The sequence below is a fragment of the Cnephaeus nilssonii genome, assembly GCF_951640355.1.
Source record: "Cnephaeus nilssonii genome assembly, chromosome: 21".
In the NCBI taxonomy this organism is placed as follows: Eukaryota; Metazoa; Chordata; class Mammalia; order Chiroptera; family Vespertilionidae; genus Cnephaeus; species Cnephaeus nilssonii.
Genome location: NC_137092.1, coordinates 9,974,864 through 10,204,303, shown reverse-complemented (window position 1 = coordinate 10,204,303; position 229,440 = coordinate 9,974,864). Strand labels below are relative to the sequence as shown.

General features: G+C 46.4%; 3 protein-coding genes across 3 annotated transcripts; all 3 read right to left on the bottom strand.

Moving 5' to 3' along the window:
* Nucleotides 1–2,130: 2,130 nt before the first annotated feature.
* On the bottom strand, nucleotides 2,131–37,328 carry TTF2 (transcription termination factor 2). Its single transcript, XM_079760611.1, has 23 exons — nucleotides 37,256–37,328; nucleotides 37,070–37,172; nucleotides 35,017–35,103; nucleotides 28,337–28,403; nucleotides 26,004–26,999; nucleotides 25,583–25,697; nucleotides 24,808–24,996; nucleotides 23,139–23,266; nucleotides 21,561–21,642; nucleotides 19,742–19,861; nucleotides 18,358–18,508; nucleotides 16,315–16,420; nucleotides 14,280–14,461; nucleotides 13,410–13,563; nucleotides 13,001–13,092; nucleotides 12,106–12,188; nucleotides 11,591–11,724; nucleotides 10,654–10,824; nucleotides 8,373–8,431; nucleotides 7,393–7,543; nucleotides 6,607–6,689; nucleotides 5,389–5,463; nucleotides 2,131–2,964 (listed from the first exon to the last, which is right to left on the bottom strand). The coding sequence occupies exons 1-23, from the start codon at nucleotides 37,281–37,283 to the stop codon at nucleotides 2,820–2,822; spliced, it is 3,501 nt and encodes a 1,166-aa protein (XP_079616737.1). The 5' UTR covers nucleotides 37,284–37,328; the 3' UTR covers nucleotides 2,131–2,819.
* An 11,802-nt stretch (nucleotides 37,329–49,130) lies between these two features.
* CD101 (CD101 molecule) lies at nucleotides 49,131–81,427 on the bottom strand (the record flags this gene model as incomplete). Its single annotated transcript, XM_079760315.1, has 9 exons — nucleotides 80,618–81,427; nucleotides 71,923–72,303; nucleotides 70,221–70,634; nucleotides 68,411–68,797; nucleotides 63,099–63,482; nucleotides 61,766–62,170; nucleotides 58,038–58,448; nucleotides 54,945–55,340; nucleotides 49,131–49,363 (listed from the first exon to the last, which is right to left on the bottom strand). Exons 1-9 carry the CDS (start codon nucleotides 80,658–80,660, stop codon nucleotides 49,131–49,133), a joined length of 3,054 nt encoding a protein of 1,017 aa, XP_079616441.1. The 5' UTR covers nucleotides 80,661–81,427.
* Nucleotides 81,428–86,977: 5,550 nt separating this feature from the next.
* PTGFRN (prostaglandin F2 receptor inhibitor) lies at nucleotides 86,978–138,267 on the bottom strand. Its single transcript, XM_079761904.1, has 9 exons — nucleotides 137,962–138,267; nucleotides 115,788–116,156; nucleotides 112,717–113,142; nucleotides 109,477–109,857; nucleotides 99,279–99,704; nucleotides 95,476–95,895; nucleotides 92,378–92,485; nucleotides 90,114–90,419; nucleotides 86,978–88,692 (listed from the first exon to the last, which is right to left on the bottom strand). The coding sequence occupies exons 1-9, from the start codon at nucleotides 138,008–138,010 to the stop codon at nucleotides 88,526–88,528; spliced, it is 2,652 nt and encodes an 883-aa protein (XP_079618030.1). The 5' UTR covers nucleotides 138,011–138,267; the 3' UTR covers nucleotides 86,978–88,525.
* Nucleotides 138,268–229,440: the final 91,173 nt, after the last annotated feature.

Sequence of the window (229,440 nt, the reverse complement as noted above, 5' to 3'; positions counted from 1 at the left end):
CCCATTGGTGTTCCTGATGACTGCATGCAAGGTTTAAAAACCTTGGCGGGTTTTTAAAGGGCCAGGGTTCCATCCAGCCATGGCAAGCACAATGAATGCCCTTTTTTGATCAACTCTGCTAGAGAAGTCAAACTATAAACCTTCCATGAGGCAATTCTGTCCCATTGGATATACCCTGTAAACTGGTGCTCAGCGGGGTTGTGCTTTGGTGACAGATGTTCACCATCTGGCTCTTTCAGCCGCACCCAGGCTGCAGCTGGATTCTCATTCCCAGGTCTGGCCCCACAGCGGTGAACACTGGCGTTTGTATGGCATGCCACGGTTTACAAAGCACCTATCGCCTTATTTCGTCCTTGCCCAAGTCTGCTGAGGTGGGCAGGCAGGTGGAACAAGACCTGGCAGTTGTGGTGTCAGAGAGGGAGGCTGCCTGGCACTGCCAGGACTCAGAGGGCAGCACCTCGATGAGACCACTACACCGTGGGATGCGGCCCACTGCTGGAGGGGGCAAAGACCCACCTTGTTACGCTTAAAAAACTGACTCACAGTAACTAAAATGAATGCGAGCCCGAGATAGTCACCAGAATGCCACTTAATTAATCCATGAGAAATTTTCGCTCCGGGGCTAGTACTTAAGGATGCATGTTTAGTATATTTCACGCCACCAGGACAGTGGTTCCAACTTTTACTGCATACACCTCAAATCAACAGCATCTCACTGTTATAGGAACACCTACCCACAACATAGTTTGGTGGCTTTGCTAGCTTAGCATCAGAACAAGGAACACTAGAGAAGCTGTTTATGATGCCAGAAGGAATCTTACCGCAGATTACATTTGTCCATGGACTCTGAATACTGTCGGCTATAATCCCTTCATTCCTCTCCAGACCAAAAGCAAGAATACTTGGACTTCCAAGTTAACATCTCCTCTGTCCTAACCAGTGCTTGGAACGAACACCGACTATGTTCATCTAACGTGCTTTCTGATGACGACCCACTGTCTATCTAGTCAAACGGGTTATAGCAGCTGTATTTGTTAGTGAATTCCCAGTGGAGCACACTGAGCTATATGCTAATCTAGTATCTTATAGATAACAGAATGGAGATGTGCAGGGAATCTGTAACCAGCCTATTATCAGACAATCAGCAAGGGGCAGAGGCAGGGTTCGTACATTCTTGCTTGCCTGGGAGCCACTGCTGCTCAGGTGACACTTATCTTTGCCCTGGTGTGCTGATCTTATAGCATAACTCCGGGAGGGTAATCTTACGTCTCTGTTTCCTGATTTTATCAGTGACCGCAGTGTAGCTGTTGAGTTCTGAAAACAATACCCACCTTACAAATGTGGAAACCAAAGTGTAGAGAAGTGAAGGCTTTTTTTCAAGGTTATACCCCCAGCCAAGGTGAATCTGGGACTGGAGTTAAGTCTAAGTTCTAAATCGAACCCTTCCTACCAGGCCATACTATCTTTTCCTTTGCAGGCCTTAGGCCTTGTCCTAGAAAGGCATTTTTGCTTAAACAGGTTCCAATGCACCTGTCCAGACCACGGCTGGGTTAACAGAGGATTTTGTTTCCTATTCCCAACTCAAAGGAGGGTAGTGGTCTATCTAGGAAAAACTACAATTCTTTCTAGCACCATTAGCACAGTAAGTGTTCTGGAAACAGCTGCTAATGGGAAGAAGGAGATCTGACTAGTTTCCCAAAGTATAAAAGTCTAAAGGGTTTGTATTAGGGTACTAACTCTTATATAAACAACCCTAAAATCTCTGTGCCTTAAAAAACCATGTCACAGTCCAATGTGGGTGAGCCGGGGTGAGAAGGGAGGCACATATGGGGAAGGCTTTTGTCCCTGTCATTCAGGAACAAAAAGGGTCCATGGCCAACAACCAGGGTACGAATCTCTAATCTAGAGGCTTTGTAATTCTCTGGGGCCTTGTAGTCTTCCATCGGGTCCTCTGCATCCACTGGGCTGGTAAGGGAAGAAACAGCCTGAAGAATCACTTGCAAAGTTTTAGAGGAAAGATAAAAAAATGACTTACATCACTTCTGTCCTCATTCCCAGGGTGAGAACTCAATAATATGACCCATGTAACTGCAGTAAAGACTGGGAAACGTAGTCTCTCTGGGTACCCAGGAGGAAAGAAAATGTGGTTTAATGAACACAGCATTATTTCTGTTACGCTGTCAAACACATTAGATTATACCAATGCTAAATGATACAATGGTACAAAGACTAAATAACACAACAATACTAAATACTATGAATACTGTAGATTTGTAAAAATACAAATACTATGAAAATGATAAAAATACTAAACTATGACACAAATAGTACATGATATGATAGCAATACAAAATGACGTATAGGGCACCTCTTTGATTTACCCTGAGAGGCAGAAGGGCCTAGAAGTGAGACCACTGCAGAGGAATGGGCGTAAGGTCCACTCTCTGGCCATAAAGAGACGGTTATAGGAGCGGCCTCCTGGGCAGGAGAGAGGAAGAGATGTTAGAAAGGCAGTAACACTAGGTCCCCCATCAGCTGAGAAGAGAAAGGCAACAGAGTTTTTCCTGAAGCTTACGCACAACCCTCCCAGAGTTGTTTTCCAAAATTATCCAGCGCTAGGACATTTTCTTTCATCTGAAGCCATTTATCGGTTGTGTCACTCACTCAGTTCTGGGGGTTAGCGTGTGCCTCACTTGAGGGGGCAGAAGGCGTGATGGTGAAATGGAATGCAAGGAGAGCCCAAGGGACCAGGGTTAGGCCGTTCTCCCAGATCCTAATACACACCAACAGTGGCACCCTTCTGAGCTCTACAAAGGAAGTTAGATGCCAAAAAGGACTTTGAGGTCAGCCAAGGTCAGCTTGGTGACAGATTCTCCAGATCCTGATAGAACCTGTTTGGCCAAATCTTTCTTTTTCTCTTGGAGCTGCAAGATCTTCTCTTCCACTGTTTCCTTACAAACAAATCTAAAACACAGACAAGCAAACAATTAGAAATCCAAGGTAGCGTATCTAATAACATGTTCAAACTTCTAATTATGCTTTAGTTTTTAAATAAGGTTTCTTCCTTTATTTAAGCTTTCTTAGGTTTGGTTAAGAACTCTTAAGTTTAGGCAACCCAGACAACCCTGACTAAATATATGTCCATTTAAAATGATGTGACTCAAATTGACTTTTTTATTTCTTTCTGAAGCAAGGTAATTGAGAAATGCCAACATGAGCAAAAGATATCCCTATCCACTAAAGCACAGAGAGCCAGCTTTCACACTAACAGCTCCGTCTTGATAAGATGGAAAGGAAGTTTCTGCTAGGCATGCGTGCTGGTTAAACAGAGTATCTGATTTTGGGGCTAATTCACACTGTAACAGGTTTTACAAACTGAGGAAACGCCACTGTTGTCATTCAATCACTCAACCACTTCCGATTAAGCATTCACTATACTAGTATGCCATGTACTACGTTAAGTGTAGGTATAGAGAGATTAACGTAAGTCTTGCTCTCAAAGAGAACCCAAAAGAAAGAGATTAAAATAAACAATAATACCACCCAGAAAGTGCTACGATGGAAGCATGTCCAGTGTGCAAAAGGAGCAAGAGGAAATCTGTCTGAAGTGCTGAGGGAGGCTCCACTGAAGAGTTAACTCTTAATGTGTGGCCTGGAGGATGAGCAAGGCTGGCCAGATGGACGAGGGGAGGGCATCCCTCGAAATGGGAACATATGTAAAACCATGGCTGAGTTGTAGAACATGGCATGTGGGGGGAAGATCAAGTCATCTAGTCTGGCCAGGGCCAAGGTCAAAAGGACTCTACTGCGCTGCACTGTAACGGCAGAAGCTCAAGAGGCTGGCGGGCCCCGATCCTGAGTGGCTCTGCATGTCATGCTAAGAAATTCAGATCTGAAAGAGGGAAGGGCAGTGGGGCTGGGAGGAGGGGATGGTTATAAGAAACATTTTAGAGAATAAAATTAATGGGCTTGGTAGGTGAAAGTGAGAATGAGGGGGAGCCTAGTTTCTGGTTCTGTGATTAAACAGTGATAGTCTTCACAAAGACAAGGAATTCAAAGAATAAATGGCTATGAGGCGGTAGGAAGAAACAATTTCAGTTTGTGAGATTTTGAGTCCCTGGAATATGTAACAGTACTTACTACATAGTGAGTGCTCAATAGGTCTGAGTTTTATGAGCTGAACGAGATGAATACATGGGTGAATGAGTAATGGGTGGGTATCCGGGCAGTCAGATTCAGATACTGAGCAGGGTCTGGAGTTAAGGGGATCTTGGAACTGAAGATATAGATGTGGGAGTTACTGGAGAAGACAGGATTTTTAGGGGAGTTGCATCCAGAGTGAGAAGAGAGCTCAAGACAGGAAAGCTAACATAATCGCTGTAGTTGGCAAACTTTAGAATTTATTGGTGACCTTAGCAAGAGTAATTGCAATGGAACAATGGGGTGAAAGTCAGTTGGTAAAGGCTGAGGAATGAATGGAAGGTCAGCAAGTAAAGACAGTCAGTGATTTCTAATTCTCCAGGAAACATGGCCCTGAAACAGAAGGAGAAATAGAGGTCCATAGCTAAAGGACTGTAGCATCAAGGCAGGTTTTATTGTTTTTAAAGAGAAGTGGGTCCTAAGCAGAGGACTATTCTACAAGATTACTGGCTTGTATTCTTCAAACCTAAAATACAAAAAAGACCGAGATATTGTTCCACATAAAAGGAGAGAAGAGTCATGACAACAGAATGCTACGTAGGATCTAGGATTTTCTTTTGCAGAGAAGACATCATTGAAACAAGTGGCAAAACAGAATGAAGTCCATAGCTCAGGTATTATATCAGTAGTACATTGTTAACAGCCTGATTTTGACCATTTTATCATGGTTATGTAAGAAAATGTCCTTATTTTTAGGAAATGCACACTAAAGTAGTTAGGGATAAATAAGCATATCTTCAACTTACTCTGAAATGGTGCAGGAAAAAGTTTGCATGTACACGTACACAGACACACACACACGTACGTGTACACACACACACACAGGATTTTTTTTGTATTATTCTTGTAAGAATTCTTACATTGTTTTATACCTGAAATTATGTCAAAATAAAAGTTATAAGCAAGAGAGGGAGAGAGGGAGAGGGTCGCTTCATGGGCTGCCCTGACTGAGCTAAGGCTCACTACTATAGACAGCTTGCTCTTCTCTTGCAGAGGCCAATTCCAAGGTCATCCTCCAATGCCTGTGTTTCCCTTCCTGACTGCGAGTCCAAGGGGGATGTGCCTCAGGAGCATCATTAGTAAAACGATCACTAAATACTTTACATTCTATTAAAATACTACCCAAGAAAGACTGGCACGAAAGCAGAACTTGGGGAGGGTCCTAGGTCCTGGGAGACCCTTACTTACCTGTGTATGACAACATCTTTCTGCTGTCCTACTCGATAAATTCGGTCACAAGCTTGATCTTCAAGTGAGGGGTTCCTGGGAGAAAAGAGGTAAAGCTAAAAGGCACAGACATCCTAGGCCAGGGGCAGCCAACTCCATAGGCAAATCCAGCCCACAGCCTGACTTTGGTATGGCTCTTTAGCTAAAAATGGTTGTTACAGCTTTAAAGGGTTGTAAAATAAGCAAAATCCCGCAATGAAGAATATGCAACAGCGACCTATGCAGCCTTCAAAGCCTAAAATAATTACTATCTGGCCTAAACTATATACAGAAAAAGTTTGAAGATCCCTGCCCTGGCTATACTGGCTGCAGACAGTTTAGTGTCACATATTTCCTGCCCTCTAATGAGAAACTGGGGTCACTGCTAATAGTGACTCAGCATTATCAGTTCAAACAGTAAGTAACAGAGGTGGAACCAACATTCAAATTCGGTCACTAACTAGCTGGGGGACCCTGGGCAAGTCAACTAACCTCAGCCCTCTACATTCCTGGCTCTACCTGGAAACGTGAGAGCTGAATACCTTTCTCAACTTTCATATTCTGTGATTCAACTGCTGGAGAATTAGACCCACGTGCAGCAATCCCTGGCTGGCATAACTAGAAAACCAAAAGCTGGGACTAATTATGACACTTTCTCCTGACCACACACTACCCATTTATCTTATTTCCAAGAAAGGTGCTATTATGCTCCTGGTGCTGACACTACATGAGAGGCCAAAGGCGACATGTTAGTAGCAGTCCTAACGTAATTAGAAAATCCCTCCCCCTTTTCCTTTTAGAGTAATGCTGCTCCCTCTTTTCCAGGGTTGAGAGTTCCCTGGAGGTAAACACCTACGTCTGAAATACAGTATTTTGAAGAGGCAGAACTGAGGGATGTAGGTCTTAGGTCTTAGTGATAGGAAAAGCCCTGCTCCCAGTTTCCATGGAAACAGACATTAGACTAACAATGAAGTGAATGGACTATTTTCAGTAGCATGTGAAGCCTTGCTGGTCAGGAATTCAGGGCTGTCCACTAGCCCTGCGCCCTGTTTAGATGTGCATCTCCACACATGTGTGCAGCAGCATCTCCCTAACACAGATAGAGCAGCATCAACAAAGAAGGCAGGCCCTGCTGCCCCTCCAGCCTGCTGGTCCCCTGCTCTGCTGGGAAACTCAAGAAAAGTCCAGAATTGTTATTACCAGTGCATATCCAGAAGAAAAAGGTGGTTTCCTCCAATCAGGTTTAGACCAACACCTCCAGCCAAGAGAGAGATTAGCATGACCTACAAAAGAAAGCACATCAGTAACTCCATATAATACACTCTCCTTTGTCCCAGGTTCAAGCCCAACATCAGGACAGAGCAGCACCGAGTTCCTATCAAATTTCCTTCTGCTGCCATAAATGCACTATTTTGAAACTCTGAAATGCCCCACCTTTAAGAAAATTCTCATTTCAGTTTTTTGGTGAGTGAATCTCAAAACATTGTGTGCCTGCCAAATTATACAAATACAAAATATACAAATACTGCACTCTAGAGGACTGGGGGTGGCTAGCTCAATACACTTTCCTTTAACCAGATTCTGTCTATCCCATCGTCTCTGCACCCCCACCCTCAGCACCTTTATGATCCTCTTGTCACTCACGAATGCTTTCCAAAGTCTTATTATCCATCATCAGATGCCTCGTTCTTCCATTTCCCCCCGTATTTCCTCATCTTCAAATCCTACCCATTCTTTACGACTTGCCTCCTCCACAGATTCTCTTGATCCAGTTCTGCTCTCCCTCTCCTTTTAGCCCTCATATTTTATTCTCTTTACAGTATCTGCATACTTTGATATGTACCCCATAAATGTCTAATAAATTTAAAAGACCTGGAGGGATCAAAGCTATGAATATATTTAAATTGAGCTGCTACATTAGAATTCTCTGTATAACTGAGAAAAATTTGCTCTTAATTCTATAACTCTGATGTGACCAGCTCGTACCTCAGGGCCCCTGGAGTTGTTAAATGCCTCTACCAAGTCCATTCTCTGTTTGGGGCTAACAGAGCCATCGATGGTGGCATAGGTCAGTTTGTGCCTCCTCAGGTGCAAGGCTATAACCTTCAGCATGCTGGTCCACTGAGAGACAATGACACTGGAATAAAGGATAAAACAAGCCCCCAAACAGATTAAACTCATCTGCAGCCTGTCATGCCCCTGTGAGTCTTAAGAATCAGTTGTCATGTGGTGAGGAAAGGCTTTCTGTTACCTACAGGGGAAAGGCACATGCTTAGGTCACATTTTAAGATTACATGTGGATAAATAGATAAATTGTGACATTGTAAAAAAGATTATAATGCTCCAAGTTGTTTCCAGATCCAGCCTACAATCTATCTGGCACTGAATGAAGTGAAGATACAGTGGTGACTAAACTCAGGTAAGCACTGCAGCCTCCTACTATTTGGGGGTTGAGTGCTCACCCAGAGGAGCTCTGTGGTCCTGCAGAGAGGGACCGTCGCCAGTCATAATAACAAGCTGCTAGGACTTCTCTACTCCCCTCACCCAACCCCTCCATGCTATTTTAATTAGAGTTTAAAGTTTTTAGATCAAAATATTTCACATATACGAATGCAGATTTATAACATACACATAAGTTGAAACAAACAGCAAATGGACTCCCGGCCTGCTCACGCAGTTCTCCCTCCCTTTTGCATGTTACCCTTGATTTTCTTTAGATACTGCTCTACTTTTAAACACTTCTCGGAGGCTTAGCTTTCTCCGATCCTCCAGGGACTTCCTTTCTAATCAGTGCCACAAATACTTTAACTAGAAATCAGAGGGAAGTTGGGCTATAACGTCAATGCTTTCTGCTGAGCATGACTCAAGATCCTTGATATAAAACACTAAGATTTGTAACTATCAGCAATACCAAACTTTCTTGCTTAATTACAAGAAATACCTGGATAATGAGACAACACATTTACCTCTTTTGAGACCCTGGATTTCTTCGGATTGCCTCCAATTCTGCCAACAGAGATGAAACCTGGAAAAGGTTACATTAACATATGCAGCTTAAGAACTTTTCTCATTGTCCCTCTCCTGAATTACTGAGCGGTACCTGGATGGCCTCTCTGCTCTGGTCTGACCCTCTCTACTCCTCTCTCGTCTCTGCAGCCAGACAGCTATTTCTAAAATGTCAGTGTGTCACTTCCCTCCCTGGCTCAAGCCCCTTGAGTGGCTCCCCGCTGAGGATAAAGCCCAAGCTCTGTACACTGATCCTGGCTGCTCTGGCTTCTGCTTCCAGCTCCAGCTTCATCTCTCACTATGCCCTCCTCAAACGACACTCTAGTCATACGAAAGTTCTTCCTTCACCAAGCCATGCTTTGTCTCATCTTTGTCCATTCTGTTCCCCGTCAGCTTAATGTTACTTCTTCTTGAAGGTCCTCCCTAACCCCCAAAGTATGGGTCAAGTGCCCACTGCCTACGTGCTACCACAGCACATTTTGTTTCGACTACCAAGATCTTCATGCTATATATTAATTGCTCATTTAATCATCTCTTGCTTCCATAACTTGAGATGCTTCAAGGAGGCAGAGCCAGCATATGTCTGGTTCACTTCTGTACCCCTAGCACATTACTAGACCAGAGAAAGTACCATCCTAACATTTGGGGAAGAAGGTAAAAAGGCTTTCCCCAAGTGAAGGCCTGCTCCAAATGTTGTTGAAGGAGAGGATGTGTCCAGACTGAGGAACACTTGCTAAAGCATCCAAACAAGCTCTCTGGTTATTTGTCACATTTGAGTCCAGGGGACCAGTCAATAAGAACACATGGGCAGGACTTTGGACAGCAGCTCAGTTCATTCCTCCTGACTGCTAATGTGAATGACCTTGCAAAAGCCTCTGAAGGGCCCTAGAGGTCATCCCCAGAATGGTGGAGGAGGAAGAAAATTAGGCCAGGAACCAGGAGATGAAGAAAATCCTTACTCTGCCGCCACATGACTATCACTTTGGAACTCCCAGTTAAGAGTTCAGATTCCACATCAGTAAAAACTTGGGCTGAGCCAGATGAATTCTGAGGTGCCCTCAGCCCCTACACTCTACACTATGGTTAGAGCAGTGACCTGTAGAGGCCCCCACACATGCGGCTGCTTCCCAATTTGAAAACATGCTGATGCCGGGCAGGAAGTGAGTCACAGGACCGTACCATTTTGAATCAGTAGGAAGAAAAAAAGCAGGTACGTGAAGTGTGTGGTATCTTGGCAACTCGATGTTCTAGAAAGTGCTCTGAATGCCATATGAAAAGAATGGCCACAAGTGTTTTGAGGAAAGTGTTGTGAGAGCAGGATTCATGGTCCATGTGCTGGGGTCAAATCCCAGTGACATTCTGCCTGAGCTCAGGTTTATGTTACCAGAGAAAACTCCCTTCCCTTCATAAAGCAACCTCAGTGTTGTGAGCTACCACTAATGGGCTATGCTAAGAAGCCTTGTGAATAAACATCACCCGAGTATTAGACAAGGAACACGAATTATTAGGAATGTAAGTTTTAACCCAATCACAAACTCTGAAGGTGCCGGGACAGGAAGTCTGGCCACATATGGCGCTCTTCTTATGTCTCTCTCAGTTATTAGTGGTAAAGACCTAGGTAAATACTTTAAAGTTTTAATTAAAAGTATTCTTAAGTAACACCATTCCCTTGGCAGTGACCGCCTTTCGAGTTACTTTTTAAAGAAGCCTTTGAAGAAAGGGGTTGAGGCTAGCAGTGGGCGTGAGATGACAGGCAGGACTCAAGTTGCAGCGCGTCTCAGCCTTCCTTTAACGGGGCTGTCCGCCTTAAAGAGCTCTAATGAGCAGAACAGAATGACTGATGGAGAGAGGAGGCCGTGTGAGAAACACTAGCGCAGATGGAAGCCTTTCAACAAGTCAGAGCCACTGGCACTCAGATGTATTACACAGCCTCTAGGGTCCAGCTTTTGTTGTTTCCCTTTAAAGCTTTCCCCAAACAAATTGCTCGCTCGCCCTGTCCCAGCATAAACCTGATTGGCTCCTTTCCCAGTAATCCATGACCAAAAGCTGCCTTCATGCCTGGGCTGGCTCACTATCTAACTTTAGTTTTAATTGTGAAATAAAATTAGAATTTAAGACTGGAGGGAGAATTTGAGCAGTTAAAATCGAACAGTTCTAGCTCTGCCATCAAAGGCCTGTACCCAGTTGGACAAATGTGTGAGGAGTCCAACTCTGTCCCCCAGAATAGAGGTGACAAAGTACCTTGGTGCTCTCTCTCATGTCTTCAAAGAGCTCCACCTTGAAGCACTCGCCATTCAGGGAAACAGTGGCAGACGGCTCTGAGTTCTGGAGTTCAGACAAGGTGAGCGCGCTGAGCTGATCCTCCAGGGAAAGGAGCAGGCCTTCGCTCTTCAGTTCTGTCGGATCCAGGGCCTGAGCAGGAGACAGACGGGATGGGAGCAGGTGGGCACTGAGGCAGCAAGCCACAGCACTTGCCAATGAAGAGCTGACTGTAACACTCCACACAGCAAAATGTTTTCTCATTGATCATCAGTAGCTCCTCAGAGAAACCACCATTAAAAATGTAATTTTGCCAGTTTTTTCACCAAATTAAAGATAAATCAAATAATGGAATTTTTTAGTGACTTGCCAGACAGATCACATGATTATTCTTTTTCCCCAGCTGGGATAGTACAGTAAATTAAGCTACTGTTAATCGAGATACATTACAACTACTCCTCAAAAGAATAAAATACTCCTCTTAATTATGGATGTACCTCTCCCAAACATAAAGGCAACTTTTCCAACTGTATAAATACTTGAGTTTTCATAACTAGACTTAAAAGTCCTACTGCCTAAAGGCAGAAAAAAAACCTAAATTAGCTTTATGATATCCTAAAATACCAAAGTATTCATAAATGGTTTCCTTCTTAACAAAATGCTATTTTCCATTCTTTATAAAAAGCTTACTTAAAACAAAACAAACTATAAAAACTGTTCTCAACACCATGGGAATGATCAAGATCAATAAAAATTAATGTAAAACAAAGTAAAATAAGCACCCTCTTTTCTGCCTCACCAAACACCAAAGACACACCCAAACCCCATTTTCCTTGGTCCAGCAGACTAGGTCCCAGATGCAGAAAGACAGGAATTTTCTGGCAGCACTTCTGGTCACGAAGCTAAAGGCTTTTCTTACCGACTTTAGCAAAGAGAGATGACAGCAACACTGGCGGAGTCTCAACAACTGTGATAATATGTGGACGGTGCTGGATCTCTGTGAGTCTGTGGCCACAGAGCGTCCAGGCCCACTGGACCCAAACTCCTGTGCCACTTCAGGAAGGAAAACAAACCACAGGAAACAGTAAGGGTTTAAAACAGAGGTATGAGGACGAATCAAGAACTAAACGATGCTATCTTAAATTCTTTGATCTGAGGCTCCATGATATAGTTATAACACTTCTATACCAAATAAACCAAATGAAATGCGGTTTTCTTTATTGACCTACTTATATTTAATAGATCAGAATTTGAAAATAATTAACAAGCTTACGTCACCAGAACTGATGCTTACAGATCAGTATATACACTGTGGTTTGAGGTTCCCAGCTAAGGTCAAATCTCTGATACCAAGAATCCACAACCTCCCTGCTGTAATTTTATGAATCTGACTGCACACTGTCATTAGTGATGTATGAGTGCCCCGCTGCTTACCTCTACTGAATGGATTATCAGGGCTTCGTCCAGATTGCTTATCCCCACTTTCCTGCCTTTTTAGATAGGATTGTAGAGCTGATCTGCCTCAGATCAAAAAAGAAAATGCACATATAATGTTCGCTACAACTAAATAGGTGTACAATGGCCACTGCTTAACTGTGCTTGCAGCAGCACCTCGAAAAACGATAAAGGTGGACTTGTTAAATGATGTCAGGCTCATAGCAAGCATTGGCCCAAAGACAACGAAAAGTAACTATTGAAAACCCCCCAAATCATTTTTAAATAATTAATACATACCAATGCAAAATGTTAGAATATTAAATAGTAATATGTAATACACTGACATGTTGATATTATTAATTAGTATATCTTATTAATATTATTTACTGATGAATATTAATAAATATGAGGTATACAAAGAGAAAAAGACACATTTATGCTGGAAGTGAGAGGTAGTGGGGGAGTAAATCTGGATTCAGGAAAGGAGAAGGGTTTTACAGAAAGTGAAAAGACCAGATGACAAGGATTTCGGAGCAGTTTTTTGTTTTTAAGTTCCAATGAGATGCTGGGTAACAGGTCAAAGGTCAAAGAGATAATTTCCCAACATGGCCCCATGAGGACCAGATGACCTGGTGCAGTGACCATACCCTAGCACTTCTATGCAAGGAAGCCAATGAAGAGCAGCTTCAAAAGCCTTCAATGTAAGTGAGACAAAGGTGAGCTGGGGAGGGGGCAAGGAGCAAGACAGGGAGATTATCAAAAAGGAACAGATATCCGCCTCATCAATAATACCATAAATACAGTTAGAGAAGACTTGACCCTGGACCCACTGCCAAGGCAAGGACAGAAAAGCAACAGTACATGTGAGAAGGTGCTTCTTCATGGCACCCACCTTGATCTTGCAAAAAGGACACTATAAACAGTCTCTTCCTCTTCAGAAAGCTTTAAACGGTGCAACTGAAATTTACGCTGGGGCAGCACCACCTGGGAAGTAAAGGGGAAAAGCCGCTGGGATGAAGTTACAGAAATTAACTGAATATTAGAGTCAATTCCCAGAGCTGACACTGGAAATCTAGTCAAGGCTGTACAGCAGCCTCCACCCTTCCCTAAAAGTGGGGCTGCCTAACACCCAGCACAGCAGGGCTGCTGTGACACAGGTGCAGGACAGCAACCCAGGCTCTGCCCTGGAGAGTGGGATTCAGAGGCTCCCGAAGCAAAGCAGATGGCTGTTCAACCCAAGACAAGGACATGGTCCCCATCCCTCCCTGACCTCCCCGTGGAACACACATAAATGAGATTACCAAGGGCTTGCCGGTGGAGTCCAGCTGGTCTTTTGTTCTCCGTAGCAAAAGGCTCCTGGTTAAAATACTTAACCGTTCGCCTCCTTTCTTTGTACCATTGTCAACCTGGCTCCTCCACAGATTGAATTCATCAAATGGAGAACAACGGAGAAATCTTTTTTGTTGGGAAGAAGGACATAGAAAGAAGGAAAAGTATGGGAGGACAGAGTAAAGGTTCAAAGAAAGACATCAGATGAAAAACAAATCAGATTTTGTTACATCTGCCATCCCATCATTTTTAAAAGTGAATGTCATAGTAAAGCTCTGCTAGACAGATCAAAAGGACCTAGGTCAACAACGAAAACCACATTATAAAACTGTGAACTTTCCCATTAACACACTGTCTGTATCGTCACAACAGGACATATAACCAATAGCTAGAATTTATTCCTAAAGCTTAAAAGGCTAGCAAAGAAAGTCCATATCTTCTTACGGGCTGACTTCAATAAAAGCAAGTATTTTAAAATCAGCATTCTTTTCTGTTTGCTTCAAATAAATTGTAGTCCTGACCTCGGGTCATATGCTTTAAAGCAAAAATAGCCCAAAACATTCACTGGACTGAAAAAGGTGATTTTGTTTCCTTTAATTTAATCTGTTTTATATTTTTCCATATACAGTGGCTGAATGTAATCAAAGTCCCATATCAGCCAGTCAATCAACCGATTATTTTTCTCATAAATATTAACTCTTTTACCCTTTAAAGGTTGAGAGGCTTGCCATCTGCTACATGAGATAACCTGGCATACACCAGAGCTTTACCATGAGATACGAAATAATTAGGAAGGTTACTGACAGGGTTCACATTTACATAATCCCAAAGAGTTTACTCACTTCAGCAGTGAATACATGTCCAACAGGTTGTTCTGAATGGGGGTTCCAGTGACGGCCCAACGGGCACGAGCCTGCAGCTTACACACAGCTATGGAAGTCTGCACGCGGGGGTTCTTAACATTGTGAGCCTCATCCAGGATGATTCGGGCCCAGACTATGCGAAGCAAAGGTGTTGAGATACCCTGGAAGACACACCAGTGAAACCCAACAACAGAATGGGAAAAGGTGTATGTCTTCAAGAAGATAAGGGGAGATAACAAACAAGTGGGTCCTCCACTGAAGACCCGCTCTGACCTTCCAGTTTGGGGGTACACTGAAATAAGCATTAAGCTTAAGAAACCAAGAGTGGAAACTCTCAATGGGTCCAAATAAACAAGTCACTTGAGAGTCCCAGTCCTTGAGCTCAAGATGCTTAAGAATAAAATGTTTTCTACTATGAGTTTTCATTTACTCTTTCAATCCACTTTTGAGCAATGGCTATGGGTCAGGACTTCACTAGGTATTCACTCATTCGATAAAATATTTACTAAATTTTACTCAATTTACCAAAAAAATCCCTGAAAACTTACTAAAAGTCTTACTTTCATATGTGAGATACTAAGCCATACAAACAGACAGTTCCTACCCTCAGAAAGCTCACAATCCAGAGAAAAGCAAGCACCAAGATAACTACATACAACACAGTGAGTGTATAATAAGCCCCACTGCATCCTCCATCACGTGACAGTAGGGACCCAGTCTTGGTCACTGCTGTACCCACAATACCCGAGAGAGCAGCTCAATGTTTGCTGGATAAACAGAGTGCTGTCACATAAGCATAAGAGACACATTGAACCAAACAGGAGGCAAAGCATTCCACTTAGAGTGAACAAAGGCACAAGAGGGTAGCAGAGCGTGGCAGAACAACACACATGCCTTGTTATGGCTGAGCAAGGGGGCCACAGGGAGGGCTGGGGTGTAGGTGAAGAAGGACATACAAGCAGGGCAAGGGCATAAAAGCCTAAAATATCATGTAAAAAAATTAAGGTTTTATCCTAAGAGCAATGAGGAACCACTGAGGAATCTGCAAAGTTAATCATCTGCAAAAAGGCAGAGTTGGTCATCAGATGTCTCCATGCCAGAGATCTCCCCAAATACAGAATCTGTGACTATTCTACTGTAAAAACGTATGTTAAAGAGGAGTTCCTGGAGCAACACTGTATTTTCAGGACAAAAAAGCCCCTTAATCACTTATGCAATAAAGCCTCTGCCCTAGACAACTGCGACTCCCCCGAGTGCAGAGCAAACATCAGGTTCTCGCTGGTTATCATTTAGCCTCTGGCCCATGTGTAGCCTTATTATTGCAACCCCTTTTCCTGAGAGTTGGAGAGAGGCAGGGAATGATGGCCTAATACCAAAATACTAGTCCTAAAATACCAGTCTTCACACCAAATATAAAACATATCCTGCCCTAGCCGGTTTGGCTCAGTGGATAGAGCGTCGGCCTGCGGACTCAAGGGTCCCGGGTTTGGTTCCGGTCAGGGGCGTGTACCTTGGTTGCGGGCACATACCCAGTGGGGAGTGTGCAGGAGGCAGCTCATCGATGTTTCTCTCTCATCGATGTTTCTAACTCTCTATTCCTCTCCCTTCCTCTCTGTAAAAAATCAATAGGACATATTAAAAAACAAAAAAACAAAAACCAAACACAACATATCCTGAGAGGATATCCCACAGAATTTAAAATAATAATTGCAACAAGAGATGTTTTCCTATAATCATGTGATGACCAACACAATTGTGATGTAGTTATCACTCTTTCTTAAAAAAACAAACAAAACAAAACAGCTAAAACTGTGCCAAGCCTTACCCTTTATCACTGAGGAGGTGGTCTAGAATAAAAGAGAGGGGACAGAGAGCGCTTCGTTTCCACAGGTGGACCGGCTAGGACTCTCCTGACCTCACAGGAGGGTACCTCTGCTGTCTCTGATGCTGTGACAAGACTGAGCGAAAGGAGATGGGGCTCCACCTCTCCTTCCCTGGCAGCCCCCAGCCTCACCTCCTCACTGAGATTTGTGCCCGGCACCAGTTCCTCTTGCTTCTTTGTGGGGATCTCCTTGGCCAGAAGGCTATAGGTGGTGATCACGATGTCATACGTAGAGAGGCTGTGTAGATGTAACACAAAGAAATGGTAAACGATCCCCCTGTGACTCTGACAATGAGAAGCAGAGCTGATCTCGTCATAAAAATTCCTGTGGCTGGATGGACAGACGGCAGAATTCCTTCATTTATGTCCTTCATCAACACACGTGATTCTGGAGAGGTAAACTTGACTCATTTGGCTTCCTTCCCTCTTACCTCTGATAATTTCTACAGTCTACTCACTATAACAAGAACAGCCTCCCTCTTCCCATCCAACGAGTCATAAAGGAGAACCAGCTGGGCTCATATTAACCTTCATAATCTCTGGCCTGTACAGAATGTTGGGAACTAACATTTAGTAATGACTTGACACAGATGATGCTGCAGTCCCAGGGAAGTAAAGAGGCTCTCAACGCAGTTTGCCTTTCATCAAGGATGCTTTCTCCTCTTTGTTCTACAATGGACTTGTAAAAACCCACTGATCTAGCTTTGACATGTGGGTATAATCACGCTGTAAACTTTCAGTTTACTCTGCCTACACTCTTTACATGTAAAGATTCTTAATGAAAGGCACAAATCTTTTTCCAAAGAAGCTTAATAATGTGAACCTGAGAGAATGTCCATAAATACCTTTGATAAAAATGACATGCCTAATTCAGAGAGGCAGCAAGGACTCCAGGTGGCCTTAGCATCATACAAAGTACAACTGAGAATGATCCCAATCAGTCAACTAGTACACTCTGAATACCAAACCAGGTATGATCAAAGTGCAAACCAATGAGATGCAATTTATTTCTAAATAAAGGCAGGCCACTCACAGTACTCTCTGCCGGGGAAGCATGCAGGCCTGCTGCTGCTGCTGCCCCAATGCCTTCGTTGGCTGAAGGGACTCTCAGTCACAAGAATTGGTGTATAATATAGAGGTCACCAATCTGGCAATTTACCCCTGAAAGACCACTGCCCTGCTCTTTAGGGGATAAAAGATTCACTATCAGAGGTGGGGGAGAGAAGTGGAAATAAATCCGTTCTTAACTAGATCAGCAAATGTTCAACTCAGACCCTTATATCACAGTTAGGAACAAAAAACCAAATTCTTTAAAACCAAAAGACAAAGACCAGGACTCAATTTAACATCTGAATTAATATTCCCCTTACTGATCATTCCTCCTCAGGAATTCAGTTAGGTCTAATCCTAAACTCTTGCATCTAAAACTTCTTAGACCATTCACATATGAAAAATACATTCATCTATATATATAAAAGTCATCTCTCTATATAAAAAGCTAAGTTTATATTAAAAGAGAAAAAAGATCACTTTCTGGAACTTGCAAAGTTTCCCTCTGGAGTTCGACCAGGAGTTCAATCGCTAGCTATGACATGCACTGACCAGCAGGGGCGGCACGGAATGCAGGAAGGCCCCAGCTGGCAGCCGGGGAAGGAAGGCCCTGGCCAGCAGCAGGAAAGCCCTGACCGGTCCTGATAGCCGGCCAGGCCGAGGAACCCTACCCATGCACGAATTTCATGCACTGAGCCTCTAGTAAAAATATAATCAGCCTACATCAACTAATCATTAGTAGTGTATCAAGATGCTCTTTAAGACTGGGCTGGTTCCATTCACACTAACAGAAAAAGAATGTGAATTTGGAATCAGAAATTCACCATCATGAAATACCTGTGACAGAGCCTCTTCTACCAGGGAATGCAGCTGCTGCCTGGCTGACAACTCAGGCGTATCAGGTCTGCTCACATGGCAGCTTTTTTTGCAGGGTGACAAGGATATAGCAAAAGAACACCATTTTCTCTCAAGAGTTATCTCTTAATACAGGTGAAGGCTGTTTGGGGATAAGAGTACCTTTGGTCTTGACAATATCATTAGTGCTGATTAAATGAAACCTCAGGGAAAGCAGGCACAGTCAATGAGGCCTCTTAAGCCTAGTGACTTCAATATTTCTGCACTTACACTTTTGCACGTTGATCCCGGTTTGGGCCATGATAGAGATAGACTCTCAGTTTGTTGTTGCTCACACGTTTCTCCACCTCCTTTTTCCAATGATGGATCAGGGAAGCAGGACAGATGATAAGTGTTCCATTGGAAGTAAACTCGGTGGAGTCTCAAGAGGAGGAAAAAATCAACACCTAGTTACACCCATTAAATAGCCGTTAGCTTCTAAGAGACATTCCCTTTCTCTCAACTGGCTTCATTCCTTCAATCAATATTTTTTTAACAACGGCTGCCCTTATTTCTACACATAGGTAATAGCAGAATAGAAAACGGAAGCGATGGCCTTTTAACTCAAAATACTTAATTACTTCTTATTACCCTTACATAGGTGTCAGACATAGAGGCTAAAAAAGGAGAGGAAAGTGGGTGGTACACAACTTCAGTCTAAAAAAAAAAGAAACCAGTGTACTTTCAGTGGCCAGAAGGTAGAAGCTGGATCATATCCTAACTCATCCTGGGCTTTATGGGGGAGTATTATTTTTTTTAAAAAAAGCATTAACTTAATTATATCTACACTGAAATGTAAGTACAAAACCCCTAAGATGGGCAAACACTACTTTGGAACCAGGTAGTAATGTAGTATTTGTACCACTACCCCTCATTCCGTGTGTGTGTGTGTGTGTGTGTGTGTGTGTGTGTGTGTGTTTGTATACATGCGTGCATGTGTGCGTAAGTATAAGTGTGAGCACACCTAAGCTGCTACTCCACACAGGGACACAGGATCCAGCTGCAACAGTGGTCATCAGAGGCTTGAGAGCAGACAGTCACTGATTTTTTTTAACTATCTAACAACTGAGAAATGTACTGTGTCCATGGCAACTTACTGTGATGGTGTCTATAAATAATACACAGGACTTACAGTACTTATAGTCATTACAGATTAAAAACAGGATGAAACAAGATAGGAATTGTCTAGAATCTGGAAACTTCTAGAACTTCAGAAACATGGAAAACACTTCAGCTATGGTGGCTCAAATCTGAATTTGTGACAGATCCTGCTTCAAAAAATAATACATTAACTAATATGGACCTATCCTGTGGTTATATCCTCAATATTAATAAAAGTAATCATGTTTAGATAAGTCTTCTAGAGCCTTAGCTCTCTCCACAAAATATTTCTAGTTCACAGGTCAAGCTAAGTTTATATTAAAAGAGAAAAAAGATCACTTAAATTAGCATATTCGGCATCAGAAATGATACTGTAGGAAAGTAGTCTAACACTAGAATTCCAACAGATTAATTAAAGATGACCAAAGGTATACTTTGTAGTTTAAAAGTTTCCACTCTCCACTGCTCAAATGATTGATGTAGGAAATGACAGGCCACGAAGGCACTTGAATACCATCTCTGGAAAGCCAAGTCAAGGTCGTGTTTTTGTCCTTCTCTTTGTTTTTCTCTTGATCCTTCTGGGTCAGAATGAGCGCAATCATTGTCAGGGTTTTTCCTAACCCCATATCATCCGCTGGAAAATAAAAATAAAGACAGGAGAGTTAATTACTTAGGGCAAAAAATCAACTCGGCTTCCAGAAAATAAATATATGCTATGCCTACTTTCCTGGTGCTTCCACATTTCTAGAGTTACAGTTAACTCAAAACAGTCCCCCATCCCCTTAATTTATTCATCAGAGAGAGGCATGAATTAACATTCTTTGAGAACTGTCAATGTGTCAGTAACTTAACTTATCTAATTTACTATTTATACCCTGCAAAATAGTATCCTCATTTCAACCGTTTAAATAATCACTCTGACATAAGCAGAAGTAAAATGTGACAGCATGAATTCCGGTTCAAATCCTGGCTCTGCTGCGGTGCAGAAAAAGAGGAAACACAGCTATCCACTGAAATCCCTGCTTCCAGGGAAGACTGACCCGTGGCTGGCATCTGGGAACTCAGATTTAAGGAGGGGTCCCACCATTCCCTGAGCTGACAAGAGTGGCTCACTGGCCCCAGCTGGTTTGGCTCAGTGGATAGAGCGTTGGCCTGTGAAATGAAGGGTCCTGGGTTCGATTCTGGTCAAGGGCACATGCTCAGGTTGCGGACTTGATCCCCAGGAGGGGGGCATGCAGGAGGCAGCCGATCAATGATTCTAATCATTGATGTTTCTCTCTCTCTCTCTAAAGTCAATAAAAATATATTTAAAAAAAAAAAAAAGAGTGGCTCACTGTGCTTACCCTATTTGTACAAACAACACGGTTTACGTGGAATGCCTGCTTTCCCTCGGGAAGCGTGGAACTTACATACATACCAGGCTGAAGCTGCCTATGCGACCAGCCCCAGTAAATACCTTGGGCACCGGGTCTCTAACAAACCTCCCTGGTTGGCAGCACTGCACATGTGTTCTCACATCTCACTGCTGGGAGAATTACGTTTGCCCTGTGTGACTCCCATGGGAAAGGCCTCAGAAGCTGGTGCCTGGACTTCATCCCCTGTGCCTTTTCCCTGTGTTGACTCTGATTTGTATCAAATAAATGTTACTACTATTTTATTTTGGAATACAATATAGCCATGAGTGTGACGATATGCTCTACGTCCTCCTAGCAAATCACTGAATCTGGAGGTGGTCTTGGGGACCAACATAGCCACTTACTAGCCCCAGTGGACGTCTGTCATGTTTTTCTAGAAGCTGAGCACCTTGGAAAATGTAGTCTGACGAGTCCCCGAAGCAGAGCCTGAAAAACCTGCTTCCTCGGCTTCCTGCAGCTAAGGCAGTGCCAACATGGCCCGGCTCCAGACCACCAGGACCCACTCAAGACCCAGATTCAGATAGAAGCGACCTGAGAAAGGAGGCCAGAAGGGCTGGGCATGGAAGTGTCTGATCTCGGGGTAGCCATGCCTGATAGAGCGAAGCAGCCGTGACAGTTTCCACAAGACACTAGCTTACTACTTGGCTTTGACCATTGCTCCTAGAAGTGTGGCTCCAGCCTGGCTCTGCACACCTCCCACCACAGAATAAACCGTCTCTGCTAATCAGCCAGAGTCAGCTTCTACTGCTTGCAACCGAGACCTGACTGATCCTACTGCTGAGGGTCCTGAGCATGTTGCTTAGCCATGCTGAACCCGTTTCTCAACTGTAACAGAGGGCAACAACCCCAGAGGCGTTGAGAGGATCAGATGAAATAGTACATTATCTTTGTTGGTTCTTTCCATAATACCAGACTTACCCAGAATTCCTCCTTGTGGCTTCTGACTTTCTCGCCACAGTAACCAGGCTAATGCCTGCTTCTGGTGCAGCAGCAAAGGGACCTGACAAAAGTCATCACCAAGAGTCAAGTTTAAATTCCTCATGAGCGGCTATCCTGGATCCTGCCCACAGCGACGCCACATTCTACTCTTTTATTTTCTCTTAGTGATCTTCCCAATGGTCTAGATGTCATATAACCTTGAAGTTCTTGACTCCACCATGTCACCTTGGGTACCCGTACATCCTGGACTACCCAGGACAGTGTGATTTATGCCTATTGTCCAGCATGTCTATCAAGCACCCCCTCTCTCACCCTCAAGAGAGAGTCCTGGTTTGTCTGCCTAATCAGCCAAAGTCAGTTTCTACTGCTTGCAACCAACTTCTCTGTCTGGTCACCCTGCTTTTACCAGCCATTCTGTTGGCTTTTCCTTATTATCTCTTCAACTAGAGGCCCTATGCACGAAATTCATGCAAGAGTAGGCCTTCGCAGCCCCAGCTGTCTCAGCCCTTGCAGCCCCGGCTTCATCTGGAAGGTTGTCCAGGACGTCCGGATGGTCATTGCACTGTTCGGTTGTTTGGTTGATTTGCATATTACACATTTATTATTATAGATTTCACTTTCCTCTCTGTAGCCAACATCCCAGTCTGCATTATTAACCATAATTTTCAACAGCCTTTAACTGGCACCCCTCTCTCTAGTCTTTTCTTACTCTGGTTTATCTTGTACTCAGTGACAAAAATAATCTTCATAAAACACCCTTGCTCAAAATTCTACAGTGACTCCATATCTCTTGAGCCAGTGTGATCTAAGCCCCTTCACCAGGCCAGGCTCCACAGCACGGGAGTCTTCCCACTCAGTAACATCACCTGCTGCTCCCAGCTCAGGTCCTGATGTCACCCTGTCACCAGTTATTAATACCAATCTCTGAATCTTCCCTCTAACCACCCCTCCCTCTAACTGGGGTGTCTGGGTTCCATCCTCCCAGCTATGTTTAGGCCTGCAGCTTCAAGGCACTAGTAATTACTGACGTAGCATGACTTTTCCTTTATTTTGAATCCCTTTTGCATTTTGTATACAGTCTATAGTGCCTTAAAATGCACATTTTATCCTTATCTTCAAGTCACTTCCTATTGTTCTATGTATGTTGTGCAGGCACTTTCACCCCAACTAGTTCTTTAAGAGCAGCAGTTCCTCTGTATCCTATGGCACCCACCAAAGGTCGTTAAGTAGATCTGCTTCTGCTATAGACGTGGAGAGCTGACCCTTGAACAATGCGGATCTGAACTGTGCAGGTCCAATTATATGCGGATTTTAAGTATAAGTGGATCCATGCAGTTCAAACAGTATTGTGCAAGGTCAACTGTATAACTTTATGACCTTAAGAAAAAAAATTGTTTATTTCTCACTGCTAAACAGAAAAGGACAAAATAATGCAAGGGAAGCCACTGAGGCATTATCTGTAGGAAACACATCAGAGCAGCACTCTGCGGAGCCGTCACACAGTGGTCACCTCTCCATGGGCACGGGGACACCGCCACAGGACACTCCCCGCCTCACCTTCAACCCAGCTGGGTCCTCTGCCACAGCGGTCTCACCAGGACATGACTCAAGTGATCGATGCAGCTCATCAATGGCTTCACTTGTGATTTTCCACACGGCATGAAGGCGGTCTTGGTTTGTAGGGCCTGTGTACAGAGAGGTGTTATCTAAAGGTGACATAGCCAGTATCATGTCCTGGTTATGGCTGCAAAAAGAAATTCGTTATTTGCCAAATGATGGGATTTGTATGGACTAAAAATTCTTTTTCTTTATTTTTAATTTATAGCTGACATACAATATTGGACCAAAACTCCCTGCCTGCAGATTCTCCTAGCCCACAGCCTCCTCTATCCCCGTTCTCTGTTTGTTTGTGGGTATGTGGTGTTTTTTTTTAAATCACATAATAAAGGACAAAAATAATATAAAGTAAAATGAAAAAATAAGATAACCCATCATATTTTTGCTAAGTTTTTTCCAGCCTTGAAGAGGTGGCAGAGGAAATTAAACACCATCAGTATTTCGGAAAGAAAAGATCCCTGGGGATGAATGCAAAGAAGTTAGCAACAGAAAAGGCCAAGCCAGGCGAGGCTGAGGCAGACAAGAGACCGCCCTGGAGTGCACGCCAGAGCCGAATGCCCTGCACCGAGAAATACTTCACGCCGATAGCCCACTCCTTCTGGAGAATTCTAGTGAAGTTAGTTAACAAATGCAGACACCTCAACTGACTGCAATTTTAGGGATGAAGTATTCAAATAAGAGCTTTCTAGATCAATAAACATTAACCATTTAGATGTTAAAATGCTTTCAAAAGGAAAACTATTTTAATGGAATTATTTCCAAAACCTTAATAATCTAATTTTCCTATAGGTGACTCAATCATCATTATGAGTAGGGATGATGCTGTAACACAGTAACGTTCTCAAAACATTCCTGTACACCCGACTACTTTGCTACTTTAACAAGCACGCTTTCTCTGTGCCCTTCCAGATGGACCTTAGCTTTCTCAGGCAGAGTATAGACCCCCTTGTGAACTATGCTCTTCAACTTTCTCCCCTATCTCCCTTTTCTCCCCGTCTGCTTCCTTCTCTCCCTTTCCCTTTTTCTCTAGCAGTTCTCACTGGGGGGAAACTGGTCACTGCCAGCCAACCTGAGCTCCTGGCTCGTGATCACCACGCCAACCGGTCCTATTACATATCTGAGGCTCTCCTTGAGATCTTCATTCTGCAGTTACTTCTAAATTCATCATTTTCTGGAAAGTTCAGGATGAAAACACTGAGCTACACAGGGTGTTACTGCTCTTGATGGGTCTATTTGCTATCGGTCTTCAGTCATGTCATTCCTCTGCTCTGCTTAACAGACACAGAGGGAATACAAATGTATCTGCTGGTCTACCTACTTCACCATGCTGTGAGTTCAAGTTTCCATTCACACTTACTACTGACTCCTATGTGCCGACCCCTGGCTGACTGATCAAGGTCAGTGAACCATGCAGATAGACACAGTGTCTGCCCTCACAGAGATCTAAACACACTGTGCAGAGCTCAGCTGAGCATCGTAATCTTTCTCACACAGGCAACTAACAACTCAGGAATGGCTTCGCCTTCATGTGGGCAGAAAGACATCTACCAGGCAGAATTTTACCTCCTAGGGGTAGCTATTCACAACAGGGCCAGGCCCTTGATCTTACCTCCGTAGCGCTGACTGGACTGTCCAGCAGCTGCCTGGCTGGCAGCCTTCAGTCCCCAAGAACCCAGAGGCTGGAGAACCTGACCCTGCAGCTGTAGGGGTTTGGGTGGCACCAAGTGGGGAGGGGCAGTGGTAGTTTTGGTGACGCTACTCTGTTGTGGTACTTGAGTGCTACTCTTCTCATCTGGGCCTGTTCAAAAAACAAGGGAAGAACAGATTAAAGTTCAGAAAAGTAAAGGAATTATATATGAGGAGAGGGCAAGAGAGAGTGGGATGAGCACCATTCCAATAAGCTAGGGAAAGCTTCCTAGAGTGTGTTGCATTACAGGTGCATAAAACTATGGGAAAGAGAGGTGAGTCTACAGGAAATAGGAGAAAGCTTTTGTAAATTACACTTGTGATTTAAAAGGAAGCTCAGAAGCAGATAATGAAATGGAAAGGTGAATGAGTGAACATTCTTTATCAAGATGGCTTCTCGTGCCTGGCCAGTGTTGCTCAGTGGCTGAGCACTGACCTGTGAACCAGGAGGTCACAGTTTGATTCTCAGTCAGGGCACAAGCCCAAGTTGAGGCTCAATCCCCAGTGAGGGTGTGTGTGTGTGTGTGCAGGAGGCAGCCAATCAACAATTCTTTCTCATCATTGATGGTTCTATCCCTTTCTCCCTCTCCCTTCCTATCTGAAATCAATAAAAATATATACATTTTAAAAAAGATGGCTTCTCGAATGTCTCTTGTAAAGTTCATGCAAACCCGAGTTCTGGGGCACAACCCATTTACCTTGCTCTGGGGAGAGGGCAAGAGCACTGAGTGTTTCCTCCAACTCCTGAATTTGCTTGAGCAGCTTCTGACCTTTGTCTGGAAGAGCCTGAATGTTCACTGATGCCAGTGTGCTCTGAAAAACAGGTCCAATAAAATGGATCGCTCCTCTCCAGTTGTTAAAGATAGCTTCAGTTTAAAATACCTAAAATGCTAAAACTCTGAAATTACGGTCTTTTAACTATACATGCGAAAACCAAAACTTTTTTTAAGCCCAGCTGATTTACCAATCCTGAAAATATAAACATAGTAAAAGGCAGAAATGAACACCCACCTATGGAACTTTGCTCACATTACCATCTTTAACTCATTTGTGGAGTCCCTATCTGCCCAGAGTAAGCAGAGTCCTAACCTTCCAACGGAAGCACCAGGCAGCACTCACCTTCTTTTGTTTCAGTTGTGTTGTGAGGGACGCACGTTGGGATGCTGGGTCTGAGGGTTCTACCTTCCTGGAAACACCTGAGGCAGGAGACATTTTTCTTTGCACAGTTTGACCAGGGCATTGGGGGGTCTCCTTCTTTTGTGAGTCCGAAGTCGTGTCTAAGGATGAGGGGATCCTTGGCTGAGAGCAAACAAAAACAACATCATCTTCCTCACCACTGCTTGTGTCCGCTTCTCGCCTCTCTCCCAGGGAAGGCCCTGCAGCCGGTGGCGCAGGCTGGGTGGCCGGCCCTTTTGGAGCAGGTGCAGGGTGGGCCTCTGCCTGCGCCTGGAAAGGCCCCTGGAGCCGCCTCTCCTGGGTGGCCTGCGTGCTGGGGTCGTCCTCGGCCTTTGTTTCTCTAGCCTCCCGGCTCTTGGGCTGCTCCTTGCTGAGGTGTCCTGCTTCCGGGGGCTTGTTTATTGGGTTTTGGCTGCGAACAGTTTGAGGCAAAGGCCTGGTTTTCTTTTCTCTCAGAGGTTCTGATTCTTTTTGGACAGAATGACTCTCACCGTTCAGGTTCTCCCGAGGAGCCGCAGATGGTTTTCTCAGCTCATTACCATGACACTGCTTGGATTTCATCTCAGGAAGGTTTCTTTTGTGCGTCCCTTCAATTCCCTTTGCTTCACACTGGAGCTCTGCTTTCTCCCCTCGTGGCTTCTCTTGACCTGCAGATTTTTCCTTTACCACCCGGCCAGATGAGAGATCTTTCTCCACCCAGCAGTGAGATTCAGGCTTCTGTTCCTTCTTTTGATCCAAGAGTGGGTCTTCCTTTGCCCTTTGCTTCTTACCAGCCATCTTTTCCACATCTTCACCTTTGATGAGCTGTTTCCACAGAGATGGTTCTTGATTCTTGTCAAGTACCTTGAACGGGTTTCTCTGCTTGATGGGAGGATAATGAGATGGCTCAGATGCATGCTGAGACTTGCTGGTTACAGAATGCTCTTTGGAATTAGGATCCTACAGGAAAAAGAACATGATCCTATATAATAAAAGGCTAATATGCAAATAGACTGAACAGTGGAACAACCTGTCAATATGACACGCACTGACCACCAGGGGGCAGACGCTCAATGCAGAAGCTGCCCCCTGGTGGTCAGGGCGCTCCCACAGAGGGAGCACCGCTCAGCCAGAAGCCGGGCTCATGGCTGGTGAGCAAAGCGTCAGTGGCGGGAGCCTCTCCCACCTCCGCAGCAGCACTAAGGATGTCCACTGCCGGCTTAGGCCCGCTCCAGAGCGGGCCTAAGCCAGCAGTTAGACATCCCCCGAGGGCTCCCAGAATGAGAGAGGGCACAGGCTGGGCTGAGGGAGCCCCCCACACACACACCCAGTGCATGTATTTTGTACACTGGGCCTCTAGTTTAACCCTTTGCACTCGCTTGCTTTTTTCTCGATTCCTTTATTCTAATGCTAACCGTGTCAAGTCACACTCGACATCCGAGTGCAAAAGATTATTATAAGATATTAATGCAAACTTCATTTCTAGAATACCTTTTTTTCCTGAAGAAATGGAAACAGTAAAAGCATTACAATATTTCTGAACATGCCTGGGACTATCCTTGCCTCTAGAAAAGACTCCTGTCAAACTCATGAAGTATTTGTTTCTTAACAGCACTTTCAATGCTTGGCTCCTTCTCTGTCCATGATCACTGCTTCCCAGGCATCCAGGAAATGTGCTAACTAAATCAAAGAGCTTTTCTAATAGCAACAGCCACATGTATTCTTTTCATGAAAAACTATTTGCTCAATATGAACTTTTCCCCAAACCAAATCAAGGTCCTATGCTTAATTGATTTGGAAGGTCTCACTGTGGAGTCTAGAATCATAAGTTCAAGCTATCCCCCCATCAAAACAAGTCTCATCACTTCCCTAGGTCTAGTTTCTCACCTACTGGATATCTGTGGGATCTCTCCTAGTTCTCACATTCTAAGAGCTTATGAATTATAATCAGCTTATACCAATATCAAGGAGATATCAGTGTATAAAAAGATGCTGAAGTTAGTCAAATAAATCTAAATTTTCCCCTAAGTAGGAGAATATTGACTACATTTAAGACCTCCGAAAATATTTAGGTAAGTAAAATAGAAGACAGTTAATTAAATCTTTACTATAACCAAATAGTTCTTTGAATTAAAAGTCACAACAGGGTCTATCTTCCTTAAAGAAAAGAACTGCCTTTCAGAGACAGTATGATGAAGACCAACCAGTTTATGTTGTACTTCAAGGTTTTTTCAGGTGATGCCACAGATTAAACAGTCTGAACAGAGCAGGTCTGAAAACAGGTAAATAACTCCTACCTGCCATGGGATATATCCACACCATTGTTTCTTCTCAGCCTTACTTCTAGTGCATCGGAATAACAATCTAATGTAGTATAAAACACAAATAATCAAGGATGTGAAAATCCAGTAAAACACATGTGAAAGCAAATACTGATTCCACTATAAGGAGAATGTAATGTCTGTAGCATATTAATTATTTTCCAGGATACAGGTTATAAACAACAAGGATGAAGAAACCAGGCAGAGGAAGCCAGACATCTTCAATTCAGTCTCTTTCATCAGAAAGCACATCCTCCCTTCTTCCTAAAGGCTGGCTGTCCAACCCAGCATCACACTGTCAGGCAGGCTGGGAGGATTCGAATCTCAGCCCTACCACATAATTAGCTCTGAAAATGATGACACCATATTTGACTGGTCCCTGTGGCAGTTTACTTTCCTGTAAAACGGGAAAAAGTAATAATAATCATCTATAATAATAAAAGCTTAATATGCAAATCTACCAAACAGCCATCCAGACGTCCTTATGGACAACCTTCCGGACGAAGCCGGGGCTGCAGCCGCAGGATCGCAGCTGCAAAGGCCTACTTTTGCACGAATTTCGTGCATCAGGCCTCTAGCAAATAAATAAGTACCTACCTCATTTGGTCGCTGTGAAGATAACAGTCAGATCAAAGTCTGACCCATATTAAGAACTTAATAAATAACTGCAGTCATTACTCCACTCCTGCAGCCACAGGGGTTTATTCCTATATCCAGACCTCTGCTTACAGCCTGGAACACTCCCTTGTCCTTATCTCTATCCAAATCTTAAAGGTCATTCAAGGCCAAGTTCAAGTCTGAATTCCTCCACTTTCTCAGAAATCTTGATTGATTAGCAATAATCCCTTACAGTAGGTCTTAAAATCACAGAAGCATCTGGCATTTGAACACATCTAATTTGGCCTTCTAACGTGTGCAAATAGGACTGCTCAATGACCTTCCTATGTCTAGTTCTTACCCAGTTTTGTCATAGGGCACTTAGGAATATGGGTTCACTGCTTTAACACTAAAACCCAAGTTGAAACAAAAATGGAAACGTAAAAAAGGAAACTATAAATATCCTAAGGGACAAAAAAAGATGAATATCTTGGTAATCCTAAAGTGAAGGCTTTTCTTAGCATGACATAAGACTCTACAGCTGAGAGATAAAGAATTCGGTAATTTGGACTACTTAAGTTTTAAACTTCCATATAGTAAAAATACTATAAGCAAATTCTAAGACAAAAAGCAAGCTGGGAAAAGTAATTGCTACACATATTACAAAGGGCTGATATCCTTTACATACAAGGGTTACTCCTATTGTACAGCACAGAGAATGATACTATATAATACCTACTAGGTACTGGCTTTATTGATGTGGGTTCTTTAAGGGTTGGTGGGGCCTGAGGTCCTTCTGGCTCATGCCCTAATGCCTCTTTGTCAGCAGTCTAGGTAATCTTCATTGGACTAGATAATCTGCATGCCAAATTTACCCAAAAAGTAACCACTCAAGGAATTTTCTAGACATACAAAGATTCAAGTGTTATTAAAAATAAAATATTTTGAGCATCCTACTAAAACCAGTTTTCTTAAAGAACTAACTTGTATTATTATTTATAGGCAAAAGAGTATTATTTCCACCCATTTTGACCCCATATCCTAGAGAATAAAAAGTAAAAGGTCTGGGAGCAGGGAGAGAAAAAAAGAGAACATGAACTCAGAGCTCAATGACAATGTCCCACATTTGTAAATCAAGGTGTGCCACTTTTATGTGGCAAACATGCATATCAAGGCAAGAGTTCTTCCCTCTGGTTCTACTGAATGACTAGCATAGCTTCCTTCACTGCCCAACAGAGGGCCATGGCTGAAGGACCAGTCAAATGCTGGTGAGTGGTACCATCTGGTGTTTAAATTGGAGAACTGCGCACAAATGCAGCTGTACTCCCAAGGTGTATAGAAGGGGCGTTACTTTGCTGCACCTGTCTCCTATTCAGGTTAAGCTTTACACATAATGGTATTAATTTGGGGATATAACGTACCTAAGTTCTTGAAAAGAAAAGCCAGTGTGAGGTCATTCTCCAGACTACAGGAGTTCTGGCTAAATGTATTATTGTCTGCAAAGGACATCATCATCCATGGGCTGTCTACTTCTGCTTATATTCCTCGCCTGTACCACATAGCTGGATACATGATTTTTGTTGTGGTTGTATGCTGCAGAACTTTATTTTATTCTTCCTAAAACAACGTTTTTAAAGCTCTAGTAAATACCTCCTAGTAATAGTGTTCTGGATTTGGGCTAAAAGAATTACATTTAGCATTTTTTTTTTCTGTTTTAAAACAATGATCACCTCTCAGCTTTACCTACCTAGTATGAAGAATATTAATGATAAGTTCTCAAAATTCCCAGTAGCCTAAACCTCTCTTCAAAGCTGCACACTCACTCTTTTAGCTGGTTTCACATTACACAACACATGATTAATCCAAAGCTCTCCACGTGATCACATCCCAACCTTTTCTTCCTATCTTGCTTAATGGTATACTCATCACCCATAAACCCCAACTCAGCAACCATTTACTGAGCACTGACAATAACCCAAACACCAGACTAAGTGCATCACACACAGCCCCACTGTGTCCTCACAACCCAGGAGTCGCCCAGGGCTACCATGATCACTATTCCTGATGAGAAAGAAGGGAAGAAGCATGCTTCAATGCCCTACCGGAAAATTCGTCTTATCAATTCTCTTTCAGCAAGTTTTCTGCAGTCTAAGTGTATCCAATTCCACTGCCACTGCCTCAATCCAAGCCCATTTTTCTCACTAGGTTTGAATATCAGCAATGTAACTTACAACCATGGGAACTTAGATTCCATTCTAATCTCTCTACATTTCCCCTATCTGTCTGTAAAACAGAGGTATTGAAACTTATCACAGCAGAATCTACGACAATAAGAGATCATGAATGTTATGTAGCTATTATTTCAGTGGTCCCCTTGCCTCCACTATCTTCATTTTCTAATCTATCCTCCATAGTTAGTTCTCTTTTAATGCAAATTGAATCAAAAATTCTTCAGTGGTTTCCCACCACCTAGAACAGTGAGTGTTTCTGCATGACAGAGCCCCCAGTAGTTGCAAATGGTTTCTAGAAGCGTACCAGCCCCACTATATCAGAGAAAACAATCGAGATGTGAAATTTTTAAAAATTCCATTTACAACCACATCAAAAACCATAAACACTGAGGACTAAAATTAGCAAAAAGGGTACAGAACTCCATAATGAAAACTATTCAACAATACTAAAAAGAAATTTTAAAGTCATAAATAAATAGACCATGCTCATGGATTGGAAAATCAATATTATTGTCAGTTCTCCTGCAAATGATCCATATAGATTCAGTGTAATCCCAACAGTACTTCCTGAGGAAATTTTAAAAGTTGATTCTGTGTTATATATGGAAATACAAAAGACCCAGAATAGCCAGTTTTGAAAAATAAAGTTGGAAGACACACACTACCTTATCTGATTGTGTAAGGACAGACTAAGGCATCAGTGGAACAGATTAGTAAGTCCAGAAATAGCCCACAAATGGTCACCTAATTTTTAAAAAATATATTTAAAAATATATTTTTATTCATTTCAGAGAGGAAGGGAGAGGGAGAAAGAGATAGAAACATCAATGATGAGGGAGAATCATTGATTGGCTGCCTCGTGCACACCCCCTCCTGGGGATCAAGCCCACAACCGAGCATGCCCCTGACTGGAATCGAACCCAGGAAGGAACCTTTAGTCCGCAGGCCGATGCTCTATCCACTGAGCCAAACCAGTTAGGGCTCAACTGATTTTTTAATAAGCATTTCCATGGAGAAAAGAATGTCTTCAAAAAACAGCGCAGAAACAATTGCATAGCATTCATCTGATATTACATGGAAAAATAAACTTTTCCTCCTATCGCATAAGATATTCAAAATTAATTTGAGGTCAACCATAGAGTAAACAAACAAATAAACAAAGCCATAAGCAAAACTATAAAACTTCTACAAGAAACCACTGGAGTAATGTATGATGTTGGGAAGGCAAAGATTTCTTACAGAGAAGACAAAAAGCACAAGCCATTAAAATGTAATAAACTGAACTTTATAAAAATGAAAAAGTTCTGCTTTTCAAAACAGTTAAGAAAATGAAAATCACAAACAGAAGAAAATATTCAGAATGTGTACATCTGCCAAAAGACTTGTATAGAGAATATATAAAGAACTCCAACTCAATAATAAAAGACAGCACAATATTTAAAAGACAAAAAAACTCCGGTTTGGTTCAGTGGATAGAGTATCGGCCTGTGGACTGAAAGGTCCCAGGTCATACTGTATAATTGCATTAATGTAATATTTTTTAAATGGAGATCAGATTCATGGCTGCCAGGAGTGAGGGGGGAGTAGGAGTGAAGTGGGTATGGTTATACAAGGGCAACAGGAAGGTTCCTATGGTGATCGAACTGTTCAATATTTTGACTGTCGTGGTGAATACACAAAACTACACATGAAAAAACTGTATAGAACTAAATGTGTGTGTGTGTGTGTGTGTGTGTGTGTGTGTGTGTGTGTATAAAATAAAGAGCTAATATGCAATTGGTCATCACACCCTCACACCATCACGCAGTAACGGCTCAGACACTCTACACTGGGGAGAGAGGAATGGGGACCAGCCAGGCTGCAGCCTGGGAGAGGGACAAGCTGCCCGCCCCGCAGTCCCAGGTGCCAGTGGCTGTGCTTGCGCCTGCGGCCCGGGAGAGGGACAAGCTGCACACCCCGCAGTCCTGGGTGCCAGCGGCTGGGGCTGTGGCCCAGGAAAGGGACAAGCCGCCCACCCTGCGGTCCCAGGTGCCAGCAGCTGGGGCTGCAGCCCGGGAGAGGGACAAGCCACCCGCCCCGTGATCCTGGGCGCCTACAGCTGCAGCCCAGGCGAAGCCGCTTGCCCACAGTCCCCTGTGGCTGTGGCCAGTCCGGGCAAAGCCAGCCCAGGTCCTGGGTGCCTGCAACCGGCCAGAGGAGGGAATCCTGGGTCCGGGTGCGGGGCGAGGCAGAGGCGGTTAGGGGCGATCAGGCAGGCAGGCAGGCAGGCGAGCAATTAGGAGCCAGTGGTCTCAGATTGCGAGAGGCAGTCGGACATCCCCTGAGGGGTCCCGGATTGGAGGGCGCAGGCCGGATTGAGGGAGCACCCCCCCCACCACCGCACACAAATTTCGTGTACTGGGCCTCTAGTGTGTGTGTATATATATATATATATATATATATATATATATACACACACACACACACACACACACACAAATTTGTATAAGTAAAACTATCTTTACAAATAAGATCAATGAATTGTATCGATATCAATATTCTAGCTGTGATATTATACTAAATTTTGCAAAATGTTACCATTAGGTAAAGTCTACAGGGATCTCTCTGTATTGTCATAACTGCAAGTGAATCTACAATTATATAAAAATTTCAATTTAAAAAATGGGCAAAAAATTTAAACACATAGTTCATCAAAGATATACAGATGGCAAATGAGCACATGAAACAAACTGTGGAATTCATAAAATAGAATTCAACTCAGCAATAACAATGAATGAATTACTGATACACAAAACCAGATGGAGAATTTCACAGATACTGCTACATAAAAGTCAAACAAAAAAAAATGTATATATTATGAATCAAAATAGTGGTTGCCTATGGTGGATGAGGAGATTAACTAGAAGCGGGTCTAATAGCACTTAATTAGGCAATAGAAACATTCTATATTTTGACTGGGGTCTTGGTCATAAGGATGGGTATACTAGTATACTTCTCCCAAAACTCAACCAGTTGAAGACTTTTAAGATCTATGCATCTTATTGCATGTATAGCTCAATTAAGAAAAACAGTAAAACAGGCAGTATTCAGGTATGTAAAAATTGTGAAGATGGCCCTTGAATGCCTCTTTTTTTGGGGATGGGGGAGTTGGGGGAAATCAATCTAGAATATATAAATTCCAAACTGCACAGAATATCATATAAAGACCATCACACCTGGCCCCTGCCTTCCTGGCCAGCCTTATCTTCTGAAGTCTCTACTCAAACATGTGCTAAACTATTACTGAACCAAATGCATGTAATTCTGTTACTTCGTGCCTCTGTACCCTAATGTAGAGTATTAATCAGTTAAATATGACCCCTCTCTTGCTCCTTGTGAATTCCTACTTATCTTTCAATTCTCATAAGAAATATCATCTAACATCTAAATAGACTTTCCTGCACTTCTGAGTTCCCATAAAAAGGGCAACTAACATTCACAGAGTACTTAACATATGTTAGACATTTTTACACATTACCTCATTCTATTACCAGAATGAGAAAGTTGACAAGTTAATGACCATTGGTGGGCTGGTGTTACTGGCTACTTGAGCGCTGAATGGGGACAAAGGTGGAGCAGTTTAATCCTGAAATTTTGCTCAGCAGTGAGGGAGTGACAGCTCAGACGATATTCAATACATGTAAAAATACTGCTGTGTTCTTGTTTTTTTTAAATAAGGAGTATTAAAGAATCCTAGGAAAACATACCTGGCTCTAACTCTTCCAGGCAAGGAAAGAAAAAAAAAGAAAGAAAAGAAAATGTACTTAGATGTTCCTTTTGGACACTTACCTATATTCTTTCGTGCCCTGGGGTGGCAGTAAGCCCTGAAGTTCTACCACAAATCCCTCATGCAATAAACAATGAGAAACAGGAAGGCTAGAGGGGGTAAAAAATAGAAATTTTGTTTTAGAAGGCAAAGAACAGAAGCAAACATCCTTCAATTAAATCCAAACTGTAAGAGTCCAGGCATGACCTCCACTGAGTTTGTAAACCCCAGACATTTCATGTGTACATGCACTCCTCTGGGGAAAGCGCCCACTGCTTTCCTCTTTCCCACCCCCCAAATAATGCGTGACAATACTCTCTCTTTCCTGATGACTCAAGTTTTAAAATATACTGTGGTCCATGACCTTTACATTGTAAGACCCCAGGAATGCCTGAAGTATCTAAGACTGGCTGGGAATTTTCCCCAGGTTCTTCCATCCTCCTTTTTCCTTTCATAACCTGTTTGCTGTCACTTAGTGTTGTTCATATACCTACTGTAGCAACACACCCTAATTTGTTCATGCTTGGCCATAAACTTAAATCCTATCCTCCAACTTCTTAGTATGAGAAAATTTGACATTTGAGAGTAAAGTGGTTTAAGTGAAGTACTTTCCTTTCCTATGACCTGCAACACTTTTTATTTTGCTTATATTCTGGTTACCAGACATATTCCAAATAGATCAAATTATTGTCTTCAAGTCAAATATTATTGTACTAGAGGCCCGATGCACAAACTTTGTGCAAGAGTAAGCCTTCCTTCCCCCAGCTGCAGGCACCGGCTTCCCTCTGGCACCCAGGCCCCGGGCTTCCCTCACAGCCCCGGCTTCGTCTGGAAGGTTGTCCGAAAGGACGTCTAGTCTAATTAGCATATTACACTTTTATTATTATAGTTTGTATAGCAGTACGTTTGTATAAATGGCACTCTATATAAGGGTATCTTCTTTTTAATGTAAAACCAAGTCTTATGCTACCATTAATGCTTAATTACTACTAATATGAACATGCTTTCATGTTTCATGAAACTTGAGCTAGATACAGAACCTAAGAAGCTCAGTATAGAAACTAGAAATAAGTAGCAAACCCTAACATAATATGCTGTTGATAGCTTATTTTTGGTTGGTGCCTTCTATCTCAAGATTTGAGTTTTACTCAAAATCATTTTGTATTTAATGAAAGTGGATCCCAGTAATTTCTTTCAATTAAAAACCTTAGTAGAGGGCTACCAGTAAAAGAATATTTTCTCGGAAAAGTTAACATCACATGTTGGAAAAATACTTTATTTTCTAGTTGATATCCATTATGTGCTTTACATGGTATAGAGAAAAGTTATTTTTCTTTATCAAGTCCAGTAGAGAGAAGGAAAACATGTTTAATGATGTGATCGCTTTCAAGTCCTCTAGAGACTGTGGACAGCTGGCACTACAAAACATGAACACTCTGAGAATAGTATTAATTTTTCTCACTTTAAAAAAAGATACTTAATATTGCTGGGTCTCAGCTTTCCATTTTGTAAAACTATAGAGTGTTGAAATCAGGTATCTGATTTCCTTTCAGCATTAACCCCTGAAGTAACTCGTTTCTTTGGATTATCATTATCACCACTTAATTGCAGAGAATCCTGTTTGTAGATGGGGGCCATCGGGGTGTTTTAACCTCAAACACTTAAAAACCAGTTCAGCCTGAAACTAATTCAAAACAAGGCCCAACTCCTTCCTACTATGCCTGTAGGTCCTCAGTTAAATGGGGCGGAGGAGGGGAATGTCCAAGTTGCCTAGGCCCCACAAATAAATAGAAACCCAGAGCTGGAAAGGACCAGAAGGATTAGAGGTAGCCTATTCCCCCTTACACAGCTCTTGGGGACCCAGAGAGGGTAAGCAACCAGGCTCGGGTCACACAGCAGGCAGGAGCGGAGCGTTTTCCCCAACACGCCCTGCGGTCCTGGGATTACCAACTACTTCAAGGGCCCTGGCTCCGTAGACCAGGGGCCCCACCGCTCCTGCACCCTCTGACGCCGGGCGCCGAGAGCCGGCAGCTCCTCCCGGGAGGCCCCGCGAGGTCACGGGGAGTCGGGACCTACTCGGTGGCCTGCACAAAGTTGCAAGCGTCCGCCCGGCACACGTAGAAGCTCTTCCCTTTATTCGGGCCATCGCGAACGCCGGTCTTCAGAAAGCAGGAAGTCCCTGAGGAGAGAAGGTCGACAACAATTACGCCATGACAGATGGACCGACCCCGGGGGGGCGCCCCTAGGACCCTGGCCCCTCACCATGCTCGGGACACCTAACTAATTCCATCACGTTCTTTCCGGCCTCTCCCACGAAGTCCCGCCCCCACACCTGCTTCCGCTTTTCAGTCGGTCCTCCAGAACCAATCATCAGTCTTAAATCCCCCCCATAATTCCTGCCGTGGCATTAGCCCCACCCTCTCGCTATTACCAGCCAATTATACTGGAGATTCGCTCACCTCCAACCAATCATAGCTACACCGAGACTTGGCGCGCGCAGAAATCAAATCTGAGGCTGAGGCGTGAGGGCGGGGCATTTGGCTGGGGGGCGTGGCTAGGGCTGGAGGGTGGTTTAGACTAGAGGTCGGGTGGTGAGTTTCGCTTGGCAGGAACTCGGGGAGCTAAGGGCTGGACTGAGACCGGGGGCGACTCGGGTTTCCATTTAAGACCCTAGGGGGCGGCCCTAGAGGAAACACGGGTTTACAAACTGCAGGGAGGAGCGCTGCGAGGAAGGCTCGCTCCTTCCGATGGCCGAGAACGCCGCGAGCTTCCCGGGTCTCCCCGGGCCGGGGCCGGGCGCTCTGTCGCGGTGCTCGGTCACGGTCACTGGGGAGGACAGGCCTGGAGGAGCGGCCTCCGCAGGAGGAGCCGCAGAACTTGTGGTGCTGGAGCGGCGGGGGCAAGATGGGGTGCGGGTGAGAGGTGATCGGGGGCGTCCTTTACAGCTGCGTGGTGAACTGACAGGTCTGCCCCAGGACAGGCATAAAGGACCCCACAACGGTCTTTTAAATTTGTGTAGCGCTTAAGACCCCACAGAGTGCCTACACACGCATGTCTCTCTAGACTCTGCAACCTGGAGAGATGGGCAGCATTTTATGGAGGGACCCCCGAGACTCGTAGGGGTTAAAGTGACTCCCCCAAGGTCATAGAATCAGCGAATTACGGGCAGGTGCCCAGGGGACCGCGCAGCTGCCCCCTGTGTGTACAGAATGTTCTCTAGACGCTGGTAGTGTTGGGGTGAAGGGGAACTTGACTTTGTACTTACTGTCAAACTTTTTTCTACTAGTATGCTCTGATAATATTAAAAATCGAGGGTGAAATTAAATGAAAGGGGACTGTATTTGAAAGTGCAGTCCAAGTTATCCATTAAAAAGGGAGGAATAGCCCTAGCCGGTTTGGCTCAGTGGATAGAGCCTCGGCCTGCTGACTGAAGAGTCCCAGGTTTGATTCCGGTCAATGGTCAAGGGCACATGCTCCATCCCAGTAGGGGGTGTGCAGGAGGCAACCGATGGATGATTCTCTCATCATTGATGTTTCTGTCTCCCTCTCCTTTGCTCTCTGAAATCAATTTTAAAAATCTATACTAATAAAAGGGTAATATGCTAATTAGAGCAGATGACCTTCCGGACAAAGCCACAGCGGCTGCGAAGGGCCCAGGCTCAGGCTGGCAGTGGCAGCAGCAGCAGGGTAATGGAGGTGGCACCTTCCCCTGATCCGCTAGGTCACCTCCCACAGAGAGAAGCCAGACTGCGGCTTAGGCTGGGAGCTAAGGCAGAGGTGGTTAGGGTTGATCAGGCCAGCAGGGGGGCAAGGTAAGGGTGATCAGGCCGGCAGGCAGAGGCAGTAAGGGGCGATCAGGCAGGCAGGCAGGCAGGTGAGCAGTTAGGAGCCAGTGGTCCCAGATTCCCAGATTGGAGAGGGTGCAGGCTGGGCTGAGGGATACCCCCCCCCATGCATGAATTTTGTGCACCAGGCCTCTAGTGTGTGTGTGTGTGTGTGTGTGTGTGTGTGTATTTAAATGGAGGAATAGAAATCAGACTTATTGCAATGGAGATGGTTTCGTATTACAGCTATTGAGGGCCATATGGCCAGACATATGGTATGGCATGTGCTGCTGTACTTAGTGGGGACAGCAGGACAGAAAAGCTGCAATGTCTAGGAAGCCTGGGCTATCTGATAAATGTAAATGTCATGGGGGTCTGGAAGAGGAAAAGCAAACCTGAGGTATCATTTATTAATTAAACAAGTACATATTAAATAGCTTTTTGTGTGTCCGGTGTGGACTAGGCGCTTGAGAAATATAGAATTTATTTATTCACACAAAGTTTCTAACAACTAAATACGAAAGGCTTACTCAATATTTGGTAGAGACTGAACACTTAAATAATAATATAAAATAGTATTTAAATGTGAAGATGAGTGGAATTAGCAGTAAACTGCAGGGCTAGATAAAGATGTCCCTGGAACCAAAGTGGAGTTAGTTTGTATATAACTATCCCTCTGAAATGCCTATAGATAAATTTAAAGACAAAGCAAAACCAAATAAATAAATAGAGGCATTTTCATCATTCCCAGATTATAATTCTTGCACGGAGACATTTTTAGGTACATACATTTAATAGACGTTGTATTGGGAGAAACAGACCATAAACACTGGATTTGCAGGAAGAGGGGCATGGTAATTTAATCAGTTTTTGAATAATATCCTTTTGAAACAAGACAAAATCGGGGCCTCTTTAAATATCCCATTCGGGAAGAAGCTCTTCCTTTGGAAGTATCCCAGCCAATATATCTCAGGTCCAACTCCATGAAAGTGTGCACAGCCAGATCACAGAAAGGGGGGATATTTCTTTCATAAATATGTGATATGCTAGGCATCTGTAATAACGTCAACAATAAAAATAAAGGGAAAAATGGTTAGGCTCTGGATAGTTTATCCTACCTAATCAAATTCATAAGAGTGAAAAAACAAGTTTGCCACTGGGTGAAGGGTGGCCATAATAACAGCATAAACTATAATGAATTATACAATACACACTTTTCAATATGTACACGTACAGTAGGGTATGTGCATTAACTCTGACTCTTTATTCACATTTTTAACTTATGTCCTTAAATAGCTTGCAGACCTGTGGAGAAACCATTGAAGAATGTGCTTTACAGACCTCTATTTTGAGTCAAATTGAGATCTTGATTTGGTTTTTCTTTAGAGATCAATTTACTCAAAAGGAATGCCTAGGCTAGGTCCTAGAGCTAGATGGCTTAAATACACAGGTTAATGATCCAATAAATTATTTCCATATGGGGCTAGTCAAACACAAAATATGTGATGGGTTTGCTCCAAAACTGGATTGTGGTAATGGCTGCACAACTATATAAATTTATTAAGACTTGGAATTGCATAGTTTAGGTGAATTCTGTGGTGTCTAAGTTATCCCTCAATAGAAGCAGTACAAAACAAAGAAACAAAAGATATAAGGTATAAGCAATGTCAGAAAGTCAGCATGGAAAATAAGAGCTAAGGTTAATTATCTAAGCTATTTTGACATCTTAAGGAAATAAAATGGTGAAGAAGTTAACTAGTAGAAACTGTTCCGTTTCAGACAATGTAGCTCCTTAAGCAGACTGGTTCTCCAATGTGTGAAATGAAATCCAGAGTGGTTCAAACATGCATTGTAATTCGTGGGGACATAGAAGGAACGTATTTTCTCTGGTCAGCGTTGTGCTGGCTGGCATATATAAACACGCGGGACATCTAGAAGATACCAGTGGTAAGAGGCTCAGCTAGAACAGCCGCCCCTTGACATCCCTGTCACTATCTGTATGATTTAAAAATGATCAGCAATGCCAGGTTTTAAGTTATTTGTAAAATTCCAACTTCTATGAAATCCTTACTTATTTTAAAATTAAATTATTCAAATGTGTTTTCCAATTAATTGGTAAACCAAAATATATTTAGTTTTCTGAATGTATATCCCTCTGGGTTTTGCTCATTGTTTTGGGATGGGGTGGGAGAGGGTCACAATTATGATGCAAATTATTACTATAGGGAAATAGCACTAGAGCCTACTTTTTTAAAATCCTCACTCAAGCATATGTTTTTATTGATTTGAGAGATAGAGAGGAAAGGAGAGAGAGAAAAAAAACATGGATGTGAAAGAGAAACATTGATCAGTTGCCTCTTGTAAGCTCCCCAACCAGGGATCGAACCTGCAACCTAGGTATATGCCCTGACCAGAAATTGAACCTGAGACTTTTAGATGTACAGGACAACACTCCAACCAACTGAGCCACACCGGCCAGAGCCAGCCTTACTTTTTCTGAGGTGTATTTTAAGTGTTTTTACATGCATTCTTAGTTCTCATAACTACCCTGGAAGTGGGTATTCTTTTATCCCCATTTTAAAGCATAAGATTTCAAAGTTTAGAGTCCTTAGGAGCTTGCCCCAAGGCCCTGCTCCTAACCACTGCCTTACAGAGCTTCTCCTTGAATTTTGGAATCAGATTAATCTTCTCCCGGCTCAAAGTCTCAAAGCTGACACCAGCAGATGGGGACTGGAAGTCATTTTTCGAGATTCCCAATCCAGTTCTTGCCACTATAGTATTTTTGTGAAGCATAAATTATTCACTGATTCACGCAAATATTTCACCAACCCCATAGCCAAGCATTCAGATATTTGTGGTATACAGACATGGCTGGGGGAAAAAAAACAAAAACAAAGCCGAGTCCTGCCATTTTCTAAATGATCACTAGGTAGCAGCATATTAACATAAAAACCAATCCGAAGGCCCTCCTCTTCTGAGGCTCTATTCTTTTGGCTTAACAATAAGTAATGCTAATTCAATTTCATTTCATTGTGTGCCTTTCATAAAAACGACCATTTTCAATTTGTCCTTTAACACAGGCACAGTCAGGTTGCCATTATAGTAGGAACGACTCTGGTTATAATTTGAAAACACAGGAGACTTTACAAATTCTTTAGTCGTACCCATATTTTGTATGAATTTCAGTGCTGTTAAAATTGTATCCCTAATAACAGTCTCAGGACAAGGCAACCACCGATCTGCTTTCTGTCTTTAGAAATTTGCCTTTAAACATTTTTAAGCATTTCATATAAATGGAGTCGCACAATATGTAGTCTATTGCCTCGTATTCTTTCACTCAGCATAATGCTTTTGAGGTTCATCGTGTTATATAGCATGTATCTGTACTTCACTCCTTTTTATTGCTAAACAGTATTCCATGATATTCATTCACCAGTTGATGGATATTTGGGTTGATTTCCCTCTGGGGTGATGAGGAATAATGTTATGAACATTGATGCACACATCTTTCTATGGGCATTTGTTTTCATTCCTCTTGGGTGTGGTTTTAATTTCTAAAACTCACATGTGTTGCTGTCATGATTTTTTTTTAATGTATTGCCCACTCTATATAAGCAACTTAAAGCTGCAAACATGTCCTGCTAGTTAGTAATTTTTATCAAGTGTGCAATCAACCAAAATCACCTATTTCTTTTTTTCGCATGTGAACTCAACTCTCCCTTACCTGGTGCATCTAATTGCCTGAACTTAACTAGGGGTTCTCTCTTCATCTCATTAGTTTCTATCCATCATTCTAACCTGTCCACTCCCGTCAGCTGACTTAGTAGTGCCATCTCCTGACTCTGTGTCAACTGAACACTTGACAAGCTGCTCCCTTTGCCTTCAAGTTGCCAGTGAAAATGCTGAGCAGGCACTTGAGCACAACCTGGAGAGATCTCCAGGTAAACATGACGCCTTAGTCATCACGCTTTGGGTACGGTCATTTAGTCGGGCACGGAGTCCCATAAATGCCACTTGTTCCTTCTGGTTCAAGCACCTCGCTGCAGCTCCTGCATAGCTCTATATAGCTAGCCCTGGACTTATCAGCCTGCAAAGCACAGCAGAAAAGGAAGTGAGGTTAATCTGGGTGATTTTTTTCTTGGTAAACAGGACACAACGCAGAGTAGAAGCCACAGGGGGATGTGGCTCTTCGGGACAATGGCTGTCACCTTACACTCATTCAGTCACACCATCTCCTGTCCTGTCAATTGGCCTCACAACACCTGTCACTTCTCACTTCTTCGCTAATCAGCCCCTCCTTCCTCTCCCTCTTGGTCCTCTCTCAAGGTCTGCATGCATTTGAAAGAAGGCTAAGTGAGGGATTTACTTCAGTCCAACGATGAGAAGAGGAAGAGTTAATAACTCTTTTGATGAAGATCTGAGGCAGCCTTCCTGGGCAGCCCAGGGCAGCCCCTTCAAAAGGTCTAGCTCTTCCTCGCTCTTCAGTTCCTCTTCAGTACTTTCTCACCCTCCCCCCCTGGACTGAACTTCCACCTTACTCTAAGCAGAAACTGACAGACCAGCCCGGCCGGCGTGCCTCAGTGGTTGAACGTCTACCGATGAACCAGGAGATGACGATTTGACTCCTGGTCAGGGCACATGCCTGAGCTGCAGACTTGATCCCCAGTGGGGGATATACAGGAGGCAACCGATCAATGATTCTCTCTCATCATTGATGTTTCTATCTCTCTCTTCCTCTCTGAAATCAATAGAAATATATATATATATATATTTTTTAAAGGAAAGAAACCGACAAACCTAAGGTGTTTCCCCTACTGTCCCAGACAGCAAAGCCTTGCCCCAGTGCTGTGGAGCTTGCTGCCTCTCCTGGTGTCTGAAGGAAGGGCTTCTTCCTGTGGGCAGGCAGGCTTCCTCCTTCAGAAGTTGCCTGGTGCGGAGGGGGTGGGGGAGGACGGATCAGAGACCCATCTGTGCCCAAGGGCAGAGCTTGGGTGGGCAGGGGGTGTGAGGTTCTTCTTTCTGTGGATGTCTGCTTGTATTTCTGCTTTCTCACTCTTATGTGCTAATTGCTCATTCCTTTTCCCCAATTCCTCTTTTTCACCTGCTTTCCCCATAACACCTCCCTCCTCCCTCCTCTTTGGTCCAGAGGAGACAAAAACAGCCATTTGTGAAGGTTGTGGAGGACACATGGTCCAGGTTCGTTGTGTTCCCACCCAGAGCCCTGCATGTATGTTTAAGCAATCCCTTTTCATCCTTCAACTTTTCTCATGATGACACCCTTCCTGCCACTTTAGTAATCACCCATTGCTGATGGGAGAGCTGGAACATGGCTCAGTAGGAGGGGAGATTGGGGAAGAATTCTGCTTACTCGAATGGTGTTCCTTTTAAGTTGTGTACCCTCCCCAAGTGCCATGGACTGAATTAATTTTGTTCTTCCAAATTCATATGTTGACACTTTGCTTGCCAATGTGATAGTATTTGGAGATGGGGCCTTTGGGAGATAATTAAGCTTAGGTAAGGTCATGAGTCTCTCTCTCTCTCTCTCTCTCTCTCTCTCTCTCTCTCTCTCTCTCTCTGTCATGTGAGGACGCATTGAAAAGTTGGCAGTGTATAAGTTGGGAGGAGGGCCCTTGTCAGTCAGTTGGCATCTTGATCTGGGACTTCCCAGTCTCCAGAGCCGTGAGAAAATAAGTTCCTGCTGTTGAACCCACCCAGTCGATGGCATTTTGTTATGGCAGTCTGAGCAGACTAATACAAATTCCCAAGCTAATTATTTGTACCCAAATCTACATGTAAATTGAATTAGCTAATTAATACAGGTATAAAGAACCTCAGGATAGGAGCCTCTAGTGGCTTCATTTCCCATTAATTCCCATATATTCACTTGGAACTCCTGGCTTAAACTTTCTTGAATCCTCATTTAACTGTAAAGCGCTCAGACAATTTTATCCACATATTCCTCGGTCCACACTGCCCTGATATTCTGACTCTCTCTGAAACTTTACACTTCTCTTTCTCTAAATTAGCCTTTTGGGCTGAGGACCCAAGCAATGACCCCATTTTGTGGCCAAGCCCATGCTCGCATTTCATTATCTTGCCCTGTTCTCTCCATTATTGTGTTAAGAATTAGGTAGTAAAGCACCGGCTATCTGGTTTCCTTCTCAGGTGTAAAAAGGATTCAAACGGCCAGCTTGTCATTGATGTCCATAACAATGATGATCTCTAACATTTATGACTTCTCCTTCACATGAATATCTCATATAATCCTTACAACAAATCCTATTGAAGTAATGGGTATTATTCTCATTTTATGGAGGAGGGAATTGAGGCCAAGAGAAATTAACTGCTAGAGACTACACAGCCCATGAGTGATGTCAGGATTTGAACCTAGGAATCTAAGTCCAGAGCTCACATTCCTGACTATTAAGTTACTGAAGTACTCATGGGGCACATCATTTAAAAGGAGCAAAAAGTCAAAGTAGAAGATCCTAAGAGGAAGCAGTTGCAGCCTCAATTGTATCTCACTGCAGCTTACTTCTTATGAGGGCTCAAATGTTGACTATGTTTTTTTGTGTGGAAAGATTACTAAAGGTCACAGTAGCCAAGTGGAAGTCTCCCAGTTTACTGCATTTGAATGAGCCATACTTAATACTACACTGAATACCTCTCTCCATCAGGGAAAATGTTTCAGGTGAGGAATTTAGACATATGTTGGGAGCTGATGTTGGACAGAGCCAGTAACCCTTACTCAATATTGACGCTAACTCCAGCCACTTCAGACTCCTATGATACTGCTCAATGTTTTGCTTCAATAGTGGTGCCTTTTTGCACACAGCATCCCAACTTGTCACTTTTATGGCTAGAAGGTACTTGGCCCACACTTAGGGAATAAAGACCATTTTGCATCAGCGCCCTTTAATGGGGCTGGTCATGCCTTGGCTATGGAGAACAGAAGATCCTCAAACCATTTCCTGCTACCAGCAGGGTGGTACAAAGAGCTGCTGGAGACAGACCATTAAACAACACAAAGATTCCCTAAAGACAGACTTTAGAACTTGTAGCATCCGCCTTCACTCATGGGAGATTGTAACAAAAACATGCTCTTGTGTGTCTATTTGAACACCATCATAAGGCAACACAGAGGAGCTATTGAATCAACATGCATTGAGTGGAATGGAAATCTGGGAATCAGGGCAGAGTGCAAAGGGGTCCCCTGCTCTTACAGTCTGAATCCTTTTCCCCTTTTTAGAACAAACCAGCACTTTGAGAGCATGTGACAAAACAAGCACCTGTCACGCTTATTACAGAAGGAGCCCAGGACTTGCCAGCCAACCTCAATTTCAGCTCTTACTCTTCTGCAGATGGCTGGGTGATCCTAGACAAATCCCCACCTCTCTGAATTTCAGCTTCTTACCTACAGGATGGGAAGAAGAATCCCTTTCACACGGGGAGGCCATGAAACGCTGAGATGATGAACTCCTGTCCCATGGTAACGAGTTCTTATGGCACATGACTTCAATCTACCATTGCGTTCATCTGCTGCCATAAACCCATTGTTCCTATAGATGTCTCAATAGACTGAAGATAATGAAAGGAGCCTGTTCCTGCCTTAGTCATCTCTGAGTCACCTCGTCCTGTACAGAGAAAGTACTCAACAGGATGGTGTGGACTTTCCATCGCTAGTAGGAGTGCGGTGGAGAGGATCCCACCTTCAGAACTGCTGGGCGAGACACCAATATGGAAGCCTTAGATTCTTTATTAAATTAATCAGATCTATAACCGGTACAGATATAACAAGTCAAATCAAGTTTCCCAGGAACATAACACATGGTGAAGACAGACAGAACACCAGCCACTTAAACAGAGCAGGGTTGTCAAACATTCTCCATAAAGAGCCAGATAGCAAACATCTCAGGCTTTGCGAGGGCCCTACAGTCTCCATGGCAACTGCTTGACTCCGCCATTTTGTCATGACAGTGGCCACAGAGAATATGTGGGCAAACGGAAGGAAGGGGCTGTATTCCAACAAATTGTAATTTAAAAAACAGGGGCGGGCTGTATTTTGCCCGTGGGGCGTAGGTAGCCAGCTCCTGAGGCAGAGGTTTGTCCGGTTGCCAGGGAGACTTTATAACACAAGCAAGTAAAGTAAAACCAGGTGGTGACCCAGAATGGAAAAGTTTAAATCAATGAGGAAAGGTGACGTTCTCCGTTAAGTTTTAAGAACTAAGATGAACAAGTACACAATTGGGGTGAGTAGAGATTTCATGTAAAATGCCTATGGAAATGGGTGAAAACAAATTTTATTCTACAAGTTCAACAAGGAAAAAAAGAAGACTGGGGTTTTTGTTGCCTGAAACGTCACCATGAGCCAAAGAGTGCAATGTGGCTCCTTAGAAAATCCCACATGTTCCACATCCCATCGGTGACAGCAGAGTGTCCAGAGCAGACAAGGTGATAAGCAAGGGGAGCGGGGCTGTGCCAGCTTGGTCCCCACTGGATCCCTCACACCCATCCCGGGCCGGACACAGGGCGCTCACTGGGAAATGATCATCCCCCGACTCTGCTGGGGGGTGGTGGGGGAGTGCAGTTAGATATTCCAGTGTCTGCTCTGGCAACCTCTGTGCTGTAGTCAAACATGAAAAGGTGGTATCTGAGCCAAGCGCTGAAAGGCAGTATCCAGGTGGAGAGAGGCGGTGGAGGGAGGGGAGGCACCAGAATCCACCGATTCTCTGCCTGGGCTCAGTTCTGCTCTCTTTCCCTTCAATATCCCAATGAAAATAGACGTTTCTGGAATAATTGGGAGGGGGAGGCATTAATCATGTTTTCGAAGAAGTCTGAACTTGAGCTCTGTTCTCTGAAAGCTATGCCCCCTTTCCTGAGAGAGAGAAACTGTGCTGACGTGTCTAAGGAAACATTTGGAGTATTTCAAGGGAGGCCATAAAGGGAGGTGAAGTTAAGGAACTAGTAGGTCTACAGTGGGAGTTCTCATAGCCACTGATAATCCCCCAGCAAAGGAACTAATTATGTTTGGAGAGGACGTCTGTGCCTGATAAAATAATTAAAAATAAATGGCTCTCCTTGGAAATGCAAATTACCGAGTGTTAAAGCAATGCTGTCGGCCACTTAGATAATAAGTAGATGTTTTCTCAAGTCTGTTAGGTGACACGGATTGATTTTCAATTCTGGCCTGAGCAGCTTTTGAAACAAAGGGAAGGGACCTCAGGCCCAGTGGGGACAGTTGTCATCTCCTGGGGCACAGTTGTTGAAAGTCTTAAAACCATGAACACCCCCTCTCCCCCCAATCATCCTCTAGACTTTTCCTGGCTGAGAATAGGGGATCCTGAGGAACCAGACTTGACTGGCTGTCCCCCTTGAACTTCCACACTCTGCTGGAGTGGAAGGGGATGGTGACACTAGGGACCCCTCCTCCCCCAAATAACTACCCTAGCCCCAGAGTGCTGTCGGGTTAAAGAAAATCAGGCATTGGCTGAGAGCCAGGAGCCAGAGAGGCCTTTGGGATGGGGAGAAAGGAGAGCTATGAGGCCTTGGGGGCGCTGACTGAGGCACTGTCGCAAAATTAAAAAAAGAAAAAAGCTTTTCCTTAGCAATGACTCAATAAGTCTTATAGAGAAAAGGGGAAAAAACAAAGAAACTCAGGCTACCAAAGGCCTTATCATTTCATCAAAGAACCAATATTGATGACGCCGCACCTGCTACGCAGAGCTCTTGAGTGGCATTTACAGATGAGATTTCTGCCTCGAAGGAAGTCACACTCTTGTTGGAGGCAGATTTCCTGGGACAGAAGGGCATATCCCCAATTCCTTTCGCCTTGCTGCCATCCCTTTCCTACACCTCTCCCCTGGCGGCTAAGGATTCCCTGGAGCCAGTGGGACAGGTCGCTGCTGGTGTTTCCAGGGAACCAGTGATGGAAGAGGGAGGAGAGCTGAGGGCAGCACCCCCAGGGCTCGGCTGTGGGATCTCCCTTCATCTCCCAGAGGCTGTGTGAGGGCAGGCCTCCTCGGCTCACAGATATTGAACCTGAACCTTTGGGGTGTGGTGAATGAAAACGGGGTACTGAGGCCATCTAGCTCCTCGGTGTTGGGGGGATACAAGAGGTAGATGAGGTCACACACAAACATGTAACAGTGCCTGGCACCACATATACGCTCGAGAACCTGTTTCCTCAGATTCCTGGGTACCTTACCCCAGGCCACAGCTACCTAGAAGGGCAGAGCCAGGACTCAGCCACACCCTGGTCTGCTCAGTCCCACTGCCAAGCCCACACTCTTCACAGGCTGTGCGCCTCTGGGGATTCAACTGTCTTCCTCCTGCTCCTCCCTCGTGGTGGCGGGCCCATCGCCAGCTCCCTTCAAGTCCATCCAGAGGGCCTTTTCCCTCTGGGCGGTTCGCCTCAGTGCTGACAACTTCCTGGCCTTCCAGTAGAGGCAGAGGGCGGAGACGAGCAGAAGGAACACAAGGAAGGGGCAGATGAATAAAAAATAGATCAAAGATGCCGACGAGCAGATCCTGGAATGAAACGAGGGCTCTACCACAAAAAGAGAGAAAACAAAAAGGGTCATTAGTCTCCCACTTACTTGTACTAACCAATCTTATACATCTGGGAGTCACTGTTACAGGCAAACACACGTGAAAGTAACACCCAGAGAGCAGCCGGCCCCTGGAGTCCCATGTGAGGAGCAAGAGGGGCGTGTGGGAGCCCAGAACTCCGAGGGTGCTCTCCCACCTACCCCCTCGCCCAGCAATTTCCAACCACCGCAGGCTCCCATGGCCTACTTAAAACTAGCAGCCAGAAGGAAAAGCAAAACAAAAAAAAGAAAACCTCTCCTTTAATCTTCTTTCCTCAGAAACGCTATCTATAATTCAACCCTCGTTCTCCACTCTGCTGCCGGTCCTGATGTTTTCACTGAGCTATTCCCACTGCTGCTGCTTCCTAATCCCTCCCCTCCCCTCTCTCTCTCACACGCGCGGGCCTCATAAAATAGCACCTCCAAATTGGTCTCACTCCGCAGGCCCCCTCCGTTCAGCTCCTTTCCTGTGCTGTTTGGCTCTGTTGACTAATGAGTTTGCCGACCACTGCTCTAACCAACTGAGTTTGCCGACCACTGCTCTAACCAATCTGAATTAGATTGGGTTGACTGGGGCAGAGGATACTGTATACAAAGGCTTGCTGAAGATACCCCATCCGCAGCTGCAGTCCGTGGGGAAGGGCTGTCAGCGACAGACACGTGGAGCACATACATGCAGTCCCAAAGCGGGCCCCGGCCACACAGCCAGGGAAGCAGACAAGAGGACCACATCCCCCCCAGGCTCCAGGACACAGGACCTTGAGTTACTAGGTAAGGACCAGGCTGACAGTCTCTTGATGCAGAGAGACGCATTTCATGAGACACCATCTGCCGAATGTAGCCTTCAGCTGCGTGCACTTATGACAGGATATTCAAAATCAGGGCTGTTCTGAGAATCGGGTGCTAACAGTAGCTGTGCTTTCAAGGGAAAATTGTAATAACATAGGCAACTTCTTTTTTTAGAGGTTAAGCTATAGGATTCTTGGGGTGTAAACTCTTTGAGATGAAAACAGCAAATTCCGAGGTCATTTTGATAACCACATACGACAAGGATTCCATTTTTGGCATTGCTGATGCATTTTGCTCCTTGAAGAACGTGTCTTTGTTGGAAGTCAGAAATCTAGACACTGGTCCAGCCTCTGCCCTGGGAACTCCGGGAGGACGGGGCCTATGTCTCATGCATCTTTTCATTTTGTGCAGCGCTTTGTCCACAGGTCATCGATGGAGACTGATGGATGAATCAATTAGGAGAGTGAATTCCACACACAGGGACCCAGGGGCGTGCCTGCCCTCTTCTTACACAGAGTGAAGGTCATCCCTGAACAGGGCTGACGTGCTGCAGGGCTTCATTGTCTGCATTTTCTCTGGTCTCCTTTAATTCTCCACCTTAAATTTGGTTTTGGTTTCTGAAAAGGTGGGCAATGAAAACGCTAGATTTTGAATCCTGCATCACCCCCTCTCCACATCCTATTTAACCTCTCTCTAAGGCCCTGCTTGATTACAGCAATTCTTGCACATCTTATCTGAATAGATTGGAGGGCATTTGGTTAAGAAGGACATATAGCCCCGGCCGAGTGGCTCAGTTGGTTAGAGCAGTGGTCGGCAAACTCATTAGTCAACACAGCCAAATATCAACAGTACAACGATTGAAATGTCTTTTGAGAGCCAAATTTTTTAAACTTAAACTTCTTCTAACGCCACTTCTTCAAATTAGACTCGCCCAGGCCGTGGTATTTTGTGGAAGAGCCACACTCAAGGGGCCAAACAGCCGCATGTGGCTCGCGAGCCGCAGTTTGCTGACCACAGGGTTAGAGCATCGACCTGATATGCCAAGGTTGTGGGTTTGATCCCCGGTCAGGGCACATACAAGAATCATCCAAGGAATGCATAAGTAAGTGAAAAACAAATCTCTATCTCCCTAAAATTAAAAAAAAAAAAAAAAAAAGAGGAGGTGGAGGTACAGACAGATGCTGAAGAGACCAAAGGCTAAGGGCCTCGGTACTTCATACTACTCCTGTGCCGAGTGGTGATTGAGCACCTACTACATCTGGAGAGCTGGGTTCAAATCTTGGCTCTTCCACTTATGACTGGCATTGGACAAGTTATTTATCCACTCTAATCACTAGTTTCCTCGTCAATCAAATGGGGATAATAATTTCTAGAGTCGCAATGAGGTAATGCATAATAAAGCATTTAACATAGTGCCTAGCGCTTTTGTTGAGTCAGCAAGGAATAAATATCAGCTAGGATGCTACTGAGAAAGTTAGGAAAATCACAGGCAACTTTCTCCGGAGAGATCAGAGAAAAAACAGGGCTGAGCCTGCTGATTCCTCTCCGGGGCCACAGGCGTGGTCCTGTTCTTCCACAGGCCAAGTCTCTTTCTTAAATCTCTGAGCCCTCAGCCCCCAGGGTGACATTCTCTGAGAGCCACATGATTTCTTAGGAGACTGGCTTCCTTTTCTAGTCACGGGAGGAAGAGAACTGGGAGGTGGGAGTCCACAGTTCCCACGTATCACTGTTGCTATGATGGTGGTGTGATGGTGGGGAGATGGGGCCAGCACGTAGAAGGTGGAGAGATCTGGTACTTGTTTTTCCTGCCACTGAGATGCTAATCTTCCGAGTGAAGGCACTGCCAGGGGGCTTGACTATCTTAATGGGGAGGAGGCTGCTCCGCTTAGAGCAGTCTGCCATCCAGGACGCCAAAGTGGGCTCTTCACAGCACCGAATTGGCCACCAGCTAGCAACCGTCAGCTCCCCTGCTTCCAAATGACCTCTCCTGGGAGGAACAGTGTTTGCTCTGGATCCCGCAGTCAACCTTTCCCACCATCTGCCTCTCACCCCTATCTGGATTAGAATTTAGTGACATTCAAAACCATTAAGGTTTGGCATTTTGAATTAATCCAAGTAAGTACCCAAAGCTCAAAGTACAAGGCGTGCAAGACTGAGCCAAAAATGTAATGAGAATATTTCATCATGAGGTTTAATTTATAACATGCTTCTACCCACAGCCAAACACGTCACAAGGAACATTCGGAGAAGGACAGGTACGGGACAGTAAGGGGGCTGCCAACTCTTCCCTCACCCTAACGAGAACTTGGGCAATTGACTGCCACGTGTGGCTGTGTGGCAGAGCTGGCTCCTGCCAAGAAATAAAAGTAGGGTTAGGTAACCTGACACAAGTTCATCCCCCAAAAAGTGAACACCTGGCAGCAGCCAACGCAAGACTGGCTTGCTCATTCTTTCATCAAACACTTGGTGAGCGCTGTGTGTCAGGCCTTGTTGGCGGCACTGGGGTAGCGCGGATAAATAGCACGGTCTTTCCAGAAACTTCATGGGGGTAGGCGCACATATCTCCAGTGAGGATCTTTTTTTAAAAAAAGTATATCTTTGTCCAAATAAAAGCTTGGAAATAGTAACAAATACCATACTACGACCAATAATCCAGTCTCCGGAAAGACCTATAGCCTTGTCCATTAATTAATCACAGAGAATTCTCTAGAATAACACATCTATGTCTGGGGTCTGAGGGTGAGGTTAAAAGAATGGAGCCTCGCCCTAGCTGGTTTGGCTCAGTGGATAGAGCATTGGCCTGCGGACTAAAGGGTCCCAGGTTTGATTCCAGTCAAGGGCACATGCTCTAGTGGTGGGCTCAACCCCCAGCGATGTTTCTATCTCTCTCTTCCTCTCCCTTCCTCTCTGAAATCAATAAAAATATATTTAAAAAAATGAAAATGCAAGACTGGAGCCTCTGCCTTTGCTTAGTCACAGCTAACGAGGTAAGTTGGAGAAGAAAATGCAAGGTCAGTTTCCCCAGGGAAATGCCTCTCAATGTCTCTGCCTTCATTGGAACCACGTGCTCCAGTTTTGTTACCCGGTCCCAGACATCTGATGATGTCACTCCCCTGCTTGAACTTGGCCAATGGCACTCCATCACTTCTATGATAAAGTTCACTTTCTTTAGCTTCATACTTCAGACACATTTGAGATCTGTATCTCCCCATCTTACTAACCTCATCTCTTGCCATCTTCGATTGGGAAGGATCCTAAGACCACTCAATGTTTAACATTTCCTTTCCAGGGATCATCTGTTTAAAACCTCACACTTGTTTTCTAAAGATGCCACAGAGATGTGATTTTTAGTTATGTACTAAAATGTACACTTTTTACAGTTAGTATCTATTCTACTGCAAAAAGTGCGGACTCAGCAGAGCTTAGGAATTTCCATGGGAAAATGTATAGGGAATGCGCTCAGGGGTGTGGGACTTCTATAATTGTTGGAATGGAAGAAAAGCTGAGAGGAAGAAAAATTCTGCTTGGAAACTTGTGAGGAAAATTCACTGAAGAATGGGCAGGGAGAGGATGATGGAACCCCAGGGAACAAATCAGATAGCTTTGACTTCCACTCCAGGGCTGCTGGGATAGCTGGGAGACAGCCACCTATCCCTACTCCTGAGAAACGTCCATTTGTCCCCAGCAGCATTCTCCCTCCTGAGGGGTGTCACCAAAGCTAGCGTGTGTCCCAAGAATGTTATCTCTATCCATCCTGTGTACCCTTCCTGGGGTAGGGAACCAAGACCACACCTCTGCGCCTCCCAGGACTCTTTTCCATAGTTTGTTTAGCTCATTGCTCACCTCTCACCTTCTCCTTAAACCCCACCAGGCAGAAGTGGCTCAGAGAATGAGCTGGCTACAGCATCTGCCAGCTCATTGATCGCCGGGGAAGATTTACTGGTCTGGCTGGAGACATTTTTGCTTTCATTAACAAATGCTTAATAAATGGCTATGATATGCTTGGCACGGCACTGGCTGGAAGGGTGCCCTCTGCTCCCCGGGCGTCTCTTGTTCCACATCCCTCCTGAATCTGTGGGCTCAGCTGGATAGGACGACCTTCCCACACGGAGAGGGGTCACCCTTTGGCCAATGGTCTTCAAGGAGCTTGCCTCCCTGTTGGAGCCTGTAAACAAGTCCATCAGGTGCACTTGCTCCTTTGAGGCCTTTCAAGGCGCAAATAGGACAGGCACACCACATGACTGTCGCCATCAAAGTCCTGGTAGTTGGCTGAGCACACAGAGAGATAAGAAGCTTGGCTCTTGGTCATTAAGAAAGGGTTTTCCTCTTTGTTTTGTTTTGGTTTTGACTCAGGGAGCATAGATGTAGCTGATATTGGTTCAACCAGATCAAAGGTAAAGTCACCAGCCCCCACTGCACATCAGCATTCTGAGATTCAAGATCAGCCAGGAGGTAAGGATGTCTGCTTCAAACACGCTTCAGTCATTCAGGGATGTAATGCTGAAGGCTTTTCTGTTTGAGATGGGAAGCAGGAGCGGAGTCCCCTGACATTTTAATGTCTCTGCTAAAAACTCAAGTAGACCTTGTCTGTCCAAATAAGTTACTACTGAGAGAAAAGACAATCACTGCGTGAGGGAGTCTGGAATTGTTTTCAGCCTGGAGAAGGAGCCAACCAGAGCTGAGAGGGAAAGGAGAAGAGGGGAGACAGAGGGCCTCCTGCCCACGAGCCAAGCCGGGTTGACCCCTCGTTACCTGAGGGCAGCACCGTGAGCACCATATGCGGCGACTCATCCGACGCCTGGCTGACCCACTTGCTTGGGGTGCCATGGAGCTGCCACTCCGCCACCCGGCACCAGTACTCCCCGGCATCCTCCATCTCCACCCGGTGAAGCTTCAGGACGAAGTCTGCGGGGGACGAGCGGTGACAGTGCAGGCGCCTCCTGAGCCGCTCTTCGCCATACTCCAGCAAGCCGTCGTGCTGCAGGTGCGCCAGCATTTTACTTCCAGAATGTTCTCTGGCCCAGTACCACGTCACAGAGAACAGGGAGGCCGAGCCGCCCGCGCTCTCCAGGCTGCAGTGCATGGCCGCCTCTCCGTGCTCCGTAGCATTTTCTGTCCAGTGCACTTTGGAGACACGGACCTTGGTTCCTAGGAAACAAAACAGCGGAAAGTTAGAGAAGAGCCCGGACTTGTAGACCAGGCTCCTCCTCTGAAGCACCTCGCTCTCCCGGAGGAGATCCAGTTTATAATCTGTAGGCATCAGGTCCTTCCTCTTCAACACTTTCCTTTGACCTCTGTCCTTCTTCCATATTTGCGAGAACATTCTCTGCTCTGAATCAAACCAGCCACTTCCATGCTTTAGCCATACCTCTTGTCGGCTGGACCTGCCGCTGAAAGCCACCCAGCTTCGGTGGGTGCTCTGCCCTGATGCTTTTACTTCCCCCTGTCGCCTGTCTCTTCTGCTTCCCAGGGGGACCAGTCAAAACTCTGATCCCTGCCCCCCGCCCCATTCCCTCAAGTCAGGTATTGCACCTTGCCCTGCCTTCTTAGCAAATCGCCCTCCTCCCACACACCCGGGGATCTCGGGTGGAGACACAGGGAAGGAGGAGGGAGGCTGTCTGAGAGACTGAACGTTTTTGTACAAGCGTTAGAATACTACTCAAGGAGACCATTTACCTTATTGGATTAGACTACGTTTTAAACAGATTTTGACATTTACGTAACATTTCTTTTCTCTCTCATCAGGTAAGGAGTTGGAATGAAGGCTAGAGTAGTTACAAACAAAATAAAGGAAAGCATGGTATGTACTAAATGTTAAACTCTACTACAAACAAATTTATTAATCTACCTTTAAAAGAACAACTTTGTATGGTGAGGGCCTGGGGCGGGGGACAGGTGCAGGCTAGAAGGGGACAATGCGGGGGAGGGGAGTCATCTGTAATACTTTCAACAATAAAGAGAAAACAAAAAAGAACAACTCTGTCTGATCCTGGATTCTTCTTTAGTTAACCATTCTTCATCTTTCCTTCTCTGGATGGCAAAGCATGTGAAATACTAGCTTATGTGATAAACTAACACTTACCTGCTTCCTCCCCTTCAAAGTCCTCCCTACGTTATTGCAGCCAGCCCTCCAATGCCACCGCCATGCTCTGGCCAGGTCCCAGTAAGGGCCTGATTTCCTGCCCCGGTCCCTTCTGTGCCCTCTGTGGTTTTTGTCACCAAAGTCCATTTTCTTCTTGAACTCTCCTCTCCTCTTCTGATTTCAGAGAAAATGTCCCTCTTACAACGCTGACCCTGGGCCTCTTCCTTAACCCACTCCTGACACCAGGGTGCTCAGCTGGCCACTGCAGCAGCCACACCCCAGTATGTTTTGTTTGACACTCTCCGGATTTTAAAAGGATTTGAATTTGCTGTGAACGTCCTCATAATGAGCCATGTCACACACACACACACACACACACACACACACACACACACACACAATTTTGGGCCTTTCCTGCTATACTCAACGACTGGACAACGCTGAGCCCACATACTTGAATGGGAAGCTCTGGCCTGAGCTGAGCAGTGGCTGCCTCCTTAAAGGGACATGCACACACTGTCAAGATTTGGCTTAGACTGCGGGGAGGAAGGGATGCCAGCCCTGCAGATGGAGAATGCCGCGTGTGCACGAGCTGGAGGGACGGCAGAGAGGCTAAATGCAAAATAGGACGTACGAGTGTGAGGGACTCCGAGGCATCCAGGTAGCAATGCCCAGCGGGCCGCAGGTTACAAGCCCCGAGCTCAGGCGACAGGGCTAAGAATAGAGGCCTAGAGCCAGTTCACTGAAGGCGGCACCTGGAACCAAGGCAGCGTTGATGAAGTTCGGAAGAGAGCAGGGAGGAAGGAGAAAAATGGGCCCAGGATCCATCCCTGAGCAACACCCACGTTTAGCAGGGAGAAGAAGAAGGGTCTGAAGAACAGCGAGAAGGGGAGCCAGAGGGGCTCCCCAAGGCCCTAGTAGACGGTGAGCTCCTTCAGGCAAGAGCTGAGCCTTATATCTGTGTGTTCCTAACTGCCTCACACACAGCAATGCTCATTACAGTCTTGCTGTTGATGTTACATCAAAAATAGAATTGTAAGTGCCAAAGTAGATGAACTTATCTGCATCGTGCTGTTGGGTCTCGCCCAGTTCCCAACCCTTAGCCGTGACACTCATTTAATGTTAATCAAAACACTGGGGGTGACCAACGGAAGGCTGAGAGGTCTACTCAACCCCGCCCACATGCGGACCGCAGCTCTCTCAGACCAATGCAATGGGTGGAACTCCTATTACATTTTTAAAGATCTCCTGAGGGAGAGGCGATCCCCTCGGTAAGCCATTCCAACAGTTAACTACTCTTCCTCGCCTTCTGTGTAGGCAGCCAAATGTTGAAAAGCAATTTCTGCACACATCCCCGTAGAGTTGTACAGTTTCTGTTCACAGTGGGGGAAATATGCTTCGTATTACTCTTTCTCTGCCAAATTACAATAGAGCCCCACCGGAATGACACGGCTTGTTATTATACTGGTAGAGATCTGAAGATATGATACCCTGGGTAGCTGCATGGACCAGGCTGCCAGGCTGCTCAGCAAACCAATCAAAGGACTCTTGCTCCCTCCAAGCCCCTGAATCCTCAGATTGATTCACCTTAGGTGACACCCCCCGCCCCCGGTGGGTTTCTGGGTCCTACCGTCATTGTGTAGGACATTATTCCTAGGACTCTAGGTCCTATTTTTACCTTCATGTGATCAGTCCGAAGAACAGCTGCCTGAGAGAAGATGGCAATCCTACAGAAAGACGTATGAGTACACTCACAAGTTTACCTGTGGGCCTGAGTTTCAGCTCTGTCACGCCCGATGTCTCTTCTCCAAGCTTGTACCCAGTGCCATTTGCAGACAAGAGCCACTCCTGCACCGCGCAGCGATATTTGCCCTGATCGCTGTCTTCCACATGCAGAATGTGGAGCTGAAACCTGTCAGGGGAAACTTTCTCGGTGTGGAATTTCTGTTTTCTCCGAGGGGTATGAAATTCATCCCCGTATTTTACAACATTGGTTTGGTCCAGTTCCAGGATCCTCAGCCAGGATGCGTTAGAGGAAATGGGCGAGAAGTACCAAATAACAGCCAACTGCAGGTGCCCAGTGGTCCTGGATAAGATGCTACATTCCACGGCGGCGTTGGAGTTGATGGCAAGCTCTTGGACTCGACTGCTGGAATTCACTGTTAGCTTGCTCTCTAAATTAAAAGGATGGAAACAGCTACATATTTTACTTTGTTAGAAGACAGAATTTCAAGGCAGAAGATACATATTAAGAGGCCAACCAGAGCAATACCTCCGACATCCTTCAGATGTGTGAACCCCCTCTCCAGCACCCCCACCGACTGCTCATTCAGCCTCCGACAACTCACTACCTGACAAAGCGGCCTATTCCATCCTCAGACAGCTCTGCCACCAGAAAATTCTGTCTGATACCAAGGTGAGTTTTACCTCTCCACAACCTCCATCCCCGGGTCCTGGTTTTACCCTTGCCCAGGGGGAGGGGACAGGCGGGTGGGGCAGTCAGGGTCATACAGAAAAGCCCAATCTCTTCCACAGGATAGCGCCTCAGTGTTGAAGCACAGACATCCCTTCTGTAGCCTTTTGTAACTCAAAGGGAGAGAAACTTCTTTGTGTGTTCACTAACCAGCGTACTCCTGGATCCACAATTTGCCAGTCTAATTGTATATGCCTTCAAACATGGGTAAACAAAAGGAAGTTGTATGTGGGCTATTAAAATTGTCTGCCTCAAAGAAAGAAACCCATTGAGTGACCAAAAAAAAAAAAAAAAAGATGTATATGTCTCTTTGCAGCCACTCAGCTGTGGGAATATCATATACATATGGAATCAACTATCCTTTAACCCCAACAGCTTTCCTGCGTAGTCAGAAAGATGAATGATAAAACCTGGCTTCCAGATCTTATTCTAACTTCATGTTGACATCACTGATTCTACTTTTGTAGCTGCTTATTGGTGCTGCTCTTCCTTCAATAAGCATTTATTTTTTATTTTATTTTTTAAATATATTTTATTGATTTTTTTACAGAGAGGAAGAGAGAGGGATAGAGAGTTAGAAACATCGATGAGAGAGAAACATCGATCAGCTGCCTCTTGCACACCCCCTACTGGGGATGTGCCCGCAACCAAGGTACATGCCCTTGACCGGAATCGAACCTGGGGCCCTTGAGTCCGCAGGCCGACGCTCTATCCACTGAACCAAACCGGTTTCGGCATCAATAAGCATTTATTAAGCACATACTATGTTATGTGCTAGACCAGTGGTCGGCAAACTCATTCGTCAACAGGGCCAAATAGCAACAGGACAACGATTGAAATTTCTTTTGAGAGCCAAATTTTTTCAACTTAAACTTCTTCTAACGCCACTTCTTCAAAATAGACTCGCCCAGGCCGTGGTATTTTGTGGAAGAGCCACACTTAAGGGGCCAAAGAGCCGCATGTGGCTCGCGAGCCGCAGTTTGCCGACCACTGGTGCTAGACTATTCCAGGCTCGGTGGAGACCTCCCCTCGGTGGGTTCACAGCCCAGAGGGAAGGACTGGTGCAAGGACAGAGGCGTAGAGGTTGTAGGATAGTGTCACCCAAGCAGGACAGAGGGATGCAGGAGTGGCCACCAAAGCACACTCAGGACCACCTCACCCAAATGCGGGAGTGAGGGAAGCTTCCTGGAAGAAATAGCTCTAAGCTAAGTCCTAAGGGTCCATAGGGATTAGACTGATGGAGAAGGAGTTAAGAAATCCTATACAAAAGAAGCAACTTGAACAAAGACTTTGAAAATGAGAGAGAACATAGAGTATTGGGGGAACTGCAAGTAACTCAGTGTGGCTGGGGTTCAAATTCAAGACGGAAAGTGGAAGGAGATGATGCCAGAGAGACATAAAATGTACCAAATGATCAAGGACCTTGCAGGTTGTGCTATGGGAGTGTGGGTATGAGGTGAACACGGAGGAGTTGTGGATGACTCGGGCTTCCCATGCGGGTCACTGGTGGGCGGTGGGGACATAAAGAACAATGGAGGAGAAGTAGCTTTGGAGGGATAATAATGGTGCATTTATGTTTTGACACAGTGAGTGTAGACATGTCTTGGAGGCAGCTGCACAGACGTGTCTGGAGATCAGAAGAGAAGTCTTTCAAGATAATGGGTCTCGGAGTTGGCAGGACATAGGTTGACTCCAGGGGTAGGAATAAGCCCACTTCAGGAGAGTGTATAGACTGAGAAGAGAGCAAGCTGAGGATGCAACCCAAAGGGATGAACCAGCGGAGGAGGAGAATTCTGCAAAACAGAATGAGAAGGAGCAGTCGGAGTGGAGTGTCAGGAGGGAAACCAAGAAAATCTTGTATCACGAGGTCAAGAACAAAAGAAGTTTCAAGAAGAAAGGCTTGGGCCAACAATTTCAAAATCCACAGGAAGGACAAGTAAATTGAGGCATGAGTTAATCCACAAGGAGACCATGACTGTTACCAAAACCACTGCTGAGCAGCAGACAGAACAATGAGAGTCACCGCGTTTGAGCATCTGCTTGATGTGTCAGGCACTGTGCTAGGCACATTATGTATGCCACCGCCTTTAAGTTGCACATCAGCAGTTTACAGGTGAGCTAACAAGGCTTGGGCAGGTTAAGTGACTTGGCCAAAGCTATGCTGCCACCCAGTACTTGTCAGATCTAAATGACCTCAAAGGCTCTCGAACACTCTTCCCTAAGAGAACGGAAGTCATGAAAGAAGATCCTCGACACAGCAGACCTTGGCCCAGGCTGTCTTGCTTTTAACCTCTATGCTCTACTAGCAACTGACAAGGTAAATTACATTCGCCAATAATCATAAATTCTCTAACTCCTACATCAACCCATTAAAATAAGTGGGTAAATATATTCTGATGAAGTTTACATGATCCACACCACTGGTGCTAGCCCTAGAGGTCCCTGCTGTGCCATGTGGTACCCTTGGGTTGCTGGCTGCTGGGGACTTGTGGAAAGATGGAGAAGGGGCATGAAGGAACAGTTATTATCAGTCGGTGTGGAACTATTTCAATGTTTTAACAATCAGCATGGTCATTTCTGTGCCTACTAACACAGGGTTAGCCTAGATATCGCTTATATGTGGTGCTGACATGTACAGTACAAACACAGGGAGAGGCATTTCATGTTTTAATTCTATAACTTACCCAAAGTGAAAATAGTATTTTTTTTTAAAAGCAGGGATTGCCCCCACTGATGTTGTTCAGTGGTTAGAGCATCCGCTCACGCACCAAAGGGTCCCGGGTTTGATTCCCGGCCAAAGGCACACAGCTCGCTTGCAGGTTTGATCCCCAGCTCCAGTCAGGGCATGTGTGGGAGGCAACCAATCGATGTGTGTGTGTGTGTCTCTGTCTCTATCTCTCTGTCTCTCTCCCCCTCATCCCCTTCCACTCTCTCTAAAAAATTAAGGGGAAAAATATTCTCAGGTGAGGTTAAGAAAAAAAAAAAAAAAAGCAGGGATTAATTTTGAGTGGTGATTACCTGGTAAAGAGATGACTATCCTCAGGGGGTGAGAGTTAGCAGAAGCCCTCGCCGGGCCATTCATGGGCAGGGAATTTCTGTCATAAACCTCCACCTTACACTGATACACTCCCGCCTCCTCCTCGGTGGCATCGTGGATTAAGAGTTGAGAACGAAACGCAGACTGTGAAATCCTTGTCCTCCTTTGGAACTGGGACGGGAAGTCCCCCCACTCAATAGTGCCATTATGAGTGACCCGGATGAGCTGGTGAGAGACTTGAGAGCCAGCTGGCTGGAACTGCCACGTCACGGTGAGCGGTACCTGGAGGTCGGAGTAGCCGGCCCTCACTACGCAGGCCAGGTCAACGGTGCTGGTTAATTTCACTTGCGGTTGACGGCTCATCAGACTAACTTGTAAACTTGACGCTGTGGGCAGAGATGCAAAACGCAATCTGTACTTATGTTTATCAAACCCAAGTCCGGCCCCGCCAAGCTTCCTAGGCACCACCTCTGCACACGGAACCATCATTCATCCCTGGGGAGTACCAAGTATTTGGGGGGGTAGATGCTGATTCACAGTACAGTCTGTCCTGAACGCTGACCTCAGTTTTTCAGAGTTGAGTCTCTTCTCAGAGCGTTCTCAGCCGCGACAACAAACAGGCAGTGTTTGTCCAGTCGGCTGCTCAGACAGCTGCCGCCGAGTCGGCGGCTGGCCTCCTTCCCTTCCCCCCACTCACGGGTGCAGTACACTCTTCGGCACACGCTCGGCAGACTGTCACCCCAGGGCCGCAGCTGTCAAAAGCTGAGTGTACGGGACTCAGCTCCGCTGGGCATCTCTCTTCTATGAGTCTACTCCAATTCCTAGGATTTCCTTTTTAGCCTTGAATGACAACTTACAAGTTGTACCTTAAAGATGATCTTTATAGCCCTGGCCGGTTTGGCTCAGTGGATAGAGCGTCAGCCTGTAGACTGAAGGGTCCTGGATTCAATTCCACTCAAGGGCACGGACCCCGGTTGCAAGCTCAATCCCAGGCACGTGAAGGAGGCAACCAATCAATGTAAGATAGATGTTTTTCTCTCTCTTTTTCCCCCTCTCCCTTCCATTCTCTCTAAAAACCAATGAGAAAAATATCCTCAGGTGAGGATTTAAAAAAAGAAGAAAAAAAGGATGATTTTTATAAAGAGGAGTGAACTTTGGAGATTAACTGACAGACATGGTAGCCAAAGACTATGCTCTGTGTTCTGGGTGCACGCACCTTCACTAGGGGATTCAGGATGAGACACAATCAGATACCACCCCGTCTCACTGCAAGAGATATTGATGATTTCAGAAAAGGATTTCTTTGACACTTACCCAGAGACTTTACAGTGATTGACATCTTCTGCGTCCAGCTCAGACCTCTGGCCTGGCTCCGGAACCTCTCGAACACTCTGCACTCGTAGGCGCCGCTGTCCGTGACCGTGGTGGAGGTGATCTCCAGCCGGAAGGTGGCCCAGTCTGTTTTCTCCAGCCTGGCATGGCCGCGGTTAGTGGGTGTCCCATAGGAGGCACCCAGCTGCACGGTGCCATCCTGCTCCATGCCAGCCACAAACTCTGGCTGTGTCTGGCCCGGCGGCACGTGCCACCAGCTCACGGACAGGAGACTTTCAGCTCCGTCTGCCTTGCAGAGAAGGGTGAGTGCCTCCCCTTCCCACACAGCTTGCTGCTTATTCTGGGTAGACACGGCCACACTTCTTGCTGTGGATTACAGGTTTTAGAAGAAAAAATTATTTCTTTTAAAAAATACTTTTATTAATTCCAGAGAGGAAGGGAGAGAGAGAAACATCAATGATGAGCGAGAATCATTCATGGACTGTCCTGCATCCCCTACACTGGGGATCAAGCCTGCAACCTGGGCATGTGCCCTGACGGGGAACCAAATCACGACCTCCTGGTTCATAGGTCGACGCTCAACCACTGAGCCACACCAGCTGGGCAAGAAAAAATTATTTCAAGGAAATGAAATATTTTCTAAAACACAGTGAGATCTCATTCATTAGGACGTGGCTAGTTAGTGACAAATCAGACCAGGCTGCTTGCTCCTGTACCACCTCAGAAAAAAAAGACTTGCTAAATGCTTTAAAGGTGGAAATAAGACAGCAGAAAGGATATCAGGGGAGCCTATTTACACTTAAACAATTGATAATGTGCCCCTCTTGTTACGGTGTGTTAAATCAGCCCTTCCTTCAGAACATCTAGTTGGAAAACATCTGGCAATGTTTTGTTAAATTAATTAGGGGGAATGTGTGACCCTGAAAGTACCGAAGCTGTGTTTATTTACATTTTTAGTTTTTTGGAATTCAGACTAGCACAGTTTAAAATGACCTTCCTCTCCCTACTTACCTTCCCCTAACTAGCATGTGTTTTGAACAGGGAAGGAGTACTGTTAATAGTATTTCTCTTCACAATACTCCCATTAAAAACAATTACTTGGGGGAAAATACATATGTACAGATATATTTCTCTTTTTCAAATTACATGTAATATATATGTGGTGTTGGCTGAAGGGAGATCCTTCTTTTAAATTACAGTGTCAAACTCTAAATGCGAATCTGGTTCCCAGGTGGGAAATTCAAGATGTGCAGGAATGCAGACATTCATTCAACAACCACTTCCTGTGCAAGCCCTGGTCCTGGGTGCGTTGTAGGCAAAGCAAAGATCGCTCAGGAGCTCATGCATCGGAGGCAGCCCAGCCTCAGGCTTAAGGCCAAGGTCCCTGGAGTCACAATGATCTTGGGTGACATAGTTGACCTCTGTGAGCCTTGGTTTCCTTTCCTGTAAATATAAGGGTAATAATAGCACCCACCTTCTCACATTGTTGAGAGAACTAAATGAATGGCACATGCGAAGGGCTTCGCCTGGCTGGCAAGGGAAAGAGCCCAGTAAAGGTTAGCTGTTAGCGTGAGTATGTTATAATAGAGACTTTGTGGAAATAGGGTGGTTCAGAGCCAAAGGAGAAAAGTGAAAAAGAACTGGCGGTGGAAATCTGAATAGCATCTAATTGAATTTGTAAACTGTTCTTCCCTGCTGTGGACGGAGTCCAGTCTTCTGCTGTTTTATATATGTACTAGAGGCCCGATGCACAAAATTCGTGCAAGGGGATCGGCCTCTGGCCTCTGCCTCGGCCCCCGCCCACCGCTGCTGCCGCCGCAGCTTTGTCCCAGCTTTGTCCCGGCTTTGTCCAGAAGGTCGTCAAGAAGGACGTCCGGTCTAATTAGCATATTATGCTTTTATTATAATAGATGTATATAAGCTACAAAGGCAGAATGAAGGTTAATGTCTACAAATTATATATATATATATGTACATATATATATTTTTTTTATATATTTGGAAACTTGTTTCCAAATTTTGGGTATTAGAAGCATGATTATACTTCCACTTTTGTCAAGTTAAAAATAGAGTCATAACTGAAGCTTAGAAATGAGAGAGAAAATGATTGCTCATAATCTCACTACTCTAATATAACCATTATGGTAACTAATGCATGTAGAAAGCTATTGTTCCAGGGACTGGAATGTATGACCGGACCTGCCCTGACTTCAGAAGACCCGCAAGCAACTCGACCTTTGTGTCTCAGGAGGACTGTAAGCGACAAGACAAGACTGTATCTGAGCCATTGTGCTGCAGGGAGAGAATGTCCCCTACCCAGGATGCAGATAAGGGGAATCTCAGAAAATCACTAGACTGCAGCTGTTACCTGATTAACCCTTTTTCCTGAATTCCAAACCCCTTACCTATTTTCTCCTGAATTCTAAGCCCTTTACCTATACTTTTCTTCTCCTTATAAAAGGGTGGCTTGAAATGAGATGTAAGGTGGACTTTTTAGGGTACACAGCCTGCGTCTTCTCAGATCGCCGGCCGTCTGAATAAAGTGCCCACAAAGAGTCAGTCCTTGTCTCTACTTACTGATTCTGGTAGTGACAGGTAGCACTGACGCTGACTTTTCCGGTTTCAGTAGTGAGTCTCCCCCTTCTGTTTAGAATGTTCATAGAAGGATACAACTCTGCTCATATTTCAAATAATGGCCTGACTTTTATTTTTTAATTGATTTTTTAGAGAGGGGGCAGGGGGAGAAAAGAGAGAGAGAGAAACATAGATATGAGAAACATGGACTGGTTGTCTCCCGTAGGAACACACAACCTAGGCATGTGCCCTGACCGGGAATCGAACCTGCCACCTTTTGGTGTATGGAACAACAGAACAATGCTCTATCCAACCCAGACACACCGGCCAGGGCTGGCTTGGCTTTTAAAACTGAGTGTGCAATAGGATCCTTAATAAGTTTGCTAAATACTTTTTCTGTTTCTACATATCGGGCCCATTTTGGGCTCCAGCCTACACAAAGGACTGTGTTTAGCTTTAGAAGACCACCCTACTGGTAAGCTTAGGCTCTGTATTCCATGAAATACACCGAGAGGCCCTTTGGCACCAATTCCCACATTCTGGGTTTAAGAAAGGTCACAGATATGCTCCAGGGAAAATTGAGATGCACAAATCAGAGGTTTAGCTCTGTGTAAATATGTAAACCGCCCACATCGTTTTCCTTGATTCCTAGAAAGTTAAACCAAATGTTTGGTGTGAAAACTAACACCAACGCACTTCCTGGCTTGCCACTCGAGGCCAGAGCTTCTGTGTCTTCATTCCTAGCAAATGGGGAGATGAAGAAAAGCATGAAAGGGAAATTTATCTATCTTGGGAGATGTCTCCAATGAGCAAGTACAACGAGGATATCTTAATTTTTAGTTTGCTTTTGGTTTCTGTTTTCAGGCAAATTAATCTTTCTAGACTTTGAATTTAATACTCAGCCCAGAGAATCCTAATTCAGTCAGCCCTCTACAACCATGGATTCCTCATCTGCTGATTCAACCAACTGTGGGTTGAAAATATGACACACACACACAAAAGTTATTACTGCACCTGATGTGTACTATGTAGTTAGGCCTAAGAAGGTGGCATTTGTACAAACTTTTTTCCTTGTCATTCCTCCCTAAACAACTCAGAATAACAACTACTTACATAATATTTAAATTGCAATTAAGTATTATGAGTAATCTGGAGGTGATTTAAAGTACATAGGAGGGTGTGCACAGGTTATAGGCAAATACTATGCCATCCTACCTAATAAAATAGTAATATGCAAATTGACCGCACCTTCGCTACGCCCAAGCCACGCCCACCAGCCAAAGCCACACCCACCAACCAATCAGGGCGAGTATGCAAATTACCCAACAAAGATGGCGGTTAATTTGCATACGCTGAGAGAGGGAGGAGTGAAGACTGAAGACAACTTAGAAGGAAGAGGGAGGAAAAGCGGAAAGCAAGGTGGCTGCCAGAGGGAAAGCCCGGGCGGGGCGGAGCGGGGTGGAACGGGGCGGAGCAGGGCGGGCGGCAGTGGCGAGCAGGTGCAGGCGCGGTGGCCGCAAAGGCGGCCGCAACAGCCGCTTGCAGGATTTTCCTGCAAATGGGCTACTAGTTTTATATAAGGAACTTGAGCATCCATGGATTGTGGTATCCGTGAGGGGTCTTGGAACCAATCCCCATGGACACTGAGGGACCACTGTATTAATTGCATATTTATCCACTTTCTCTCCACACAAAAGCACTGACTATTCAAACATGTTTAAGGTCACCCAACCTCCACAAACGAAGTGAGAGCTGAGTGGCCTTTCCAGTCTCATGCCTACAGATACTCAGACCCATTGGACAGACATCTCCCCACATCACAGCAAAGTGCAGGGAATAGGGCCTGTGTACTATCATTTCTCTCTTCATTCCTTTGATGAGCCATGCTTTGGTGCAGAATTATGACTTAGAAAAAAAAAAAGTCTTAGAACTGGTCCCTAGGGCTGGTTAAGATAATCAAGGCTTGACAAAAGGCACCTGAATGATGGAGGAGTGTGGGGTGTAATGTGGGTGTTCATTCCCCAGGAAGAAGCAGAGTGGAGCTTTTTCCTCTTAACCTACTCACATCACACACACAACAAAAGAAGACAGAGGGCTTCATTCAGGCAGGTGTTCTCTGCTTGAAGAAAAAGCCAATGTGTAAAATTAGGGCTGCCAGCAAACAGAATCAAAGAATCTAGGATAGCAAGAAAGGATTTAAGGACACAGTCTAATTGTATGTCATTATTTTATACTTGAGGAAGTGGAGATTGAGAGAATTAGAGTGGAGCATCCATGGTCATGACCCATTTAACGGCTCAAGAATGGGACTCAGGCCCAGCCAGCATGGCTCAGTGGTTGAGCACCGACCTATGAACCAGGAGGTCACGGTTCGATTCCGGTCAGGGCACATGCCCGGGCTGCGGGCTCAATCCTCAGTAGGGGGTGTGCAGGAGGCAGCCTATCAATGATTCTCTCTCATCATTGATGTTTCTCTCTCTCCCTCCCTTTCCATTCCTCTCTGAAATCAATAAAAATATATTAAATTTAAAAAAAAAAAAGAAAGAAAGAACAGGGCTCAGGTCTTCGGCTAGTTTGGTGCTTTTCTGTTCTTCCCCCCAAAATGACCTGATTGACACCTGACTCTTCAGGAGATCTCCACTGTGTCCCCGAGGCAGCCTAAACTAATGAAGGAGAGGATCTGAAAGCAGCCCGGCCGTGCCTGGTCCGACTTCACATACCTGCTGGCTTCCTCAGGTGCACGTGACTGTCCGGGGATTGCTTTCTCTGAAGCAGTTGCCAGGAGCCCATCTGAGCCCTTGTCATCTCCGCCACTGCGCATCTGTAGGCGCCTTCATCCTCTGGGCCCGCCGCGAAGATCTTGAGAGAGAAAGCCTTGGGGCTCAACTTTGAAACCTGGAGTTGTCCTTGACTTGCTCTCTCATTGTAGTCTTTCTTCAGGCCCAGGACTCCACCAGCATCAATGCGGGCCACTTCTATGCCGTTGAAGAACCAAACACCCTGAAGCTGTGGGTCCCGGCCACTGCCCAGTACCAGGCACACCAGTTCTAAGGGTTTCCCTTCAGTAAACGTGCTCTCGGCCGTAAGGTTGACTTGAAAATCTCTCACTAGGAAACAAACGCAAGGCAGGTATTTAGAGAGGCCACTGCCTCTGTCCCTTCACTAGCAGAGAGAGATGACAGCCCCATAGGGACAGGACAAGGACTGAATGCCATGTTGGGGTTCAGTCCTAAGGAGGAGATAGACAGAAGAAATGCCTACCAGCAGAAATGCCCTTGCCTATTTCTTAAATCACACAGAAAGAACAGCATACCTGTTCTCTGAACGCAACCCTATCAAGCAGGATGTGTGCATAGATGTATAAAGTATATAGCAATGTGTTTTTAAAATGAAAAATATGACAGATTTTATACTATGTTGAATTACTAGAAATTGTGATTTTTTTTTTTTTGCTCTATAATTTGGCTGAGAGTATCCAGTGGAGTTTTCCTAAGTTAAAAGCACATGTGGCCCTGACTGGTTTGGCTCAGTGGCTAGAGCGTCGGCCTGCAGACTGAAAGGTCCCAGGTTTGATTCCGGTCAGGGGCATGTACCTTGGTTACAGGCACATCCCCAGTGGGAGGTGTGCAGGAGGCAGCTGATTGGTGTTTCTCTCTCATCGATGTTTCTAACTCTCTATTCCTCTCTGTAAAAAATCAATAATAATAATAAAAAAGCACATGTGGTATATGATAGGTTCACAGCTAATATCATTCTTAACAATGAAAAGCTGAAAGCTTTTCTCTAAGATCAGGAGTAAGACAAGAATGCCCACGCTTGCCACCTCTATTCCACATAGTACCAAAAGTCCTAACCAGAGCAATTAGTCAGAAAAATACATAAATAAAAGGCATCCACATCAGAAAAAAAAATAAGTAAAATCATCTATAGAAACTGCAAAAGACTCCACTCAAAAACTGTTAAAACTAATACACAATTTCAATAAAGTTGCAGGATACAAAAAAAAAAATCAACATCCAAAAATAATCTATTGCATTTTTAGACACTAACAACGAACTATTAGAAAAAGAAATTAAGAAAATGTTCTTATTTACCATCGCAACAAAAAGAAGAAAATGCCACCCAATGCAATCTACAGCGACTCGGAGGCCCAGGTGTCTGTGACATACCTGATTCCCAAGGCCAGGTCCACCGCTCGGCAGCGGGGTGACCTTGGGCAGAGCATTTAGCAAGTCTGAGGCTCAGGGTCCTTGCAGAGCCTGGCCAGAACGGCAACAACACTATTTCCACGTATGGCTTGTGGAATCGATCCAACTAGTCAACAGACCTTAGCCCATACAAACCGTCCTGTGGGCAGAGCCAAACACGGACAGTCTTTCTTTTATTTATGCTTCCCGGATGACAAAAGGAAAATTTACTCAAGCTTTCAGGAAAAAATATTTTTCGATTCAACAAAAGATGAGAAGAAAACAAAAAGTTATCCCACAAATACCCACCACCAGCATATTCATTTTCTGAGAAGATAATTACCGGCTGGCTGGATTCTCAATGTTGTTGGGTCTGTCTGCTTTTTTGCAATGAAAGTCCAGGTTTCATCCGGATCCTGAATCCATTCAGTTGCCTCACAGAACAGCCGGCCTTGATCGGAGGGCTGCAGGCTCCCTATGGACAGCCTGAAGGTAGCGGCCCCCAGCTTGTCGAGCCGCACGGCACCGTGTACAAACCTTTCTGTATACGAGGGCCCAGGGAGCAACGTAAAATCTTTGGAGAGGGAAATTATCTCGGTGGCCGGACTTCCTCCAGCCTGCAGCAGGTACCAGGAGACAGACAGGTGGGTATGCTGAGCTGTGGCTGTGGCTGCCTCACAGGTAAGTTCTAACGGCTCACCTTCCTCCTTACTGAGAGTCTGGGGACTCATGGTGGCAGAGAGGGTGTCTGGAATAACTGGAAGCAAAGAAATAATGGTAATTGGCCCCATGCCAGTCAGACTAGCCTATTTAGATTAAGATGGCGCCTTGTAAAGCACATGCTTGGAGTTTCTTTTCTGGTATCCATACGTGTTCCCTGTGGCCAATGCAAATGTTGGCATCTGTGTACCTACAGTGGACGGAACTCAGCAAAGCTAATGGCTCCCCGATGCACTGATCCTGACTTGACGTGCTTAGCATAGGCTGTAACCAAGTTTGCTACTTGGACATAACGTATTTAAAGGGGAGAGCCCTGAGAGCTAGCAGACCTAGATTCTGATCCAAAATCTGTCCCTATTTGACTACATGAACCGGAGCAAGTCACTTCACTTCCTTGGGCCTTCACCTGCTCCTTTATAAAATAACATTCTGAAACAACCTGTTGTTATCTGCCATTCAGAGCCACCATGCAACCTTCACAAAAGTGCTGGTAGCCACCCAACTACCTTATCATTCTCTCCATCCTCAAAGGAAATGACAGAGCCTCAGCTTAAGTGAAGGCAACACTTAGATTTGATCAATGGCTATTTACTGAGCATCTATTTCGTGCCAGGGACTGAGATAAACATCCCCTCCTCCTGGAGCTCAGAGTGAGGTAGGGGAGAGTCACAGAAGCAGCCAGTTACCACATAAACGGGTGAGTGCTAAGAAGAGTGGTGTGAATAGAGCATTGAAGGAAGGAAAACTGGGATACTGCCTGCGACAGTCAGGGCAGGTTTCACAGCAGAGGTAATATCTAAACTGGGTCCTGAAGTATATGTAGGAGTTTGCTAGGCTAAAAAAAAAGGGTGATAAGACATTCTAGACAAAGAGACAAAATGGTAATTACAAGAACGATTACCTTCTCTCTTTAGGTAAATAGGCTAGAGAATGGTAGTTTGCAAATAAGCATTTCCGAATTAACGACTTACCACCTATGACATTAATACCAGCTCTTGTCAAGTTAATGTTCTGCCTCCAAGAGAAGATATAACCTGATGGGAGCTCTCAAAGCTTTGACTGATGCTGTGGCTACTATCAGCCTACGGGTAGCTGAGGGTAGGCCTTGGGAAGACACACACTATCTCAATCTTCAAGGCAAAGTTGACTGGAAAAATGGAGAGCTTTCATAAACATGAAATACCTATTTGTGATAAATCCCCCCAATATCCAGAGAGGTACATGGGCAATTTTGCCAAAGCAAACAGCACAATATAAAGCCATGCCACACCGCAAGGCGTTGCGATGGATTCGGGCTGGCTAGCCGAGGAGGGCACGCGGCTTACCAATTAGAGTCGTCTTCGCACTGTAACTCCCGTAGTATTTGCCATCCGTGTTCGGTGTGTGACACTCATATTCCCCAGAATCCTTCACCTGGAGCTTTGAGATGTGCAACAAGGCTGAGTTGCCCTGGAGCCTCTCCACATAGATGTCCCTGCTTTGCACCCGCCGCGCATACGCTGCGTAAGTGAAGCCGGCGTCCTTGGTGCTAACGATCTGGATTTCCAGGGCCGGGGCTGTGGGCAGGTAAACAGACCACTGGAAATGCTGCTCCGAAGGTCCCCGGTGGCCACTTACATTGCAGCCGATGCTGACAGGGTAGCCTTCAGCTCTAAACAGCGGTCCTTTCTGAACTGTTACTTCTCTCTGGCCAATGCTGAGCTTAGCTTGCAAGTGGGAGAAAGGAAGGGGAATAAAAATAGATTAGTGTCCCAGTTCCCAACGTGCCGCCTTCTGCAGCTCCCTGTATTACAATCCCCATACCTGGGATCGCAGGTTATTAGCTATAATCAACTCAAAGGTTCAACATCTTCTTTAGGCTGAGGAGCAGTGGAATGGCTTGAGGAATGAATTGTTCTTCTATAACTTTAACTTCCATTGTAATCTCTAGTCTCTTAAAATCAAGTCTAGCCCTAGCCGGTTTGGCTCAATGGATAGAGCATCGGCCTGCGAACTGAAAGGTCCCAGGTTTGATTCTGGTCAAGGGCACATGCCCGGATTGTGGGCTTGGTCCCCAGTGGGAGACTTGCAGGAGGCAGCCGATTCATGATTCTCTCTCATCATGGATGTTTCTCTCTCTCTCTCCCTCTTCCTTCCTCTCTGAAATCAATAAAAATATATTTTAAAAAGATAGCTAAATAAAAATACCTGTAACAAGACTAGAAGTTAATTAAAAACAACAACAACAACAACAAAAACAAGTCTAATCCTGGCCAGTGGGGCTCAGTTGGTTGGGTGCCATCCTGCGCTTGAAAAGGTTGCCAGTTCGATTCCCAGTCACAGGACATGCACGGGTTGTGGTCTCAGTTCCAGATAGGGAGCATGCAGGAGGCAGCCAATCTATGTTTCTCTCTCACATCAATGTTTCTCTCTCTCTCTCTCTCTTCCTTTCTCTCTAAATTGAATTAAAAAAAACACACCACAATTCTAGCTTAATTCATGTACCATGGCCCCTACCATGAAACATATCTGCTTATCTGCAGTGCACTTATTTTAAAGTAAATACGATGTATGATGATTCACCTGTACATTCTTTTTTTGGCGGGGGGGGGGGGGGCGGGAATTCAACAGGTACTTCCTAAGCCTCTAATTCCTGGGTGGCATTGCTCACAGCCATGATTGCTGGAGAGGCAGTCTCCAGCACTGCACATGGGGCCATGTTTTTTCCCTGTGGGTTGGTTGGTCATTAGCTCTTGGCCACATCTGATGCAAGATCGGCTAAAATTAGCACCTGAAGAGATAGCAGTACTTCCTTTCTATACTGTGGAGGGGGTTTTGTTTTGTAATTTTTTAAAGAGCCACTACAGCTTTATTGAAAAGCTTCATCCTGTTGACTGTCAAGTCCCACAGGATCTGGAATCAGAATTTATTCTAGTTCTTCCCTTACCCAGATTTTCATTTGGGACCACTATGGAATGTTTGGGGAAAATCTCATGTATTAGATTTAAAGGAGAAAACATTATTGAATGGTAACATTTCCTCTGATATACACAGTTTCAAAATCAAGCATTTTGCAGAAATTACAATGAGTTTACTATTATGTTGATATTAAAGGCTAGTTTGTGTTCCCGAAAAAAGAAAAAGAAAAAGAAAGAACAGATGACAGATGCCACAAGGGTGAGCTAGATCTCTCAGGAGGCCGAGGGCCAGCGGGAGGGGAGGGAGAGGTGGCGTGACCACAAGTCAGAGTGCTCATCTGAAGGAATTAGCAGAACGGAGTTCATAAGAAGATACGGGAGAAGCAGAGCATCTGCTGAATTGTGTGACCCACAGGATAAAGGAAGCTGAAGGGAAAATAGTGAGAGAAAGGAACAATGACATTACAGAGACCATGATAAGGCTGAGAATAGAAATTCTGGAATGCAAACAATTCCGCTAGGAGCAGGGCAACACACAAATGGGCAGAAGGAGTAAGTAGTCACCCGAGACAGTCAACGAACTAAAAACTGTCCGTGTATGCTCAGTGCAAAACGGAAAAACAAACATCCAACCAACCCATCGACCAGCCACACGCATTTCCAGTAGCCATTTAAAATATACTCATGTAGTCATAAATCCCAATTTCATATGTATTTTATATTATGCCTAGAAATAGAAGTTAGGGCATCTGAGAGAATTTTAAATTATTACTTAGCAAAAAAAAATAAATATTATACTACAGAGGCCATTGAAAACGTTTTCAGCAAAGCCAGCCAGTCTCAGACGTGCACCTAAGAGAAGGTGTGCACTGTGCCCCAGGCTACCGTGAGGGAGCACCCATGGCTGTATTGCTCATTAGAGCCCCAAACTAGAGGCCACCCATATGCCCACCAACGTCGAGCAGAAGAACTCAGTACATCCATAAAGTGAAATAGTTGCAATAATAAGAATAACTGTGCTTAATAAAAGATGCAAAATACTTTTGAACCTTTTTGACTACCTAGAGAATGATTCTACCCTTTTTTTTTAAAAAAAAATTTAATATATTTTATTGATTTTAGAGAGGGAGAGGGAGAGAGAGATAGAAACATCAATGAGGAGAGAGAATCATTGATTAGCTGCCTCCTGCATGCCCCCTACTGGGGATCGAGCCCACAACCCAAGCATGTGCCCTTGGCTGGAATCGAACCTGGGACCCTTCAGTCTGCAGGCTGACACTCTATCCATTGAGCCAAACCAGCTAGGGCGGTTCTACTCTTTATAAAAAAGTTTTAAAACAGGCAAAACTACACTGTGTTGTTAAGTGATGCAAGCATAATGGCTAAAAAGAATTAAAAGAAAAAAGAAAAGAAAAGCTAGGAAGTGGTTATCATGAAAGTCAGAAAAGTGATTGTGTGGGGGGAGGGTTGTGATCTGGATGGGGCACATGGCAGCATGGGTGGGTCCTTCTTGGGTCTTAGCAGTGTTCTATTTTTTTGACCTGGGTCGTGATTGCATGGTTTTTACTTTTTACTTATTTGTTCAAAGGCACATTTATGTTTTATTAACTGTTCTTTTGTGTTATATTTCACAATAAAAAAATGCTTTTTAAAAAATGTAATTTCTGAGGTACCACTAACCTGTTTATATCAGGGCATGTTTCCACAATGGTATTTTTGGTTGCTAGGCAACACTCCTTCAACATTTTCCATGACTTTTCAGAGAGATGGGTACCGCGTTTGAGGCATTTCATTGTGAAAACGAGCATTTCATTTTCTACTGCTTTATTTGCCAATTCAATAAGTATTTATTCAACCACTTCTAGTGTTTCTGATGCTTCAGGAACCCAGATACGAAGATGAGTTTGAGAGAGTCTCTGACTTCTCTATTTTATAATTTGGTCAAGTAGGGTCATAGTCCTCATAGAGAGATGCGATAAAAATGCTTTGAGGAACTTGAAGGAAGGAGAGATTATATTTTTTGAGGAGGGGAAATAGGCCAGGTTTAAGAAAAAGACAGTATCAGAAATGGGCTTTGGAGAATTAAACGATTATGACAATTTAAGTGGGAAGACAAGATCTCTGAGGTAAGGAGATTTCATGAGGAGACTGAATGAATAGGAATCAAAAGACTTGTTAAAGGAAATAGGGAGTAATCAGTTAGATTAGGGGAAGAGTTATATGAAGATTAATAGGAGAAGGTAAGAACTGGTAGGACATTTGGGTCCAGAACATGAAGGACTTGACTCTTATGATTAAATGTTTGAACTTGATTGAGTAAGCCATGCTTGATTAAGCCTGAAAGTGTTTGAAAGGTCTTAGGAAAATTAACCTGACAATTTGTATAGGATGATGGAAATTAGAAACAGACATGAGGTAATTATTATAGCCCAGGAGAGAAGTGATAAAGGCAACAGGGATGGAAAGAAAGGGACTACAATTTTGAAGCCACTGTGGTAATAAAATCCATAGTTTTTCAGTTTCTTGGATGCTTGGAGGTAGTAGGGGTGGGTGGAGGGATGGAAGGCAGGAAGAAATCAAGGATGATACCCAGGTTTGTGAGGGTGACTGGAAGAATAATGGTACTATTAACAGAAATAGGAGATCAGGGAGAGTTACTGTTGTGTGTTCAAGGAAGAAGATAATGCATTTAATTTTGGAAATACTAAATTTGAGTACCGTGGAATAAACAGGAAGGATATACAGCAAATATTTGGAAATAATATTTAAATATATGTATTTGTGCTTTAAAGTCTTCAACCCTTTGAAAAGATGTATATTCTAATCCTTTCAAGAACTCTGTCATAGTTCCTTATTTGGCAGTGTCAAAACTTGAAAGTGGTGGAGCCAAACTTGGACCTAGATTTGCAAATGCCAAACCTCTGGCTATCTCTGTGGCTTCTCATGGTTTCCTGTAAATGCTTGTTTGTAAGTGGGGAGAGTTCTGGGCTGTAGATGCAAATTAAGTCAGTTATACATGTAAGTATGGGGAAGTGTTAGGGAATATAAAGAAGAGGGCTAGAGAGAGATTACTAGAAAATCTCTCTATTTAGGGGGTTTAGATGAGGAACAATACCTACTGAAGGAAGAGTTAGGGAGTTGAGAGGGCAGCCACATAGTGGCTTGGAAACCAAAGGAGGCAAATCATTCCAATCAGCAAGGGCTGGTCAGCACTGCGAAATGCTGCTGAGAGGCTGAGGATTCTAAAGGCTTAAGGGCGAGGGTGTCAGTGGAGATCTTTGTAAAAGTGATGTCAATCGAGCAGGAGCAGCAGATTTCAAGGGTCAGAAGCCAATGCAGGAAGCGTAAACTACTTCAAGAAGTTTCACGCAGAAGCGTAGGGAGGAATAAGATGACAGCAGGCAGAAAGCAGCAGGGAGGGCCCGGATGGACACAGGTGCCATTGCCTGCGTATGGGAGAGGAGCAGTGGAGGGGAGAGATGGATGGAGCCAGAGAAAGGATGATGAATGGAGTAAGGTCCTAGTAGCAACATGAGGTCAAGAACATGATTGGGATGGTACTGCTTTCTCAGAAAAGCAAAAGCCATAAGGTAGCAGTTTCATAGGTATTTTTAAGATGGAAAGGAATGACGGACAGAATTCCATTCAAATGTCTATGCATTGGGATCATACCCTGAAACATCTTATTACGAATATAGTCTCTGTGGGATATGGCGTACATATCTCTCCTCTTCCTAAAGAATAAAATGCCTCGGAGGACTGTCCCACTGCTCTCTCTTTGAATGGACAGAGGGTTAGATGCCCTAGCACAGCAGCTCTCGTTGACTGATGGGCACACAGCGTGGCACTGATATACTGCACTGGAGTCATGCTTTTGAAACATAAAGAATTCCTTGATGGTATTGGCTTTTTTTTTTTTTTTCAAAACTATCACTGGGATTGCCAAATTTGCCACTTCAGTATTATTTGAGTGGAAGCTATTAGATTGAACCATATAAAATTACTCATATTTGACCATTTTTGATACACAAAAACTGCAACTCCAAATGATTCCACCTTACAGAAAACCTACCAGGAGAACATGGAACACAACACGCAACTCCTTTCTTTACACATAGAAAAACCTATCTGCATGGAAGCTGGGACAGCTTCCACCCATAACTTAGTGAAATTTTTTTCATGAAATAGTTTCAGTTAGACAAGCAATTTCCCCACCCCAAGACCCTCCCATATTAATGGCTTTTGTTTGGAGGCCATCTAGTTGAGGTGAGGAATGACAGATCAAATATGCAAAACTAAGGGCTAAGTCCAAGAGCTCATTTAATCATGACATTGACCTCATTTAGCACCATATTATAACAGGATTAAGCAGTCCTTATATTTACTAAAAATATAAATAAATTAGGACAAAGCATATATTTGCTAAACAGTACAATTGGTCAACTGGTCATCAATTAATTTCCTTCATCTCCCCCTCAATATATATGTATATGTGTGTGAGTGTGTGTATATGCTAATTAGACCGGACATCCTTCCGGACAACCTTTCAGATGAAGCAAGGGAAGCCCAGGTCCTGGGTGCCTGCCGGCGGCCCGAGGGAAACCCGGATCCTGGATGCCAGAGGGAAGCTGGTGCCGGTAGCCGGGGAGAGGAAGGCCTACTATTGCACAAATTTTGTGCATCAGGCCTCTAGTATATATTTTTATTGATTTCAGAGAGGAAGGGACAGGGAGAGAGAGATAGAAACATCAATGATGAGAGAGAGTCACTGATTGTCTGCCTCCTGCACACCCTATGGGGGATTGAGCCCTCAATTTGGGCATGTGCCCTTGACCGGAATCGAACCCAGACCCTTTAGTCTACAGGCTGACGCTCTATACACGGAGCCAAACTGGCTAGGACTCCCCCTCAATATTTGTGATGACTAATAGCAGGCTTCCTACACTTTTTCAAGTTACTTCCTGATTTATGTGTTCTTCACATAAAAACTGTGGTTCTATACAAAGTTAGTGCTGCGGATGACTCAGAATTTAGAAGTAAAATATATAACCCAGTAGAGGCCATTGTTGAAATGGGCTAAGGAAAAGCTTCCAGCTTCCCCTTTTGAATCCTGATTACTACTTTCTTTCCCCTCGGACCTCCCAGCCTGCTTACAAAAGAAAGTTTGCAATTGTCTGACTTGCCCAATGTAAACCCAGCTTCCTCCTAACACGCAAACCAAACACACACTCCAGATTCGCAAAGCAAGTACACCCGAGAATCCCTCTCAGACAACTGAACAGGACAAACAGGAACACACCAGCCAACAATCCCCAAAGGATCCCACCAGTCCACCTGGCCCTCAGCACCTGCCAGACCTGTCCAGTGGGCACTGGTCACCCAGCAACGGGTCCCGGGAATCTTCCTTCAGACCACCTCTCACCCCATCAAACCCCAGATCTGGTTCTTACCTCACACTAGCCAATGCCCCTTTGCGACGTGAGCCCAGTTCAACTCAAACCGATGTTTATTCAGCACCTCCTTGGCTGAGTGCTGCTCCCTTTTCGTGCTTTAGCCACAGCTCTGGTCACACTGGGTGCAATTTCTTCTAGTTCCTCTTTGGTTCCAGTCATTTAAGTCCCTTCACTATCTCAACCCAATCTCTGTAGAGCAGGAGTTCTTAACCTGGGATTACTACTTTCTTTTTAAAAAAATATATTTTATTGATATTTTACAGAGAGGAAGGGAGAGGGATAGAGGTAGAAACATTGATCAGCTGCCTCCTGCACACCTCCCACTGGGGATGTGCCTGAAACTAAGGTACATGCCCTTGACTGGAATCGAACCTAGGACCTTTCAGTCCACAGGCGGACACTCTATCCACTGAGCCAAACCGTTAGGACCCTGGGATTACTACTTTCTTTCCCCTCGGACCTTCCAGCCTGCTCACAAAAGAGGAGATTTGCAATTTTAAAGAGTCCACACACCTGGGTGGAAAAAAACACACCCTACATTTTAATTTTCATTAATATTCATGGAAATTTAGTATTTCCTTCCGTCATGAATGTAGACAACAAACCATAAATACTTTCATATCACATTACAGTTGTTGCAAAATCTTGAAATATTGTTCGTATTCATTACAACATTGAAGTTTGGTGTTAACGTCTAGATTGTTATGTAACGCATAAAGAGATGAGTAAGTGACTACATCACAATCTATTTAAAACTATTTTGGCCCCGGCTGGTGTGGCTCAGTTGTTTGGAGCAGCGTCCCATACACACACACACACACACACACACACACACACACACACACACACAGAGTGGCAGGTTCGGTTCAGTCAGGGCACATTTGGGAAGCAACCAATCAATATTTATCTTTCACATTGATGTTTCTCTCTCTTTCTCTCTCTCCCCTTTCCTCTCTCTAAAATCAATTAAAAATATTCTGATAACTGCATTTCAATATGATTGATTGATTTTCCCTAGAGCCCTTGGTATTTTATTTTATGCATTTAAGACATTATTCTGAGATGGGGTCTATCGGCTTTACCAGATGCTAAAGGAAACCACTGCACAATTAGTACCTGCTCGCTGCTCTACCTACTCTGGAACTATGTCATTCCCTTCCCAACTCACCTTCAAACTTCCCTTTTCCTCCCCTGTTATAGCACGCAGGAATGCCCCGGGCCAGCTAAGGCCCCTGCATATGCTCCTCAGCCAAGCCAAGTGACTCTCCCTGCCCCTTCGCAGTCTCTCAGGAGTCAATTCCCACTTCAGCCCAGGTAAAGTCCAGAACCTTCTTTAGCTTAGCCTAAAACTACTAAGTGCTCTCATGACCTTTCCTTCTACCCCCAAGGCACACTTATCTGGTCAAGCTCTGACATCAGGCAAACCTTACCATCACCTCCCAGTCTGGAGAGCTAAGCCTCTTACTGTCTGCAGGGATGGGCGAGCCCAAGAAGACAAGGTAAAGGCGGAGCCAGCAAAACTGGCAGATCTGGCATCGCAGACAGAAGTCACCAAGCACTGCCAGCACCAGAGAAGCCTGGCCCCGTTTTTCCTGGAGAAACCACGTTGTCCTGTTCCACCACCCAACAGCCCCTGGGACAAGAGAAACACGCAGAACGATGACACTTACTCAGAAAGAGAAAGAGAGACGCCACACGTGGGATGCGTGCCATGGGGAGCCGTGCAGAGCGCTGCTGCTGGTGGCACTGAGGTTGCTCAGATGCCGCGTGACAAACACTATGAAGGCGAAGAGGAAGCGGCGTCGCTTTCAGCCCACTGAGAGAGAGGTGGCTTGCAAAAGCCACACTCGTTGCATTATGGTTCTTTGCGAAGTGCCCCAATTTGGGTGTGAAAAAAAAAATTAGTTCAGACAACTGAACAGGACAAACAGTTATCTCCCTGGGTAAGTGTATGTTTATACAGATAAAAATAAGAAAAGACAGGCCTCATCCTGGCTAAATATGCATCAACAGGTAGCCATCAGGGAATTTAAGGAAACGGAATAAATAAAAAATCAAGCAGAAATGTCCCTTTTCTTAGCCCTGACCTCTCCTCCCATCCTGGGGGAGAAAAGGACTGAGAAATGGCAGAAGGGCCCCTGAAGAACATGGACCTGGGGAGACAAGAGGGGATGGCGAGGAGGGCAGGCTGCCTGGGTTTGCACACCGAACCGACTTCTAGTAGCTGTGTGATCTTAGAAAAGTTAATTAACCTTTTCTAACTCTCATCTATAAAATAGTATGTACCCCACAAGATTGCTGTGAGAATTGAACGGACGAATTTACTTAAGACGCTTAGAACACTATCTCGTGCTCAGTAAATGTCAGCCACCGTCCTTTGACATTCAAGTGCATCTTCTGCCCAGTGTGGGCCTGGGCACCAAGGAGGCCGGGGGGAGAGCCTCAAAGCTGGCACTGAACTCTGGCCAACTGAATCCCACTCTCGTCCCAGAAGACAACGGGTGAGCTCACGGAGGACTAGTTCCCTGGGTCAAGCCTACATTCAGATAGGCCAATAGCAAGCTGGCCTGCTTCAGGCAGACCCCTGGCTCCATCCAACCACTTTTTAGTGCTTCTATGTGCTGGGTGTTGTGGTAGGCTGTGCCCCTTACAAAGGTGTTAGCAACTCCGTCTCGGCTCTCAGGGAGCTTCCATTTCATCGGATGATCAGAATGCCACAACGGTCACGCCAGCACCCAGAGGGAATGGGGGCGGTTGGCGGGCAGGAGGGATGGACAGGATGGGTTGGGCTGGGGCAAACGAAACAGCTGGGGAGGAAGGGGGCCAGGTACCGATGGAGAGAAGCAGTTTGGCGTGAATGATGGCGCACCAGCTGTGCCCTCCTGTTGGAGTCAAGTTCGAGGCTGGTGTGAAGGGAGAAGGGTCTAGAGAGGTAGGCTGGGCAGAGCTTAGTGAGCCATGCTCACCAGGCCCAAGAGTTTGGCTTTTACTCCATAGAAAAGGGGAGCTCTTGAGAAGGTGGCGTTTTCTGTTTGTTTTGGTTTGGGGGCGGGAGGGGGGGTGTTTGTTTGTTTTTTACAGGAGCATGGTCTAGTTCAGTGGTCGGCAAACTCATTAGTCAACAGAGCCAAATATCAACAGTACAACGATTGAAATTGCTTTTGAGAGCCAAATTTTTTAAACAAACTTCTTCTAACGCCACTTCTTCAAAATAGACTCGCCCAGGCCGTGGTATTTTGTGGAAGAGCCACAGTCAAGGGGCCAAAGAGCCGCATGTGGCTCGCGAGCCACAGTTTGCCCAGCACTGGTCTAGTTAGATTTTCCTGTTAAGCTGAATTCCATGTTGTGTTTTGCTAATTTTTGTTCACAAGCCATGGCATCTGCTAGCAAGAGCTTGATGGTCTAGGACAGTGGTTGGCAAACTGCGGCTCGCGAGCCACATGCGGCTCTTTGGCCCCTTGAGTTTTTAGCAAAGGCCAGCTTAGGAGTACCCTAATTAAGTTAATAACAATGTACTTACCTATATAGGTTAAGTTTAAAAAATTTGGCTCTCAAAAGCAATTTCAATCGTTGTACTGTTGATATTTGGCTCTGTTGACTAATGAGTTTGCCGACCACGGGTCTAGGATGACCTGGGCTTGGACCCCCCTCATATCCCTCTAAGAGGGTAGCCTGGGCACGTTTTCATGGTGTCAGGGGTCCAAAAGAATGAGAGGAAATACATCGGTACTTTTTAAAGCTTCTACTTGCATCAGGACTGCTAACATCTCACAGATCAAAGCGAGTCACATGGCCACATCCAAAGGCAAGAGCTGGGTTAACAGACTCCCTCTCTTTAGTGAAGGGAACTGCAGAAGGAGCGGTAAAGAACGGGAGCCATCGATGCAGTCAAGCTGCCAAGTGCACGGAAAAGAGAATTATTTTTGAAATCAGCATTGACCACAGAGATAACCGTTGCCAATAATACAGAGTCCCCTTTATTCCCGAAATACATACAACCAAGGAAAAGCTATGCTACTTCTCATTCCTGGCGACTGCCCGCCCCCACCCCCTTTTCTGTTTCCATTTTAGTGGCTCCATTTCTGCCAGAATTTAACATTCACAGGGTGATGTCATTTCCTTTCTGGAGGGAAAAAAAAGAAGCTTTCTGTTGTCAAGAAAAAAGGAGAAAGAAAAAACAGAGCCAGAGAGAGACAGAGTTATTCTATTACCTTGGGAATCGGTGCGACGCAATTGTATCATTTGAAAGGAATGCAAAATGTAGTTCTTGCTTGAGATGAGGGTGTGTGTGTGTGGGGGGGTGGGCAGTTCTAGACAAAGCAACCCAGGAATGTATTAAAGGGGGGAAAAATCCTATTCTAGGTCCTGGAAGATTAATGAAAAGAGATGTATTTTTTTTTTTTTTTTAGATGTGATACGCTCAAATACTTATTCCACAGAATCATAGAAATTACTCCTTCTGTGCCCTCCCCTACCCTAAGAACTCAGGCCCAAGAAATAGTTAAACAGGGACCCTTGACACATAGTTTTATAGAATAACTCACATCACTATGTGACAGGTATTGCTAATCCCATTTCGCAGATGAGAAAACTGAGGCACAGAGGACTCAACTAACCTAGCCAGGATCGTATGGCTGGGAAATGGCTGCGTTCTAAGGCTGCTGCTTACTTTGATTCAGTTTTCTATTACAACTTGCAGCTTGCCATTCGTGACTTTCAGAGAAAGCAGAATGTGTGTCTGCAGGAAGCTGGTCATGATTTTGCTCCTTTCCCTACTTGAGCTTACAGTTCAGGTCAGAGTCATGGCTATATCCAGGCGTGGAACTTGCCAAAGGTATGGGCTGAGCCTCTTGTCTACATGTATGGAATACCAAGCAGTGACGCCACAGGAAGGGATCAAATGATCTCAGTCAACTCCCTCAAAGAACAGAGGGAGAAACTGAGGCCTTGAATGGGCCCAAGTCACTGCTGGGCTCTTTCCAGGGCGTTAGCTGCATTTATAAACGGCCAGCACCTTCCCCAGGCCTGGAACGGAACCAATTCCTGGGCAAGGTGAGTAACGAGGACACAGACCTCAAAACATGAGCTGGTTCCCGCCCAGAGCACACAGGAGGCCCACAGGAAAGTCCATGGGGAGGCCAGCCAAGGCTGCGGCTGCTCCAAGGCCCAGCAGGAAGTCGGGGCTCCCGCGCTCCCCGCTGTCCAGGTCCCAGAAGCCAGCAGCTGGGGGAATAGCCCTGTTTTTATATTACAGGGGCCAACACCTGGACTGGGTGGGTTCCAGACTGCGTCATGAGTCAGAAAAGCCACTCTGCTCCAGTCACGGTATGGCCACAGGACGTTGGTGTTGGCTTCCTGATCCGCAGAGAGGAACAACAACTTCTCTTTCCCGTTAGGAGACCAATAAGGTCATGAGAATCACCCAAAGACCAAAAAAACCTGGCGCCAGGTCTGGCCCTCACCTTTCCGCTCAGTGGGAATTTCAATATTGATCCTATGAAATCCATTTCGTCTTTTATCTTTATTTTTTAAAAATGTGTTTTTATAGATGTTTTTAGAGAGAGGAAGGGAGAGGGATAGAGAGATAGAAACACCAATGAGAGGAACATCATCGATTGGCTGCCTCCTGCACACGCCCGAATGGGGATAGAGTCCTCAACCTGGGCATGTGCCCTGACCAGGAACTGAACTGGCGACCTCTTGGTTCCTGGGTCGATGTTCAACCACTGAACCACACCGGCCGGCTCTTCTCTTATCTGTAGTGAAACTCTGCGATGCCGACCTAGGGGTTCAGAGCTTAGAAGGTGCTCGAGTTGCAACGGGAATTCAGCTATAATCCCTCACGCAGAAGAGATAGAAGGATAGCAGAGGCCAACATCACGTTTCTCACACGACTTCCATTTAAATTAAACTTCCTTTAATGAAATAAAAAACAAATGGTGCATTGCATAATATTTGTGGTCACAGTATAAAAACAATACAATCAGTTCATATAACATTGGAAATGGACAAAAATACACAAGATCCTTCGTTTGTCTACGTGAAATTTGGCAGCTCCCATGTGCCACACTACAAAAGAAAGTCAACTTTTTTCTCCTAGTGATTTGCACCCAATCTTTATCACTGAGAATTTGGTCAAACAGTGGAAGAGAACGTACCCAAATCCCAGTTCCCTTCTTCCTCTGTGGTTATTGGTGAAGCTAAAAAAAAAAGTTTTCTGAAAGTAGCAAGTTGTGTAGTATTGCTTATTATTTCCTGCCACAAAGGCCCAGTCTTTGGCTCATAGGTGCCCGTGGCAAAATCGTGGCTGCAGGCAGTCTGCAAAGCAAGCAAGAGCCACCAGGGAAGCAGACAAGAGTCTGGGTCGGAGGGGCCTCCCTCACCAGCATCCCGGGGAAAGCCGCGTGGATAGGAGGGGAGAAGAGACACAAATAAATACAATTTCTAAACGAAGACTGAACTCCAGTTGGTGAGTCAGAGTTCCACCGTCCCACGAAAAATCGGGAAAAGTTGTTAAAAAGTCAGAGCTTGCATTTTCTTTTCTTTTTTTCTTTAAAAAAAGTGTAAAGTGTTATGTAAACATTACAAAGTAAACAATTGAAAGTAATTTTGAGGCTCCTATCTGAACATAGCTTAGGCGCTTTCCGGGGAGACTTTCATGATTAGGGGGGGAAAAACCAAACATTTTATAAAGTTTTGCTGTTGTTGTTGCTCAGAAGTGCCACGTCGTCCGTGGGCATTGTGGCTGGGTCCTTCCCTCCGTACGCCCAGTGCTTCTGGCAGGAACCCCCGCCAGAGAGCAGGTAAGAACGTATCTCACACACGCTCCTGGCAGGTGCATGTCCCTGGGAGGAACGAGGTCCTCGCTGCAACACCCTGGGATTTTCGCCTTTGGACCCGCCCCCTGGACAGAGGGTGGGGTTGAGATCAAAGCCTTGAACTATAACAGCAGTTTGAAAGGACAAGGGGTAGTGTGAGCACACGTCACCTTTCCTACGACGAGCGTCTGGTGTGACCCTTTCACAGGTCACACACACCTGGGGCCACCTGTTCACGCCCCAGGCTAAGTACACCCTTTCCTCCTACCAAGGGCTTCCGCTTCAACAATCCTGAATCTTCTAGGGCAGTGGTCGGCAAACTCACTAGTCCACAGAGCCAAATATCAACAGGACAACGATTGAAATTTCTTTTGAGAGCCTAATTTTTTAAACTTAAACTTCTTCTAACGCCACTTCTTCAAAATAGACTCGCCCAGGCCGTGGTATTTTGTGGAAGAGCCACACTCAAGGGGCCAAAGAGCCGCATGTGGCTCGCGAGCCGCAGTTTGCCGACCACGGTTCTAGTGAGTGTGAGCTCCCAGCTCCAGGGCACTGGCTGATCCCAACGCAACACCTGTTTGTATCTCTCTTTAATCTCCGTGGTACGCTCACCCGTGACCCACCTCCTCTGAAATAGCCGTTAGGAAGCAACACGTAGAGAATACCCAACTCTTGCCCAGCCGGTGTGGCTCAGTGGTTGAGTGTCGACCTATGAACCAAGAGGTCTTGATTCAATTCCCTATCAGGTCCCACGCCCGGGTTGTGGGCTCGATCCCCAGTGGCGGGGCATGCAGGAGGCATCTGATCAATGATTCTCTCTCATCATTGATGTTTCTATCTATCCCTCTTCCTTTCTCTCCGAAATCAATAAAAATAGACTTAAAATTTTTTTAAGAAAATACCCAACTCTAGTGCTATGGAGACCTCGTCCTCTTCCTCCAGTCACTCGTGCTCCGTGGCCCGTCTTCCCCGATCCCATCTGTGCCTAGAAGTCATCTGTGCTGCCACCATCAGTGCAGGATCCCGGGCCTACCCCACGAGGGGTCCCGCAGTGGGCAAACAGGGAGTGGGAATCTGCCTCCTGGGGCTGCCTCGGTGATGCCTGCAGAAGGGGTGGTGGGCAGCAGAGGGAGGGAAGTGGAGGGAAGACTGTGAGCCGGGAGGGGTCGGGCTCGTCCGGCCCATTGTGACAAAGAGCCGTACATGAATGGCCATCGTTTCGTATTACTTTATTGCTCAGAACCAACGTGTCTTTTTTCCCCTTCGGAAGACAGAGGAGTGTCAGATCCTTCAGGGCCACGCGCAGCAGCATGGAGGAGTGCAATGCAGGGCGAGCGTCACCGCCGAGCCTCAGGGCCCCGCGGGGAGGCCTCGGAAAGGCCGGCCCTGTGCCGGGGGCCAGACCCTCCGGGGAGCGGAAGGTCTCCTTTGGTCCGTTGTCCTGTTCCTGGTACGAGCAGTCGGGCCAAAGAGACTGCTCTCAGATCTCCTTTGGAGGCTGCTCCCAGGGAAATCCATTGCTGGGTTTCCTTCTTGTTCCTAACAGGAAAGCAAGCGTCCCACAGAGGCCAGCTCTCACCAGCCCTCGAAGGGGATCTCACACAGACCTGCCAGGGCTGACAAGGCCAGAGAAAACACTCGGTTCTTCCAGGCAATGTCTGATCCCGTGAAGTCAGCCGGTCTCCAAGCAGCAAGCGTCCTTCACGCTAAGGAGACCAAGCAGCCTCGGGAGGAGGGGGGGCACCTGTGGGTCCCCCTGGACGTCCCTGGGTGTCCAAGGCCTTTGCCTCCTGCAAAGGACAGGGTTGGGGACTGGAGGTGGCTTCTTCCGCCTGACACACCCCTGACCCTCCGGCATGAGCTGCAGAAACCTAACTCTCAGGATCCGCCTTCTGCACTCCCTGGCCCGACCCCCCGCCAGTGGCCTCCGCACGATCGCAGCGTCTGTTCCTTCCCTTGTCCCCAGCCTCCTCTTCCTTGCAGACCTTCTTCCTGCCCTGGTCCGAGGTGGCTGAGTATTTTTCTTCATATTCATTCTTAAGGCTAAGGTGGCATGATAAGGTGCTTGGTGGAGAGCCAAATCCTAGATTCCAGGGCTGCCATTCTCAGCACGCTCACAGAAAGCAAAGAGCAAAGAAATGGAAAGGGGGCAGAGAGGCGAAGAACCAAAATACGCGTCTGGGCTCGATGCGAAGCTACATACCGCAAGTTCAGATTTCATATGTGGCCTAACCCCCTGAAAACAGGGGCCGGGCAGGGGAGTCAACGCCACACCTTCGCCCTCGGCACAGGTCTGTGTGGTCCCGGGGCCGGCGTGGAGGGCCACCCTCCTCCTCACACCTGCCTCCCGCCCCGAAGCCGGCTGGCTCTCACTCAGGACCAAGAGCTCCGAATGCCATCACCCCGTCCTCACCGCGACCCCTCGGGACAAAAGCTATAAACACACACAAGCCAGAGATCTATAAACCAGTAGGAGAAAAAAATTAGACAGAGGTTAACCACGAAAAAGCCGCCGTCGGGAAAAGACACGCGCGCCCGTCCTCGGAAAGTGCCGTGGGAAAGAGAAGCTGTGTGCTGGTAAACGTGTCTGCGCTCGAGCTCCACATGCAGAGGGGAGCGCGCCGAGTCCCACCTGAGATGAGCGAGGACTGGGTTTTAGTGTGACACACTTCACGTTAGAACATCACCGTCCTCTTCCTGCCCCAACCGCTCCGAGACCGTCCGTCCCGGCGTCGTTGCCCCGGCCGGGCGCCGGCCCCGCTAGTCCATCTCCATGGACATGAGCCGGCGGCGCTCGCGCCGGGTCTCCTGGACCTCCTTCTTGCAACACCAGTGGGAGCTGCAGTACCCGATGAGGCAGGACAGGAGCCCCACGACGGTGGACAGGCCGACGCCGATCAGCAGCGGGTACTTGAAGGCGTTCAGCACTGGCAGGGGCAGAGCAGAGGGAAGCCGGTCAGTGATGCCGGGGCGGTGGCCGCAGGGCCGACCACCGCCTCCTGTCCCCCCCCCAGAGCCATCAGATCCCCTTCGACCTTGACTCCAGCCCCTGGCACAGCACTGCTGACGGGAGCAGCTCAGCCCTATCTGTAAGCACATGTCTCCCCACCCGGTGCTGTGGGGGGGAAAGAAAACAGAAAAATGACTGCACTCAATGCCTTTGAATGTCAATTTGCTTTTTGGGGTTTTGGCAGGAGATGGATTTTTAAAAGTCAGTATAAGGGCACCGCACCCTCCGCAGCAGATGCCTCCTTAAAAAAACGGTACGTAAATCAATTCTAAGCGTCAAACGACTCAAGTGCACTCGGGGAGCTATTTTAAGTAACACAGTAGTAAATTATCCAGCAAAGTCAAGCATCACTCCCGCACTTGTTTGGTAAGTCTGGGCTTCCTTTTTTTTTTTTTTTTGCCACTTCAAGGAAAGAATTTCTAAGATGCAAATACGGTGCAAGTGTTAGGAATGCACACTGTTTTAGGCCCTCCCCCCCGCATCCCACGTCCCCTCCCCCGGGAAGTATCAGCACCCCTTGGCGGGATGCTCGCAATGTGGGAGGTGCCTGACATTTCGTACGGCTGCCCTTTCACAGCCGCCCGGGAAAGGTGGCTATCCCATTTTACAAGAGAGGGGATAGAGATCGGAAGGGCTACATCATCTGTGGGAGAGCTGGGGGTCCAATTCCAGTCTCCCCCGAACTGACACTAGTACCAGGGCAACACACTTGAGTCTCCGAATGCTCAGAGGCCCCTGGACTGGAACTCTCTCCAAGGGACGCTTTTCAATCAATGTTCACCCTGAAACGTTTTGCAGAGACGGCTCTCGTTAGCTAAGGAACCACTGTCTCCGACTCTGGGATGCTCGGGGAACAGGGTGGGAAGGGGGCCCTCTGCCCTCCTCGTTCGGCTGACCCTGGGGTCATTGTGGGCCAAAGAGGCCGGGAGCTCCTCCTCCCATCTTGGGGTCCCATGAAGAACCCCGCCAAGCTAGTAACACCCGGAGGAGCCTCCCTTTCCTAAGAACCAAAATCAAGGAGGGCACGAGTAGCAGGAGCCCACTCCCAGCATCTCCCCGGAGACCGGAACCGGCTCTCTCGACTCCGCTCTCTGCCGGGCACAGTGAGCTTGCATGGAATTTATAGGAAGCATCGAAAATCTTCCCAGGAAGTCTTAAAAATCATTTCTCAACGCGGCCCCCAGCATATGATACCGAAGCTGGGCAAACACCAAGGGCTGCCTGCTCTTTCTGCGGGACACCAGGCCGTGTTCTAGCACATTCCTCAAATGGGGGGAGCCCGGCTTCTGTCCGCCGCGGTCCAGCAGAGGAAAGACAGGATCTGCGCGCCACCCTTACCATCCATCTTCACAGTTATAAAGATGGGCTTGGAGAAGATTTCCGCCTCCTTCTGCCAGGAACCCGTCGGCGACTTCACCCAGGGAGCCACGGAGCAATAGTAGTTGCCGAAGTCCTGGTCCTCGGAGCCGTGCACCTGCAGCAGGAACTCCAGCACGCCCACGCGCTCCAGGCTGAGGTCGCTCTTCCAGTCCCTGCGGGCCGTGCTCACAATCCCCTTGCGGTCCAGGGAGGACAGGAGGATGGGAGCCTTGTCCAGGCCGAAGGAGTGCACCACGAACCAGGACACGTCGAAGGCCATGTCATCTATAAATCACAAGCCAAAACCCCGGGGTTAGTGCCACGGGCAGAAATAGTTTGACACGCATGTTGCCTGACGACGGGCCGGCACTGCTCTCCCTGCTCCTCGCCGAATCCTCACGCCAACCCTGTGATGGAGGTCCTGTCACTCTCCACACCCTGTGGCGGGGCCAAATCCCCATGAGGCCACACAGCCAGGAGGCAGCAGCGCAGGGAGGCCAGCCCAGGGTGCCCCGCTTGACCTTGTCGCTGCCACCACCCAGCCCAAGGAGCACAGGAGGAAGTCAGACCCCAAACTGTCTCCTACAGAGAACACGGGGTGTAGAGCCAGTATGTGGTGACATCACACGCCGTCTCCCAGAGAAAGCAGGGCCCCTTGACATTTCGGGCAGAAGCACCCATGACTGGGAGGACACGAACATTGTAAGGAACGAAAGGTCCACCTAGTGGACCATAAAGAATTTAGAGGCGTCAACAGTTTCCATGTTCCGATTCCCTGTGGATCACCTCCGCGCCCTCCCGCGCCCCGCCCCAAAGTGCTTAAACTCAGAACCAGAGAAAAAAATGTCAAGCTGAGAAAACTGAACACAGTTTAACCGTCCCAGAGAGCAACGCTGCCGAATTGTAAAGTGTGCTGCGAAATTAAGCCTCAAATACATTAATATGGGCATCAGAGAAAGAAGAGTTCGGCCCAAGTGGTAATGCTCTCACAGAATGAGAAGAGAGCGTCCACCATGAGCCCTAATGCATTGATACTGAATGTCCTCTTAAAAAGCGAGAAAGGGCCCTAGCCGACTTGACTCAGTGGATAGAGAATTAGCCTGCGGACTGAAGGGTCCCAGGTTCGATTCCGGCCAAGGGCACATGCCTGGGTTGCGGGTTCGATCCCCAGTAGGGGGCGTGCAGGAGGCAGCCAAGCAATGATTCTCTCTCATCATTGATGTTTCTCTCTCTCTCTCTCTCCTTCTTTCTTCCTCTCTGAAATCAATAAAGAAATATAATTAAAAAAAAGAAAAAGGTTGGGATCCACTGCTATCATGCAAAGCTTTTTAAAAAAAGAAGTGAGAAAGGGACACCAACTGTCACGAAGAGGGCCACAAAGAAAGGGTGTAAGACGAATGGCCACAACTCTTTGGCGTCCTGTTGGCAAAGCTAGTATTTTCTTCAAAGAAAACATTTACAACGATTTTTCTAAGGAATGAATCTACACTAGCTCCTCCTGGTCACCTGCTACCCATCTGCTCTTTTCTGCATTTCTTCCTAGCATCCATCACTATCTGATGCTACATGGTGATGTCTTTCTGCTCTGCCTCCTGAACTAGACTGCCAGTGCCTCGAGGGCAGACTTTGAATGTTTTGTTCACTCCTCTACTCCCAACATCTCGAACAGCACCTGTACACAGAAGGAGCTCGATAAATACCGGAACGAGTAAGAGAATGAAAGACCTTGCAAGGTGAGGCGCTTCACTCTGCCAGTGGGTTTCACACCAGCTTGAATCAGCCCTGTAAATGGCCCACTAAGTGCCTGAACAACCCAGACTAAATCTCTGCATGGAGCCCAGCTGGTGTGGCTCAGTGGTTGAGCATCGACCCAAGAACCAAGAGGTTGCTGGTTCGATTCCCAGTCAGGGCATATGCCCAGGTTGGGGGCTCAATTCCCTAGTAGGGGGTGTGCAGAAGGCAGCCAATCAATGATCTATGTTTCTCTACCCCTCTCCTTTCCTCTCTCTTAAAAAAAAATCAATAAAAACATATTAAAAAATACCTGCATGTGTTTCCAATTCTTCTAAGAGACAGATGCATTCATTCAACAAATATTTATTAAACACATACTGAGACCTGAGCTGAGCTGTTTGGGGATAAGCAGATGACCCAATCCATGACGTCCATGTCTGTGCTATGTAGTGGGGATGATGCAGGAGATATTTACAAAACGCCACGTGGGGAAAGGGTGGGAGAAGTACCTGGGTCCAGGGCTGCTCCTTCGACAGTGACGATACAGAACAATTTGACCAGATCTCCCCGGATGACTGAGGGCGTGTCTGAATACACGGAGGCATTAAATATGGGACCTGGAAGAAAGTGATGATCATCATTCCCTTTCACAGTGTTCAGTCCTTAAAGGGCCCAGGCCCCTTCTAAGAGATCGCAAGACAATACAACCTACAGAGATCCTCACAAAGGATTTAGGCTTTTATTTACTTACTTTGAACCAGCAAGGAAAGACTTACCTAATCTGGACCAATTTCCCTTTCTTTTCCTTCTGTGACCAGAGAAAGCCCCAAATGCCTTCTAGGTCCCCAGTCTCGGTCCTCACTCGGCCTCGTGGCCGCGGCTGTGGGAACAGCGGAGCGTTTGTGCTCCGGCTCCCCAGGCCAACGAGGACGGGAAAGGCCTTCCTTGGGAATGACTCACACAGCGGGTTTCCTGCTAATGAAACCAGCCACTCGCTGTTAATGTGGGCCATTATCCCGGGCTTGGAAATATTTTTATTACAGTCAATTTCTGTGGTGATGCTGTTTTTATAAGGGGATCTGTCTGGTTAACTTCAAGATGACAGGCTAGGCCAGTGAACACCCGGAGTCACTAGGTGTCCCCCGATTCCTCGTCTGCACAGAGTACGTGGGCCACTTGGCTTTTAAATATAAACATTGATGCAAATCATCTTGCAACTCCAGCCCCTGAAAGAAGACTGTTAGCAGCAGTATTTTTGTGAAAGGCTAAATTGCAGACCAGCTGCAAGACCACCAACAGGGTGACCGTTAACCACATTCTAGGAGGTGGAGTCATTAAAGTTGGTGTTTACCTAGAACGTGTTATAACATGGGAAGTGTTTACTTTATAATGTTAAACAGGGGGAAAGCAGGTCATAAAATTGTATATACAGTCTGATCGCAATGTCATGAAGACAACGTACCAGAGAAAATTCTAGGAAGATAAAGACTACAAATCAAGTTTATAGGTGAGTCTCTTTTCCTTCTTTCTACTTTACTGTGTTTTAAAATATTCTCTATTAAGGAGAAAACCATCATTTCCCCTAATACTAAGTCATGACTCAGTAGAGCCCATTGGGAAATGCAGTCCTCACACCAGGAGGCAAGTGGCCTGAGACCAGGGGACAGAAAGGTGGACACGAGGAAGGACGTCCTTGCTGTATGTGTCTGACAGCGTGCTGCTGGTTGTAAGAAGTGATAGCTCTTTTTTTAAAAAAAAATATTTTTATTGATTTCAGAGAGGAAGGAAGAGGGAGAGAGAGATAGAAACATCCATGATAAGAGAGAATCATGGATCGGCTGCCTCCTGCAAGTCCCCCACTGGGGATCGAGCCCACAACTCAGGCATGTGCCCTTGACCGGAATCGAACCTGGGACCTTTCAGTTCACAGGCTGCTCTATCCACTGAGCCAAACTGGCTAGGACAGAAGTGATAGCTCTTGCCTGGCCAGCAGGACTCAGTGGATGAGCATCGACCTATGAACCAGGAGGTCACGTTTCAATTCCTCGTCAGGGCACATGCCCAGGTTGTGGGCTCGATCCCCAGTGTGGGGCATGCAGGAGGCAGCCGATTAGTGATTCTCTCTCATCACTGATGTTTCTATCTCTCTCTCCCTCTCCCTTCTTCCCTGAAATCAATAAAATATATCAATAAAATCAATATATATATATATATATATATATATATATATATAAATATATATATATATATTTTTTTTAAGTGACGACTCTTCAGTATCAAGTCAATATTTGCTAAGCGCTATTCAGGGCTACAGCATTGTGGATACTGACTGCAGCTTCTCTTACACTGACAACTCCAGGGATTAAAATAAAAACCTTAGGGCAGTCTATTCATCCTGGAAGCTACAGTGATTTTTTTTTTCTTCCTGTTATGCTGAGACAGGAATTGAGAAATAAATTCAATACCCATTCCTTACCCAGTAATACAAAAGATTGTATGTCTCCCCTCGTCCTCATAACAGTTTTAAAGAAACATCAAATAAGAAATTTAAAACAAGATGGAATAAAGTTCTATAGACAGTAAAACAGACATACAAATAGAAAAAAACACAATCATCTGAATCTTAATAGACACGGGAAAGCATGTGAAAACACCCAACACCTCTTCGTGGTAAAAACACTCAACAAACTAGGAATGAAAGGAAACTTCCTCACCTCAGTTAAGGGCATCTATGAAAAACCCTCAGTTCCCATGACACTTAACGGTGAAAGCCTGAACTTTCCCGCCCGCTGAGACCAGGAACAGAATGTCCATTAGAGCCCTAGCTGGTTTGGCTCAGTGGATAGAGCGTTGACCTGCGGACCGAAGGGTCCCAGGTTCGATTCCAGCCAAGGGCACATGTCCGGGTTGTGGGCTCGATCCCCAGTAGGGGGTGTGCAGGAGGCCAATCAATGTTTCTCTGTCATCATTGATGTTTCTATCTCTCTCTCCCTCTCCCTTCCTTTCTGAAATCAATGAAGAAATACATTTAAAAAAAAAAGAATGTCCATTAGAGCCACCACTATTCAACTCCGTATTAGAGGTTCTAGCCAGGGCAATCAGGCAAGAAAAAGAAACACAAGGTATTCAGTTTGGAAAGGAGGAAGTAAAACTGTCTTTATTCGCAGACAGCATGATGTCCTATTTTTAAAATCCCAAGGAATCAACCAAAGAACTAGAACTCATAAACAACAAACAAGTATCCAGGCCAAACCATGCAGAGCACGGAGGCCGAGAACCCTGCCCCAGAGCGGTGGCTCTGGAACCCTGGCTTGCACCACAATCACCAGGAGGGCGGGAAAGCTCGGGCTGTGTGTGCCCGCCTCGGGGAGTATGGTTCAGTAGGTCCGGTGGGCCCAGCATTTGCATTCCCATCAGGTTCCCGGGTGAAGCTGCTGCTGGTCTCACCGTCCTAGGTTGAAAAAAGGTTGCATCCCTCCGTGAGCATACACTCTAAATGGGCGAACTGGATAGCACAGGAACCGTATATCTCAAGAAGCTGTTAAAAAAACAGAGCCCACCGGTCTCTTCCAGCTCCACCCCTGGTTCCACAGGGTTCCCTGCTCACCTGAGGTTTGGAAGTCTATCTCAATGGGATTGGAGAGACTGGTTGCTGCTTCTCGCCACAGGCTGCCCCTGACAGGAGACCAGGCCGTCACCACGCAGCGGTACAGCCCTGCATCCGACACCTGAGTCTGGTACATGCGGTAGCGGAACTCGTCTTCCTGCACTTTCTCCAACACGACGCCGTCCACCCGGGAGGCGTCTGTCCAGTTCTCCAGCCGCACCACGGCGTCCTGGTCCAGGGAGATGATGTACTTGGTTTCGTTGGGACCGGAGAGGTCGCCCGCGGGCTTCTCCGCCGTGATGAGGACGGAGTAGCGCGGCGACTTAATATTCTGGGAAGACACCTTGCAAGTCATCTCGAATGTATTTCCGGCAGCAAAGAAAGGCTTGGGCTGCCTCGCCTTCACCACGAGCACGGAATCTGGAATGAGGGAGCAGAAACAGGTGATGTCCGGTGGGATCAGTTAAAATGAGTATGTACCTGAAAGAACGATGTCAAGGAAATAGGAATTTATTTGCGGACTGCCACACAACAGCACTTCAGACAACGTGGAAACCCAGAAAAATCACGTGATGCTGGGGGCAAGGAGAGCAGCCTGAAGAGACTTATTGGGCGTGAGGGAAGCGTAACTGATGGGTGGGAATTTAGTTTTGAGGCTTGTCAAGTCTTTAAGAAGAGTAAGAGTTTGGGTAGCCATGGGTACCCGCCCCCCACCCCCTAAGGATGTGAGGGAGAGCTCACTCTCAGGGAACGGGGCAAGACGGGTCTAGGAGACACCACGTGCCCCTCCTCTCCTGCGATCCTGCTGGGTGCAGGGAAGAACCCTCAGCCTAACCAGCCTCTGGGAGGGGCAGGGAAGGGAGAAACGTGTGCTCTCCGTTTAATCCCGCGACGGTAACGTCACAGAGCAGACATTTACTGAAGTGACGGACGCACCCACCTGCAGATCTAGTCATTTCCACAGAGACACTGCTTGAACACTGTGAGCATGCGTCCATGTCTACACTAACCTTAGGTTTCAAGTGTGCCGCCCCATATCTCTGTCCAAAAAATAGTAATTTTTAAAAAAAATTCCTAAGCATATACACATCAGAAGTCGCCGGTGTTAGAACAGCTCAGTGTCGGGCACTTTGGTACTGAAAATATTTGCTGAGTGAATGAATAAATGAATTAACACAGCGTTTTTATCCTTTAATGAAATGATTAATTCTATAATCTGTCGTTATAAAATGAGATATCTATGTTGGGGTTTTTTGGGAATAGCTGTTCCACCAAACCTGTGAGCAGAACATGTATGTTACGGTGTCTCTCCAGAATCACCAGTTCCTTTCTTTTGTTTTATAATATACTTGTATTGACTTAGAGAGGTAGGGAGAGAGAGGGAGAGGGGGGAGAGAGAGAGAGAGGGAAAGAGAGAGAGAGGGAGAGAGAAACTTCAATGATGAGAGAGAATCTATAAATTAGGCAATTTTATTGATAGATTTGTTCTTACCATAGATCTTAGCAACCTCAGCATATGATTTTTGTTCTTTCCTTATTAATTCAGGAACTTTTGCCTTTCCATTGAAACAAAGTACTTTATGGTTTCTCTTTGGCACATCCAAACTGCCAGCATCACTACTCTTGCACATCGGGACCATTATTAGGTACAATAATGGGCATCATCTACGTTTCCTAACACTCTACTGCAACACCACAACTGTCGACCTGATCACCAAGAGGGCTCCTAAGTGACTACCGGGCAAGGAGTGTGTACAGAGCAGAGATACTGGACAAAGGGATGGTTCACATCCCAGGAGGCACAGAGAGGGATGGCGTGGGATTTCGTCACGCTACTCAGCATGATGTGCGACTTGAAATTGATTAATTGCTAATTTCTGGAAGTTTCTTTTTAATAGTTTTGGACCACCGTTGACCACAGGTTACGTAAAGTATAACCGTGGGCAAGGAAGGACTACTGTGCGCTAGCCGGTTTGGCTCAGTGGATAGAGCGTCAGCCTGTGGACTGAAGGGTCCCGGGTTCGATGCCGGTCAAGGGCACATGCCTGGGTTGCGGGCTTGATCCCCAGTGCGGGGGGCAGGCAGGAGGCAGGCGATCGATGATTCTCTCTCATCATTGATGTTTCTATCCCTCTCTCTTCCTCTGTGAAATCAATAAAAATATATTTTTTAAAAAAAGGAAAGACTACTGTGAAATAAAAAAGAGTAACAGGTGGGCAAGGAGGCGTGGGGAACAAAAAGATAGAAGGGACGGGAGGTCAAGATTAATTTAAGTTAAAAAAACACACACCAAAACAGGAGATCTAACAGCATGTTTACAAGCCAATGGAGAAGGTCCAAAAAGAGAGAAATACTGAAGACACAGGAGGGAAGCCACGTGCCTGAGTCGAGAGAGGTCGCCTAACTGTGCGCTGAGCGCTGGGGAGGGTCTGACAAGTCTGCCCTGATTGTTTCCGTTTGTGTGCGGCCTAGAGAGCAGGCCTAGAGAGCAGGACCGGGAGCTGGGGGAGGAGTTTTCCAGATAAAGGGATATGCCATCATCGTTTGAACGAGCAGGGAAGTAAACAGATTAAGGGAACGTAGATGATGCCCAGGGAGTGCTGAGAGCCCACTTGACATGAATGATCGCAGATGTAATCTAAAAGGAGCCCAGTCAACATCTTTCAATGTTTTTCTCCAACCACACTCAGCTCTGCAGACGCAGAGAGCGAGGCGGCGGAGGGCTGGCTTTGAACCGGGGTGTAGTTGAGCCAGAGAACAGTGCCAAGGGACAGCTGAGGGTGTGTGCAGGGAGTGACGGTGACGGACTGGGAACCTGGGCGAGGTAACAGCAGGGTGGCTCCTAACGTATCCGACCTCCCACCCCTGGACATGTCTAAGAACGAAGAGGGTGCTATTGAAAATGACACCGGGCCCTGGCCAAGAGGCTCAGTTGTCTGGAGCATCGTTCCGCACAACCAAGGGTTGCGGGTTCGTTTCCCAGTCAGCGTGTGTTCAGGAGGCAACCGATCGATGTTTCTCGCTCTCTCTCTAAAATCAATAAACATATCCCAGGGTAAGGATTAACAACAACAACAAAAGGACTCAGGATAACAGGTATAGACAGGACTACCCTGGGCAAACGGTCACCCTCCGTAAGACAGAAGTGAGGACAATGGGAGTGAAGGACAGTGCAGGGCGGTAGGATTAACGGACTGTCCGTCCAGAGGGGTTGAAGAGTTGATGTTGGGAGTCTAGAGAGAGTGCTAGAAAGGTGGTGGTGTGCATAGAGAACAGGGCGTTTGAAATTGAGAGCATGGAGGTCTTTCAGTTATCAGAAGTGAGATGGTCTAGTCCGGGTGTGAGCAGGGGCGTGAATAACAACAACAGGCCGGAGGGCGTGGTGACCAGAGAGAAGGACAAGGGGCCGAGAATGGAAAGCTTATCTACACCGCAGCACCTCAATGCACCTGCACCCAGTGGGAACTCGTGGGCGCGGGCACTCCCAAAGGCCCACGGGAAGTCTGGCTTACTAGTAAGACGCGCCCAGTAGAGCAACAGTGTCCATGGCTGACCCCACGCACACTGTGAGTGCCTCGGAGAGGAGTCCCTGCCACCGACCACACCGAGGACTTCCCCTTGTCCAGACTCACCGCCCTCCAGGGCGGGGTGCTGCGGAGAGAAGCAGTAGTCACTTGAGCATGCATTTCTTGGGTTCCTCGGATAAATGGAAACCTGCAGGGTGACTGTGCATCTGAAAACATGCAGGGGGATGACTGAAGCCAGAATGAAATGAGAACAGAGAACCAGGACAAAGCGCCTACCTTCTGAGGCCCAGAATACGTGGACGGGTTTGGAGAAGACATCCCTGCTCTTCACCCAGCTGCTGTTCCGCTGCTTGGTCCAGGCGGACACCACGCAGTAGTAATGGCCCCGGTCTTCCTCTGTAGTCCTTTGGATTCGGAAACTGAACGTGTCCGCACGCTCCTTAGAGAAAATAAAGTCTCCGTCCTGGGCCCGCTGCTTGCTCCTCTCTCCGTACTTGAGCGTCCAGTCCCCGTCCATGGCGGCGAGGAGCTCGCTGGTCACCACGTCGTCGTTGCGCCGGCTCATCCTGTAGTACCAGGACACCGTGACACGCACGCTGCCCGCCATGCTCTTCTTGTCCACCACCCGGCACTCCAGCTCCGTGAGGTCGTCGGAGAACTCAGGGACCTTGGAGGCGTTCAGGTACACCTGATAGTCTGGTTCTGAACCAAAGAGAGAGGAACAGGGCTAAACCAGCGGTCGGCAAACTCATTAGTCAACAGAGCCAAATATCAACAGGACAACGATTGAAATTTCTTTTGAGAGCCAAATTTTTTAAACTTAAACTTCTTCTAACGCCACTTCTTCAAAATAGACTCGCCCAGGCCGTGGTATTTTGTGGAAGAGCCACACTCAAGGGGCCAAAGAGCCGCATGTGGCTTGCGAGCCGCAGTTTGCCGACCACGGGGCTAAACAATCAGGCAGCAACATCCCATCCTTAGCAAAAGGAACGAGACGCGTACTCCTCTTGTCCTGACAATTAAATGCTTATCCTGCCTACGACAAAGACAGAGATGAAAGTCCTTGCGTTGGACGGGAAGGGTCCTGGAAGAGCTGTTATTGCAAAACTTGTACAACTCTGTCCCCACGAACACTTCCAAAGCCAGAGCCGAATGTCCCCATCAGAGCCTGGATCTTTCCATAGGGGTGGGGTCTGCGGTCCGTTTCCCCAGGAGCCTGGACTCCTTGGAGAAGGATCTAAGAAGCCTGGTGTCCACACTCTGCCAAGATTTCCCCTGGAATGCCAAGCAGTGCCCACAGACCCCACTGGAGCAGCACCGGAAAACCCTATCCCAGGGGACATTCTAGCACTTGAGGCCAACCAACCCCATCGAGGCGCGGCTCCTGCCATCCCTGGCTGGGCCCCAAATGCAAGGCCCTCAGGTCACCACCCCCCTGTGGTCTCACCCTCACTTTACTGGTCCCTGGACTTTCTCCACTGAATCTGCTCCACAGTCAATAAACACACCATCCTCCAACTCCCAACTGACATTCTTCTCACGGCCACGTGGAACTCGCCCATGTAAAGGTCAACCTTGAAGAGCCTGGCCCCCTGAGGCCCCACTTCCCGGCCAGGCACCGATCTGACAGGGAACAGGGGGAAAGCCAGCCTTCTCCTAGCGTCCCCAGGGCCATTGTCACGGTCCTGTTATTTTATAAAAACCTCTCCTCCTTCTGAGGTTCATGACATTAATTTAATCCTTTTCTGCAACTCCACGTTGACCCCGAGCCCTTCCTCCACACTTGCCAAGGAAGGGGTATTAGAACCCCCTCGCCACTTCCTTCCCTCTATCCCTCTGCACGTCACCCCCAGTTATCTGGAGTCCCCCAGTCACCACAGTTTCACACCTCTGTGGCAGCCTGTTTTCAGTGGCTTCTCCTCTTGGCTGCCCTGCAACCCTCCACTCATTCCTCAGCGTCACCTCTCCTGTACCCACTACTTGGTGTCCCCAGAATATGATCCTCTCTCTCTATGCTCCCAGAAGACGGGCACGTGACCCTGGGTAGCAGTAACCCCACTCTGTTACACTCCTTGCATCGGTCTCATCCCCAAGCTCCAAACACACAGCCTCGTATGCAGTCGGCACTCAGTAAATGTTTGCTGCTTTCATGCTAAGGCGTTTAGAAAAGGCTACATTTTCTTTCATAGCCCTTTGCCTTCTAGGGGGGAAAATCACTCTTACCTAAACAGAAGTTTCGTTTGCCAGCACGACCTTTATTCACCTCGGTCCGACAGTGTCGTTTTATTTCACGCTGTTTTTATTTATGACTCATTCAGATTATAAACTGCTGAGGTCAAGGAACTGTTCTTTTTTGATTTACGCTTCTAATGAAATGTGTAACATCAAGGCTTCTCCAAGAACGATTCCCCGGGCCAGGCAATGGATGGAAAGAACTCAAAATCCTAATTCCATCTCCACAAGCACTTAGTTGCAAGTGAGGTTGGACCCTGTGCCGTAGAAAGCTAAACCAACGTGGTCCTGCCCGCCCTGGGAGCATGCCCTGCCATGAGGTGGCTTCTGGGACGTCATGCTGCCTGCTCATCTTTCAGGCAAGTCGCACGGCTGGGGGTTCCTGCCTCCCGGGCAGCGAGGGCTGACACACCACACTGCCCCCGCTAGCGACAAGGGACTGCGGAACAAATACCACCGAAATGTATTTATACCGTCACGTGCATAAGCCGAGGTTTTCCCAAGTTACCCCGCATCCAGGTTTCAGACCCTTTCCTCGTGGCAGCTTCTGGCCTAGCCTATGGCTGGAGTGCAGACTAGGCTAACAAGCTCCGTTCATGAGGACAGGACAGACCGGAACTGGCCGTGCCAACATCGAGAGGCCTCAGGAAGTTCTTTACTGAACGGGTGGTCTCCTCATTCTCTGTTGAAATGAAATCGTAGGGCCCTCAAGAGGAGGACCCTAATGCAAAGACAAACAAAAACTAGTGAACTTACAAAGGGTAGGTCCTAGTGATTTAAAGCAGCGGTCGCCAACCTTTCGGACCTCACGGACCACCGGTTGGCGACCGCTGATTTAAAGGATGTTCCAAGGTCACTTGAACTACACACCAGCCTTGTAGGTTGTACGAGACTTGCACTCCTAGAGAAGCTATGACCCCGCTATGTCAGAACAGTAGAGATGGCCTCTTACTTCTCTCGTTTGGTGCATGGATGGAGTGTCCTCTATTGCTCTGTGGGCAAAGGCTGCGCCTGTTTCCCACGGCCCATCACGCACGTACCTCACCTCTCCTTCTAACAGAGAATTCTTCCTTTGCGCTCACCTAGCCTGTCACGCCCCTACTTCTTATTCAACAAACGTTCACAGACACCCTACCACCCGCCAGGCTCCCTGCTCTCCCAGGGCGGTACCTGAACACGGCCTTGAACTCTGGTTATGTGTTTTATGGACCTTCCTCACAGGGCCAGGCACTACGTACCCATTCAAACACACGTGCCACGCACGCAGTGCCTTGTTCGTAAAAGATATTGCTGCACTTGCTGAATCGAACTGCATTTAATATTTTTGCATAAAAATGCTCATTTTGGGCAGAAACATTCCACCACTGATTACCGCTGCATTCTGCTTGATCTCATCAAGAAATCTGCTAAGAATGCCATGGTGCTTATGTTTAAAAAATGCGTATCAGAGATGCCTACTGAAGTATTTAGTGGTAAAATGACACGCTGTCTGGCATGTGCTTTAAATTCTTCCTAAAGGAAAAAAAAAAAAGTGTGTGTGTGTCTATGTCTGGGGAAGGGAAGAGAAATGAAATGAGATTGGCAAAATATTGATCATCACTGAAGCTGGTGGTTCTTTCTCCTCCTGTGTACATTTCTCAGGCAATTCTAGTCCAACAGCACCACATGTGAGCAAGCCCTCTCTCAGAACACAGAGGCCGAGGAGCGGCGTCACCAACATTCCAACAAGCAAGGGCCTGCTCCCTAATTCGGTGCCCTGGGCGGCGTCTGCTCATATGCATACCGCCTCCTGGAGCCATGGCCTCCATCACTAGGAGCCCCCCTCAAATCCAAGACCACGGTCTTCGCATATGGGTCATGAAACTCCTTTGTTACAACTTTCAAAACAATGAGAAGCTCTCAGAATCACTGGCCGAGTTACAAAAGCAGACATTTTGTGCCTACTGTATGCAGGGACCTCGCTGCAGGTTTTCGCAGATCACCTGCGTGCACGCTCACAATTCGATAAGGAAGGTATAGTTATCCCCATATGACAACGACAATGACAAAGACACGCATTTATCGAGGGCTTCCTACAGGCCAGGCTCCCACCATGCCAAGCGCTTTCCCCACACTCTCGCTTACTCTTCATAGCGACCGTATGAGACAGACACTATTTTCATGTACATTTCCTACATGGAAAACGAAAAACACCCTCCAAACACAGGGTACAGATGACGGGCTGAAGAACTGTGCACCTGAAACCTGTATCGCCCAATAAATTCAAGAAGAAGAAAAACAAAACAAAAAAAAATACCAAAGCCCAGAGGAGTTAAGTTCGAAGAGTCCAGCCTTGCACGGAATGTGTGAGCAGAATTCCAGGCTGGGCTTTAGCTCCATGGTCCTCCCACTAGGACCAAACGGCACGACCTTATTACACATCCCAGTTATTAACTAACACTTCCCCAGAGCCCGCTGCGTCCCAGAAGACGAGAGTGATGGTGAACAGCCCAGGCGCTAATCCGGACCGTGGACCACAGGGCCATACTCTAACACCCCTTGGAAGTGTCGTGAACTTGGCACAGCTAATCAGAGGAACAGGCTGCCTGCCTGGTTAGAGGACACGGGAGGGTCCTCATCTCTGCTGACGGGGTTTCATTATCTTGCATCCGGCAGGTGTCTCAGAGGCAGCTGAGCAAGTTGACTAATTGTTAAGAGTTGCCACTCTCACATTAGTGTAGAACAAAATTCTCCAACATTTACACTGAGGCTATAAAGAAGGGGCTCTTGTTTTGAGGGGACACCTGACCCCTCTGTAGTAGAACCATTATTCTGAGGTTGTATTAAGATTTAGCCATGTCAGAGCCATAAAGGTAATATTGTTTGAATGGTTCAGCCATGTCCCCCACACAACGTAACACTCATGTGGTTTTGCTCTGTTCATCTTCACTCGACTCCTCCCAGAGAAGAGTGAGTTACCAGATTTGGGGGCAGGACAGGAAGGGGACTGGGTGTGGTCAGCTCAACCCCCTCTTCTTGGGAGGGGTGCCTCCAGGACACACCCATTCCTGGTTCCTCCATGCCCTAAGACAGGCTCCTATGTCTTACTTGGTTAAGACCTTGGTGGGGAAGAGTATGTTACACATTGACACCCCCCCCAACCCCAACCTCAACAAATGATCACCACCACCACGAACACGTATTGAGCACGTAAGTACCAGGCACTGTGCTTAACACTTTTTAAATGTAGCGAAGGCAACCCAGAAAACCAAAGCTTAGAAACCTTAAGCGACACACCCAAGATAGCACACCCAGAGGGTCTTAGAGCAAGATTCCCACACTTTACCTACGTCCTCTCCTGCCTTCAGAGATAACCCTGGTCAGACAGCTAATCACGGCTGCCTATAAAAGTCTGCAGGGCTAACTCTTATCGCCTGCAGATGGCACAGAACGCTGAAGTCTCTACCACGTACTTAGCAGGTTAACAGCTCCTTTTAAAGAAAAATAATTACCGTCCTCGCTGGCACACTGCTGGAAGAGGGGACGGCCCTTTTGTGGGGAAGGATGCAAATCAGGTTTCTACCCCCGAGCAGCAGAACTCAACTCTGCCTCCCCTGCTCTCCGATTAACACCGCGGATTAACACCACGGAAGCTGGTACTTCGGGCAGGGAGCTCAACCACCAACTCATTAGCACCCAACTCATGCCAAAGGCTCATTTACGACATCTCATAGCAGAGAGACGGCTTACGATGCAGATTAACCCGCGATTCCTCCAGACCCTCTTCTAGTTGTAGCTGTACACCCAATTGCATGGACACAAAGCAACACTTGTCCTCCACAGTAACACAGCTTCTGACGGAAACTCCTTCACACACTTCAGATGAAGCCCTCAGCTCTTTCAGAAAGTGGGTAGAAGAAACACCCATTTAAACAATCACTCGGGGCCCTTTGTAAAAGAACAGTGGAAAGCACTGTCCTTTATGTTATCCAATGCCCCTCAAATAACAAAGCACATGACAAACTCAGTGCCAAGAAAAAGTTTGTCTCTCTGAGTTTGTTCTCCTTTATCAGAGGAGGACTGTCTAATCACATTTCTTTGTGCCTCAACTCTTCAAAACTTCAGAGGCAAATTCAGTGTTCAAATGCAGTAACTCACTCACCCAACTACCTTGAAATAGCTATCCTTTGATTTTTTTTAAACCTCCTCTGATCTTGATTTTATTTCTATGTCTCCTGCTTTAAGTTGTGATTCATTTTGCAAGCCAACTTGAATCTTTTTTTCCCCTTCAAAAGTAGCACACAAACCCTAAGTAAAAGAGGCCTTTTCTTACCCTCTAAACAAACAAACAAAAACAAAAAACCACCAAGGTCCTCCCAGCTGCTAAAATGCTCTTGGGCTTGCCAGACCCGTTTATGTCACTGCCCTGATCTCTGTCTGGTTAACACGAGAGAACGTGAGAAAGTTCCGAGTTTGGAGCTTCAGCCCCTCATCTACTCAGACAACCAACCCCAAGCAGAGAAGGACAAGAACGGCTCAGCTTTGAGGACTCTATCCTAGACTTTCAGGGGAGCTGGTTCCCAAAACAAAAAAAACGTTCCCACGTAAGATAACAACACGTGAGACAGACTCCACTTCACATGACAATACTTGGGACAGACTTGACCCAGGGCCGTCCTTCTAAACCATCCTAAGCATTTCTTTGGAAGTCAACGAAACAGGCATTAACTACTGTGATAGATTCTGTTTTCCAAAGATGACGGCAGCAATATTCACCGGCCGCATGCCCTTTTGCAATGTGACCTTGCTACTCTCTATGAAGAGAGGGGGTCTCTTTCTCTACCCCCTTGAACTTGAGCAGATTCAGTGATAGCTTTGACCACACCAGGAAACAGTGTAAGTGACAATGTCAGTCCCGAGGATAGCTTTAAAATATATATATATACATATATATATATATATATATATATATATATATATATACACACACACACACACACACACACACACACACACACATACACACACACACACATATATTTTTTTGATTTCAGAGAGGAAGGAGAAGGAGAGAAACATCAATGATGAGAGAGAATCACTGATTGGCTGCCTCCTGCATATCCCCTACTGGGGATCAAGCCCGCAACTCAGGCATGTGCCCTGACCAGGAATCGAACCATGACCTCCTGGTTCATAGGCTGACGCTCAACCACTGAGCCACGCCGGCCGCCCGGGCGACAGCTTTTTAACTGGCCGGGCACTTCCCCTTCCTGCCTCCTGGAAGCCAGCCACCACGTAAGGAGTGTGGCTGCCCTGAGAAGCTCACGCCACGTGAACAGGACTTGGAGGAGGAGATGCCACGTGGGGACAGCGGGGCCTGGGAGCGCAGGACATGTGCCTGAGAAAGCCATCTGGAAGGGAATCCCCGTCCCAGCTGTCCCAGCTGCTGCCATGGGCCTCAGAGACAAATCCCCTCGAGTCCTTCCTAATTCCTGACCCTCAAAACCAGAAGCAAAATAAAAACCCGTGGTTTTCAGAGGCGGGTAGGGCAGTATCTCACTCACAAGGCTGTGGCGGGGATTAACGATTTAGTGCACGTAAAGCCCTTAGCCCGGTGCCCGGCCGGCAGTAGGTGTTCAATAAATGATGATGATGATTTTTAATATGTCAAGTAGCATCATGGAGAGTTTTGTGTAACACCTGCAGAGGGAACCGACTTTCTCAAGAACTCTTTTGTGACAACATGCCATAGTCACACCATAAGACAACCTACGCCAACAGAGGACTTGGCAGGTCACGCCTCCCTGTCTTTCCGGGACGCCTCTCAGTTACCTTTACAGACCCCAAGCTGCACCTGGGATGGTAGCCACCTACATGCACATGCATGTTTTGTATCTAGAGAGAATCACATGTCAGGCCGGGTCCACGGGTTTCTGGGCAGCTATTCAACTGGGAGGTTCTGGAGAAAGATCAGCCACTGAACTCGAGCCGGACGTGCCTCCTGACAAGTGTCCAAGCAGCTGTGATGGTGTGAGGCTCAGGCACGGGGAAGGGGGAGACTCAGGAGGGAGAAAGGAGCAGGATGCCATCGGCTTGTGCCATCCACCATCCACCCCCAGGCGGCCTACCCGGGTGCAAATGCCTCTGAGAACTCTGAATAGAACATCGATGCTTTCTTGGCAATTCTTGCTTCCTATGCACATACTTCAACCCTGCCCATGTGTCCGGCGCGGGTTTATCTAACCAGCCAGCCAGCCAGCCAGCACTTACAGAGTGCCCGGTACGTGCATGGCACTGCGCAAGGTGTGGGGCCCGTGCACCTCGGCGCCAGGCAGGGAAAAGCACGCAGGTGACAATGGTGCTGGCACTTTGCAGAAAAACGAACAACTGGATCCTTAGGATGATCACGGAACCGTTTCCCACAAGTCAGTCTATTTCTTCTCACTTTGGAGAACAGACCCCAACAAATCCCTTCCAGTCAAAAGAGCCTGCTCCCTCCCCGAGCCCCCGTCCAGTCCTCCGCCAGTGCCTGCACCCCCAGGTATGCCTGGATCAATGCGGGAGGACTTCAAAGGGGCCCTCAAGTTGGGGAGCAGGCAGCACTTTCTAAAAAAAAAAAACAACCCGCTGGGGCTGTGATTCTGAGTCGGAGTGGGGAGGGGGAGAGAGGAGCAGAGGGGGCGCCGGGATCTGACAGCACCACACAATGCTCCGAGAATCAGCTCCAGAGATGAAAAACCTTCTCTGGGGCTGACAACATCTGTTTTATTTTGAAGGTTGCTAAGGAGAGTTCTAGCCGGGCCAACATTGTTCCAGCTCAGAACTTCAGAGCGAGTCTCTTGCGTGGGGTTCGGGAGGCAGGGATAAAAGCTTGCCAGATAAACCCCGCTCCTTTCGCTTTCAGATATCAAAGAATCGCTTTGCTACCAGGGATGACGAACGCCCTGCCTGGCCTCGCTCCGAACTGGATGTACCTTCTGCTTACTCTCATTACTCGTCTCTTCCCTGCCCCCTCGGTCCCCACTTGCCAACTCCCCATCTCTGCCAAATAAAGGCTTATCAGGAAGACACAGACCCACGAACCCATAAGAAGATTTCAAGGCAAAGGAAGAGCCGAGTATGAGCTGGGGGTCACACACACACACACGGCAGGAGGGTGTTTAGCATCAGACAAAGGAGGAAGTGACTTCCTGGCCTTTGAAGAGGTTTCGCTCCTAATAATCAGGGCCACGCCAAAGGCCTCCAACCGGGCTCTGAGCGGGCGTGGGACGCAGCGCTGGAGCGTGGGACAGGGAAGGGTCTGACTGGCAGGCCTGCCTCCGCCCCTGTGATGATGGAGGTGGACAGCGAGGCACACGCCACTCGACCCCATCCTGCCTAGGTTTGCCTGTAATTAATTGCAGGACCGTAACAGAAACCAGGAAGAGTGGGTCTTGCCAGGCGGCATTTAGGACAGGAAGAGGTGGGGAAGACAACAGTGGTGAAAAAGCAAGGACATGACAAAGGTCTTCACATATATGACAAGTTGGTATACATGCGTGGCAAGGGGATCAACAGGTGACAGGGCACCGTGCCTGAGTGAGAGCCCACCAGGAGAGCCCTTCTGTGTAACGGGTCCATCTGCAAAGGAAGCATTTGGTGATTCTAGGGCAGTGGTCGGCAAACTCATTAGTCAACAGAGCCAAATATCAACAGTACAATGATTGAAATTTCTTTTGAGAGCCAAAAACCAACTTCTGTGCATGGGCCACGAAGTTTCAATCGCACTGTACGTGGTATTTTGTGGAAGAGCCACACTCAAGGAGCCAAAGAGCCGCATGTGGCTCGCGACCCGCAGTTTGCCGACCACTGTTCTAGGGCATTCAGTGACAAAACACGTGTCCCATTAGCTGCAGAATTCTCTCTCCCGGCACGGGGCTTTGCCAGGGAGCACCTAGGAGCCAGGGAAGGACAGGAAGCACGCCGGCGGTCCCCCTGCACAACGGTCCATTTCAAAGGGCCATTCAGCAGGGCCGGACCCTGCAAATCTCGACAAAAGGAAACTCTATCCTCTCAACTGAGGCCACATTATCTAAACATTGCCCTTGCCTGCCAGATTCTATTTCAGCCAGTTTTGCTTTCACCCCCAGCTTGGGACCTATCCAAGCCGCTCATCCTGGTACTGAGAACGCCAAACTAGCATGCAACGCACAACACTCTAGCTCAATACCCCCGAGGAGGGACGACCCCAGGGAGGGTAAGAGCCACCCTCCAAACCACTCACCGAGCCAGGTCACATCCACCCCCACTGGGGCGGACGTGGCTTCTGCCACCTTGTGCCAGCTTCTGTTATGCCCCGGGACCCAGAGCGCCACGTGGCAGGAATAGTAGCCAGAGTTCTCTTTGCTGACGTCTCGAACCAGCAGATGGTAGGAGCGAGCATCCGCGTGACTCAATGCAACGTGAGGAGAGCTGTGCACCAGGGAGTCGCGGTCCAGCCGTGCCAACGTGTGGGGGCCCGGCACCGTGCGGTCAGGCGTCCTGCTGAAGTACCACGTCACCTCGGGGCGGACGTCATCCGCGCGGTCGGTTGTGATGTTGCAGCTCAGGTCCAGCTCCTTGCCTTCAGCCACAGACACGTTCCTGCCCACGGCGGCTCGCAGAACTCGAAAATGAAAAACAAGTACATCTTGATAATCTGGATAACGTTTGTCCCTTTCACCTCCCCCATGTCCTCTTTAGATCATTTCCTTTTAGGTTCTTATTTATGGCATTAAAGTTAGAAGGCTTTGTACAGCTGTAAATGCTGGAGAAATTTTTCTTAAATAAACTCATAAAGCACATCACATTTCCTTTTCATTCATAAAAATGTATATACACTTACTATATGTCAGATACTTCCTGAGTGCTTCATAAATATAAATCTTGAAAGCAACCCTATGAGGTAGTCACTGTTATCATCTCCATTTTACTGCTAAGGAAACTGAAGCACAGAGAAGGTAAGGAACTCGCCCAAGGTCACACAGCTAATAGGTGGCAGAATTGAAATTCAAATCCAGGCTGCCTGCCTCCAGGAACTCTGCTTTTAACTGATACACTGCTGTGTGAAAAGAAGTCTGCTGAGCATCACAAAACTACTCCATGTGTATGGTAAGACCTGGGTGTTTTTTTTGTTTGTTTGTTTTTAAATATTTTTAAAATATATTTTATTGATTTTTTACAGAGAGGAAGGGAGTGGGATAGAGAGCCAGAAACATCAATGAGAGAGAAACATCGATCAGCTACCTCCTGCACACCTCCCACTGGGGATGTGCCCGCAACCAAGATAGATGCCCTTGACCGGAATCGAACCTGGGACCTTTCAGTCCGCAGGCCGACACTCTATCCACTGAGCCAAACTGGTTTCTGCGAGACCTGGGTGTTTTATAAAGACATGACAGTTCTGTTCGGATTGGTACATATTATCAGTTGGGGGCTGGGCATGGGGGATGGGGGCTAGAGGGTAGGAGTGAGGGTGAAACCATCTTTTGGGTGAAAGAGGGGAGAATCCTAAACAGAAGGACTGGGAAAGTGAAACCAGACCGTACGCCTCATGAGTCACGTCTTCAAAATGCAACACAAGCAGCGCGCCATTTACTCCATGAGACATACCTCCTGGAAGTTAAGCTTTGTAAAGCATATATTTCCAAACTAAAACAATGATTTGGGGGTTACCCAAGCCGCCGCCCTCTCTCGTCGGCGTGGACGATGAAAAGTGGCCTATATTTAGGAGAAGCGCTGGCGGGCTTGGAGCCACAGGCTGGAGGCAGCTCTGGTTTCAGCATATTCCCCGGTCACAGCTTTCTACATGGAAATGCTTTACTGTATTTTGGGGGCTTTTGAAAATAAGTTGAACATCTGTAATCAGAGTAGAAAAACATTCAACTCGTGGTAATGCTGTGGGAACAGCTGCTTAGATGATACATAGCCAACAGCTCCCAGGGGAAGGGCGGGGGGAGGGAAGGAAGCACAGGCACAGGCCTGGTCCTCTAGCAAGAGTCTCGCAGCTTCCAACTGCTGTCCGAGGCGGCTCGCTGACCAAGGCCGGTGCCGGTTCCAACAGGATCAGCCCCCCAGCCCATGCCCTCTGGAGTGAAGTGCTTTCCTGTGAATATTTCCAAAGCCTGACAACGTTTCAAACAGGGGTTTCAGGCCAAGTTCAAGACCCACCTTGATGAAGACAGAAGATGAGGTGGCCATAGTAATTAGAAAAAGGAATTTCAGCCTCATTCCTCACCTCCACCCTCCAAAGTCTTCCTCCTCTTGAGGTAGGCCCTTTTATAGGAGCCAAGCGTAATCTGAGGATGTCTTTCCTTTTATTTATTTATTTTTAAATATATTTTATTGACTTTTTACAGAGAGGAAGAGAGAGGGATAGAGAGCTAGAAACATCGATCAGCTGCCTCTTGCACACCCCCCACCGGGGACGTGCCCGCAACCAAGGCACATGCCCTTGACCGGAATCGAACCTGGGACCCCTGAGTCCGCAGGCCGACGCTCTATCCACTGAGCCAAACCGGTTTCGGCATCTTTCTTTTTATTTTTTTAAAAAATATATTTTTATTGATTTCAGAGAGGAAGGAAGAGGGAGAGAGAGACAGAAACATCGATGATGAGAGAGAATCATTGATTGGGGCTGGAGCCCACAACCCGGGCATGTGCCCTGACTGGGAACTGAACGGTGACCTCCTGGTAGCCATGCCGGCCAGACTAGGAGTCAGTCTTTAGAGGAGTCAGTATATGGAAACTGTTGCCCTGAGTCTGTGCGGTGGTTTGAACCACCTCACGTACGACTGTGGTCAGAGACCCTGGGATACTGCTGAGCCCTGTGCCGGCCACCAGCGGCTGGAGGTAGACGACGGCTCAGAAGGGAGCCGGGTGCGTGGAGAAGCGGTCAGCACAGCTGCGGGCTGTCCGCATGGCGTCAACGGTCTTAGGTTCAGCAGTGGCCGGAATGTCTCTTCACCTGTTCAGTTCCCTGTGGAAAGGTCTCTGCAAGTGGCTAATACCTTGGCACACCACTAACCACTGTTCCCACATGTTCCGGATTGGGGGAGGGGGTCCCCTGTGGGAAACAGGAAGGATTCAGGCTGGAGCAAAAGGAAGCAGTTCTGAGGACTCGTAATGCAAGAGGGGACTGGTCACATAGCGGGGGACACAGCCCCCTGTGTCCCCAGGGAGCACAGCCCACTGTCCCAAGAGCTTTGAGCTGTTTATCACAGCAATGCAGGAAGAGCCGCATGGAAGGTGCAGGTGCTGACAACGAGAGAGAGAGCAGCACTCCAGTCAGGTCTGAACCCGGGCTCCACAAAGAGTCCATGATGGATGAATGAGAAAAAATTCCTCTCTACTTTCCTACCTGAAATATAGCATCTCCTCTCATGATGAGACTAAGCTACAACCCAGCGTAGTACTATCTAGTTCTTACACCATCACTGGCCAGAAAGTAAGAGCAAGTCTAAACTATCCATTCCCAGAAGCTCACCTGTTGGCTGGATCACCACGGTGGCCACCTCCACGGCTTTTTCTTGGATTTCTTGCCAGGTGCCCTGCTCTTCGATCCACTCGCTGACGACGCACCTGTAGGTGCCCTGGTCGGCGGCCAGGGCCCGGTTCACGGAGAGGCGGTAGCCGTCGCTCCCCACGGTGTCCAGGCGCACGTCTCCGCCGTGGTAGCGTGGCTCGTAGCCGGGGCCCGGGTGCAGCCGGCCCTCGCGGGTGAGGGCCAGGACACGCTGCCGGGTGGCGCCGTGCCGCAGCTCCCACAGCAGCGCCAGGTGCGTGTGCAGCGGGGACGCGGTGGCGGCCTCACAGCGCAGCTCGAAGGGCTCGCCCAGGTGCAGGCTCAGGCTCCGGCCCAGGCCCGGGGAGGACAGCGGGCTGGCGGCCACGTGCAGGGCGTCGGCCAGCACTGGAGGTGGGAGGGACAGACCGTCAGCAGAGCACCCGAGCCCCCGCCCCAGCAAGCACCAGCCACCTCTCTGGCCTTGAGCCACAAGCCAGGCTGACCAAGGACAACTTCCTCATCCCCTTCCCCGTGCTAATGCCCAGATGGGCACCTTTTCCCATTGTCATTCATCTGTCATCTTACTTGACTTTCTCACTTGAAAATGAAAATAAAAGAGGGCCTACTAAGACCCCCTGGTAGAACTGGGGGGGGCGGGGGAGGAGAAACTCCCTTTTGGGAGTTGGGCCTTGGGACCTGCTTCTGCTTCCCTTAAACTACCCTTTACCTGCTCTGTGCCTTAGTTTCCTCTCTGAAGAGGGATGACAAGTGGACCTAGCTCAGGAAGCTGAAGGGAAAGCGCCCTGGACTGCACTGGCCCTCGGCAATCACGGTGCAACCACTGGCCACGGCGGTCAGCTGTCACACACCCCTTTGTCAGGACCCAGGGCTAGAGTGGGGAGCGCAAAGGATCTCCCGAGACTCCAAGCAGCATGATCCCCAGAGGGAGGCTGGGCAGGAGCGGCCTGGGCCTGGGCCTGGGCCCTGCCTGCGAGTGAGCAGAGTTCCGCAGGTGGGGAACCCACCAAGGCAAACAGACACCTCAGGCCCTCCCATCGGGAAAGGGGCTGGGAAAAGACAGCCGGACGGCGATCAAGGAAGTGCGGTCAGTGCCGTTAGGAAGGAATTGAGAGGGAGGGGCCCAGCGAGGGGGCCTCTTCCCAGGGGCAGTGACAATCCCCGAGGCCTGTCTAGGAGCTGGATGAGAGAATGCTCGCACACCACGACTCATCATCTCTGGTTTTCCCCACCATCTCACACTCAGAAACTAACGTGGTGTCTTTGAGAAGGGCTACTCAGGAAAACAGGATAAAACCTACATATTTAGAAAGACCCATCCCTGCTACAAAATGAATGTAATGACCTTCTAGGATATACACCCGTCTGTGATTCCGGCTAACGTGACTCAGTCCCCAAGGCCAGTTTTCCCTGACACAGATGAACACGTTTCAAGACCCAGGAGGCTGACGGCCAGGCCGATTCTGGACCATGTGTGGCAGGTGCCAGGGGCTCCCCCTGGGCAGCCAACCAGCCTCTTTCGTGGGCCGTCCCTCTGCTTTCAATGACGAGGGGAAGCCAGGGTGCATCTGACCTAATGGAGTGCTGACTACACAAACAATGCATTCGTTAGCTGCAATGCAAGAATGCTTTATGGGACATTTTTTCTAAAAAACATATTTAGGATTTTCTACAGGAAAATGGAAGAGGTAGATTTGATGTTTTAATACCTTCATCATGGACAGGGCTGTTTTATCCCCTCAGGAGTCAAATGGGGGAACAGTTTCTGAGATATGGTAGGGTTCTACAAATCGTTACTGCGGGAATCAAACCCTCTTGTTATGTCAACATGTAGCATCTTCCGCTTTCCTGATTGTTAAATACACTCCTACCCTGATATCAATTCTTTCTGGAACAAGGCAGGGTACAAATAAATGCATAATTAATAAAAATAACAACAATAATGTTCCTATTTGGCTAGCCCCAAATTAAAATTGTTTGTTCTTGCTCATTTACTAATTAGCTGTGGGATTTTAAGAAAGTAATTAACCTCTGCTCTCCCATTTCCTCATGTGTAAATTCAGGAAATAGCCTGTCCTACCTTCTTCGTTGAATTCAGAGAACTGAATGTGTGAGTAAATCTAACAGGATTCGGAAAATGGGAAAAAAACAAAACAAAAACATTTGCCGAGCCCAGCTAACGAGGCTCAGTGATTGAGCATTGACCCATGAACCAGGAGGACACGGTTCAATTCCTGGGTTGCAGGCTCGATCCCCAGTAGGGGGCCTGCGGGAGGCAGCCAATTAATGATTCTCTCTCATCATTGATGTTTCTGTGTCTCTTTCCCTCTCCCTTCCTCTCTCTGAAATCAATAAAAACATATTAAAAAACAAAACATTGCCAATATACAAGGTGTGATGACCTGCACAGCCAGGCCAATCAGCTTGCTGTGCCCATCATAAGCGAGCAGTGACCACATCACTTTCTCTACATATAACCCATACAAGTTCAAGAACTAACAGGTGCTTCCGGGCACACAGGAGGACATGAGCTTTGAAGTGTCCGTTATTCCCATCAGGCCAAACATGAGCATCACGGCCGTCAGCTTCTCGTCGCCAACCTTCCCTGAATGCTTACTGTGGCACTGCTCTGCGGCTGTACACGTGCCATCTCCCTGTCCTCGCCACCTTTGAGAAAGGCACTGTGACAGGGGAGGAAGCTGGTCAACGTGCCCATGCCACATGGCTGACAAGTGGCAGAGCCAGTAAGTGACTCACGGAGTGCAGGCAACCTGGCTCAGAGCTGCGCGCCCTACCACCTGGCCCCCTTGCCTCCAACTCACCAGCCAGGGGGTGGCCCAGAATCATAGTGAAGAGAAAGGACCCCCGGGGGCCCCGGGGCCCACCCCTGCCTGTAATCGGATAAGATGCTATTACTCATCAGAGGAGGAAGCAGGGCCCCAGAGGTGTTCAGTTGCTGGACAAAGTCACCCCCAGCCAAGGGGCAGGGGAAAGTGTGGCCGCTGGCGTGGCGACTCCCCTTGAGGATGTACCTTTCACCTGCACTGTATCCTCGTAGTTGCCCTGGACGGTGGCGTCCGTGCTGGGGGTGGAACACTTGTAGTGGCCTTGGTCCGAGGGCTGGACGTTCTTGATGTGGAGCTCCACGGCGTCGTTGGCGGTGCGCCTCAGAAGGATCTCGCCCCTCTGCAGGCGCTCCCGGTACAGCTGGGCCCCGAAGCCCACCTCCCAGGTGCTGGCCAGCTCCACGAAGCTGCCCCCCGAAGACGAGAAGCTCCAGTCAAAGTTCTGCTCGCTGGGGCCGTCGTAATCGCTGACGTTGCAGGGGATGACCAGCTCGGTGCCCACCACCCGCACCAGGCTCCCGGCGGGGACTCTCACCACGCGCCCTCGACAGACAGCTGCAAGGACAAGAGGAGAAAGGCGGGTCTTGAATCCGGCCAGGCCTTCCTGTTGGCACACCTGTGGGCCCTCCTGTGTGCAGGCACATGGCAGAGCTGTGACACCTGGACACCTGGGGGAAATGGGGTCCTGTCTGTGTCCGTACAGAAGGAGCCATGAGCGAGGAGTGCACCCGAAATCAGTGCCTCTCACCCAAGTTTCCTAGGATGGCCAGGGAGGAAGACAAGTATTTAAAGCAGGCTAGCCACAGATCTGAATAGCGGCTTCTTCCCTCCCGTTACTATGTAACATACCATCATTACCACTCACTGGGATGTAGAAATGGCTTAGGTTTTGTGGGAAAGAAAAGGACACAGCTAATCAAGTATTTACACTTGTGCCCACCCCTGTATCAGCCCTCATCCCCGGAGACCATTCCCTGGGGCTCCTGGGACTGATTTACATTGATGGATGTCAATTTTTAAATCCTACACCAGCCTGCTGATAAAATGATTTAACTCTGATGATCTGACATTGCCTATAAATTAATTTTAAAATATGACGACTCTACCAAGTATTAATTTTCTATTTTCTGGCTCATTTCCTTCTCCCTACTCTTCACCAAATGCAGAATGAGGATAGGAAAACACACAGGGGGAGAGAGGAGGGGGGGCAGGCTCGTCTGGCTGGTTGCTGGGCTGCGTGTTGTTAGGAATGCAGCCACTCGCCGGGGACAAACCCGTGGACAAAGCCATGAGTTCACGGGCATTCCTGTGCGACCTTTGAAACATCTCCATTGCAGTGAAATTCGGCACGATTCCATACTGCATTTACCACCTGCGTTTAGCATTGCAACCCAGACCAAATGAACGCCCGTGACTCCTTCTGGATGCTCTATGAATGAGACACAGGAGAAAGCACGGGCTCTGAAGTCAAAGAGACCCACGTTCCCATCTGCGAGACCTCTCAGCCTGGCCTTCCCACTGCGAAATGGGGCACGCAGGATGCCATGCGTCCGTGACATGAAATGGCTAGCTGAGGGCCCACCGTGCAAGCAGAGCTCGACAGAATGGGGACTACCCAGCAGCAAAGCCACCATCGCCACAGTTCACAAGGGAACTGTGTCTCTTTTTCAATGTCATGTTGGAGAGGACCCGGCAATTCGGAATCTCCCTAGGAAGGCTTCCAGAAGTTCGTGTCAAGGGGAAGATCTTTAAGAGGCAACACAGCCTAGTGCTTAACCTCCTTGTGCCCAAGTTTCCTCATCTGAGAAATGGAAACAACAGTCACCACACTCCCCCCACGGGACTGAGCTACACGGCAATCACGACCAGGCCTACCTCGCAGTAAGGGTGTGTGATTACCATCTGCTGGGCAGGCCGCCTCTAGAATAAGCCTGATCACATCATTGGCCTTGTGGCCTTGACAAGGTTTGCAAAGGAGTTTCTTCATGTAGAAATCGTTTCAGTTCCTACCCCTTGTCAAAAAGTTGACCAGGGCTGCCTGGCCGGTGTGGCTCAGTGGTTGAACATCAACCTAGGAACCCGGAGGTCATGGTTCGATTCCCAGTCAGGGCACATGCCTGGGTTGCGGGCTTGATCCCCAGTGCGGAGGCAGCCGATCGGTGATTCTCTCTCATCATTGATGTTTTTCTCTCTCTCTCCCCTTTCCTCTTTGAAATCAGTATCTATACTAATAAAAGGGTAATATGCTAATTAGACTGGACATCATTCCAGATGTCCTTTCTGATGAAGCTGGGGTCCTTTCTGATGAAGCTGGGGCTGGGGGAAGCCAGCTCGGGTCCTGGGTGCCTGCCAGCAGCCGGAGGAGGGAAGCCTGGGTCCCACGTGCCAGAGGGAAGCCGGTGTCAGCAGCCGGGGGAAGGAAGGCCTACTCTTGCATGAATCTCGTTCATCAGGCCTCTAGTATATATATAAAAAGTAGAGAATCTTAGTGTGGTGAATGCCTGGAGTGGGGGTGGGAGCAAGCTAGAAGAGGTCAATGGGGGGAAAAGGGAGATCATGGTAATACTTTCAACAATAAAGATAAAATTTTTTAAAAAGTTGACCAGGGTTGAAGACTGCCCCCAGGCACGAGACTACATGCCTGGTAGGGTCTCTATCTTTATTCTTAGTGACCGCAGCTTGGGAGACTGATCCAGCTCCTTGTGTCTCCATCCTGCCTCCCCATGGCTGCCATGCCACTTCCCTGGCCCAGAGTCTTCAGGGCTCCTTATCACCTACAGGACACAATCCACCTCCCAGATGTCCCCACTGCGATCACCCCGCGCCAAGGTTCCATCCCCCTCACCACAAGTATTGCCAGCAACCTCCCAACTGGTCTCCTGGTTAACGGCTGACATTGTATGACGTCATTCCTCTGCTCAAAACATTCCAATCATTCCCCATTTGACTCAGATAAAAATCAGAATCCTCCCAGAGGCCATCCAGACAAAACCTCACAACATCTGGCTGTCCTCGAACCCCCTGCTCCTCTCCCTCTGGCTCCCTCCACTGTATTCCAGCCATGCACTCCTCCTACGGTTTCCTGCACAAAGCAGACCCGCTGCAACCTCGGGGCTTTCGCACGGCTCCTCAGTCCGGAGCCCTTTCTCTCTCTCTCTCTCTCTCTCTCTCTCTCTCTCTCTCTCTCTCTCGGCTTCTTCACCAGCTTCAGATCTTTATTCCAAAGTCACCTTCGTAGGAAGCCCTTTGCTAACCACACTAAAATCGCCCCGCCCCATTCTTCCTCCTGCCAAATTTTCTTCTTCTCACTTCTCCCTAATACACTTTATGTACGTTTATATATTTTTACTATTACGTATAGTCTGTCTCCTCCCACTGGAATGTAAGTTCCATACGAACGGTGATTTTTTTTTTTTTGGCCTGTTTTGTTCACTGCTGAATGAATGCCAGTGCCTACTCCAGGGCCTGGTACATAATAGCTGTTCAATAAATATTTGCAAAACGAGTGGCTGCATGAAAGACATACAAGACCATGCATGGTCTGGCCCATGGCTAGCACTCTAGCTTCTTCTCTAACCATTCTCCTACCCCATAATGCTTATGCTCCAACAAAACAAATGACCCTTCGTTTTCTGGAAACGCCATGCTCTCACGTGCCCCCTGGCCTCTGCCTCGGTGCCTGTGTCGGCAATCTCTCAGCCTCTTGCAAGAAGCAGCGCCAGCGCCCCCTCCTCTGTGAAGCCACCCATCTCCCCCGGGATCAGCAGGCACTCCTGCCTCCACGTTTTAGCTCAACCCGTGACAGCACCTTCGACGCTGCCTCTGTGATAGTGCCGCTGGGGAAAGTGAAGCAGATATGAACAGATGCTTGAAAGATCAAATTCTAATCTGAAAACATATAAACCCGAGCTGTGTCTTGCATGCAGAACTCAGCTGTCCCCTCAGCCATGCAAATCAAGATTATAAATTCTGGTAGCAGAATTCCAACTTACTACAAGCAATCTGGTATTCAGCAGATTTCCTTTAATAGTGTTAAATAACAGCTAATAATATTTTAAAATAAATATAAATGGTAAAAAAAAAAAGCATATGGCTTTTTTCCGATCAAAAAAAAAATCTGCATAGCTACACATTGCCAATTTTTGTCAAAATCTCTTTTAGCAGTTTATAACTGAGGGGAAAAGAATAAAACTTTCCTCTGGTTTTCTAAATTCTACCAGCATTTCAAATTGAGAGTCCCCAAACACACTGCTATTTGAACTATTATTAGTCTAGTTCTTCATAAAATGTCTTTACTAAGTAATGATTTAAAGCTTTTCTTTATCACCCTTTAAAGTAACATTGAGGATATTGTTGTATTGTTCAATGACACAAAAATCTATATAATAAAATTACCTTAAAATTAAGTACTAGAAAAAAAAACACCTGTTAATGGACCATTATACATTCTTTCCCCAAAGGATAAGACTAACCAGTTGAGTACCTTTGATACTCAAGACAAAATAAGTTTTTTCTTCTTTTTTGGGGGTAATCTTCACCTGAGGATATGTTTTCTCTATTGATTTTAGAGAGAAGGTAAAGGGTGGGGGGAGGGTAGAGGGAGGGAGGGAGGGAGAGAGAGAGAGAGTGTGTGAAACATCAATGTGAGAGAGAAACATTGATCGGACACCTCCCCCTCGTGCCCTCCACAACCGAGGCATATAACCTTACCGGGAATTGAGCCCACAGCCATCCAGTGTAGGGATGGCGCTCCAAACAACGGAGCCACACCCAGTGGTACTGAGGCTTCTATGCCAAACCATTAGCAATCCCAAAGACTAAGTGGCCCAGCACATGCAATGCCCCGATTAGGTCAGACTCTCTTTGATAAGTTTCAGAACCCTCCATTGCCTCCAAACTTCTGTTTTAAACATTTCTAAGTTTACAAAAATAAAACCAAAATAGCCAAAAAATAAAACAAACCAAAAAAGACAAAAAAAAAAAACCCAAAACCAATACAATTGTTACTACTAATATCATCTCTCTTTTCTCTACGCCAACTTCCAAGTCCTGTGTTCCCCCAAACATATTAAAGTCATGTGTCCTTTTGTACCTTAGCTTCAAGGAAGTCCTGTCTAAATATGATGGTCAACAACGGAAACCACCCATAGTTTACATTTCTACTAATTACCTCCCTCCTCTGTCTCTACACCTTCCTCTGCCTTCCCTGCTGTCCTGTACTTGCGATATTTTTACTCTCCTTTTAAGGTTTCTATGGCATGTATATATGTATTTTACTGCAGATTGCCTCAAATACTTTATTGGGAAAATGGGGTAAAAATGATATAAATTTCAAAAGACCAATTATTGGGATTTCCACTTCCAGGGGATTCTGTCTATCTGCTATGACAGAGTAACTTATGTCAGATCAACTCCGGCCCCGAGAACAACGACAAAATATGGATATATTACAAAACAACAGATAACTGAATGCATTGGTGAACAAGCCAGGATCCAGGGGGCAAGGTCAGACCTGACAATGTCCACTGCTTTTTCGCTGGAGATCCACCAATTGTAAGAGGTACAGGTCAGAGACTAAGTCAAGTTAGTAGCTTAGAGCTGTCAGCACCTCATGGGGCCAAGAAGACAACTGAAGTGCAGGTCCACGAAGAAAGCCACGATGTGAGGAGGAGTCAAGATCCGAGGGGAAGAGGCACCCGCAGGGAAATGAGCTGACATGACTGTTCCCCTCGAGGAGACGAACATTATGAAAGCGGCCTGGGGTGGGTAGTGGGGTGAGAGGGGCTGAGAAGCTAAGCACAAAGTAAATGCTAAGAGGCTAAAAGGTTAAGCAAAGTAATTACCCCAGACTTTCAATGACAACCCTGGAAGGGCTATGCCCTTGGAGTAAGAGTCAAGCTCAAAAACAACCAGCTCTCATCCGTACTGAAATCCAGTCTCAAAGCATCTCAATCCCTCACTGGGTTGTGGTCTTACTTACTTCTTTTACTCCACACGCCTAGCAGGAACAGAAAAAGTAAATCTTGGGAAGAAGAAGACATGCAGAGCCTCTATCATTTTTCAGTATTCAATCATAACTTGCCAGGCATTCCGAACAACAGGACCAAACGACAGAAAACAAGAGAAGAAAACAGATGATAGAAACAGACCCATAGATCCAGACACTGGTGTTATCAGACATAGACTTTAACTCCACTTAGTTTGCTAAAGAAAAAGACGAGAGGATTTCACCTCTTAACTAAAATCTATTGAAATTCTAGAACTAAAAACATAAATGTAATATCTGAAATTAAGAGCTCGATAAATGGATTTGCTAGCAGATTCGGTGAGGTAGAAAAGAAGTCAGTATAACTTATCCAAACTGAAGCCCAGGGTGCAAAAAAAGGATGAAAATACAGAAAAGAATCTAAGAGACACATGGGAGACAGTAAAAAAATAAAATAAAATAAAAGCTCAGACATGTGTAATAGTCCCAGGAGAAGAAGGAATGTGGTAGAATTAGGCAGAGTTCATTTTTGAAGACAAAATGGTTAAGAGGTTTCTAAAATCAACAATAGACAGCATACCACAGATTCAAGAAGTGCTATGTACCTCCCTGGTGGTGTGGCTCAGTTGGTTGGAGCATTGTACCGTACACCAAAAGGTGGCGGATTCCATCGCTGGTTGTGGTGCGTGCAGGAGGCAACCAACTGATGTTCTCTCTCTCTCTCTCTCTCTCTCTCTCTCTCTCTCTCTCTCTCTCTCTCTCTCAAAATCAATTAAAAAAGAAAAGAAAAGAAAAAGAAGTGCTATGTCTCATAAGCAGTGTAGACACAAGGAAAACCACACCTGGGCACATCACGGTAAAACTGCTGACAGGCAGAGAAGGGAGCAACAGCACACTGACAGCTGACTTTCAACAGAAAAGATGCTCGTAAGACCATGGAATGGCATCTTGCAAGTGATGAAAGAAAACAGCCAACCTCAAATTCTACACAGAAAACAGCCTTAAAAAAAACAACGTAATATAAATATGCTTTCCACCAACTTTCAACAAGGGGAAGAGAATTAATAAAAAGAAATGGTACTATAAAAATGACAAAAAGAAATACCAAAGGCATTTCTTCAAATAGAAAGAAAGGTAGTAGAGTAGACAGGCATAAAGAGCAGGAGACAGGATGAGTATGTGGGAAGTCTACTGATTACTGATGCTATGCTACAACACCAGTAATGCCTTCTGGAACCTAAAATATGTGACATCAACAGCACAAAAAGTGAGGGAAAGAGTGGAATAAATAGGGCCACTGGTAGACACTAAGTCCACAAAGCATGTTCTAATCCCTAGAACAACCATGAAAATGACAGAATGGATAACAAATAAACTAACAGAAGGCAGAGGGGCATAATAAAAAAAAAATACTTGATTAATCAAAGAATCCATTTCAGCTAAAAATCATGTAAGCATCTCTTAGTACTTACTTATTTAGTAATGTATTCACTTTGACTCATCATCAAATATCTGTCAACAATAAGACTGGAATACTAATATACTGCATCTCCCTTTATGCCATGCACTGAGGTAGCAACTATTCATAATTCATCATAATGAATCCACAGAACAGGACCATAAGGTAGGTCCTAGGATGCCACCTCTATCGTAGAACTGAGGAAACAGAGGACTGAAACGGAGACTCAGGGAAGTGAATCAACTTGCTGAAGGTCATAACAGCTATTAAGTGGGGAGCCTACACCCAAGTTTATCTGGCCCGTCTACACAGCACAGTCAAGGCCTTCAACTGTGCTGCTGACAATAGCACCTCCTGTTGATTGTGTCTTTGCTCTGAGGAGGAAGGAGAAAGCTTGAAATTCCCTATAAAACCTTTCAAATTCTCCAAGGGCCATGGAACCAAATCAGCAGCAGAGTAACAGAAATGAGTTACTAAGAGAAGAAGTATTAATTCTCAAGATGAAGTAGGTAGGCGAGAGAAATAGAGAAATGGGACTGTTAAAAATACCTTCCAGGTTCTTCAATTTTTTTTTCCTGAGATACTACCTTCGTTATTTTAAGCGAGACTAACTCTAACATCTCCCACTTTCATATGCAAAAGAGGTAAAGGGAACTTTCTTCCAAAGCCGTGTGGGAGGGCTCTTGGCAGCTCAAGGCTCTGACTTTTCGGCGGTACAGATAATTGATAATCAAGAGGCCACTCCTTCCAGATGAACATCTGCCTGCCTTTGAAGTACCCGCAAAGATAATGAAATGCCTCCGACTTTCTTCAGCCATGGGGATGGGTGGGGGCAGGCCAGAAAAGTCAGGCACGTTTTCCAAGGTAACCTATTCCTGCGACATTGCGTTCAATAAGCAGGATTGGCAACCGTGAGGCATCATTAAGAGAGACGAGCTAATAAAGGCTAAACTGAATTTATCTACTCTCTCCCACCCCCTCATGGTATCCATGGGAAATCGATTTTATTTCTTGGGTTATCACCCACGATTCTAAATCAAGACCTGCAGAGTCCAGGCCAAGGGTTTTTGCCACCGCTCACATTTTATCGTCTCGCTGAGCTGCCTAGAAGCAAACAGCCTGAACTTTCCAATCGGAGCCGTTTGGAAAGATTGGCAGTTTTGAATCCAGGGGTCCAGGCAGAGCTGAAATACTGACACGAAAGAGCTCGTGGTATTTCAGCTTGCCTTATAAAAGGACACCTGAGTCCCCTCGCCTGAAACCTTACCGGGCCTTTAAGAGAGACCGAAGGCCTATGGATCTCCACAGGGAGCTAGCTCCCAGGCCGCTGAGAGCTAGAACTGAGCACGGAGGTCAAACTTGTAAAGCTTTATGGGGCCTTTCTTGGCGTATCTGACTCAACTAATGAAAAACCTTTGTCTCTTCCCGTCTGCCACCGAGAGGCCTGGCAGGGAGGGGCTGTGCCAGCTTCATCTAGACAGTCCCTAAGTGATGAACATGCAGCAGTGTGCGCACCGAACAAGTCACGGCCAGCAGAGAATGCGCAATGAGGTCACATGTGGCAGGACTTCAAAATCCCATCTGAAAAAAGAAAAAAAAAATCCCATCTGAACGCAAATAGGTTCTACCAGAGCAGGCCTTATAATCATTTTTTTTTTTAAGGTTCAGCTAAGACCTCCCTGACATACACTAGACACATAGAATGCTACTCATTCAACAAACAATATTGAGCAAGCAGCCCCAGTGCCAGATGATGCCTGGGAGAGGCAAACCGGCCCCTGCATCTTCTTTTGAGGGATGTATGTGTGATGTGTTGAGGGTCAGAGGTGCACTTAGAAACTGTGATGTAAGGAAGGATATAAGGAACCAAAGAGAGACACGAACCAGTGGCATGGAATTCAAAGGGAGGTTGTGCCCACCCAAAAGGATTAGTGAAAAGCTTCGTGCATTGTCAACGTTTGAATTGGGCCTTTGGTTGGTGGGGGCGGGGCGGGGAGATTGGACAGGCTGTATTTCTTTCCCGTGTTCTTCCCTTGGCTGAAACCAATAACCCAGCCCGTCTCTGCCCAACAAAAACCTACTTAGTCCAGACGTAACGCGCTCACGCGCATCCACCTTGCAGAAGCCACTCCTGATCCGCCCCCAGGCTCAGTCCCGGCCCAGGTGGAGTTCAGAATGTGCCCGCTGAGGGTCAATGGGCACGGCTGCCAGGATCACCCGGGCATGTCTGCCTCCCTTGCTGGACTGTGAGCCCCTTGAAGGGGCAGATGGCTGGTTCCCTGCTCACCATCACGTTCCCAGCCCAGCGACAGGCCTGGTGATGTCATGACTGCACGAGCTTCTGCAAACTGGAACTGATCCCGGGATCATCACCCACGTGGGTTATAACAGGAGTCATTAGTCTCATTTATATCAGAAATGGCTCCTCGTCAATGAATTGTCAAAGCTCTTTGCTAAGCTCATCACAGAAAGTGAGAGAAACAGACATCAGTCCAGAGAGCAGTTCTCAGTACCCCAGACGTGATGCAACCTCAGTGTTCCAAACCCCACATTTCACCCCGTCAGTTTTATTATCACTCTTCTTTGGGGCTTGAGAAGCCAATGAGCTGGGTGCTAGATCTTACAAAAGGGTCCCAATCCAGACAGGCCACTAAAGCCCAAGAATGGATGTACAGGTAGAGAGGAGACACAGGTAAGTGATACAAATAGGTTTAGAGGATTACGTCGGTCGTCCTACCTAGTCTGCAAGAGCACCTCTGTCTAAACTAGCCCAGAATGTTCTCCTGTTCTCCAAGCTTTCAGCACTTTCCCCTAACAATCCCTGGACACTCCTGCGATGCCGCGGCTCTTCCTGTGTACGTCACACCTCCACATCGAGACCGCACCCACAGGAGTGGAGGGGCTGTCCTCGTGGGCCCAGAGCTCTGGGATAACGTCAAGCAGGGCGCTGAGAATGACCAGAGGCAATGAACGAGGCAGCCGGCACGAAGAGGCCCATGTGCCGGCCGCAGCATCCCTGCCCCTTCCCTCCATGGGCCAGAGCCGGCTGCTGCTACAACAGTGAGGACCAGCGGGAGGACTGCGGTCCGGAGGCACTGAGCCACAGGGCCCTGGGCGCACGCTGGACCTGAAGACGGACCTGAAGACCTCTGCTCCTCCTCCCCGTGAACAACTGAGTGAGGCCCAGAAGGGAGCGGTGCCAGTGGGGATGGGAGAGGTTGTGTCACCCGCACAAAGCGAGGAAGGGGTGGAGGGAGAGGAGAGACAATGAGGAGAAGCCATGAGTCGTTTGTCTTTCCCGGGAGCTGCCAAGGAAGAAGCCGAGGAAGAATGGAGACGGTCTCAGCCCTGTGTTCATGGCAGACTCCATTTTCTCCTACCCGACCCCACAAACATACGCCTTAGGAAGGAAGTGACCAGCAATCCTTTCGGAAATACTACTAAAAGGACAGTAAGCACACCTTCCCAAGAGGGTAAGGACACATCCTAACCTCTGCCCCTTTATGACTTAAGGCCCACGATTTTATATACAGACTTCATATACGTCACATATTGTATATGTTACAGACGTAGAAGTACACATGAGATAAATTAACGTAGAAATGAGTCTCATTCAAAGACTTGAATTCCTAGGCATTGAGATAAAAACAGACATGGGCCTGCCATCAGGGTGCTTACCCTCGGGGCTAGGAGGCCCAGCACTCACCCTAACAGTCAGAGCATTCTAGTCCACGGCTGTGCGCTGAAGGCACGCGGCTCAGTGAGCCCACGGCTAAGGAACTGGCACAGGCTGGCCCGTGCCACGGGCAGCAGCACCCGGCTCAGAACGGGTCCCCCTGTCTCCCGGAAGTGAAGCTTGACTTCAGTTCCCAATGGAAATCGTTCCGAGATAAATCAAAAACAAAAGAGGGGCAACTCGGGAGTAGATTATCCAGTCGTTTCCAAGGACACGGAATGAGGGGCACTTGGGAAAACTTCAAGGAGTCGTCAAAATTTGACGGTGTGCTCAGTTTCCACACTTGTGTTTTGTTTTGAAAATATATTTGCATTGATTTCAGAGAGGAAGGAGGGAGGGAGAGACAGAAACATCAATGATGAGAGAGAATCCTGGGATCGGCTGCCTCCTGCACACCCCACCCTGGGGATCGAGCCCACACCCCGGGCATGTGGCCTGACTGGGAATCGAACTGTGACCTCCTGGTTCATAGGTCGATGCTCAACCACTGAGCCACGCCGGCCGGGCTCCACACCCCTTGGTTTTGAGGTCCAAATGCCTTCAGTGACCACGCTGGACAGAACAGCAAGCTTGCCACCATCACTGCTGTTTTCTTAGGACCAAGCTCCCATCCTCCTGTGTGGTAACTCCCTTAGGCCTTGGGTCCCTGAGGGGACACCTGGGCAGTATATACCACCTTGAGGTGCGGGAGCAGGGGTATCCTGCCCGGTTACTTACGAGCCAGGAAAGACATGAAGCTTTCGGGACGCATCCTGTTGTTTCAGATGAAACTTGCTTGTGGGATAAATTGTTATTAAAGTAGGACCCGGATGAATAGACCACATGATTGTATAGAGCTTGTTTCCACACAAAAACCATCTAAAATCCCCCATTCTTCCTCTGAAACTTACCCGTGCCTCTTACCAGGTGATAGTGTTTAGAAGAAATGCTCTGATCAACTACCTAAGGGGAACATCAGTAATTGTTTTATGAGCCATTTTCCTTGTAAGGAAACAACCAAAAATAGGGTTATGGCCTGATGCATCACCTTCATTTAGCAGGCGGGCTTCCTGTGAGCCCCGGCAGACCGCACCGGCCTCGCCAGCGCGCGTGGGCTCTTAGCTGCTCTGCGGGCGCTGACGACACCTTGCAGGGTGACTGCTCACCTTCCTCCTCTCCGCCAGCCTCCCTCCTCAGGGTTCAATACATCCCCGGGGTCTCTCTCACGGTTCCAGCTAATCCCCAAACGGGACACCAACCCAAACACGCTGATCTACTCCTGCCTACCACGGGAGTCATTTCCAAACCAGAGATGCTTTTCCTGCTCCCGGCTCACACCACTTCCCAGTCCCACCTGCTCCAGGAAGGCCTTCCTTCCTGTCAGCCCCAGGCCTCCGTTTCACCCCCATAATCCCGACAGCCCCATCTGCACAGCTCCCCAAAAATGCATCCGCTCGGATGCGCAAACAAGCACCAGCCACCCATTCCGCTGTTCAGTATAACTGGACTGCATTTCCCGATTCCCTTGTCGTCTCCCACGGTGTCGGGAACATGGCAAAGGCTCCCTCAATGCTGCTCAAGTACTGAAAACGAAGACCCCCAGGACAAGGAGGGATGCCTCGGCCTGCAGCCTCGGGAACAGCGGGGCATCCATTTGTGCCTTTGAGCAACATGACTCAGCGGCCACCCTGTGCCAGGCGCTATGCTTGGTCTTCACTTGGAACTGGCTGCATGGATCTGTCCGTCAGAGATGATGGACTATAATGCCTTCTAATAAATAAGAAAAGTGCCAGGCTTCAGAAAATGGAAAAATGAATAGCTATGCCAAAAGCTGTTTTGTTTTGAACTCCTCTCTGCAGCATAAGCAAAGCAGCAGCACCCTGGACAGACGCCAGACCCGTGGGTCCTCGGTGCCGAGGACATCCTGGAGGGGGCAGAGCACTTGGGAAGCACTGGCCACCCCTGCACCCCCAGAATGGCCAAAGGCGGAGAGCCACGCCAAACACAAAACACAGCGGGGACTCTCTCGGAGAGGGCTCCTAAGAAGCCGCGAGAATATCTGCATCCGCGACGCGTGAGAGAACGTCCCTGGTCGGCATCTGGCTGCACCTCGAAGTAGCCGGTGCGCCGGCGACTGGGTTTGCATGTACGGGTTCCCAGCAGAAAGGAGGTTTTCCCGGTTGGATCCTTTTGGTTGTCATTGCCTCCAACACCATTTTGAACCTTCCCCGTTCAGACTCAGAGATTAAAAGGAAGAAAGTCCCCATCACGGGGAGCACGTTTCTTAGCCGATGAAGACCATGGGTGGGAGTCGTCTGCATTTCAACACCCCTGCCCTTGAGGAGACACTGGGACACACCTGAAGCTATCTGTCTTCTCGCCCTCGTCTGGGGCGTATTAGGAAAAGGAGAGCCACCCTGGCTGGGTTTCTCAGTGGTTAGAGCACCAACCTGCAGGCTCAAGGGTCCACAGTTTGATTCCAGTCAAGGGCGCGTACCTCAGTTGCAGGCTCGATCCCCTGTCCCAGTCCAGGGTGCATGCGGGAGGCAACCAATTGATGTGTCTCTCTCACATCAATGTTTCTCTCTCTCTCCCCCTCCCTTCCACCCTCTCTAAAAATCTATGGGGAAAAATTTCCTTGGGTGAGGATTAACAAAAAAAAAGGAGAGCTTATCGGGCATCAACGTCTGCCAGGCTCTTCCGTGGACTCGAGAGCCGCGTGTGGAAGAACACCCAGTCCCGCTCCTGAGGGCTGGGCCTCGGTTACTCACCCCCAGCTTACTCACGGCCCATGTCCTCAACAAAACTTGCCCCGAAGTCAGTAATAAGAAACAGTCTGTCTCCTAGAAACGCCTTGCTGGCTCTATCGCTTCTTTGACCTTTCCCAGAAGTCCGCCTGCAAGCGCAGTCAGCCTGGTGGTGGGGACACCGCCGTAGCCTAGAGAACCCCGGGGGTGGGGAGAGATGCGTCTCCCAGCACAGGGACTGGGCTGGAAGGAGGAAGCAGCTGCTGATAGTGACAGAATGACAAACAATTCCCAGGGCCCTCCGAGGCCCCCGCCCCGCTGTAGAGAGGTGCCAGGCAGGTGAGAGATAAGGAGCGCAGGCTGCAGACGGGAGGGAGGCTGGGGAAGATGGGCCCGGAGCCAGGGCTGGACCAAACAGCCCATATGGCCCACAGCAGGGGTCGGCGTGGACTCAAAGAGTTCCGGAGACGGAAGGGGACCTTCGGGGGTCGGCTGCTGGTCCAGCCGCTGACGTTCCAGAGGCGAAGAGCTATTTTTCAATGCGTCCAAGGTCACAAAACTAGTGAGTGGAAGATCCAGGGCCAGAATCCAAGCCTCCTGTTTCAGAATGCGAGGAAACAAATGTTCTCACATTGTGGCTAATTGTATCAATTCCTTTCTAGGTTTGCAAACACATGTTTGACTCTGAATAGCTAGACTAATGAAGAGGTGGAGCAGGGAGCTGCGGTTATGAGCTCAGATCTGGACCCTGCCAACTGGGTTTAAATCCCACCCAGCAGCTCTGCCACTAACTGAGTGACCTTGAGCAGATTCCTCCACCTCTCTGTGACTCAGTTTCCTCATCTATCAAATGGGGGCAACAGTACTGACCTCGTGGGGTTTTGAAACCTACTAAATGAGTTAATATATGGAAAGTGCGGTGTCTGGCATAACGTAAGCGCTATGTAAAAGGTAGGAAGGAATTTCTTAGGGAGGTTGGTTCCTCCTCAGCACACCTGTCCCCAAACCCCAGCTCATCTTAGCCATACCTTTCCCCTACAATACCTGGGACTGATGCTTCTAAAAAGTCAGACCACTGTCTCCTAATCTGCTCAGACCCAACCCAGTCAGGTATTAGACACACACTGGCCAAAAGGACATGCGAGGTGAAGACTCTGGATGTTTATTTTGGCTCCTGCCCGCCCAGCCTACTACCCCTCCGATTCCTCTCCCAAGACCCTGGATGCAGACGTTGCTTCTTTTGGTCCTCACCGCCTACCTTTCTGGCCCACCCACTCCCTTGTGCCTCTGAATATGCTTTTTCACCCTCATCAACGCCCTCTGGCCCCTCAAGCCGTCTGCCATTTATCAGCTTTTCCAGCCTCACTCACCTGCCTCTCCCACCTGGACTCCTGCCTCCATGAGGCAGCTCCCTACAGATTCCTGCATCCTTCATCCTCCCACCCTCATGGCATGGAGAGACCACACCATGTGATCCCGGGCTGCCAAACTTGGTGGGATCAAGTCAGGGAACCAGGTTGGCTGCCTCCACTACAGACCTAAGCCGACCCATCCTCATGGCTAATTGAATGGCTCCACATTCCCACGGAGCCCACCCACACTCCTCTCGCTCTGACTCTGACCATGGCCTTGGCCTCACAGTTCGCCCAGGAAACCAAATAATCGGTGTGTCGAGCACTCATCCAGACCAGGGCATCTCAAACTTGAGCGATCGTTCGAATCCCCCGGGGATCTGCTTACAACCTCTCACTTCCCTCCTCTTCAGTCGCCAAATCCAAGGCTACTCTTTGCCGTGATCTCTCTGATTTTACAGCAGCATTTGACCAATCCTGCTTTAACAAGTCTACTCACTCTCATCTCTGCTTGGCCTCTACCGAGCGCGCTCCTGGTTCTCCTACCATCCTCTGGCCACTCCTTCCAGAGCTCTTCCTTCCATTTCCTGTTCCCCAGCAGGCATTCCCAAGAACCTGACCTTGACCCTCACCTCCGTCATCCAGGTGGTGCTGCACATTCTGGCAACAACAACAACCACGGGTCTGGTGCATCCTGCCCCACCTTGGAGGGCAGATCTGAGTCAGCTCTGTTCACGGCAGAATCCCCGGCACTCGGGACAACGCCTGGCCAGGGTTCGTGAACACTCTCAGTGTTAACTGAGTGAATAAATGACCACTCTCCAGGTCACCGAGCTTCTCCACATCCATCCTCACACAGCTCATATCTCAAGGCCAGGTTGGGGCTAAGGGCTGTGATTCACCAGGTAAAAGACATAACTGCCAACCTCCATCAAATCACAGCACACACAGGAAGTGACCACATCTGTATGGCTCTTGGGGTAGCCACAGTGTCTGGTTTAGGGGCAGCTCTGACCTGTCAGCTGAAGGCATCGGTAAGTGGGACACACATACAACCCACTTGAAACCCTGGCAGGTCCTTACCACAGCACAAAAGCCGGGAAGTCCTGGCCCAATCCAGTTCTAACGAAAAACGAGAAAGAGCCATGATCAGGATGTTCTTGGCTTGGTGTCACTTGTAGCGCCTGCGAAGTAACCCATCTGTCTGCACACTGCCTCTATTTTTTAAAAAAATAGTTTATTGATTTTTTTACAGAGATGAAGGGAGAGGGATAAAGAGTTAGAAACATCGATGAGAGAGAAACATCCATCAGCTGCCTCCTGCACACCCCCTACTGGGGATGTGCCCGCAACCCAGGTACATGCCCTTGACCGGAATCAAACCTGGGACCCTTGAGTCCGCAGACCGACGCTCTATCCCCTGAGCCAAACCGGTTAGGGCTTTATTAGGATTCAAAGGTAGCACCCATTCTGAAATGTGCCCTGAACCCTGAAGCATGGTTCTCAGCCAGACTCCTCCTAGGCCAACCAGAGTGTTTCTCCATCCCCTGAATTACACTGAGTGATGTGAACGCTTTCACATTCCGGCTGCTTAGAAAGGTGCGAGGCAGGACGCAATTAAGGTCCCAGCGCATCGTATTTAAACTTGAATCATTTCGCTTAGCGACTCCACAATCTCGCACCAACACTCAGGGAGCATTGTGGCGAAATCAGCATTCGAAGAACGCAGACGTGTACACAGCGTCATCATCTCTCGTCTACGCACCGGCCCAGGGCAGCAGCAGCGACTGGGTCTAATCCCGTTGCTTCCCAAAGACTATAGTTGGTTTTGGGGGGAAATCTTCCAAGATCTTAAAAAACCACCGGCTGTGCCAAATGCAGCACTTGGCCTCTTCCAGAAGATAAATTATGGAGGATTTTTGCCAGTTCAAGTTCTTTTCCCAACGCAGAGCGTCAAATGGCCTTGCTATCCTGCCTTTAAGAAACCCATGCAATTAAACAGCAGAGCTATAAAATGCCCTGACAGCTCCCCCACCCCAACTTCGCTTGATAAAGTGAGGTGCAGTCACACACTGACAGACGCTCGCACACCTTATTTAACTGCCAGACACAGCGCCGATATGAAAACCTACGTTCGATCTCCGGGGTTAAAATGCGCTCAGCACTCCGTCACTAAAACAGAATAGCCATATACACGCGGACCAGCCCGGCTGCCTGGTAAGGAATGAGCACTGACGGCGAGAGCTCCTATTCAGCAGGCTAATAAGAATAATTACAGCCAGGGCAGGCATTAATCAGCTTGGCAGATACAGGAATTCTGTTAACAAGGCTAAAATGAGTGCCAAGGAATCTCTGAAGGCCACAGCACTTCAAAGACCGCTAGGCGGGATGAATGCACGGGGGTTCCTCCTGCCGGGCCTCCTGCTTCAGCGCTTTCTGGAAAAAGCTGCCTTTCGGTCCCTGTCCTCGGAGAAGGGGTGGTGACCCGCCATGGGGTTGCAGGAATTGTGTCTGGGCTGCGCTCACCCCAGACCCTGTTATTTTGAACCACACGTTTGCTTTCAAACACCACTGTCACCCCTTTCCACCTAAATTAACCTCAAGAAATACACTGCATTAGGTGATGGGGCCCATAAGCCAACTTCTCCTTAGCAGAGTCAGCATGGAGTCCCAGGAGGACTCTGGACAAGTGCCTTCACTTCTCTGGGCACCAGTTTCCTCACCTGGAATATGGAGGGAATAACGGTACCTTCCTCCAAGTGTTGTTGCGAGGATTAAATAAGAAAATACACGTAAGAGCCTGATGCTTGTCTGCATGCACTAGGTCAGTAGCTGCTATTTTCACTCTGTGCCTGTATAGGTGCAGAGCCCTGTGTAGAAGCTCTGAGAGAGAGCAAGCAGAACATTCAGTACGCGGACACAGGTACCTTACACAGGAGTGCTATGCCTGGGCAGTGGGAGGGTGGGCGCTTTTTTATATATTTTTTTACCTTATATCCTTTATAACTGACACAGAGACTGCTCGTTGACCTCCCAAATCTGTTCTTCTCATCTTCCACAGTAGCTGGCACACGGCTGCCAGGCGACTCTGCATGTGTCAGCTTCCCTTGCAGCTACTGAATTCAAAGGAACGGAATGTGTGCAGAAATGATGGGTGCCACTTCCAAGCTTGGCCGTGAGGCCTCCATGGACGCCTCCATGCCCTTTTCCCCTTTATGGGGCTGGGAAGATGGTGATGACAACCAAAGGGACTTTAGAAACTACCGGTTGCCCTAGCTGATTTGGCTCAGTGGATAGAGCGTCAGCCTGTGGACTAAAGGATCCCAGGTTTGATTCCCGCCAAGGGTACATGCCCGGGTTGCAGGCTCGATCCCCCCAGTAGGGGGCATGCAGGAGACAGCCAATCAATGATTCTCTCTCATCATTGATGTTTCTCTCTATTCCTCTCCCTTTCTCTCTGAAATCAATAAAAATATTTTAAAAACAAACAAACTACGGGTTGAAGACCATGAACTGCCATCAGCCTGGTAGCCAGAATGGCTGTGTGGAGCAGGGGTCCCACCCAACCTTTTCATCTGAAACATCCCCTCGGGCCTGCCAAGAAAGACACTTCTATTGTCTGCGGCTCTGTGCTTTGAGTCTATTTGTGAGAGCAGCCTGGCCTGCCTAATTAATGCCCTTCTATGTTAGGTGAGTTTTAAAATGTAGACCCAATGCTTTTGTCATTTAAAAACTACTCAGTGGATTTGGCAAATATTTTTTTAAAAGACGCAAATTAAAAATATATTAACCTCCCTCCACAATCTCCATACCTTCTCTTCTCTAATTCATGCTGCATACTAGAGAGGACTTACCCTCCTCAATCAGACTGCCATGTCCTGTGAACTTTCCATGGCTACCCATTACCCACAGATAAAGGGATACATACATGTATCCAGAGCCAAGGTATATTGAATACCTACTATGCGCCGGGCAGCCTATTAGTAACAGGGATACAATAGTGAACAAGACCAGCGTGGTGCCTGCCCACAGGGGGGTATAATCAGAGTGGGGATTGCGGCCAGGAACAGAGAACTGTATACAGTGAGCTAAATAAGCGGGAAGGTGGCAGCACGCACAGGGCCAGCAAACCCACCCCTCAAGGTCCAGACTTCTCAGCACAGCACAAGAAGCCCTCAGCATCCACCCCAACCCCAGCTTTCCAGCTTGCTCTCCCATTATATCCCCTCCTCCCACCTCGCTACACGGACCTTCCTTCCATGCCATCTCTGAAGAGCCATGCACCTTCCCTCATCCACACAGGGTGTCTTTTCAATGCCCTTCCATCCTTTCTTTCAAAATTCTTCTTGTCCTCAAGGCTCAGCTCCAATACCACCACTTTAGCAAAATCAACTCCAATCCCACGCCAAAGGAATCGTCCTCTTCCTTGCTTCCGACCAGCACTGGGTTTCTATGTAGGCATTTCATTCTGTCCTGTAGCTGGCTGTTTTATTACCTGCCCACCCACCCCCACGGGTCACTCAGGGTGGCGTCTGTCCGGACACTTGTGGACTCTAATGGACACTTGAGAAATGCTGTATTGAATGGATAAACAGGGTGGGTCAGACACAGGCACCACGAGTGAAAACTTGCTCCATGAAGCTGAGTGGATGCTGATGGGATGGCAAGTTCGTGAGGGAAGCTTCATGGAGGAAGCTGAGTTTTAGGAGGAAAAGGAAAAACACAGGCCAGAGCAGAGAAGCAGGAGGGGCATTCCAAGGCCAAGGGAAACGACAGAGCCAGAAGGTTCACCAACAGACCACGTGAAGGATAGCAAACAGGTTCCTTAGAATGAAGTGTCTGAATCAGAGAGAAGACCAGAGGGCAGAGGACACAAAGGGAAGCCAATCCGTGTAAGAAAGTCAGAAAGAACCTACGTGCAAAGGATGGGCCCTCCCAAAACTCATCCTTTAGGGAAATAATGAACTGAGAAGGGAAGCTGGGGGGAAAAGCCCTCCACACAATGGTGTGGAGAAGCATCAGGACCTGGGCTACAGGAGCAGCTGTGCAAACAGGGAGGTCAGGACGGAGCTGGAGCCCGCCATGTGGGCAAAGCCACAGAACTGAGGGTCAGTGAGAACGTGGAGGTCAAAGAAAGTGGCAGCAAGGTTATGCCCGGGTTGCAATACAAGAGGAAAGATGATCTTGCTTATCAACAGATCAAGTTTCAGGCATCGGGACATTTTGCTCGAGTGGTACAACAGGGAGGGCATCCCAGAGGTCAGACGGAAGCCAACCCAGTGTTGGCGGCAGAGTTATCGGGTTCAAGTTCAGGGTACAGTTAGGAGAAAAGGCACTGGCTGGTGACACCACATCCCCTGTGTGTAGTGAATGAGAGGTGCCCAGTCAGGGCAGGAGACACTGGTACACAACCGAGACTCCCCCAAGCTGTGCTTCCCCCACTTTTAGTCTCTCTTTGGCCTGACTTCTTTTCAGGGTTACTCAAGGGCATTTTTTTCAAACTTCTACCAGACCCCAACACCTTCACTGGTATACAGGTTGTGGTGTGACCTGTACAACTCTAGGGGGAGTCATTCTCACACGGACTATAAAGTGCACGCCACTCCTGGAGTTGTGCAGTGCACAGTCTGTGCAACCATTGGCCACCAGCAGCGTACCACACACGTACACCTTGCACGGGTCCCAGGGTGAAAGGGAAAGAACAAAAGCACTAGGATCTGGAAGCTTTCTGTACACAGTGGCAGCCAACACGAAGGGGCTGGGTCAGCTCTCTTGGGGAGTGAGTTCCAGAAGACCCCTAGGAGGTGAAGGAAGAAAACACAGCAGCTAGAAAGGCTGGCACCCCCAAGAGCGGGAGTCACGGGTGGGGCGTGTGAGCCCCTGAGGCCAGCAGGACGGAAGTGGCTGTGCAAGGCCTCCACTGGGACCCTCCGACCATAAGTGCAGAGCATTTACCCCGCGCACAGCTGGGGCCCGGCCGGGACAGACACCTCACCGCAGCGCTCTGCAAGATTCTGACCGCCTTGCCTTCTCAAGGGGCTTGGAAGGAAACCCGAGGTCAGGTCTCGGGATTCATTCTGTTCTGGTTGACACAGACCCAAAGGATCCAAAAATATCCCGGCATTTAAGGGTCAGCCTTGGGTACCACGGTGAGCCCTTAATAAACACATGTACCTCGGTGGTGGATAACCACATGGTTATGGCAACGGAACCATTTCAGATAACCAGACGTACCTATGTGAAGATGGTGTCTGTGTGCATAGAATAAAAGGAAAATGGAGAGGGGAAGAAAATCCCACCCAAAATTCCTTGGGTGGGGTGAGGGTGCCAGGCCAAATTAACAAGAGGTGCCAAGGTTCGGGGAGGGTGGAAGGCAGGAGACAGTGAAGGGAGCAAAAGTAACAGGTAGGAAAAGTTGGCGAAGCCACGGCTCCCAGGTCTTTGTGTGTAAATATGGAGGTAGGCAGCTTCCAGAAGAAATAAAAGAAAAGCCCGAGGCAGACGCTCTACCCACAGAGAACAGGACAGAAGGGCTCGCACGCCCATTTTCATGGCAGCGCCCTGGGCCACCCTGTGACCTTCGTAGAAGGAAGTTGGTAGGATCTCCCGCTTCCCCAGAAAGGCAACTCAACCTGGGGTTTGCCTGTGAGGAGCGGGTGAGCCGGTCTCGGCGATGGCGGGGCAGATCAAAGGCGCCTATTTCCGCTCGCGAGCTGGGGATCCCAGCCAGGGACCGCAGGCACCTTCCGGCCCGGGAGTTCAAGGTGAGTCGGGCTCCCAGCGGCCAACAGGTAGGGAGGGCCTGGGGCAGCCGGTCACGGGCCACTCCCCGCGCACGTGTGGGGGGCGAGGCTCGGCCTAGCAGGGCGGGGATTGACATCCCGCGCGTGGCCGGGGCGGGTTCGCGCCTGGCTCTGGGGGCCCCGCGCGGTTCCCCGCCGGGCAGCGCCGCCCGCGTATCCCGTCGGGTCTCCCAGGAGCGGCCCCGGCACCCTGGGCGCCCCAGGCCGCGCGCCACAGCCGCGCCCCATGAGTCCCCCCAACCCCCGCCCTGGGGCCCGCAGGTCCCCCCGCGCCCCGCCGAGACCCGCGCGCACTCACCCAGCCACAGGAGCGCCAGCAGCAGCGGCCTGGGCGCCGGGCGCCCCATGCTCGCCCGGCGGGAGCGTCTCTCCGCCGCCGCCTCCTTCCCCGCCGCCTCTCCTCCGCCTCCAGCTCCGGCTGCTCCAGAGTCAGCGCTCCTCCGCCTGGGCCGCGCGCCTGCTCCGCTCTCCGCGCCAGCCGCGCACTCCCAGCGCCGGGCGTGCGTGCGCCCCTCGCGCCCGCCCCCCGCCCACCTTCCTCCGCCCTCCTGCGGCCCGCGGGCACCGGGAGCCGGGCGCCTCGCCGCCCCGCCGCGCCGAGCCTGCTGCCCCGGCCGCTTCCCGAAAGCAAAAGGGAAGAACCGCAGCGCCCGCCCGCGCCTCCCATCGGGCGCTTTGCCAGCAACAAACACAAACTTTCCCAAGCCCCTCCCCGCGCCAGGTAACGGAGGGAGCGCGGGCCGCCCGCTTAAAGGGGAGGCGGCGGCGGAGCCCACCCAGCCCTCCTCTCGGGCCCCCGCCCACGACAAACTTTCCTCCGACCTTTAAAAGTTGGCGGTGCAAAGTCTGGTCTGGAAAGCCCATCATTTGAGCTCCTTTCCGGGACGCCCTGCGTCCCGCCACCGTGGAGTCACCCACGCTTGTCTGCTGTCCCCTTCGGCTAACTGCACGCACGTTCCCCGCCGGGCCCACGCTGAGTACCCCACCCATGAGCAGATAGGCCCCTGCTAAAAATTATTCAGGGGGGACGACGGAGATGGGAGGACTTGAAAGGCCATGGATCCGACCTCTGCATGGGACCCAGGCCTCACATGTTCAGGTGACTTGCCCAGGGATTCGCAGGGAAGTGGCAAGGCCGGACCCCAGATCTCAGGCCTCTGCTCCTGCCCAGGGCTAGGTGGGCCTCGCCTTCCCTAGTCCACTCTCTTCGCTCTCCGGGTGCCCATAGCACTGATTAGAACACTTGCCACACACACACCTACTACAAAACAAAAACAAAAAAGAAAACACCCGCGTGATTAATAGCTACAGTACTTGTAGGGAATGTACTCGTGAGACTACATTTAGTGCTTTAAGTAGAGGGGACTGGTTGCCAATAAAGACTCTCCCCCCCCCCCCCCAACAATAGGGTTTTGTGCTTTTGATTTGAATACAAAAGGCCCAGTATGGGGGGGGATTAGTGTCCATTGTTTAAAACTTCACAAAGAGGATTCAAACATACTGGAAGCAGCCCTGGTGCCCCCTGTCCCCCAAAACCACAGCCTCATGAATATATGCAAAACAAATCACATATGTTAGTGGGGCAAACTGCCCAAGTTGGGGAGAGGAACACTGCTTTTACTCTGATGCATCATTATTTCCACTAACAAATGTGTGATCGACCAGGTATGAGCCCTTCTGAAAGAGACCCTTACAAATTCCACAATTAAAAATTCACATCAATGTGAATGTACGTAATGCCACCAGACTGTACACCTAAAAATGGTTAAAATGATAAATTATAAGTTACCTATGTTCTAACATAAGTTTAAAATTGTTTAATTCATTCTTGCCACCAAGCCTTTCTTTATGCTGTTCACTCATCCTGCCTTTCTGTTCCCACTTCCCATCCCATAGAATCCTCTAGAATGTCTCTGGGAATGTTACGGGAAAGGGGACAGGGCCCTGCGCAGGTCTGCCTCTGGCTGGCCTGTTGTGTGTGGGTTCTTCGCTTCGTGCAGGAAAGATGTCGCACCATGAGTCCGGGTGATTTTGAGAGGACGTTTATTAAAGCTGGGGGCCGTGGAACAAAGGGCTTGGGATAGAAGAAGCAGCAGGAAAGAGACCAGGCGTGGCTGCTTGGGCTCTAGAATCTGTGGGAGAGAAGTGAGCCAAGGCGGAGCTGCTGCCAGCTCAGTGGAGAGGCAGAGATGAGGGGGCCTTGGAGGCAGATTCAGGGGTTTAGCCCAGGATGAGCTGCTGCTGCCCTTTGCTCCCCTGGTTGCAAATCTCCTGGGGGGTCCCTTAGAGTTTAGAAGATGCATGCCTGTGGGGGAAGAAGGCTGGGAGGGAAAGATACAGGCTTGCTTCTAGGAAAGGGAACACTCATTGGGTTCTTCCTTTTTTTGAGTGTTTTAAAGGGGAGGTCTTAGTGGAGGATCTCAATAGAAGAGTCATCAGCTTTTCCAGGTGTGTCCTTGCAGGGTTTTGGCCTCCACTGATTAGTCATTGCAGAGGATCCTGTCATCACCTGCCTGGCTTTGCTGCTTTTCTGGGCCTGGAGCTGAAATACAACTGAGGCCTCGACGTTATCTCCAGGGAGGGAAAGGCCAGAGGGGGTCTAAACTGCATGACCAGTGATATGAAAGGTTGCGGGGGTGGGTCTAAACTGCATGACCAGAGAAATGCCAGGGGAGGAGAGGCCATCCTGGGAGCGAGGTCCAGTGCCAGTTTTGCCTGTTGCTGGGCACCCGGGGCTTTCCACCCTGCTGACCTTCTGTATCGGGCTGTAAATTGCTCGGCCAGTTTGTTCAGCTATCTGTCTCAGTTTCTCCATTCCACTTGCCGAGGAATTTTCCTAGCTTCTTTCTATCCTGCCTTGGGTGGGGGAGGGGGCGATAATTAGGTCCTGAGGATGGAGCCCGCAGGAATGGGACTAATGTCCTTATAAGAAGACTTCAGAGAGATGATCTCTCCCCTGCCGCCAGGAAAGGACACAGCATGGGAGAAGATTAAAATTCTGTTCACCAGGAACAGAATCTTCGGGCACCTTGATCTTGTACTTCCCAGCCTCCAGAACTGTGTGAACGAAATGTGTTTGCCTAAGCCACCCAGTCAGTGGTATTTGTTATAGCAGCCTGAGCTGACTGAGGCAGCATAACATACCTACTGCTCCCATCCCTACCTAATCATGGAACGGCCAAATAGATGGCCACATCCTTATTTTGTATCTCCCATGTCACTGCAGAGTCAGCGTTTGCTAAAGACTCTTGTTTAACAAACAAGTGCAAGTCTGGGAGTGTGCCTGGCACATGGTAGGTCTTCAATCAATATCTATAGAGTGAATTCATGCCAAGCCCTGGACGAGGCCCTGGGAATACTCGGTATGACATCATGTGCAAGGTGCAGTTGTGATACCAGAGAATGGTCAGTCCTAGGAAAGGTTGGCAAAAGAGCTTCTCAGAGCCCTGGCCAGTGTTGCTCAGTGGTTAGAGTGTCAGCCCACACACCAAAGAGTTGCGGGTTTGATTCCAGGTCCTGGGCATGTAGTACCTGGGTTGCAGGTTCAATCCGTGGCCCTGGTCGGGGCACATGCAGGAAGACAACTGATTGATGTGTCTCTCACATCGATGTTTCTCTCTCTCTCTCTCTAAAAATCAATAGAAAAAAAATCCTCAGGTGAGGATTAACAAACAAACAAAAAAAAGAGCTTCTCAGAGGAGATGACTGACACGAGACCTGAAGGACCATAGGTCTTTCGCTGTGAGGTGTAGGGATGAGCTGACAATAGATGTTGTCTATTTAATATGATAGGGATTCTCCCCTCCCCTTCCCACTGCTAGGTGTTATTAAATTAATGGTGCATCTTACAGTCCTGGAAATAACCGTGGTTAATAGTTGGACTAGAAAGAATAAAGGAGACTGTTCAGGCAGGGCAAGCAGAATGAGGACTAACGTGGATAGCCTGTCGGCGGTGGGCAGTCACCTGTGTCATGAGAGTCAGCCCAAGATGGCCGTTTTTGTAGCAGAAAATGAGCATAAGTGAATAACTCCAGACAGTTGGTCATAACCATCACATCCTTTGATTAGCCCTGGGTACCAAAGGATAAAATAGGTTTCTCAGTGAAGAAGCGTAGCACCTGCAGCAGACCAGCACAATTTGTTCATTCATGTCTCTGGAATCTGATGATGCTTTTATGGTGAAAGATATTCAGAGTGAGTAACCTCCTATACAGGTAAGGTGTTTGCCCCACTCAATTGTTCTCTGTTTGCTTAGTCTACGGGCAGGAAAGCTCACTCCTCAGCAATTTTGAGACACACCCATCCCCAAGGAGGTGAGTCCGCCATGGGTTTCCTTAGCCACATCACAGGGACCCTCAGGGGCTCTGGTCACAGCGCCCAGCCCTTATTGTCTCTTGATTACACGCGTGTGTCTGTAGGCATTGCCGCTGAAAAGCTCATAAGGGTCTTCACCCCCACACTCGTAATGGGTTTTTCTGCTGAAATCAGTAAAATCGCCTTATTATTTAAAGTTGAGAATGGAAATGTTAAAGGTCCCACTGAATGAATTTGCTGCTAGGATTCACCCAGACTTGGCGTATTAGCTGTGCCTCCTCCACCAGTTTCCCCCCGACTCCATTCCCGCCTTTACCACCTCCCCCCCTCCCCCACCACCCCCCCCCCACACACAATCTCCAGATGACCCTGACCCTATGCAGCAGAGTGGCGGGGGAAGGAGTGTGTTCCGTAGCAATATTTCATTCCGCCACTTATTTTCATTAAAACAGTTCTTGTTTGGTTTCCAGGAGTCTATTTCCCCTATTGAAGTTAAACAGGGGATTACTATTCAGAAATTTTAAAATGTAATCATAGAATTCGAGAATGGAATTAAGAGTTAAAAAGGGAGGGGTGGGGAGAGGAAGCCTTCATTTCCTGCTGAGTGAGAGTCATTCAATGCTGGGGAGGCCTTGGGGGAAGTTGTGGAATGCTCATCTGACAAGCTTCCGAAACACCAAGGGGGCCTCATTTGTTTACAATGGGTTACGCTTGGGCTGCCCTCCGTGACCTCTGGCCTTAAAAGGCTGACCCGGGCAAAGAGGGGAGAAAGTGTTCTGAGATGATGACAACTGTCCTTGGTTCCACTTTCACCACTGGTTTCTCTTTACCTGTGGACTCTGGGAATATCATAAACCTCCAGCGTTTACTCCTGCAGGGACACTGGTGTGGAAGCGTGAGAGGAGAAAGGAAGCAAGTGGAACAGGACAAGGCTATGGCAATAAGAGCTCCCTGCAAAAGTGAGGTGTTACTATCATGATAGTAACAGTGTACCTGGCCCTTGCCGGAGAGGCGCTCATATATTCTAGCTTAATGTGGCAAAAGAGCTGGAATGCTGCAAAGGAATTCCACAGATCGATGCCAGAGAGGGAAGGGAATTCAAAGGGAGGTAAGTAGAGAGGAGAGGGCAAACCATTGTGTGTATAGTATTTTCAAATATGCTGTCAAACTGGGCTCAAAATAACCTGTAATGAATAGACAGCAGAGCCAATTATGAAAAAGAAGAGTTGCCACAGCAAGTTAGAAATACTAGCTAGAGGGGGCTTCCCGATGTTGGAAGAGACTCTTTACCTAAGACCAGGGTGGCCAACCTTGGTGGTACCCAGAGGTGCCCCGCCTGGACTGACCTTGTGCTTTGACACTGAGCTGGGGGAGAGGGCTCTATGCCCTCCAGGAAGACACTTTACACAGAAGCATGGGTGGGGTGGGGGGGAAGGGGTGGACATGGTCCTCCTTCATTCCTCTCACCCACTTGAGCTCTATTTCTGGGTTCAACTGGAATATTAAGTTCTAGGCACTACATTTTAAATATGTTTTACTTGATTTTTTAGAGAGAGGGAGAGAGAGAGATAGAAACATGGACTGGCGGCCTCCTGCACACCTCCTACTGGGGATGGCATCCACAATCCCAGCATGTGCGCTGACTGGGAATTGAATCAGCGACCTCTTGGTGCATGGGACAACACTCAACCAACTTAGCCACACGGGCGGGCCGGGCACTACATTTTAAAAACGTTTACTCACTAAAATGCACCCAGAGGAGCATTGCTAGCTAAAATACAGGATGCCCCGTTACATTTGAATTTCAAATAAACAAGGAATCTTTTGTTAGTATAAGTATGTCCCAAATATTACATGGAGCATACTTATACTAACAAAGGCTTCTTTGTTTATCTGAAACTCAACTTCAACTGGGCATCCCATATTTTTCATTGCTAACGTCTATCTGATTATTCAGAGAGGAGGTACCTTGTGTGGAAATAGGTTCTTCTGGAAGAGTTGGAGAAGATAACAGGGAACTCTGAGTAGTTATCTTCAGAATATTTTGAATTTTTGCATTTCAAAGGATGAATGGACTTGCTTCAGGGTGTTGTTTTGAGTCACTGGGTAAAAATTGCCAGGAGACAGAATTGGCCTAGTTTGTCGTGACCAGAGGTAGCTCATTGATGGTGTATCTCCTGTCTAAAGGGGATTCAGCCAGAGATTAAATACCTACAGCTATAAGCAGCCATAGGGGAATTCTGCATTAGATGGGCTCTAGACAAGCTGACCTGAAGGACGACCTTTCCAACCTCAAGATGGTGTGATTTATCTAAAGTCCAGCTAATTCGGTCTCTACTGCTCCTCCCTTTTCTTGAATTCCCACCCTCCTCAGGTTGGGCTACATGTGTTGCTTGCAGTGTTAGAGAACAGAGCAAGCTCCCATGGCCAGGGAATTATTCTGAAAATCTAGGATTATTACCCCTGCTACCTACCTACTCTCTACTGGAGACAGCTCAGATTAATTATTCTACAATCAAGCCATCATTTTTGGTAGTCATCTTTCCTTTTTTATCCACTTCATAGCTCATAACCCCACTTGTCAAGTCATTTAGCAGAGGGATACATTGTGAAACTTTGTCAAACTTGGAAGGTGCCAGGGAGTGGCATTTCATGGGCACAGTAGTCGCCCTTATCCAGGGTTTTACATTCCAAGAGCTCAGTTACGCACAATCAACCACAGCCCGAAAATATTAATGGAAAATTCCAGAAAGAAACAATTCATAGCCCGGCCGGCATGGCTCAGTGGTTAAGTATCAACCTATGAACCAGGAGGTCAAGGTTCCATCCCGGGTCAGGGCACATGCCCGGTTGTGGGCTCGATCCCCAGTGTGGGGCGTGCAGGAGGCAGCCGATCCATGATCCTCTCTCATCGTTGATGTTTCTATGTCTCTCTCCCTGTCCCTTTCTCTTCTGAGATCAATCAAAATATATTTTAAAACAAGAAGCAATCCAGAAAATGTAAATTGTGCGCCCTTCTGAGTAGCAGGACGAAATCTCGCGATGTCCGCTCCATCCTGCGAGACGTGGGGCGTCTTCACACTGAAGACGCGCTTACGTTAGTTACGTTAGTTACGTTAGTTACGTTAGTTACGTTAGTTACGTTAGTTACGTTAGTTACGTGTTAGCCATCTTGGTTATCAGATGAGGGAGGGACGTGGGAGGTGCTTGTGTTGGAGTAACTTTCGCAGTGAACAGTCTAAGGCTCCCTCACGATGCCCACGTCATTCACCTCCCTCGTCTCATCAACGTCAGCATTGTGTCATCCCACAGCATCACAAGAAGGGTGAGTGCAGTTCCATAACGTATTTTGAGAGACCACATTCACATAGCTGGACCCACAGCATATTGTCATAATCGTTCCCTTTTACTAGTTATTGTTGTTAATGCCTCACTGTGCCTAATTTATCAATGGGACTTCCTCATAGGTATGTATGTATAGGAAGAAACATAGTATATCTCGGGTTCGGTACCATCCGCGTTTTCAGGCATCCGCGGTGGGGGAGGGGAGTCTTGGGCCGTGTCCCTGCGGATATGGGGGGCGGGGGAGGGGGGCTGCTGTACTTGACCGAATGGCTTTCCTTCCCTCTTGGCGGAAGCAGGTTTGTAATACCGGCTTTAGTACTTCTTTTCTGGAATGGTCGTATCCATGCTTTGTGACTTAAAACTTGTGGGGTCTTGGTCACACCCATTTGCCTCTGGGTTAGGACGAGTGCAAAGTGACTTTCTGAAAGAATCTTGGGCTCCCTGCCCTGAAACCACAGGAGGCCCCCTTCCGAGCCGCTCCGGCCGGTCCAGGTGTGGCGTGTTCACAGGAGGATGTCGGATCTGCCCCGGGTGGGCTGGTGGACTGGCCGGACAGAGCAGGTGGTCTTGTGCTTAACCAGCCGCGTGGGACCGACACCATCCAGGGGATGAGTTCATGTGTCCTGCTCCTCAGCATGTTTAAAAGCTCAGCTAAGAGAAGCAATATTTGTCGAAGATTCCCGGAAGTAAATGCAGTCTGTACATTCTTCTAGATACCCTGAGAGCTACCCCTGAATTATGAATTAAGTAGACCTCCCGTAAGCTTGCTATCTGTCCTGATGCCATCCGTCTATACGGAGGGATGTCCTGAGAAATAAATCCCTCGGCGCACTCTGTCGCCGCCGTTTCCTGGGAGGTTTGCAACCGCTTCATTGCATCCTGCAGCCTCTGGACTCAGGAAACCACCGAGGAAGGTTACTCTGGTCTCCGCACTGCAAATGAATAGCTGCACTTTCCCTGAGCGACTGGTTTCTCTTTACCTGTGGACTCTGGGAATGTTATAACTGCCAGGATCTTTCTTTTAAATGATGGTGATTAGAGAGCTACAGTCAACTCTGCGCCCTCTCTAGCAAAGGAATAGGACTTAAAGCACGGTTGTCACCTCCAGCTTCTCCTTACCTCACCGCGGTGCGATTCATTTCGCTTTCGCTCATTTTTCTCTTTTCATCTCCATTTCTTTTATTACGTTCATGCGGTTGTACAATGTAGGTACCGGTTTCCTATCCGCCCTACTGTAGAATTCTAGTCCGTATCTCCTGCCCTTCAAGAGACATTTTCAATGCTAACTCCTCATTTGCAGATTAAATACAATGAGGTAATAATCACAATGAATTCTGCTTCCAGGGAAAGGCTGGCGTGTGATCGGGCTGTGTCAGCTGCCCTTGAACTCCAGGCCCCGGTGCGACGAGAGAGGGCACCGTGACCTGTCAGTCACAGGAGCTTCTGAGAAAGGACATTGTTTCCAAGAGCAGCAGGCAGTGGCCTCTCCTCACCCAACCCCAGGGCCCTGTTCATCTGTGTGTACCAGTTAGCAAATAATAGTAGTGGAATCAGCTTGCTTTCTCTGAGCACACCACGGTGGAAGGTGGCCATGGTCCGAGGGCATCCTGGCCGGATGGATGATAATGTACACCGGAAGCTATGTAGTCGACAGCTCACGTGCGATGGGCCAGCCGGCGCTGAACCGCCTAGTGTTCCCTAGTCTCTGCATTTTCTCACTTTTGAGCGTTTACCGCTGCCCCCCTCCCTCTGACATGCCTTCCACGCTTCTTCACGTGGCCACTCCTTTGGATTAGGTTGTCTTGAAAGCAAACCCAACACACTGACTTGGATTTGGGACATGATCTCAGAGAGCAGTGGTGAGGGAGCAGAGGGAACAGTCAGGAAACAGGAGCAAGTCGATAAAGCGTGTGTTCCCGAGGGGGTAATGGTATAGAAGGTGCCTCAGTCCCGTCCCCCAGGGGACAGAGGGGAGGCTCAGGCACTTACTCTGATTCTGCTGCTCAGTTGAGATCAGCCAGCAAGGGGTGCACCTGTCCTAGTCCAGAGTCCTGACGCAGGCAGGTGGGTGTGCTTGAGGCGGGCCACTAGCAGCCTGCATGGGACTGTCCCCCAAGGCTTCCTGGAAACACATGAAGAGAGGGCGTCTGCTACACTACTCGTCACTCTTCTGAGACATCCTCAGGCTGGTGCCCCCCAAATGCCCTGGTGTACCTCTAGCTCTGCATTCAATGCATGTGTCTTATAGTTACATAGCTGTCCAATGTTTATGTGACTGTATCCCCACTAGAATGATAGAGGCTGTGGTCCACTCCACTCTGTATCCCAGCATCCAGCACGGCGCTTGACAAACAGGTCTGTACAAATGGGTGTAGTTTCCTGTCTCTTAGCTAGTGGAATGCCATGTAAAATTGTATTTGGGGAAAAAAGGAATTTAAAACCACTTACCTAGTCCAGCCCCTTCATTTTACAGATGAGGCATTGGAGGCCCAGAAAGCCTAAGTAACTTGTCCAAGATTACACAGTATATTGAAGTGATTATGGGGATATTAAAATTATTTCACAAAGTATGCAAAGTGCAGACCAGGGAGCCAACTGAGTTATAACGTGAATTATTAGCACTTCCAGTGGAGGGTTTGACCACCTCTGTGCTGGGTTTCCAGCAGAAAATTGCTTTGAAAAATTAACTTGGAAAGTTCCTGAGCTCTGATTAAAGAGGTGAATGGCTTGAATGAGACTCTCTCTTCTAGGAGAAGAAATTCAGCCCCGATAAACACATTTTCAACGTAGCAAGGCTCTTGAATGAGAATGAACTTATCTAGCAGCCTCTTCTCCAACCTGTTCATCGGCCAGTGGCAGCTATAGGGAAAGTGGGGTTTTTGTGTTTAATAAAAAATGAAGTGTGGATGGTACTATTATCTTAATAAATTGGAAAAATCCTCCCCTTGAGCTCCGAGCCCTTCCTATCCTTCCGCTGCAATCTTGGGCACATGTGTGCTATACAGAATGCCAGGGATGGTCAAAGATTATGATGAAACCAAGAAAAAGAAAAGTTTGGCACTCTTCAACGCATGGTAATAAAAAAAAACACCCAGTGAAACAATTTATTTTGGAGGGAGCGTGTCACCTAAGTCATTGGAATTAATCATTCCTACAAAATGAGAGAGTTAGGATTTATTTGAACAGACATAGTCATACTGGACTTTTCTTGTTTGCCCAGACGTGGGTCAACATTACTCTAGAAAAGAGGGCGGGTGTAGGGTTTCCATGGTCCGTGATACCGTGACGAAGGAGAACGGGGTGAATGTAAGGCTGACACCTGCTCCTCGTCTGGGTGGCCTGTTTTCAGACATTTTCCTTCTGACTCTCACCTGCGCCAGAAGCTCCGAAAGTCAAATGATGAAGAAAGAAGTAGTGGCATTTTTCTTCAGGCAACTTACAATAAAGGTTAAGGAACTCGTATTAACGTCACTCGGGGTAGATGAACATTCGGGCCCTGTCACTTACAAAAGCTCTCTGACCTTGCACCTGCTATCTAATGTCCATATTTTTACAATGGGGACAAGAATAACATTGATGGCAAAACATTGTTTGGGGAATACTTGACAAAGGGTAAAGAATGAATTTCTGGGGTAGAAGCAGTTCATTCGTCACTCAACAGTGAGTGTCCCCACCTCCACCGTGGCAGACAACCAGCTGCCTATCAAAATGTGTCCCACTCCACAGGGTGGAATTATCGCTGGGAATCAGCTCTCCTGTGGGCACTGTATTTCCAGCTCCTTCTCCATCTAGATGTGGCTCCATGCCGAGGTCTTGCCAGTGAGTGCCAGCAGGCATTCCATGTATAATTTTGAGGGGAGCAGGTTAAAAAGCAGTTGTGTGGCTTCTTCAGACTCTCGTCCCCTGCCTGCTAGTTGGAAGCAGGTGCCTAAGATGACAGAGCCACAAGATGAGGAAGAAGCAGTAGTCCCTAAATCTCTCCATGGAGGGAAACTGCCTCCAATGTGCTAGGGAGAACTAAGCTTTAAGGGTGGTTAAGTCACTGAAATGTGGGGCCTTACTTTTCCAGCTGCTATAGCTGTCCTCACAATAGAACCTCACTTTGCTGAGGAATCCACCCATTTCTGTTGAGACATTTGCCTTGGGAGGTGGGGGTGGGGGGTGGGGGGTGGGGGGCGGGTGTTGCCTCCATCCCCAGTTCCCATGAGTAATACCTGACTGCTCTGCAGGGTAAGCTCTCTCAGGATGTACACTAGAATCCTCATAAGCTTCATTCCCCTGTCAGTGATTGGTTTAAGTGTGAACACATGAAGGAATTCTGGCCAGTGAGATGTGAGAGGAAGTCTAGGAGAGGTTCTTGGAAAGGTCTTCTTTTTACTGGTACTATATTAATATAGCAACTCCAGCCTGCCTGGCATGGCTCAGTGGTTGAGCGTCAACCTATGAACCGGGAGGTCACGGTTCGATTCCTGACCAGGGCACATGCCTGGGTTGCAGGCTCCATCCCCAGTATGGGGCATGCAGGTGGCTGCCAATGATTCTCTCTCATCATTGATGTTTCTATCTCTCTCCCCCCTCCCTTCCTCTATGAAATCAATAAAAATATATTTAGAAAAAAATATATGTAGCCATTCCAGCTTTCCTATGATTACTGTTTTTTTTTTAAGTGATTGTCTTTAAGCTTTCCTGAGGTATCATTTACATATAAAATTCACCAAGTTAAGTAACAGATTAGTTTTTATAAATCTTTTTAAAATATGTTTTTATTGATTTTAGAGAGGACAGGAGAGGGAGAGAGAAACATCAATAATTTGACAATCCTTCATGCCCTACACTGGGGATCAAACTCACAACCTGGGCATGTGCTCTGACGGGATATCGAACCGTGACCTCCTGGTTCATGGGTCGATGCTCAACCACTGAGCCACACTGGCCAGGCTAGTTTTTACAAATGTGATAGTCATATAACCACCACAATCATGATGAACATTTCTTTTTTAAAAAATATTTTTTTTATTGATTTCAGAGAGGAAGGGAGAGGGAGAGAGAGACAGAAACATCAATGATGAGAGAGAATCATTGATCAGCTGCCTCCTGCACACTCCACACTGGGGATCAAGCCGGCAACCCAGGCATGTACCTTAAGCAGAATCAAACCCGCGACCCTTCAGTCTGCAGGCCGACGCTCTATCCACTGAGCCAAGCCAGCTAGGGCAAGAATATTTCTATTTCACCAAAAAGTTTCCCATGCTCTTTTTAAAAAATATATATTTTAATTGATTTCAGAGAGGGAGAAAGAGGAAGAAAGAGACAGAAACACCAATGATGAGAGGGAATCATTGATTGGCTGCCTCCTGCACGCCCCCCACTCACAACCCAGGCATGTGCCCTTGGCCGGAATCGAACCCGGGACCCTTGAGTCCACAGGCCTACACTCTATATACTGAGCCAAATCAGCTAGGGCTCCCATGCTCTTTTGTAGTCAATCCCCTCCCTCTACACCCAGTCCCTGGCAACCGCTGATCTGCACTTTCTACTACTATAGTTTTGACCTTTTCTAAAGTTTCATATAAATTGATTCACACAGATATAGTTTCATATGTTTGTCTTCTTTCACACAGTACAGTGCTTTGGATTCATCCACACGGCTGTATATCTCAGCAGTTCGTTCCTTTTCATTGTTGATAGGTATTCCATTATATAGATGTAACACAATTTATCCATTCCCCAGGTGATGCACATTTAGGTTGGTTCCATTTTTTGTCTATTATGAATAAAGGTACTATGAACATTTGCAGGAAAGTGTTTGTGTGGATGTATGTTTTTTATTTCTCTTGGGAAAATACCTCAAAGATGTATTATTGGATCATATGTTGGGTTTATGTTTAAATTTATAAGACACTGTCAAACCTACCTCTCTTTCCTCTCTCCCCCTCTCTCTCCCTCCCTGCCTGGCTCCCTCCCTCCCTTCCACTGATTCTAAAAATAAATGGAAAAATATCCTCAGGTGAGGGTTAAAAAAAAAATTCACAATTAACTTTTGATTCCTCAAAAGCTTAACTAATAATAGCCTACTGTTGACTGGAAACCTTGCTGATTACATAAACAATCAGTTAACACCTATTTTGTATATTATATTATTATACTAGAGGCCCGGTGCACGAATTTGTGCACAGGTGGGGTCCCTTGGGGTGGCCTGTGGAGATTGGGCCTCAGCTCGTACCCCCAGCCTCGCAGCCCCAGCTCACATCCCCAGCCTCGCAGATCTGCAGCCCCCCCTGGCACCCCACCTTGGCCTGGCACTGCCCACTCTCCTGCTCCACCATCCCGCCTGCAGGGCGATCAATTAGGGCTGGGCCCCCAGCCCAGCTCCCCTAGCACCTGGGAGCTGGGTGGCAACCCCGCCCCCTCACCCCCCATCCCCAGTCACTATCTGTGGGGGGATCGGTGGGGTGATCAGACCCCCACTCACACCCTCCTTGGCCTGGTGCCACCCTTTCACCTGCTCCACCATCCCACCGTCATTCTGCTCTCATTGGGGCCCATCAGGGCCGACAGCATCCCACTGCTGCCTGCTGCCAGTGCTGCGTTGCCGACGCCCGCCATGTTCCATGCTGCCCCCTGGTAGTCAGCGCACGTCATAGTGAGCGGCCAAACTCCCGGTCTCCAGGTCAAAATCTCAATCAAACGACTGCCCAAGGGGACAATTTGCATATTAGGCTTTTATTATATAGGATACTATGTTCTTACAATAGAGAAAAGAAAATGTTAAGAAAATCGTAAGGAACTTAAAACACATTTAATGTATTTATTGAAAAAAATCTTCTCATAGGTGAATCCATGCAATTAAACCCGTGTTGTTCAAGGGTAAACTGTATTTTGCTCATTTTTGAGTTGTTGTTGCTTTTTTAATTGAATTTATTGGGGTGACACTGGTTAATAAAATAATACAGGTTTCAGGTATATAATTCTACAATATGTCATCTGTATATTATATTGTGTGTTCACCACCCCAGGTCAAATTTCCTTCCATCACCATTTATCCCCTGATACACTCTTCTACTTCCTCCCACCCACTTTTCCCTCTGGTAATCACCATTCTGTTGTCTGTGTGTATGAGTTTCTTTGCTTAATCCCTTCACTTTTATTCACCCTGCCCCACGACCCCCTCACTTGTTCTTTATCTATGTGCCTGTTTCCATTTTGTTTGTTAGTCCATTTCGTTCTTTGGATTCCACATATGAGTGAAATCAATCGTATGGTACTTGTCTTTCTCTGACTGGCTTATTTCACTTAGCATAATGCACTCTATGTCCATCAATGCTGTCGCAAAGGGTAATATTTCCTTTTTTAAAAAAAATATATTTTTATTGATTTCAGAGAGGAAGGGAGAGGGAGAGAGAGATAGAAACATCAGTAGATGAGAGAGAATCATTGATTGGTTGCCTCCTGCACGCCCCACAGTGGGGATCGAGCCTACAACCCAGGCATGTTTCCTGACCTGGAATCTAGCTGTGACCTCCTGGTTCATAGGCCGACGTTCAACCACTGACTGAGCCATGCCGGCCAGGTTACTTCCTTCTTTTTTTATAACCAAGTAGTATTCCATGTGTAAATGTACCACAGCTTTTTTTATCCACTCATCTACTGATGAATACTTGGGCTGCTTCCAAATCTTGGCTATTGTAAATAATGCTGCCATGAGCATAGGGGTGCATATATTCTTTTAAATTAGTGTTGTGGGGTTTTTTGGATATATTCCCAGTAGTGGAATCACTGGGTCATAAGGCAGTTCCATTTTTAATTTTTTGCGATAACCCCATACTGCTTCCCACAGTGGCTGCACCAACCTGCATTCCCACCAACAGAGCATGAGGGTTCTGTTTTCTCCACGACCTCACCAATACTTGTTTGTCTATTAATTTATGATAGCCATTCTGACAGGTGTGAAGTGATATAGCTCATTGTCGTTTTAATTTACATGTCTCTGGTGATTAGTGACATTGAACATCTTTTCATATGTCTACTAGCCATCTGTATGCCCTCTTCGGAGAAGTGTCTATTATGCAGGCGCTTAGCCTATTTTTTAATTGGGTTGTTTGTGGAGTTTTTTGGTGTGAAGCTTTATAAGTTCTTTATAAATTTTGCTTATTAACCCCTTATCATAAGTATCTTTGGTGAATTATGTTCTCCCAATCGGGGTTGTCTTCATTTTGCTGATGGTTTTCTTTGCTGTGCAAGAACGTTTTAGTTTGATGTAGTCCCATTTGTTTACTTTATTTTATTTTTTGCCTTGCCAGAGGCAATATATCATGAAAAAAGTTTACTACGAGAAATGTCAAAGATTTTACTGCCTATGTTATCTTCTAGGGTTTTCATGGTTTTGAATCTAACATTTATGTCTTTAATCCATTTTGCGTTCATTCTTGTGTCTGTTATAAAAAAAGAATCTATGGCCCTAGCTAGTTTGGCTCAGTGGATAGAGCATTGGCCTGCGGACTGAAGGGTCCTGGGTTCAATTCTAGTCAGGGCCACATGCCTGGGTTGAGGGCTTGCTTCTCAGTGGGGGGCATGCAGGAGGTACCCTATCAATGATTCCTCTCATCATTGATGTTTCTATCTTTCTCTCCCTCTCCCTTCCTCTCTGAAATCAATAAAAATATATTTTTTTTAAAAAAAGAATCTGTGTGTAAGTGGACCCGTGCAGTTTAAGCCTGTGTTGTTTAAGGGTTAACTGTATTTTGCTCATTTTGAGTTGTTTTTCTTCTTGTTAATGAATTATAAGAGTTCATTATAGTTTTTGAATACAAGTCCTTTGTCAGATATGTTTTGCAGATATTTTTTTCCATATTTGTTTGCATGGTATATCTTTTTCCCTTCCCTTCCCTTCCCTTCCCTTCCCTTCCCTTCCCTTCCCTTCCCTTCCCTTCCCTTCCCTTTTTCTTTTCTTTTCTTTTCTTTTCTTTTCTTTTCTTTTCTTTTCTTTTCTTTTCTTACCTTTACCTATCTGTGACTTTATATTTAAAGTGCAATGTTAGTAGACAGTATGTAGTTGGGTTTAGCTTTCTTATCTATTGTGACAATCTCTGCCTTATAATTGAAATATTTAAAACATTTAGATTGAATGCAATTTTACTATATTTGAGTTTGTTTATGATCCTAATTGTTTTGTTTGTCTCATCTATTCTTTTCTTTTTCTACCTTTATTTGGATTGTGTATGTGTTTTTTTTAAGTTTTCCATTTTACCTCTTTTGACTTTCAGATATACCTGTTTGCTATTCTTTTTAATGTTCTTATGTTTACAGTCTGTGTCTCTAACTTGTCATGGTTACCTCATGTAAATATCAGAGCCTGACAATACTCTACTTCTATTTCCCCTTCTCTTTCTTTGTACTATTGTTTTCATTAATTTTCTTCTATATATGCTATAAATCTAAGAATACATTTTTATATTTTCATTAAGCAATTAGCCTTTAAAAATTTTTTTAAATAAGAAAAAAATGTCTCATATTAATCCATATGCTTACATTTTCAGAGCTTTTCATTTTCATGTGTGGTTCCCAATTTCCATCTGGTATTACTTTCCTTCCACTAAAAAAGCTTACTTAACATTTCTCATAGTATACTTCTGCTTTTGTTTGCCTAAAAAATATGTTTTGTCTTTATTTTTGAAGAATACTATTTCCCCTGGATAGAATTCTAGGGTGTAACATTTCTTTTTCTTTCAGTACTTTAAAGATGTCATTTCATTGTCTTCTGACTTGCAGTGTTTTTTGACAAGAAGTCAATCATTACTCTTTTCTTTGTTCTCTTGTATAAAATGCATCTCTTTCTCTGACTACTTTTCAGATTTCAACTTTATCACTGGTTTCAAGAATTTTATATATACATATAAAATAGAAAAATATGCTAATTAACCAGGACGCCGTAATGGGTTGACTGAACTGGAGGAGATTGTGTGCCCAGGGTTGGGGGTGGGGCGGCAGGGGCCTCCATGCGCCTGTGCTGGGGGAGGGCCACGGCTGCTTCAAGGGCTGGAGAGGGAGGCAGGGCCTGACCAGCAGCGGCCATGGCTGCTGTGGGGCCTGGGGAGGGAGGCAGGGTCAGACCTGCGACTTGAGGGTGGGTGGCGCCGCGCGATTTCCAATCCCACGCTGGGCTCCTAGTTTTATTATGATGTGTTTTGTGATTTTTTTTGTGTGTCTAGTCTGGGGTTTATTAAACTTTTAAGATTTGTCGTTTTTATTTATTTTTGTTTATTTATTTATTTTTAAAATATATTTTATTGATTTTTTTTTTACAGAGAGGAAGGGAGAGGGATAAAGAGTTAGAAACATCGATGAGAGAGAAACATCGATCAGCTGCCTCCTGCACACCTCCTACTGGGGATGTGCCCACAACCAAGGCACATGCCCTTGACCGGAATCGAACCTGGGACCCTTCAGTCCACAGGCTGACGCTCTATCCACTGAGCCAAACCAGTTAGGGCAAGATTTGTCGTTTTTAGTTTTTATTGAATTTCAAAAAAATTGGGCCACTATTTCTTCAAATATACATATATTTTGCCCCCTCCCCTTTTTGTCTTTCTGAATTCCCATTATATTTATGTTAGTCCCATAGGTTATGATCCCATAGGTTATTTGAAAAACTTTTTGTCTCTTTGTGCTTCAGTTTGGATAGCCTTTATCGCTATGTCTTCAAGTTTATTGATCTTTTCTTCTGCTGGGTGGATTGTGCTGGTAAACCCAGTCAGTGAATTTTTCATTTCAGATATTATATTTTTCAGCTCTAGAAATTCCATTTCATTATTTTTATAGTTTTTATTTATGTCTTCATTATCTTCATGTTTTACTTTGAATTCTTGGACATATTTATAATAGATGTTTAAATTCTTTTAAAAAAATTTCACCATGAAGTGGTATTTTTTCTGGTTAAGAGTCACATTTCTCTGCTTCTTTGTGTATTTGGGAACTACTGATGGCTAGGCATTGCTGAGTATCTGGATTTTGTTATCTTCCTTTATTTTTTATTGTCTTCCTTTAAAAAGTGATAAGCTGTGTATGGTCAGGCAGTTAATTTATCTGCACATCAGCTTGATTTTTTAAAAACTATTTAAACATTGTTTATTATTGAAAGCAATGCTTGCTTACTATATAAAAATTGGACATCTGAAAAGTATAAAAAAGAAAATAAAACAACAAAGAAGGTAATCACTTACCAGTAACCACTGTTAATATTTATGTATTTCCTTTCAGTGGTTTTTACACTTTCAGGATGCATTTCATTAAAAAAACACACATAGATGGTATCATAATGAATACATAGCTCTGTTTCCTGCTCACACCCCCCCCACAACAACAACATTTTCTTGTCTCATTAAAAATCTTTTATAAACTACATTTTTAAGCTTAGCTTGAAGTAATTTTAGATTTACGCAAGAGCCGAGAAGGTAGCACCGAGTTTCTGTATATCCTTCACTCGGCTTTCCTTCATGTTCACATCTTCCACAACCATAGTACCTTTATCTAGAGTCACCCTATTTAGCAAATAAAAACATAGAACACCCAGTTAATCTTGAACTCAAACAATGAGCCTTTTTTTTTTAGTACAAGCATGTCTAAATATTGCATGAGACATACTTACATGCAAAATAAAAACAGCTTGATACATTTGAGGATTTTCAAAAACATTTGTTAAGGTAGTAGCCTTCACTCTAGGGTTAGTTTAGCCTTACTACTAGGGCATGACTCCCTGGAGCCTCTCCTAAGTGCCCAGGTATCCAGAGAAGACCCCACCTAGCTGGCTCCAGTGCCACAGCTGTCACTCCTGTGCCAACACTGGGAATTGTGCAGCATCAAGAGCTGCTTTATGGCCCGGCCTTGTGCAGTTTTACTCTGAGTTTATGCAGCTTAATATTTAACCAAAGACTCAAAGGTTCCCCTTAAGCAGATTGCTGGAGGTTCTTTGTAAAGCTTTCATCTCTCCAGTACTCACGCACCCCTCTTACCCCCCCAATCCCACATCCCCAAACTCTGATATCTGTCTTCCAAACTCAGAGAGGCACCCCTGCTTTGCTTTGGTCCTCCTCCTGCGCTGTGATCCAGAAATGTCTCCAGGAAGGAAGCCAGGCAATTGTAGAGCTTGTCTCCCTCCCCCTTTCCTCTACACTGCCTGTGTACATAGTGGAAAACAGGTGGGATTTTTTTCATATATTTTGTTCAGTTCTGTAGTTCTTTATGGCAGGAAAGCAACTCCTATATAAGTTACAGTTTCATGGCCAGAAATGGAAAAGTCTCTTTTATCTTAAAAAAACAACACACACCAAAAAACCAAATACTCAACAAACCGTAATCCACATCCACACACACACGGTGTCTTCTTTCTTGGATGCTGTTTTACTTGGTTGTGGTGATGGTTGTGTGTAAGCCAAGTTACAGATATGAAGAGAGCTGCCTGCAGACAAAGCCTGTGTGACAGGAATAGTAGGGAGCAAAGATGAAAATTGCCTTGGTGACATTGTTGCTCCACTGAACTTACCAGTCTTGGAGCCCCCCACCTCGGAGACTAATTGCTATGTCAAAAGAATATTTTTTCATTTATAAGGCAGTTAGGGTGGGTTTTTGTTTGTTTGTTACTTGACATCAAATGTATACTAATTTATACTAATTAATACAACTTAGTATACCACTAAAATAGTAACTACTCAGTCATTGTTAGTAATTTTTAAAATAAAATTTAGAGCACTGTGTGCAACCTAGATAGTGTGCTAAGCGTTTTATATATCTTATCTCACTGAATGTCATTACAAACCTGGGAGATAGTTAGATTAACCCCTTTTTACAGATGCAGAACTTGAAGGCTGAGAGAGCAGCACATTTCATGAAGTTTATAAAGTTTAATATGTGGCACTGTCAGGTTCCTCTCTGACTTCAAGATACACTATTGGGGTGGGCCAAAAGAGGTTAAGGGGGAAAAAGGGGAACATATGTAATACATTAAACAATAAAGATTTAAAGAAAGATACACTATTATTTCATCTTCCTAATATTGGTTTTCAAGTGCTGAACTCTTTTTCACAAAAAGGGGGAAACTGATCAATGAAATAAAAGTACCTTTCAGGACAGATCCAGTACACCCGAACAGTAGCCCAGATTTAGTGGATGGAGATTAAATTCTAATCTGAGTCCAGCACCCTAACTTCCCCTGCCTGCCCATTTCTGAGGGAAAAGGTTTGCTTATTTTCTGCTGAGTCATGACAGCTAGCCTAACCATAAGAAGGAATACCTGAACAGAAAACCTAAGCAAGTGAGTACCTGGAAATGAGAATTAGGTCCCCAGAAGCAAGAGATCCAGATGTGCAGCTAGGTTGAAACAAGCCGCCAGAGTATCGTGAGGGCCGCCTGGGCTGAGGAAACAGAAATTGCTGGGAAAGGCTCCCAAGTCCTGTGTCACGGTCCTGCCATGGGCAAGAACCCGAATGGTGCTAGTTTAGAGGTGTAGGAAAGAGCTATAGTCCCTAAATCTTACCCTGTCCCTGCTAGGAATGCCAAAGTCATACTTTTAGACTTTGAGAGTTGTAAAAAAAAACAAAACAGGAATGCATTATGGTAGTGGTATACATGCACTAAAAATCCTTTAGGAACCTCTTCCATTAGTCCCTTAATGTAAGTGACATTTCTGAGAGCCGTTACCAGTGGAAAGGAAGAGGGAGATAGAGAGGTAGGAAAGAAGGGAGGGAGGGAAAGAAAGGGAGATATAGATAGATAGATGATAGATAGATAGATAGATAAACTCAGGAGTAGGGAAAGAAGAGGGGGTGAAACTGACCACAGGACTGGGCTCCTGGAGCTCAGTAGCTTAATACATCCTTCTGCAATGAGCGACTCTACAGGCAGATTCTAGATGAAAACGGGCATGAGGCTGAAAATGCACATTTCTGTTCCTCATGAGTGCCTTTCCCATCAAAGTTGGACAATAGATAGTAACATAGAGTAAGTTAGTGAAACACATCAACAGAAAGGAGGGCACCTGGAAGGAGGGAGGCTGTGTGTGTGTGTGTGTGTGTGTGTGTGTGTGTGTGTGTTTGGGGGCGGGGGGGGGGCGGGCAGGGTGAGCCAAGAGACACAGAGAATGAAGGAAACCCTTCTACTAATCCCAGAAAACTGAAATGACAATAGTTTGGGTAGAACTGCCTTCAGAAGTGGGGAGGAGACAAGAGACATCTAGGCATGACTGATGGAGTAAAAAGAGCAATACAAATTGTATTAGCTATGGAGGAGGACATGGAAAAATGAAAACAGTGAATGTGCTCGGGGTGGGGAGGGTGAAATTGTGGATGGTTTTTAAGAAGTCTGTTACTTCAATAAATAAGTTTATAAAAATGGCATCCTGTGTTTGAGAATCAGGATTCCTCTGAATAGTCTTGAGTCCCTGTTCCTGGGATTTAACTCCAGGCCCGAGGGGCTAGTAGCACTTTAAATTGATCAGAGAACAAAGAAGGGAGCCTGTGCCACATTTTAATAGCCTCCAGCTGCTGGGCCAGTACCTCCCTGGCCTTAGCCTTAGCCACGCCCCAGAGTGCTCTGCTCTTGGGCAGCCTGTGCTCCCCAAGGTTTGGCTTTCTCTAAGTTAGACCAGCTTCCTGGAAAATGTTACTGCCAGTGTCACCCTGTGCGGAAACCATCCTGCCTTTGGCAGAAGGAGCTTTGCTGGCTCGATCTTCCCTGGACTCTCCTGCGGGAGGAGGCCAGGCTGCAGAGAAGGAGCCATCTCTCTTCTCTGAAGCTTCAAGGTGGGCAGAGAGACTTCCTGAAAGACCTGGGCTGGTGGGTCAAGAAATGCAGAGGCCGGACAGTCTCCCTGGCAATTGGCCCATCCAGCCTGGGTGAAATGATGTGACTTCTAGCCCACCTTGCAGCTGCACCGTCATGGTAGGAGGTCTAGCAAGGAGAACCCAGTTTATAAGTCCCCAGATTTGAAGGCCACTCCCTCTTCAAGTGTTTAAATTGCTTATCTCCTTTGCTACTTAGTTAAATTTTTGAAATTTAAAATTAAACAAAATGTGTTGACCTTAGACAAATAGCAAGATATTTCTCCAGCAAATAGATTTATTCAGGAAGAACAAAAAATTGCAATTTGGGACATGTCAACTAATGCCAAAAACACTCACAAGTCCTAGAAACAGAGAGGAATGCTCTCTTATGAACTTGGGAGGGGCTGTTGTAAACCAAGAGTCCATTGGAAGAAAGAGTTTGAAGTACAGTGACTTCTCATTGGCTGAGTTGTGGGAGGCCCCCATTGGCTGGGCTGTTACTAAGTAGTATCACTTCCTGTCCAGATACAAGGTATGTCTCTTCCTGTTGGGGTCAGTAGTGTGTGTTGAGTGACATGTGCATGAGCATTTTCCCTTCTAGCCTCTCAACTGTTTTAAATGAGGGTTTTGCTTATTAATTTTCACATTTCCCCCTTTTGATCAAGATCTTTCTGTAAAAGCATCGCTGATCAAGAGTCAGGTTTTTCCAGATTTGGTGACCTTTTATCACTCGAAGCCAGGGAGGACTTTTTCTGGGTGTTGTGTTCCACATGGAAGCAAAAGTGCACAGATTGGAAACCAATTGTGATCACATTCGAGTAATAAGAGGGCCGGGTGCATTGGGTGCTATCTCAAATGGTGAAAGTTTGTGAGTTCCAAATGGGGTGGATCTGAGATTTATAAGGACCCATGTTAATGCTTTTGGCCAAGGTGTTTGTTGGGTTTCTACACAATTTTCCAGTTGAGTCTTAATAATGCTATTAGTACATCTGACTAAGCCTGAGGATTAGAGTTGTCGAAGCACCTGACGGGCAAAATGGTTTCCCCAATCACTTTGAGTTTGAGAGGGGTTCTCCAGGTAGGAATAATCTTTTCCAAAAAGACTTTAGCCATAGAAGAGGCAGTAGCCTGTCTTCAAGGGAAAGCTTCAGTCCAGCTGAGAACACATCCAGGCATGACTAAAACACGTTTCTATCCACGAGATGGGGAAACTGGATGAAAACCAGTTGCCAACACTCAACTGGTCCACTGGGCAGTTTAAAGTGTCTGGGTGCAGTGTGAGCAGGCTTCCCTGGGTTGCACTTTGAACAAGTGGGACAAGGGAGGTAGGCGCTTTTGGCAGCCTTGTGAACATCTCCCCACCAATATTGATTCATGAAGGCTACATTTGGTCCATGGGCCAATGGTTTAATCATGTACAGTAGTTAGCCGAGACACCTTTAGAGTCTTTGGTAGGACGGGATTGCTATTTGGCTAGAACCAGAGCTTTCTCTTTTTATCAAACCATCAGTTGTTGGATTTCCAACCTTTTTTTTTTTTTTTTTTTTCCTTTTCTGAGGCCAATTGTTGGGCTCCTTTAAGGGCAGCATTCCTTGCAGAGTTTTGGGAAGGTTAACTCCCTTGGCCTCCAGGGAGTCAAAGCGGCTGGTAAAAGTATGGCATCCAATAATTCCTGAACATACTGGCCATTTAAACTTTTATTTCCGCTGGAGGTAAGAGAAGCCACGTTGCTCCCACAACCTTCTGAAATCAGGAGCTACTCCAAGAGCTTATCTCCTGTCAGTCTAAATGTTAGCACTTTTGCCCTTGGCTATGGTACAGACCCAAAGGCAAGGTGCCACTTCAATTACATCAAAGGGTGTTGACTTTGCATATTCAGCACAATATATGCCATTGTCACCCTTTAAATAAGAACCATCAGCAAACCCTGAGAAGTGTTGTTACTCAAAGGAGTTTCTGGCAGATCATCAGGAGGGGTCAGGAGGTGACCTGTCAGTGTTTAACAGGCATAAAGGGCATTGTCAGTAACAGAGGGGAGAAGACTGACAGGGTTAAGGTTATTACAACGGGAAAGAGTTACATGAGGAGCAGTCACAAAAGGATTTCATAGATGTGAGGCAGCCGACCAAACAGTGTTCAGTGTGATGAGAGTTCAGGAGTGCTCCTACTGCATGGGGTACAAAGATGGTTAAAGGGGATCCACAACCATTTCCTCGGTGGCCTTAACCAAAAGGGTGATGGCAGTAATGGCTCTAAGGCAAGGGGGATCGCCCATACCACAGTCCTATTAATGGCTATAATACCCTAAGGATTGATGGTGGGCCCCAAGTTTCTGGTTCAATACCCTAAGGGAATTCCTCTTCATATATAAAAAGGAATAAGAGAAGCTGATAATGGAGATACCCAAGGACAGGTGGGTTTAATTAAACTCTCCTTTAAGGCTTTAAAAGGCAATGTTGTCTGGTTCATCCCATAAAATTGGGTCAGGGTTGTTGTTCTTCAGTAAAACATACAGAGATTTGGCCGTAAGAGAGAGATTTGAATCCAATTTTGTTAGTAACCAATTAGCCCCAGAAAACCTCACAGTTGATACTTAGTTTTGGGTTTGGGGAAACTTAGGGCACTATAAATCCTGTCTGAATCTAGGTGCAGACCTTGTTCTGATATCAGTTGCCCAAAATATTGACTTTGGGTTTGAGCAAACTGTAATTTTTCCTTGGTGACTTTATGTCCCCTAAAGGCTAAATGTGGGTGCTGTCATCCTATGAGGAGACTTGGGAGGAACAGCAAAGAAGCGAGTCTTCTGCATATTATTGCAACAAAGTAGAACCCCTAGGGAACTTCATGTCATCCAGATCACCCTGGGGAATTGCATAAAGTAAGAAGGGTTCTCAGTAAACCCTGAGGCATTACTGTCTAGGTGAGTTGTTTTCCTTCCCAAGTGAAGGCAAAACTGTATTGATGAGCCTCATCAGCTGGAATGGTAAAGAGTTTGCACTGCATACATCAGTTACCGTAGAGAGTTCAGTTGGGATGGATGTCAGTCTTATGTGAAGGTTAGGAGCAACAGGGTGCCAAGGGGTAACAATGTGAATGATTGCTGGGAGGTCCTGGGCAAACCTTACCCTAGCCTAGGCCCATGGGTTTCCTCGCAGGTAAAATGGGAGTGTTACAGGGACTAGTGCAAGGGACAGTGAAGCCCCTGAGTCTTATAATCTCCTCTTATGGACTTGATACCTTGAATGGCTTCTTTGCTTATAGGGTAATTGACTGATTCTGGGAAGGGGTTTTAAGGGATCTCTTTGAATCTTGATAGAAGGTACACTGTGGATTTTGCCCACATCAATGGAAGATTTTGCCCAATAGGAATGAGTGATTAGTGCTCCCAGATTTGGCTGTGGAGCAAATAAAAGACATCGAAAGGTCATTTAATTCACCCGATTAGCTATTTTGAGGGTTACTGATAAATTTTAGAATTATTTCCCCGTTTTTGGGAGAAAGAAATTCTGGCATGATTCTTCTCTGAGAAGTCTCAGCCTAGTCAATGAGTAAGGGCAGAGGGAGGGAAGGAGAAAAGGGTTAGTATCTCTCAAAGGGCCTAAACAAAAAGGGAATGGATGGGTTCAGAGACAGGAACCTGCTGGGTTTATTGGAGACCCCCATTGTCTGAAGTGATTTAGTCACTGGGGCTGCTGTAGACTGAGGGGTTAAGCTCCAGCGTCAATAAGGACAGAGCGATTCAACCTGAAGATGGTCTATCCAAGCAGATGAAGAGGATGAGGAAGAGCCCTGTAGCCATCCCTGGGACTCAGGGGGTGGGGGGGTGGGGGCACTGGAAGGGTTGGCTAGAAGGCTGAAGATGCCTGAGGACTTAAGTTTGCGAAAATCTCTTTTCCAGTGTCCTGGCTCATTGCCATAACTGCAGAAATGAGGGTGTTTTGGTTTCATCTATGGGTCTTCACTTGCCAGAGTCAAAAATTTTAGTGTTTATTCTTTCAGGTGTGAGCAAGCTGATTTGCCAAATTGTCCAAATCTAGTGTGGATATGGTCTCCCATTCCATCCTGGTCCTTTTAACAAAAAGAAAGGTCTTGATTCCATCCATTAATAGACATCGAGTTAAAAGCTGCTCAAGTGGAATCAACATCAGAAGGAAGACCAGAATTTTCTTTGAAAACAATCTGAAGTCGATTATAATAGCCATGAACAGGTTTGCCAGACTTTTGTGAGCAAGCTTTGGGAAAGCCCTAGGAATTGCCGGGTGAAGCCTGATTACATAGTAGCTCAGTGGGTTGGTCTCCCAGTTGTAATCCTAGAAAACTTTCAGGATTTTCCCTATCGGTAATTTTCACCCAATGCCCCAAGCCTGGTCTTCACCAACAAACAGATGAACTAACTGGTATAAGTCTTCCTCTAGTGAAGTAGTCAGTCAGCTGGAATACAGAAACCTTTACTGTGCTAGGGATCTTGCCAGGCCAGTTCTGCTGTGGTAACAAGATTTGTTCTGAGGAAGCAGCAACTGTTCCATTGCTCTGAATGGAGCCCCATCGACAGGCTCATTTTCCTCTACTTCTTACACAAGCCCAGTTCAGCCCCGATTTTGGAGGAGTGATCAGAGCCAGATTGAGTGATCAGAGGGGATGCTTCCAGAAGCTACCAATTAGGGCCTCCTTTGGGGGTAGTCAGACCCATAAAAAGTATGTGAACACCCACACAAACACATGCTCACCATGTACATGTATTAGCCTCTAGCCTAGGGCTTTTCAACTTGGAATGTGCATACAGATCCCCAGGGAGCCTATCAAAATGCAGAATACGGTTAAATAGATTTGGGGTGGAGTCTTGAGTCTGCATGGTCAATAAGCGTTCAAGTGATGCTGATGTGCTGGTCCTCAGACCACACTTTGTAGCAAGGCTCTCCCCCACATTCTCCATCTGACACACAAAATAGCATTCGTGGTATTAGGGTCCAGGAATAGGAGTGAATCGGGGAGATCAGAATCTAAAAGAGATGAATATATAGGCCAGTGATGACATTATAATGTTATAAGTATTAATCAAGGTACATATAGAAGCACAGGGGAGTAAAGGACTGAGTAGAGGGGACCAAGAGGAAGGAAGGAAGGAAGGAAGGAAGGAAGGAAGGAAGGAAGGAAGGAAGGAAGGAAGGAAGGAAAGAAGGAAAAAGAAAGGAAGAATTGGAGGGGGGGGAGGGAGGGAGGGAGGGGAAGAGGGAGATGGAGAGAGAGAGAGGATTTCTATCTATGGATTTTCTTGACCAGATGATCTAGGAAGGAAATTAGGCTACTTTGGTTTATTGTTGGCAAGTTAGTGACCGCATTTGTAAAACAGGGCAATAACTACCTAACTCCTTCACCAGAGTATTGCATTTCATGTGATATTAAGTGATTTGCTAAACATCAATGAAAGTAAGTACTATAATTAACCAGAAGACATGTCAACTGCCGAGGTCACAGCCTAGAAGAAGAAGCTATAGACGAAGAAGAGAGGCACCTAGAGGTTGTACGTTTGCACCCAGCGAACTAAGAAAAATGTGAGTCAGGCAACTCCAGGTTGTTGGCAGAATAGCTGTGTGTGGACGGCGCTCCCTGGAGTTGTGCAACGCAGCTGCTCAGGTTCTTTGGACCCCCATATTTCTTCATGTTGTGCTGAAAATTGTGTGTTGGAATCACCAGTTCTAGATTTCATTGGACAGGACTGTGTGTAGGGGGTTCCTTTTGTGGGGGAAGATTTAGAAACAATGGCATAGCCTGTGAGTGGATATACCTATCTCCATATTATCCTGGGTGGTGTCAGAAAAATTTAACCCGAGGCTTCCCAAACCAGCATGCCATGTCCTGTCTAGAAGAGGGCTTTCTCAGGCAGGGAGGAGACTCATTCAGCATCCTGAAGATTATCGCCATTATGTCATAGTCTTGCGTTTTTTGACAATAGACAGGCAACGTACAGGAAAGCGCAGGTTGTGACATGCAGCACTCCAACAGGTTCTGGCCACACACACCAAGGTGGAGCCTCGAGTGATCAAAATCCTTCCGTGAGAAATTAAAGTGGCCTCGATTCTGTTAGAAATCAGCCTCACCCTGGTGGATCCTGTCACAAGGGAAATTTTGGGTGTTTTCCCAGCTTAAGTAGGGTATGCTTTCCTTGGGAAGGAATTTAACGCAGAATGCTGTGCTAATCACATTTGCACAAAAAATATAGCAGATATTTTCTTGTTCCATACAAAAAGCCCGAGTAGTGAAACCAGAAATTGCAGTCTTGGCACGGACAGCTGGGGTTCCTGGAAAGCCATTCCGTACAGGCACCGGGGCCAGGTCCTTGGAGCAGCAGAGGTATTCCCTGTTCCTGGCCAGTGACCGCTGCTCTGGGCCTCGCCCCAGCGTCACACACAGTTCAGTTTTTAGGTCAGCCTCCAGTCAGTCACCAAGGTCCCGTTGAAACTTCTGCAGTCTGCCATCAAATATTCATTGTGCAAACAGTTTTTCAAGGCTCCAGCCCTGGCACTGTGCAAGTTATGTGGCCTCTTCCTCCCACCCCCCATCCTCCCAAGAGCTTATCTACTTGAGAAGCCAGTGAAAAACAAACACACCTAGAGAATAACATTTTCATTTAGTTACCATCTTCTGTTAAAGCATTGCAAGCAAATTGTATTTCCAGATAACTGAAGGTTACTCCATTAAGTGCCAAGATTTTATTTGAAACTGTTTTGATGGAAATCTTTTCAAAATGTATTACACAGCTCTCTGTTTTCTTAAAGTGGTGGTGCCAAACACTATGTAGCCTTTCTTTAATGTTTTAGAGTTGCTATTCATTTGCAACCATTTGCTCAACAGGTGTTTATTAAGTAACTATTATTGGTTAGACTCTCCTCACCACAGGGAATGCAATGGTAAACAGTACATAGATCCTACTTTCCAGGAGCTTTTGGGGGATGGGGCAGACAGAGAAACTAGCAGGCAGTTGCCATAGGATGAGTTACCGCCATGATACAGTGAGTGGGGAGGGGGCCTTTATTTAATCTTGAGGTCAGGAAAGGCTTCCCTAAGGGTGCCCTGGATGCTGAGGACTGAAGTATCCTTAAAAATTAGTTGAAAGGGGAATGAGAAGTTGAAAGGGATCCTTCAGGAAAAAGGAACTGCAAAAGGAAATGCCAGAGGCTATATAGAGTTTGAGAAAAAAATACAGAGAAGACTGGGCAGGGAGCACAGTGGTGTGAGGTGTGTGTGTGCGTGTGTGTGTGTGTGTGTGTGTGTGTGTGTGTGTGTGTGATGTGCTGCTGTGCCCAAGGCAGCCGGTGCAAAGAGGGCTGCAGACATTGACAGAGTCAGGACACGGAGAGCCCTCTATGTCTCGGATAAGAACTGGACCTTCATCTTTTCAGACTGTATGGCGCGATTTGATTAATCAGTGAACAGATGTAAACTGGCCACCCACCCTATCCAGGTGTTGATAATAATTGCTAACCATGAGTGCTTACTCTGTGCCTGGCATTACACTAAACACTTGCACAGATTGCCTTATTGAATCCTCATGAAGTAGGCACTCATATTATCCCTGTTCTATGGATGAGGACATTGAGGTTCCAAGACCTTAGGCAGCTCGCCCGTAGTTACACAGCTCATCTGGTGTGGTAGGTGCCACAGATAATAGAGAAGGATTTAGGGAGATTTTTATAGAAGTGAGTGGAATTTTTATGACCTAAGCCCCAGAAGTCACACACCATTGCTTTGGCCATACTCGATTGATGGAAGCAGTCACGAGGATCTACCCAAGCTTAAAAGGGGACTTGGACCTCTCCACTGAACGGGAGGAGCGTCAATGTCGCATGATCAGAAGAGCATGATAGACAGATGTTCTGGCTGCTGTGTATGGGAAATGCAATCTGTGGAGAGGGGAACGGAGTAGATTGAAGGCTCGATCCACTGTCTGCCTGGCACCAGTGTGCAGTGCACGTGCTGCAGAAACACACGCAGCATCCCCGCCCCAGAAACTGTGCTTTGGGACACCCTTGACTGAGTGAATTACAGAGGGAGGAAGTGTTTTCTGGGTCCCCATATTGAACCTCCTGGAGTCGCTTTTACTTCATAATGCCAAAGTCTTATCCCCAAGGCTGGGGTGGCTGGGTACACAGCTAGTAGTCATTCCCATCACGTGGATGGCCTCTAGTCTACCAAGCGGAGGGGGAAGTGGTGAGTGGGGGAGGCAGTAATTGTAGTGTTTGTCCCTGAGATTTGATTACATCTGAGTCACCATCTCTTCTCAGCAGAGACTAGTAGGCTGTGTTTCATAGGGAAATACAAACGTGGCAGTTACCCTTGGAGGGCTTAATTAGGAAGGGGTATCCTGGAACGGACTGACATTTCTGCTACGAAAGTGGTTGGAGTCTCCATGTAACTGGGAAATGCAATCTCATTTGCTGGTATTCCATGAGCCAAGATACAGAAGCAAGAAAGTGTCAAAGAAACAAGCAACCCCAGGATGACCGGTTCCATTTTACTGCAGTAGATGGTCTGAAAAGTGAAATAGTGAGAGAAGGGGTTGAATAGGTAAATTATAAGCCAAGGGATTTTATCTTCTTACTTAGACCACGCACTGGCTTCCAATCATTTTTGATCATGCAATCCATTAGTATGTTTGTTGAGCACTATTTTTGAAATGAGTACTCATCAATGCAGTATTACTATATGATATACATTATAATACCTTTTCAAGAATAGAATTAAGGCAGAGGCCAAATGATGATGAAAGAGGATTCTACTATTTTTTCTGTACCCCAGAAGATCAGTGCACACACATCCCAGGTTGGAGGCCACTGGCTCAGACAATGGGGAAGCTCTGAAGGGCCTTGCCCCTGGGAACCAGGAGGTCAAGGTGGCATATGAGGAAACCAAGCTGGTGGAGACCCAGGGAAGAGGCACTTCTTACCTCTCGACCTGGGCCGGCCCTAGCCCTCTCTGGTTTTGTTACCAAGAGAATCTATTATTCAAGCGTGAACTCACCTGGCTCCCTTCTCATCTCTCACATCTCTCCTCTCCCAGCTGTTCAGGAATCCCTGGTGCATTGTTCCATACGCGGGAGAAATTGTACTGAGAGCTGTAGATCCGCAACACTTCAAATAAAGGGAAATCATGCCTCATTCTGTCAGAGCCTTTTCTGGATCCAGCCTGGAAAGCGATCGGTCTGTCTTCCTCTGTGACCACGTGCTACCATTTCTCTCATCACCAGCATCTTGATAGCTCCCTTTCTCTGGTGCTGGAACCTCACGCATCCCCCCACGGGCCAGGACTGCTGCTCGGCATAGGAGAATGTCTGATAATATTGTGTAATACGCCTTCAGCAGTGTGAATACGCACAGCTGTTGAATGTGAATTCTTAAAAACACAAGTGCCAGTCCCTCCTGACGTCCAGGTTTGGGTCGTCTGGCCCTCTTGTTTGTCAGTACGCCCGGGTGGCAGCTGGTTGGAGTCGGTGAGTACGCTCTCAAACTGGTCACGGAAAGGCTGTCAGTCTACCTCTTTCGTATCTGCCGCCTGTTAGTGCATGCGGCCTTTTTTTTTTTTTTTTACATGCCAAAGTTGGGAGCCCAGATTTAGCTAGTTATTCAGAGTCTAATGGGGAGGTGGGCAGCAATGATCAAGCCAGAGCATTGCCATGACTTTAGGGCAGAACCAGGCCTAGGGGGAGGCGTGTGAGGTGTCCAGGACATCACGCTTAAGGGGCAGCAGTCTCTGAGCCGTGCAAGGGCAGGGCCAGCCCCTGAGAGGGATGCCTCCTTATATTGACATCGCTATGGGGTCCCCTTTTGCTCTCTGGATTGATTTAATGCCCAGCATTGAGCTTTTTTTTTTTTTTTTTTAATACGTTTTTATTGACCTCAGAGAGAGGAAGGGAGAGGGAAAGGGGATGGCAATGCCAATGATAAGAGAGAATCCTTGATGGGCTGCCTCCTGAATGCCTCCCACTGGGGATTGAGCCTGAAACCCTGGCATGTGCCCTGACTGGGAATTGAACTGTGACCTCCTTCATAGGTCCACACTCAATCACTGAGCCACACTGGCCAAGTTCAGCATTGAGCTTTTAAGATCTGGGGGAGATGGCTCATTTTTACTAGGGTTTCGGCAGAATCATCTGGTCTAAGCATACACCAGATTCTGAGATTTCCCCCGTTAGTCCAGAGGGGCTGAGCCCAGATGGAGCTGGGGATGCAGTTGGTGGTGAATCAGAGTTTTACAAGTCTCTGTCGGAGACTAGGAATGTTTACTCGCAGAGGTTCGGGGAGGAAATAATTCATGTCTCTTGCACATTCACATGTGTCATCCTGCCCTTGGCAAGTGAGTAGAGGCAGCTCCTGTGAGGTGGAGAGCTTGACTCACATGCCCTGTGGGTGAAGGAGCCCTGGCTTTTTGAGCTGTGACCAGTGGGCATCCGCTACCATGTTAACAACGCCACTTCTGCAAGTCTGCCCCTCAGTCCGCAGAAGTATTTCCAGTGAGTTCCACCCGCCCTCTCATCCCTCCCACGTCCTTCAGTAATGAAACTCTCCCAGCTCCCACACTTCTAACCTGTGAGCAAACCTTGATGTAGGGCAAAGGTTATCAAAACAGCTCCAATTGTACTGGACACGGTCAAAATACTCAGTGGAAGAAAAAAATGGGAGCAAAGATTGTTTTCTTTTTCCTTTTGAAATGGTGACAAGCTGCAAACAATCTGACTGTCCAAAATGGGGGACTGGCTAAGTCAACGATGGTACATCAACTTCAAGGAAAGCTATACGGCAATTAAGATAAATAAAATAACCCTGTGGAACTACCTTTATAATATACACTGAGTGGCCAGATTATTATGATCTCTGAACGCATAATAATCTGGCCACTCCGTGTACTTATGTATAAGGGAAAGCTTGCAAATCTTGATATGTCAGGGGACCAGGAGATAGTGGCCCCCAGCCTCTGGCTAGTAAGTCCTCTGCTTCTTTCTAACTACCCACAATGCAGTTCTTATACGTGGAAAAACCTTATTTTAAAATCCCAACTCTGTGGTCAGTCTACACTGAGTGGCCAGATTATTATGCGTTCAGAGATCATAATAATCTGGCCACTCGGTGTAATGTTGCACAGAAAACACACCAGAATACAGAATCGCATGTTCCCTAGGGGAGTGTGTGTGTGAGTGCGCACACTGAAGAAGCAGGCCTTGGGTTGCTTTGGGGGAGGGGGGTTTAGCAGTGACTTCTTTTTTTCCTCATTTAAATACGCTTTTAGTGATATTTTATTTATAGAATGATATTGGTGTTAAAAAATCCTAAGCATGTTGAACAAAGGAAGATGATCTGATGGAGACTGGAGACCCGTGTGGTGCAGTGAACGTACAGGCCCCACCCTGAGAGGCGGGAGCCTGGCCTCCGACCTCTACCCCTGACTTTGCCACTTTCTAGCTATCGGACCTTGGGCATATGCTTATCTCACCTGCCCAATGCAGATAAGAATGATGCCTGTTTCACAGGCGATTGTAAGTCTAAGTGAGTTAGGATACGTGTAGGGCTTGGAAAAATTCCTGCCCCAGAGTGAGCACTCCGTCCATATTAGCTCCCGTGATGATGTTATGGGTAAGCCATGTGCTCTGAGCCACATCAGCCTGGGCAAGAAACTAGTCACAGGGATTTCTCTGGCTGGAGCGTGACTCATTCGTGTAGATCTTCCCTGAGTTTCTCCAAGAGGCTTCGGGGGTATTTGGCAAGCAAGGGGTCCTCCCTGGCCTCTCCGGCTGGCAGGAGGGAAGCCCCTGCCACCCTAGGTGGAGACCCACTGCCCGTGGGGAGAGGTTGGTTGTCCCTCCCTGTACAGGGAAGCGGCCTGCGACTGAGGCTGCAGGGCTGGCAGGCGAGGTGGCGGCTACGGCAGGTGCCACATCTGGTGCCATCTCCAGATGCCCAGTGACACGTTGCCTGCCTCTTGCCACTCTACCCCTTACCCTGCCACCCTGTCCTGGTGAAGCCCGGTTTTAACTTTCCCATGCGAGCAGCCCACTCACACTCAGTCCCTCAGGACGGAGACAGGTCTGAGTGACAGGCAGTGGGCCGCTCTTCACACTGCCCACCCCACTTCCGCCGCTGACGGAGGGCACAGGCTGAGGACTGTGTGTGGCGGACTCTCCCCTCTCTCCCAGGAGGCCCCCCAGGCCTTCCTGCCACCCGGCTCCTCCTGCCAGCGGGCGAGCCCAGACCTGACGGTGGCCTCCTGTGAAGACAGTTGTGCTCCCGCTGGGGCCCTGTGCAGCTCAAAGCGGCTGACATCAGCCTGGAGAGCACGTTTGGATGCAGGAGTACAGAGCAGATGCCCAGACAGCCAGGGGCAGGGGTGGCCAGCATGGAGGGAGAGGGAGTGAGTGCCTGAGGCCACTGCTGACTGGACACTAAGCAGGGAGCAGGAAGGAGGGGGCGCAGCTGCTGCAAAGGCGGAGGGGAGGTTCCCAGCAGATGCTAAAAAAAACTGAGGCTCTTTCTCACAAATCAGCTTCAGCCTCCCCAGTGTCTTCCTCAGCCCCTGCCGTCCCATCCCCCCTGTCCTTTCCAGGTTCTAATCTATACAGAAGAGGGTGTCGGAGGTTGGGGGTGGGGGTTGTTCACGAGTGTGCTTGTCTCGAACACCCCATTCTGGAGACAGACCATTATCTTAAATAATGCTTGCTTCCCCCCTACCCCCAGTGGGATTAGAAACGGGGACAAGGTTCCTTAATAAAGGGAGGGGTGTCTGAGGAACACAGGGTGTTGTGTAAAGGGAAGAAGATGCCACATAAAAAGCCCTGTGGAAATAAAGTGCTCCACCAGTCCTGTATCCATTAAAGTAATAACATTGTTGTGCGGCAGGTTTATCGCTCCCGCGCAGCCCCTCAGTGTGGGGGCTGTGGCTCTTTTCAAACATGAGAGCAGAGTTGCGTGGGGCTGCTCCAGTGTGGAAGGCCAGTTCTCCCAGTTGTCCCCCTCAAGCCCCAGGCAGCGATCCTCCCTCAACACCCCCGTCCCCCCACCTTGGACTTCTCCCAGCCTCTAGAACCATCACTGAAATTCATTCCACTCTTTAATTAGATTTCATGGAGTAAGGGATTGGGAGGGGTGCTGGGAAAGGCGTTCAGATGACCTCTTTCTGTAGAGAGGGGTAATGCTGTTGATAGGAGAGGTGGGACAATGGTTGCCATGGAGACATATTCCCAGACATACAGACACACACTCATTTTAATGCCTTTTTTTTCTCTCCTCCAGCAGGGGAAGGATCCGGTGCCCTATTTTTAGTGTCAGATTTCAGCAAAACAATTCACTTTCATTTCATCACACACACACTGCTGGGTTTTAAAGTAGGTCACATTTTCTAACCGTATCAAGCGCTCAGATCTGTCTTGCTTGAGTAGTGCAAGGTTCCACAGAAGATTTTACTGATTGAGACGCGGGTCTCAGACTTGCTTTGGTGTAGCTTTCTTTCATCTCTGTTTGACAGGCATTAGAATAGGCAGAATGAATAGCTGCAGGTAAATTTACATTTTAAAGACCAATGCAAAATGTCTAGGTGGTGATAATAGGAAGGGGAGGTGTAGAAATTAAAAATGACAAAGTGGTCTGTTATTCTGTTATCAGGTTATCACAGATTATTATTTTAAAAAAATAGTCCCTGAGTGCCAATTCTACACAGCCCATTGGGGAAGAAATAAGTCCTGATGGTAGCTGCCCAATTTAAGTTTTTGATCTTTGTTCCAGTTCGACTGGGTATGTCAGAAGATGTGAATCCGGAGACTGCAGTTCTATTTCTGCCCTGTGCCACGTTGCAAGTTTTAAGTGTTTCTGTCTGCATTTCTTGCCTTGTGCCCTTTGCCGAATCTCACAGCCCCTCTGTGACTAGAATACTCCATTGACGGGAATGAGCACTGGACGTTCCGGAAGAGCTAGCCGGAGGCAAGACTGTGAATTAGACTCACCCACCCCTGGATCGTCCCAGTGCCTCCTGTCCCCTGGGGCTCAGGCCTTCCCAAGGTGGCAGCAAATCTAGACTAATTTAGGGACAGCTACCCTCCCTTCCCTTGAAACTCGGTATGTTTAAGTGGGCTCTTTTGTTTCTATTTTCAGACGGGTAGAGACTTCTGGCTTCCCTTTCATAACACAGAGTGGGGGATCTGCCTGTGTATAGAATCAAAGGGTCCCCTGTAGTCCCCAACCTTACAAATAATAGTCTGATAGACAAAGGAAGACTGTAATGAAGTCACTGGCATACAATACTGACAGTGTCATCCTGGGTAGTGGTAGTTCAGTCCATTTTTATTTTCTCCTTCCTAACTTTTTATATTTTCCAAACTTAGTTTAATCTCCTTAATCAAGAAGCAATAATTTTTTTTAAAACAATAACCTCACATTGAATGACTGTTATGTACTAATTGCCATGCTATGTGCTAATTGCTCTTTTGTGTGTAATCCTCACACCACACTCTGAGATGGGTGTTATGATCCCCATTTAACTAGAAAGGAAACCAGATAAGGAGACAGTTTGTCCAGGGTCACAAAACTAGCAGTGTGGGGAGTGAGGATCCAACCCAGATCCATCCAAAATTCAAATCCAAGTTCTAACATCCTAACTGCATACGCCTCAGATAAGCAGAACTACCATTTATTAAATACTTACTAAAACTATATATAAACATGATATATAATTTTAAAGTATTTATACTGTATATATAAATAATAAATTCACTATATAGCAAATATATAAAAATAAAATTATGTCTGCACAATATAGGTAGTTTTGTTTCATAATCTGCAGTCTACAGTTAAGCAAACTGAGGTTCAGAAAGATTAAGTAATTTGCCCAAAGTCACGTAGGTAGTAAATAATGGGGGTAGAGGGTATTTGAATTCAGGTTTGTGCAAAGTTCATAGTAGCTCCCTGGGCCTGTGGGCTCAGATTGGGAGGTGGGGGGTGGGGTTGTTGAGGGAAGCCAATCTCTCAATTACAGAATGGACATCTGTATTAGAGACACAAAACTCTATCAGTTGGAAATTCCGAGCTTTGGGCACCTAGCAGAATTAATTTTCCTGCTGTGTGGATTGCAGGGAGGCTCCATCAGCACTCCTTCACTGGCAGGAGTCTAGGACTGGAGCCCCCTTCACGAGGATGGCTGCTTTGTTTATGAAGACATAGCCCCAGTGGTCTGGGCCCCAGGGCCTCTGGAGCCCCTGTCCTGGACAGCCTGGGCAAAGGAGAATACATTTCTTTTGTTTGAGCATGATTCCATTCTTAGGTCTATTTTTGGTAGCAATTCTGTTACCTTAGCCAAAACATAAAGTAGTACCAGGATTGGAGGTGGGGGTGGGGAAGTGCCATTACAGAATCCTAAAATCCTTGAGCAACAGGAAGAATAGGAAACAAGAGCTAAGTCTACCCAATTTTTAAGATGTTGGGAAAAGTGGTAAGGGGTCTGCTTTGTGCCTCAGGCCTGCCGTCTAAATTGACTAGCAGAGCAGTGGTTTGGGAGCTGAAATGTGAAAAAGATAAATGTTCTGACCCCCTCACCCCTCAAGAGGTACATTCCTGGGCAGTGGCTCTAAAGCTGCAGTGCGTTTCATTGGGGAAGTGCCATTAAAAGCTCTCTGCTGAACAATGATGCCAACTTAGCTGTTATCCAATTAAAGATGTTATTTTCCTTCCAGAACTTATGGTTTTAGATGGCCTCAACTAACTGCCTTTAACTTAGAGGAAGGGGTGGGCAGGGGACAAAGGTCTATAAGTGAAACACCCAAGTCTTCAAGTTTAAGAATTATTTTTAGACAAGATCTTTGGTTGTTGTTCCTGGTGATGGAGCTGGGAGAGATGCTCACTGAGTTTCTGGGGAATTTCATTGCCAAAGAATTGCATTGCAAAAGCCTGAGACTCTTCAGTGTCTCAAGCAACCTTTGTGCTACCAAATATGCATCAGCAGGAAACAGGCCGTGAAAGCTGTGCACCACCCAAAGGGCATCCTGGCCACTTCCTACCTCAGCTGCGGCCGGCCGTGCAGGGTAATGGACACAGAAGAACCTCCCGGAGGACAGTCTCCTCTATTCCTGCTCAGCAGGATTTATTTTAAAAATGTTTATTGTGGAAAGTATTACATAGGTTCCCCCGCCCCCATTAACCTCCTCCAGCCTGCTCCTGTCCCCCTCCCCCCTCCAGGCCCTCACCACCCCATTGCCTGTGTCCATGGGTTATGCATATATGCATACAAGTTCACTGGTTGATCCCTTCCCACCCACCTTTCCCTGCCTTCTCTCTGAGATTCAACAGTCTGTTCATGCTTTTATGACTCTGGGTCTGTTTTTTTTTTTTTTTTTTAAATATATTTTATTGAGTTTTTACAGAGAGGAAGAGAGAGGGATAGAGAGCTAGAAACATCGATGGGAGAGCAACATCGATCAGCTGCCTCCTGCACACCCCCCACCGGGGATGTGCCTGCAACCAAGGCACATGCCCTTGACCGGAATCGAACCTGGGACCCCTGAGTCCGCAGGCCGACGCTCTATCCACTGAGCCAAACCGGTCCCGGCTGGGTCTATTTTTGATCATCAGTTTATTTGGTTCATTAGATTCCACCTATGAGTGATATCATGTGATACTTGTCTTATTCTGACTGGCTTACCTGCTCACAGGATTTGACCATTGCTGTGGACTGTGACTCCTAGGGGTTTCCCATTTTCTGAATGATAGTTATAATTGTGGTTTTCCTGTTCTTACTCCATCGCTGTATGTGTAGCTTGGTATGGGGTAGATCATTAATCTTTTAGTTGTGGTTTGCAAGATCATGGACTCAACCTGGACTCAAACAGGAAGATAACACGTCACCCAGAGATCTTGATTTTGAACTGGAGGCAGTCCCTTGGTAAGATTTTGGGGTTTCTTCCTTTGGGGAAGGAGTATGTCCTTTTTGGAGGAAGAAGGGTATACGTTTATTTTTGAGAGGTCAAAGGGGTACATTGTGGCAGAGACTCCTTAATTGTCTCAAACCATTTGTTTCCCCTCTTTTCCATAGTTTTGGTACCCTTACTATTTAGCCAGGCATATGCTGCTGGAAAGCTCCACTTCCCAGTCTCTTTGGCCTCTTTTTAGTAAGAGAAGGTCATGTGATTAAGGTCTGGTCAATTGGGTATACAGTAAGTAATAGTGTGAGCAACTTCCAGCAAGTGTTCTTAAAGGGAAGGAGGTGTTCCCTTCTCTTTGTCTCTTTCTTCTTTCACCTGACTGGAATGGCACTGTGAGGGCTGGAGCTAAAGCAGCCATTTTGGACTATGAGATGATTTAGGGACTGAAGATTATTCGAGGCAAAAAAATTAAGGTAAAGGAATCTGAGTCCCTAATACTGTGGAACATTTTACAATCTGTAAACTATTTGTCCATGTTTATATGAAAGAGAAGTAAACGTCTGTGTTATTTAAGCCACTGTTTTGTTGTTGTTATTTCCTGGCGGGGGAGAGGGGTAAGGAGAATTCAATCTCCTACTACCAAACGTAATCCTAATGGACACATGAGAAGTTACTTTCTTGAGTTATCCCAATTTTCCTAAAATGAGCACATAAGGGAGGCTGAAAGTAGTTCAGAGAGGACAGGGATTGAAGTAAATATGATACTTATTTGTCCTGTGATACCTAAGCGCCAGGAGAATCCCATGCTTGGGGAAGTCACCTTCTGTTGCACCACAGTGTATAGCATCGTCAGTATCTCCGGGAAACACAGATCCCTATCCCTTTGTACTGAAGCACTGGGGCCTCAGAAGCCCAAAGTCATGTACTTCTCTGGGTTTTAGCCGGAAAGCTAGTCTGCGAAGTCCCCTTGTTCGACAACTGCCTGTCAGGCTGGGTTAGGAAACATTGCCCACCTGGCACAGTACCTGCGGCTCTGGAAAATGAGAAAACTCTTCCAGACTCTAAAAAGTAAATCCATTCTTCATATCCTAACAGCTGTTTAAATGTTCTTCTATCTTGGATATGATAGTTGGATATGAATAGTTGGATATGATAGTTGGATATGAATCTATTTTTACTTCCTCACTCCTTATATCCCTGTGGACTTCCGTTTTTATGTGGACATTTTAATATTCTATTTCTTCCAAATTATATGTTGTTAATTTGGGGCTGTTGAAGCCTGCCTGTGACTCTACAGCATCACTTAATCACCTGTTATAACTCAATATAGCATTCATTCAATGATTTGGCCTTTGGTCGCCTAAATATTACTAGTAGTTCCCTTCCGTTTCCTCTCTTGTACAAAGATAGTGCTTGTTTATAAACCTGCTTTGAAATGAGCAAGGGGAAAGAGCTACATCAAGATAAAGTGCTGTGTTGTTTTTCCCTTGGATGTATGCCTTGGCTCAAATTTGAACTTGGGGTATAAAGTGTAACAGATTCTGCCAAGGGTAGTCCAGGTCCGATATGCACTGTTCCATGAACGTCTGCTTCAGCCAGATCATTGTGCAACCCGAGGGAGGTGGGCAAGGAGAGTCAGGCAAGGGAAGGATGGGTTTATTCAAGGGCCACCCTGCCACCTCATACTCAGGATGGAAGCTACGTTCCATTCCTCCCTTTCCTCTTCCTTTTCTCCTCTCTCCTTGCCTTTCTCATTTCCTTCTTTTTCAAGTTTCCAGGTCCTTTTCTCCCACCACCTCCTCTCCCATCCTGCTTCCCTTCCGCCCACAAAGCACTGCTTTAGAATCTGAAAAGCGAACAAAACAACAGTCTGTGCCCTTGTGAACCCACAGGCTAATGGATGAGACTATCCGTTAAACACACACACATGCATAGTAACAGAAGCCATAGAAAATAAGTAGGAGAGGGGAGTGTGAGGTCTGGGAGGATGGGAAGGTTGGGTTAGGCTGGCAGGGAAGGCGCACTGAGAGGATACTTCCCGAGTGAAGAACTGAGCACAGTGGAGAGTTAGCCGGGTGGCTCCCTGGGGAAGGGTGTCCTGGGGGAACCCACAGTGACTCCATGGGCGCTGAGGTGGGAGCGTGTCTGGGAGAGGCAGGTGTAGCTGGGACAGAGGGAATGAGAAGGAAGCAGCTCGAGAGGATGTTAAAGAGGACGGGGGTGCTGCCCAGCAGGACCCTGGCCCCCAGAGGAAGGACTGTGGCATCCATTCTGGATGAGATGGGAGCCACTAGGAGACTTTGAGCTGAAGAATGATGTCATTTGGCTGATGACTTAACAGGGTCACTTAGTTGAGACAGAAATGGGCTTTTGTGACCACGTAGAACAGAGATAATGGTGGCTTGGACCTGGGGGGTGGCTCAACCACTGAGCCATACTGGCCGGGCTGTTGTGCCAATTTGCTGTAAACGTCTATTTCATGCATTTGGCATGCTGTGACAGTGCTGGAAAGGTGAAATAAGTGGTAAAGAAACCTAGGTTCTTATGGTACAAAGAACCCGAAAGCAGGATGGTCTAACCCATATATACAACTGGATACTTCTGATAGTGATGAAAAGGAGCTGGCTTATATATGCCAATAATGTGATTCAAGGCGTGGGGGTGAGGGGACAGGCCCCCAAAGATCAGTTTAACCAGTGGAACTCAGGCCCACTCAGCTACGCGCACTTGTCTTCCGGCGACATTTACATCCTCCACTGTACTCTCCTCCTTCACCTGCTCAGTGTCCACAATGGCCTGAACTGGGCGTGGTGGGGAGCAGAGGAGTATGGCGAGGGGGCCAATGGGAAACGTCGGCCCAGGTGCAGGCAATAAGGGTGTCTTACTCTGTAGAGGGTTTAAAAATAATTATAAAACCAACTAAAAGCCACCTGGTTTGTATTATCACTGTGTACCATGGCAATTCTAAACAATGCCAGTGACACAACACTCTTCCCAGCCAATGGCGGACTCTCCTACCCTCCGCCACCTCGGGACGCCACTGGCTGGATGAGATCCATCTCACTAGATAGTGAGCCTTACCCAGTTAGACTTTAGAATTTTCAGTGCCTTGGTATAATAGATGCTTAACAAACATTAAGCTGTTAAAAAACATGAACTTGGACTCAGATACATGTGTGGCCCTTTAACACCAGGCTGGAGCTCCCCCAAAGTCTGGCCGGGGTGTCACCTATCACAAATAAAACTTGCAGCAACACAGACCCGCTCTGTTAACCCACAGGAAAATTGAGGCAATCGCCCAAGATATATGTAGGCAGAGCTGGAACGCTGCCCGAATGACATAGACAGCTGCCTTCATTTTTCACCCTGCCTTGGCAGTGCTTATCAGGCACGCCACCAAGTGATCCTATTTATATGGTTTATTTACCCCCACCTTTTTTTTTTTGAAAAACAGAGAGAATCATCTCATCATTCAGAATATTAAAGGATCCCTTAGTTCTAGTTGGGCCAGGGATCCTAAGGGAAGTTCAGTGCTTAGAAAACAGTCCTACTGCACAGATACCCTCCGCACTCTCAAATTACCCAAACCAGCGCATAATTGGGACCAGCTGGCAGGATGAGGCCAGAGGCCCCTGCACCAAGCCAGGCATCATGTTACAAATCTCATCCCTAGAAAGTAGCTGCTCTTGTTCCATTAAGGGTTAAGATGTAGGAGGTCAAAGGAATACTGTTTAGGAGCCGGAATTTCAATTGGCTAAGTAGAACCTGCAAACAAAGGGTGTTCACATTAGCAACTGCAGCCCCCTGCTTTGTCTAGGACCAAGGACGGAGGAAATAACCCAGTTGATTGTCAGAGCTATAGCATCAGCTACATTTCACGTTATACTTTGTCTCTCCAGAGTTGGCAGAATTGATTTGTATACTGCCCAATAGCTTTCCTTTTCCCCAAGTTACTCCCACTCAAAAGTACACTGTGCGCCAGGAAGAAGGTGGGTTCAAAGTGAGTGGTGTCTGTGACACATGGGATTTCCTAATCTCAAGTGTTTCTTGAGATCTGCTTCCTAGATAGGCTGGCTCTGCACGCCGCCCCCCTCCTTTTGGTCTGAGCTAGAACTACGGCTGTGCTCTCCGAGAGCAGGTCATGTGTCTGGACTGGGGATCTGGAGGGAATGAAACAAACCCTCGGAACGAGAGCTCACTTTTTCCGCACAGTCAAGTGGCCGCGGTGGCTGGTGGCCGTGGTGCCGGTGGCGCCGTCCCAGCCAAGCGGCTTTCAGCGGTGTGACCTTGGCTGTCCTCCCTAGTGCCAGTCTCCTTTGGTTCTTGTCTGTCGGCCGAGCCAGATTCTCCAGGCTTCCTGTCGAGTCTGTGAACGACTTGATGGCTTTCCAATAATTTTTTTTTTTCCTGCTTAACAGAGTCAATTTCTGGTGTCAGAAACCAAGAACCCTGGCTGGTACAGCATCTGTCCCTCTAAGACTTAGGAAACCTACTCTTAGTGCTTAAGGGAGAGGAGGAGAGATAAAAAGAAAAAAAACACACACCTCGGCAGAAGCAGAAAAAGGAAGGGAATTAGGCAGCAGGCATGGGGGGAAGCATCGTGGAAGTGTGAGGAGAAGGAAGGAGAGGACATCATAGTGGAGGGAGGAGTGGGGGGAGGGCGGTGAGTAGGCAGATGAGACGGAATAGCCTAGAAGGGGTCACTGGCCTTGTTAATGCTTGTAATAGAAGCCCTGAAGGAAATTGCCAAAGTGGCCTCCCTGAGGTCTTCCTACATTTCTATTTGTGGCAGACAATGTGGTTTTAAATGGTTTTATGTGACTGTTTCAGGAACAACAATTCCTTGATTTGGATTTGCTTCTGGAGATAACTGAAGGTGTTAGCTGGTACTTCATACATTTATCAAATGTGCTGCGTGCTTGGAAGCACACAGATATATGGGCATGCATATGCATGCCATGCTATGATAAATATGCGCCAGAGAAAAATGGGTCTCGGGCTAGTTTTGTAGGTGGGGAAATTTTATGTAGCAAGCCTATTTAATATCTCAAAGGGAAAACATTACTTACTCTGCCATATTTCCATAGCATTCATCTTACTGGGAAGACAGAATGAATAATATTTAACAATTAATAGAAATTATAGGAAAAATTATGATTAAGTGCCATCTGCTGGCTTCTGTGAGTTTTATTTTTATGCAGCTTCAAGCCTGTCCTCATATTTATCGAATGTCTCCCTCCTGCTGAGGGTGAACTTGTTCTTTCTATATTTGGCCTATTAGTGAAGGCTGCCTTTTGTGGACGTGTGTGTGTGTGTGTGTGTGTGTGTATGAAGCTAATTTGGGAGAACAAATTCACCTTGCAGAAATCCATTTTCCTCTAAATTCTGATCTGAGAGAGGAGACGAGGGTTTATTTTAAAATTCTGTTTTCATAGCAGATTGCGAAAGCTCTGTGTGCTTAGCATGTGTATGGAGGGGGAGGCTGGGGGATGAATCTGTGAAAGTGACTTTCCCTTCCGCTTCGGTCCTCTCCTCTGAGAATGTATATGGTTTGCATCTCAAAAGCTCTGTCTAGCTTATGGCAGGTGAGGAATTTCTGCGTCTCATTTTGATGACATTGCAGCAAGCAGGTGTCGAATCGTTCAGAAGTCAGTGGAAAGGGAGTCAGGTTCCATGTGAGCACATCGGACCTCCTCCCCTGTGTCTGGCTCCCGATGGGAGCGGGGCTGGAAGGACTCAGCAGGAAATCGATCTTGCTGTTAGTAAATTGCCGTGACTTGTGTTTACATGGTGAGTCAACAGGCGTAGGTCATCTCTCCTCTCCAAGCAGAAGACCCTTGAACTGATGATTTATCTGGGTGACTCACATTCCAAATCCATTGTTAGCTTATGATTAATGAGATTGATTGTCAGGAGTTCCCAAGTAATAATAGTTACCATTTATGAATTGCCAAATAGGTCCTAGAAACTGTGGTAGGCTATTTAGAAATATACAAATGTATAAAGACGTTTATATATTTGAAATAGTCTTAGAATTTCACAGTACATAATATCAAGCAAGTATCCTTTATTATGCTAATGTTATATTTGATGAATATAGGTAACAAAGTGTTATAAAGTATAATAATAAGTTGAACCTATCACGTGGATTCGTCATGTGCATTAGTTTCATTTCTTACACTCTATGACATAGGTGTTATTCTCCCCACTTCATAGATGAGTAGATTGAGGCTCAGAAAGGAAAGCAACTACTCAATCACACACAGCCGGTAGGTGGTGAGGTGGTGGCGTGGACCTTCTCAGGGCTTAGCAATGTCCACTCTGCTTCCCTCCCTGGGGCCAGGCAGACTCCTGGCCCAGCCCCATCAAGGCTGGGCCATGCACCTCTCTCTGCTCCTGGGTGTGAGTGTGTCACGTCTGGGCTGAGCAACGTAACATTCCTGAGAGGCTGCGCAGGCTCTCTCCTCCCTGGTGTGGCATTCTTCTGGTGCTCACCACTCCCGTGGCTCCTTCCTGCAGTTAGTTACCTGTGATTCTGTGCTCAGTGGTCTGGGCAGGTTGAAACTGCCAGGGGGTGACAGACAGGACTTGGTGGATAAGTACACCTTTGTTGCCCCCCGGGTGGGACGACTGGCGGCCTGTTCTGTGCTGTCTGGCAGAGCCCCAGCAGTGTCCTGTTCATAAGAGCATTCTATGTTCCCTGTCTCACTTCCATATTCCCCAGTGAGCTGCCTGCACTCACACCTGGGCTGAGGGTTGGCCTCTGTAGAGAATCCAAGTTGAGATACCTTGGCATGTGTTCCGAGGGGGCAGCTACTCTAGTTCTCTGCTTGGCGGGCTCTGCCATGCGTTGTTCATGTCCCCTCCGCGAAGGGCTTGTTGCCCTGGGGGCTGAGGGGGCTGTCCTCCGCAGAGGGCCTTCAGCGGTCAGTCCCTGGAGGGACTGCCTCCGTTGCTCAGAGCCACCTGGCATGGCCCACTTGACTGACACAGAGGTGTAAGGATCCAGCCGTCTTGGCCCAACTTGGGACCGCTCTGAAGGGCCACCTAAGCTGCAGAGACCTGGGGGGTAGGCCAAGGTTGGTGCTGGGCCTGCCCTGTAGCTCCTCTCCTCCCTCTGCATGATCCTGTTCCTCCTGATCTTTTCCATGGTTGTTGATAAGAGCACTGCCTTACACCCCCTGCATGTTAATTTCTTTTCAGAGTCTGCTTTGTGGGGACCCCAGCCTGCCACACCCCATCAGTGTGGTTCCCGGGTCTGAGAAGAGCAGGAGCCTGCCCTGGTGGTGGACCTGGTGAACGTGGACTGTAAGTACATCTGGCCCTTCCTTGTGATATAAGTCGATGCTATTTCAGGGTTCATTTGTGTCCACAGGATAACCCAGTGACTTTAAGTTGATCTGACCCAGTGCCTGCATTCCTTCCAGTGTCATTCCACTTCCTAACATGACTATTCCTCCCCGGGCTCTGGCTACCAATTCTACCACCGACTGGCATCTTGATGCATTCTGCCTTCTTCTTGTGATGTCCTTGGCCTTTTTTAATTGGTTGGGAGACTGCACAGGTCTAAATGGGAGGTTTCAGAGGGTTTGTGTGACTTGGCTAACTTCGCGCCTCAGGGCAGGGACAGGGATGCTGCCTTACCCATAACTCCAGCTCCAGAAGAGGGGAGGGTGTGCTGGGTGCTTCTTAACCAATGGGACATGTCAATTTCACACACGCTTTTTTTTTTTAATCCTCACCCAAGGATATTTTTCCATTGATTTTTTTAGAGAGAGTGGAAGAAAGAGGGAAAGACAGAGAAAAATATTGATGTGAGAGAAACACATCAATTGGTTGCCTCCTGCATGAGCCCAGACCAGGGCCCGCCTGCAACCAAGGCACATCCCCTAGACCGGAATCAAACCAAGGACCCTTCGGTCCTCAGGCTGACACTCTATCCACTGAGCCAAACCGGCTAGGACTTCCCACACATTTTTAAAGCACTTTCTGTGTGCCGCACAGAGAGGATATAAAGATGGATAAGAACCAGGCCTTATTCTCAGCTTTGTCGCCGAAATAGGCAGGTAAACAAGTACTTGCAATGCAGTGCTGTGTGTTGGCTGGGTGCAGTGAACAGGGGGTCAAAGAGGAGAATGCCGAGTGTGGGCTGGCAAGACCATGGGAGAGACACATAGTCTATTCCATAGTCTTGAACATAGTTTTGTTTATAAGAGAGAGGTGCCGGACACCGTGAACCTTCTCCACAGCCCCACCAATCTTCAATAATACTTTGTAAACATCGGAATGTGTTTGGTATGATTAGATTTCTTTTAAATGCTGGTCAAAAGGCTGAGTCTTGTGTCAAGCATGGCATGGGGCCAAGAGAGAGTCAGCCATGCAGACGAGGCGGACAGCCAACATTTGGGCCACATATATACTTGCATATGTGTAAAGTTTTCTAGGAGTGGATGCAAAAATCTTTTATCCTTCTGGGGAGTGAGACTGGGAGTGTTGTGTGGAGGTGAACTTTATTGTTCAGTTTATAGCCTTCTAAACCACTGGCATTTAACATTTAAACACAGTTAAAAAAATAGTGGTGACTTCTAAGTAGCTGAATAGAGCATCTCCATTCTGCTCTGATTTGATTCCTGCATGACTATAAAGCCTACAGTGACTCTCACAGAGAAGAACAGGTGAAGAGATTGTGCTTACAAAAGGCTTGACTGTGACACATCCCTGGAATTACATAAGTCACGTATTCTAGAAAAGAAGTATTTTCTGCACTTCATAATAATCCCATGGTAGATAGTAGGTGCTCAACAGATGTGTATTGGCTTCAATAATATTTAAACCTTTGTCCAGAGTTAAGATATACACATATATTCTTATTTGATTCATTTTTAAGGGAACCGTGTGTGACTCAGAGAATTGTGAACTGTAGATAGCAATCCTCCATGGTGTTTGGCGTAAATATTGCACCATAGTCTCCTAGCCGATGTCCTGTGTGATCCATGCAACCAAAACAAGGCATTCAAGTCCAATGAGTCACCCACACGTGTTATTTTGGGGGCATTTGATACTGACTTTTACAGCAGTTCTGAAATTTTAGCATTTAATTCAGCTCTTGAGTAGTGAGGTACCTTTCCCAAGCTCCAGAAGTTCCTGTTGAAAACCTGGGACTGAAATTTTCCATCTTGAACTCAGCTGGCTAGAAGCAGAGCTGAAAATGATCATGGCTTGTCTGGTGGGAGAAGTCCTGCCCAGATGTTCCCAGTGATGCAAACTTTCCTGGCTGCACGAGCAACACCCTCCGTGAGCTGCAGTTCCAGCAGCATGCCCACCCAGCGGGAAGAGCTGCCCCGCGGCCTCCCCCAGTGCACACCTGCCTGCACTTCTCCCTCCCTGGTGTCCGGCACGTGGGCTCACAGACCTGGACAGTTCATTTCTGTTTACTCTGCTGAGGCCACTCATGGCCATGACAGCTCGGAGGGGTCCCCAGAGTTTATTTTTAACTTCATCTCCCAACATTTTATTGTAACAATTTTCAAACTTTTAGAAAAGTTGAGAAAATGTTTAGCAAACTATGCTCAGCACCAAGATTCTGAAAATGACAGCCTACACTGTTTTGTCACATGGTCAGGCCCCTGTTTTCAGTATCTGGTGCCCAGCAACCACACTCTGGTGCCACAGTGTCCAAAAACCTCTCTTCCCCTGAGCAATTATAGGCTGGAATGCACACTTTAATAAGTACCTACGTTCAAAGAGACACTAACATTTAGCACCTGCTTTGTGCCAGGCCCTGAGCAAGGCATAGGGTACCTTTATACATCTGATCTCCTTTAATTTTAACCCATGAGATAAATGTTATTATTCTTCCTAACTTACAGCTAAGAAAATGGAGACCCAGCGAGGTAACAGGACTTCCCAAATTATTTATGGCTAAAACTATTACTGTGAAAGAAATAAATTACGAATAAAAGAGCTTATCTACGATGAAATCGTTATATATAAGTACCCTTGTTCGTATTTAAATAATTCACCGGCTGAATTGCATTGCCATCGCTGAATGTATGTTTCAGCACAAGATGTTTTAAAGTGGTTGTTTGGAAACTGTCATTTGACATGGCTGTTTCATGTGTCTACCCCAGAGAAGTTTTGTTTTTGTTTTTGTCGTTTAATATCAGCCGTTTTAATTGTACCACTCGATTGTTCTCCCCACGGGGAACTGAAAGTGTCTCACTGGTTTCCCAGTGTTGCTTGATGGAACTTCCTGGGTACCGATGACTCCATGTAAATAATCTAATAGAGAATTCTGGACAGTCGCTTCTGGCCCTTTGGCTAAGATCAAGTGTAGTTATCTGTTCTTAGCAGAGAATTCTGGACAAAAGCAGAAAATACCGCGCAGTTTCATACTCATTTTAACAGCCTAAAAACAAGCCAGAAAACATTCAGTTATCAACAGCTGTTATGGAGTCTCTGTTCCCACAAGTGACATAGACAGTATCCTAGGGACAATGGCAAGCATTCAAACGAGCCACAAGGAAAAACATCCAAACCATTATCCTGTATAATAAAAGCCTAATATGCAAATCGACCCAATGGTGGAATGACCGGTGGAACGACTGGTTGCTATGATGCCCACTGACCACCAGGGGGCAGGCGCTCAATGCAGGCGCTGCCTCCAGCCCACAGACCCCAGGCCAGCCAAGCCAAGATGGGTGCCAGCAGGGCCCCCCACCTCCAATCGCTCCGCCGGTCACGTGTAGAGGGAGGCAACCGGTGGTGACAGTGCAGGGGGTGGAGGGGAGAGTTGGGGGGGTAGGAAGGGGGGCGGGGCCAGCTGGTGAGCCAGCGGTGGGGGTTAGGGGGTGGCAGCTGGTGAGCAGGCCAGCACTGCCCCCGATTGCCCCGCTGGTCGCCCCACAGATCAGCCCTGATTGCCAGCCAGGCCTACCCATGCACGAATTTCATGCATTGGGCCTCTATAGTCAGTTAATATTGATGTAAGGGATGGATTTGGGGATGTGAGGTCTACAGAAATAGCATAGAGAAGCTGCCAAGAACACACTTTGCATCACCCAAGATCAGCCCCTAGAACTCTCTGCTTTCTTCTATTTTTGTAGAGAAAACTAGTCAATATATGATTATCTGAATTTATAGGGCACTTGACAATATACAAAGCCTTTTTCTACAAATCATCAGACTCGAATTTCCCATCTTCCCAAGGCTGAGAAGTTGTGATGTAACCTGGGCCATGTAGCTTCCCTTCTACCTCGCCAGGTGTGGTGTGGGAGGTAGACATCAGGACTCAGACCCGAATCCCTTTCTGCCTCCTCCGAGCCCCAGGCCTCTGAGCCCCTGAATTAAGCACTGTGAAACCGTTCCCTGTGAAAGGAATACAATAAAGCCTATCTTGTAGGCCTGAGGTTAGGATGACATTAAATTATGTATGAAAAGTACTCTGTAAACGGCAATATCCACTATTAATTTGGTTATTATTAATGTGCAGATAATATGCCATCTGTGGCAGCTTATATTTTATTTTATTAAGCTTTTTATGAGGACATTTTCAAACAGACAGGAAAGTGTGTTCAAACATAATTCATATATTTGTAATGACCCTCTATGTACCCATCACCTTACTTCATCGTTTATCAATATAAGATCAATTGCACTACTATCGACCTTTTGTTAGATTTTTTTAAAAACAATCCCAGACTTTATACCACTTCATTAAAAAATACTTAAACATATATCTCTAAAAGACAAGGACTCTTTAAAAAATATATGTCCATAATACCATTACCACATCTAAAAGAAATTAACAGTAATTCCTTAATTCCGTTGAAGATCCAGTCATCATAGAACTTTGGATGGTCTCATAAGTGGTTATTTGACCTGAATCAAGATCCAAAAAAGGTACACATTGCTTTTGGTGATATTTCTCCAAAAGTCTTTTAAAATCTATAACACTCTTCCTCCCTGCCTCAACTTTTTTTCACTTGTTATTTATTTGTTGAAAAAACTGGGTAATTTATCAGATAAAGTCTCCCATATTTTGGACTGGGCTATTGTATTCTGATGGTGTCTTCAACGTATTTTTCTATCCCGAGTGTTCGTATAAATTAGGGGTTCTGCCTGGAGGCTTGATCGGTGTGAGGTTAAACTTCTGGCAGAGGCACGTCATGGATGATGCTATTTCCTAGTCCATCACATCAGGTGATGCATCGTGGTTGGTTATTTTTGTGTTTGTGACCTTAAGGTTGATCATTGGGTTCACAACGGTGATCCAGGTTTGTGGACAATGAGGTTTTCAATTTGATGAGCTTTCTTTAGAAGAAAGAAATAAAAATTACAAAACGAGGTTCTAGGTCTTGGGAGAGGACCATGCGAGTGAGGGGCGCTGAGGCTTACCCTGTGTTAGCTCCTGTAAATCCTCCTTGGGATCCAGCTGTAATCAGCCTGACCCATCCAGTATTCGGATCCCCATCAGCCTTTCACCAAATGAGTGTAGCATCCATGGAGGATCATTGCCTAGATCGAGTTTTTTCACTATAAAATATTCCAATTGTATCATTCCTTGCACATTCATTAGATGTATACACCTTTCTTGTCTAGAGAATGTTCTTTTGTCAACTCTTTGAATGTCAATCAGGGTCCAAACAAGAGACAGAAACCATACAGTAATTTGAACAGAAAAATTTTAATCTAAGAAATTAAATAGTAATACGGGGTTAACCAATAGGGGTTAAGAAACTCTAAAGAATATAAGAGTAGCAGATACAGAGAATAGCTTTACCTCTGGAGCCGAGTCAGAGCACCCAAGGGAGTGACAAACTATGAGAGAGTCTCCCCACCCCCAAGGATGGAGAGACTGTGGCTGTGCCCATTGGACAGTGGGGACGTTCACTGGAGTGCTGAAGGCTGGGGCTGGCAAGCAGGAAACTGGGGTGCTGACAGCACGATAGAAAGCTGTATGTGGAGGTTGGGGGTGCAGCTAAAACTCACTGCGGTGTCCTCCACACTCTTGAGCGTGGTGTACCACAGGAACAGGCAGGAAAGCACACTGGAGCCAGAGAGAAACTCCTTCCTCCTGCAGCGTCCTTCCAGCATCCTCTGTCCACACTGCTCCAGGTGGCAACAGGAGGAATGTTTGCAGGACCCAGTACCAGTATCACAGCGCAGAACAAAGACACGTGGACTGGGAGCTGAGAGGCAATGCATTGATGTCTCACATGCCATGAAAATAGTTCCTACAGGAAAGGCAGGATAAATGCTTGTCTTCTCCATTTGTTTTTGTTTTCTGAATGAGTTAGTACCCTGGGAACCTCTGAAGATTGCCATAATGATTTCTATTGTTGTCACCGTTGTTTTGAAATCATTATGAACTCATGAATTTTAACGTACTTGAAGTGCTCAATCTTTGTGATTGCCAGCATATATTTTAAACTGATGCAGTGCATTCAGATTCTCTGTTTCCTCTAATGTTTATGAGAGATAGGGTGAAAAACTATCTCAAAGCTTATGGACACAAAATCCTCATAGCAGAGATACCTGTGGCATAGAGCGGTGGTTGGCAAACTCATTAGTCAACAAAGCCAAATATCAACAGTACAACGATTGAAATTTCTTTTGAGAGCCAAATTTTTTAAACTTAAACTTCTCCTAACGCCACTTCTTCAAAATAGATTCGCCCAGGCCATGGTATTTTGTGGAAGAGCCACGCTCAAGGGGCCAAAGAGCCGCATGTGGCTCGCGAGCCGCAGTTTGCCGACAACTGGCATAGAGGAATCGGAGCTGGGGGTTTCTTTTCTGTTGGCCCACCTGTACCGGGAAGCCTGTGGGGAATCTTGCCCTTGAATGCACACTAGCCATACAGTAAGGAAAGGAGGCTTCATACATCACAGAGGGCTTCATGCATAACTCCAGAGGCCAGGTCAGAAAAGGCCCTGCAGCGACTGCCTGGTTCTGTGGGCAGCTTGTTCTGGGGGAAGCTATACACCAGGTATGTCCTCCACCTATCCTGAGTTGGCTCTATTTACACTGGAGAGGCCACGCTTGGGTTCTCTAGCTGACAGCCCGTGCAGCCAACATCAACTACCAGTCATGTACATGAGCTACTTTGGACGTTCAGCCCAATTGAGCTCTCAACATCGGACGGTAGCCACAAGCGAGACCCCCAGTGAGAACTGCCCAGCCATGCTTTTCCTGAATTTTTGACCCACAAAATCATGAGTGAAACAATTTGTTTTAGGGGGCTAAGTTTTGGAGTAATTTGTAACTCAACAGTAGTAAGTGGAGTTAAGGCCTTGAATGGAACATGGAATCTGGAGTCAAAAGACCTGGGTTTGAGTCTGGATTCATTCATGTACAGCTGTGCGATCCTGGGGACACGATTTAGCAGCACTAGCCTGTTTTCCCAGCTGAAAATGGAAAAACTAATGTGTCCCAGAGAGATGTTGGAAGGATCAAATAGGATTGCAACTATCAAAATCTTAAACAGGACTGCAACCTTTGTTTTTGTTTGTTTGTTTTGTTTTGTTTAGCTTTTAGAAATTATTTTTATGCCTTTTCATTTTATTTTTCTAAAGTTTAGAAATGTAGAAAGTACAAACACAGAACAATCATTTATAGTCTCACAACTGGGGGTTACCATCATTAACATCTTGATTTACTTCTAGTCTTTCTTTTTTTAGCCACTCTGTTGGTTGCTTTGGAAAAACTGAGAAATATTATGTATTTATTAGAATTTCTTCAATCATATAGAAAACTACCCCCACATATGGAGTGTTTCATGAAGGTGCAAGTCATTGAGTGTAGGGCCCATGATAATCTCTGTATCATCCCATTGTTTTCATGTCTGTGCTGCCCACGTCAGCATCCTGGCACACTGGTAAACTACGAGGATTTGTTAGTGGTCCAGATGAAGACATTCAGTTGTATGTACTGTCACTTCTTTGGTCCTTTGATGTCCTTCAACCTCGGGCCACTATTTATTGCGCTGGCTGGACTCTCCTCTTCTCGGGAGGCAACACTCTATTGTTCTGGTCGAAAGGAAACCTATCTCCACCACCACCTGGCCCTCGGTCTCCTTCTGCAGCAAATTTACTCAACCCGACTCCACATCCCTCTGGCTGCTCCGCTCACCATTCCTTCCCATCGATGTGCAGCTGCTCCTACAGAACATACCCTCGGTTGTGTCGGAACCACATTTTACACACGAATCTGCATCTGGGGCACATGTGTGAAGGCGGTGTGATGCTCCAGCATGTGTGGCATCCTGGTCAAAACCCCAGTTCTGGTCTTGTAAGTTCCCTTCTGTGTGGGCCACACAGCAAGTCATGTCCAACTCTGCACCTGTTTGGACTTAATCCTTCCCCCAGCCCCTCTGTGTCCTCCCAGCCTCCGCACAGGGTTGGGTTTCTCTCCAGTGGCCCTGTTCCTCCTGGCCCAGGGGCTGGGAAGGCAGTGCCATGTCCTCTAGTGGGCACAGGTGATTGAGGTTTCTCTCCTTCTCTCTCTCTAAAATAATTTAAAAAAGAAAAAAAAAAAAAGAACACGTGACTTTAAGCCTAATTGTTGCCCCCAAACCACTCTCCCCATTTATACTCATAATAGTACCCAGCAGACTGACACCTGGAAACATGACCACAGTGCTTTGGTTTTCGCGTCCAGCACATTGAGATCCGAGGCTGCCATTTGCTCTGGGTGAGGGGTGGTTGTCAGGCAAGGTTAGATCTATGAAAAGGGCAGCAATTGCTGACTTCAGGGTTCACAAGGCACCGTCTCTAGCGAGGCTGGGAGACTTGAAATGAAGCACAAACAGCAGAACAGGTTCTGCCCCCAGAGCCCTCCTCGCCCCAGACACAGGCCTGGAGAAAGGGAGAGCGTTCCGGCATTCCAGCAACAGTGCAGGAGCCACAGGGTCCTCCTCTCCCTCCCCCACCTGGAGGAGCTGGAGGGACAGGATCTAAAATAGAAATGCCTCGGCGCCCGGGGGGCCTCCTGTCTGGAGTGCTGGAAGCTGCCCAGGTGTGCACAGGTGTGCCCGTGCCACGTGGGCATGAGGAGGGGAGAGAGGCTGCAGGGACTGCTGGGGCTGGGCACTCCGGGGCACTGAGTGGGGAGGGCAGGACCGGCCCAGTTTGTTTGTGCCGAGTGGGTGGGCAGCGCCTGTCAGGAAAGCCCAGGAGAAGGGACGCAGGTCTACAGGGTGGAGGGTGGGCTTTCTGTTGAGAGTTAGAAGCAGGGGTAACTGCCTCTGTTAGTCACTTTCAAGGAGAGGTGGAAACAGGCGCTGAGCTCTGTCCCAGAAAGGTCATGCATTGTCTGAGCTGAATGGGAAGAGGTCACAGGTCATAGACATGACAGGGCACTGAGAAAAGCAAGGGCTGAGAGGTCACCACCAGTTGCAGGGGCCCCTAACATGGAGGGGAGGCACTTAGCTGAGTGTCTTCGAATTGAGCCCGGAGGAGGCAGAAACTGATCAATGGCACTCTAGCCCTGCATATAAAATGTTTAGGGAGGCAAACAATTACTGCCGTGCCCTTTTAATGCTCTGCTGCAGAGTTGTGAAATCAGCCCACCGAAGGGCCATCTGTATTGAGGGCAGCCATCTCCCCATGTGGCCCAGAGATCTTGCAGGTCCCTCAGACCCTTGCAGGGGCCCTTGAAGTCAAAGCAACTTTCACTCAAATAAAAATGTTGCCCTGGCCGGTTTGGCTCAGTGGATAGAGCGTTGGTCTGTGGACTGAAGCGTCCCACGTTTGATTCAGGTCAAGGGCACATACTTCGGTTGCAGGCTCAATCTCTGGCCCTGGTCAGAGTGCATGTGGAAGACAACAATTGATGTGTCTCTCTCACATCGATGTTTCTCTCTGACTCTCTCTCTCTCCCTTCCACTCCCTCTAAAAATCAATGAAAAAATATCCTCTGGTGAGGATTAACAAGAACAAAAACAAAAAACAAACAAAAAAATATGTTATTTGTCATCCATACAGGAACCCCCACATTGGGTTGCTAAGAGACGAGAAGTAAATTCTTCGTAGGTACCTATCTAGCTATATTTACCAGCCTCCCTGTGGTTAGGCTGGCCCTGTGACTGAGTTCTAGCCAGTAGGTTGTAGGCAGAAGTGATGCCCTTTGCTCCCACACCTGGCCCACAGGGTGACCATGGGTGGTCGTCCATGCTCTTTCTCCCTCTCGATGGTTGGAATGAAATCGGCTCCCCTTCTCCCAGCCTCCCCTCCACAGGGCAGTCTCAGGAACAGCCTGTTGACAACAGCAGGGAAGGAGGCTGGACCCCTGAATCTCTGATTAGGAGAGAGCCACCCATACAAGATCCCCCCATTGGATATATAGAGACAAGAAATATACTTTTATTGTGTGAAATCACTGAGCTTTCAGAGTTTATCTGTTACTTCTACAAAGAGCGATACACTGTGAAGACTGAGGCCACTTATCTAGAGGTAACTGCTGTCGTCAAATTCAATGCATGGCAAATGTAATCTGACAAATCTCTTATTTGTTTGGCAGCCCTTCAGGTTCTGACATCAGCTGGTATTGTGCTGCATGACAACGCGGCATCAATAAGAAACATTTCACAAACGTTGCTGTAATAGCTGCTGCTTTTGCAAAGACAAACTAATCCCCTACTCTTTTTCTCCTCCAGTACCTACTAAGTTGGCATCCATCAAAAATTACTTCTGATAGCATGCACATTATCATCCTTAAAAGTGTGGCATTAATAGGCATGTAATGTCTAGTGCGTGGGGGTTGATAGTCCTGTTGCCATCTAGACTGGTCATACGGCACCTTGAAGGGCAGCAGAATATGCCACTTTGGCGCAAGGATTCTTTTGAGCTGAAGCACTTGAGGAGAAGCAATTATAAGAAAAGCTCTCTCCTCCTCCTGTTTGCCTGAAAGCAGGGCATGAATCTATAAAGGTGCCCCTCCTCCCCTCTACCAGGAAAGTCAGAAGTTAGTCATAGAGACAGCTCGAGACCCCTATCAACCCAGAGACCAGCACCCAAGGAATCTAAATAACTTTGCTAAAATTAGCCCTTAGGCACCATTTGTTTTCCATATATTTGCCTTCCCACAATTTGCCACATTAGACACTCAACGTTCTTTTCCTTTGTCTTGTCACTTCTTTAGAACGTCATTGTTCTGTTGTTAAGAGGCTGAGTTCTAACCACTCCTCTGAATTACTCTTCACTGAGCACTCCCATGAGTAGGCACAAAGCACATGTTAACAAACTGTTGTTTGTTTTTCTCTTAAATGTGGTTTGTCTGTTTTTATTGATTTTAGAGAGGAAAGGGAAAGGGAGAGGGAGAGAGAGACATCAATCAGTTGTCTCCCGCACAAACCCCAACCAGGGATCAAACCCACAACCTGGGCATGTGCCCTGACCAGGAATTGAACTGGTGACCTTTCGGTGCAAAGGATGATGCTCAAGCAACTGAGCCACACTGGCCAGGGCTGTTTTTCTTGTCTACTTTGCAGAGCCTCTGCCCATGCCTGTAAAGTAGGTGAAGGGAAAAGAATTTCTCCTTTCTTATGACTGGAACCTGCCTTCTGGTCTGGGTTCCCCTCTTTATGTTGAGGAGAGACAAAGTAGAGCCTAAAACCACATCAACCAAGAAAAGAAGGGGTTCAAAACTGCCATATGGGAGATGACCCAGGGACCAAGAGCAAAAAAAAATTAAGGGACGATGTAACTGTCTTAATCTGTTTGAAAGGCTGTCATGTCGAAGAGATATTAGATTTATACCCTGGCCCCAACGGGCAAAAACAGAGCCAACTGGATGAGGGCTCTGGGTGAGAAATATTTCAATCAAGAAAGAATTTTCTGATAGAGCAAGATTATCCACAAATGGAAATGCCTCTGGTGTAAAGAAAGAAGACACTGCTGATTTAAAGAAAGAAAAGGAAGGGAGAGAAGAAAGGAGAAAACAGAGGCTTCTATACAGAAGTAACAACATACTCTGGTTTCTTTGGAAGGTTGGAAGCAGTTTTCTGCCTTGGTTTAATTTTGCAGCAGACTGCTTCATTGTTCTGGGGAAAAACAACACCCTGAAGAACCTTTGGTTATGCAAATGTAGAGCCAGGACCCTTTTCTAGAAGGACAGGTTTGAGAGCCTGGCTCTCAGGAGCTAAACTACATTGCATAATAATGAAAAATATTTTTCACTTTCCATGGGAGACATCTCATCTCTACTAATTGTGTTTCTGGGCGGAAAATGTTTCTTTCCTGAAGTGGGTCTGGACTGCATGCACTGTTTACATATGATGACTTGTCCTGTGGAGGCATGTATGCGTGCTTTGCTCAGCAGTTCCTGGGGGAGATGCAGGAGGTGGGAGGGCCAGGCCAGCACGCCTTCACCCTGAGCTGGAGACGGGGTTGCCTGGGAATCATTTATGCCCCACTCCTCAGTAATGAGAGAAGCAGACCTGGGGAAAGTACTGGTGTCGAATTTTTAGCTTTTGATGGATCCATTTAGGAGCTCTATGGTAGTGTTCCTCAGAGCCTGGTCCAAGAATAGATTTATTCAGTTTAAAAAATAATTATAAAACAAACGTCTGTGTCATCAATCACCAGTCAGAATAGGACACTAATTTCAAGATCAAGTGACCTGTGTGTCTTCCCGTCATAGCTCCCCCCCAACCCCCTGACAGAACCACCACCGTGATTTTGTGACTGTAGTTCCATTGCCTGTCTTTATAGTTTTAACATCTGTGTCCCTAAAGACCATTTTCTTAGTTTTACTTGTTTTTAAACTTTAATTAAATTGAATCGTATGCCCTGTGTCCTTTCTTTGATTGTCAATTTTTACTCATGATACATCCATGTTGATGTCTGTGGCTGAGTTTTATACTTTTCTGGTGCTGATTAATAATTTCATACGCCATAATTTATTTGTCCAATTTTCAGTTGATGGGCATTTGGGTTATTTCTAATTTTTTTTATTAAGACACTGTTGCTATGGACTTTATTGTACATGTTTCCGGGTGCACACATGCAAGAATTTTTCTAGGGCGGTGGTTCTCAAAATGTGGTCTTAGCATCAGATCATCTGGGAACCTGTGAGAATTGCAGAATCTCGACTCCACGTCTAGATCCACTGAATCAGAAGGGTCCCACAATCTGCTTGGACAAGATCCCCCTCTCCCAGGTGTGCTAATGGCAGGGTAAAGTTTGAGAACCATGCTCTAGGCATCTTGGAGTGAAATTGCTGGGCTCATATTCAAGTTAGGTAAATAAAGTCCATCTGTTTTCCAAAGTGATCATGCCCATTTGCCCTTTACCAGCACTGTATGAGAGTCCTTGTTTTTTATACCCTTGTCAACACTTAGTTTTGGCAGTATTTTTACTTTAGCTGTTCTGTTAGGTATGAAGAGGTACTTTGCTATGGCTTTAATATGCATTTTCTTTTTTTATTAAAAATATTTTAGCACACAGTGATTTGATATTTATACACATTACAAAATGATCATCATAATAAATCTAGTTACCATCTGTCACCATTTAAAGTTATCACAATAGCCCAGCCAGTGTGGCTCTGGTTGAATGTTGACCTATGAACCAGAAGGTCCAGGTTCCATGACTAGTCAGGGTATATGCCCAGATTTTGGGCTCGATCCCCAGTAGGGGGCATGCAGGAGGCAGCCAATCAATGATTCTTTCTCATCATTGATGTTTCAATCTCTCTCCCTCCCATCTGAAATCAATAAAAATACATTAAAAAATAAAAAATAGTTATTACAATATTATCAATTATACTAGAGGCCCGGTGCACAAAATTTGTGCACAGGAGGGGGGATCCCCTCAGCCCAGCCTGCACCCTCTCCAATCCGGGACCCCTCGGGGAATGTCTGACTGCCGATTGGGTCTAAGCCGACAGTCAGACATCCCTCTCACAATCCAGGACCACTGGCTCCTAACTGCTCACCTGCCCCCCCGCCCCCGCCAGCCTGATCACCCCTAAATGCCTCTGCCTGCCGGCCTGATCGCCCCTAACTGCCCCCCCCCCCTGCCAGCCTGGTCACCCCCAACTGCCCCCTTGCTGGCCTGGTCACCCCCAACTGCCCCCCTGCTGGCCTGGTTGCCCCTCACTGCCCCCCCTACTGGCCTGGTTGCCCCACACAGCCTGCTGTTCAGTCATTTGGTCGTCTCTCACTAACCCCCCTGCCGGCCTGATTGCCCCACGCAGCCTGCTGTTCGGTTGTTACTGTGAGGGCGTCCTGACCAATTTGCATATTACCCTTTTATTGGTATAGATTCCCTACGCTATACATTATATCCTCATGACCTACTTATTTTGTAATTGGAAGTTTGTGCCACTTAATTCTCTTTACCCTGGAACCCTTATCTTATGACTATCTGTAGTCGTACCTTTTCCAGACTGTCATGGAGTTGGGGTCACACTCAAGGCTTTGTGAAGGGGGTGGGCTGACAGGCTTGAGGCAGGCTGTAAGGGACTTCAGATGTGGGCAGAGAAAGGTTGGTTTCTTCTTTGTGACTCAGGCAGAGTGACATCCAGTGAGGACACCCGACATCCATCGTGGGGTGTTGTTAGTTTTGGGATGGGCTATGATGCCCTTAGCCTCAACTTTAGGTAAGAATCTTATTGTGACAGTCTGCTCTTGCCTGTCCTGGTGGGGAATTGAGGGACAGGTCCGAGCCCAGCGTGAGGGATAGGGGCTGGTGAAAGCAGCCCCTCGGGGTGGTTGTGGGAGCTTCAGTGGGGACAGCATGGCTGGAGGCAGAGCAGGGAAGGAATCCTCGGGGGTTCTCAAGAATACATGGGGGGCAGCTGGGAGGAAAGCAAGTTTTCTCTGATCAAAAGGAATGAGGATAGGTCTATTAACTTGTTTTTAAGTAGAAATGTGACATTTTATTTAGATGAATGCTGGCAAAGCACTTACATTTTCGTTACCCTGGCATACAATTAGTCCGTCCACCACCACAAATACCTGCCCCTCCTTACCCACCCCTCTAATTCTGTGGTCTTTCCCCCACAAGGCTGCCTTTGAAGTTCATTTGCACACCATTTCCCCAGTAGATAAAATGGGGTTAGGGAGGCCCCACATCCTTTCCTGATGGCCCACCTGATGCGGCTTTAGGTGCCTACTCTGTGACTCTGCCCAGTGTGTGTGTGTCTGACAGCCTAGCATGTAAGAACACTGGTGTGGGAGGGCCTGGTGTGTGAGTCCTGGGTGTGTGGACACCTGGGTGTGCATGAGCTTAGGTGTGTAAGGACCTGGGTGTGGGAGAACCGGGTGTGCGAGGACCCAGGACATGGGAACCATGTCTGCTTAGCATTTGTGGTTCTGCACCACACGCTTGTGAATCTTATGAGAATACAGCAGACCCGGTTGCTCCGTAATGAAGGGCCAGGCCCAGGGCCAGGAAGTGGAGTCTGCCCTTCACCATAAACTATCAAACGACACTTTGAACAAAGTTTATGGCCTCGGCGTGGTTCCAGCCTTCTGAGGTCTCAGGCTATAAATTATCCCGAAGCTGTAGGTCCTGCTGGCCGGGCCCAGGCGGCCCTTGGAGGTGGGCAGAGGGAGGCCACATCCCATCGTGCGCTCCCTCCTCCCCCTATACTTTGTGTCTGTCAAAAGGACAGGAAGATGAACATCCCCAGTGGCCTTGCCGGGAAAAGAGCCACACAGGCTGTGTGATCTGCAGTTCAGCTGTTTGGGAGTGATGGCAGGAATGGAGGAGGGCGGAAGAGGGGCTTAATCTCTGGAACCTTCGGAGGTGGCCAGGCCTGTTTTTAGCCCCTGCTGGCGGGGCGGTCTCATTCTTCCCCTTCCTACTCTCAGCTCAACACCTCAGCAGCTGGCCTCTGGTTGGGTGGGGGGCTTTCCTGTCCCCCAGGCTGAGGACTGTCCTGTGTTACCCCATGCAGCTGCCCCCTCCAAGCTGGGGAGAGGGTCTGAGGTCGTTTGGAATAAAATCTGTTAGAAGCAGAGTTGGGAGAAGGAGAAATTGACTATTAGCATAGCAGGGAAGCCGGGTGTGGGGCTGAGAGGAGAACCGCATAAATCTGCATGACTAATGAAGTGAGGACAGAGCCCGCTGAGAGCCCTGGGACCGCAGGTTGAGGACAATGGGGAGCTGTGAACTTGAGGCCAGGGATGCACAGCCAGGGAAAGGCTCTCTGTCATTTGGGAGCAAGAGGGATGGGGAAAGGAGGGAGGGGCCCAGAGGGCAGATGTGACTTTCCAACAAGTGAGGGAACAATGAGGTAATTGTCGGCCAATCAGAGTGAAGGATGGAGCTTGAACTGGGGAGAGGGAGCAGAACAGATCCCTGGGGAATCTAGAGGGCCACATCCCAGTGCCACCCGCCCCTTGCCACTCAGGGAGAGGAGCGGTCGGTGGAGAGCGCTGCTTGGCGTTAATATTCTTGTTCTGGATTTCCCTCTGTGCAGTTTTCAGTGTGCTCGGAAGAAGGTCCCCATGGGGCCGGCAGACAGCCTCCCTGGGAAGTGGCCTCTCTCCCTACAGGCCTTTGCCTCCCCGAATCCCGTCCCACAAGCACAAGGTCTCAGAGGAGCCCTGTCCCTGGGCAGGTGGCTTTCTTTTCCTCACCTCGGCTTCCATGTCACAAAGCGCTGACTCACTGGCAGATGGACTTCCGAGAGCCCAGGGGAATCCTGCCCTTCACATCCTGGACAGGTGGCCATTCAGCCTGAGTGCGAGCGTTTCCACAGGCAGGGAGCACATCACCCCACAAGACAGCCATGCTCACTTTGGGCAGCTTGAGCTTTCAGCAGGTTTTTCTTTTATATTGAGAAAAGGAAAATCCATCTGATGTTACTACCTTCAAGTCATACAGAATAAACTCAATCCCTTTTCAATATGATAGGCCCGTAAACATTTTTAGGATTGCTCTTATTTCTCAATAAGTCTTCTGCTTTCCAAACAGTTCTGGTTTCTTCTCTGCTAGCACCCGGGAACAATTTTCTCATCACAGTCTTCCCAGTAGCTCTCCTCTGAATATGCATCCATTTTTCACATAGTTATTTTTGCGTTTACGTTTTCATTCATAGCCCCATTTTATTCCAAAAGAGACATGAAGGAGCTCACAAAGCATAAATGATATGGCAGGTTTATAAAAGCAATGGAGGAAATGTTAGTGAAGGGAAAAGAAATGCAGGAAGACGGAGCCCAAGGAAAACGGAGTACACAGCATGATGCCTTACATTCTCTGAACTTGCCTCGTGGTAGGCCCTAGGTACATGTGCCTTTTGAACTTCCTGGCAACCCGAGGCCAAAAAGGGAGACATGGGCAGTTATACAGCATAGTGTCCAGAAGAGCAAACAAGAAGCTGAATCTGGAAAGGAGAGAAAAATTTCTGAGTCCTCCTAGAGAAGACTGCACCCAATACTTTCCTTATGATTAATTCAATAGCTCACGTACCCAAGCTGTTTCTTATAAAGTCATCTCTCAACGCAGAGCTCGGTCTTCGTTCCAAAGCGCCATTTCAGTAAAAGCATACACTCCAGTTTGTTAATGTGCCTCTTAAAACACAGCAATAAAATACAGCAATAAAATATTTCAAACTCAGTCTGACCAGAGAAAATGATGAGAGATCTCTGCCTGTTTGGGACACTCTATTTCTGTTAACGCAGCCTATAATTGCATCAGCTCTCTTAGCAGAGACTTGGCTATTGACTCTTCTTTAGCCATCTACTCAAACCTATTCCTGCCGCTGTGATAGGGACTGCAGTTAAGCCAAGTTATCTTCATCTTTTACTTGTGCAATTGATTTTTTGAACTTAAGTGCAGGACTATATTGTTTATCACTACAAGATTCCATCTTGTTAGAGTCACTCCCATTTGTTCCATCCTGTTGATAGTCTACTTTGGATTACATCAACCAATACCGTATTTCTTCAAATACAGGACTCTTTTAATTGTAAGACACACCATTAAAAAAATTACCAAACAAAAACAAAATTACCATGAAGAGAAAGAAATACTGTCAATGAAATCACAACATGCAGTCGATTGTGTGATGCATGTATTGTAGACATGTTAAAATGTGCATTTTAGAGTTAGTGAACTATGGTATTAATAAACTCTCACATTCTGTCATGTACAATTTATAATCACATCCTCCATAGTGCCATTTATTGGTGTTCACCAAATGCAGCTACTGATGGAAACAGTGAACTGGACAGGACCAAGGAGAGAGAATCCAGTGGACTTCTATGGGGAGCTCCCTCTGCTCTGCTTGTTCTCTTGTTTTTGTGCCCACTCATCAGATAAATATTAATTTATCCAGTAGATGTACAAAAACTCAGGTTACAAAGATGAAGAAGACCTGGTCCTTTCAATCACAAGCTGGAAGGCTCACATTAACCTGGTGGGGCATCTCTCTGGGGCCTGATTGTTCCAGCCCCTTGGAGTCCCCTTAACTGAACTATTGTCCCCATCAGAACTGAGGCTCAGTCAGAAAGGGCAACAGGAGGAGGATGGGCCAGAGCAGGGAAGAGGCCAGGACCTGGTAGCAGGGCAGGGAAATGGCCTGGTCACAGGGTATAAGGCAGGAAATAGGGGGGTCACAATGTGTGAAGGACCAGGTGAGTTCAGGCTTGACCAGGAAATAGTTAGACTCAGGATTTCCATCAGGAAGAACGGGCAGCTGACCTGAGATGCCACAGTTGTCAATCCTCAGGGTCAGGGAGATGGGCAGGTGACATCCAGAGATCTGAGTATGTATGGGCAATAGGACAAGGGTCCAGGCCCAGGTGGCAACAGTAAAGTAGGGCACTGAGGATCCCCAGCCTGTGCTTTACTCTGGACAGGGGTCAGGGCACCGGGAGGCTTAATGAGTCAGATCTTAGATCCAGGTTTCAGGATTGTATAGGCTGGTCCTGTTCCTTGAGATTCCATAAGGTGGGGGCGTGGGGATGCGGGCAGGTGTGGGGAGACACTTCCTTCTCAGTGGCCATAAGAGCTCAGGCCTGGTCTCAGAGTGGAGCAGGGGGAGCTGGTCCCCTACGCTACCGACATGCCATCAAGAACACCTAGATGTAATGCTGGGAGAAGATGGGGGAGAACACAGGAGCTAGTACCTGCTTCTGAGGTGAAGTCTAAGAAGGTGACGACTTCCTCAGGAGGTAGACAGAGAGTGTTGAGGTCTCTGACACACAGGAATCTCAGTCAGGAGCTGGCTCAGGGTGGAAAGGGCCAGTGGGTGGCAGCATGGATGCACCCAGCTATGCGGAGCTGGGAAGGGCAGGGGCCGAAGGAATGAGGCGGCGAGATCTCAATTCTTTAGGTATGGGATTCATGAAGTATGGGAGAGTCTTCTTTTGGGAGAAGAAGATTAGCACCTTGATCCTGCCCTCTACCCCACCCCACTGTGAAGTTCCAAAATATAGACATGTGTTGATGGACTTGAGTGGCTCTGATTGAGGCCAGAGTGAAGGAATTAACTATGGTGACTCCTGAGGGTAAACATACCCAGGGAGGAAAGGATCCGAACCTAGATGCTTCCTACTCTACCCACGTCTGCCTGGGAGGAAATGACCACAGGATGTGCAAATTAAAGAAAGAACTACCTTAGCCACGCAGAATGTAGGCATTGAGGACTAACGGTTCTAAGTTTGATTCGTGGTTTTATGTCTTTTGGCCAGTTAGTAATGAGAAGTGCCTATATATAATAATAAAGTGCCTAACTCCTAAGTTATTGTGAGGAATAAGTATGAAATGACTCATGTGAAGTGTGGAGCATCATATCTGCTACATAGTGAGTGTTCAAAGAATGTTATATATAAAACCACTGACTATGCATATATCACCAAAGAACTAAGTCACTTGGACTTTTGGCAGTTTCATTGTGGTACACTCTTCATTGACTAGAATACTAAGGTCTTCATCTTATGTACGACCCATCTCCACCTGGGGGGAGGGTTGGCCAACTGCCCCAGAGGCAGTAAAACAAGAGGGTCCTAGGAGAGGTCGAGGGAGATGCCCAGCTGGGCTCTACCTTTGCACACCTGCAAGGCTTCATTATGTTGTCCGGCCCACCAGTGACCACCACCAGGGGAGGATGGTGGCATGGGAGGCGTGGAGACCAGCAGGTGGGGCCCTCAAAAGGGTGTGCAGAGGGGACAGCTACTGACAACCACACAGTGCAGCCCCTCTCGTTTGGGGTCATTACAAGTCCTTCCTCTCCCAGCAGGGGGCAGCAAGTGATGAGGACAGGCATTTCAATAACCAAGGGAAGAGCAACCCCAGAAAAGAGTGAATTTCTTATTAATTTGGGATGTAATGATGCAGATTAATAATTTGGGTATTAAAGTAAATGAGGGATGTCAGAGGGGCCAGGGGTGGGAGGGACTGGATAAAAGAAGATAAAGAGATTAGCCAAAGAACATATATGCATATCCTATGGTCACGGATCACAGACAACAGAATGGTGAATGGCAGGAGGTGGGGGGAGATGGGGAGGTGTAAATGGGGGATATCTGTAATAGTGTCAATTATAAAAATAAGTTTAAAAAGGTAAATGGGACTTAATTTTACAGTCACAAGCTGGTGGGGCCAGAGCGCTTGAATTATAATACATTTTCATAAAAGATTTGAAGAAACCAATCACAGCAGAATAAATGCCAATTGCAAAATTAGCTTATGAAAATATGTCAGCCTCCCCAGGACAAAGAAATAAAAATGTAAATGAGATAGCATTTATAGCATTTGTAAATCTGTCAAACTATCAACAATTTTTAAAAAATTATAACTTCTGACTAGTTTTAAAGGCTTTTTATGCTTTGGACCCTGTTTACACATCATCTCATTTAATATTCCTAATCTAATATTCCTAAAATAATCCCAAGTATAAGTCTCATTTTATGAATGAAGAAACAATCTCTAAGAGATCGAGTGATGTGAAGATGTCTATTTGAATGAATATAAATTGATGTCCTTTCCCTCCTGAGATGCCACTAAAATGATGGTCATTCTTTGCTGCGGACACTGTCTTGTGTACTGATATTGCAGGTAGGATGTTCAGCAGCATCCCTGGTCTCTAGATGCCACCTGCAACCCCCCTCCTAGGTTGTGGCAACCAGATTGTCAGCAGATATTGCCAGATGTTCCCTGCTGGGATCACCGAGAACCCCGGGGGTGAGGGCTAGTGGGCCAGAGCACTTGAGGGTGAGGAATCTCAGAAGAACTCTTGAAGATGGTTTTGGATGGAATGGGCTGGAGGAAGCCTTCTGCACACCCCCTACTGGGGATCGAGCCCGCAACCTGGGTATGTGCCCTTGACCGGAATCGAACCTAGGACCCTTCAGTCCGCAGGCTGACGCTCTATCCACTGAGCCAAACCAGCCAGGGAAATTTTTTTTTTAATGTGAAAGGTGACAAAAGGAGACAATGCAAAAAGAAAAGGACAATTAGAAACGCCAGCCCAAACACAAAGGGCCAGGAACGTAGATGTAATATTAATACACAGTGTGGGTCTGCGTTGAATAGTACTTATGCAGTTATAATAATTTATCACCATGTTAATCATAATAATTATAAATAAATGTATTAATGACAACCACAATGAGATATTGTTATAGTGCTTAATAATTAATTGTTGATTTACTATTGGCTAAACTAAGCACAGCCATATAAGTTTGAGAGGATATGGGAATAAAAAGTGGGAAAGGAGGGAGTTGCTATAAATGAGCTAACTCCTACCCTGCTGTGGAAGTAAGTAAATAGATAAGATCTAAAAATTTGAAATAATAGAATAAATATATTATTAGCAGTAAGCATCTAAAATAGTAACTAAACAAGTTAAGAGTCGGTTGCCTCTGGGCTGTGGACAGGAGGATAGCACACAATGGGTCAGCAGACTAGTGTCTTTATTATGTTTTTTGATATTTGTTTTAAACAATATGCATATATTATTTTGATTAAAAATATTTATAATAATGCCCAGCCCATATGGCTCAGTGGTTGAGCATTGACCTATGAACTAGGAGGTAATGGTTTGATTCCCAGTCAAGGCACATGTCCAGATTGCAAGCTCCATCCCCAGGAGGGTGTGTGCAGAAGGCAGCTAATCAGTGATTCTCTCTCATCATTGATGCTTCTCTCTCTCCCTTCCTCTCTGAAATCAATAAAAATATGTCTAAATAAATAAATAAAATAAAAATATTTCTAATAGCCAGACCTGTTAAAGCTGTAGTGAGAGGAGCATTCTCATTCCTTGCTGATGGAAGGGTATATTGAGAATTTTGGGGGAAATAGGTTGACAGCTATCAAGGGCTTTAAAATATCTACAACCTCTAGGAATGTATCCTTAGGAATCGGTGAGAAAAGTGGGCCAAAATTGATACACAAAGCCTCATATCATGTTATTCAGAACAGCAAGAAGTTGGAAACCACGTAAACATCTAGCATTTGGAGAGTGGCCACCATTAAAGTCATCCATGCTTTAAAAGTGTTTGCAAAGAACTTTAATTATGTGGAGCTATGTTTACAATGTTAAGTGAGGAAAAGCAGGGTATACAACCAGCTAAAAGGCCTTATCTGAACCAGGCAAAATGCCTAAGTGCAGAAAAAGGCTTGAAAGAAATATACAAGCATATTAACACTGGTTATTCTGGGGTTATGGTATATTTTCTTCTCAGTTTTCCTCAGTGTTCTGATTTCTCTTTCATTAGCATACTAGTAGCCCTGTGCACGAATCCATGTGCCAGTAGCTCTCTGCGGAGCCTGACTGCTCTGCGCCTGCTACCCAGAGGCTCTCCACGGCCCAGAGGCCCATCTGTGCCCTGGCCTGGCCAGAGGCCCATCCATGGCTGGGCACGGAACGCTTGCCTTGTCGCCGCAGCGATGAAGCAAGCATTCTGCCAGGCCTCTCACGCTGCCCACTCTCAGCAGCCATCCCCCTGGGACTGGGGGACTCCGGCGGGACTGAGAGGACTGGGCACTGCCATCTTATGGCTATGGGCGCCGCCATCTTTGTGACGGAGTGACAGTTAATTTGCATATTACCCTTTTATTAGATAGGATATTACTTTCATAAGCAGGAAGGACATTCATTTTATTATTTTAAAAGAAAAGGAAGTAATCTTGGCTGCAAAACTGTGCCCTGAAGGGTGGCGGTTGCTGGTTGCTTATGGTTGTTACCTGCTCCGGCCTTCCCGGAATTGCTAAAGGTTAACTTCCCACTTTACAGTCAGCTAGAGATTAGGGATGGAACAAAAGACTAATGTAGAGTTTCACTTTGCATAATTAGTGAGCTCATCAAGGCCTTGGGACGCACATTCATTTTTATCCACAGTTGAATGGAGTCAGTGACATTCGTTGTTGCTTCCCTGTGACTGAATCTGTAGAGCTGGTCTATAGGGATCCCTGGTTCTTAGACGCTTGTCCAATTCTAGGTAGTAAACAGCAGGTGAATGAGGGTACTTTCATTTATGGTTGTTTAGGCCAGTCAGCTAGGCTTAACCAGGTATGGCTAGAAAGCAAGCAAACAAGACATGACTCATATGAGTCATTTTTATGGTCTTTTTCCTAATAAAATGCAGCTTGTCACCAAAATGCCAAATCAAATACTCTATCACTTATATATAAGTAATGCAAAACAGAACAGTCATTCTCAAACTTTAGAGCTGTTAATCATCTGAGAAATGTGTTTACAATGCAGACTAGTTGGCTCAACCCTCTGAGTCTGATACATAAATTCTAGGGTGTTCAAGAATGTGCATTTTCAACAAATTCCACAAGCTGATGTCGAGGCTTGTGTTTCTGGGACCAAGTTTTTGACAGTCCTGGAGTAAGGTGTGAAAAAGCACATATATGCATGGATGTAAATTCAGTCCCTTCCAAACTAAAAATTAGTTGTCATTAATCCCTGCTTAATCGAACTCGTTTTCTTTCATTTATAAATAAATATTTAAACTTTCCCTAAAAGACGGATGGGTAAACACCTGAAATTCCAATAAAAGGACAATAAGTAGATTTTTGTAAAAGCCATAAATCCGCAAGAATCAAGAAAATCCGGAGGGAAAAAATAGCACTAGAAGAGAGATGTCAACAAAATCTTGGGAGTCATACAGTGGGTAGACAAGTAGTTCATGATGTATGGAGCAAGCAGAAATGCCCATGTGCAATGGAGGAAGTGAGAATGGGAAGCCAGCTTGCTCACATCAGCCTCATAGAGGCTTGGAAAAACCTCTGAACTTAGGGATGAGGAGCAGATGAAAGTGGAGCCTTCATGCATATTCTATACTAGAGGCCCGATGCATGAAATATGTGCAAGAGTAGGCCTTCCTTCCCCCGGCTTCCAGCACCGGCTTCCCTCTGGCACCTGTAACCTGGGCTTCCCTCCAGCTGCTGGCAGGCATCCGGGACCCAGGCTTCCCTCGCAGCCCTGGCTTCATCCAGAAGGTCGTCCCGAAGGATGTGCGGTCTAATTAGCATATTACGCTTTTATTATTATAGATTATTATAGATAAGCAGCAGTCAGAGCACAGGTGACTTCCCCTCCCCCACAAATAGAAGGAAGATTTGTGCTCTAGAAATTGACCAAGAGGCTCTAAACTCAGAGATAACCGGGCCCCTTAAGGGCGAGTGTGCCTATTATCAGTTTATTGCCTCTCGTTTCTAAATCCAACTTCTTTGCCCTGATTTAAAATCCTGGAGCTGGATGGGGAGAGCATTTCTGCTTTGCTGACTGGCTTGATAATAGGCTTTGTCAATAGAAGGTACTAGTGACACTCAAAGTAGTAAAAGCCATAAATCTGCAAAGCAGCAGGGGAACGCTTGCTTCCCCGCTGGTTCTATTTCTCCTACCATTTTATCCAGTGAGGGAACCAATGGATTGATGTGGGAGGCCTGGTGGTGCTCACAGCGGTGACCCTCACAGACCAGCTCTGGCCACATCTAGTCTGTGCTCTGTCTGTGTTGTCTTCCGTGGAAGCTCCTGCAAAGCCCTCAGGAAACTCTCCCCACTGGATGGCCGTTCCGTCCATCCACATGCTCTGCAGTGGCAGCCACCTCTACAGGGCATCTCTGGCCGGTGGCAACCAGACACAAGTGTCTGAGAGTCCTCTCCCCGTGGAGTCACACACAGAAAAGCACATTTACTTCTCCCGGCAAGGACTTTGACAACACAAGTGAAAGGTTATCTAGCAGGAAAGTTCCTTAGAGGCTCCATGTTCAAGGATTTTATGGGGCCTGGTCATGTAGACTCCCTCTGCCTAGCACACAGCAAAATTCCAGATTCCCAGGAGGAAAGCAGGTATTCAGCACAAGCCACACTGTTTACCCCAACAGGTTAGGCGCAGTGAGCCACTCTTTCCATTTATATCAGTCTAGGGAGCTGTTTATCATTCAGATTCCCGCTGGCCTTAGCAAGGATAGCAGTCTTAGGCTGCGATGTTAACTCGTTTCTGCACAGGTATTAAAAGTCTTTACCAGTATTCTTACCATGTACCTGAAAAATGCTGAGGGAACTGGAAAGACCCCACCTAGACTTGCAGTTAGTCATCAGTCCAAGTTCAAAACTCGCACAGGCCACTTTAATGATCCTGTGACATTGGGAGAGAAACTGAGACTGCTTGATTTACTTTTTCCATGGGGCTGATGGAAACTTTGAAGGCTATTATACACAAAAACATGTTTTCAGAAATGTTGATTGTTTAAAATTTTGTGATTTTTGCCTACTGAGTTTTCTCCCATGTAGACTTTAGCCGTTTCTTCTGTCCTACTTCAAGGTGTTTTTAAATATTTCTTTCACAGTTTGTCTTAGCTACTAGAAATTCCTGCTATATTCTTCCTGTGTGCCTATCGGCAAGGAGTCATGCAGCATCCCCTGCTCTAGGTAAAATCTTTTGATGGGTCCCTTTACCAAGAGAAACCACATCAGTGTAACCAGCGTTGAGTGGGATCCCCAGTGGGCAACTCCAGCGGCCTCTCTCTGTGAGTCTCTAGTTTGCTTTCATTCACAGACTTCCCTCCAGGGCTAAAGGATGAAGAACCACTCCCTTAGTTGCACTTTTTTCCTTGATATGCCCACATTGCAGCCCTCAAGAAATGATTCTGTTCAAAAGTCAGGGAGCCCACTGACTCAGTAACCATTGTCCACCTCCATTTGTCCCTGCCTTGCCTCCCCAAGTCCACAGATCTCTGAAGAAGCTCAGCACAAATCCGTGGTCCTGTGGCACATTGTCCACTGAGAAGGCTAGTTTCTGTATCACAGGATTGACATGAGATAATGAATATAAAGTGTCTTAGCAAATGTAAAATGTTATGTGAATCATGCGTGTAATTTTATTATGCAATTTTAGAGTTGTGCATATCAACCTAATATTTAATGATTTTTATTTATACATAAAGTACCCCATTACTAGTATAATATTGTTAGGGTTCTGGAACCCCCAAAACTTTATAACTAAAGTTTATGCCACAGTTTTAATAACATTTTTATTTGAAATAAATATTTTTTAAAAATCAAATTTAAGTTCTTGGTCAGAATCCCTAATATTTGATCAGTTTAAGTATTTTTAACTTTGAATTTATACCATACTAGAAGCCTGATGCACGAATTCGTGCAAGGGGCTTGGCCCTCGCAGCCCTGGCTTCATCCGGGAGGTCATCTGGAAGGATGTCCGGAAGGTCATTTGGCTATCTGGTCTAATTAGCATATTATGTTTTTATTATTATAGATATTTACTATTAAATCAATCAGTCAAAATGAGGCTGTTTTGATGAATACATTAACTTTATTTTTTTAAAGTTATTTAAATTCTTAAGTTTATTTTGTTTTTCTTCTTTATTTTTCCCCATTGTCATTATCCCCCCATACCCTCTTCCACCTCCCACTTTTCCCCTGCCCCCACAATCACCAATGCATTAACTTAAATCAGAGGTTATGGATACCAATTCGAATCTCATGTTAGCCAATTAATTTTGTTTTGTTTTAAAGGCATAACATTGAGAAAAATCCCAATTGCACAGAATAAAAAAATCGTAAAACATAGGTTATTTAACAATGGCTTGCGTTAAATCTAACAATGCTCTATAATTAACTGTTCTAGAAGGGCCTGAAAAGGGAATAGTAGTGTCTCATGACTGTTTCAAAGTTGAATCATTAACAATCTCTACCAAGTGCTGTAATTCTTTAATTGGTTATTATTCTATGCAGAGAGCAGAATAAATGGATTCCTCAGATACTATATCTCCACCATTAGTAAGAAAATACATTTTAATTGTATGATAACTTTTGATATTAGTATATTTTAATCTATGACCTTTTACAGAGTTTTATATAACTCAGTTCTTGTCTCTGCTTCAAAACAGTGAGTCTCATTTCTTCATACTGATGTCACACGTGTTTCAGTTTCACCTCGGCACTCTTTGCAGCTTCTGTACACCACCACGGTGCTTTTATTGAATTTACTTAAAATATTGTAAGATATACAGGCTTGTACAACCATGTTATATTGCAGAGAAATTGCGAATGTGACCAGTTTGTCAGCTTCTCCCAAAGTAGTTTCTTGTCTCATTTGAATTATTTGTACAAATATCCTGTCTCCAACTTCACGATGGAAAACTAAAATGTGGTGCTCACAACACTACAAATCATGCTGAGAAGTCCACAGTTCAAAGAACAGACCTTAATCAGGTGAGACCATTTGTGTGGAACCCAGCCCTGGGACGGTTCTGGGATCCTTTTAGAAGTTTCTGCGTGGCGCTGCGGCACGTAGTGATTCACAGAACACATCTCAGGGCGGCATTTATTATGTTATGACTCATGCTGCTTTCCTGTTACTTTTCTGCTCTCAGTATGTATGGCACTGCCGTTTTGCCAATTTATTTGATAGAGTGATAAAATTGATCCCACCGATCAGAAGTGTCTTCTGTTGTGTAATAAATCTTTCTTGTTTGTACCTGCATGATTACACTACATAAGGACAGGCAAAAAGGTGAGACCCACGGCATTCCTCCTGTCCGCTCCACTAGAAACAAACTATGACAGTGTTTAAACATCACACTGGTCTAGCAGAGTCTTCAACTTACAAGAATGGAGACATTGTCACTCTTGCGAACATCTGAAAGGAGTGCTTAGTGGAGACTAAGCGTGTTCTCAGAAATCTCGGGGTTTACTTCCTCCAAGAAGTCAGAGAAACAGGATGCAGTGGACTTCGATGAGTCATTTATTTGCTATTCTTTGGCCCTTTTGTAGATAGAACATAGAAAAAAAAAAGTGGGTCTATTTTCATGGCTGCCACCAGGACTAATTCTAGGGGAGGCATAGAGCGCAGGGCAGCTGCCTAGAAATCCTGGACGGTCACCCAGTGGCTCCCTTTACCAGTGGGGCAGGGGAAGGTGCTGTGACTGTAAACCCACGGGCTCTCAAGAGCTTTGAATTGACCCTCAGTCCTGGTGTCTGGAAATCCATCATTCTCCATCGACACAGGGACTTGAGCTGAATGAATAATGAGTGTGGTTTAGAGAATTCAATTCAACGCGTGTGTATTGAGTGCACTGAGAACACACAGTGTTCTGGGCCAGGTGCTGGAAAAGGCAGGAAACAAGGATGGGAGAAAACGCAACAATATCTGAAACGGGTCTAATCCGCAGGAGCTTTCAGTATTGATAGAGAGGCAAAGCACCCGTAGGAAAAAACGAGAAAGCCTAGAGAAAACGAGTAATATTTAAAATCATAACTGATTATAGCCTCTGCATAGGACATGGCTTGGATGGGGGCTGAGGAGGCAAGGGAATTGCCAAGATGCAGTTAACTGGGACAGGGAGAGATGATGAATCCACATTACGGATAAAACAGTGGAAACGGACAGAATGATGATACTGCAGAAGTGCCAGAAGGAGCATTGACGGACATTAATATCAAACACTTATTTTGATAGAGAGTCCTGCCAGTCCTCCCAAAAACACATTTTTGTGTGTGTGGAATTCCAAAGTCATTTTCAGTTCTGAATCTATTTTTTCTAAGCCAACTTCAATTCTACTGACTATCAAAACTTTCCTTAAGAAAAATCAAATATAGAACTCCTAGTTAGGATAGTTCTAGAAATGATGGGATTATTAAAGAGAATACATTTAAATCTTCCTAAAATGTATACTTAAACTGAATACAGTTAGGTGTCCAGAATAAGAATATGAGGGAGAATAAGAATAATGAGGGAGATGATATTTTAGTGATTAATCCTCTCAACATAAATCCTAGTTTTAAAAAATGTTTGTGGTTAGATATTACTTGTGTACTCCAAGGAGTCTCCTCCCCTTTCGACACACAGAAGATTATACTTTCCCATTTCCATGAAGTTAGGCAGAGCAATGTGCCTAACTTGGATCAGTGCTGTCAGCCAACGTGATGTGAATCATTTGTGGGAGGGAGCTTTGAAGAGCAGGTGCATGATCCCCCATGCTCCTTTTCTCCCGCCACACTCACCAGGAGGTCACAAGCTTAGATGGTGTAGTAAGTATGGCGGAGCCTCTATCAGCCTGGATCCCTGAGGCATCTCACGAAGGACGATTGCCCTGAAGAGTCACCTGGGACCTCCAGGGGTGTTGCATGAATGAGAAATAAACCTTGGCTGTGTTACACCAAGATTTGGGGATGCTTGTTATCCCAGCATAGTGGATCCTATCCTGATTGGTACAGTGTTGGATTTTCCTTTAATTTTCGGTTAAAAAATATTTGAATCTGGTTTAGCTAGTTCATTGGTTAGAGCATAGTTCTAATAAGGACAAAGATACAGATTTAATCTCCACGCAAGTCAGTTCACTTCTTGGAGAGAAAGACTGTTTTAGGAGTCCGTGGGAACCAATCCTTTTATGCCTTCTGCAATGCTCTTGATTGCCTCCTTATTTCCAAAGGCACTGCTTGCCTCCCCAGGTGTCCATCACCATTCTGCTGGTACTCGGCCAAGATTTCTGAGCTGTCTGGAGACTAGCTTAAGACCAGCATGATTCTTACATCTCATTCACCAAGCTTTATTGGCATCGTCACATTTCTATGTATGGGACTTGAATGAAATGATACATGAAGCACGGGATATGGCTTTCTGAGCAGCCAAGGGCTGTCACCCAAAAGTGCAGGGGAGTGACTTCTGCCCAGGGTACACCTTGCCAGTGGGAAGCAGGAGATGGCAAGAGCCAAGCAGCTAAAATGTCCCTCACTTGGTACAAAGCACCGAGGCATGGATTTTCCCTGCAGTATCTCCAGAGTACGTGTCACCTGAGCAGTCTGTTTTCTCCTTGTGGAGAGTTGGCCACCTTGGTACTGCATCGCCTCACAGGTCTTCACATTCTTCCTTGCCTTGTTTCCCTTTTTCTCACCCTAACATCATGGGCTTGCACCCCTGAAAAGGTGGCAGCACTTGGATCCTTGTTCAGACTCTAAAGAGAAGCTGGGCTGATGATGAGTCACGGACCTCACCCCAAAGTCCAGACAACAAATTCACCAGTGAAGCCGTGGAACCTTCACAGGGTGGACGGTGAACCAAGAGGCTCCTGTGCTCGAATCATCTTGCATCTCTGACTTCCCATCTGGTATAGTTTTTTTTGTTTCTTCCGAAAGTAAACACATTTGAGAAATTTCCCTAGTAAGGAGCTCGTTGGTTTTTTTCTTTTTGGGGGTAAAGGAGGGTCTGACAAGATCTTTATTTTACCTTTGCTCTTAAAAAGTAATTTGGCTGAGTACATTTCTGGTTCTAGTTATTTTCTCTTAGCAATCTGAAGACCTTGTTGTGCTGTCTCTGGTTTACTTCTTGCTGTGATGTTTTCTAACAGGCCTTACTAAGTCTCCTGTCTTTATCCTCTAATTGCTTTTAAATTCCCCTTTGTCTTTGGTGTTCTGCCGTCTCACCCCAGTGTGTCTAAGTGTAGATTATTTTTTATTTATCTTGCTCAGTATTTATTGTGTTTCCCTGAGCTAAGGATTCATCAGTATTGAAAGATTTTTATATAGGAGATTATATGAAAGTAACACTCCTGGCTTCTGTCTTCTCTCTTTCTCTTCCCCTTTGCGGAAAGATGACTTATCCAATGGCTGAGGTTGGGCTACGTCTCTGAGCTTGCTCAGCTGAGCTTATTGTGCAGTTCTCTTTGGGAGCTGACTGCTGGGAGTAAACTTCCTTTCTGTGCCTTTGTGCTACAGTTTTCAGGGCAGAAAATGTGGAGGATGGGAGAAAGGGCTTTAACCGAACAGCACTGCCTATGATGGGGTGGGTTTGCTTAATTCTGAAATGCAGTATTAAGAAAGCCATTATTAATGCATATTTATTCATCAGTTCTATCATCACTAAATCTAGTGTTTTTATCTACAGCTGTTTGAATCCAATGTATATTTCTTAATTGGTTCCAAACACAATGGAGAATGGAGTGTCATTTATTGGCCTTCCTCTTAAACCCTAATATCCCTGAGTCCTTCTATTCTGTTATTTTGGAATTCTACTTAATTATATGTTAGACCTCATTTGATTTCCCTTGTCTCTTAACTTCCCTATATGTCTCACCTTTCTCTCTTGCTCTTTTTTCCTCCTGAGTAATTTCTTTTAGTTCACTCATTCTCTCTTCCGCTGTGTATAATCTATTGTGTGACCCATTCTTTTTCCATGACACCTTTTCCTCGCTCATGGTTCCCTTTTCTCTCTTTCTCTTAGTGTGTTTGAGTATCTGAACTCCTAGGTGATCTAATTTGACTGTTATTTTCAGTGGCTCTTGCTTGTGGTGGCTTGTTTCCTTACACCTTCTATGATTTCACCATGCAGTCTTGTGCTTGACTGAACTAACTGTATTTTGGGGAGAGAACTAAATTGAGACTATGTCTTCTAGGGACAATTAGTGTTCATTGCTACCTGTCACCATGTATGCTGTACACACCTGGAGACACTTCACTAAATTTCTCAGCTGTGTCTTCTTGGGCTACACAAGTAATGTGGAATCAAGCCCCAAACCCAAAGCTTTAGGAGAAACCTTTTTCCCTACCCAGCTTCTGCACAGGCTGAAAACTTCCCTCAGTGATTCCTTTTGCTTCTGAGCAGCTTTTCTGTGGACACCTTTTTACTGAGGCTCTTTGACTGATCAGCATCATATGGGGTCTCTGTTCCAACTTTCACAATGGGAGGGGCCAAGGCTTTAGCTTCAGTTCTTACACAACCATTAAGCTCAGTAAATCTCCAAACCAGCAAATCTCCAAAGGGTAGCTACAGCTTCAGCGTCAGCTCATCACCAAGTTTTCCAGTTTCAGCTTCATTTTGGTACATATTTCACTACTTTTTTTTTTTTTTGTCAAAATCATTGATGCCTTTCTATTTTATCTAGAATTTCTAGATGTCTTGTACTGGGATGTCTTCTCAGGCTATTTTGTTCACAAGATTGACAGAAACAGAAATCTCCAAGATGTTAAGCAAATTGAACAAGTAAAGTTGATTGCCATGGTCCTGTGGCACATGGTAACACATTCAAGTGCAGGGGACTTCTGCCATGCTTTTATGACCACCCCATGTTATTTGAAGAGCTTCCTATGTTCGGAGAGATTCCCATATTTTGGACTTGCGCTTCCTAAGGTGGAAGCCAGAACTTATTTCCCCATCTTCCCATAGTGGTGTAGGGAGCAGGTGTGCTATCTAGGTTGCCTAGCTGATGCCCCCATGTAAGAATTAGATTTGGAAAACAGCAATGTGAAGAGCAAGAGCACCTGGGGGTCTCTTTTGACGAGAAGAACAACAGAATGTCTGCTTTTGGGGGGAGCAGTGGCAGGGCCTCGACATATAGCGCCTGGCATCACCGGTGGTCATGGTAGTGCTGGCCTGAGTGGTCTTTCCAGTTCAGTCCTGTGAGGAGTCAGATGCTTGGCTATGTAGCTTGCAAGCCCAACCCACCTTCTGGCCTTCTCAGACAGTGTGTGGTACCTGTCAGCCTGTAATAAATTCCATTTCTGCTTTAACTAGCTACGCGGGTGACGGTGTTTTCAATTAAGGACCCCCACTGATAGCCTGTGGATATAGCAATGTACAGAGGTTTAATTATGAAGACTAATCCTGCAAGCTACACGCAGGAATCAATATCATTACGCATATTCCCACCTCATTGAATTCTGTGTGCTAATAAAAAGGTTTATAAACTCAGATGATCAGAATAAGTTTGATATTATATTTAGAAGAGAAAAAAATAATTTAGAATTTAAAAATATACCTTTTTTATCAGCAATTTTGGTTCAGTGGCTTTTTAAACTATATGGAATTCTGTCTGGTTCAAAGTGGTGTGTGTGTGTGTGTGTGTGTGTGTGTTTCGAGTTTGATTTGATCTGTGCCTTAGTTAAAAATAAGAAATGAATATTTGGTTCCAGTTGGGATTTGATGTAACTTCCTACCAAGGTTATTATGACAAAGATGCAAAGAGGTCAGCATCATAGAGATAAATAATCACAATGATTTTCCACATGATATCCCATGACACCCTGATAAATAAAGACTACACATCTCATTTCCATTTCATTTCACCTCTGCTCTTTCTGCTTGAAATGTCCTCCCCTTCTGAATCCACAGACCTAGAGTAGAGCTGTCCTTTGAAGCGTCCTTTTCCTGCTGCGCTCTCCATCAGATCTTCCTTTTACTGCAGCAGAAGGAGTTAATTAGCATCCCCCTTCTCTAACCTCGCAAAGCGCTTTGTGAGATCTATTTAATATTTGTGTGTACATCTGTGATCTAGGCACCAATCCCTTCTTGTGGAAGGTGGTTGAGCCCAATAAGAATGGTCTTGCTTGGCCAACATGCACAGTGGTTGAGTATCGACCTGTGAACCAGGAGGTCACTGGTTCAATTCCCAGTCATGGCACATGCCTGGGTTGCAGGCTTGATCCCCAGTGTGGGGCATGCAGGAGGCAGCTGGTCAATGTTCTCTCTTATCATTGATCTTCCTCTCCCATCTCCCTCTCCCTTCTGTGAAATCAATAAAAATACATTTAAAAAAAAAAAAAGAAGTGGAATTGCAGCAGGAGAATTGAGATCTAAGGATTGTTTTTCACGACCCCCCTGACTTCTTGGCCCCTAGTTATGCAATTGGTCCCAGATTCTGAAGGTGCAGAATTTATATGGGCAGTTTCTGCTGGCCTGACTGTGGTTTTTCCTTTAGACTTCTAATTGTCTGCAAAAATGTCTCATTGTTCTGGAATAGTCAGTAGACTTACCCATCCAATTTTTCTTCCAGTTTTTTTTTTTTTTAAATGACAGATCCCTGGGAGGTTGCAAAAATTGTACCTAGAGTTCAGTAAACCTAGCCTTCTCCAATGGTGACATCTTATATAGCAGTATTACAATATCAAAACCAGGAAATATGTATTAGGACACCACTAGTAACTAAATCACAGATTTTATTTGGTTTCACACGAAGTGTGTGTGTGTGTGTGTGTGTGTGTGTGTGTGTGTGTGTGTGTGGCCTGTGCAGTTTGGTCCCATGTGTAGATTTCCATAACCACCACCATGAAGATACTGAGCTGTTTTGGCCCCTGGCAAACACTAATCAGCTAGCAGTACAATACCCCCCCACACCCCGTCCCATCCACAGTTTTGCTTTCCAAGGTTTCAGTGACCTATAGTCCACAAATATTAAATGGAAAATTTCAGAAATAAACAATTCATATGTATTAAATTGTATGCCATTTTGAGATAAAATCTCACATCGTCCCACCCCATCCTCCCAAGGACATGAATCATCCATCCCTTTGCCCAATGTATATCCACACTGTACATGTTACCTGCCTGTTAGTCGTTTAGTATCATTGACTATCTTGGTATTTTAGTGCTTATGTTCAAGTGACCCTTTTTAAATTTAATAATGTCACATTTGCATAACTTTAAAAAATATATTTTATTGATTTTTACAGAGACGAAGGGAAAGGGACAGAGAGTTAGAAACATCGATGAGAGAGAAACATCGATCAGCTGCCTCCTGCACCCCCCCCACTGGGGATGTGCCTGCAACCAAGGTACATGCCCTTGACCGAAATGGAACCTGGGACCCTTCAATCTGTAGGCTGACGCTCTATCCACTGAGCCAAACTGGTTAGGGCTGCATAACTTTTATTACAGTATATTATTATAATTTTTCTATTTTATTATTGGTTATTGTTGTTAATCTCTTACTGTGCCTAATTTATAAATTAAGCTTTATCATAGGGAAAAAAAACCCCATAGTATATATAGGGCTCAGTACAATCTGTGTAATCAGGCATCTACTGGGGGTCTTGGAACGTATTCCCTGTGGATAAGGGGGGACTATGGTATTATTTTTAAGGTGTCTCTTTGTTGCTGAGTACTCAATTTGTTGTTTCTAATTGCTGCATAAAATTCTATGTTGAGTGCCATATTTTGCTTATCCATCCTCCTGGTCACCACCTAGATTACCTATAATTCTTTGTAAGATCAGACATAATGGCCTGTGCAGATATGTCTCTAAGGTGTATACAACCAGGGGCAATTTGTCAAGTCAAATACTGTGAGTTCTTGATTTGACCAAGCACTACCAGATTTCACAAAACACATCCCCTTGACCGGAGTCTAAATACTTGGCCACTTCTAGTAGCAAGGGTGGGTGGGATACATAGTTTGGCAACCATGTGTCTAGGTAGACTTTGTCATTAGAAGGGGACCATGGCCAGAACTTCTAGTCCTACCATGCTAAGGCTTTTAGTCATGTGCTTTTTTTCATACACAGTAACATCAACATGTTTCTCCTTTTGGCCATTGTTGTAATTTTATTGATAGACTAGAGCCTGGTGCACGAAATTCATGCACTCACAGGGGTCCCTCAGCCCAGCCTGCGCCCTCGCAGTCCAGAAGCCCTCAAGGGATGTCTGACTGATGGTCATAGTGCTGCCGTGGAGGCGGGAGAGGCTCCTGCCACCACCTCTGTGCTCGCCAGCCATGAGGCCGGACTTCTGGCTGAGCAGTGCTCCCCCTGTGGGAGCGCACTAACCACCAGGGGGCAGCTCCTGTGTTGAGTATCTGCCCCCTGGTGGTCAGTGCGCGTCCTAGTGACTGATTGTTCTGCTGTTTGGTCAATTTGCATATTAGCCTTTTATTATATAGGATTACTTTTATGTTGATGTTTTCCTGCATTTCTTGGATAAGCTCTACTTGATCATGATGCATTTTTAAAAATTTGTTAATATTCCATCGAGGATTTTTTCCATTTACATTCATAAGTAAAATAGACTTATATTTTTCTTATTTATTCTTATTCAGTTTTGGAACTATATTAACTTCATAAATTGAGCTGGTAGTTTTCATTCTTTCTTCTATTTTCTGAAATTACTTGTATAAGATAAAAATTAACTGCTTCATAGACTTTTCATATAAGTCACCTATAAAAATGCCCTGAAGATTTTTTTAAGGGAGCTCTCTGATAATCATATCAAGTTCTTTAACATCTGATAATTTACTTTAGTTTTGTATTTCTCCTTCTACCAATTATGCCTTTTTCATTTTTCAAGAAATATATCAAATTTCCTTAGTCTTAAAAATGTACTAGTGTATAGTTAGCTGTTCATAATACTCTTTTATTGATTTCTAAATCTCTGAGGTATCTGTAGTTATTTCCTCTTTTGCATTCTGCATTATTTTCTTATTGGCATCTTCTAGCTTTCCTTTTTTATCTGAAGTAGTCTTGTCACAGGTTTATTTATTAATCTTTCTAAAACTAGTTTATGGTCATATTAATCTTCTTTTGTTATTTGCTGTTTTATTGATTTCTGTTCTACCTATATTATTACGTTTTTCTTTCTGTTTCTTTGCTTATTCTTTCCCCATCTTTTTGAATATTATCCTTTGTTTGTTTTCAACATTGATTTATGTGTATTGCTATTTAAAGACATATTGCTAATGCATTAACATTGAATTCATGGCCAACAGCACTATAACTTATGCCTCAGTGAAGCTCATCTAACACATGTATTTTCTGCATTATGGTACATCAGAACTCCCTCCCCTTAGAAACACTGGATGGCACTTTAACACCATTATGGACCAAGTCATGTCCACCCAAAATTTGTATGTTGAAGCTCTAGTCACCAGTGTGAATGTCTTGAAGACAGGGCCTTTCAAGAGGCAATTGAGAGTAAACGAGGTCATAAGGGTGGGGCTTTAATTTAATAGGACTGGTGCCCTTCTAAGAAGAAGAGATACCAGGAGTGCAGATGCCCAGAGAAAAGGCCAGGTGAGGACATAATGAGGAGGCAGTCATCTGCAAGCCAGGAAGAAAGAGCTTTAACCAGAACTCAGCCCCGCTGGTACCTAGATCTTGGATTTCCAGAACCCGTGGTTTAAGCCACCCAGTCTGTGGTATCTTGTTGCAGCAGCTTGAATGGACTTATAATACCAACACTAAGCTTGGGGACCATTTTAAACTATGAAATCACCAGCAGAAAGCACAAAGGAGGAATCAAGTAGATGAAAGGGAACAGGTCTCATCACCTTCTTTTGGCTTATCTAAAAACCATATCCCTCTTGCCAACCATAGTTCTCTCACCTTATACTCTTGTGACACCTTGCTCGTGACACTACTGATTCAGGGTGTGGTATCCTGCGGTTGACTTCTGGGATCCTGTGTCACTTCTTCAGTCAGTCATAGGTAAAGCCCCATTCAATCATGTCTCTGTTCTCATAGAGTCCACCTTCCCCAGCTTGAGGGCCTCTTGGGTTCCAGTTTACATATTCTATCATCTTTCTGTGCTTAAAAGAAATCTGTCTTATCCTTTTTTTCATCTTTGATAGATTTAATTTTTATCAAGTTTTAATATGCATATAGTTTAAAGCAGTGGTCGCCAACCTTTCAGACCTCACGGACCACCAGTGGTCTGCGGACCACCGGTTGGCGACCACTAGTTTAAAGAATCAAGTACTCCCACAAGGCTTGTTACAAAAATAATAATATTAATAGTTGCCTTCTGATCTCCCCTCCCCAACATTTCCCATTCTCCAGAGAGAACCACCCTCAAATTTTTAAACCAATTAGTTTGGTATTTACATCTCTGTATCTAAATTACATGGTTATATAGTTACTTCTTGATTTTTTTTTTCCATTTTAGGTATTATGTATAGATTCTCCACTCCTAATCCTCCCAATAAATAATCTTAAATTTTGGATAGATCAATACACAGTGTTTATATTATTAATGGGCATGTAACTGCTAAGTGGCATGATGTACAATGATTTGTTTTTCTGTACAAGTTATTATTTTTCCTACAATTAATTATTGTCTTTTGTTTGTTGAGTAATGGTCTCTGTACTTATAAGTAATTTATTTCCAAACTCTCCCTCTGGTATATAAATCTTTCCTTAATTATGCTTAAATACACCAGATTGATCAATTTCATTTTCTGGAAGAATTCTCTCTAGGTCCCTTTTCCTGTTCCAGTTGGGAGTAAGGCCCCACCCTTATGACCTCATTTAACCTTAACACTTGCTGTCAATGTTCTAATGCTCTCTCTGGGTTTATACCTTTACTAGAGGCGCAGTGCACATGAAATCGTGTACAGTTAGGGTCCCTAGGCCTATCCTGGCCTCCAGTCACATGGCCTCTGCTGTCCTGGGACGCTATGTGAAGCTCCCCGCCCTGGGACGCTCCGCTATGCTCGCGGCCCCTTGACTGCTCTGCAAGGCTCTCCCTGCCCCTCGACTACTTCACAAAGCTTGCTGCCGCCCCCACGAAGCTCGCAGCTGGACGCTCCGTGAAACTGTCCCCCTTTATCCCCTCCCCCCTCGCCTTGCCACTGCTCCATGAGGCTCCCTGACCCCGCAACTGCTCCTCGAAACTTCCCGCCCCATGACTGCTTTGCAAAACTCAATGCCGCCTGGGTGACTGCTCCGCTAAGCTCACAGCCACCCCGTGAAGCAGCACGCCACTCCCGGCTCAACAGTCCCCAGTCCCGCCCTGCTGCCAGCAACCCCTCATGGTGAGCGGCTCGGGGGCTGAGGGAGAGGGGGGACCGAGAGGTGCTCCATGCACTTTATGGTGACTGGTCGCCTGTTCGGTCCTGACGCCACCTAGCTCTTTATATATATTAGGATTCTGGCCAAGCGCAGTCCTGTAGTAGCTTCCTGAAAAGGGTAATAAATTAGAAGTAAATCTTTTTAAAGCTGTACACATGTCTGAAAATGCCTTTATTCTACCCTCACACCTACTTAATAGTTGCCTGAGAATATGAGGCTGGAAATTCCTTAGAACTCAAAGGCATTGCTCAGTTATCTTCTAGCTTCCTGTCTAGTGGAGAAATCCAGTGTCATTCTAATCCTTTCTAATTCTTGGTACTTAATGTTCTCTATCTTCCTTTTCCCACCAGCTTTTTTTTTTTTTTTTTTTTTTTGTCCCAGCGCTCTGAAGTTTTACAATGATATATCTTTTTGTGGATACACTTTTTTTCATCGTGATACATCCTTAACGAACCCTTTTAATATGGAAATGTGTGTTCTTCCATTTGGGAACTGTTCTGGAATGGTTTCATGGACAACAAACTCCCTGTGCTTCCACCATTCTCTTTCTGGAATACCCATTATTTAGATTTTGGACCTACTAGACCTGTTCTCTCATTTTAAAATCTTTTTAGTACCATTTTTCTTCCTCTTCTTCTCCTCTACACCCTGAGACAAATTCCCAACATCATCTTCTAGCCCTTCTGTTGAGTTTTTCATTTTTTCTCTTATATTTGTATTTCCCAAAAACACTCTTTGTTCTTGAATATGCCTTTTTCATAGCGCTCTGTTCTTTCATGGATGCAGTATTTTCTCATCCCTTGAGCACATTAAGGGTAATGTGTCTTTAAGTTTTTTTCTCTTGCCTGTAATGTTTCTGTTTACTTGTTTGAACCCCTTTCTTTCATATTAGAGGCTTTCCTCGTTTCCATGGAGATCCTTGTTTGCTCATATTTTAGAGGGAAACAGTAAAGATTGAAATCTGTGTGTGGGTAGGATGGGGTTATCAACTCTAGTCTTCTCTCTAGATATAGTGCTAGCTTGGTGGTTTCATTGGGAAACTCTGAACGTCAGTGCGATTAGGACATTTTCCTTGAGCAGGTAAGGTTTTTTCAAACTGATAAGTGTTTTCTAATATCCTGCCCAAAAAATAACATGAATATTCTCTCTGCTTTCTGCAAGCTGGGTGGAGTAGGATATCAGTCCCAACATTCAGTAGAAAATTTTTATTTAATTTCTCTCTTTTTAATGTAGTCTCCTATCAACTCTGTAGGGCACCCCCAATCCAGAAACCCTCTGTTTTACCCTCTGCAGAGAATTAACCTGCTGGCCTCGCCCCGACCTGCATGGTGCAGGGGAGAGAATCTGGGATCTAATTGCTCCTTCTGCAGATCTTGAAGCAGTCTTCCTGTTTCAGCACCATCATCACCCTACTTCTGGAGATACCTTTGCCTTTTGAGGATGTAATACAGTAAATCATTTTGCACCATGGCTTTCTCCTCTGCTGCCTTCTGATTGATTCAGCCTTTGAAGTTCACTTAGTTACCACCCTTCACTCTGCTTTTTCAAGCTCCCACATTGTGCTACTGTTGTGTGGGTGTTTTTTTTCCTATTCTCTTTGTCCCTATCTGTGGTTTGTATCTTTTACTTTTGTTCAAGTTAATGTTGTGTGTGTGTGTGTGTGTGTTTTGTGTGTGGGGGGGGAGCGAGGGGGTAAAGGCTAACACATGAGTTAAACTGTTATCCACAACTAGAAATTCCCCTGCCTTACGGGTACCTCGCCCTGCCCCCTCCCAGACCACAGCTCCCACAGTGGCTGTGCTCAGCTGCACCAGTTCATTTGTGGCCTCCAGGACTGCTTGACGGTTTGCTTGAAACCAGGAAAGTTGATTGCCCTCCAAACATTCACTGTAAGCACCTCCCCTATGCCAGCCCTGACCAGTCGGCAGGTCTCATGCGGACTGGTAGGATTTTAGAAAGACCAGAATGTTCCCTGCTCCCTCTTCCTCTGCTCCCTATTGCTGTGAATAAATCACCAGGCTGTCTTGTAGAGTGGTGGCCAGACGTGTTGTCAGAGTGGCCCTCCTTTATGGGGACGGCAGGCCGGTGGCTCAATCCAAGCTCTGTGCAGTGGTCTCAGGGGTCTGTTGTTTAGCTTTTAATACATCTGGTATATAGGGTTTTGTCCATCTGTCCACTGTGGCCAATGTTAGAAAACTAAGGTGAATCAAACTCCTAGCACATTATTCCCCTTACAGAGTACTTACGAATTTATAATGGGTTGTGCCTCTTTCCAATACCTGGGTCATTTATGTCTGCTATCCAGGGTGTTCTTTCTCAGGTTTCAAGCCAGAAGGAAAGCTCTCAGTTATCAGATGTCTCCTGTCCACCAAGATACACTACCTACATTTTCATACAGTATTTCCAGTTAATCTGCACTCGAACCCTGTGAGGTGTTATCTCCATTTTACACATGTGGAAACCAGTTGTTCAAAGAGGCTGAGTAAGTGTCTCGAGCTTGCAAAACCAGTGAGAGAGAGTGAGGACCTTCTGGCTATAGTGCCTGTGGGCCGCCTCCTGCTCTGGACAAGATGACCACAGCGAGACAGAGCGAGATGGCTTCACCAGGCTCACGCCACAGCACAACTCAGGAGTCAGGCAAGGCCCGAGTCCTGAAAGAAGAGTGTGGACAAGTGGAAAGTGGGCAGTGGCTCTGGGGGGGAGACACTGTGGGCAGTGGCCCCAAGGAACCACGTGGCTGCAGCCCGGCGCGTATAGGGAGCCTCGAGGAGCCCTGTTAGAGACCTCATCGAGGAGGACTGAGATGAAATTGCCAGTCAACAGCCCAGGCCCCCTTGGAGCTGGACTGACCCAGTTGCTAGGCTCAGATTGCTCTTTATGGAGGACAGAGAGGCTGTCAAAACCCCAGAATTTTCTGCCATTATATGACACCCTAAGATGTTCCAGTCCCTCAAATTACCTGGATACTGTTTTCCAACCTAGCTGACTCCCTCATGTTTGCAGTTTCCAGCAGAAGATTTGTTAACTGTGCTATCACTGTTTTTCTTGCAATACCATATTATCAAGAACAGTGGTTCTCAACCTTTCTAATGCCGCGACCCTTTAATACAGTTCCTCATGTTGTGGTGACCCCCAACCATACAATTATTTTCGTTGCTACTTCATAACTAATTTTGCTACTGTTAATGAATTGTAATGTAAATATCTGTGTTTTCCGATGGTCTTAGGCTCTACAGCAGCGGTTCTCAACCTGTGGGTCGTGACACTTCTGATGCAGCTGGTCTGACCACTTCTCAGGAAGTCCATGCTCTGGGGACAGGGTCAGTGGTAGGTCACACAAGGTCAGATAGGTGGATGAAGGCAGCAAAGATCCTGAGCGAGGCCCATGTTTTCAGCCTCATGGTGGAGATTCCAGCGGTGCAGGGAGTGTGTCTTAAATATGTAAATGCCACGTGTGTTCCCTTCCCTTTCATACAGGCTGTGCGCACCCATTGCATCAATTAGCTAGTGGTATTTCTGTGAAGCGCTGTGGTCTTTGTTCTCAAGAGGCTTATTAACTATGCATTTCATCAATTCTGAAATGCACGTCTTGCCCTTGCCCATGTGGCTTAGTTGGTTGGAGCGTCGACCCGCACACTGACAGGTCGCAGGTTTGATTCCTGGTTAAGGCACTTACCTAGGTTGTGGGTTCGATCTCCGTCAGGAAGGCAACCGATCTGCTTCTATTTCACATTGATATTTCTTTTCTCTCTCCTCTCCCTTCCTCTCTCTCTAAAATAAATAAGCATGTCGTTGGGTGAGGGTTACAAAAAAAAAAAAAAGCACTGGCTGGTTTTCTCAGTGGTTAGTGCATCGGCCTGCAGATCGAAGGTTCGAAGGTTCTGTTCAAGGGCACGTACCTCAGTTGCAATTTCCCCAGCCCCAGGAGGGGTGGGAAGCAACCAATCAATGTGTGTATGTGTGTGTCTGTCTGTCTCTCCCCCCCACCCCACCCCCTCCAGTCTCTCTGGAAGTCAATGGAAAAAATATCCTCGGGTAAGGATTAAAAAAAAAAGAATAATAAAATTAAAATAAATAAATAAAATAAAAATGCACATCTTTTCACATTTTAACATCACAGAAATGGGGGTGTGTCTAAAAATTGAGTGTATCTTAGCTTTGTTATAAGGCAGTTGAGAGCTTTTCTTTTTATGGTTTGTAGAATAATGATGCCGCTTAAAATCAATGGCTTCTTCAAATTGATGAAACACAGTAGTTAAGGAACAACATAATGTATGAGCAGGTAGCTGACATGAATTTTGCTCATGCTGTGGAGGGCTGCATGGGTAATTCTGCACCTCTGTTTCACCAGTGTTACTAATCTATTACAACTTAATTCAAATGCCGCCTCCTTCAGGAAGCCTTCTGTGTCACTCCAGCCCCACCTCCTAATCTGCAGTCCAAATCTTCCCTCTGGGTGCCTGTACTTGCCTCTGACCCATACTTATCACTCCGTTACATTTATCCTGGAAGTTGTCCACCCTTCCCCCAACTAGGTTGTGCAGTCCTTGAAAGCAAAGATACAGTCAGTTGTACACCCCTGTGTTCCTGGTACCTAGTACAGAGCCTGGGATGCAGTGGAAGTTCAATAAATGTTTGTTGAATGAAGGAATAACAAAAGATCGAATACTTACAAGCAGCCTATGATCTGCATCACGTGTAACACTTTAGGATTTCAAAAGAAAGGCCCAGCACCAGGCCGGGGATGGCTCCTGGAAGGGATGGGATGGAGGCCATTCTGGCAGGATGCCTGATGGAATGGCTCAGGACTGAAATGAGGAATGAGGAAGGGGCAGTGCTCAGACCTCCATCTCTCCTACTGAAGGTAGATCCTGCGATGACTGTTACTTGGCTGGATTTCCTGCATGAATTCCAGGAGGCTGTGGGGTTTCGTTCATCATTATCCTTGATAATTGACTGTGGCTGCTAAGGAATAAGCAGTTCAGCCCTCAGTAAGCTGTCACAGGAAGCCCTGAATAGGCACACAGACTTTGTGGTTTAGACCTCAGAGCTTCCTGTCAGAGCCTGATAAGATTTACCAAGTGTTAGAGGGGCCAGGCGAAGGCGGCGGACGGGACCACAACCATAGCACCGACATTTCAAACCGGGGGCCTTCTCACCGCCTAGTGCTGAAGAACCTTAAGGAAAAGCTGTTTTGTTCTCCCCACTTCCCCCGAAGTACAGCTAGCATGACTCTAGCTGGGGATGGGGTCTGACCTTTAAGCAATGGTCATTGAAGACACTTGGGATTTGATTCAACCAAGTTGTCGCTGAGCCTGCCCTTTTCATGTCGTCTGATTGGCTTGCGGCACCTCCAGTATCCATGGGTTTTCCAGGATGACTCTATAGATCAGTGGTTCCCAACCTTTTCTGGCCATGCCCCACCTAAGCATCTCTAAAATCCTGATGCCCGCCCTCCCCCCGCCCCGTAACATATAATTCTTATTATTAAAAAAGTGAACTTTTAGTCACATGGAGGAAGCCTAAAAGGCCATTAACTTGGTCTAAACAGGCTTCCAAAGAACATGGCACCCATGAAAGAGAAAAATAAAAGAACGAAAGGACAGTTGAAGTCCTGAGGAAGAAATCACTAAGAAACTGTTAAATAATAATATGAAGCGATATGAAAAAAATAGCAAATAAAGTTTCAAAACATATAATAGAGAATTGAGATGCATAAATATGTTGTCACAATATATATTTATATACGGTATATGAGGCCCCTAGAAACATAAGAAATGCAAAAAAAATTCACTGTTAATAACTCATTCTCGAATTGCCCCCCTTAAAAATCAAATTGCCCCCCTGTGTGTGTGGGGGGGGTGCCCCATGTTGGGAACCACTGCTATAGATCGTCGTGACCGTGTCTGAAGGAAGTGGTACCCAAAGAATTACATTTTCTGGTGCCTCTTGTTGAAGTTTGTGCGGAGAGGTTTCAATTCATTAAGCGAATCTACAAGTAGGTGGTCAGGCTGGCTTTGCAGTTGAGCCCCGGGAAGCATGCTGGTGCTCTGGTGGGGAGGGGACCCAGGCAAATTGGGGCGACCAAATGTGGTCTTGCTGCCACACCAACCTCTTTTTGATGCCGCAGCTTGATGCTGGGTTCCTTTATTTTGTTTTATTTTTTAAGTTTATTGATTTTAGAGAGAGGAAGGGAGAGGCAGAGAGATGTAATACATCGATGATAGAGAAACAGCGATCAGCTGCTTCCTGCTCGCCCCTTACTGGGGATTGAGGCTGCAACCTGGGCATGTGCCCTGACTGGGAATCAAACCGTGAGACCTCCTGGTGCATGGGGCGACACTGTACCAACTGAGCCATACCGGCCGGGCGCTGCTGGGTTGCTTTCTATAATGAGTAGGCACTGGGATCAAGTCAAACCTTTTATTTCACATCTA

Excerpts from the sequence above, each read along its gene's own strand:
- TTF2 (XM_079760611.1), bottom strand. The coding sequence starts at position 37,283 with ATGGAATTAGTTAGGTGTCCCGAGCATG. Across the intron at positions 14,462-16,314 it reads GCACAAATCTCAGTGAGGAG|GGTATCTCAACACCTTTGCT; the intron begins GTGAGGCTGGGG and ends TGTGTCTTCCAG. Across the intron at positions 5,464-6,606 it reads TTTCTTCTGGATATGCACTG|GAACCCCTCACTTGAAGATC; the intron begins GTAATAACAATT and ends CTTTTCTCCCAG.
- PTGFRN (XM_079761904.1), bottom strand. The coding sequence starts at position 138,010 with ATGGGGCGCCCGGCGCCCAGGCCGCTGCTGCTGGCGCTCCTGTGGCTG. Across the intron at positions 113,143-115,787 it reads GGATACAGTGCAGGTGAAAG|TGCTGGCCGACGCCCTGCAC; the intron begins GTACATCCTCAA and ends TCCCACCTCCAG. Across the intron at positions 99,705-109,476 it reads GGTGGATGTGACCTGGCTCG|AACCAGACTATCAGGTGTAC; the intron begins GTGAGTGGTTTG and ends TCTTTGGTTCAG.